Genomic DNA, 288,358 nt, shown 5'->3' with positions numbered 1-288,358 from the left:
CCATGGAGTTTCAGCATTCCTTACTTTGATTGTGCGTTTGTTGTGCAGGACAAAACTATAGGATTTAAAGTCCAAATTGACTATTGTACTACTGTAATGTAATGCAGTGTAATGTAATCTATGCAAAGACCAAATGTCCCAAAGTGCACATAGTGTTACATGCAAAAATCCTGACTCTTCTTAAGGTCCACTCTCAGCAGCTTGAACCTCAAAGTGTTGTTAATATATATGCCACATCCTGCAAACCTGGTCAAGCTGTTCACCTTGACACGAAAAGCAATGACAGGTGTAACCACACACTTTGGTTTCAGTGCTTTATTAACTACTACCAAGCACAGGATCACTTCTTTCTATACCATCTTTTAAAGCTAGTGCTTAAAGCCTCAGCTATTGTGTTATTTCCTAAAAAGAAATTCTGTAAACTTTTGTTTGTGTTGCACATTTAAACAATTTTAATAATAAGGGGAGTAAAAACTTGCTTAGTTACACAAATAAAGGCTTAATGAACAAATGTGGAACAAGCTGATTATTCATTATGTTCATTACTATTCTCAGGCCTTCTTCCCACATCCCCATGGTGCAGTGATTGACACATTTACCATATATGCAATAGATGCATGGGTCAAGGCCTGGGGGGAGATAAAAGAAAAGAAAAAACAGGCTCAGGAGCAGTGTTGGTCAAGTTACTTGAAAAAAGTAATCAGTTACTAATTACTGATTACTTCCCCAAAAAAGTAATCCCGTTACTTTACTGATTACTTATTTTCAAAAGTAATTAATTACTTAGTTACTTAGTTACTTTTTAAAAACACGATTTACAACCTGAATAGGTGATAAAACAATCGATCTTTCAGCCCAATTCTACTTTTTCTGCATAATCCATCATACAAAATGTAATCAAATGGAAAAGTCTCTTTTTAAAAACTTGTTTTATTAGTTTTAATTGTTTAACTTTATGCATCAAGCAACATTCTCTGACTGGAAGAAATTTGTTTAATATTTAAACCTATTTTCTGCACATTCCAGCACATAATTTTTTTTTTGTGTGTGTTTACACTCAGTCTTTCAAATAGATGCAAGTAAAACACAGCAGAAAATAAATAAAGTCAAAGACTAGCGGTCCTGTTGCTCTATTTTCACCTGTAAAGCAGGAGTAGCGTAGGCGGAGGTTTACCCTGGTGCAGGTGTGCCGCAGCGGTCAGTGGAAGAATCCGCGAGTTTCTCTGTGAATTTCCCGCTACGTCGTAGCGCACTCGGTGCTTGCTTGGAAGTTTAGGGGGTTTTTTTCGCTGTAAAAAGAAGTTTTCTTCCCACGAACAACGGATGCTAATGTTTTTGTCACTTTTTATGGAATCAAACTCAAAGTAAGGTCAGTACTTCCACGCTTTAAACGCTGCATGCTCATACTCTCTCCTGCACTCCATATATTATCCATTGTTGATCTGCACACAGCTGTTGTTACTTGCTTACGTCACTGTCATGAGACATTCTGGCAAAAAAATCACGGTTTTAGTAACGCAGTAACGCAGCGTTCCTACGGGAAAGTAACGGTAAACTAATTACCGTTTTTGCAATAGTAGTCCCTTACTTTACTCGTTACTTGAAAAAAGTAATCGGATTACAGTAACGCGTTACAAGTAACGCGTTATTGCCCATCTCTGCTCAGGAGCAGGTCACAGGTTAGTGTACTTATAGCAGTGGTCCCAAGCCCGGATAAATGGCATCCAGTGCAAACTCTATGCCAAATGAAAGATGTGGATTCATCCGCCGTGCCTGCTTCCCTTTGAACTCCTTATCAGTTTTTATATAGTGGATGATGGCATTTCACTAAGGAACCAGCTGGGAGAAACTATAGTCATATATCATTAGGCAATAATTAGTTCATAATTACCCATAATTCAATCTAATGATTCACTTTCTTCATGAGTCACTCCTGATTCGTTCCAATCTAAACATCAAACTGCACAAAAACAGAAACTAACTTATTCATTACTGATTACCCGAGAACTACTAAAGAGCTAGAAGACACTTTAATAACATGCAGCTGTTCAGCAATGAGGAACTACAGAGCAGCTTCTTAGTACGACTGTCTGAAGTGTGTGAGTTGAAGTCAGCAGGACTTATTTTAGGCTTTTGAAGATGTTTCACTTCACGACCTGAACGACTGCGAAGCTACACAGACTTACCTACACCTGGAGTTACCACCAGGAATAAACGAGTAGCTACAAATATAAACAGGAATGTCTTGTGAAGAAAGGGATTGATTTATTGATAAATATGGATAAATATCATCATGACTGGCATAACTTGATGTTAATCATGACTTTGCTTTTTTCTTGTTAAGCTTCAGAGAACGTTAAACATCCTCCTGCCTCCTCTAAATTAAAGCAAGATGCTGCTCAAGTTCTTTTTTTCCATTATCTCATTATGTCCCACGATTTTTTTACCCATCTGAGTTGAGATTGAAGCCTCTCTCTATCCTCTTTCTACTCTTGCCCACCCTCCACCCGGCTCTTTGAAGAACCGCTGCTCTGCCAGGTGAGTCGGTGCCTCGTGAGCACCTGCAACCACCTGCAACCACCCCGCCCTCCCTCCTCAGGCTTCCGTCCCGCTCACTGATACCTCCAGATTAATGTCAGGTAATTTGCTCCTGACCGCGCACCACCTTGTTCCTCCTCCTACCCCCCCCCTCTCCAGATGAGACAAGCACATTTCTTTTAGCCACCTGAGTTCCTCTGTTTTGTGTTTGTAAACCCCTCCTTTTGTTCTTTTTTCATTCTGCTAACTAAGCTTTCCTCATCCATTCCTTTGCTCTGTCCTACCCCTTCATCCTTGCCCTCTTTCTCTGTCTCTCCTATACCCCTTCATCCGTCTATCAGAGACAGAGCCATATGGCCGGGTGCGGCCCAGGCCTGCCCAGCTCTCAGCCTCGTTTAAATTCACAGCCTGGGGGTCATTCTGCCTCTGCAGTGGGACGATGAGAAACTGCTACGGAGGAAGGGCGGCTAAAAGCCACTGCGATGAGAAGAGATGGGAAGGGGAGAGGAGCGGGAACAACAGTGGCAGGTAAAAAAAACCCAAACTACAGCCTGAAATTCTTAATTATAGGTAAAGATTGCGTGCGCTGAAATTCTGTGTGACATTGTGATATTTAAATGAAACAGACGGTGAAGTCACATGGCTGAAACAGGTGCTAGTTTGACATTGAAATAATTATGTGGCGAGTAAATGGTAGGTAGGCACATTAGTATTAATTTGAATGACCCAGATTCTATTTCTACTCCGCTATGAATTGCTTTCTTGTGTTTAACTATGATTAGAAGCTTTTTGTAACACTATTGTGTGTGTGCGCGTTGTTATGAGAATCAACAAAGGCCATCAACAGCGGAGCGTGGGAGAAAAGTGGAAAAAGAAACAGCACAAAGGAGAAGGAAAACTGTAAGGAGAGAAAATGAGGCAGGAATCGGCAGGAGAAAGTAGAAGAAAGTAGCTCAGAGAGAGTGAAGGCCCGCGACAGGTTGGAAAGGAGCAGATAAGCTGAGAGGAACACTCAGAGGAGGGAAGGAGTGGAGCGAAACAGCGGGCATTAAAAGAGAAGAGGTGTGAAATTGAAACCAATAAATCCAGAACAGATTCCTACAGTCACGGGAGCTACAGTGACCGTAACACACGGCCTCGCCGGTGTTCTCTTTTTAATTTGAGCCGAGCCTATTGTTGTCGGAGCAGGCTTCAACCTGTCAAACATTTGTGTTAAGTGACACCAGGTTTAACGTCTCAACTGAGTTTTGAGTGCCTTCAAAATTACTTTTCAACAACAAAAGCAACATGTTGCATCATAGCAGTAAAAAAAAAATGCTGCTATAAAACTTTTTATATCTTGTCAGGGTGTAATGTTTATCACAATTTACAGTCCTGTGAACAAGTACTTCCCCCTTTGTAATTTTTTAGTTATTTGCACATTTGTCAAACTTAAAAATGTCATATTATCAAACAAATGTAAGATTACACAAAGATAATGCAAAGAAATAATAACCTGATTTTTAAAGGATGATTTAACTTATTATGGGGAAAAAAAGGCTCCATGCCAGTGTTTAGGCTTCCTGTTTTATTTTGATAGTCTCTCAGCTCATGTGAATTGTGTTCCCCTCTTTGTTGTTAATTGGTTCTGTTCACCTCCACCTTGTTTTCCCCAACTGTGTCTCTTTCCCTGATTACCTCACGTGTATTTAATCCCTCAGTTTTCATTGGTACTTGTTGTTGTATTGTACTGTTTGTATTGCTCGTTGTTTATTTAAAACTGTCTGGGTCTGCATTTTGGGTCCAAATTCTTCACAACCATGACATTAACAATATTTTCTGGAATGTGTCTGGAATTTCCTGGAGTTTAATTTCACAAGCCACACCCAGGCCTGAACCTGTCTGATAAAGTGAAGTAGGCTTAAAGATCTCAAAAAGATCACAGTAAGAGAGGTTATCCACAAATGTAGAAAACCTGGAACAGTGGTGAACCTTCCCAGTAGTGGCCAGCGTACAAAAATGACTCCAAGAGTTTATCAACGAATCTTCCAGGAGGTCACAAAATAATCCACAAGAATATTAAAAGAACTGCAGGCTTCACTTGCCTCAGTCAAGGTTTAGATTTCATGGCTGAACAATAAGACGAAAAATGCCAAAACTGGCATCCATGGGGGAGTTCCAAGGAGAAAACCACCCTTGACCAAAAACAACACAAAAGCTCATCTCATATTTATCAAAACAAGAAGAAAAAAGAACTAATACAGCATACAGTGATAAGGGTTTTGCCAAATCATGATCTTTGGTGTGACCTCAAACAGGCTGTCCATGCTTTAAATCTTTCAATGTGGCTGAATTTAAACAATGCTGGAAAGAAGAGTAGGAGAAAATGTAATGATGTGAAACATTTAAGTGTGATAAATATATAAAAAAGAAAAAATCAGGAAGGGGGCAAAACCTTTTTTTATTTTAACTGTTAATGCTTCTAGCTTTATTTTGCATCTATAAACACAAATGGGTATTTCAAAATCAAATGAATTTTAATGTCAAAATATTTTTTTTGTGGAAATTTCTTAGATTAAAAACTAAAAACAATTGTTTTATTCATAAGCCACTTTCTGAAGACAGAACCAATTTAAACACCTAAAGGGAAAAGAAATGCATTATGCTATCACACTCATATACCACAGGTATAGAAAAACAACACAACAGCAAGTTTTTTTTCTCTGTGTAGTCTATTTGATTCTCCAGCTTTATAGAGAAATATTTGAGATATATATATATGAGATATATATATATATGAGATATATATGAGATATATATATATATGAGATATATATGAGAGATATATATATATATATATATATATATATATATGAGATATATATGAGATATATATATATATGAGATAGATATATATATATATATGAGATATATATATATATATATATATATATATATATATATATATATATATATATATACATGCTTCCCCTAGGCAGCATCATTAGAAGTCATAGCATACATTTTCACTGCTATGCAGATGACACCCAGCTCTATCTGTCCAGGAAGCCAGATAACACACACCAATTAGTTAAACTGCAGGAATGTCTTAAAGACATAAAGACTTGGATGGCCACTAACTTTCTGCTTCTTAACTCAGATAAAACTGAGGTCATTGTACTCGGCGCTGAAAAGCTTAGAAATATGGTATCTAACCAGATTCTTACTCTGGATGGCATTACCTTGGCCTCCAGTAACACTGTGAGGAACCTTGGAGTCATTTTTGACCAGGATATGTCCTTCAACGCACATATTAAACAAATATGTAAGACTGCGTTCTTCCATTTGCGCAACATCTCTAAAATTAGAAATATCCTGTCTCAGAGTGACGCTGAAAAACTAGTTCATGCATTTATTACTTCCAGGCTGGACTACTGCAATTCATTATTATCAGGATGTCCAAAAAACTCACTGAAAAGCCTTCAGTTAATCCAAAATGCTGCAGCAAGAGTACTGACAGGGACTAGAAAGAGAGAGCATATTTCTCCTGTTTTGGCTTCCCTTCATTGGCTTCCTGTTAAATCCAGAATTGAATTCAAAATCCTTCTCCTCACATACAAGGTCTTAAATAATCAGGCCCCATCTTATCTTAATGACCTTGTAGTACCATATCACCCTATTAGAGCACTTCGCTCCCACTCTGCAGGCCTACTTGTTTTTCCTAGAGTATTTAAAAGTAGAATGGGAGGGAGAGCCTTCAGTTTTCAGGCCCCTCTTCTGTGGAACCAGCTTCCAGTTTGGATTCGGGAGACAGACACTATCTCTACTTTTAAGATTAGGCTTAAAACCTTCCTTTTTGCTAAAGCATATAGTTAGGGCTGGACCAGGTGACCCTGAATCCTCCCTTAGTTATGCTGCAATAGATGTAGGCTGCCGGGGGATTCCCATGATGCATTGAGTTTTTCCTTTCCAGTCACCTTTCTCACTCACTATGTGTTAACAGACCTCTCTGTATTGAATCGTATCTGTTATTAATCTCTGTCTCTCTTCCACAGCATGTCTTTTATCCTGTCTTCCTTCTCTCACCCCAACCGGTCGCAGCAGATGGCCGCCCCTCCCTGAGCCTGGTTCTGCCGGAGGTTTCTTCCTGTTAAAAGGGAGTTTTTCCTTCCCACTGTCGCCAAAGTGCTTGCTCATAGGGGGTCATATGATTGTTGGGCTTTTCTCTGTATCTATGAAGCGCCTTGAGGCGACATTTGTTGTGATTTGGCGCTATATAAATAAAATTGAATTGAATTGAATTGAATTGAATTGAATTGAATATATGAGATATATATATGAGATATATATATATATATATATATATATATATCAAATATATATATATATATATATATATATATATACATACAGGGTGGGCCATTTATATGGATACACTGTAATAAAATGGGAATGGTTGGTGATATTAAAGTCCTGTTTGTGGCACATTAGTATATGTGAGGGGGCAAACTTCTCAAGATGGGTGGTGACCATAGTGGCCATTTAGAAGTCGGCCATATTGGATACAACTTTTGTTTTTTCAATAGGAAGAGGGTCATGTGACACATCAAACTTATTGGTAATGTCACAAGAAAAACAATGGTGTGCTTGGTTTCAACGTAACTTTATTCTTTCATGAGTTATTTACAAGTTTCTGACCACTTATAAAAATGTGTTCAATGTGCTGCCCATTGTGTTGGATTGTCAATGCAACCCTCTTCTCCCACTCTTCACACACTGATAGCAACACCGCAGGAGAAATGCCAGCACAGGCATCAAGTATCCGTAGTTTCAGGTGCTGCACATCTCGTATCTTCACACCATAGACAATTGCCTTCAGATGACCCCAAACATAAAAGTCTAAGGGGGTCAGATCGGGAGACCTTGGGGGCCATTCAACTGGCCCACGACGACCAATCCACTTTCCAGGAAACTGTTCATCTAGGAATGCTCGGACCTGGCACCCATAATGTGGTGATGCACCATCTTGCTGGAAAAACTCAGGGAACGTGCCAGCTTCAGTGCATAAAGAGGGAAACACATCATGTAGCAATTTCAAATATCCAGTGGCCTTGAGGTTTCCATCGATGAAGAATGGACCCACTATCGTTGTACCCCATATACCACACCAAACCATCACTTTTGTTGTTCCAACAGTCTTGGAGGGATCCATCCAATGTGGGTTAGTGTCAGACCAATAGCGGTGGTTTTGTTTGTTAACTTCACCATTCACATAAAAGTTTGCCTCATCACTGAACAAAATCTTCTGCGTGAACTGAGGGTCCTGTTCCAATTTTTGTTTTGCCCATTCTGCAAATTCTGTGCGCCGATCTGGGTCATCCTCGTTGAGATGCTGCAGTAGCTGGAGTTTGTAAGGGTGCCATTTGTGAGTAGCTAATATCTGCCGAAAGGATGTTCGACTAACGCCACTCTCCAGTGACATGCGGCGAGTGCTACGCTATGGGCTCTTGCTGAATGAAGCTATGACAGCCACTGATGTTTCTTCATTAGTGACAGTTTTCTTGGGTCCACATTTTGGCAAATCCAACAATGAACCAGTTTCACGAAACTTAGCAAGCAGTTTGCTAACTGTAGCATGAGAGATGGGTGGTCTCGTAGGGTGTCTTGCATTGAAATCTGCTGCAATGACTCGGTTACTGCGTTCACCAGATATCAACACAATTTCGATCCGCCCCTCACGTGTTAACCTCTTTGACATGTCAATGGCAAAGAGAAACTTGTAAATAACTCATGAAAGAATAAAGTTACATATATATATATATATATATATATATATATATATATATATATATATATATATATATATATAAACCTCCTGATGCTGTTACGTTGACTAGGAATAAAAAAAGTATCTTTATAAAGCACTCTATTTTGGACCTTGGTCAAAGCTAAATAGTCTCTAAAAGCCTGAAGCCTCTTAAATCCTGTACAAGTGCCTGGATCTGGCATATGTATGGTATTACACTAGTTTTATGTCTAGTAGTAGAAAAAATTATAACTTGAAAAGCCTGTTTTACAAAATCAAATGAAAAAACACTGTGTATAAATGTGCAGTTTCAGGACACTCTAAAGAGGGCCTCTTTACAGTGCAGCTATTATGATTATTTTCAGCTGTGTATTTTAGATCTTGGGCTCTACTAGAGTACGTTTAAATCTTCACTACATACCTGCTGTGCCTTTAACACTACCAAACCTTCAAGACAGCATTCTTCTGATTGGCTGTCCCTCACAAACAGAAAGTTCAATCAGCAAGGAGCAACTCAGTGGCAAGTTGGAAGCTAAGGGATAGAGGTGGGTGGATTCATTCAAATATTGACATGAATTATAAGCTCAGTATGTAGCCCACTAAAGTGTGTTGAATAGTTTTTGATTGTTTGTTTGTTCGGGAATTGAAATGAAAAATGTCTGAACCTTTTTATGTTGATTTTTATTTACAGTGCATTCAATTAGCAGAAGTTGACCCAAAGTCCTTTTTACATTCCAGCTCGCCAAGAAACCCAGTGTCAAAACAGATGAAAAGCTGACAGGTGTGTTTAGTTGCATTAACTAATTATTGTGGAAAGTAAAAATGACATTTAGTGGTCATTAAAATGTGTTCATAAATACAAATGTCTTTTATAAGTTAAAAGTATCAGTACCAGTATTGGGCCCTGTATCACATCAGGACAAGCTGAGAGAAACACTCAGAGCAGGAAAGGAGTGAAGTAGCAAGGTTTAAAAGAGAAGAGGTGTGAAATTGAAACTAATAAATCCAGAACAGATTCCTACAGCCGTGGGAGCCACAGTGACCGTAACACACGGCCTTGCCGGTGTTCTCTTTTTAATTTGAGCCGAGCCTATTGTTGTCGGAGCAGACTTCAACTTGTCAAACATTTTTGTTCAATCACACGTCTGAGTTGGACTGTGAGCACCTATAAAATTACTTTTCTTATTCTCCGGAACAAACAGAACAAAAAAGACAATGAACAAAAAGAACAAAATTCGTGTATCACAAAATCGAATTAAAATATTGCTTGCATGATTGTCCGTGCAGCACGTGTGTTTAAAATGGACCTTAAATGCTCATTTTCTGCTTTATAATTTTATGAAGACGGGTAGGTCTGTGGTGCCTGAGGTGACCGTGGTACCCCCTCCTTTTGACGTCATAGAGAGGCAAAGGTAGAAAAAAATAATAGTCACACAGGCCTAGAGAGTGACTGGCAACCTCTGGCTGTGGAAAAGATTTAGATCTCCTGACCTGTTGGTGTTTGCCGGAGGTTGGGTGTCACTGGGTGAAATCAGTTGCGAAGGAGATGTTGCGGGTTGATTTGACAGTGCAAAAAATATTTGAGAAAGTACAATCTGCTATTAGACTAATAACTTTGAATGCGTGTGTCACATCACGCGCAGTATTTAGCACCGCAATTACTCGTCGAGATTGGATTGAATGCAATGTGTGATATTACGTGCTATTACATATTGCTATTATAGACAATAAAAGGATGAAAAATCATTGGTAAGAATAACGCATTAAAGGAGTTGCGTTCTATCTTGACAACGCAGAGGATTTATTCGGTGGAACATTGTAAGAGGGAATGCATTTTCAGCTGCTTGAAAATGTCATCACTTTGGCAACGTCAGTTTTTCGATTTAAACCCTCTCAGATGATGTATGGCCGCGGCGCGACAACATGGCACACGCTAATTGACTGAGGCATATTGTGTGGATATTTTCTCCACTCATCCACTCAAGATCTTGAATACCAATCCCCCACCCGAACGCCCCCCCCCCCCCCATCTCCTCCTCCTCCTCCTTCCTCTTCTTCACCTCTCCCGCCTCGCCCTCCCCGTCTAGTGTTAGCAAAGTATGGCACTAAGATTCTTATAGACTTTAGCTGCGCCAAATATGCTTGTTAATATTCCCCATCTGGAGATCTCTTTAAAAAAATCTGATAAATGATGGCTGGGTCTGTCGCTGACAGTGAGCTCAGGCCAGCATACATCAGAGTCCAAAGCCCTTCCCCCACCTCCTCCTTTAGAGCAGGCTATTAGAACGAGCTCCCAGGCAACAAACCATACATAGCAAATGTGCCTCTTTAATAATATGATAATTTATAAAAGGCACAGAGTGAGACTGACTGAATATTCTGCAGAATTCCCCCACATACTTTGCGCTTAATAGATGGTGTGTGTTATGCCTACTCTCCTCAGGACTGCACCAAATGTGGGAACTCCTGGGGATGATGGAGTGAAGGCCAACCTCGGCCTGACAGCTTTTAATAACTAATGAAAATACTGGAGGGTAAATTTGCCAAAAGAAGATTAGAGAGCTTCTCGTGTACCGGAGGAAAAAAACACAAGTAGACAAAAAGTCACGATGAGACCGGCTGACACAGAGAGAAAAAGACTACAAGTAGTGAGTGAGCTTTTTGGCACCTATTGAACCCTGGAAATGCAAAAATGTAGCACAAATGACTGTGCCGCCATGTTCCCAGCATGCATCACTCTGCGAGCATCTGAGACGCATCTTGTTCCTTCTTTTTTTTATCAACACCAGTCTTTGTCCCCCACCTCTCTTCTCTTGCTCTATTAACACCAGTTTCCCGCTGAGTCCCTCATTGCACTGGAAAGAAACACACACGCCTTAAGGATCAAACGCTTGGAAAACATTGATTAGGTTAAAATAAAATAAAAAAGAAGCTTTGGTTGAGGCGATGCCTTCTGTCATCTTTGATGCTGTGATTCATTCATCAGAGGCTGCTGATGAAGACAGTGTGTCTGTGCTCACCCATGTAAGCGTGTGCACATTTATATCTCTGTAACCACAAAGGATGCAGTGTCAGAATGGAGCTGGCTTCCATGCACAAGATTTTTCAAGTGAGACGAGAACAGAGGAAACTTGCTCTGCTCTCTGGAGCAGATTTTAATTCCAGTGGCAGGCAGATAAAACGCTTCGCGTTTCCTTTATTTTGCGAAGACTTGTTGCTTTCTATTCTCTTGTCATTGCAACCTCTCAAAAATGTGGACTCCTTAATAAAGTGTTCAGAGAATAACCGACCCATTACAAACATATCCCTGTCACATTTCTTGTCGCTTTTTTTTTTTTTTTTTGAGCCCTTGAATTTGACAGAGCCGGACAAAAGTCGGCCTTTGAAAGAAGTGGAAAAATTCCTAGAACAATTTGCATGGGTAAGAATAAAGTGTTACAAGCAAAGACATTTAATATTAGGGCTAACCAGTGTGCCTGGTGACAAGTAATACTATCCCAGCCAATGCCAACCGGTGCTGCTGCAGCAAAAGTCTCACAAAATCCAAAGAGCTGCTTACATTACCCTTTCTTAAAGAGTGCTGGGAAGGCTCCAGCCTCAACTCTAGAGTAGGGCTGCCACGATTAGTCGACTAGTCACGATTACGTCGACGATCGTCGACGACTAATTTAATAGTCGACGCGTCGTTTGACGCTTTGTAAGATTGCAAAATACGCAGGAATAAGTAGTAGTATTTAAGAGTGTAATAACGGACTGAAACAGAAGATGGCAGCACTGCATGTACAAGGATGCCAGCTGCCATTAAACCCCGAAGAAGAAGAAGCTCTGTCCCAGAATTCATAGCGCAGCCCAGCTCAGTTTCCAACAAGCTCAGCTAGTTAGTTTTAATATTACTCTTATTATTCTTTCTGGGTCACAAAATAAACGTTTAACATATTTTCAGGCGAGAATGTAGCTGTGTAAACCTCAAATATCTGCTCAGTTTATCAAGACACCACATATTTTCAAAAGCGCCCCGACGTTTTCGGAGACGTCTGTTACCCACTAGCTCGATAGCTAGCCGGGGGCAAGGCTAACTAGAGCCCGTGAGAACACCGGACTCCCGGCAAATCGTTTTCAAACCCACCGCCGTCTTTCGCTACTCAGGTTAAACATATATAAGTCACTTAGATAACTTAAAAATGTTATTGTTTGGCTTTTTCAGTATTTTATTTGTTCCTGAGTAAATCGGTTTGGCTGAGATTAAAGTTATAGTTTTTACACAGCTGAATAAACGTCAAGCAGACAACTGATCATCAGAAGTGTGAGATGCTCGAGAATTTACTCCGGTGTCCTGTTATATTTTAGATAGCAAGGAGTTTATTAAACTTCACCGAAACAATCTGCAAATTTCATTAAAATTTAATCAACTTTGAACTGCCTCATCTTGTCTTTATTTTTAGTTAGCACATACCTTAAACACTTAAAGCTGTAAGCTAATGATAGTTATATAAGAGCAGATGCTGCTGGTGCAATAAGCTGTATGTTTTACGTCCAATGGATGATGATCTGATTAGTCGACTAATCGCAAAACTAATCGGTGACTAGTCGACTATCAAAATAATAGTTTGTGGCAGCCCTACTCTAGAGACCGCTTGGTGACCTCCCAGCAACTGCTAGGGAAAAACTAAGTTTCTCCAACTGGTTGTGAGTGGTTGCTGGTAGTTACTGTGAAATTGATTCCTGATGCTCCAGTCACTTTGGAAAAGAGACCAATCAGTGATCCTGGTTGGAAAGTGGTCGCAAGAGTGGTTCTTGCCTGTCGCTAGTGACGTACCGAAAACCTGTGTGAGTGGGCGTTAAGGCGTCTGCGGAGGGATCTCAAAACTGGATTATAGATGGCAGACAGTTGGTGTCGTAAACCACCGCCTCTGTTCAAAGATGGTCGCTCACAGTGGACATAGATGGCTTCTTTCACTCCTCTTTCAAACCATCTGTCCTCTCTGTCCAAAATGTGAACATTGGCATCCTCGAAAGAGTGACCTTTGTCCTTTAGATGCAGATGGACAGCTGAGTCTTGTCCTGTGGAGGTGGCTCTTCTGTGTTGTGCCATGCGCTTGTGAAGTGGCTGTTTGGTCTCTCCAATGTAGAGGTCTGGGCATTCCTCGCTACACTGTACAGCATACACCAAATTGTTAAGTTTGTGTTTTGGAGTTTTGTCTTTCGGGTGAACCAGTTTTTGTCTTATTGTGTTGCTGGGTCTGAAATGCACCGGGATGTCGTGCTTGGAGAAAACTCTCCTGAATTTCTCTGATACACCGGCTGCATAGGGGATGACAATGTTGTTGTGTCTGTCTTTCTTATCTTCCCCAGCTGGTGTCTGATCTTTTCTTTCCAAGCTCCTTAGACGTCCTAAGGTTTTCAAATTTTGGGAGCTATTAAGTTCTTAATGTCCTAGTTCAGGCACTTTGTAATGTCAGCTAGTGATATGAAAACATACTTTTGTCAAGTGTTGCCACAAAAACGAGCTAATCCTCTCATATAATTGGACCAACACCTCTATTTTGTGTTGATATGTTGTACTTAGTCTAATCTGATTATCACCCTTTTTATGTGAGGTCACCATTAGATCAAAATTTGTATCTATTCAAATAATAACATTGAAACCAGCAGCTTAATATTCTACCAAAAGCAGCTCTAATCTGCTCCTGTCTTGCTGGAAGTGGATCCTCGGGGTCCTGCGGTTTTCGATGAATCAGACTTTTTCCTGCCAATGCACAATAGGCTGTGGATCTCTGAGTTTAGAGTCAACACCTTGGGCTCTTTATTATGTTCCTCAAACCGTTCCCGAGCAGTTTATTTGTGGTGCAGTGGGGTGCATTGTCCTGCTGTGAGGGGCCGCCACACTTCAAAGAAACATCTACCTGAATGCCAGGAACCAAAGCTTCCCTAGAGGATCAGTGTTATTCACTTCACCCGTCAGTAGCTTTGATGTTGTGGTGAATCAGTGGGTTTTAGTGATGAGTTACTCTCTGTAGCACTAGTCCAAATCTTTGCTTAGGGTTACACATCTAATAGTAACACACCTACACCTGTCAATTAAGGCAATAGAGTTGGATGCCAAGAATGCAGAATGCGAGGATGCAGCTCCATCAGTTTTTATCTATTTTTTAAAACTGTCAATCATAAGTATTGCAGTGTTTTAGTAGAGCAGCACTGTGGATGAGGTTCCTAATTTATTTACTCCTTTTTTTTTTATTTCTTTTCGGTAGCTGCTGTTGCAATCTTGAGCTTAAACCAGCTTTTCCAGTAAATTAAATTCACAATTTTATTTCTGCCTGATGCTTTCCCATCATCTGCATTCTGTAAATGGAAGCCTATTTTTTATACTTATATGTGATTGAAATGCACAAGTGTGTTCAGCTGATGTTCTGTGTCCCTAATGTCTTGCCTGCTTTTCTCAGATCGAAACATTTCTAACAAGAGCAGGCTTCAGGCATTAGCAGGTACAGCCTGCATGCTTTTTTGCATGTGTGTTCACTGCTGAACATGTTTATCAAAGGGTTATGCAAACTTTGCATCACACACTGCCATTTCTTGATGCTTTCTGCGCCGGCTGTATCGCTCCTGAGGGATGAGACAGACCGAGTAAGGCATTATCACCTTTCTGCCAAAGCATAAGAATTCAATGAATTATTTACGGTGCGCCAAGCGGGTCCCTAGACAGCTCTGAATCTGAACAACCCAGGATTCAGTTAGGGAACCTGGAGGCCAGGGGCCAGCTGAGAAACCTGGGGGAGTCAGCGGGGATCCCGAGGTAACGAGCGAAGGGAAATTAAATGACAAAAAACAGAAAGGAGCTGTAGGATCAGGGGAATGGAGTGCACGTTCATACACAGTTTTGATGAATGTGTGCATCTCTTTGCAAGCGCATAGACCACGTCCTCAGATAAATTCATACAGGAACACACAACGGCGCGACTCTCGTCTCTGATTCTTGCATGTTTCCTGCAAACATACGCATACAATGCACATAAACAGATACAGAATAGAATATATGTAATAAGTTCCTGGAGACCGCACACACACGTACACACACACACACGCACACACACAAGCTATCATCAATCTCAGGCTTCAGAACCGCTCCCCCCATGAGTCCTTGGCTCTGTTTTTGGCTCTGTCTCTATGCAGGTAGGAGGTCTCCTGATACTCACCACTGGGTTACCTCACTGCACATTAATGCAACATAGTCCCTCGTTAAGAACCCTATATCAGCTTCTGTTCCTTTCACTTCAGCAGCTCTTGTAAGTCTTCCTATAAAACTGAATCCAGAGTCGGTGTGTAGGGCTACATTAAAAAGACTGATGGTGAATCACCGTTTGAGGCATTATTTTTTTTTTCTTTCTTGCCTTTATTTTTTTTAACGAAAACATCATTTGTGACCGCGCTGTGTTGCTGACTTAGAAGACAGGAGAAACATATTCCATGTTCCAGGACCACACTCGATATTCCTGTGGGATTTTTCAAGGGGTTTCTGTGTCTCTGTGGGCCTTTATGCTGCTGGCTTATCTACAGAGTTCTTACAGCCAAAATACACTTCAGGAATTCAAAGTGTTGGGACAGAGGGCTTTGCATCATTTCCCTTTTTTGCCCCTCCCCTGGCCCCGGGCCACCTCTTGAACACCAAGGTGACCTGAGTTGTTTGCTTGCAGTTGTGAAATCACAGCGTGAAAAGGCAACAAAATATTTGTACGAGATACACATTGAAGTCAGTGTTGTGCCAAATGAATTCTAAGCAATTAAATGTGATAACCCCAAAAAAAAAAAGTATTGCAATTTTGACTTAGTGCCAAGTTCATCAAACAGCTAAATGAGCGACATTTCACATCCACAGATTCATTACAAGAAAATATGCTCACAACATGAGATAACAGAAACCAAGCAACACAGCAAACCTTAATGTTAATGAAACTAACAAATCAATCCCAAAGCACACGGACGCTTTCTAAAAGAGTGAAAGCTGTCGCTTTATTCAGGTACAGTGTTGGATACAGTTACAGTGAATTTCTCTTTATGGAAGTCCAAAATTCACAGGGAACCATCTTTATCTTTAAATATATAGATGCTTAACAGCTGTGGGAAAGTTTACAGATGCTTACTACTCTCACCGAATAAAATAAAATCAATTAAAAAATGCAACACATCATCTCTGATTCTACGAAAATATTTTACTATTAAAAAGCAGCAAAGATCACTTAACAAATTTTTTTTTTTAATATGAGTTAAACAGGACAGTTTTGTGAAGGACACAGCTGAAGTTGTTGTTATTAGCGGTGTGCAATACAGCAAATTTTGGTGTGTTATTGCCGATACTGATACCGATACTTTTATCCTATAAAGGCAACTTATGCAGGGCAGTGTAGAGAAGTTTGTCATGACTTATGAAATGAATCATCATTAATTTGCAAATTCTGGTCACATTTTAATGACCACTAAATCACAGATTTTTACTTTCCATGATAATTATTTGACGTTCTGCCATTATGTTCTGGCTAGTCACAGGAGCAGGTTCAGTGAGAGACTGAGGTCACCAAAAAGCACCACTGAACAACACAGGAAATCATTCCTGCCGTGGCCAACTCCTTCATCTAAAACTTGTATATAATTTGTATATATTAGTGCTATTTCTTAAATTTGTAAACTCTGTAACATATTGTATTATTTAATTAGTTTAGTCTGTTACTGTTACTGTCTTGGAGAAACTGTCACATAATTTCCTTAGGGATTAATTAAGTATTCTGATTCTGATTACAACAAAGCACGCCTTGTTGTTTAAACTTCTGTTATTGCCTATAAATAAAATAGATGTCGATCTTTTCTATTCTTTTATCATCTGCTCTTTTTTGCCATAATTTTTATTAACAAAAAGGATGAGAAAAAACCAAAGTCAGTTTTACGTTCCCACATCAATGAGTAAAAATATGACCGGTGATTTGAATTAATTTTCCTATCTGACTCGTCATATGGGGGAATATCCTTTTTAATAGATCTGCTTTTCAGTAATGAGAAATATATCAAAAGAGATCAAAGCTTACTTTTATGTTTTCGGTAGCGCTTAGGAAATGTTTAAATACAACTTAATTAATTCCCACAGTTAAAGTCTCTTTTCATTACTTACCCTCGCAGGAAGGTCACAGAAGAGGTAAGCACTGTAGCAGAGCAGGTGTTTGCCAACCTGAACACTCAAACCCTCAAACACTTGATTCAAAGTCTGCTTTTCGTTCTCCACGACTGTGTGCGCGTCTGCTTTTTTCAATCTCTTTCCCGTCACGTTAAGACTAAAAGAAGGTCCAGAGGAGATAAGGACGGTGAGTAGTAAAGGGTGTAGTACAAGCTTGGCACTTTGTTCTCCACAGCTGAGGCTCCGTCCTGCTTTCAGTGGACTATTCCCAGATCAGATTTCTCACCGCACGTTATCGTTCAACTAAGAATAGTAAGAAACTTTTCTTCCATAGTAAGTTTCTTTTCAAGTGAAATGGCATAACATTTAAACTAATTCACAACTTGAAAAAAAAATCATAATTAACTTGACCAGTTAGTTCAAATACAGCTTTCATGTTCTTGTGTGGACAAATTAATCCAAGACTTCAGTGGAAGAATCATCCAGGAGGGAATTTAACTTAATCTGATATTTTTTCTCACATTGATCTCATCAAATTAAAATTTGATTTCGAAGGAATTCAAGATTAATTTAATTTAATTTATTTATTTATTGCTTGGTTGTGATTCCAAATTTTCTTTTTAATCCCAAATTTCATTTATGTCTTAACCCTCTCGAGGCAGGCGTTGCCGATTTGCAACAGTTAAAAACTAACAACCTGATTACCCCACATACATGTTTTATGAGTTTTTTTTTTTTACTCAGAAGTACCACTGCAGGACTTGGTTGTGCATTAGCAACAAGACGTTTAATTTGAGCCTGAGAGGGTTAAATGACAATTAAGAATTTGCTTTGAGCCACAAAACGTCAAAGACGTTCTGTGTTGGCCTGGAAGGAATGTCAGCCAAAGACATTTCCAGCAGCAGTTCAGTAAAAGTGGAGACAATGACTGCTGAGCCAATTATGAAAATGATTTGGGCTTAATAAATGAGATTTCAATCTGAGTCATCGTTCAATGTCAGCAGATAAAGTCCGTCTGTATCAAAAAGTGTGATGTGTAAAGATTCGAGTGTTTGTCATTGTAACTCGTGCTGCCATTATTCCCATAAGGATTGTTGAACACTTTTTAATATTTGTGATTGCACCTTTGCCATCCAATAGGAATTTAAAGTCCTTTTGAATCATTGTTAATGATCATTTTAAATCATTTTGCATGTCAAGTTGCCAATTACCACACATCAGCCTTTTGTCTCGGTATCTGAAATTGAGAATGGCAGCTCCTGCAGGACTGGCACTACTGCTAGCATTTCCAGTTGTAACTGAACAGTGTTAAAATGTTGATATTTATGTGTATTTTGTCAGGACATAATGTGAACAGTGACTTAAAACAGACATTTGGTGTTTTGGCAGATGAGGGCGATCGTGGCTCAAGAGTTGTCAGTTCGTCTTGTAATCGGAAGGTTGCCGGTTCGAGCCCCGGCTCGGACAGTCTCGGTCGTTGTGTCCTTGGGCAAGACACTTCACCTGCTGCCTACTGGTGATGGCCAGAGGGACCGATGGTGCAATATGGCAGCCTCGCTTCTGTCAGTCTGCCCCAGGGCAGCTGTGGCTACAACTGTAGCTGCCTCCACCAGTGTATGAATGTGAGAGTGAATGAATAGTGGTATTGTATAGCGCTTTGAGGGGTCCCGAAAAGCACTATATAAATGCAATCCATTATTATTATTATTATTATGAATAAGACTTTTGAAGTTTGGTTATTTTTTGAACATTATAAGGTAGAACGTCCTATTTCTTCAAACAAATGTAAGTTATAAGTTAATAAGTTATTTAGTCAAAGTAACAAAACAGTTATTCAGCAGTGTTAAGTGTGTTTTACATGAAACTGTAGCATACACAAATCTACGAAGACACACATTAAAATCTAAAATAACACTGGAATAAAAATAACACAAGGATGTGTATACAATGTTTCTGGCTCACTGGATAAATATCTGGAGCACAATTTCATATATAAAAACCAAAAAGGTAAATGCATTTGCAAAGAAACAAATAGTGGTTGTGGTTTAAGAGGGGGATAGGGGGTATTTATGAGTATTTCTTAGTTATCTATGCAACTTTATAACTTGACATTGTTATATATTTAGGGGTCATAGTGATTGTTAATAAACTTGTAGGAATATTTTAAATGTACAGCTCCGTATCATTTGATACAATCACAGGCATGTTATACCATTCGTTTTAATAATTCTTTAGCTGTTACACAACAGTTATGAATGCCACATAGAAACAGTGATGCATTCTTATTCTCAAGCTGTTTTGCTGCATTAACGGCACTGATCAGAAATGACGCTGTTTCCTTTAAAGAGTTTAAATCAATTTCTTTCCTGCTATACTTCATATTTTTGTAACCTCACCTTAAAATCCGTTTCTGGCCAGTAAAACTGGGGCTGGTGAGCGGGGAGATAGAGCAAGTAGTACAAGCTAGGCATTTTGTTCACTACACCTGAGTCTCCGTCCTGCTTTCAGGCTATTCCCAGGCCAGGCCTGCCTACTGCGCTGCTCTCCCCTGCCTGCCTATGATTTGTGGAGCCCACTGGGGAAGAAGCTCGCTCTCCCATAGGTTAAAATCTGCAAACAATGAGTCCTGTGTTCGTGACGGATGGCCTACATCCCTCCCCATTTGTCTGCGCTTTATCCCCCATCTCAGAATCAATTGTTGAACTCCAAAGTTTGCTTAACATGCACTCCCTGCTAGGCCAGGGGGGAGAGAAAGGAGTGAGGGAGATAAAGATAGAGGCAATAGTGAGAAAAGGAAAGAGAAAGAGATCAAAGTTGTCCCGAAGTAGAAGAGTGGATGAGAGGGACTTTCAGTATGACTTTCAGGGTCCTAATTAGGGACAGGACAGCGAGCTACCTCTCTCTGTGACATTTAGCTGGACATACTTGATAAATGTCACACTGCTGGATACAGCCACGACAAATGGATGCATCAACAACGGCTTAATAACCTTTACTGATAGTCCTGCCAGGAATTCAAATTCTTTATCTGTTCTCCCTTGCATCCCCAAAACACTGGCCCCTAATAATCAGCATTGTGTACAGAGGATGGGGGTGGATCGCTCGCATGTGTGTGTGTGTATTTGCTCGCATACGTTAAGCCAAATCAAGTGTACAAGGAGGCTGTCGGCATGTACTCTCGCATTGCATCAGTGTGCGTGGCCGCGTTTGTTTGGGGCATAGCTGTGTGTCAGTGCCAAATTATCTTGGCCCCGTATCTTGGCCAGGATAGCGGCAGCGAGAGGGAGACCTTTGTAACTAATCAGAGAAAATGGAGAGCTGTAGACCTCCCTTGTATCTTTCTAAGCTTGTATCTCTAGACATGGAGAAGCCAACTGATTTAATCAGCTCCCAAGACAGTAACAATCGGAAAAGAAGGAGCAGAAGATTGTGCCATTTCTCAGTAATAAGATCATTCAGGAAACGAACGGCATTCACGGATGCGCGAAGAAATTCATATTAAAATCACTGAGATGTTATTTAAATGGGGCAAACAATGCTATTGGGACTAAAAAGCTAATTCCTCAGAGGTGGTTAAGAACTGAAAACAAATGAGCCCGTCAGACTTTGCTTCATTTTTAATGAAACTGGCATGTCAGTTGTTACTGGATCCGTTTCAGTCCCATTTGGAACTTCTAATTGGCCTCTGATTACAAGTGACGTTCCAGCGAGTAGCGGGGCAATTTTGATAAGCTCTGAGTGTTTATGAGATGCCCAGGCCAGTTGTGAGTTGTGACAAATACATGACACATTTAGGGTGAAACACAAGGAGGTGGGTTTCGTCTTTTGGCCCGCTCTCTCTCTCTCGCAGCAGCTCGAAGTTCTTGTAAGAAGCCAGCAACTTTTACAAAAAGAAACACTTTGTTGTGGCTTTGTATCATTTTGCCTTTTGCTTAGGACAGTGATTATTTTTAACAGAAGAACCCCCAAATGGACACACTAAAGCCTCTTGTCTTTTGAAGTCTCTCTTTGATATGGAAAATACGTACAGTACAATCAGTTTATGGTTTTGGTCTGCTTATGCGAAAAAAAAGTATGTATCTGATTAAATTATCCATCTAAATATACACTCCTTGGTTTGTTTCAGAGATTCTTTTATCTGTGAAAAACACTGTGCCGTCCCTGGACTCGGGCGCTTGAGTGATTACGACTGGTATGTTCGAATGAATTTGCTACCGCTTTGCATTCGTGTGTGTGTATACCTCTGTATGTATGCATGTGTGTAGCATGTTTCAGGCGTAGCTGCTGTGTGGTGGCTAATTGTCTCTCCTGAGGAATAATTATGTGACAAAAGCAAAATGTGCCTCGCCGCAAAAAAAAGAAAAAAAAAAGATATATGTAGTGTCTTGCGTGTGGTTCAGTGGAGAGTGCCATTTGTTTGCCAGTGGTACGGACTGGAGCAGAGGACGTAGTGGAGGCCGTACATTTGGAGGCCAAAACCTGGAGATGGTGCAACGATTAATTACGGCTAATTAGATGTATCCGTTATATTTACTGGGGCAACAATAAATCAGATGGTTGTGCTATTTTTGTCCTAAAAGACTTGTAACTAACACCCAGCCAACGTGCATGTGTGTGCGTGAATATTCTTATGAGCGTGTCTTTGTGTTTATGCGCTGTTTTTCTGTTGTTGTTTTTGTTACCCTGTGTGTGTCTGTGTGTGTAAACTGCTATTTACTATGTTTTCCAGGTGTTCAGAGCTGGGTCGCCACAGACTCCCTCCTCTTAGATTAATAATCCATTAGTAATCCATTTCACTAATGAGCACTCAGTGGAGAGAGGGGACCAAGGGGGACACAGAGACAGTCGAGGGAAGCCAAGTGCATAATTAATGTCTCAGCCAATCACATGCGCTATTACAGTCGCTCCCTACTGAAGTGAGATGTCACCTGTCCAATAAAAGGTGTTTGTCTTTAAACTATATATTTAAAGATGCAGGATATTCAAATTGCACAAAATTTTGCACATGATGACCTTTTTTAAAATTGTACTTTTGTCAGTAAACATCGGTGATCCCAGTGGTCTAAATAGCTTTTATAATAGAAAAAAAATGAAGAGAAGAAAAGAAACGAAAGAGCGACAACCACATGCTAAGTAATGCAATAGGGTTGATTTGGGCATGTAGCCCACTGAATTGTGTTTGGGGAAATTTAAAAAATATACCTCAAACACGTGCTATGAAAACTGTCTGAACCGTTTTGTGTTGAATGTCACCTCTATTATATTTAGAGCTTATAGCGCATTCAAACAACAGAAGCTGGCTCAAAGTGCTTTAGAAACACAAACAAAATACCCAGTTTCAAAATAGATGAAAAGCTGAACTAAATGTTGTGAAAAGTAAAAATCAGAATAGAAAAATAAATGTTTGGAGAAGTCCTGCTGGTAACTAACTGAGAGTAAAGAGGTGTCGCTAAAAAAAAAACATACAGCAAGACAGCAAACTGCTGGTGGTGGATGTCTCAATTTTTGCAGCCTTGCACAGATGGAATTTCCACCACAGCCAGGTTAAAGACACAAGTGTATGATTATATTGTTTTTTGTTTGTTTGTTTGTTTTTTTAACCAAAGTTTTAATGATATATCAGCACAGAGGCTTAGACGATCCCAGATTATACAGATGGAGATGTTGCAACAGTTTGAAAAGATGAGACTTTCTGGGGAAAAAAAATATACACAGTTGTGGCAAAGTCTTTGTTTGCATGCAACATGACCAATGCACGTGCCATTACTTGAAGGCTAGTGGCACTACATTTAAAAAAACCACACCAAGGTCCCGTTAAAGAAGCAAAATTTGGTTCGTCTAAATAATATAGTTTTTAATTCAACTTTTAGAAAATTAATAAACAGGTCAACTGATACAAGGACGCTTTCATTTTTCTCAGAGAGTAATATTAAGCTGATACTATAGATAGCAAAACAATAATAACTGCAAGCTTGTTCATGCTATTGAAACATACACTGAGCCATTTAAAGCATTAGCAGGACTGGATAAAGCTACTTTTAAAAGTACCGTGCTATTCTACAGGATTACTATTATTAAAAATTAATCCATATAATCTGTTATGTTACTTATTGAGGGGGGTGGGGGTGGGGGAGCTTGCTAGGGTGGTTTTGCATTTAAACTACAATAAACACTTCTTTGATTTTAGCTTTTAGATGTCAATGACATTGTCCAGGGTGTGTGTGTGTGTCATCAAATTAACAACAAATTTAGTTTGTGACAAGTTACATAAAACACTGGCTTTCATCAACCCAGTTAAAAAGCTTAACCTCAGCACCCAATGTGTTACAGAGTGATGGCAATGAGTAATAATTTGCAGAATTTATCCTTTAATTATAGCGAAAAATAAAGATGGCTAACTACGTAAAAGGCAGTGATATTATAGTTTGCAACAGTATAAAAAACCAGTAATATTTTGAATTCCTACTTACACAAGCCAATCCCATTACAGTACCAAGAATTTATGCTAATTTCTTTGGAGGGATTAATGTTGATATCAGCTCTGCCTTAAAAGTCAGCGTGAAAGGAGAGAATTTAGAGGTGACTTTTTAACAATTCTCAGGCTCAGCTCAAGGTATGCAGACTTGATAAGTTTCTGTCTGTCACAGTGTGATGGGCAAAGCGCTGTTGTGTGCTTTTTAATATAGTTCCGGTGGGGTTTGTGGTACCTAAAAGCTGTTACAAGGTCTGGCACATCAGAATGAGCCGGTAAACACAGAAAATTCCTCACAGCCGCCACCAATCCAGCACGACTACACCAATCTAGATCCTGTGTTTCAAGCCTAAACAGAAGATTTCCCCAGGCTTCACCTGGCTTCCCTGTGGATCCTCTGTCTCCTGTTTAGCAGTCAGAACATGATGGCGCATGACAAAAGAGGCCGTTAAAAATTGAACGCCGTAAGTGGGAAAATGTGGAAGGCGGGTCTATTGTTACCTCCACCCACATGCCTGGGTGAAATCTGACACCCTCTTTTCCTCTCTACATCGCCTCTCTCCTTTTCTCCTGGCCATCCCCAAGGGAAGCCCAGTATCCCATTCATTCGATTGCCCTACATGATGGATGTGCAGTGTGAGGAATGGGCTGTCCCGGGGGCCGTGGCGTCGTTTCTGGGTTAAACAGGATCCTATATCAAACCCATCTATACCTTCACAAGGAGGAAGCCTGTTTACTGGGGCGGGAAAGCAGCGCAATCCATTTCTTATGGTTGCAACAAAAACTTAGACAGTCCCAGCTTAAGACAAACGTGGTGATAAATGCATACTGTGGTTGGGAAAGCATAGGAGCAACACTCAGGTTTTACATCCATGTTAATAGAATTTTAACTGAATCAAATAAAAACCTGAAACAACAAGACCTCATAGCATTCAGTGAGTGATCAAGATCACTTGTTGGAATGTTAGTGTACTCAGTTAGTATGTTTATATCTATTAAGCACAGTTGGTGATACTAGATCATGTTGGTATTTTTTATAACTTCACAACCAGTGACACTACAAGGCCATGGTCAGCACAGGTACGCCACAGGGTTGTGTGCTTAGCCCCCTCCTATATTCCCTGTTCACACACGACTGCGTTTCTAAACACGAGTCCAACATCATCATCAAGTTTGCGGATGACACAACCATCACAGGCCTCATCACAGACAACGATGAGACGGCCTATAGAGAGGAGGTGATGGCGCTGTACGAGTGGTGTCTGGAAAATAACCTGACTCTCAACGTCAGCAAAACTAGAGAAATGACAGTGGAGTACCGGAAACGACCAGTCAGGGAACACCAGCCCATCCACATCAACGGTGTCAAGGTCGAAAAGGTCAGCAGCTTCAAACATCACCGAAGACTTCTCCTGGACCCTTCACACAGACGCTGCTATCAGGAAAGCTCGCCAGCGGCTTTACTTCCTGAGGAGGCTAAGGAAGTTTGGCATGAACGCAAATATCACCTCAAATTTATACAGGTGTGGGATCAAGAGCTTGCTGACGAGCTGCATTACAGTTTGGTACAGAAGCTGCTCTGCCAGCAGCCGTAAATCACTACAGAGGGTGGTGAAGGTAGCAGAGCACATCACTGGCACGAGGCTTCCTGCCATTCAGGACATTTATCTTCAGCGATGCCTCCGTAAAGCACACGGCATCATCAACGACCACAGCCACCCCGCACATCAGCTGTTCTCCTTGTTACCATCTGGCAGACGTTACAGGAGTCGGACTACAAGACTTAAAAACAGTTTTACCATCAAGCCATACGACACCTCAACCACAACACTTAAACACACACAACACAGTCCACAGGACGCACTCAGAAGCTACCCTGCAGCTTCACAAGTACTCTGTTTAATCTGCACTGGTCACTCCACTTTACTGATATTTATATTGATATTTATATTTAAAAAAGTGCAATACTGTAATAACTACCACTAAAAAACTTTTGTACTGTTCAGTTTGTACTGCTCATTCCTGTGCAATATCCCATCTGCCCCCCGTCACATTCCTATTTAAGATTTTCTTTATTTAATCACTAGTGTGTACATATATTTATATATACATATATATTTAGTCACTTGACTGAAAATCTCTTCTCTTTACTACGGCTCATTAATATTTTGCTCTTTACTATTTTTCTATTTATTTTTTATTATTTATTTTTTTCTTCTACTGTACCATTCTGCTGAGTGACTGTCTTCTGCTCGTCAAATACATTTCAATGCGATGTTGACCCTGTGCTAACTTGCATATGACAAATAAAACTGAAAACTGATCTTGCCAATTAGAAACGTACACCTGCTACTTCCTTTTTGACTCTATTGAGGCTCATAATGATCAAAATGAACATCTTGTTGAATATAATAAGTCCTGAAAGTAGTGACTGAAACTAAAATATCATCAGACAAGCCTTTACTGATCAACATAGGTGAGGGTAATTCTTTATGGACCTCTATACAGCTCTATACAACCTGGAGGAGTCGCCCCCTGCTGGCTAATAGAAATAATGAAGGTTTAAGGCACTTAATAATAATAATGATAATAATAATAATAATAATGATGGATTGGATTTATATAGCGCTTTTCAAGGCACCCAAAGCGCTTTATAATGCCACTATTCATTCACTCTCGCATTCACACACTGGTGGAGGCAAGCTACGGTTGTAGCCACAGCTGCCCTGGGGCAGACTGACAGAATACAGCCTGACACTTCTGCAATGGCTTCATTTTTCAGATGTCCAAGTTATAACCATGTTTTATTAAATGTGCCTGTTAATACCACATCTACTGTAGCCATCCTGATATGTAGCTAGCTACGCTAGCATAGCTAGCATACTTAGCATAGCTGCTCTGTAGTCATTAAAAAGAAGCTTTGTACCCATATAGATATAGATATAAAGAACCCAAAATGCACACACATTTTGTGAAAGAAATAGTGATTATTAATGGTGACTACCAATAATACTAGGTGAAGAAGAAGTGATCTATCTAGCTTTGATAGGTTTGATAATAGAGGGTGATGTTTATAAAAATGTCATTTTAGTCTTTTAATCGTTCCAGATTGGTGGTGTCCTATTTTTTTTCTTAATTTAGAACTCAGATAATATGTAACTAGTATGATCACAGTAAGCAGATATTAGTCTCTAGTCCCACTTGGAAAATAAAAGGTTTAAAAAAATGTTGGCAGTAAACTTTCCAGATGGTTAAGACAACTTGTTAAAGGCAGGCAACATTTCAAATCCGTTTGCATATAAACTGTATTACCAGGCAGCAGTAGTATGACTTTGACAAAAATGAACACAGACTTGGCAGACTCTGTGATGGATTACACATCCCAAATAGATTTCAACTGTCATTTAGTCGATTTTCATATTGTACAAAACTAAATGGAAACTAACTGCTTCCTGGAACGATGGGGGATTCTGCATGCATCCAGAAAGTCTAAACCAAAAAAAAAATCATAGTTTGCAGATTGTGTTGTATAGAATTTGTCATTCTACTAGATGTTGCAACCTTTTAAGTGTATTTTTTTAAGTTTTTCCTATGCAAAATAGTTTGGTTTAAGTTTTATTTAAAGCTCTAAGATTCTGTTTGGGTCTAGCACAGAGTAGCAGCAGTCGTTCTTGTTTACTAATGCACACTTCATTCTAGAACCAAATTTAAAAGGTTATTTAGCTTGGACAAAAGGATGACATATATTTTATTTACTGGCAGATTTAGGACTGATGAAGCGGCCTGCTTTTTAACAGGAAGAATGTGTTGTGTAATTCTTGTGCGCTCTAATTGATAGGCCATCTGTAATTCCACTAGGTGCCGTGTCGTTGCAAAATGAAACCAATTGTTTAGTGAAATGACTGTTGGTGTTTCTCTCAATTGAAACCCCCCTAATTAAATGAGAGAAGAATACAGTCCCTGCCTTGATACCCAGCGGCTGTGAACCCCCTCCCCCCTCTGTTATTAACACATTTTTCAATAACTTATGCAAACCAAAATGGAAATTGAGTCATGTTACGCAAGTTATGAGTGTATATATTATCTTTTAAAGATCTTTTCAAATCTTTTTATATCCTGGAGCAGCCAGGGAAATAAACGTAGGAATCACTTCTTTCAAGACCCCCTCAACAATGGTTGCCCAGGGATTCTCTTTATATAATAACGTAGCGTATAATATTATTTGAATACTTGAGATAATTCAGTACACACAGTGAGCGCTGCCTGTATGTATCCGCCTCCCTTTGGATATCTCAGCTGCCGAGGGAGCGCGCTCACTGTTGTCTGTGTACGTGTGCGTCCTGGCGGACGCGCATAAAAAGTACTCGCGCGTGTGCTCATGTGTGAGTCGCTGTGGCATGTTTCCTAGAGATAAGACTGCAGTGCCTGGCCCTCTGCAGCCCTCACCCCAGGCAAGCAGTGATTAGAGGAATCTCTCATTCTCTGCGGGGCACCCCTCTGCAGTCACAGCCAGCAGCGTGACTCCCTTAATGTTCACACCGCGGTACAAAGGACCTGTGGTTGGTGATATTATCTCGCTTGAAAATATGATTTGGAGCAACTCCGCTACTGTTAGTAAAGTATTAGAAACATACAATGAGCTTGCCTTTAAGACCTGGCGTCTCTGGGAGTATAAGCAATGCAGGTTATGTTCAAAAGTAGCCTCCATACAAGCTGTCTTGGTGTCTTTTAAAGCAACTGTTATCTGACTTATACAGGGGATGCACTAAGAAGTTTAGGTGATATTCCTCCAGATTGCATGTTAAATCTAAGCTAATGTGGTGTGGGCTCACCTGCGCGCTGTGGGAAGATCAGGAGTCAATTAGTGGGATTGGTGGGCAGTCTCAGCCAAGTGGTCTGAGCCGGTGACAGTTTGTGGTGGACCACCACACCACGGGAGCCAGGTGAGGAGCAGGGGAGCCTAAATGAAATGCTAATACAGGCCACAGAAGTCAGGGCTTTCTAATTGGAACACAGCTGCTGCAGGGACCAAGTATCCCGTGAAGCGCCGCAGAGGCAGAGAAAGCAGCAGGTCACTGTGATCAGGTCAGGTTCCCTCTCTGTGTGTTGCTCAAAATACTTGGCCTAAAATGGGTTGTAGGAACCTCAGAAAGGGAAACACTGAACAAAAAACAAAGTCACTTAAACTTGGGATTGTAGTGTATATATATATATATATATATATATATATATATATATATATAGCGAGAGAGAGAGAGAGAGAGAGAGAGATAGATAGATAGATAGATAGATATGTACTATCAGCCAAAAGAATAAGTGAATTTCCCAAACATTCTAATTATTATCAATGATCTCAGTTGAAGATGTCAAAACAATGTGCGAAGAGCTTCACAACACAAAGCACATTTCTCAATCCTTGTTAGGCTCCAAAATATGTTAGAATCACTTCATTGTGTAAGACATCGCACGCAGAACACTTCATCTAACTGTCAAAATCAAAAGCATGACATTTTATAGAGTTACTGCAAGTGAGAGGAATACAGTGCTGGGCAAAAGTCTCGAGCCACCCCCTCATTTGTTTCAAAAATACATTTTCAAATTATTCAGTTTGAAAATAATTATCAAATTATTAAATTATTTCATAACATGCAACTGTTTCAGTTAGATTGTTTGTAATTTTATTTAATTGTTTATAAATTTTTGTTTTTGTGTGTGTTGTTGTTGTTGTTGCCTGTGTTTAAATGTGTAATTTTTGTAACTGTGAGATACTTGCTGCTGCCTATCTTAGTCAGGTCTCGCTTAAGCCTTTCACACATAGTGATCCCTACAGTTTCTTGTATTTGTGTCAATATTGATGGTACACTTGCACATAAACCACTACATTGGACACCGATGTGTCACTCCATACCCAGCCACCCACTGGTTGTTTAATGTTACGATAGATGCATGACGTGTTTCAGTGTAATTATTGTTATTTAACCCTGTCATGCATGAATTATGACAACCTCAGTCAGGATTTTAAGTATTTTTATTTATCTTTTCATGTCTAAAGATGAATAAAAATAGTTAAATGATGACAATCTCAATCAGGATTTTTTTTTACTACCTATTAACTATTTTGACAGGGTTAAAAAAAAGAAGAAGAGGTTTTTAATCTAAATGGGATCTTCCTGGTTAACTAAAAGTTAATTTATTTATTTTTTTAAATTAAGATTATGTGAAAGCAAGCACAAAACTATTAAGCTAGTTAAAGGGTACCAGGATACTACTAATAGTTCTAACATTTAGCTCTAAAGCCATCTTGTTAATTTTTTAGACAGATTATATTACATATATTAAGACTGGTTAGCCAAAAGAGTCTCAAAATACTCTATTATTTTTTATTTATTTATTTATTTATTTATTTTTTTTTTTTTTTTTTTGGGGGGGGGGGGGGGGAGGGGTACCTCATCACAGACACAAATTCTGTATTTTATTATTATTTTGGATTTCTTTTTAACAGCAAAATGATTTTGATGCTATTTTAAAATCAACAGGGCTGCTTCCATCAAAGATAAGAGCTCAAATGGGATTTCACTCTAAACAGGAGTGAACGTGCTGTCTTACACCAGTCTACTTAAACATGAGTGAAAGCTATTCAGCATACTTTTACTGAATTAAAAAAAATGACCATATTCAGTTACCAATGTTTATTATTTTAGGTCCATTTTAACTTAGAACAAGCTGTGAGTGTCCACAGCCATCTTTAAAACACAGTGGAGGCTCTATCATGGTTTGGGATTGCATTTCAGCCAGTGATGTTGGGGAACTTGCCAAAAATGATGGAATTATGGACACATAAAAGTCATCATACAGTAACATCTGGAAAGAGTCTGGCAGCAGCTTAGTTTTCCACTATGACAATGATCTGAAACACTCGGACAATCCAGTAAAACCATACTTGAATGAAAAAAAAAAAAGCACTTGAATTAGAAAATTATCAGTGATGGATTGACGCACCTCAACATTATTGAAGGAGTGTGGGATCATCTTGGCAGACAACAGAACTAAAGGCAGTCAACATCCAAAGAAGAACTTTTAGCTTTCAAGAAGGCCGAAGAACTATTCCTGAAGACTACTTAAAAAATGACAAGAAAGCTTGACTAAGAAACTTTCAGGCTATGTTGAAGAATAAAGGTGGTCATACCAAATATTGACTTTCAAGCTTACTAGAAAGGCATTTTGCTATGCAGACATAAGGCAGTACTGTGTGTACTGTTTTACACTTTATACAGTTTTTAAATAGCATTTTGTTTTTTTGTTTACTGTAGTATTATTTTATGTGATCATTGCAAAAAAACATGTTTTGTTCCCCATACTCACCTACATCTGTGTTATTTTCCTTTAAAAGTAGAACCTTCACTTTGACACATAATATCAGTCAGTTATCCTCAGAATACTGGGCGTCTACTACAGCAGTTCTTCAGTGGCTAAAGGACAAGACTGTGGTTTGTGTCAAAACTTTATTTTTATGTTAACATTTTGGGAGAGCTTTAGCATTTTGCGCGTCACCTATATTGTGTGTCTGTATTTGTGACCTTTGCTGGGAACTGTATTTTCAAAAATATTGCGGGACATGTGCTGCATCTGTTGAGAATAACTGCTCACCAATGTTGTGTGTTTGTTTGGGGCGATCGTGGCTCAAGAGTTGGGAGTTCGCCTTGTAATCGGAAGGTTGCCAGTTCGAGCCCCGGCTCGGACAGTCTCGGTCGTTGTGTCCTTGGGCAAGACACTTCACCCGTTGCCTACTGGTGGTGGTCAGAGGGCCCGGTGGCGCCAGTGTCCGGCAGCCTCGCCTCTGTCAGTGCGCCCCAGGGTGGCTGTGGCTACAATGTAGCTTGCCATCACCAGTGTGTGAATGTGTGTGTGAATGGGTGGATGACTGGATATGTAAAGCGCTTTGGGGTCCTTAGGGACTAGTGAGGCGCTATATAAATACAGGCCATTTACTATTTTGTGCGTGTCAATTAAGCCACAGTTTTGCCTCTTTTAACTTTGATCTTTTAACAGCAATTGGTATCCACCCTACACCCTCTCCATATCCACTCGCACATTTCTTTGTAGGTTCGTGTGGAACATATGGAATTAACTGTCATTCTTAAAAAACTAGAAAGGGAATGGGTTATAAAGGACCCCAACATCCAATCTACATTTATTCAGACTACCACACATCTTGCATGTGCAGCACATGTTATATACTGAAGACAGAATCTGTGGATTGTTGTCTGTAACTTCAGAGCTTTTACCAGTGACAGATATTTGAGCCTTACAGAACGTAGCCTTTAGGTCTTTTTTTGTGTCTAGCACAGCAATTGCAGACAGAAAAAAAAAAGAATTGATGCATAATTATGATCACAAGTTCCAGAACTTTCTATAGAGAAGAAGTAGTTATTTGTTCACTGTACTTTACATGACCCTGTTCTACATTTTTTGTGCATTTCTTATTGCTTTTGTTATGAATGCCAATAATAAAGATCGGGAAGAAAGAAGCGCATAAAGGCAGTTTGGAGCCTTTGGAAATGCTCTAAATTCCTGAAATACATCAGGTGCATTTTAGAGCAAGTGATGGACATGATCTGAATACATCCATGTAATAGCAGCATGAACCGCCACTGATGCTGATAAATAACAGAATAGTGAGGCTTTCTATAAGGCATGCCAGTGTATTTAATGACAAATAGGACAGTAACCTCCTTGTGACTAGGAAACAGAGTAATGTTGCATGTAGTTGTGGTGACCAGTAATATCCTCAAGCTCTGAGCGATCACTTTTGATGACCAGTGGAAATGTTGCCTGGTGGGAGGCAACCTGTCTTAAAACAGTCACATTCGGGCTTAGACTGACTGCAATCACTCTCAAGACAGATTTGCAGGGTTTGTAAATAATAGCTGTCTTATTTATAAACGCCTACAATCTGTCAGCATATAACAATCAATCTGAGTCTGTTTTCATTGATGAACTTATGTTTCTTTGCAATAGGAGGACTCAGCTGCTTCTTTTCTGGTTATATTACTGTATAAAGTTAAATTGTTGACCTGCAGCACCCACGTCACCGTTTATGGAGGCATTTCTGATATTTTATTTCAGATCTCTGAGGTTCTGGCTCTCTCAGTCTAAATATTTAATGAGACATTCTCTGCATGCAGACAGCAACCAATTTTCAACAGATTTCCAATGATTACTCACGTCACAACTAGACCCCATTCAATTGCAAACTGATAGCAGACTGACTCTCTGTTATTGCCAGGTTATATCCAGGTTTTGAGCCACCAAACTTGCTTTGAAGAAACAATCATTTCATATGAAATAAGACTGCAAGTTCATTGCACATGGTCACAACAATTTCAGTCCTGCTACAGCTGCATTTCCTTTCGTGACTGTAACAGAAGAGATGATTGAGTGTAATGGAGTTATCCTCAAGTCAATGTAGGGACCAGATTGGAATTGGATATATTTTTTTTTCCTGTTTCCTTTTTGTTTTTGTTTTAATCAGAAAGCCATGCCAGTGGAAACCATCCTCATATTAAACTCAGCAAACAAGTGAATATGTACATCAAACCTTTAAGCCAAATATTCTTTTCTGGAGGGGTTTTCAGACTATACTGCTTCAGCTTAGAAGTGACAGGTTGTTAGCAAATATCTATGAGATATTGCAGTGTAACTTTTAAAGTAATCTGTCTCCTGGGGGATGAGCCAAAACAGACAGATGTGCTGGGCAAATTTCAAAAGATTTATACCAAAGGGGGGAAAAAAACAACACTGTCCTCCTTTTTAGGTTGTGACTTTGCAGCACACACTCCAATTTGTATTCTCCTCTGCTCTGAAGAGACATTCTTGGAAGAGAGGATGTTACTGAATCACAAGCCCAGCTTGAGCATTTTGACAGCTTCTTAAAACTTTTCTTAGATTTTAAGCTTCTTTCTTATTATAAGTACTGATGCCAATGCAGCATAGCATGAGATAAGTTCATGAACACATGATTAACTCAAAATATAGTGCGTTGTATTTCAGCTTTTCAACAGGACACTGTAAGTCAGTCGAGATGAAGAAAGAGAAGGAAGAAAAAAATCATAGTAAAAAGAATTTAATCAAAGAGGAAACGTGGAGAGCGAGATGGTCCACGCGCTGTCTTCTCCATGTTTCGTGGCTTCCTCTCTTCTCTTAAAAATAGAAAGGGAATTTTTCTCAGAATAATGGATAAGCTCATTGCAAGCTCCTGCCTCAGAAGTCTGCCCGGTTTATAAAGCTGCGAGACGATTGACATGAACCACCCAAGAACGAACCTCAGGTGGCGAGGTGTTAGGCGAGCCTTTTAAAGCCATCGCCTGTAATAATGAGGCCATCTCCCACTGTCACGTTAGCTTAGCGCCACAGACAGGGAGACACAGAAAATTCATTCTTTAGATTATTTGCTCTGTTTGAAATTAATAAAGCGCTCCCTTTTTTTTTTTTTATAACACCTAGCACACGCCCACTTTTCTTCAGAGACGTCACGTCAGCCATGAAGACTGGAGTGAGACTAATGTGGAAGCACAAGAACGCCTACAAGACTCACAGTTGTCTCCTGCCTTGAGCTATTCCTTCTGGTTCAAATTCAGGGTCTCTTGTGGGGAAGAATTGAAGCTTTTCACAGGAAATCATGCCTGAAATTTTTAAACAAAAAAAGGTTTTTTTGATTTTGGTAAAAAAAAAAAAAAAAAAAAAAGAAGAGAAAGAAAAAACAAGCTAAATCATGATGTCATGCTGTGGGATAAACACATGTCATCCCTCGCTCATTTCCGCTATCATGAACCATTCTATAGAATCTGTCCCTCGCTGTCCTTTTTCAGTCAACGAAATAATTTCAGTGTCTTCTCTCTTGTCGGCATTTATCAGCGGCTTAACTCTCCTATACCCCTCGTCTGGATCTGTGTATGTGGGCCACTAAAACACGCGTCAGGGGCTGAAAGATATAAAGCCGATTCTTTCCAAGTGATGTCAGAGGACTGTATCCAAACCGTCTGGCAGAGTACACTAATATCCCCGTGCTGAGCAGCGTGGAGCTATTGAGCGCGACCATGCACATCGGTTTCACTCTAGTGCACTCAATGAGGCAAACCCACAGAACTGATGGGCAATGGGAGGGAAAGAGGGGAGAGGAAAGGAGTGTGAATGATTTGCTGCTCTTGCTAATGCACATTATCCATCATATAAACATAAAGTTTCTTTGAAAGAAAATTAGGGGGAGATTTGGCTTCGCTCGCCGATTCTCAGTCCTGAATGGGAATTGCGAAACGCGTTGCTGTCAAGGTAGCCAGCTGCAGCTGGATCACCTCTACCTGCAGGAATTTGTTCATTACTGGCCACACAAACCTCCTATCTAAAGGTGCTCTCTTCCCCACAAACCCATTCTCCGGCTTTGAAAAACCATAAAAGTGTGTGTGAATCATCAGCCCCCAGTGACATTTGATGGACTGTTGGATTAAAGCCGCTGCAAGTGTCCGGAGGGACAAAGTAGAAATGGCAGGAGTGAGAAGCCAGTGTACCCAGTCATGATGCAATGTTCTCTCTCCTGCCACATTAACATCAGCTTGACTTACATGCAGTAAAAATGCAGCGCTGCAGCTTTCATTAGCACACTGAGGAAAGATTATGGCTCAGTGCAGAGCTATGAATTATGCAAGGGCTATGCACTGTGGTGCAGTTTACTGCGCACCCCCCCACCACCACCACAATTTTCCCTGTTCATCTTAACATTAGGAACACACCCACTGAGTATTGTTCAAGCACACGCACAATGAATGCACAAGCATGCAAATTAAGCAAACAGGCTGCCGCACAAACGCGAATGAAGTCATAATTTTGTTCTGAAAAGTGCAATAAAAGCAGTCACTGGTTCACACTCGATCCTAAAACAAGAACTGCTCAGTCATGCTGTGAACTCTGCACCACAGAATCTGGTTAGGTAGGCAGGAAGACAGATAGCATTTTAGCTACAGCTGAGACCACAAGCACTTGGTCAACTTTAGGTTACTTTGCCTCTGATCAGTCATCTTTTATTCAGCTGGGTTAACAACAGTGTTCAGTTAATATTTAGAAATTCCAACAAATTTTCTACATAGACCCAAATCTTTCGGGATTCAAAATTTCACTGCAAATCTTTTTTTGTGTCAATGTGAGGCCCATTCCCTGTAGATAAAGCAGAAAAAATGGAGTGGTGCTCATATAACACTTTTCTACTCTAACTGAAAACTTTTTTTCTATAAAACTCATTCACCCAATCATGAAAACATCCTCTTATTGCTTTTTATTCTGTGCCTAAACACTTTTTGTAACACTGATACAAATACATCAGGGTACCTGCCAAGGATACTTTAACACCCAACATGGAGGAGCTGGTGATCAAACCACCCACTTTTCGTCTGATAGAAAACCTGCTCTACGTCCTGAGGTACAACCTCTCCTCCTGAGATGTTCACTGCAACTCTCAGAATGAGGTCCAAAGAGATGTCGAGTCAAGTGAAGGAGGGCATCATTAGGCTGAAAAACTATAATAAATCTGATTGATCAACAATCTGGACCTGACTGTACAACCTTTAGGGACATAACACCTCTGCAAAACACTGAATTCATGCTTGTTTGTAGTTTGCGTCAGAATTATTACTTCTTTACTACCAGGAACAACTTGCAGACAAGTTTGGCAGTTGCAACCAAAGCAAGAGCTTTGGGTTTTTTGGTGTATTGTGCGAGATTTTATATAAGTTAAATACGTTTATATACCTCTTTGCAACCAGTTTCACCTAGCAACTACCAGCAACCTCCAGCAACCACTCTCCAACCAGTTTGGGAATAGGCAGTTTTTCCTTGGTTGCCAGGGGCTTACCTTCTGGTCTCTAAAGGTTTTATTTTTAACTTCCACATACATGTTGTGTCGTTTTGTCAACACAACATGTATAAGAGCACATGTTTATTCAGAGTTTATCCGTTTATTGTATCATTATAATACTGTAATACTTGTTCTGAACCGCTCAATCTGCTCCAGAAACAGTGACCAAATTGTAATATTTAAAAGAAATAAAAAATACTACTGAACTAATAAACTTAATGCATGATTACATGATATAAATAATATATATATAAGGCTGAAACTCATTGAAAACCAAACAAAAATAATGAGAAATACAAAATGCCAACAAATATAAATGACAGAAACAACATTAATCTTTCTTTGTCTTCTGTTTGATAAGTATCTTATAACATCCATTGATTATTCTACATTAGGTTTTTATTATTTTTATTATTATTATTTTTCATTCACTAAAACTTGGATCATGATCTCAGAGGTTGTCCGACTGCTGCTGCAAACAGCACTGTGAGCAAATGGGTAGAAATCAGACTGCAGCTGGAGGTCTGTCTGTTCATAACATTTAGAGCTACACAGCAGATGGTGCACATGGCAGAACCAGAGATAAATAATATGATTAAAATCCAAAAACACCAACAACAGTGGCCATAACTGTTTGAAGTCATAAATTACAAACAATTAATGGGTGAAGAAATTTGTTTAGTACTTTATTTTCCAGCAGTGAAAAGAAAAGAACGATTGAATATGTACGTCTTAACCCACATAAGGTTGATCGGATGGATCAGGCAGTGTTTATTTGAATGCGTGGCCTCTGTGATCAAACATGCCATAATCCACCGCTGATGGATTAAACCAAATGAACCATAATCCTAAAAAGATGCACAAATACCTGCACGAACATATGAACCTTTTAGGTTAATGGATGCTGAGGATAATCAGCATGTATGGACACTGTGGTGACTGAAGTGTCACAGCTGTACCTAACCAGGCTCTGCAATTACTGAATAAAATGGCTTGATTGCTAATGGCAGCTTCTTCTAAAATAATAGGAGAAACTCAGTGATAGTGTGCCCCTGCAGGAATTATTTCATGATTTTTTTAAAAAAGTGAAGGTATCTGCTCGTTTTTATGTAGAAGATGGTGGTGCTGCAGTGAGACTGGAGGTGGGTGAGCCCGACCTACACAATGTGCTGCTGCTGAAGTCAATGGTGATGGAGAGAGGAAGGCCAAGATGCTTTGGGGAAGGTGAGGAGGAGAAGGTCTGAGAATAGCTTGCAGGCAGGAAATATTTTCTCGAGTCACAACTCATTTTTACTATTCTATGCTCTACTGTTTTACTTTATGTGTGTGAAAATGGGAAATAAGTGCAGCGGTTTTTTGTAAATGTGCAAACATACATGGAAACACATAATGTAAGGCAGAGTTTGTACCATTCTGAAAAGCCTGAAAGTCAATAGTTGTTATTTTATAGTACTTGTAACTTTCTGACAGCCATCTTTCCACTGAGACTACTATGAGGCGTCAGTGAACAGTAGATGGATCAGCTAAACAGCCAGATCCATCTCTGAAAGCCCCGTATCAGAGCTTTCTCCTTATTGTTAAAGGACACGACTTTTAGATACGGTTCATCTTTTGTGCGCCACTTGTCCAGTTTCCTCAAAAATGCTATTTAATGGCTGTCAACCTGTATTATCATTGACATCTTTTGTAGATTTACTAAAAGAGATTCTGGGTTCCCTCAAGATAAAATGATACATAGTCCCATAAGAAACAATAATTGCTTCTTTGCTAAGTTGTTAGTAATATGTAGGCACAACACCCTTGAAATGCGTGCACTTGTTATGCTCGAAACTTTGAATTATCGCATGAAAGCATGGCAAGCTACTGCCCAACACTATAAAAATACAGTGAAGTCTAGCTGCTGGAAAGGAAAATATAAAGGAATGTAGTGTGACTCAAGACTTTTGCACAGTACTGTAGTTACAGCAGAAAATTTGACTACTTGTCCATGCACAGAAAAACAACACAGGAGCCCAAATCATCCAAAATCACAGGGTTAAAAATAAGTTTTTTTTTAAGAATTGCACCCTCTACTTTCTTGCACTCTGCTTTTCCTGTGCAATCACAGTTTGTGTAAGCGGGCATGGTTTTGAATGATGAGTTCTTCTTTTAATCAGTCCCTCTGTAAACCAGCAGTGAGTTGTTTACCCCTCTTTTAAGCCCTTGATACTAAATTAAAAACTGATTGTATTTTTCTTCTTAACAGCCTGCAAAGCTCTTGCTCTTTGTCCATCAGTCTTGTCGGTGCTTACTAAAAACCCTCAGGGTGTGCGCTATCCTGTGTGACATGCATGTAAAATCATACTCATACATATAGAACACATGTGACTTGGCCTAGATAACCAGCAGGCTTCAAGCTGCTCAAGATGTTGCTGCCATCATCATTTCCCATCACATATCAACCTGATCTGCAGAAAGCATTGACAGGCTTCCTCAGATTTATCGCTCAGTCTGTTTCCATTGCAATTTTGTCATTTTTAGCAAATTTAACTGTTTTTTATGACTGCAGTTGTGACGGCAAGAGACGAGTGAAGAAGTATAAAACAGAAACATAAAATAACTTGGTACCCCCCACCCATTTACTTTGTCATGTCCTGCTGACCCCTCAGCTTCTGGCAGGCTGGCTGGTGTTGATTTTAGCCTGCAATCAATTCATTTTAATCACAATGGGCAGCGCGGGGAGCAACGCGCTAATTGATTGGCAGGTATTTGCATATACAGTACGCAACAAAATGTCACGACCGGCCTTGGTGGTGACCTGTGTGGGCTGTTGGCAAAACAAACTGATGAAGGTAATTTATCATGCTGCTTGTGCTCTACTGAGCAGGGGCAGCCGCGCCCACTATTGTTAGCGTCGTCAGTCACCTGTCACGCTGTGGTGGCCACGGGGACAGGAAAGACGAGAAGAGTCAACAGAAGGGTGGGGGGCAGCGATGGAGATATAGAAGCTGAGAGGGAAGAGATGATGTGCTGTAAATAATACACACAGCTTTATAGCTAGATGTAGCTTCAGCTTGAAAGCTATAGCCCAAATTAACATCTTCAGGGCCCCAGGTAAAAAAGAACAATCACTAACATAATTTAAGGATGTCCACTGTATTACTACAATATCAAATAAATGTCAGTCAGCATAGAAAAAAAGTGTTATGTGACAGGGTCTACTTATGGTTTTCATCAGAGAATTTAAATGATGAAACTACATAAACTCAGGGAAGCTTCAGTCGACACCCCGTTTTATTCTTATGTTCATATTTTGATAAACATGTCACATACCACAAAGGTGGGTCACTTATCATTGTAATTGCAAACATAACCTGCTGCTGACATTTGATCTACCAGATCAGTGTGTGCAGGTAGAAGAGATCACTTCCAGCTTGCTTAATGTAGCTAAAGGTGTGCCCCAGGGTTCAGTTCTAGGACCACTGCTATTTACCATTATATTTAAGCAATCTTGGTGATAATATTACAAGATGAAGCTTTCATTTTTATGCAGATAATATGGTAATGTACTCCTCTATCTTTTATAGCCAGGCTTTCTGTCAGCTGCAACCAGAGTTTAATACATTTGTTTTTAATGCTGACAAAACTAAACTGGTAGTGTTTTTAAATTTAAAATAAAACCACTGAACCTTTTAATTATCATAGCTTTTTGACTGACCTATCCCCAAATAAGTTAGGAATAAAAATTCCTAATTTACAGTGAAAAAGATTAACTTGAAACTGGGTATTTATTTTAGAATTACATCTATCCTTTGAGGCAAGAAAGATACATTTTGTTTCCACCTTTATGTCAGCCCTGAGAATTATTACAAACCTTCAAACTCTTACTCACAATTATACTTTCTATGCTTAAGTTGAATGTTACTCATTTTTATTTACAAAGGGTATTCTTGGTCTGTTCCCATTTAAATTGTTGACTTTCATTCATCCAAAAAGTGGAAAGTTATTGTCTTTCCCAAAAATCGCCAATGTTTGCAGCAAATTTGGAAAAACAGCACTTAAATTTACAGCTCCATTCTTCTGCAATCAACTGCAACTTGTACATTTGTATTCTTATTTCGTATATCATTGCCATTTGTATTCAGATATGTGTTATTAGTCTATTCAAATACTAGTGATGATATTGCTGCCTGTCTAGGCCAAGACACACTGGTAAAATACATTTTTAATCTTAATAATCATATTATCCTGGCTAAATAAAAGTTAAAAAACAAAAAGAAAATGCAATATGTATTGATTAGTTAGATCCCTGGACAAATAGTATCCAGTGAACCCCATGACACTAGAACTGTTCCTTGTTTTTAGAGACAGTGTAACACTTCATCTTTTGTTGACAAGCGTCCATGAGAGATGCAGATTTTCAGCAGAAGAAATGTTATTCCCTCCTTCATTTCTTTTCTTCAGGCTGCAAGAAATTTCAAAGCCATGTCTCTGTTCTATAGGCCTTTAAATAGCAGCACTAACCTAAAAGAAATAGCACAAATGCCTTGTAGGCTACTAGTTGACCTTATTTAACTCTGTGAGAGCTGCAGATAAAGAATAAAGCTAAAAATGTCAAAAAAATACATATAAGCAAAATATTATTTTAATGAAATGCATAAAGCTATAAAGATACATAGCTGTAAATACCACCTTCTACCATGCTTTAATTGTGCTTTAATTGTGGGGCAGGGATGTTGTTATGGATATTAAGTCCAAATATACATTTGGACTTAATATTAGTCCAATTAGGATAATTTGGGATTGTTCTAACCTTGGATAGCACTTTGGCTTTCCAAGATGTCTAAAGTACTGTGTGAATATGTGTGAAAAGGTGAATGTGGCTTGTAGTGTAAAGGACTATGAGTGGTCAGCAACAAAAGAAAATCTCTACGTGCTTCTGTTCTTTATTTGCTACCTTCCTTTCCTTGCTTTCACTGCAGCAACTCTGTAACATTGAGTTTTGTTATTGTGTTATTTCACTCTGCATATTTGTTTAAATTAGCGGTGTGACTGAAACTAGTCCATATTTGAAAATATCATCTGGTTCGAACTCCATCCCTTTTTCACTGAACATGCTCTAAACTAGATTTGGTTTAAGCGAGCTTGGATTAAAATTATAATGAAACAGTTAGCTTGACTGTTATTGTCCGGTGTAGTGAAGCCAGATAATTAAAAGAATGTGTTGAACCTGCTTTTCCCAGGTGAAATGGCTTATCAGATAAATAGATAGTAATATGTTTTGATACAGGCGTCATGTGCAACTGGCAGAAAACCCAAATAACAAAGTAAAATCTTTTGGGTCTCTCGGTGGCCTGGGGTCCAATAATGGTTACCCACTTTTCACCAGTGGTAATCCCGCTTGGACCAAAGAACTGTCTAGTAAAAAAACAGGAGGATGTTTTCATGAATGTTGTTTTTGATCTTGAAGCTTAAACGGGTAAAATGTTGCTTCTTATTATCAGAGTTATATCTTTGTCTGAGGATCGATGATGGCTTTCAGTGTCTTTTATCAGTTTTTGTGAATTTTTAGTTTTAAAAACAATAAAAAGTTGCAGTCCACTTGCTGCCATCCGTGACATTGGCCTTTATAATTGTGTTTCAGGTTGCTAATTAAGAAACAGCAAAAATGATTATTTCTACCACGTTCTCTACTTTGCTCAAAAGTGCCTTGAACATCAAAGCCACATGTAAGCAGTCAGGGGAGAGTTTGCACCTCTGGCAACTAATCAGAATGTGATTTTAACAAGATTAATTGTGTGGCTCTATTCTGCTCTAAAAAGAAATAACTGCATGCTGTGACTCTGTTTAATGGCAGTTAAGCACTAAATGCTACAATTTACTGAACTGGAAACATCTTTTTCTCCATATGTTCAGGTGAATGCGAAATCTTTGGCTGGTCTGCTGTGAGTCCAGCTGAGATTGTGTCCACATCATTATTCTCCGTGTTATTACAACTGCACGGCTTCTGCTGAAATGCTCCAGTGTTCACTCTGCTTATAAGGTAAACATTTGGTCATCATCACCATAATTATGCCCAAATACAATTCCCCATGCGCAGCCTGAGCAGAAATATAGTTAGGGGGCTAACGGGAGCCAGCGCAACTCATTAATAGTGTGCCAGACTCACGGTGATAACACTGGATCCAATTCCTGAGAGAGGTTTTATTTTTTGACCAATTAGCTGCCTGAGCAACCTATTGGCCATGAAGTGATCTCTGCAGGGACTTTATCAGACCATGCTCTATTAAATCAGCTCTCTGGCTGAGCAGTTATGTACCATCACAGTGCTTAGAATGGCTGGATCTGATTGATGTCACTGCCAAATGCCAAGTAATAACGGCTGTTATTGTACATCTCCATTCTGCTGTTTCCTTATGGATGCAGCCATTGCTTTGTGCCATCTATGTGTACTTTCAGAAAAAGATACAATGGGTGCTTTTTGTGCATGCCTGTGTGATAGGCATTTTTCATTGATATGGCTAGTTGGAAAGATTATCATAATGCCCAAGGGTGGAAGCTGCTCTGAATTTGAAATACAATGTTAGAGTATTCAGAGTATGTCTTCAGGTGGGTCAAAAGGCCTGGCAATAAGTGCTGGATAATTTAGGCATGTGGGTAAGTAATCGTAATGACTTTGCAAACCCGAGATGAACACATCCACTGACACAACTGAGTACCTGGAGGTTTGAGGAATTATTTTCTAAAGCACAATGAATGCTGTGAATACGCTTTGCATACACTCATTTAATCATTTAATCCTGTTTTAAACACAGGTCAGTTATATCATTGGAAACAAAAGTGCTTTTATTTTTGTGTTGTGTAGAAACAGGAAAGTGTTAGAAAGTGTCCTGAAAGACCTGTTTGACTCAAATGCTTCTGAATTTAAGTATATTCTTGAAATTACAGTTTAGAATATAATAACAGAAGAATTTAGCAGATATTTTCATTTGAGGAAGTCATTTTGAGTTACAAATTTTGCTGTATTTTTGTAGTTGGTACTGATTGACATTGAGTTTTAATTCAAGGGTGTCCACTTATCATCCCTTTATAAGACGAGATACTGAAGGTGAACTGTAGAGTTTATGTTTTTTAAAATTATTAATTTAGAGTACAGTCAAGCTTTGACATGTGAATGACATTTTTCTAAAGTTTTCTGAGTTGTATCTTTTAAATATACAAATACGGAATTATCTAAATAAGTACATTTGTGCAACTTTTCAAACATTTTATGATTAGATATGCAAATCTATGTGATAATATTGGGTTTTTTGCATGTTAGAGTCAAAGAAGTTTAGAGAGGGAAATTTTGAAAATCTCTTTTTTTATCACTCCAACTCAGACAATACTGTTCACAGCCAGAAAAAGTTAGAATTCCCTCATGTTTTTAGGAGAAAAATGTTCTACACTTCAGATTCTGAAGGAGATCTGAACAAATCCCACTGCAAAAACTAAAACAAAATATAACCAGAAAATAGATTGAAGTGGAGCTGTGTGGCTCAGAGTATGAGGAAAACTCATTTTCAAAGAATGCTCTTCAAATCTTTGTATTGCAAACACTGGGAATAAAAAAAGATCCCTAGTTGATTACTCATATTAAGGCAATTATCTTTTCAAATGTAAACCTTTAAAATTGTATTTTTATCCATGCAAATGAGGGATTATGTCATTAAAACTGTACAAATTTGAACAAAATGTCCTGTGGAAGAAGAAAATAAACACATGCTTATCTGTTATGGTGATGTTAAGACTGTCCTGTCTGTACAGGATATCTTTAATCTGCCTATGTAAATCCAATGCTTATCTTAATACACTAACAATTTTTTTTCTAAGTTTCTAAGTTGTTGCAGCTAACACTGATGAACTGTCTTCATGCAGCTAGTGCTCATCAATTTTTTTTAATCTAACCTGATCAAGATTTGCTTCAATACATTTTTTTGGAATATTTCTTGGAATATTCTTTATATGCTACATCCTGACGCAAAGGTCAGTTAAGTGAAACTTAATTTGTAGTATTACATAAAATCTGTATCATAGTTAGGGTGTAGTTACATACTCTTTGCTGTAGCCTAAATGTAGGCTGAAAAGAAAGCCTTCCCAGAAATATACCTACACAGCCTACAATAACAGGGATTGGCCCCATTATTATTATTAGGCCGTGTAAATGTATATCTATTAACAAAAAGGTAATGACTCTATTATCTATACCTATAACATGTTTTTTACATTTTCATGACTCTGAAAATCCCTGGATATGTTTAATCAAACAATTATGTGAACGCAGGATTATGAATCAGATTTTAAGTTTTTAAGTATATATTTGAGTATTTAGTAACGCAAATATTTTAATCATACACTCCTTAGACTATGATGACCTGGATGACTGAGAACCTTAACAGACATATTGCGAATGTTTATCCTAAGTGTCAGTTTATGATATTTCATTCATCTTAAATTACCTCTGATGATCTGTGTACCACACTTACTGGTGTTGCTCCTGCAGGTAACCAGAGCAGGGTACCAGCTGAAATGTATAGAATTTAGAAAGCAATGTTAAACACCGGCATCCAGGTGTTTATTTCTGCAATACGAACTTCACAGAGTTACTAAAAGCCGTGCTCACATTTTATGTTATGCCCATGGAAGTGTAATCAATGAAGAATGCTCTTGTACTTTGCAGCAGAGCTATTCCAAGTCTGGATAAATACCTTAAAGCTGCACTCTTCCCATTTTGTGTACAAGAGGTGATATTTTGGTCATTCGGCTCCTGTGTTGCATTAGTGGTTTTCTCACTCCGTCTGAATCACCTCAGCTCTTTGGTCAGAATCCAAAGCCAACACCAAAGCCAGTTCTTCTGGCTGCACAAACAACAAGCCGGCCTTGATCCTTCCATATGAAATGTTTTGCTGGCTGTACGAGGGCTTGGATGGCGTAAACATGTCAACGCTGAGGCACAAATCGCACTGAGGGGAAAAGAGGTGTCTATATAACACATGTCAGATCTCATTTGCATTCGTAACCCACACTTGCTGTGGCTTGTGTCATGTGTAAGGCTGGACTTGGCATTTCTGAGGACAGGCAGTTCTAAACTGCTATCATTGTTGTGTTGGTAGTGTGAAAGCACACTGATCCCTCTGAGCAGGATGATAAAAATCTGTCACAGTTCCCTGCACGGAGGAGCCCATTGTTTTGAGGATTAAGGGGATTAAAGGCGGATGCTGGTGACTGAGGGGCTTGAGCTGTGTGACCCTTTCACTAATCATTACGAGACAGATACAGAGCACTCAAACTTTTAAAGCTCAAGATTGCATTGGATTATCAATTATGCATTGCTGCAGGAACAGCGTTAGAATGAAATAAATGTGGCAACAATTGGAAAAGTCCCTTAGCAAAGTGCAATGAGTGTCCAGAGTGGCTTTGCATAAAATTTATGAATGACTCATGAATGGGGCTCTTAATTTCCTCATATTAGCACCCAGTTTGTGTCATCAATAGCAGCTTCAGTCTGATCAAAATGCTGACTTATAACATGCCACCCAAAGGGTCAGTGTGCATTGATGCTCAGCTGTAAGCCTACTTGCAGTCTCATAATAAAAGTTTAGCACTGTGCTGTCCTCAGTATAAGTGTTTGCAGGAAATGTATTTTCAGCTATGAAGCTAGCTTATTTTTATGTTCTTTTGTTTCATCCTGCAAAGAACTGACAGTGTGTTATGTTTGGCAGAATTCAGTAGGGCGTTTCATTTGTTAAACTTTTCAAAATAACTTAAAAATACTAACAGGTTAAGCACCTTTAGGAGTTACCAAATATATCTCGAGTACATCAGTAGAAAAAAGATTACATGAAGGGATACAAAGACATGAAGGGAAAGAAAAGGGTGGCAAATACATTTACACTGGCACTTATGCTTTATCACCAAGTGCTTATAGCAGGGGTCCCCAATCCCAGTCCACGAGGGCCGGTGTCCCTGCAGGTTTTAGATCTCACCCTGGGTCAACACACTTGAATCACATGATTAGTTCATTACCAGGCCTCTGGAGAACTTCAAGACATGTTGAAGAGGTAATTTCTCTATTTAAATCAGCTGTGATGGATCAAGGACACATCTAAAACCTGCAGGGACACCGGCCCTCATCGACTGGGATTGGGGACCCCTGGCTTATAGATACATACACTCTGTCATTTAATAAACCATCATCAGAAATACAGCGCTCGGATTCAAAAGATAGGGAGATAAGCATATTAATACAACTATAAATATTATTTCATGTTGGAAATAGATGTGACAATCACTCTATCTGTACTTTTCATTATGCTAATATTCCTCTCTGTGCCCTTGATTTGAACCTTGGCTCCTCCCAGCAAGGATATGAGAGAGATACAAAGAATAGAAGCAAAGAAGGAGGAACTGAAATTCAGGAATCCTTGCTAAATGCTATGTGTGTGTGTGTGTGTATATATATGCCTGTAAAATGCAACAGGTATTTCTTCCTATAGATAAGGCTAATTGCTACGTGTGAGACTGGGCCTTTGATATAATTTGACCTTTCCTCTGGAGGAAACGCATTCGTCAGTTCCTTTTGATTTGAGTCTGTCTGAGCCAGTATTTGTGTTTTAATGAAGAACATCAATGTGTTCAGCTTCAGTTATAAATCACTGGAAACCATCATAGACATAAAAATCTCTGTGAACAAAGTGGCTTGGATCACTGCCATAGTTGCCCTCTTGGGCTTCCTGTATCAAGTTAGCAGTTGAATTTTCCGTTCAGTTATTAATTTGTAGTTTTAATATGGTGCTTTAAAACCATGCATACATACATACAGCGCTCTGGATCTTCAGTAAGAGAAATGCTTTAAAATGGAAGTCTATTTAAACCTGGAACACTGAACCAGGCGATAAAACCCACCTACAAAACTGTACTTTGGTTTTCTCTGCAAGGTTTTGGGAACTAAGATGCACGACACGACAGAGCTCACTACTCACTAGCAACTAAACTATAAGAAGGACAGAGATTTCATCCGGTCGCTCTTTTTTTTGCACCGCTACCTGATAAAATATCTTCCGGTATTGCGGCACAGCAGAGAGGGAAACAAAATTACTTTGGCTCGGAAGTTTGGAGCCAGTGAACCATGTACAGGGAAGCAATTACACAGCTGTAGAAAATGGCTAACCTCGGCCAATGAAGCACAGTGATACACAGACACCCCTACTGTAAATGACTGCTTGACAGTTGGGGCTGCTTTTAATTTTTCTAGCCTCTGCCATGTAAATGTTGGTAGTGGAAACCACCAGTTTCAAATTACTTGCTTTTCTCTTCTCAAAGAAACGCACATTTATATTATTGATATTTCTCGCCTCACTTTATGGTTGGTAAGGCAGAATTTTCACTCCTTTTCAGGCCAAACCAAGTTTCCTTTAAGCATTGCATTGTAATATTAGGTATGATCAATCATACCTAATATTATGTAATAAGATCATATTATTGTTTGAAAGAAATTCTACACAGCAGTGTGCTCCCTCATTCTTAGAGGTGGCAATATTAGTGTGTCTGCTATACTTATTAAAGCACCGTGTGATTACAGTATCAGGAACAATGTGGGACTGACTCTATCCAAACAGGAGAGATTATTGTGTTTTCTAATGAATCTATCATACCTTCTGTGTGACTTACTATCATAAGATTGATAGGAAATGAATTCCATCAGCTGGTTTTTGTGATTATAAGAGCATAGAGAAATCAAACCACACTCCTCTTGTATTTTCTGGCATTCTTCAACTAAAAACCCAGTAATGACCCAATGGTTATTATTAACTGTCTAATAAAAACTGTAAAAGATCTGGAGCAGACACCTTTTTTTTTTCTTTAGTCATTAAATAAAAACAAATGCACATAATAAAAAATTCTGAATTATAAAAAGGTTGTTAGAATGCCCAAGTAAATTGAACCTTCTTTAGACACATCCAGTTACAGTATACTCTCTGTTTTAGAGCCACTGTGAGAAATCTGGTAAGTTTTTGGCAAATAAAATGATACAATTCAAAGCTATGCAATAAATCAGAATAAAAGAAAGAACAACAGAGTCACCTCAGAAGATTCTACATTTACTGATATATTCATGAATGTTAACACAGGTAAATTATAATGACAAATTAACAATATTTAGCATAAACAGAATGTAAAAAAGTATTTGTTTCATAAAAATACCTCTTTACATGCTGTGCTGCCGTTACTTGCTCAATAAACTTCTTACAATTAGCTTTACAGTAAACTCATATCCTGTCTAAGTTCAATTATCTTAGTATAGAATACAGCATTTTAAGTGAAAACATCCTCACTTTGTTAAGCATGTGAAACAATTCCTAAACATGTTGGTCAGGCTATCCTGTCAAGTTAGGAGTCATAGTAAAACCTTCCCCAGCACTAGGGATGGGTACCGGTATCCGGTGCCATCATGGCACCGGTTCTGACATAAACGGTAGTAACCAGACCGAAAAGCAGCGCACATTTTGGTGCTTTATTTATGTGCTTTTTTTTTCTGGGATGTCATACACTTTGAATTCTAGTCAATCATTTTACGTTTCCGAGGATAGTAGGCGGGTCCAGGTACGTACGTTCTTTTAGAGCAGAGCTACAGATTAAAAATGCCCAAGTCTTCAAGTGCCCAAGTGCCCAATGTACTTCACAGCAAAATATGCAAACTCAGCAGCCTGCAACAAGTGCTTTAAGCTGATACTGTGATACTGTCAAAGGAAGTAACACCTCAAATCTGATGAAACACCTGGCGATGCATAGCGTTTTTTTAAAAGCCGAAAAATGCGCCGTATTTGATAGCTTGCTGCGAGACCTCACACCGAGCGCATCTACTGCAGGTGTGGTGCCTGTTATCGGACCGGAGTTAGCAACATCCCCCAAAAACCCGAAGAGGAGAGTCCTGGCCCCTAGCCCTGCCAGTGTAGCAGAAATGATGAGGATGATGATGCAGCAGCAGCCGTTCTTCTCTGCGTGACTAGCTTAATGTTGTTCGTGTGTAATTTACATTGAGTAGGCTAACCACGTTATTAAATTAATGCACATAAGGTGAACTAGCAAACATCATCATAGCTCCATGCGGCTGTCTTCTTGTTTGATGGCAGATACTCCCTTCACCCTGGCCAAAAAGGCTAAAATAACCAAAGAAAAAGTGGAAAACAGCTAAACATGAGAGGTTTTTGGACAAAGTTTGTGTTTTTTCCATTGTTTAAGCACTGCTTCCAGCTAAGAGTGATACCATATATGCCCTATAGCTGCAGAAAAGGCTAACATTGTTATCTTTTTTACAAAAAAAACAGCTGAACATGAGAGGTTTTTGGACCAATTTTGTGTTCTTCATTCTTTGACCACCGGTTTGAGCACCGTTTAAGCACCGGCACCGTTTCAAAAGTACCGGTTTGGCACCGGTATCGGATAAAACCTAAACGATACCCATCCCTACCCAGCACTTATTAAAAGATTTACATAAATGAACGTTTGTATATATTTGAGTTTGTGTGTACTTTTTGCATTTCTGCCCTGTGCAGATTAGAGAAAATACAAAAACATTTCAAACTTAAACAAATAAACTTCAAAGATTTCATTAAAAGGCCCAAATTACCATGACTTTCATGCTCAAGTGTATGTAAACCTCTGACAACAACAGCATCTACATGCTGAAGTATGCTGAACTTTATTGACATCTGAATGTCTGAACACATGACAAGGATTACGTAGACCATATACTTTCTTCTTAGCAACGGGATGGACCACTGTAGGACTGATTTGACAAATGAATGCACTTGACATTATGTTGTACTAAACTGTCTATTAGATTTCACTAACAGAACACCAGACTGCTCCAGCCCTGGCTATCAAGCAAAGTCACTACAGAATCAACTCAGCTTTATGTTCAGGAAGCAGATGCTCTATCTAATCTAGCTTATGCTTTTTTTTCTTTTCTTTTTGTTTAATTGCATTTAAAGGTTGCTGGTATAGACACCGAGTACCGCTCTGCTTGGCATGTCCTACATTCTCCATATATTAATACCACTCCTGCATGCCATGAATCTTGTGTCCTTTGTCCTATAGTTTGTTTTTTCCTCTGTCCTCCAGGTATCACTGATTCCAAAGCTGAACATTCCAGGTCTGCTGTTACTAGCCAAGAAAGATCATGTGCTGCTTAAAAGAGAATAAAACCTGGCTTTCAGCCAAACACATCAGCTACACAGCCACTGACGTACATCATTTCCCTCTCTCAGGGCACATTGCTTACATGCATAACCTTCAGATTTACATTTCCTCACCGAAGGATTACTCGAAATAAACATGTCTCATGCGGCAGGGTGGGAAAACTCTATAAGCTAGCTCTATTTGGTATCACAATATGTCATAAGTGAGCCAAAATTTCTTTCCATTGTCTGTCAGCAAGGAGGATGACAGTGATTGTAGATGATGATCATGTAACATAATGGACTCATATCAGCAGATGTGTTTTTTCAGACTAATGGCTTTGTTCTTTTTCTGTTTGAAAGATGAAAAACTATCTAAATGTCACTTTGATCAGTGCATGCTACACTCTCCCACATTGTCAGGATTAGTTATGGTTCCATTGTAGAAGCACTGCTGGGTAAAGATGACGTGGGGCATGACTGATGGTTGGCATGACATGCAGACAGCTCGGAAGCTATCTGGAAAGATGTTTCAGAGGTAAGCGGGCTTTGAGCTTTAGTACAGTGATTTACTTTGTTTGAATTCAGCAGGGTGACAAAGGAGAGGGGACATATGGCTGATTAAAAGTTATGGCAGACTGCATCAGTTGATGCATTTGTTTAAATAACTATCAGACTAGAAGCGACGGTCCACTTCTCAGCACTGATACCACTACGGAAACTCACTCCACATTTATGTGTAGTTTTACATTTTCATTTTTAGATTTTCTTATCCTCTTAAGAAGCTGTGAGGTTTTCATAATATGTTTGCCTCAGTAACAATGTAATACACTTATCTAAGCACTGTGTGTTTCTGTAGGACTATCAGTCTCTTGTTGTGGAGGGATTTTGGACCACTTTTCTTTACAATCTTTACAAGATTGATTTAGTTCATTGAGGCCCTGCCACAGCATCTCAGGCAGGTTGAGGTCTGGACTTTGGACCATTGCAACACTTTGATTCTTTTCTTTTTCAGCCGTTCTGTTGTATGTATGTATTGGCATGCTTGGGATCATTATTCACTGTTGAGTAATTGTTGGGATAGGACCCCGTTTCAGACAAGCTTTAACACTCAGTCAGATGGTTTCACATGTGACTCTAAAACACTTTGGTCTACAGAGGACTTCATGGTTGACTACAAGGTGACTACAAGGTCCCATGGCTGCAAGTCCAAATCATTACCCCTCTACCATTGTGCTTGATAATTGGTATGAGGTGTTTGTGCTAATGTGCTGTCAAAGGCGACTTCCAACAGGGTAATCAGGACCCAGGAAACAGAGTGGAGGAGGGGTCCAGTCTGCAACACTGGGCCTCTCCACCTTATTCACTGGGTTTGGTTAAAGTTGGACACAGGACTGCATACACTCATGTAGAAATGTTCTTCTCCACATGAGTGTATAAGTGAAGCTGAATGCAAAAGAAAATGAGTGTTCTCAAAAGAAGATGCTGAAACTGCAATTTAGCCTAAGAGGTTATCAGGAGCAGAGCAGAACTCTAGTTAACCTTTATCAGCCTGCATATTTTCAGAAACGTTACCAAACGTTTATGTGCTCTCTGTGCAGAGGAGTTTTTTTGTTTTCTGTTCTCGTGCTGTCCTCCCATAGGTGCCCAGCATGAGTAGAGGTCTCTTTTTCCTCTTCTACTTTCCCATTGTTGTGTACTTTTTCAGTGTTTTTCTGTAACGCTGCCGGTCTCTGACCTGTATTCCCATGTGATGTCTATGTTGTGTGTGTAAGTCGGGGAAGGGGTTCTATTCCACTGCAGGGCAACCTGCATGTGGCCAATAAAGCCTTTCATTCATTCATTCATTCATTCATTCAAGTACTATTCTTGGGGTTTTGCATTAATAATATATTTACTATTAGTATTCGTATAAAAATAAATGTAGATAGATGTGGCATTAAAGCAGGCCTTTTTTTCAGAGAATCATATTGACTTTGATACAGTAAGAAAAGGACCACATGAAAAAAACATAGGAAATCGGAAGATCAACTGACTGCTGTGAGAGCGCTGTGACTGTCAGCCCTTTGTCCGACAGACTCGAGCTCCTGCACGTTGGATGGCAGCTGCTGATGATAGTTCTGGTTCTGTTCTGAGGACCCTGTCTGACCTGATGTGTCGCTCTAACAAGAACCTGGAGCAGGTGGAGGACTGGTTCATGTGCTGAGTCTCCAATGTCTATAGAGCAGAACAAGGACTGCCAGCTGCAGCACGCAGTGGTGTTTTAGTTTGATGACGGGGATGAGAAACTCCATGGAGAGACAGCTGATTTTTGCTCTATTATTTATTTTCATAAAGTATATATGCTATGATTTATTAATGTATATAAGAACATGTGGGTGTGCCTTCATTTGTGGTCATACCCTCATGCAAATGGATTACTGTGTTTTCTTTTTAAGACATCAGAGGACCTGATTGAGATGGTGGGCGAGGCGGTTCTGGCACATCTACAGCTGCTCGCTAGCTGGAAGAAGTCCTTACCCTTGAGCTACCTGAATAAGAATTAACGTGTAATTTAACAAAAGAATTAAAGAATACTTAGCTGTCATCAAGCTGCAGTTACTCTCTATTTTGAAGATGTCCAATAAGAGCAGCTATTACTGATTAAAGACTGAAAATCATGTAATAGAAACTCTTTGGCAAAAAATGTTGTTTTTCACCCATTTGGCAGGAGAGGTATGGCTAATTCACTGCCACATTAATAATAGTTTTTAATAAAATAAATTAAATAGAGCAAAAATCTGTGCTTGTAGAAAAAAAGCTTTTTATAGTTTAAAAAAGAATTGACTGAAAAATGATCAAATTATTTAAATTCTGTGACCTGAATTTCTTGATACTTCACATCTGCTTATTTGGCTTTCATTTGCAAAGCCATTGTTGTCACAGGCACATGTCCTTGTGGTTGGCATGGCTGTTTAAAAAGATAAAACATGATATATGTGAGTGAATAAACAACATTTTTAAGCATAGTGTGCATGGATGCAATTGAATTTAATGCCTGCTTGGAATCAGGAATTGTTGCAGTAAAATATAACTGTCTTTAAAGACTTTTAGATGCACTTTCACCTCTACTTTGAGGGTACGGAGTCCTTCAGGTGGTGTCATTGTGACTAGCACCACCAGCAGCCCTGCTGTGAATTGTGTTGTTGGAGGGTCATGTCCTCCTTTAGGTCTCCCAGCATCCTCCCAGCGCGAATTCCCCTCCTTCTTGTGTGAAGCTGTTAGTGTGCTAATCGCTTCAGCCACACTCCATTATCAAGGTGCAGTGTGCCTCTAGTAAATGCAGTCCCTCACTTATCACCTGGTCTTTTGGGGATAGTTTGAATACGTTGATGACAGCTGCAGAAAAGTATAAAGGAGTTGTGCTCTCCATCATACATAGACACTACACTGATGAATCAGCAAACAGTGAGCACACATCAAATATTTTTACTCGTACCAAACAACATTTTTGTTTTGTCTCAGCAGACAAAAGATGTGACACCAGTTTGCTATCGGTGTCCTTCTAATGTAAGGGATGTACGACGATATCCTCTGTCTTTTAGAAAAACAAAACATGTTCCAAACTTTATCAAAAGCTGAAATGTAACAGTCAAAGACCCATCATTGAATCATATCTGACCTGCTGCTGGGCCCCACCTTTTCCCTTTTTTATGCTGCTGGGATTGTGGTTACAGAGCATATCAATTAGCGCTTCATACTGTATTTGAAGGGCTACTTGGCCATCAAAATGGTGCACCTTACAATACAAACATGCTAAATATACAAGGAAGTGCAGGGAATTGGAGAAAACAGAGGGGGAAAGCTTCAATATCTCACCTGAAATAGCAATCTACGCCAAGCCATTGTTTTTGGAAGCTCCAGTCATGTCAGAGTTGTTGTCTGTGGTTGATACAAATTGTGCAGACTTGTGGGTCTGGGTTTGAGATTCCTTCAAGGTGTACCTAGCTATACCTGCCAGACTTAGGTCTGTCAGCTTTAAGCTGGATACAGCTATCAGCTAGCCCCCCATGGTACCCTAATCCACAGTTATCGAGATTCATGTCATCCCACTCCAATACCCTAGTTCCTCAACTTTCACAGTTTAAAGAGTGGGCCTACTAAGCCTCCAGTGCAGCCTCCAGCCATAAGAACTTCCCAGCCTATAACTGCATCTGTGTTAAGTTATACCTCTTGGCTGACATTCACAAAAATATGTTTTTGTCCATTTTGGCTGGTCTGTGCCAGAAGGGTTCAGAAGTCCCAGCCTCCATCACCAGCTCCTTGCTCCATCCCGAGAGAGCTGTTTGTACCAGCCACCTTCCTTGATCCTGGAGGGTCTTTACCTTCACCACCTCTGGATGAGGTCCATCTACTCAACTCATCTCTTTCTGGCCAAAGAGGGTTTCTGCTTATACTGGTGCCCCCAGTCCTGCCTCTAGTCTGTCTCACGGAGAGGCAATACTTGCTGTCTACCTGAATTCTTCAACACACCAGCAAAAATCACATAAAAGCCTCTGGGCTCTACACCCAAGATGTAACTTTGTTCTGTACTCCAGCTGGTTGTTCAGTACTGAAACACCATCCAAGCAAATCTGTTCCGAAAACACTGATTTGCGACGACAATTGATTTACACCGCATTTCACATACATTTGTATTTTATTTTTATTCACGTGCATGTTTGTTAGGATTATTATGAATACAGTGCTTGGATTCATCGACTTCTAACTGAAGTTTTAAAAAAAAGCCCAGCTAACCTGCCTGCTCTCCCTTCCCTTTCACTGCACATATGAAAAACCATAAATGCCATTTGAAGAACATGCAGGCCTTGCTCTGCTCTGCTTTATCGCTTTAGCCAAATGGAATTACAGTCACATAATCATAAAAAGAGAAGGCAATCAGAAGTCAAAGTAACTGAAAAGTGCACATCTGGGCAGATAAGAAAAACATTTTACATATAGGCCTGAGATTTCCTATATTGCTACCAGACTGCAGCAGAGATATAATGGTGATCATTGTGATATTGGATCTCTGTGCACTGTTATTTTGTCAAATGAACACTCCAAGCCCTGTGGCTTTCTCCTATCGAATTAGACTAAAACACATATATTACACTGAATGAACAGTCAACTATTGTCTAAAATGTTCTTAGGATGGAGAACTCGTGGCTTCACTCAAACAGTCACAAAAAACTTAAAGCATTAATGACGAATATGAAATTTCATGCACCAAAAAACAAATGAAGAAACGTATGTGAGATTGCAAAGAGGAATCACAAAGAGGAACTGTCACTCTCACAGCAGATCCAAAGCAGCCATTAAAGTTTGCCTGATGGGCTGCTCTTTTCCATAAGCTATTTAAAACAAAATGTAGGCAATCACTTCTGTGCAGTGACATAAGACTTAGCATGGAAATGACGAGATCATGCAAGAATGTTCTTTTGAAGTAATTATGGTGGTGAAATGCTGAAATAGAGTTGTCAAGCTCCTGACCCCATTATGGCTTCAAATTTCTTAACAAAGTTTCAGCCCTTTGAAATGCACTGAATAATAATGACGCTGTGATTTAAAGTGCTTTGCCTTTGCTCTTGGGACTATTGACAGTTGTAGAAGCAGAATTTACAGACTTCTAGTGAAGCAAAGAGCTCACACTGCAGCCCTGGGTCTGTTTTTACTGAGCTATTCCCTCCATTTTTACATTTGTGTTCCTGCCCATGTGTAAAGTAACATTTTTTTTAATCATAAAAAAATGATTACACACCTGTGCGTGTGCATGTGTGCACAAAAACAGACCATGTATGTGTTTATCGGTGTAACTGAAACATTTCTAAATGTCTAATCTTTCCACTAATGATAATTTTGTGACAATGCTGCAGATGTTAAAGAAATTACAACTTACACTGTTTATGAATGCTAGACATCTAATGAGGTTCTATTAGAACAATATTTAATCATGTCACCTTTAAGAACATGTTTTTAGATGACTGTCTGAGTCATACCTCATTTGATTGTCATTCACATGGAAATTGTGAAATTTGAGTTATGTATTCGTAAATTGTAGTATTTCCATCAATCCATTTTCTTCCACTTACGCAATTCAGGATCGAGATTAGGCATGCTCTGGACCGTTCTCCAGTCTGTTGCAGATCTAACACAAAGAAACGGAAAACCATTCACACTCATATTTGCACCTGTGGTCAATCAATAATCACCAGTTAGCCTAACATGTATGCTTGTCTCTGGGAGGAAGAAAGAACACATCATCTCAACACAGAAAGGCCGTGAGGCAACAGTGCTAACAAATACACCACTGCACTACCTGGTAGTGGTTATGTTTGTAAAAATATATTACGTTATTTAATATAAAACTAATTTCAATACTGAAATCAGCCTTTAGTCAGCCTCCACAGGTCCCACGTCTTGTGCACCTGCTCAGCACCAACATATGGTGCCAGAAAATCCTGTTTTCCCTTTTTATTTGAACTTATTAAGACCACGTAATTTAGTCCGGATGGACGAGCAGAAGGTGAGGGCACAGGGAGTCATGGCAATGTGGACAAAGGCTGTTTTGCCGCAGGTTTCAGTATGGAATTCAGATCACTATAGTTAGCCTGATAAATATTCAGTCAGGACTCAGAACCTGAATTAAACTTTAACCTGATCATAATTTATATTCTATGGACTTGGTGGATATAGGGTTTTAGTATTTATAACTATGTATGAGTTTGCCGAGTTATATAACTGAAGACCATTATTTTTATTTAACAATGTTTAGAACACAGCTTAAAGACTTTTTTCCTATTAGACAGTGTAGAATATATGAATACAATTAAACTTCAACTGTAACTTTATTAAACCATATCCACATGAAATGACATTGTGGAAATGTCAATCAATTTGATATTGCTAAATGATATCACCACTTAATATAATTGCATATAGGGATGGTAGAAAAATGTTTACACCCTCTTTAACTTCTAAGGTCATATCAGGCCATCATAAAACTCATCGGGTCCTTAGCAGGTCTTAAAATTAAGTAAATACAACTTCTGAGTCAACTTCAGACTAACAGCAGAACATGACATACCATATTACAGCATTTCATTATTTAGTTAACAAAAATTAAGCCAAAGTGCAGAAACACTGTTAAAAAAACAAATTGCAGCCATACTGCTTCCATGGGAATCAAGAGAAACAGCAGCCAGGTGTTGATAACCAAATATTCAGGTGTGTGTTAACATAATTCCAAGACAGAAAGACATCACCAATGATCTTAAAGAAGCAGCTCTTGCTGCCCATCAACCTGGCAAGGGTTATTAGGCCATTTCCAGACAATTTGAAGTCCATCATTCTACAGTGAAAAAGATTATTCATATGTGGAAAACATTCAAGACAGCTGCCAATATTCCCAGCATTGGACACACCAGTAAATTCAGTCCAAGGTCAGACCGTGCTATCCTGTGAGAATTTGCCAAAAAACAAACAAAAAAACAAACCCAAGCATTACATCTTAGACTCTACAGACCTCCATTAAATTTCAAAGCTGTACATGACAATACAAGTGCTGAACAAGTATGGTTTGATGGAGAGATTACCAGGTCTTAAATAAAATAAAACGCCAGAAAGCGTAGGCTTCCAAAGCTGAACAAACTACAAGACATTTGGACAGTTGGGACTAATAGTAGAGTAGATGTTTGGCTATAATGCACATCACCTCAAACACCTCACACTAGCTGTCAAGCATGGTGGTGGAGGAGTGAGGATTTGGGCTTGTTTTTGCAGCCACAAGAGCTGGACACCTTGCAGTCATTGAGTTGATGATGAACACATCTGTATACCAAAGTATTCTAGACTCAAATGTGAGACCATCTGTCAAACCACTAAAGCTTGGCTAAAACTGTTTTTTCAGGACAAAAACAGGACAATGACCCCAAGTACAGCAGCAATTCCACTACAGAGTGGCTGAAATGGGAAAGAATCAACGTGCTGCAGTGGTCCAGTCAAAAATTCAAAATATGTTCCCTCTCATATCCCAAAAGGTTGATTCTGTTCATCCGGAGACTTCTTCAAGCTGAGATTGACCTCATAGCCCATTGTTCATTCAGTGGGCCAGTTTTAGTCATTGTGCAAATGTACTGTTTATAAGTCTGTGAAGGTTCTCAGTCATCCAGGTCATTGTAGTCAAAGGAGCTTGCAAAGAAAAGCGTCTGGACTTCTTTAAGTTGCTTGAAGACGTTTCACCTCTCATCCGAGAAGCTTCTTCAGTTCTAAGGTCAAATGGTGGAGAGTCCCAATCAGCCAGGGTTTCGGGTGAGCTCATTGTAAGGTGGGGCCAGGTTTCACAATGAGCTCACCCGAAACCCTGGCTGATTGGGACCCACATCCAGTTTCACACCTTGGCTCAGGCGATTAGAGGATCATCAGGGGGTCCTTTTGTCCCTCTGTGGGGGGATACTCCCACTAGGTTTAAATCTGGGACTCCCCACCATTTGACCTTAGAACTGAAGAAGCTTCTCGGATGAGAGGTGAAACGTCTTCAAGCAACTTAAAGAAGTCCAAACGCTTTTCTTTGCAAGCTCCTTTGACTACTGTTTATAAGGTTGGGAAAACCTGCAGTCAGCTGAGACTGAAGAAGTCACTCGGATGACTGACATAACGTTTTTCCCACTGAAAACGCTACGTCCAGATGAACAGAATCAACCTTTGGGGATTTACTTACCTGGATGATTGTGCATGCATCAAGACATTTCCTCGTACCTTTTGAATTATATTGTGCTCAAAGATAATATTTACAAAAAGTAATCCAAGCATATTTATATTTCTCAGATTTAAGCAATATTGTCATATTTGTTTTCTTTTCTTTCTGTGAGTGGGCAATTACTGTTCACCCTGAAAGATGGCATTTTCAGCAAGCAAAGTGTGCCTCCGGAATCATTATCTACATTAACAGTTTATTTTAGGAAACGATGTTAGTGGCAGTGCTTCTAGTTAAAATAAGTTTTTTTTTATTTTTCTCTAGCTTAGTTTTTACCTAACAATCCAGACCATATATAAAATATATTATGAAAAACTATTAAAAAGTCAAGATTGAGTTATCCTAATATTAGAGAGGGAACTTTCCCATATTCCACCAGACTTACGTGTTACATGTTAATAAGTAATAACAAAGTTGACAGTTTTAAACCAGGAACCCTCTTGCTGGGATGTGAAACCACTAACCACTTGCCCAGTATGCAGCATGTAAATGCCATCAGAACATTAAACTTATAATAAACCTTTTTTGATTTAACCTTTTCATATTCTCGACTTCCTGTGCAACAAATTTGAAGTAGCATGCTTATCTTCCCTCCTCATAACTTACACACTGTGTTGCCGTTTTCATACTATTCAGACCTGAGGTTAGAGGATTGTGCTGCAAATGTGCATTTGGAGAGACGTATATTGTCTGTTTAGTTTAATTTTAGTGTAGTTTAAAATGTATGTGTGACAAAATTGCTTGGTTGTTAGCTATCTTGATACTTCAATTTCACATGTTACACTTAGGCTTTTAAAGTGGGCTGGAACAATCTGGAACATGCCATCACCTTTAGTTAATGAGTAATTACATCTGATAGGCAGGCTAATGCATTTTACTAGCAAATTAGTTATTTTTTGTATCTCGCATTGCTGCCAGAGACGGAATGGCAATACTTGACAGGTAATAAGAAAATAGCAACACCCCACTGCCAGCTTACACCTTGAACACATCCGTTTCCTTTACATTCCTGTGATCTGTTTGCTGTGCAGATAAAGTTTCAGTGTCAGTACTTCAGCATCTAGCTAGCTACAGAAGCAAACTGAACATAAATAGTAATGTTTTTTAAGTGACAGATAAGCCAAATGTAATTACTGCATTTACCAAGGAGTAAAAAGAATGTTACTGGACGCCCTGATAGACATGAAAACACTAGCCATAGTAGATAAATGCTAGAGCAGGGTTAACCACTTAGTTTGCTGTATTGTGATAAAGTTTCCGATATCAATCCATTCATGATGCTCAATAGGTTCTCTCAGTGAATTTTGCATTTTAAACCAGCTTTATAGTGTCTAGCAGCTGGAAATCATACATAAAGCATGCAGAACATCTGCTTATATCTTGTTGAATTCAAATCGCTAAATCCACAAAGAGCAGCGGCGCAGATCATCTATACACAAAGAAGACTCTACTGAAGCTCACTGAACAAATGATTATGTGACTCCAGATAGGTCTTTACCTCACACTGCACCGCTACACCTGATCTTAGGGTTTTCCCACTTACCGCTGGTTACGTTACTGCTTCACACACAAATATAAAGTGAATCCAGTAACAGATTAGTTTTTTAAAGCATTACCCCCAGCTCTGTTTGCCTTTATGTTCGTCTTTATTGTTTTGTTTTCCCAGCATCACTTTGCATTATTGACATTTATTCCATGAATGTTAAACTGTAAGGCCGGCAATATGTTTTCTGCTTTTGCCATTAGTAAACCTTGCATTTCTATTTTCTAGTGGTATACATTATAGTGACAACTTATCACAATTGAAAGACCAAATGAAGAGGCTATACTCATCCTGAAATTTAATACAGTATGCATTGAAAAACAGCAGGTGATTTTACTTACTTTGAAGTGGTGATAAATCGTCTGCTGCTGCCACCGGCAAATGTTGTCTTGAGCCAATAAAATAATCCAAATTTGATTATTTCTCTGACTTTGAGTAATATAGTTTATATTGGTTGCAGTTTTGCAGTGATCAGTAATACAACCAAGGCAATTTAGAAGAAGAAGTTTCAGGACAAATCTATTGTTCCTAGAAAAAGGAGAGCAGGCGCTGTGACATTATTTACGATGGCGCTGCTCTGCAATGTGACGTGCTAGATGTTTTAAATAACCAGACAACTGAACGACTCTAATAACCAAATAAAAAGCCGACTGTTATCTTGAGTTATGTTGAAGGATGGAGCCTCGTGCCCCTCTACTATTATGTCTGGGCTCCATGTCATCAATCCTGCCCATAGCATTAAATCCTGGCCAGGATCTATGAACCCCTATTGGTATTGGATTTCAGGTCTGCTATGAAACCCTCAGTCAAAGCTTTAAAACATCATCTTTGTCTTAATCCACTGATCGATCGCTCTGACAGGTTGAAATAACACAATAAAGTAGATTTAGTGGTCAAACAATCGGGGGCACGTCATGCTTCAGAATAAAGGATGGCGCGTGGTGAATTGGAAAAAGGAGTAAAACTCTATCCCGAACAAAAGGGAATGCCCCAAATTAGTCCGCAGCACCACTGAAAACTGTAATGCACAATGTTTACTAGGAAAGCAATTAATAAAAGAAAAAACAAGATCTAGTGCAGCAAAAGCAACAAAAGAGAGTCCTAGAGACACAACAAAAATGTGTTTTTACAAAACCCCAATACTGATTTTTGTCTTTCTAATAGTATATCCTCATTTGTCCAGAGCAGATGACAGTAAATACATTTCCAGAATAGGTGTTCCATCACATCTATAGCCAATTATGTTAAAAATGATTAATAAGTAATTCTGTATAAGACTTAGTTTACATAATTTGCAGTTGTGTTATTTTGCTGATTAATGCCAGCACACTTCAATTCAATTAGGAATTTACAGAAATCTACTGTATGTATCATTTTCCTCTAAAGAAGGGGTGTGAATGGGTAGGGGGCAATATCGAAGGAGCGGCTCTTTTTTTATTCAGTGGTGGGTAAGAGTATATTTGTGCCCTAAGGTCACACAGAGTGGCACTTGGGCTGATCAAAGAGAAAATTGGACCAACCAATAGGGGCTTTTTGGACCACTCCAGTGCCCATCTGGTGTGACATTCAAAAATGAAGCATGGAAGTGTTCCACTGGGGCACAGACATATCCCCCAAAAAAGCCAGTTTGGCAGTCATTTTAAAGTCCATTATGCTTACTACGTTAAATGAACTTGGTGCCTGGAGTAGTTAATCTCAGACTTCCAGTTTGGTCCAGTGTGTCCAACCAGTGCCAGATAGCCAGAAACAAACATCTTAGAGCACTCTGCAATATGGACTATGTGAGAGATGACATATGGAAAAGGCTTTTAAACAGGTCGACAGGCCTTTATTTCTATTTTGCACCTGTATTTCCCACAGCAGAGGAGTAATTTACCATAGTTACAGTACAAATTAATTGGCCAATCTAATGAAAACTCAAGTTGAGCAAAGAATTTAACAAGAGAACAAAATAAGACAAATAACTGATTATCTCCAGCTTAGACATAATGATCCAAAACTAAATACACAGAGGAAACAGTTCTGCATTGAGGCAATATAGCAGAGCCCCTGACAGCATAGTCTCTATAGTCTGCTCATCACTATGGGTGAAAATACACTGCTCATCATCAGGAACCTATATATTCAGTAGCTCTTTCCACCCCAATTAAATGACAGATTGAGCGCCGCTATAAGTTCATTTAATACTGAATTGGTGTTATATAATAATTTTTTCTATAAAAGTGTGAAAATAAATGTAGATATATTAAGAGAATGCATCTGCCCTCTATTTAAAATCAATATATCCTTCAATGTATCCTTGAAATATCAGGCAAAACTCCCCTTCGTAATACCACACTTGGCACTTTCCCCCAGGATATTGACCATAAAAGGAGTCCAAAAGGATTTTTAATAGTTTGGAAGACAGAGGTAAAATGCAGTCTAGGGGGTGAGAAATAAATTAGTAAATCATGGCTTAGCTGAGGTTTAGCAGGTTTATTTTGTAGCATTCTAGAAGTTGGTATTCACTATTAATACTGATTTTATTTATATTATTTGTATTTGACAAATATTATTTTCTGTTATTGAATTTACTGTTATTTCAGAATCAGAATCAGAAAGGGTTTTATTGCCAAATGTTGAGCAGGTTTACAACATTAGGAAATTGCTGCGGTACTTAGTGCAAACATACTGTCATATAACGCTTAAATAGACATAAAAATAAGAATTAAACGTTTGATTGATGTCAGAACAAGTTTTCAATGACTTTATCTGATGTTAAAGAAACTCGTCAGCATCATGGACAATCCATACCACCCCATGTATGCCTCACAGTTTGGTCACCATAGCACACACAGCAAAAGGCAGAAAAGACCCACTACAGGGGGTCTTTTCTGCCTGTGGCTATTAGACTGTACATCTCCTCCCTGTTCTGTAAGGGGTTAGAGCGACATTTAAATACAGTTTAAACCTCGACACACGCATAACACCATTTCACAACACTGTACTGTCACCATCTGTTGTTTACCACACAGGAGGATTACATTATCATCAGTAATTTGTTCGTTCTTTTTCACCCACCTCATCGGCTGAAATTAATATCGTTATTAATGTTGTGCAATTTTCTTCGTATTTGCACTATTATTCTCACATGTGAGATACTGTACACACTGGCCTTTATATTTAGATTCTTACTGTTTTTCTTTTATAATCTGCATCATGTTATTGAATAGTTTTACTATATTCTGCTGTTTTAAATTAAGTCTGAGGTCAAGCTTCTCAGCTGGAGAAGAATGGAGTGTCCACTCCAGGGTATCGCAGTGTCATTTTCATGAACGAGGGAAGGAAGGAGTGCCAGAGTGACAGGCAGCTTGGTGCAGCGACTCCAGTGAGCAAATGCTGCACCGGTCTGTTGTGGTGAAGAGAGGTGGGTGTTCAAGCAAAGTTGCTTGCTTACCGGTCACTCTATGATCGCACCACGAGTTCTGTTTAGTGACCAAAAGAATAAAATAATGGATACAAGTGGCAGAAAAGAGTTGGTGTTGGCCGAATGGTGTCTGGGCTTTCTTTAAGAGCAAAGGTGAGGAACTTGGTCAATCGGGAGCAGCAGTAAAGCCGCTGCTCATCTTTTTCAAAAGGAGCCAATTGAGGTGACATCTTATAGTTGAGCTCTTTCAGGCACGTCCCACTGGTGGTGTGTGTGTGTGTGGGGGGGGGGCAGACTCAGGACACACGGGGGAGATTATGCCTCTCAGTTTGCTTAGGAGCACCTCAGTGTCCCTGACAGAAGAGTTGGAGAGAGGGCTGGGGAGACTGCACTGAGGGCATCTCTGCTTGGAATTCTTCCAAACCAACCTGGAACTGCATAAGTGATGAAAGATGGATGGATGGATGGATGGATAGACGGATGGAGTGAGCTCCAGAGCTACAGCGCTACTAATTAGAAGGTTGTTGGTTCAATCGCCAGCTGCTGCAGTCTGGATATCCTTGGGGAAGATACTAACTCCATGTTACTCTCTTATGCATCCGTTTGAGAGTGTGAGTATGTGTGAATGTTCCATAAAAAGCACTTAAGGAGTGAATGAAGCTTGTTGTACAAAGCATTTTGAGTGCTCAGGTAGTGTAGAAAGGCAATACATGAGAACCAGTCATTTACTATTTACCTGTCCATGGATGGATAGACATTGTGCCAAAGGCTGCTTTGATTCTAGTTGCTTTTACTGTTGCTCAAAGCCTCCTTGAATTACCAGCAGCAATGCTGTCAGCTTAATTTGAAATAATCCCACAAACAGTATTGTTAAACATTTCACACTCGACAAAGCGTTTTACCTGTGAATGAACACAAACGAGATTATCTGAGGAGTAAGTCTACTGTTAACAGTAAAAAGCTATCGCTCTTCTGTGCCGACTCGATGGCTTCCAGGTAAAATTACCTTGACGCGTAAGCTGGCATAGATGTACTGCCCAGGGAGACATATTGAAACTGTAACCCAAATGTTTATTTGTATAAATTACACTTCATGACAAACTGCCACTGCTGATAAAGACCCATTTAAATGTATAGAGGGACATCATGGGGAAAAAAAACTGCCACTGGGAGGTTAGAAAACTTGTGCTATCAGGATGGTTCCCCTGAGGCCAGTAAGACGCTGAACCACGGTGTTCTCTCCATGAAGCCTATTGTTAGTCTAATGAACAGACAGAACTTGATTAAAACATTTCAAACATCATTTGGCCCACAATGCGGTGTCGAGAGGCTCCCCCGCAGAGCACACTTAACACCCCGATGATCTGAGGCAGGAGGCCTCTTACCCTCACTCAAAGGTGAGCCCACAAATCACTGTAATGCATTCAGCAGGAGTCTCTCTCGTCTTCTCTGGTTCCCCTTCTCCTTCTCTTTGCCGCTCGCAACGCTCGTCGTTAAAAATTCATTAGACACTGTTTGTATCGCCTCCTCAAGGATGTCACCCTTGATGGCCAACTGTGTAGGAAAAGGCAGTTTCCGCAGGCCGGAGGGGATTGATGGAGCTCCCAGTGTGCGCCGAGGTACACACCGTGGCTTTGCTGTATGCGTCAGATCACCGCGTTAGAGACATGCTCAGCGTTTGAATGAGACACACAAGAGGTTTAGAGCATGACCACAGACTGTGACCTCTGCGAGTTTAACTGCTGTTAGAGCTCTTATACCCAAAGTGCACTTGTGGAATGTTTGAATAGCTGTCGTTTTTGAATTACTTACTTGCAACTGTTGGGCGTGCAGTGTCGTATGTATTGTGAAATTCCAGGTATGTAACTGACAGTTCTAAAAATGATAATAATAAAAATAACAGCGAATATGAAATGTTTGTGAATTAATGCAGAGGCAGGGAAAGTAAGTCGAGGAGTTGTGGGGATGAGAGCAGAGTGAATGATGGAGAGATTGACAAACTATTTTAAAAATAACCCTAAAGCATCCTTTTCTTAAGCTCAAAAACAAATCTCATCTGCTTCTCCACAGCCTCACACTTTGTATAAATGACCTTTTAGTTAATTGATGAGAATTGCAACGAGCTTTCATGCACAACCATGCACTATATTAAGATATTTATTAACTTTCCTATAATGGGGTTATAGCTTATAATCTATTGGCCATTTGTGATTTGACACAAATAATTTGATCATAATAGACGCTACAAGTGCATTGGTGCAAACAATGAATGTGGCACCACTAGAGATGTTTGAAATGATCATCAGCACAACTTTCCTTCAGCAACAACTTCATTAATATTTATTAAATAATAATAATAATAGCAATAATGGCATGCACATATTTTCCTAGAATGGTTTGTGTTATTGAGATTGTCCTTTCAGTTTCAGAGTTAATGACGGCACTTTTAGTCCCACACTCTAAAAATATTTATGCCCAAAATTTACTTTGATAGCATCTCAATTTTCCACGTAATTTTCTTACATGGGTATAATGTAAAATGTTAAATTCACTGGAATCTAATTAAAGGACATTTACTTGATTGGTACAGCTTTAGTTTATACTAAGCATATTTTCCAAAATGATTAATTATCTGAAAAATAATTAGATGTTTTTATATTTCAGTTGCATTTTATTTAAGATTATTGCTTCCTCTTAATGAGGGGCAAAGAGTCCATGTTTTAGTGTTTAAAGCCTAAGTCATTGAATTTACAATATAACTAAACACTTATCATGCTTTTAAACTAGGGGTGTCAAACTCATTTTAGATCGTGGGCCATATGCAGCTCATTTTGACTTTTAGTGGTTCTGGTACTTCAAAATATAAAGTTTTTGTTAATTTACAGAAAATATCAGTGGGCCAGATTGAAGTCTTTACGGGGCTGATTCTGATCCCTTGTGTTTGACACCCCTGTTCAAAACTTTAATGCTAGTATAACCCTGTGGGCCAGTCTCTGAAAACCTTTTTTTTTTTCCTATTTCAACTTTTCTTCCAACTGGCAAGTTGTCATTTGACAGATGTCAAAAATTGTCAGCCCTGAAATAAAAGTTCTGTAGTATATATTTTATTTTGAGAAGCTGAATTTACCTGCTTTACAGTTCCCTTCCCTCCTGTTCCCGCTTTCGTTTATTGCCGCCCCCTAGCATATAATTTATTCAAGGCTCAGCATTTAGCAAACGTAATCCTCTCTGCTGATGCTTTTAGGACTGCATACTGTACAGTAATTGTATAAAAGAGCAAAAGTGGGGTTTCAGGCACTCTGATAATCACCTACTCTTTGCCAAGAGCACACCAAAGGTAGTGTGGAAAATGGACGGGGAGAAAAAAGAAGTAGAGAAGCCAAAAAACCTTGACACAGGAGAATCAGCTGTCTATTGGACCGGTGAGCCGGGTCAGGCCGATAGGAGCTTGGCCAGCACGGTCGGTGCACTCAGACTCAGTCCTGTCCTGCAGCTCTGTTGCAGGTCCCCTGCCATAATGGAATCTGACAGGATGTAAATGAGTTTTTAAAAGAGCTGGTGAAAGCTGGTCATTTTTCTCATTTAGTGGTCCAGTGTGTTGGCTAGGTCCCCAGCTGTCACCCTGCATCCCTGCCTTTCCATGGATACGGAGAAGCACTCAGCGTACAGTCGCAAACCTTGATCACTCAAACCAAAGAGGGCGTTAGGAGGATGCATTTCACACTTTTCAGGTCTTTTTTTCTTTCTTTTTACTCCTGAATAGAAAGTTGCACAGCATGATGGTTCACAACTTTTTTTTTGGCTTAACTCCACCTTTTTTCCAAAGAAATGTTCCTTTAAATCACTGATTGCGAGCAAGAGATTTAAAAATTCACTTTTGCAAAATAGCATTAGCTTGAAAAATGCTAACACTTACTAAAGTAAAAATACTAATAAACACTACTAAAAATACTCTAGGAAAAAAATGTCAATAAATGTTTTATTCATTAGTTTATTTTAAGCTGCTAGTTTTTGCTCATTTTAGTATTTGTCTTTAGCTATTTACAATTCTTGATCACTTTACGCTAACTAAACTATCAGCTTTGGTTTTTTGACCTAATATTTGATTTCAATAACTTAATTACTTTGTAATTCATTAATGTAATATAAATTCAGTTTTTATATAAATCCCTATAGATCATGTCAAAGCATCCTAATCAGATTTGAGTCAGAATTTTCTTTTAGAGAGCAGAATTCATGTTTCCATCAGTTGCAAGTCAGGCATATCCTGAAGCAGCAGACCAGCTCCATACCACCTCCATGTTTGACTGTTGGTATGATTTTTTTTAATGCTGCTTTAGTTTTAATTTAATTGGACATTTTAGCTGTTTTTATGTAGCTATTTCAAGCAAATTACACCATTACACTAAATTACTTTAACATTAATAAAGTATTTCAACCATTATTTAGATCTTCCACCCCTATTAAATACAGAAGAATCCCCTTAGGACCAAGTACTTGGGAGGCACTGGCATAGCGGACTTTATTTGAGACTTCAAAGATTTCCTCACATCCTATGAAGTCAGAAGTAAACATTGCTTCTAAGATGATTACAGGTGTCTGCATTTTAATGAGGAATTATATTACCAAACATGTTTATGCAATTAACTGTGCCACAACAAAATGATCAAAAAACAACTCCTGTAAGGTCTTCACATTAATACATGGTGCAGCCACTTTACGCAGATGCTCTCAGGGCTGCTCAGCAACACCACTGCAGCATTAATGAGCAGTGATAAGGACTACAGGCAGTTAGTTAGAGTTAAATGGAGCTTGAACACCCAGCTGACAATGAACCATCTACCACAGAGAGGTTGATCGGGGGGCGTAACAGCAGCGCTCGGGCCCGAAGCACCGGAGCTTAACCTCAGACTATACATGTCAAACTCCACACAGGGGAAAGGCGGTCAATGCGGCAAAAGGTGAGAGGAGCACTACTGCTGATAGATACACTAATTAAGGTTCTGACGCGAAATGTGTCAGGCTTGGTTCTTCTTCTGGTAAGCGAGCTGATTTTAGAAGCGGTTTCGTGTTTCATACAAGGCTTTTTGAATGAAGGGCCTCAATTATTAGTTGCATTGATTCCACAGGAAATGATTGATGTGATTGCACAAGCTTAACATTAATGCTGTGCATCTTCTTTTCACCTACACTTCTACAAGCTGGGCACTAGCTTTGCCTTCCTGCTGTTTGGTGCAAAGCAGATGGTGGACAATGTGTTTATCTGAGCTTTTTCAGTGACAACAGCTGCTTGCTGTGGCAGGAAATGGAGCTGATAAAAGTGAAGAGAGCGGACTAAAAGAATAAAGGTGCTGTAGTTTAAAGAATAAAAGACACAATTTTTCTATTTTTCTTCTGTACAGGGAAGTTTACATTTTTTTACAGGTCCTTCGTTTTCAGAGACTCACATGTGGCTGGACAAAATAGAATAATCTTAGTTATTTTTAATGCTTCAGTGAGAATAATTTGAAATTAATGACTGCCTAAAGTTGAGAACACACGTTCTAGACTTCCTTCCTTGTGTCTTTCCTTGAGGTGCTCTCCCAGGTCTTTACTGAAGCCAGCTTCGTTTGATGCTTGTTTGTAGGTTTTTGTGCATTCAGTTTTGTCTTTAGTAACTAAAGAAATCATGCTCTACTGATCTGAGATCGGACGATGGACTTGGCCATTGAATAATATCCAATATCTTTGTCTTAAGAAACTTTTGGGTTGTTTTTGAAGGGTGGTGTCGGGTGAGAAGGGGGTGTTTTACTTTTATTTTAGCATCAGCATCAATATTATATCAGAATCATTTAACAAGCATTGCATTAAACATTGATTGAAGCTATTGATATTACATTAACATTTGTATTACAGTGATTGCTATAACCTGGTGTTATTCTTCTACTTACAGGTGTCAGAATAATCATATTATCTCTCATTGCAGGTGTAAACATGATCACCTTATACACATTGCAGTTTGTTGCTCATTATAGAGTTGTGCCCGAGTTAATAAAGGTCAAAAACTTCAGTCGGCGTTATGACTGGCTGATCCATGGTGTGGGATGACTTTGGGCCCAGGAGGTTGCACGCGCTTACATAACACTGATATCATGTGATTCTTTGTGATTTTTTTATTTAGTTATATCTTTTCATTAAGTTTTTAAATAGTGGTAGTTAATTAAACCAACATTCATTTAATATTGCATGCCTGATTCAGCGTATTATACACAGGTCAACTTGATAATTTGCAAAAACCTTGCAGCTTGATGTTGGCTCTAAGGAGATGAGTGGGAGCCAGTGTCTGTCCTCGAGACGAAGAGAATGTTCCTTTACTGTGTCTAAAGTTGTCAATATTGACTGTATTGTACCACCTGTATGCATGAGGGGGCGTTCTAATACCCTGATTTTCATGAAAAAAAATGGTTGTGTGGTGTCTGAAGCGAGATTTGATGCTGTCTGCTGTATGGTGTCCATCTCCCACGCGTGTGTTCATTAAATCATCGTTTGACTTGACCCGGCCGGACCAGTGTGGTTATTTTTGGTTTTCCTCCTGTATCCATCCTCAATATTTGAATCCGTAACAGTGGTTTAGGTGATTGTCCATTTGCACTATGAACGGTCATGCAATAAGTTTTGCAACATTTGGCTAAATCTGTACCTGTACACTTCAGAATTCATCCTGGTACTCCTATCAGCATTCACATCATCAATAAACATTGCCAGCCATACATGCCCATATTGCATGGGTATGTATGGCTGTTTCAAATCATGAGCTGTTACTTTCCTTTTTCAGTAATCTGCTATTACTGTCATTCTGGTACAGGTTAATCTTAGTTTAATCTGTCCAAAGAATGTTTTTCTTCCAGAAGTGTGCAGCCTCTTTTAGCTGTTTTCTACCAAAGTCTTATCTGGCCTTCCTGTTCTGAGTGTAACCAGTATTTTGCACCTTGTTGTAAATCATATGTATATCTATTAATGGCTGTGTCTCTTGATTGCAAACTTTGACAAAGATGCACCTACCTCGAGTTTTCTTAGCTTAGTTAAATGTACAGAGGTCATTTTTTAAAACAAGGAAATAATCCTGTCATCTTCCACTTTAGTTGTCTTCAATAGTCCTCCAGGTGTATTTGTATTGCTGATCTGGACAGTGTCTTTGTTCTTTTTGGTTTGGTTTGGTTTGGTTTCCATAATTTGCTTGTACTCATACATTGATGGCTTCCCTGACTTGCATCAACATCTTTTTGGACCTCGTATCCAGTGAACAGTTATTAAATGTTCAATACTTAGAATCAACTTCAGATCTTGTATCAGCTTCTCTGAACAGCCTGTTCTCACTCCTGAGGCGTAACATGCCGACGTTTTGTCACGTCCCGCGGCGTTCCTGAAGAACGCGAAAGGAGACCTTCAGCGTTCTTATGGTACGCAGCGGGTTATGGCCGAAATCCAGTGCAATGACGCTCCCGCGGTAATAGACATTCCAGCCCTGTATTCCAGCCCTAAACCTAACCTTATCCCTAGCCCTAACCATAACCTTTTTCCTGAACTTAACCAGGGCTTTAATGATGTTAAATAGCGTGTTTCTAAGCGATTTGAAGAAAAAGAGCGAACATGTGTAGATTGAGTCCATATGGTTCTCATATTTCCTCATTTTTCCGAGGTCGTCATTCAGGAACGTGGTGGGTAGCCGAAAACGTAATATGTTGACGATTTGTCACCTAGCGTAAAATGTTACGGTTTGGGAGTGAGAACGTGTTGCTCTGAAATAACAAGGGAACAGGACTCACCTGACTATGGAACTGTTTGCCAGTGCATTGTTGAATTGCTCTAAAAAATGGAGTTAAAGATTAATTCAATTCCTAAACTGTTAAGTAAGTTTACCTTGAATAAAGCTGAAAGTCTTCAATCAAATCTTGATTGTTGGATTTTAAATGCAGTGTCCAACTATGGGCCTAAGTAAAATTAATTAATTACCTAAAAGAGGTTAAAAGACTAGAGACATACAGAAAACTTACTTTGAACTGACACTATGACTGAGATCACATTTCTTTAAAAAACCCAGCAGCTTTACAGTATTAAGGCTAAATATGTTGTGCTTCCAATTAACAACATTTTTCTCAATTACTGAGGCAATAAAAAAGGAAAAACCTCCATAAACTGGCTATTACATAAAAGGAAATTACAGATTAATTATCTTATACCCACATGGCTCTCGTTTAATCATTTTCTTTATGTAGCAAATATGTCACCTACGGAGGTAATGTTATGTCTCTTGTTGCTCTAACCTTGACAGATTATTGGCCAAGCTGAGAAAACGCAAACCGTTTTATGGGTTGAAAATATTGGCAGGGGAAAGCATCCTTGTGAGGTAAGCAGCTGTGTTGGCCATATTGTGTATTGATCCGCCCTGTGCTGTGAGAGCTGCACTTAATTAGATTTATATTGTAAACAAAGACTCACAGTATGAAATTTGAATTAGCAGGTAAATGTTATCCATCAAAGCAAATAATAATATTTTGTGCTGTGCGATGCAGTATTGGTATTTAGAAGATTTATCTGTGCTGTAAAAGGAGGGAGAATCTTTTACCCTGAGGGTTTACTGCAGGCTGTGGAGCGGCATGTAGCCCACGTACTCTTTCCCTCTTCTCTGCAGGCGTTGCTCTCCGAAGAAACTACTGCTTGACATCAACTGACAAACAGTAGCGTGCAGGAATTCAAACAGAGTGGCACGTGTTCTCATATTCAATGAGAAAAAAAAAAAGCACATGCACATATTTGAAGCTAAGAAAGTGGGCCGACTTGCCTAAGGCATGGATACACTCACTCTATAATATTTGCCCCAATTTGACTCACTAATTGTGTTTTTATACTCCGACGAGCTCTTTTGTGACAGTACCTGCTTATAGTTGTTGCTCCAGGAAACCCCGCATTGTCCTGTCTTAATCAAATTAAACCATGTAAAGGCATGACTCCAAATGGTGTCAAAAAGAAGAAGAAACAACAACAACAAAACCCCCTCAAGGATATGGAGCAGATTATTGGAATTCAATCTTGTGTAATTGTACACCTCTCCCCCACCAGTTGAGTTTTTTTTTTTTAAATAGTCCCTTTGAGATCTTGATTCCTGCTCCTGGTATTCCTCTTTGCAATGAGTCACACAGTGTGGTGCACAGGATGATCCAGCCAGATCACTGCCTTAACTCTCAGAGCAAAAGTCAAGTATGGGGGTGCCGAATGGTTCAAAGTCGGATTTAACGAGTAAAGACCTTCCCTTCTCCCTGTTTATCTTGGAATCAAAAGACTTTGTTTCCTGCATGAAGTCTGAAAGGATTCTGATGGATTTACGCTTCTTGTTTGAGGAGATTCCCACACATTCCCAGAGGCGCACTGTAGGATGCAACAGATACTTGAACCAAATACCTTCATATACCTAGAAGTTTCTTATAGTCCCTCTATTTATATTTACATCTGAAGAGCCGTTGATGTATATCTGCTTCTAACATCACTGCAGAAGCGACATGTTGTGCACAGTATAGCTTAGCTTGCAGTTTTTTCAATCTTTGCCAGGTTGCAGAGAGGTAATGAGCAACTCCCAAGTAGCTTGACAATAGTGTGGCAAACTGTGGGCCTGTCGAACCCTTTTCACTACTAGAAGACCTTTTATAATTAACCTCATCTTCATTGATTTCGTTTAGTAAAATCACATTGTTTAAGATTTAGAATTCACCTTTTGCAATAAAACATTATTTCCATGTATTGAACTATTAACTATTAAATTAAACTTAATAGTTTAGATTAAAATATTTTCAGAATCAAATGCATTATTATTTCGTTATGCTTTTAAGGAAAAATTATGTTATCTCTGCAGTTTGTGTTTTTCATATATGCAAAAGAAACATTTTAACTTTAAGCACATTAACAATAGAAAGCATTAGAGGTACAACACATTGTTTTCAGAGGACAGAGAGATCTTATTTGGACCTTTAAATGTACTATAGTTTTACCACAGGGAACCATAAATTGTACAAAAACCAATATTGAACATGCATCATGTTGCTGTGCAAATTGCTATTTCCATCAAAACCTAACAAAGCCACAACCGTAGATCATGATATTGCTGTCAATATTACTGTGTCAACAGCCCCTTGAGCCCTAATCATCATTGTACAAAGCAATTTTCTGGAATTGCGTTAATTGCTCACTCAAATATTGCCTCAAAGTCACATTTTCTGTCTTTCTTAAATCCTATTGCATCAATCATGTCTTTAAAGCTGAATAAATGATGTAACTGTTAACTGATTGTATTTGTATATTAATATTTACATTATTAGAAAAATTCTCAACTTTTTCTTGAGGTTCCTCAAACAGTTTTAAAGGGGACAGTGGAGATCTTACTTACCTTCAAGATGATAAATGTAAAGTGATTGTTCAAAAAAAAATTTTTTTTCAAACATGTGTTTCACTTTCATTTTCAACAGCAAATACTGTATATGTGTATATGTATATATATATTGTATATATAAGTGGTCAAAGCCTTTAATGGTCCACATTACACTTTGTGTTGGTGTTGGCTTGTTGAAAACATGGTTGTTATTAACCGTCAGTAACTAAGAGGATGTTTGTGATGCACTTTAAAGGGTAGTGTAGTGTGGTTTCAAGGGGATCCTGATAGAGATTTCATTGATATAAACAAGCTCTACCAGTTGATTGAGATGCTAATTAATTTTTATCTGCTGGCTTTAGAGATGTGGATACCCAAGTTTGTGAACGTGATAACTCGAGAAAGAAAGGACGTAGGAGTTTCAAATCGATACCAAAGGTGTACCTACTGAAACTCTCAGACAGGTTTGAATACCAATAACCACGACCTCCAGGTCAAGCTCAGAGGTCAAGTTTTCTGAAAATCTTCTGAATGCATAACTCATGAAGGAAGTCACCTAGGATTTTGAAATTGATACCAAAGGTGTATCTATTAGGAGGCTAAGGGTACCAATATTTGAAAAAAAAAATGTTTCTTTAAACAATTATTTTACAGGTTCTTGAACTGTGCACTGTTTTTCAACATTGTGATAGAGCTAAATATCTTTTAAAAAAGAACTATCAACCCGCAGCTTGATAGTTACACAGAAAGCATCTGATCAGCTGAAACTCCTGTTAGTTGAAACTATTTTTTATGCTTTATTTAGGCTACACAATATCAGTGATACTGTGGCCTACGAAATATAGACACCACAGGGCATGGGGCATAGGCTAATGTGCATCACAGTCCATTGTTATATCTCAAAATGAACGAAAACCAGTGCTGAATTAGGGATGTCTCACAACATCCTTACAGAAAGACTGCCATACCAGAATTTGGGGGGGATTTACCAGTGTGAGCACAGAACATACCACCATTCTGTCAGAGTTTTTTCTACCTCCGAGCTGTGTACAACTGTAGACATGGCAGAAGAAACGATATTGCCAGCGCAGCTAGATGGAAGTGTGAATTGGAGTAAAACAAGACAGTTTGTGCCTCCTTCCTGATGACATCCCACATGTCTTATAATATGGCAGGCATGATTAATCTGAGAACAATATGCGGTGTGTTATGTCTCACAGTCGGCGAAAAAGGCAACATTGCATGACTCTATAATCACCTGGTTTTGACACAGTGTCCATGGTAGCACACAAAAATATTCTGTAGTCTAAAGCTATCATTAGAAGCACCGGTGACAACAGTAGATGAAACTCTAACCTAGGTTAGAGTTAATATATGACATTATAATATATAACATTAATATGTATGTCACAAGCAGAAGGTACCCAAGAGCTCAGACTGCATTCATGGATCAGGTCAACCTCAACCCCAAACCATGCTCACTTAGTGCCTGTTTACCCGGGCCCATCATCACCCCATATGTGGCATACAGAAAAGGTGTCCAGTATCATAATCTTCAACCTCTGCAGTATCCATCCCGGGTCTCTGCTCAATCTTTTTTTAATGAAATGAAATGAAAGTGGCTCTGGGCAAATGCTAGTGTTGTTGGTTCTGAAATAAGGCCTTCATTTTAAATTACTTTTTTTCACTTCTCAAACGCTGAACTTCTTATTTTTAGTAGAATTTCGGCTGCGATGTGGTGATTTGAGTTTATTCTCAGATCTATGCTTCACACACTGTACTTTTTTTTTTTTTTTTTTTAACCACAGGCTACCGGAAGTAGGATTTAAATGGTCTACGAAAAAAACTATATTTGAATCACTTATTTTTAACATTGAACCTTTTTCATTTTCAGATCTTTTATCCTCCTATACTTTATGACTGCATTTGATTTTGGACTTTATATCCATGTATGCTGTCCTAACAAGGCTATGGTAGCTTGTACACTCTCCTCCTGTGGTCTCCAGAACTGCTGAATGTTTGTGCAGAAAACACGGCCCTACCACAGCTTCCTCGCTTCTAACTCTGTGTCTTCTGCTGCTTCCAAGCTCGGGGTTGAAGAGCTCACCGCTTCCTTCAGTACATCCTTTTCATATATATCGGACTTGGCTTCACTGCTTAGAATTAGATGCCCTACTGTAGGTTTAAAGTCAGGAAAACTGAGTCAGATGGAGGAAGGATAAGCTCCAAGTATCATGGAGATTTTAAAACCTTGCTTTCTTAGATTTCTAGATGGATCTGCAAAGGTGGGATTTTTTTTTTACAGGTTTGGTTTAAAAAAGTTAACATAAACCAAAGTTTTTTTTTCATGCGACAAATTCTATCCTAAGTCATAATCCTAAAAGAAAAAAAATCCTGAAATATACATATTAAAAAAATAAACTGAGAATTTGGGGATTTCTTTCTTAACCCTTAAGAGCCCAGACCTATTTCTACTTTCATGAAAATTACGGGGGTCTTATATCAAATGAATCATATATAACCAAGTCTCTAAGTGTAAAGGGGCAGTGACACCAGTGTCACTGTGGGTCCTTAAGGGTTAATAAGGTTTAAAGTATTAAAGCAACTGCATTAACCTATTGAGTTAATCCCTTTGTTTATTAGCTGGTTACTGAGGATTTTGAAGCTTTTTTCCTTTTCCCATTTCTTAGACTTGGTTTCTCACGTGACATTTTCCACTTTGGTAAAAGATTCTCTTCCATTTTGGTCTGTTAAGGAAACTTTTGATATGAAAGGCTGTGATGTTCTCCCAAATGCAAGCTTAGCTCCTATGTGTGTTAAGCATGCAATAGTCCAGCCAAGCCTAGTTTGGAAGTGAATGTTCTGAGCAGTTATCGCCCTCTATCAAAACTTTTGGCTGAAGTTCTAGAAAAAGTCCTTTTTAATCAACCATCCTTTCTAGACAAGTACAATATCTGTGAGTCCTTTCAATTAGGTTTCAGGGCCTTTCACAGTTCTGAGTCTGTTCTTTTCAAAGCAACAAAGGCTATTCTGCTTGATGCTGATTCTAGTGGTTGTTACATCTTAGTTCTGATTTGACACTGCTGATCACGGTTTACTCATTAAGCGCCTGGAACACTGTGTAGGAGTCAAGAGCTTGGCGCTTAACTGGTTTTAATCTTGTATGGAACTCACAACTTTTGCAGTTAACTTTGGAAAGTCACTGCTTCAGAATCTGGGTCTATCTGTGGGCTTGTTCTTTATTATGGGCTTTTTCTCTGTATCTATGAAGCGCCTTGAGGCGACATTTGTTGTGATTTGGCGCTATATAAATAAAATTGAATTGAATTGAATTATTTCCTCGTACATGTGTATGCATCAAGATAACTTCTTTTTTCATTGCCATGCAGATGATTTGCAACTGGATTTACCTTTGAATCTTGTAAATCACGGTTGCATGTGAAGGCTCAATGCATCTTGGATATAAAAAGTCCAAAACAGACGTCATATTGTTTGGCCCTCTACTATTAACCGAGAGGTTGAAAGATAACTGGGTATCTTTAGTTTTATTAAAACGCAGGTTAACAACCCTGGAATTATCATTGACACCTATTTGAAATTGAACAACCAAGTCAATGCTGTGGTCAAGAGCAGACTATAATCTTCTTTAGATCTGGAAAGGCTCATGCATGAACTTTTTTTCCCCATTTAGTCTGTGTTACGGCCCTAGCAGGGCCTCCTCCTGAAATTGCCCATGTGGGTGTGTCCTACTATCTCTCCTGCCTTAAGTGCCATCTTCTTTTTGCACAGCTGACACCCATCAGCAATTAAAAGCACTTAAGGCCAGAGAAAGGTGAGCTCTAGTGCCAGAGAGCAATGTTAGTAGTTGCAGAAGATCAGGAAGATTTTAAAAATTAGTATTATACAAGGTTATAGAAATTTGGTTTGTTAAAAATGGTTTGTGTTGATTTAATTTCTTGATTTATCACTGATTTCTTTTCAAACTGTTATACAACTTATTTATCAATGTTATTTATTTTCTTGGTTAAGGATTTGATTATTTCTATGGGGGTAAGGGATAGGATAAGTATAAGCCATAAGGCTTCAGCCTATTCCTTTTTCGGTTACTGTTTGAGTACTTTTATGTAAAATTATAATCTGTTGTTGTTGTTGACTGAAATAAACATTTCAATTCAATTCAATTCAATTCAGAATGGTTGGGAATGTAACAGTCTGGACCATTGTAATACTCTTGTTAGTCAATTATCTCTAGCTCCTTAACAGAAGGAAACTTCAACTGATTGCTGAACTGTTACTGAATGATAGTTTGTTGTGTTGTGAAATTTTCAGAAACACTTATTTTTTAAAATTATAAAGCACTTTGGTTTTAAATGTGCTATAAAAATTAATTTACTTACTTTCTTACAATAACACGATGTGTGTAAAAGTGTGTGAAAAGATATAAATATCTGGTAGGATTATGTTAGGAAGAGGATGTGAGTGTAAAAAAAAAATATTGCAAGTCTAAATAAAGATGTATCTGCTGTGGTGAATCAGTGTGGGTCTTAAAAAACTAGCTAACAATGGAAATACATAAATAGTCACTTGTAGCACCATAGTGCATGACTGAACTTCTGATTAAAAACTTAACAATGTTTACAAGAAACAAGAGTTTTTTATAATGCGCACTGTATTATCAGCTCAGACTAAATTCTACTGTTGGATTGGCCAGGTCACTGGGCTATATGTGAGCTCTCCCTCATGACTGACAAGTTTGGTGGACAAAGCAGCGTGCTTTTTATTTGCAGTCCAAGCATCTGAAACTGTTTCATAAACTACATTTTTCAGACATGCTGTAGTTCTTTAGAGAGATATTTGGAGACTTGCAAAGTTAAGATAACAAACACTGGAAAAACTGGAAAGTTTGGCTGATTGCTTTGGGGTTTTTTGTGGCTTTGCAAACAAAAATGATGAGCATGCGTTACACTGGAGAGCAGGAAAATTAGATCCAAGCACAAGAGCTCACTTGAGCATTTGGAAAAACATTGAGGTGTGAACAGAAGACGTGATTACTTGTCCACTTTTGGCTGGCTCATCTGAAACCCATGTGCCGGCTTTGACTCCCTTTGTTGTTTATACTGAATTTCTTAGGACTTTACCCTGGAAACAATCTAACTATAAATCCTCTGAATCACCTGGGAAGGAAAAGGAAACTTTAATTTTTTTTTCATACCTTCTTTGGTGCCAGAAACAAATACATTCATTAGAAAAGACCAGAATAAGATCAATTAAAGTTCTTGTTGATGACCTTGAACATCAAGAGCATCTAAATTTGCAGGGGACATTTCTTGTCATATATTTATTCTTAAAATATTTCATGATATAAAATGTATGTAAATGACCGATACTCCTGCAGCGCTTCCTCTTTCCTTCTCTCCTCACCGTATTCATCGCCATCGGAGAGAAGCTGGATTTGTGCAAAAAAAAAAAAAAGAAAAGAAAGAAAAAACAAACAAAAAGAAACACAGGCACAAAATAAATTAAGAGATCAGAACCCATAGAGAGGAAATGAGTCAGTATTCCACACCGTGTACAATACAATATCATAGCAAATTAGCAGATTTCAATGGCTTCCACTGACTACCATAGATTTACAATGTTCAGTTGGCTGCACATCAGTCCTTAATAAATTGTGTCACTTTCCTTTTTTTTCATTAATGGTTCGGATAGACAGTGACTTGTAGATGACCATGAAAAGAAAGCGGCTACTGAGGTGTGAACAGAAAACCTGGGACTACGAGCCAGCAGTAATGAGAACAACAGCATTTGTTCACATCCTACTAAACTGCCATTGTGATCACATTTTAAGTCCAATAAGCTTCTCTACAAAGGTACAACATATAAAACTGTTAAATATATAACTTTTTAGGGCCTTTCAAAATACATTTAATGACTTTTCTTTACGCCTTCTTTTCAGACTTAACAGCATTTAATACTCTCTGTAGATAGTTATCATTTCTCTGGTAATGATTTGCTCTCCGTATCCATGATCAACACGACACTTCTTCCTGTAAGCTGTCCCAACTGTAGCTACTGAAAAATGCAAATCAGATTTTTTTTTTTTTTTTTTTTTTTTTGTTGTTTTTGTTTGTTTTTTTTTGATACACAGTTATACGTATGTAGTACCTATATCTCCAGTTCCAAAATACAGTGGTGAGCTTAGTCTGCGAAAAAATGTCCGTAAAGTTTGAAAAGTACTCCTTTGATTGTGTTCGGCACGTACGCCGCCGGCTGCAAAGGTTCGTTTGTGCACTGAGTCTCTGTGGGGGCAGTCGTTGGTCGGTGGCGACACTCAAAGCATGTTAACAACGTTTCCGTGTATCTTTGCCAGATGGTCCTCTCTGTCATAATGATCATATTTGTTGTTTTGCTCTTTGGTCTATAAAAATATGGGAGGTTTACTCCAGCAGAAGGCCTATTCACAGCAGAGTGCGCTCGGTTCGGTTTTTACGGCCTCGCGAGCTGGTCTGAGAAGCGTCACATTGTGTTCTGTAATGACCCCGTCTTCGCCCTGGAACTCCTGCACTAGAGTCTAGGAGAGAGATGTGGGAAATCCCGTATTAAAAGCAGTTAGCAGCTCCAAACAGTGGACTTCCAGTGAGGCAAAAAAAAACCAAACAAACATTCATGGGATTTTAAGGTGTCCGAACCTCCGTGGCATGAGCATGTGCTGCTAAATTCACAGAGCAGGCAGATAACAGTGGAGAGGAGGTGGATACAACGTGTTGACCCAACGACAGATAGCAGGAGGGAGCAGTCAGAAACCCGCGGTGGCCAGTCACAGGAAACAGGAAGTGTTTTATAGTAAGTTTGTCCAGTGTCACAGGGAGAGATGACTCCCTCAAACAATCACTCCCTGGTTTTCCCGTCTCTGGCTGTGTTACGAGACCTGTGAATCAACAAGAACAAAGCAAACATGAGAGAACTGTTTTAGCACTCGGTCACAGTCATGCTCAGCTCCACAGAGAAATGTCTGAGGATGTGTTGTATCAAAAACATTTTGGCTCAAATATTTTCACTTCTATGGCCAGCAGAAAGAAAATGATAGAAAATATATCTTGTCTTTTTAAATACAATTCACATATGTGACGTTGGCTTTTTATTTGCAACAGGAATGTTCTTTTTCATTCAAATAAGCACCGTCATCTCCTTTTAAAGTTTGCAATCTGTTTATTCACTTGTTTGCCAAGAGTTGCACGACAAGACTGATACTACTTGTGTATATAGAGTACTGTGCACAAGTCTTAAGTCAGATCTTAATTCTATATATTTTGCTGGGGAAACAGGTGCAGACAAACATATAAATACTGTATTCAAAGCCAAAACAGAGTTTGTACAACTCTGCACTTAAAAGTCAATATTTGGTATGACCCTCTTTATTCTTCAACCTGAGTGCTCTTATGCAAGCTTCCTTGTCACTTCTTTAAATAGTTTTTAGGAATAGTTCTCCAGGATTCTTGAAGGACATTCAAGGGTTTTCTCTGGATGTTGGCTGCCTTTTGTTCCTATGAAAATGATCCCAAACTACTTCAGTAATTTTGAGGTCTGGGCTCGAGGGAGGCCAATTCATGACTGATGGCGTTCCATTGCATGTTGTTCTATCCAGGTATGGCTTCTTGCATGGCCTGTGTCTTTGTGATTATATTCATGCTGAAAAGGGAGCAACTGTCATTAATGTTCAGTCTGTGTTTTGTTTTTCTTGACCAACTTAAGAAAATTACACAAGAACCATTCCTTTGAAAATGGTCAGGTCCAAGGGCTGGGCTGAAAATGTCTTAAAAAGCAGCCAATATCCAAAGAAAATCCTTCAGAAATGCTGGAGAACTATTGCTCAAGACCACTTTCAAAAATCACAAGAAAGTTTGTTTCTTTGGGAGCAAAATATGGAGAAATAAGGGCTCTAGCTTGGTTTACGATTAATTCAGCTTATCAAAAAGACTACGCAGAATTAAATGATTAGCCTTGCAGTGTCCAAATATTAAAGGTCACATACAAACATCTCAAAAGCTCATTAATTAATAAATATATAAAAATGACATTCCACCATTTGGAGCTATTCTATAGCTATATAGCTATATTATTATAGTGATCTTTAGGGACATTTGACATAATTTTTTTTCTTTCTAAGATAAGCTAGCAAGGCTTACATTTAGTCCATTCAAAAAACAGAGCAGAGCAAACTGTTCCTTTCCTCCTCCGCCATAATGTTAAAAATAAAACAACGCTAAGTGGCTACTCTTGAAGCACCCTTTAACAAAACCATACGAGAGAGGCATCTCACTGAAATTTCAGCAGCAAAGCTGATAGGGATCATTCTCAGTATGCCAGTCTATTCTTCCAAAGAACAAATATATTTTTTCGCAGCCATTGTGTTGACATAAGCATCACACATGACTATTGCTCCGTGCCAGACTTAGATGTTAATTACAGGATTGTATGAGAGCTTTACGAGTCAAATATTTAGAACTCTTCAGGGGGTATAACCCAGTAACAAAACAAGTCTCACGGTGCAGACACTGAAAAACAATTATTCTAGCAGCAGAAAGACAAATCTCGGAGCCTCCTCACCATCTGGCCCCCGCCAGTCACACAGCCAACTTGATAGAGGTGCTGATGCCTTCCAAGACATTGCCACTGAAGCTTAATTCATAATAATGAACTCTTGATGATTTCACAGGGTGCAAATTACCATGAAAGGGGCAGGTGTTGAACGGGGTTCTAGCATGTATCACAGATGACAATGTCTTATGCTCTGGGAATAATAAACATCTCAGTGAGCTCGGGCTTTAATGGAGATAATGTCATGGTTTTGTTGGAGCTGGGCATGGAATTACCCAAAGGTTTACTTGGTTAAAGCAGGGCCATGACTTTGCTAACTGCTTGACTGTGATGCCTGGCCAAAACAGGTGTTTAATCCTAGCATAATAAGCACAGTTTCTCTCTGTGCCTCCTAGAGGGCACACAGAGACTACAGCTCAGCAGTAAGAAGCCACTGGTAAAATGGAAGGAGGATAAATTAGTCGCACAAAAATGTGGAAGAAAAGAAATACAATGCAAGTGATTTCAAGCAGACACAGCATATAGACAGGGTCTTGTTTTATTCAAGCCACATAGTGTGTGTCTACCGTGGTGGATTTTTGTTTTTTAATATCGTCTTTATGTTTTGTTTTGTTTTTTGCTCCCTCTTTTTCTTTCACAGCCACGCTGTTGTGAACGGCTTCTCATAAATCTCACGCGCAAGTCTCGTCTCAGGGAAACGCAAGCCTTCCCATTTAAAAACAGCAGCGAATGTCAGACGAATATGAGATGAATCTGCCCCGTGAATAACATTCACAGGCCTTGGGTGATTATTGCTTAGAGTTTATCGGGAAGCAGCTACGCAGACAGCGAGCAAATACTTTACACTCTGGTGGCAGGTGGTGGTGCAGAGTAGAGGGAAACATTATGCGGCGGTTCTCTGGCTATTGAACATGCCGGGCAAACGTTTAGGACGGTGGCGTGAATTGGACTTTCGATTGAAACTGATAACTGCTGGGGGTGTCATAGTAACAGAGGGGAGCATCGTGGACTGAATCCATCTGTGTTAATGTGTAATTTGTGCAGCATTTCTCTTCTTATGGAGCAAGCGGACAAACCACTCGATACTTATCGATACGCGCCCGGCAGCTTTTGATCGAGGATGCGGAAAACATTTGATTTCAGGGACGGTACAGGCTGCTTCCTGTCTCGAGGCCACAGCTGAAGCACTTTAATGCAACAAAAATGAGAATGTGCATACATGTGGCAGTGGCTTTCGTTTGCGTCGCACTGCTCTAAATAAAAGCATTTCCGCGAGTTGGAAGTATTGAAAGCGAATGCACCTGGACATACGGCCCTGGCTTGACATTTCTTCTCTGTCTGAACTCTTGCTGACTTTCCTCGAAATGTCACGGCCACGTGACCCACGGGGGAACAAGTCGGTGGGTGCGCATGAAAGAACATTGATCCACTTTGCCTATCCGCACTCTTCATCGAGGCGCTGTTTGCTGGGAATAATGCAAAATCTCAAGAGGACCCAGCGGATTAATTGAGGTGTTTTTGTACATTCGCCGGAAGCTTCGCTGAAGCCCTCCCGTTCAGCTCGTTCCACAGTGCGTCTGCTTTTGGATCTCCTGCTCGTTTCTAACGCTCGTCTCTGCGCTCGCCCTTTAACGTTAAGTCTTGTGCAGCTGAGCCCCGCGCTCTCTCTTCAGATTTTAGCAGGCGAGCGGCACAACATGATTCCAGATGAATATTCATAAGCGAACTTGTTGGCTAGGAATGATCCACAGGTTAATAAGGGATGGGAAATCGCTCATTACATGCTGTGAAGTTGGATAATGCCTGAAGCAGATGCTGAGATCAAAATACATGAACATGTATGCACGCGCCTCCAGACACTAGGCCCCATTCCACATTAGGAAAGAGTTCAAAGCTATGTGTTATGTCATTATCAGCCCTTTCATACTGCATTTCTTCAGAACATCAAAGCAAACACAGTTCACTCTCTGCATTCTACAATATGATCAGAACTTAATGCTCAAGAGTGGAGTATTAGAACAGATTTAACCACGGTGGCATCAGGCTGGTGACAATGTTGCCAACGTGTTCTTCAATACTTTTATGCATCGACTACAGCTGCTCGTAAAGCTACTGCGTTGCGTGGCTCTGTGTGTGATCAGCTGCTCGCAGGCAATGCAGAATCGTCTTCCTTCAGAATATATATTAAAGGATCAAATGTTTAAATCCAATCTCAGATGGCCTCTTCTGTGAGTAAATAGACAATAATCTCTTTGATGCACTGTGCAGAGACCCAAGTTCACCACACACATTCCACCCCTTTTCTATTTATAGCTCCAAATCTACTGAAGACTTGCTGTCTGGAGTGAAAAGCAGCAGGATCACATTTTTCCTCAAAAGCAAATTATAGCATGGGCCATAAAAGCTGACAGTATTGACCAAAAGAAGAGCCTGTTTCTCAAAGACTCCACAAAAGTGGCCGTTTTTATGACTTTGGCCTTATCCCTTTTTTATAATGCTGTACCTTAAATTTATTGCAGGGCCACTCTCTATTTCCCGATCACTATTTATTAATATCAGAGTCTGTCTGGCGCCTTGTTTTATTTAAGTGCACAGCCACCATCTGACACAAGACTTTAAAACAATATACAAGGCATGCCAATAAAGCAGGCTGAGAATACACTGAGCGGGGGGTTTGCTGCACACATGGATTTTCTCTGGTTAAACACACACCAGGGAAATTGTCAGCTTATGGTAAAATACATAAGCCAAACAAGGATATCAAACAAGCAGACGCTCGCTTAAATTGTATCAGGATTTATGAGAGTCTACGCTTCCTGCTGTTTGTGTGTTCTGCTAAAGCTGAAAGATGCGGTCTTAGTGTTGCAATGAGTTCATAATGTCGGTTGTAATGATTTTCATACACTTTTAAGACATTTGACCGTGAGCAACAGACAAGATCCGTTACCTCTGTAAGGTCATGTGGAAAACTACCTTCATTACAAGATGTTATAAAGCAGAGCCCGACAGATATATCAGCAGGACCGACACATCGGCCGATATTTTTATTTGCCGATACGTCGATATCGGCATTTGTAGCTGTTGATTGGGCAGTTATAATGTACAAATGATATATTTTTAAGCTTGTAGTGGCTCTATAGTGTAATGTTATACACATTAGATCCTCACTATGATTCTGGGATGAGACACATTCAGTATGGGGTTGGATTAAGAAGGCCATCTGATTTAAGAAATCTCCTCAATCGAATATGCACAGCTAAAAATAGTTTTTATTTTTATTAACCCTTTAAGACCTACCATAGAACCCAAGTCCGCCAGAGCTTATATTATATTTTTACATGTTGTAGTGCCATTTTTGGGAGCATTTCAAGCTGATATACATCAATACAACCATTATGCCCCAAACTTTAATAATATGTAAGCATTAAGTGCAAAGTAATTACATAAATTGCAAAAAAGTGCAATAAACTACCAAAAAATCGAAAATCGTTTTTGTTTTTTTTAACATATATTTCTAGTTAGAGAAATTTAAGAGGCTTATCCCTCAAAACTGTAAATACAAAAAAGTTGCACAAAATAGTTTCCCACCACAGGAAATTTATTTTAAGTGTCTTCATAGTTTTATTTTTGAAATACACCAATTTTTATATACTGCAGGAAAAACGAAAATAAATATTATAATGCAAATTTGCAAAATAACAGCATATGCATCAAAATAAACTATTTCCAGCAGTGCAATATGAGTCCTAAGCATCCCAGAAACGACACAGAAAGTCATAAAGTCAAACATAACTTTTAAAAACACCAGTATAGGCTCATAAGGCCCTGATGGTAAAAACTACATTTCCACAAAATGACGTCACTCAGGCCTTAGGCAGGTCATGGCGGACATGCGATAGTTCGCGCTGATGGACGTAGGAAGTGTTACAAACAGCTGATCGGATTGGCAAAGCGTGTTTCTGGAATATTATGTTTTTGTTGCTGCAAGTGCTTTTATGCAATTTTTGCAAAGCTATATGTGGAAGGAAACTGTGACCGAGGACAAGCTGATGGCATAAGATGTAAGTACAACTCCTCTGGTTTCATGTGCAAAAAAAATTATTGCGCTAGCTTACGTGGTTGCAGAGCTACCAGGATTTAAAAATAGTTATGCAAAACAGAGCGTGCCCGCTCCGACTGGCTTTAAAGGGTTAAGGACTCATAAATAAAACTGTACCAAATATATGACAAATGTGTGTATATATGTGTGTCTGTTTATATTTAACGATGTGAATGTGAAAAAAAGATTAAAATATAAACGAGTATATCAGATCTTTATCTTTTTTCTAATCACCAAGTCTCAGTATCGGTCTCAAAAATCCTATATCAGTCAGGCTCTAGTCATACATTTAAGGATTTCTTGATCCTAATTCAAGGGATTTGTCTTGTACCTTACTGCCTCCACAAGGCTCTTGGTGCTCTGTAGCTGCTTGTGTTGCTTCCTGCCTTTGAGGCCAAGGTAAGGGTGGAGCTGTTGTAATGGTGGTGGTGGTGGTGGTAGCTGGAAATTGGCTGTCTGTCAAGGGGTCATCAATGCTTTCCATAGTGCAAGAGTGTCGAGGGGGACTCTTGTCACGTCATAGAGCCTGGGGGGAGAAAGGGACAGGGGAAGGCGGTATGGTTATAAAGCTCAGTTTCATTTCTATTTCTGTTTATTTCCAGATTTAGACACAGTCACAGCACCGCCACCACCACTGCCACCATTACCAAATTTATCTTTTTAAGGTGTCATGGAAATGTGCCCGTTTGGATTTGTCTAAACATGGAGAGCTATTCTGTGCATGTGCTGGGCACTGATGCTGTGTTACTTGTGTTCCAGTTAAATATAGGAGTGTGGGAGTTGAATAGGGTCTGATTCTGCGTAACAGTAGCCCACATGGAAGGAAAATAGAAAACAGCCCTGTGTTTCTCCAATGACTTCTTAAATATGCTATAAATGTAAAGCACTGATTCATTCATGATTCATTTTTCTGAAATAATTTGTAAATTATTGTCCTTTACATAAAATGATAAGCTGGATAAGAATTTATAAGTATCAGGCCTGCTGCAGCCTTTCCGCCACTTTAGTCCAGATTAAAGTATCTCAGAAACTATTGCATAAATTATTGTTTATTCTGGTGTAAATTCTTACAGTCCCAGAGTTAGGAGACTGGTGAATATGGTAAACAACTGTTCTATTCCTGCAATGCAAGTTCGTTCCTTTTCCAAGGGCATCAAATATCTTTTTTAAAAATAAGCCAGTGGCATCTAATAGTTATAAATTACTTGCTCAAATACACATGATTACAAAACGACCCCCTGGGATCACATTTAAATGCAACCTAACCAAGTAGATTTTGGAGTTTTAATTTAAATAAGTAGTTTTAGTGTGCAAACCTTACACTGAGTAAAACAGTGAGTGGAGACTGTGACGCAGCCAAAATTACTGCGACTTGGTGCCTTTGAAATGATTGCTTTGAAAATGGGGACCAGGTCTGCGACCGTCCAATGCCAGCTTTAAAGAAATAGTGCTATCAGTCAGGGAATGAATGAGGTCAAGTTGGTAGTTACATGCAATCTGTATGTGATTAACTGTGACAAATTGGCAAAAATGTCAAATATATTGTTGTCTACATAAACAGAAATTCATAAAAACTACATTACATTCAGTAGAGGTGGGAATCACCATACATCCCACGATACGATATTATCACAATACTTAACGCACGATACGATATTATTGCAATTTTTTAAAATATTTTGTGATATTCAGATTCTGTACATAAAGGTAAACTTTATCAATATTCATTTTATCTAATATCAAAGTCTCACACTCAGTCGTTCTCTCATTTCAGTTTTATTGTTGACAAACTGAACGGTTTGTATTACAGTCTAGTCCAACTTAACTGAACGCAACCATCTGGTACAATTATAGCTATTCTGAACTATGCAATTTATGAAAACTATGCAGCCCCTTCAGCAACTGAAGAAACTCTGAAGTCAGAGCATGTTCCAGTCCACAAAAACTTTTTTTGTAACAAAATATCGATTTCTGCTGTCCCTGTATCGATACATTATTAGCAAACAAAATATCACGATACTACACAGTATCGATTTTTTCCCCCACCCCTAACATTCAGAGTCCAGAATACAACTGATTGAGATGATTTTTCTTTTGTAAAGAGACGTGTTCAAATCCATTCAATACCATTTTATTTATATAACAGATGCCTCAAGATGTTTTTATTGTAAGGTGAAGACCCTACAATAATACAGAAAAAATCCCAACAATCAAACGACACTGATCCTCTCTGAGCAAACACTTGGCGAGAGTGGAAAGGAAAAACTCCCTTTTACCACGAAGAAACGTCCAACAGAACCAGGCTCAGGGAGGGGCAGCCATCTATCAGGGGTGTGGGGAGGAAGACATGATAAAACACTAATTGCAAGATTGTGCATTTCTTTGAGTTGCCAGGGACTCTAACATGACATACGTTAACAATGGATGTACTGCTTGGCCCTGATAACCTAAATCTGCATCATTTCTAATGGGCAGCAGGGGACCACGTTTCAATTTTTCTTGTACTGTTGGCAAAAAGGCTATCGGCTTACTGGATCTGCAACCTCATTAAACATTTCTCTGATATATTCATGGAATTAGTTGCAAATTTTATCGAAAATAACACCATTTCAGCTTGTCATGTCCAGTTTCAAGATACCAAGATTGTGACAGCTCACCTTGAAGTTTCCACAATTAACAGAATTTAATTAACCAGCAGGTATATTATAGCACCCTTAGTTAAGAAGATATTGGCAGTTCAAGCAAGTTAAAGCTTCAGGTAATATCTCACTGATGAAGCTTACACTGCTTTCAGCAATCTCCAGTAAAAACTGCTTATCTTGACAGTTTAAAAAAGAACAAAATTCTCCCAAAGCCTTATTTGGTAAATGCTTTGCCTCAAAGCTGAAAACATGAATAAGTTTCTCTTTCACTGTTTGAAAAGGAGAAACGTGCTTTTCTGAGATCAGAGGTACTATACTTGACTTGGGTGTGAGTGTGCCCATGTTTTGTCCTTGCATGAGTGTGTTTGTTGTTTCCTTCATGTCGGAATACACCTGCACCTCTTGGGACTTGAAACTGCTTGAAATGCAAACATAAGCCAGCTATCACGCTGCGCTTTATGGAATCAGTTTCCACTTTTGGCCACATGGAAATGTTGGAAACTGTAGAAAAGGGAGCAGGGTTGAAATTCAGAATGAAATAAAACAGGTAATCTTTCACTGGGTAGCAGAGGCTTTGGGTTTAGGCAACAGTGGGTCAGATCAATCCCACAAGCTCACAGGGAGTTGATAAGAACAGAAAAAGAGAGACTTTCTTGTTCTTTAAGTCAGTTCCTCTTGCCTCTCACTTTTTATAGTCCCAACATTATTCCCAGCTTCCCAAAATGGAGGATTCTCCAAGCCAATGCAATGTGCTGACTTGGCTCCCTGCAGAAGGAAGTTGGCAGACAGAGCTAATGGTTAGCAGCAACAGGGTTTCTTTCTCTTTCTCGCTTTCTTTTGGCCTGTCTGTGGTGGCCAAGCAGCTGTCTTCTTAGTGGTGATTCTGTTCAACTCACTGTTGGATGTGGCTGGAGGGCCCAGAGGGATCAATTACCACGGTCGATACCAACCCAGAACCACAGGGGGGCGGGGTGAGGGGGGACATGGTGATGGTGGAGGCGTTGGGGGATACCTTAAGGCCCGGCTTGAACTGCATCCACAGAAAGATTGAGAAGAAGAGATGGAAAAGAAGTGATGGCGGGGGCAAAGATGGGGGAGGCCATCAGCATCCGCTTACAAGCACCAGTCGAAAAAGCTTTTTCATACTCAGCTGAACAAACTTGCCGTCACTGGCAGAAATACAAATGTGTAAATACAGAGGACGCTTACAGGCAGACACAGACTGGGGGATCATCTAGTGCAAACCCACCCATTTGTAGCCGGAGATATTTATGGCGGGATGTCCTAATCCACGTATGCATTTGAATTTCCCACGCAGAACCCTGACGAAGTTCATAAAATATGCATACGCGAGAGCTCATATTATCAAATATTGTGATATTCTCTCTTTCCTTGAAGAGGGTGAAGTAACTGCTCTTCCCAACTGTGTTTTCTCTCCTCTCCTCTCCCCAGTGAAAAAGTCTTGATTACAGTAATCACAGTCTTTCTCTCAGTAGGTGCCACTTCTGCTCATAGCTCTCTGCTCAACGCCTAAATACCCCAATCAGGATCGTCCTAATGAAACATATGATTAAGACTTAGTTAGACAACTGCGGATTTTTAGCCATTCCAGTTTTTTTTTTCCACTGCTTCCTGCAATACTGCTGTGTAATATTCACCGGCTGAAAATACCGGCTAAGCGGCCTGGCTGTTGGATTTTGTGCAATTATAACCTTCCAAAGCTACTTTGGAAGCGAATGTCCCTGTGTGTGAACTTAACGGGTACTCGAGAGTTTAACAAGAGCATCCGCTTGACTCAAAGCAACTTAAAATGACTTAATGTTCTACGATTCTTTACGTCTGACTGGCTCAAATCTCCCTCTCTTTCACTCACGCTGCTCTTTTCTTCTCCTGCGCTGCTTTTCTGCCTCTGTTTTGAATTGTTCCTCTTATCAGGCTGTCACAAAAGCTGGCAGATAACCTGAGGTGATTTTGCTTTTCTCCTCTAACAGCGTACTCGCTCTGCCTCGTTCTCGCCGAGCTCCCCGCGTCGGCGCACGCAGAGAGAGATAGCTCCTTGCGCTGATTCATCTGCCAGTCTAAAATGGTGGAGGGCATGATGCAGAGCATCCTCCTCTCTGGAGAGAGACAGCAGTAGGCCTTTCAGCGAGAGAAGAAGGTATGGAAGATGACTGCTGAGACTACATATCGTTCTGCTAAAAGAGAGGCCCTTTGCAAAGACAGCATTTCACTGTGGTAACTGTGATAAAATGTATGTTCAAACCTTTTAGCATCACGCAGTGTGGAAAGTATTCCAGAACAGTCAAATTAACCCTTCACTGCTGCTAAAGCGTTTCTTTATCTAGCCATTTTTCCCCCAGCCCTTTCTTGGTACCACGGAAAGCTATGACCAGGATACTGCACACAGAATGAGATCTTTGCAGTTAGGGCTGCCACGATTAGTTGACTAGTCACGATTACGTTGACTATTAAAATCGTCGACGACTGATTTAATAGTCGACGCTTCGTTTGAAGCTTTGTAAGATCACAAAAGACGCAGGAATAAGTAGTAGGATTTAAGAGTGTAATAACGGACTGAAACAGAAGAGGGCAGCACTGCATGTACAAGGATGCCAGCTGCCATTAAACCCCGAAGAAGAAGAAGGAGCTGTGTCCCAGAATTCATAGCGTGGCCCAGCGTTGTCAACAATGGCGGCAGCTAGTTAGTTTTAATATTACTCTTATTATTCTTTCTGGGTCACAAAATAAACGTTTAACATATTTTCAGGCGAGAATGTAGCTGTGTAAACTTGAAATATCTGCTCAGTTTATCAAGACACCACATATTTTCAAAAGCGCTCCGACGTTTTCGGAGACGTCTGTTACCCACTAGCTTGATAGCTAGCCGGGGGCTAGGCTAACTAGAGCCGTGAGAACACCGGACTCCCGGCAAATCGTTTTTAAACACACCGCTGTCTTTCGCTACTCAGGTTAAACATGTAATATAAGTCACTTAGATAACTTAAAAATGTTATTGTTTGGCTTTTTTAGTATTTTATTTGTTCCTGAGTAAATCGGTTTGGCTGAGATTAAAGTTATAGTTTTTACACAGCTGAATAAACGTCAAGCAGACAACTGATTATCAGAAGTGTGAGATGCTCGAGAATATACTCCGGTGTCCTCTTATATTTTAGATAGCAAGGAGTTTATTAAACTCCACCGAAACAATCTGCAAATGTCATTAAAATTTAATAAACTATCATTTTGTCTTTATTTTTAGTTAGCACATACCTTAAACACTTAAAGCTGTAAGCTAATGATAGCTATATAAGAGCAGATGCATGCTGGTGCAAAAAGCTGTACGTTCAATGGATGCATGATCTGATTAGTCTACTAATCGCAAAAATAATCATTTGTGGCAGCCCTATTTGCAGTACACTAAAGCTAAAATTGAATTTATTGGTTAATATCTTACATGTGCCAGATCTTTTTACACATCTGGCTAAATTGAGAATAAAATAAAAGACAATTAATGTTAATAGGATGGTTTCATACATGACTGACAGAAGCAATATGCCTCATTAAAAAGTCAGCAGCCGGTGATCAACGTATAAGCCATTAACAACCATGAAAAAATCATGTTTTATAATTTGAATTAGAGTTGTATGCAGTGTCATGTACAACCTAGGTTCCAAAAAAGCATAGGTGGAGTCATATTTACCACTGTGGACAAAAGTCTGTAAATGTCTTCGAACTGAAGAGACCAATTGCTGAACCTCTGGTACACGAACGTTGTCATATTATTGTCTGATACAGGATTCTAGCAGCTCAACAGTCCTTTCATTTTCAATTAGTGAAAGGTTTGGACTGCAGGCACCTGAGTTCAGCATCCAGATTCTTGCCATGCTGTTGTAATAGATGTGGTTTAACATTGTCTTCTGGATGGTAGTGGAAGTAATATGTTGCCTGAAACCCATATATACTTTACAGGATATTCTTGGAACTGTAGCTGTAATTCAAATTGTGGTTGGAATAGTACTCTTTCTAACATAACTAACTTAAATGTTTAGTAATGAAAAACATATTATTTGAACAAGTAGCAGAATGGGTAGATTTACATTGGATTTGTATTTTCTGTATTATCAATTGTTACAAACCCATTTTCACCCAGGAGCTCTGCACCGTATCAGGAGAATGAAGTCAGCACATTGTCCGAATGTTTACTTAACATGAGCAATGCTCTGTTCAGGTAAGGCTAGAGTGCTGCGTGGACAGAGCATGCAGGAGGGAGCACGTGAGCACACAATAGCTTGTTGTAATTCTCTGCACGGTTACTCGCTGTAACCTTACCTGGACACAAATGTACATCACACGGACACGGACAAGGGAGACTGCAGATTTAACAGTATGACAATACGGTTATTAGATAAGAAAACTGAAATATATGTGCTGCTATTTATATTCTAAACTTTGTTGGCAAGTGTGTGAGGCCAGTCAGCAGGGAGATGTGTATAAACTCAGCCATATTAAAAGGCCAGTGCACAGAATGAACGAGCTAGTCGTTTGCCAGCACTGTAAAACATTTTGTCACATCAGTTATGTTTTGGCAGATCATTCTCAACTAAAGCTGATGTAAGTGCATATTTATCGCCTTACATTAGTGCGGATGTGCTACATATATTGGCAGATGCAATAATATCCTGAGGTAACGGGGAAAAAAAACAAGGTGATGACGAACACGCGGCTCATCAGCGCAGTCGAGTAAATCTCCGGGGAGCTTGTTTACAGTCTTAGAGCTTATTTTTTGTAGAATTTCATATTCTGTTAGGTCACTCCTTCAGAGGAGAAACTTGTCATTGTTATCAGTGAGAAACCTGATTCTGAAATAAATGATATGCTGGAGCTTCACAGCTCTACCTCTGCTTGATATGCGTCCTGTTCAGCTGTGGTTAAAGTGCAACGCTGCTAAAAGTAACCTCCCTCAAAAAACGTCACTGTCAACACCGAGCTACGCACATATCAATCTTCATGCGTTTCTTCTGGAGCCGGCCTCTGAGAAATCCATACTGTAGTTTTATTGACAGGAACAACTGTGTACTCTCCAAAGCGGGGTCAGAGTAAGATAAATGCCTGGAGAGAGAGGGGACGAGGGGGAGGATGAGAGGAAAAACCGAAAAGAGAAAACGCCTGAATGCCTGGGAACGAGACAGGCGGCAGGCGAGGAAGTTATTTTTACTCCGAAGCACATCAAACGGTGACCGCTGAGATGAGTGACGTTGTGTAGGTCGAGAGAGGACGCGCGGCATTACGTCTAATCTTCCTTGCAACTCACGCTGCTGTGTTGCCGAGTAAAGTTAGAGAGGAGGTCAGCGGCGTCACCCTGAACAACAAGCCCCTCCCTTCCCCAAACCCTCTGGTTGACAGAGAAAACACAAACTCCCAAACATTTGACCAATACACGCAAACTGCCTTTTGACATTTGTTCAAAATAACCCTTTATGGGGTTACGGGGGCTGAGTCAGATTGACTTGGCTTAGTCAAATACCCATGAGGGATATGTCTGTTTGTCTGCATTGATGTTTTTGGGTTTTTTCGCACAAACACCTGACGGACAGGTCAGACATGCTCAGTGGACCGTGCACAGCTAACAGTCAACCTTGGGCAACAGTGGGGCGGCTGCAGTTTGGGTTTAACCTTGAAAAGCCTCAGGGAAGGCGCTATTTGTTCAAAGTTAAACATGGAAGGGAGTAAATGGTTTTTGTTTTTGTGAGTGACTCCCCTTTGGGTGAGCAGATAACAAGAGGTTATTGTAATTTTTGGGCTTGCTAGAATTGCCCTTAAACTTAAGCATGAGAAGTAAATGTCATTTTAGAGATTTCTCCGTGTGACTGAGTTTGAAGGTGTTGAAAAAATTCATACATTTTAAGAAGAGTTTTAAACAATGACCCGAGTCTGCTTGTTGGCAGTTATTATACTCCCTGACAGTGAAAGCTGGTAGAACCCACGTAAACACACACACACACGAGCGCGGACTGGCACAGATGAGTGCGCATAGCTGTCCAGCCATTTGACTGGCTGTCACCAAGTTTAAAGTAGCCAATGAAGCACGCACGAAATACCTGTCACATCCTGCGGATGAGAACTACATTGAGTGACATCCTGAGCAGGATAAGAAAAGTACATGTAGGCCAAAGCATGCAGGGCTACCCTGTGCAACAAAGTAGGGGTACATGGTCATGGATACCAGTATGGAAAACCCACAATAGCAGTCATCAGTTAGAGCCCGTTAGCATGCAAGCCTGAATGCACATGCCATTAGGCTTTCGGTCACACTGTGAGCACCAAGATTTGCAACACCTCATACGATATTTTATCTGACACGTATAATAAATGTTACAGCTACAGTGTGTGCATGCAGTATGTGTGTGGGATAACCTGCCCAGATAACAAGCTGCACTGTAGCTGGAACTTGTAACGGCTGTCACCGCAGTCTCCGCAACTGGGTTAACGTTCGGGTTTGTGTCTGGGCACGCGGAGACGCGCATGACTCACAACACAGGAAGGAAACCTGGTAGCAAACCATTCAGCATTTTTATATTTTATGCACTCTGTATGTACATGTTTGTTTTCTCAACAGGAAGGAATAAACAAGTTAGTCAGCTGATGACTAAATCATGACAGATGCATTAATGATACACCACTGGTCCTCAGTGTTCACGCATTGACATTCACAGATAGGGCAGTTATGTGTGTGTGTGTGTACGAGTGTGTGTGTGTGTTGCGTAACATGTTTCTCAAGCGAGACCTCTTTAATTGCCACAGTATAGACTCCGTGCATACAGGCGGGAGAGCAACAGTGTTTATGCTTCTTGTAAAGCAGATGTGGGGGTTGAAATCAATGGGAGGATGGTGTTTGTTGGGTAGGGAGGAGAAAGGAGGGGTGGAATAGAGGGTGAAGTGGAGAGGAGGAGACTTGGAGAGCTGGATGCAGCGGTGTAGAGGACAGGCGGGTGAATGAATTGGTGTCATCTTAGCTAGTAGAAGCCGTGGCTTCCCATCTGCTGCCATCATTAACAGTAAGAGCGTCCCTAATTTAAGCTAATTGCTGACATCGAGGAAGTAAACAAAGCGCGTTCAGTTTGGAGATGAGCTGAAGACAAGGAGGGTGAAAAGAAACATTTTCAGGAGGCTGTGAAATGGTTCCAGACTGCACTTGAAATCTTGTCAAGTACAGTCTGGAAAGAGGTGCTGAAACAGAGCATAAATGGCTATGCTAAACAGGGCTACATTGTTTTTTGCAAATAAGCAACAAGGATGATAAATTCATTTTCTTGCATTACCTAAGTGCGTTGTTCAGAGCTGCACTGATGAATATTTGTATAATATATACAATACATCATGAACGGTCCATTTATAATACAAAAGATTGTTGCCTGTAATGACTATCTATCTTGCCTCCCTGTAATTTTCTCCTTAGCTTAATGTATCATTTTAGCATCTTTCAACTCAGTGTTCAGAGACCATAGTGTTGGGTTCCAACATGGTTTCCACTTATAGTAGGCAACGCTTTTATGATATATGGGTGGCTGTAGCTCAGGTAGCAGAGCAGGTCATCCACTAATCAGAAGGTCGGTGGTTCGATCCCAGGCTGCCTCCTGGCTGCATGCCAAATATCCTTGGGCAAGATACTAACCCCATATTTGCCTACTGGTGGTGGTCAGAGGGCCCGGTGGCGCCTGTGTCTGGCAGCCTCGCCTCTGTCAGTGCGCCCCAGGGCAGCTGTGGCTACAATGTAGCTTGCCATCCCCAGTGTGTGAATGCATGTGTGAATGGGTGAATGACTGAATGTAGTGTAAAGCGCTTTGGGGTCCTTAAGGACTAGAAAAGCGCTATACAAATGCAGGCCATATGTTTAATATTTTTCTAGATGCCAACACCAGTGGACATCATTGGCATTTGGCTAACATTTATAGTATATTCCAGTTACCTACTCTGTATAAATATATTAAATGTTTTCCACATTAATTTAAAAGATGCTAAAATGACTGTATGAATACAAGTTATTGTTTATCTGCCATTTGAAAGAGCTATGAAACTATGAAATAATACTAAGCTAGCTGAAAGTGAATGAAATAGGCTAACAAATATGAAACTGCAAAGATATGTTGTAGTATTTTTTTATATAAAATTTATCTGTGGCAGACAGTACAAAAAATCTGATAAGGCAATATGTGTTTAGAAACTTCCTTTACTTTAGCCAACATGGCTTAAGTAAAGCATGGTTTCAGTATCCTTTGCTAATGTTAGCTGTATTGTATTTTGTGGTATGTTAATTTCTCAGGGACCACGTACAAGAACTGCTTCTTGTAATCTTCTACAAGAAGACATGCTTTGTACTATATTTAACTATTAGCTGATTTTAATCCTACTAGCTAATTTACATCCTACTTGCTAATCCTACTAGTAAGTTACTGTAGTTAGCAATGCAAAATTACTCTTTTTTTTCTGAGTGATTTGTATTTTACTTTAATGTAACCTGCATTCTGTCAAAATGCTTCAGCTTTATTTATAGAAATATGGTAGAGTAAAACATCTGGGTATCTCACTTCCGACAAATGCTTGCACCACAGCATCTACTGCTATCACTTTACCGGTGCCCATACATGTGTCCATACCAGGTCAGTTTTCTATTCAGCAGCTCAGTTCTAAGCTGTACAGGTAGCATCTTTGAATGATTTTTCTTTTCTTAATTTTTTTGTTTGTTTTCTTGCACAAACAACTGACACAGTGCACAGTCAAAAAAGAGAAACTTAAAATGTGTATGTGACTGTAAAATCCAAATGAATACTCTTAGTGGCCACTTTATTAGCTATCCCTGTTATAGTGCTCGCTAATGCAAATATCTAATCTGCTAATCATATATTAGCAATTCAATGCATTTAGGTAGGTAGGTGGACACTGTATAGACCTGTTGGAGCATCAGATTGTGGACGAAAGGTGATTTAAGAGGCTTTGAACTTGTTTGTTTGCTGGTTTGTTGGTGCTGGCACTTTCTAATGCAACCATCTCTAGGGTTTACAGAAAATCCCAAAATGATGAGACAAAAAAATCTAGTGAGCAGCAGTTCTCTGGGTTAAGCTTTTCTGGGTTAAGGCAGCAGTTACTCAAAAAAACAGTCGTTACAACCGAGGTATGTACATCACACAACATGTTGAACCCCGAACCAGATGGGCTGCAAGCAGCAGAGGACTACACCAGTTTTTGTGTTAAGTAGATTGACTGACAGAATGTATAACATTATATAACATTTTTTCTTTTCTTTAAATCCATGAAATAGCATTGTAAAATTGAAACTTCAAGTGTTTCACATTGAAAACCCAGATTCTTAAAGGTTCGGAAGTAGCCCAATCACTGTCTAATGTCAATAACAGTAAAAATATTTCAAGCCAAATAACTGAGGCTGAAAACAGTGATTTGAAATGTCTTTGCTATGCTTGCAGATCAGAGCTTTTATTGAGAACAAAGCTGTACTGTACAGGGTGGGCCATTTATATGGATACACCGTAATAAAATGGGAATGGTTTAAGGTCACGAGCAGTTGTCCAAGCATTTCACTGCATATCGTACTGTGTATGACTGTGTATGTGACAAATAAAATTTGATTTGATTTGATTTTGATTTGATTTGAATGGTTGGTGATATTAAAGTCCTGTTTGTGGCACATTATTATATGTGAGGGGGCAAACTTCTCAAGATGGGTAGTGACCATGGTGGCCATTTAGAAGTCGGCCATCTTGGATACAACTTTTGTTTTTTCAATAGGAAGAGGGCCATGTGACACATCAAACTTATTGGTAATGTCACAAGAAAAACAATGGTGTGCTTGGTTTCAACGTAACTTTATTCTTTCATGAGTTATTTACAAGTTTCTGACCACTTATAAAATGTGTTCAATGTGCTGCCCATTGTGTTGGATTGTTTCTCTTTTCTCTTTGGATTGTTTCTCTTTTCTCTGAAACAAAGTTTCTCTTTGTTTCAGCCATTGACATGTCGAAGAGGTTAACACGTGAGGAGCGGATGGAAATTGTGTTGATATCTGGTGAACGCAGTAACTGGGTCATTGCAGCAGATTTCAATGCAAGACACCCTACGAGACCACCCATCTCCCATGCTACAGTTAGCAAACTGCTTGCTAAGTTTCGTGAAACTGGTTCAGTGTTGGATTTGCCAAAATGTGGACGTAAGAAAACTGTCACTAATGAAGAAACCTCAGTGGCTGTCCTGGCTTCATTCTACAAGAGCCCACAGCGTAGCACTTGCCACATGTCACTGGAGAGTGGCATTAGTCGAACATCCCTTCGGCGGATTTTAGCTACTCACAAATGGCACCCTTACAAACTCCAGCTACTGCAGCATGTCAACGAGAATGACCCAGATCGGCACACAGAATTTGCAGAATGGGCAAAACAAAAATTGGAACAGGACCCTCAGTTCACGCAGAAGATTTTGTTCAGTGATGAGGCAAACTTTTATGTGAATGGTGAAGTTAACAAACAAAACTACCGCTATTGGTCTGACACTAACCCACATTGGATGGATCCCTCCAAGACTGTTGTAACAACAAAAGTGATGGTTTGGTGTGGTATATGGGGTACAGCGATAGTGGGTCCATTCTTCATCGATGGAAACCTCAAGGCTGCTGGATATTTGAAAGTGCTACATGATGATGCGTTTCCCTCTTTATGCACTGAAGCTGGCATGTTCCCTGAGTTTTCCAACAAGATGGTGCACCACCACATTATGGGTGCCAGGTTCTTACATGAACAGTTTCCTGGAAAGTGGATTGGTCGTCGTGGGCCAGTTGAATGGCCCCCAAGGTCTCCCAATCTGACCCCCTTAGACTTTTATCTTTGGGGTCATCTCAAGACAATTGTCTATGGTGTGAAGATACGAGATGTGCAGCACCTGAAACTACAGATACTTAATGCATTTGGCATTTCTCCTGCAGTGTTGCTATCAGTGTGTGAAGAGTGGGAGAAGAGGGTTGCATTGACAATCCAACACAATGGGCAGCAAATTGAACACATTTTATAAGTGGTCAGAAACTTGTAAATAACTCATGAAAGAATAAAGTTACGTTGAAACCAAGCACACCATTGTTGTTCTTGTGACATTACCAATAAGTTTGATGTGTCACATGGCCCTCTTCCTATTGAAAAAACAAAAGTTGTATCCAAGATGGCCGACTTCTAAATGGCCACCATGGTCACCACCCATCTTGAGGAGTTTGCCCCCTCACATATACTAATGTGCCACAAACAGGACTTTAATACCACCAACCATTCCCATTTTATTACAGTGTATCCATATAAATGGCCCACCCTGTACAATGAGTCAGCTTGTCAAAATGCTCTCTTAACCTTTACTTTTTAATTACTGTTATTTTGTTTTAAAAAAGCGTCCTTGGTTTGGTTGCACACTTCAATTGGTTTTCTAAGCACATCAACCAGCTTGTGAGTGGTTTTGTGTAACCTGAGGCACTAAAAGAGAGCCTGAACTCACCGTAGTGGTTTTAACTCGGCCTCCGGGCTGCGTACAAGTCCAGCCAGATCTATTGACTAACAGGTCGCAACCCTCGTCCTCCAAACACGGCACCATCTCACACCATTGCTTTTTCCGAACAATACCAGCTGCGGAGGAGACACAGAGAGAAAAAGAGTGATTAGGAGAGTGACCTGGGGGGTTCGGGGGGGTGAAATAAACAGATGAAGAGAAATGATAGGGAGAAGTCAATGCAAAGATGTAACGATTAAGACAGAAGAAGAGCGAGTCGGGGAATGACAGATGGAGAAAGACAGATACGGGCAAAGTTATAACAGGATTGAAAAATGATGGAAAAGCAGAGATGTGAAAAAAATGTAGAAATATAAATGGAAAAAAGAAGGAGCAATGTGGTGGTGGTGGGGTGAGAGATGAGATGTGGAGGTAGATGAAGAGCAATGAAGTAAAGGGACAATTGAGAGGTATGAACGCAGACGATGACAGTGAGAGATGAGGGAAAGATGGGGAGAATCAGACAGATGGAGTGAAATGGAGAGAGCTGTGATCAGTCAGGTAAATAAAATCAAACATCTCAAATGATATTTAGAAGGCTTTACAGCCATCTTGCCTTCAGCAACATTTCAACCAGGATGATATATTTTGTTAGCACGCCACCTAAATTTTTACCACAAGGGATTTAAAAAACAAAATAAAAACAATTCATATGTTAAATACAATCTGGGACATTCGGTGCGCATTTTGTCATAGCTGTATGACAAATGTTTTTCCAGCACTGCTCTGCTTTATTGAAGTTTCAGACTCCAGTTAGTTAGTTTCTACTCGTCTCTCAAAAGCAATAGGATTCAGGCCATTACATAGAGGCTGAACACGTACTAGGCTTCACTGACAGACTGAGACACAGTGACAAGACTGATAAATGTATCGACAACTGAAGCAGGCTTCTGTCAATTCAAAGAAAGTGTTGTTGGAGGTGCAATATATTCTTTCACCTGCACTTACGCTGGCATAGGTTCCCAGTCATCCCTGTCTTTAGTGCTTGAGTTGAAGGCAAATAGCATCTTATTTTAATTCTACTTTTCCTGGTGAATATTGGAGATTTTTTGTTTGTTTTGGACATTCTTAATATATTTTGTGTCCCAAAAAGTGGCAGTACTGCTGCTCACTGCATTGAGCAGGTCCTTGTTGCATTGCAGGCATTGTGTGTTACACTGTCACACTATTTTTCTATCTATCCACAGTAATGTGAAAAGAAATAACACAAGGGTTTGATATATATTGGAAAAATATTTGTACAATGTTGTGTTTTTTTGCTTGGAAAACACAAGACAAACACAAAGTTTGTTCAATTCTAATAGTCAACACTCAGTGTGACCACCTGTTTTTCAGTTTTATTGTCTTTTCCTTTAAATAGTCTTCAGAATATTTCTCCAGGCTTCTTAAAAGACATTCAAAGCTCTTCTTTGGATGTTGGCTACCTTTTGTTCTGTTCTCTGTCAAGATGATCCCACAATGCTTCAACAATGTTGGAATCCCGGCTCTAGGAAGACCAGTCAATGATTGACTATTTAAATTTGTGTTTTATTATCCAGGCATGCTTTTACTGCATTGGCAGTGTACTTGAGATCGACACCACAGGCTGAAATGAAGCCCCAAACATGACGGCACCTCCACCGTGTTTTGCAGATGATTGTAGACACTCACTGTTGTAACTCTCTTGAGCTCCTCCGTACATACTGATGAAGGTATGTGGATTTATCACTTTATAAGACCTGTTTCCAACAATTTTTAGACCAGTCCTTGTATAATTTTGCATATTTTAGATTTTTCTTGAATGGCTGCTTGGCAGCCACCTTACACTGAGGTCATTTCTTATGAGCCTGACAAGCTAAAGGCCAGATGTGTCTCTCAGATCCTGTGTCAGGTCTTTGCTGGATATTTTTTTCCCTTTTCTTAAGGACATGGCTTTCAGGTCCAGTTAATTTGCTGTAGATAGTACTATATGACATTTGTCCTCCACTTGTTCAGTTTCCTCAGATTTCTTTTATTAAGGGCACATTGCACACCATACTGAGTTATGCCAAGTTTTGGAATCATCTTGTTGGAGCTAAAATATTATTATTATGCCTGTCAAACTGTGTTATCATCGGTATCATTTTCTGTAGATTTAAATAAAGAAATCAGAAACAAATTATGTGATTTTGCCACAGGCTGGTAGTAACAACGTATCTAAAGATACAATTTGGAATTGTTTCTTTGCTCAGTTTTTCTGTTATGCATGGATGTGTCTCTTTTTTGTGCTTGAATAGGTCAGTTTTATGTAGCTTTAAGATTAAAAATACATTCCTCTGAAAATGTTCAAAAAAGCAGGTAATGTCCAAAGAAAAAGTTTAGAAAGCTGGAGAACTGTTGCTCAAAACCACTTTAAGATATTGCACGGCAGTCTGACTCACTGGAGGGAAAACATAATGAAATGGGTGGCTAGAGATATTTGCGCAGTACTTTTAAAATTCGATGGTTTTTCATCACAAAAGAACCCCGTAATTGTATTTATCATGACGTACAAACACGGCCATCCAATAGGTGATTTTAATATCTGCAGTTTTCAATTGTAAATAAGCTTCCGTTCAGGGGTTCAGCTTATTTCTTACTGAGTTTTCGACTGTAAGTCATCCATCATATAGCCCCACTAAGTTATCAGGAGTCTTCATTGTCTTCAGCTGCAGCAGAAGTTTGTGAGTTATAGAAAATCAGACAAGATATATGCAGCTAGCTGCTTTCTGTGACAGGCCATGCTGCAGAATGAATCATCAATAAGCATCATCAAAGGATCACAAATTTACATTAAACCCGTGGCTTTGGAAAAGAGCCTCTATGATAACATATTAGCACCAGATTGCATAATAGCAGCTAGGATGAATTTACTGAATATTAAATGAGTAAATAAATGAATATTTCATTTTCATGTCTGGCATTTACATGTCCCATCCCTTACTAATGTGTTATTCAGACACGTTACCTAACAACAAACCAAACACGACACGTTAACCACCATCGTGCAACATCGGAATCACCCAGACACGCACATAAACGTAAACAAATGTAAACATAAACAAAAGGCTACCACAGATAACGCTCTAGGAGATATTTCATTATGGAAATCCAACAAATATACATACACATAAACACAGACCCCTAAACCTAAAGCATAATACATGTGACATCTGCATGTACTCGTGACAACCATTTCAAATTTCATCCATCTACCCAACATCTTCGGAAGCATGTTTCCCTTCCTATGTTTTAGAAAGATATTAAGAAAGTGGGAAAACGCAGTCAAAATGACATCAAATTAAAGCTGCATTCCCAATCGCAACTCCAATCAGGAACAGGAACTTTTTAAACAACATTTGTCATAAACTGTGATGTAAAGGACAATTTGAAATCTGTTTAACTCAAAACATGAAAATCTCCGGTGACATTAAACGTGTCCCGTGCGGATTTCCTTATAAACAAACATTATTATTGTAAACAAAAGCTTGACAAGATTTCTCAAAAATAATGGCTGCTGGAGGAAAAATAGATAATAAAAGAAAAAAAACAAACAAACTAAGGGTCACTATGTATGTGGTGTAATAGGTTGCTTTTACAACCCCCTTTAAAGATAAGGTGTTTAATCAAGGCCTCGTGGTTTGGCTTGGCTCTCAATCTTTACAACTGAAAAGCTGTGTTTGAGAAAAAATATTAAAGGATGAAAACCATGCAACACACATCCACATGAACATGTAAATCAGAGCCACAAAAATGAAAAGGAGATGAACTGAGACAGATAGATGAGAACGGATGAAGACAAAGTAGAGGAAGAGCGTATCTAGATAACATTCTTGACCATTACAGGATATGGGCGAGATAAAGTAAGAAGGATACATTCATACTCATATCAGTATGCATTCATGGATTGAAAATTGTATTCTTTAATGGGTAACAGTGAAACCTAGAATGAATTGTAGTGCAAACATACATCATATTTTTTTTCACCGCGTATTCGCTGTCTTATAAAACGGGTGGGAATTGTGCTCGCTTCCGTATCTATAAATTTCCCCGAAGGGCACCTTCAGTAGCTGTAATAACCTCGCATGCAAATCATCGGCGAGCATGCTTCTCGATGTTAATACCTTATCGCCATAAACAATATTTATATAGCAATCAATCTATAGAATATGCATACCTTATCGAGCGCTACATTGCCAAATAACGCAAGTACCGTGAACACAGTGTCAGCTCAGTAAAACGGGAGCTTCAAATTGACGTCCGTGTGAAGCATTGTTATTATTGAGTGCGTTTTGCTGACATGCTGCTTCAGGTTGAATTACTTGGCGCTGCTGCATTTCGCCTCAAGGCTAGCTGCACCCAAGCAATATAAACTATGTTTAACTTCACTATTTTTACTTCAGGGACAAAGTTTCACAAGGCAAAAGAAAGCAATTTCAAACAGTTCAAAATCTGAAACCTATTAAAAACTGTCAGCATATGTGCATAAGCGCATTGCCCTGTCATTCTGCGGAAGATGCATTTCAAAAGTTATTGTTGCAGTTTGCCTGTTAAACAGTTCACTGGCTATCAATCTCTAGACATCTAGAGGTGCTAAGTATCTGTATGATCAGTATTGTTGATCCTCCTTAAAGCCTTCCTGCACCCCTGCCCGGTTCAGTAGGCTTTGAAATGAAGTGCTCGTCATATGGTGTCTGAAACCACACTATCCTGATTATTTCTCATGTCACAAGTGGACAGTGGTGACTGACAATGTTGGTGATTTTTCCTAGCCCAATAATCTCTGCATCAGGCATAAGCTGGCTTGAACTTTTCTGTTTTTTCAGTTCTTACTTCCATCACTGTTCACATGTACAAATGAGCAAAGAACCCGGAGTCCCTTTATGTTAAGCTTTTCCAAAGGTTTGTGCTGTTATTCCCACTGGAACAATTACTGAATCTCAGCTTGTCACAAAATAAGCTATAAAAACAGACGTGATTAGAGGAACACTTCTTACAAACTAGTAACTTTGAAGAATTCCCTTGCCTTTACATCTTCTCTAACAAGCTTTTCCTTACAGGTGTTCCTAAGAGATGTCATTTATATCCTTTATGTTTTACATGCACATAGTTCACATGAACTGTAACAGGTGTCGTCTCTCCATTTTGCACATTGATATTATACTATTATTTATATTTTGGGGGCAGCGGTGGCTTAGGTCAGTGGTCCCCAACCACCGGGCCTCGGACCGGTACCGGTGAGTCGTTTGGTACCGGGCCGTGAGAGTTGAGGCTCAGGTGTGAAATGTATGGTTTTCAGGGTTCTTATCGGTTTTCAGCGTTATTTTGTTATCGTTTTGACTGTTAACTTGGTTTACCTGGGTCTTTTCACGTGTGTTATGAATAAATCTTCTTTTTTCGGTACCGGTACTAGTTTTATTTTGCTGTATTTATCCACGACACCTTAAAGGCCAGTCTGTGAAAATATTGTTGGGCATAAACCGGTCCGTGGCGCAAAAAAGGTTGGGGACCGCTGGTTTACTCGGTTTTCCTTGGTCTTTTCACGTGTGTTGCGAATAAATTTTCTTTTTTTCGGTACCGGTACTAGTTTTATTTTGTTGTATTTATCCGCGACACCTTAAAGGCCGGTCTGTGAAAATATTGTCGGGCATAAACCGGTCCGTGGCGCATAAAAGGTTGGAGACCGCTGGCTTAGGTGATAGAGCTTGTCATCAACCAATCGGAAGGTCGGTGGCTTGAATTTTGGCTTTACCTGCCCGTTTGCCACAGCATCTTTGCGCACAATACTGTACCCTAAGTTGTCTCTGATGCTTTCAGAGTGTCAGTTTGTGTGTAAATGTTAGATAAAAGTGTTTAGGTATAGATACAAGATATGAATGTGTGTATAATATTGGTTACCTGAGACTTCCAGTAGAAAGAGCTTTGAGTGCTACTATTGCTGGATATTTCAAAATCTTTTCTTTTCAGATCTATTTTGACTTGTTTTAAATTTGGTTTTGGTTGTCCGATTCCAAAAGTTTCTTCTTTTTTTCAGCTGTTCCTCGATGGACAAGCGAAAGTTGGGTTCAAGTTCATATAATATTAAAATGTCCACTCCAGCTTCAGCTTGCTGGCAGATGGGCTCATATAATCTTTCATTTAATGAAAGATTCATCGTTGACTCCGACCTCCCTTGTCCCCGAGGCAGCAAAGCAACCCCAAACCATAGCATTTTTTAACTACCATCCTTCACAGTCTCTGCAGGCATCCTCAGCTTCTTTCTTCTGTTTTTCTGTAGGCCTGAGAGAGCTCTTTAGATCATGGTAGAGCACAAACTTCAATAGGAAAAAGGGTAAGAAATCCTTGATGGGAATAAATCAGACAGGTTCCACCTATTACTCTGTAAAAGAGCTCAAATATTATGGATGTACTAAATAGATGGGTGTGCTAACTCTGTCCATGTGTTTATTTGGTTTTGTGTAATTATACTGAAGACGCCATCTTTATATGTTGACAGCGTTCCAAAGATAAATGGCGACAAGCTTTTGCCTCAGCTACCTGTTGCCGTGACCCTACAATCGTCTGAATTAGCATCCCAGCTGCTCCTTTTAACAGCTGCATTCTTCAAGTTCAAAGTTCAAGGAAATTCTTGAGTCTAACAAGTATTTTCAACATTTTTCTCAAGAAAACCTCCAAAACAAACATTCAAAATTGCATTGTACTTCCATGCGTGGGCAATAAAAAGTTTTCTATTTCTACCCTAACATGCTCTATCCGAACTACAAAACATTTGTTTTCCTTTTAATAATACCAACCTAATCTGTTTAAGATTTTTTAAATATAGTCTTTTGTGGAATAATGTCCTTGTGTGATGTCTGAGGAACGCTAGTGTCACTGACAAATTTCCAGTTTATGTGCGAGTACAAAAACTTCTGAATAAACAGAACTACTCGGCAGCAGTAAGTGTAATGTAGCAGAAATGATGTAAAGCAGGCATTTGAAGATGCAAAGGGGAAGCAAGAGAGCAGAAGGGAAAATTAAAGGACATATTGTAAACAAACTATTCACTTGGGTGAAGCGAAAATCATGTCAGATGTAATAGCTGGAGGCCTGGCAGTGCTCTCAAGAGTTTCTTTTTTCTTCTTCCTTTTGTTATTTAATCCATTACTGTGAATCTGTCTAATGAATGTTGTCATCAAGGTCACTAAACAATTCACAAACGGGTTTTGTTTAACTTCTGAATTACCATCCAGTAGGGTGACCCTCAGCTGATGAAGATGTATCGTGATGTCTGGTAAATATCAGTAATGAGGGAATGAGTGCTGTTATATATGCGCGTGTACAAGTGGTATATTACAAGTGTCATTTTTGACAGCGAGAACTATAAAACAGCTCCATCAGTGATGACAGTCGAGAGATAAGTTATCACACTTGTGTCAGATGAATGATGTTAAGATTTAATAATGAAGCCACGGAGACATTTCAGGTTGACATAACAGATTTCCAGCTGGTTTTCAAGTGTGATTAATGGAGAATTGTCCTATTGACTTTTTAAGTGGAAATAATCACCATTTAACATCATTTTTGCATTTTTTAAAAATATTACCAGTAGGTCAAAAAGCCAAAAAAAGCTCCACCGAATATCACCGGTTTTCATTAATTACAGTCACTAACATTTAGCATTATAACTTGCAGGTTCCTGTTATATGGAATTAAAAATTGTAAAAGCCCTTTTGTATGACTTTGAGCAGCTGGACTTCAACAGTTACGCATAAATGTTTGTAGCCCGAACCTCTCTAGATGCTGTGAGATGTATTTGACCTAAACTTCTTCAGCTACATCCTTATTCTTAAGATAAGACAACCTTTGTTAGTACCAGTATCTATCAACCAGCCCGTTCTCACTCCCGAGGCGTAACATGGCGATGTTTTGTCACGTCCCACGGCGTTCCTGAGGAACGCGAAAGGAGACCTTCGGCGTTGTTATGGTACGCGGAGGGTTATGGCTGAAATCCAGTGCAATGACGCTCCCGCGGTAATAGACGTTCCAGCCCTGTATTCCAGCCCTAAACCTAACCTTATCCCTAGCCCTAACCATAACCTTTTTCCTGAACTTAACCAGGGCTTTAATTATGTTAAATAGCGTGTTTCTAAGGGATTTGAAGAAAAAGAGCGAACATGTGTAGATTGAGTCCATATGGTTCTCATATTTCCTCATTTTTCCGAAGTCGTCATTCAGGAACGTCGTGGATAGCCGAAAACGTAATATGTTGACGATTTGTCACCTAGCGTAAAATGTTACGCTTTGGGAGTGAGAACGCGTTGCTATCAACACAAAAAATAGCAATAATGCTATCAGTCAACTTTGTCTATAAGTAAATCGTAAATGTATCTCTATTTATGTATTTTGTGTATAAGCGCCATCAAATGGCAAGAAAGTTTTTAACGGTAGTTGATACAAAATAATACAAAAAGAAAAAGCAGCAATTTGGGATGCACCAGTTTAAGTGTCTCTAGTTCCACTGCGATAATGATACCACAGCTTTAGGTGTATGTGGACACTGAACACCAGCTTTAATAAGATCCTCACTGTGAGGAAGACACTGAGAATATTTTTTATGTGCAAAGCAAAATTAGGATTGGTCTAAATCACTGCTTTCCTGACAATCAATGACAACGGGTGCAAAAAACCATTACCTGTGAAAACCCTGTGTATTCCACCCAGGGTGTTTTTGTCATTTTGTATTATTAATTATGTTTAGTCTTAAGTTTATTCTATAGTACCTTGGTTGTTCTGTTTAGCTTTTGTTTATTAGATTCCCCTTGTGCCCTCTGCATGCCTGTGTTTATGTGCTTGTATGAGTTCTTGTGCGTTGTTTCCCCTCCTTGTGTTTTATTCCATCATGTTTATCCATGTTTCCCCCGCCCGTCATGTCTGCTCTCTCCCTCTCGTCTGCCTCTCCTCCACTCCTCCATCATGATCCTCCGTGTTCCGTCTTATTGTGAAGGTCTCGTTTTTCCATGTTCATTCTGTTCAGTTTTGCTTCCCCTCTCTTGTTATGGTTATCCGTGTAAGATGTGCTATCCGTCTGTGTATTTATGTCAGCGTCTTCCTCTGTCCTGTGTCGCAGTCTCCCTCATACCCATCTGTGTGTTCTGGTCCTAGTTTAGTCTCTAGTGTTCCCAGTTTAGTTTTCTGTATTTCCTTCTGTCCAGCCATAAAACTGATTTCGAGTTTACTTTTTGCCTGCCTGTCGAGTCTGCATTTGTGTCCAATCCTGCCGGATCCACACACAGATCAGTTATTTAGATTGTTTCACTTCAGCTCATTGTGAAAGTCATTGCTGCATATCGCTGTAATTTATGTTCGTGTTGCTTTATGTTATCCCTGCTCTCCGTCAGTGCACCTCGCCATACTTGCGCCAACATGGAGTGGAGCAAGAGGAACAGTTGGCGTAGCAAGCATGAAATACCTCCAAACTGATGACTCACTGCTGCTTCCATTGCTGATGTATTGTATAGAGAAGACAGAACATCATAGTCTATATTGACAAAAGAACTGTGCCACCTGCGCATTACACCTACGTGAGCTGCTCGGCCATGGAAAGCTGTGCCATGAAGCTCCAGGCTCACGGTGTTAGTGCTGATGTTAATGCCAGAGATTTGTTACTCTGTAGTTATTCTAATTATTGAGAAGAGCATTGGCGAGAAGAGCGCTTTGCGCAGTCTGCTACTTCATGGCTGAGCTGCTAAACCACAGGAAACAGATTTGTTGCAATTGTGCCATCCTATTAGAGTACCACACTCAGGTTCAAAAACTCTTTAAAATGAACCGTTCTTTGACAAATGTCTGTAAAGGCAGACTGCATGGCTAGGTGTTTGATGGCAAGGAGACAGAAAATACCTGAAATCAAAATTAAGAGGAGTCGCTCAACAATTTTGTTCATAAATGGTAAATGGCCTGTATTTGTATAGCTCTTTAAGTGTAGAACAGAATTAAATAAATCAGCTCCAGCTGTCACTGATACCCGTCAGCTTTTTGAATTTCAAAGGCAGAGTTAGTGCAAGATGCATCAGCATTTATTTTCAATCTTGAGCTTTAAAGAAAAACTATAAAGAAAAACATCCAGCAACCATTTATAATGAGAAATCATAAAACATAAAGTTGGGTGGGTCTTGCATGACTAACTAAACTGATCTCGCTTGCATAGTGACCCTGTTAGCATTCAACCATATTACTGCTCTGATATGGCGCTGGTGTGAGGGCAGTGGCTTATGTTGAAACTTATTAGATTCAGGGGTGATAAAAACATCCCACACATGAAAAGCGGGCAGGCATGGACAGAAATAAACACACGGACACACATAAAGGTTTCAAGCTATGCACATGTCAGGGAACGTATCAGCCTCGGTTTCATCAGCGGAAGATAAGACGTGGAGAGGGGAGAACATTATTAAACCCTCCATAGGACACTTATCTTCCCACCAAATGGTAGATCACACTCATGTCAACAGCCAGCATCTTGCCCTAATAAATTCTGTCTAACGCCAAGCCTGAGATGACAGGAGAAAGATGGGCTTGTGTCTGTGTCAGAGAGAGAGAGTGGGAGAGAGGGGAAAGAAATACAGCAAGAAAAATGACGAAAAAGAAAGAAGACCTAAAGACACATCCAGTCGGATATAATAAATGTAGTTCAGCATGCTACGGTACTAAGATAAGAAGATGGACTAAGATAATTGCAAGCTGTACAGATCAGATATGGTCTGAGGGGGTAGCAGAATCAGCAGAGTGTCAAAGGCTGCTGATGCTGGACACCAGATATGGCTGGGCTGCACTTTACTATTATTTTTTTTTTTATAAAAGTGGAATTTCCAAAACATTTAAACACACGTATGTGGAAAAAAATAAACATAACATAGTTACTGTGGCTGGTAGCAGAGGACACGAACCTCTACCCTCCTTCCCTTTTTTAAGCGCATCCATATTTTTTTCTCCAAAAAGAAATGAAATGAAGTAAACGCTGAGGTTATGAAGATAATCATTCAGAGTTGAGTTCAATTCAATTTCAATTCAATTCAATCTTTATTGGCAGACTTCATGTCCATAAAAACAAGACAGAACCCCCCCCCCCCCCCCCCCAACACAAGGTATAAACCATTAAATATATATAAGTATATAAATAAGTATATAAAGCATTTGTAAAAATATAAAACCATAACATACATAAAACACAATTACTTAAAATAAATCAATAAATACACAAACACTTTAACCAGTGCTTTCTCAGACTGGATGAGTAACGGGAACCACTCACTGTCGGATCTGTAAGTGCTAAAATTATACTGTTCCTCGAACCATCCAGTCGTTCTCTAAAATTGAACATTAACTTTCTTAAAAGTGCTTTAAAAGTCCAAACACCCACAGCTACAAACATCTGGCTGGCACTACCCCTTCTAGGTATCCTGCAAAGGATTCTCATTGCATCATTATATGCAACATGCAGCTTCAGCATGCTACATTGTTTGTAGGATGACCACAAGGGGGCAGTATATAGCGGTGTACAATACGCTTTAAACAAAGCCACTTTAACTGGAAGTGAACAAAAGCTGAATTTGCATGCAATAGTATTTGCCTGCACAGTTGTTTGCCACATAACTGTAGTTCTTAAGCTGTTGGCCATAGAGATGTCTGACCTCTGTTGAATATAAAGGAAGTAATGGGCACTTGCCTTTGTGGTGTTCAAAGTACCAAAAAACCCTACATGTGAAAAATTCTGTAGTAATATCTCGCAACACCCAGTTACTCCAAAAACATAAAATCCACAAAGCACTTGTGGAAACACCATCAAAGATGAGAGCTTGTTACAATGTCAGGACTACAGGAAACATTACCTTCTACATGGAGATATGGCTGCTGTGGCTAATTTGGTGGTGTCATGATCCAGCGTTTTAAGTTTAAGTTTATTTTGATATTCATGGTCTATTTTTAAGTTCATTCGATTATCTAAGTTCATTTGTTTATTTAGATTCCCCTTATGTCTTCTACCCCTGTGTTTTGGTCTCCTTTTGCCCTTTATGTGTTTCATGCTGCGTGTCTTATGTCGTCAAGGTTATATTGTCTTGTCTGTGTCTCATGTTCCTGTTTATTTTGAAGGTCTGTGTCCTATGTCAGCGTAGTCAACTTTGCTTCCTTTGTCTCGTTATGTCAGATTAGTGTCAGCTGTTTCCCCCTGTGTTCCCACTTCCCCTAATCACCTCCTGTGTATTTAAGTCCTCTGTTTTCAGTGTGTCACGGTCAGGTCGTCTGTGTTCACGCCACGTTTTCCATGCCATGGTTCATGTCTAGGTTTTTCTTGTTGTTTATTTAGTTCTCCCAGTTTAGGTTGATGTTAATTTACTTCAGTTTGCCTTGCCCTTTCTTTGTACCTTTTTTACCAGCCTTATTAAACGGCTCGCTTTTTGTTAACATTCAAGTTCTGTTCCCTGTTCCTTGGAGTCTGCGTTTTGGGTCCTTTTTTCAATTCATACAGTCTGCCCTCACCAGACTGTGACAGGTGGAAAGAAGATTTTAACATGAAACTGCTCACTAGAGTCCCAGTTTTTTTTAAATTTGGAAATTAGAATTTGTTGATATTTTGAGCACCACATTTACTCCCATTATATTCAAGAGAAGGCAGACAGACAGTTCTAGAGCTATCACCAACTTTCTGACAAGGCAATTGAATGTTATCGAGACATGCCACAACACCAACCTGAAACCTGTGCGAGTGCTTTTTTTTTTTAACTTGTTAGGATCAACTGAGATATCAAAATAAGAGCAATATCTTTTGCCACTTAGTAAAGGAACTGCAGGTTGTGATGTGAAACCCTCCTTGTAAGCGTTTCGACCATCATCTTATGCGCTCATTGGTGCTTATCTTATTATCAAAGTGGGTTTCTTACTTTTGTTCAGGTTATATGAATATGTAAAAGCAAGGTTGCTAAGCACTTGTCTGGATTCTGAGTGTAAGCACTAAATATGAACTTCTGTGTATATAGATAACAACAGATTTGTGATTTTCACTGTTTTAATCGCCGTATTATCACAAACAGATTGCACGTAATTACCAAATTTACCCCATTAAATTGCAGACTAACTCTTACTGATCTTGTTTTAACGCTGTTTTGATGTCAATTGGCTGCAAATGGTTGCAGTCCTGCTCCCTCTACTTGAAGAGGAAATGAGATTTCAAGTTCATTGCAAGAATGTAGTATCTTATTATGGTTTTGTATTTCTCTATAATGTAAAACAGTCTACCTCTAACATTATTTCTCAGCTCTGTACTCAAAGCCTTTTTAATGCCTCCTTCCACTGCAAAAATGCATATACAGAGTGTATCAAAAAGAATTACTCAATTTCAAAGTGCTTTCATTCCGCAGCTGTTCCCTAGTAACAATCAAAAAATGTACTGTTAGAAAGACCGGATTTGTGAGTTTCATGTGGTTGCTGGTAGGTAGTGTAACAGCGTCCAGAGGGCGACACGTGAGTGCTTGATAACATTCAAAGTTTTGTACGTAAAACTTTATATTCAGTCATGTATCTTAAAAATTACTGCAAGCTTCTATGCCCAAAAAAAAAAAAAAAATATCCATCCATCCATCTTCATCCGCTTTATCCGAGGCCAGGTCGCGGGGACAGCAGCCTAAGCAGAGAGGCCCAGACCTCCCTCTCCCCAGCCACCTCCTCCAGCTTATCCGGGGGAACACCAAGGCGTTCCCAGGCCAGCCAAGAGATATAATCTCTCCAGCGTGTCCTGGGTCTGCCCCGGGGCCTCCTCCCGGTGGGACATGCCCGGAACACCTCACCTAGGAGGCGCCTAGGAGGCATCCTTGTCAGATGCCCAAACCCCCTCAGCTGGCTCCTTTCGATGTGGAGCAGCAGCGGCTCTACTCTGAGCCCCTCCCGGATGGCCGAACTTCTCACCCTATCTCTAAGGGAGAGGCCAGCCACCCTTCGGAGGAAGCTCATTTCTGCCGCTTGTGTCCGCGATCTCGTTCTTTCGGTCACTACCCACAGCTCGCGGCCATAGGTGAGAGTAGGGACGTAGATCGACCGGTTTATTGAGAGCTTCGCTTTTACACTCAGCTCCCTCTTCACCACGACGGACCAGTGCAGCGTCCGCATTACTGCAGCTGCAGCCCCAATCCGTCTGTCGATCTCCGGCTCCCTTCTCCCATCACTCGCGAACAAGAACCCGAGATACTTGAACTCCTCCACTTGGGGCAGGAACTCATATATATATATAGGGGTGGCTGTAGCTCAGGTGGCAGAGCAGGTCAGCCACTAATCAGAAGGTCGGTGGTTCAATCCCAGGCTGCCTCCTAGCTGCATGCCAAATATCCTTGGGCAAGATACTAACCCCAATGTTTGCCTACTGGTGGTGGTCAGAGGGCCCGGTGGCGCCTGTGTCTGGCAGCCTCGCCTCTGTCAGTGGCTACAATGTAGCTTGCCATCGCCAGTGTGTGAATGTCTGAATGTAGTGTAAAGCGCTTTGGGGTCCTTAAGGACTAGAAAAGCGCTGCAGGCCATTTACCGTGTATATGTGTGTGTATGTGTATACATATATATATATATATATATATATATATATATATATATATATATATATATATAGCCCTCTAAAATCGGATTATTCTTTTTGATACACCTTGCATATTGAAATAATTGCCACACACTTGCCATGACTATTGCCTTCTAACTGCTTGAACTAACAACCACTACTCAGGTAGTTAAATCTCCCGCTTGCTCTTAGACAGAAACAAATCAACATCAGCACTACAATGAGGTGTTTGCAAAATAGAGCTCTGACACTTTCTCTGTCAACTGGCTGCCATTTCTGCTCACCTTTGCCACTCTAATGCATCAGCACACAGCCCAGGCCTCCCTACACTCTGTAATGGCAAGTCAAGTAGCCCTTTAAGCAAATTCACTGTGTCTTCATTTCACAGAGGAGTGCTGGGAATCTGTCAAGGGTTTCTCCTTGTGTACCTTTTCTCACGGCAAGTGTGTGAATTTCTCTGTGGCACATGAAAGCACCCGAGCACGTGGGCACACATAAAAGCAAGGCTGATCCAGGTATCTTAAAACCGACAATTTTCATTTGAATTTCCACCGTGTACGTATGCAAGCTCGCCCACAGCGACACAACCCCACGCAGTAATCTCTTTGCTGACATGTCAGGCAACAAAGTCAAACAAAAGATGGCTGGAAGAAGCCCAACTGAGCGCCAATAAAACTCTGAGATTTGCTTTCATCATGGAAATCCCCTCCCGTGTCTCCTTTTACAGTGGACCATCTATCTGGATAATTAACTGTACTATCTGACCTGCCGCGATAGGCAGACGTTCCTTAAAACTGAATCGAGCCTAGCTAGAATTAGGAGGTGGCCCAGCAGCATGTGAGAGAAAAACCCAATGCAAAGAAAATAAATCCCTGCGCTTTGTAATTAGCCACCATCTCTCTATCTGCCTTTTCTTCTGCTCACAGCTGTTCTCCTCTCGGCTAATTTTCCCTCGTCTTGTCTTTTTTCGTTCCGCCCTCCTTCACCCTCATCTGTACCTTCCTCACAACCTTTATTTTCTCTTTTTTGCACTTTATAGCTGCCCTCTTTTTATGCTTTTTTTATACACCCCCCCATCTCATCTCTTCCTCCTCTCTTTTTTTCTCCCTTCACCTCCTTTCCTTCCTTAGCTTGTTCTTTTCCAGTCTATTGCCTTGCCTGATTTTCATAAGATTATTCCACCCGTTTGGCTGCCTTGATGAGTATCTGCGCACTAAAAGCTGTCAAGCCCTTTTTAAAAAGCCAGAGGTTTTTTTTCACCCCCCTCTTTTTTCAATGAAGTGAATTTGTGTCCCAAATAGCTCCTCTGCACTCATGAAACTTCAAGAGGCAGAAATAATGAGATAGCATGCTGACTGACATTTCCAGACCTTTCCCTGTGTCTGTGTGCACACATGTTTGTCTGTGTGGGTGTCCTGAGTTTTTTTCCTATGTATTTGTGTGCATAACAGAAATCCACCTAATAATCTCCGACCACCACAAATACAGCCTCTACAGTCGTCTGATGTGCTTCTTTTTTGTGCATTTGAGACAAACGTATGAAACAGACCTTTTAATTTTTTGGAGCAGGGCAGGGTAAAAAAATCAAAGAAAAATGAAACTGAAGTTTAAATGCCATATTCACTGCTCAAATTTCAAAAACTGAGATAGCTGCTTCCTCTGTCGTTTAATGTGCTAAATGAACATCTTTCATTTGAAAAGATATTACCCTGTTACAACTGGATTCTCTTTAATAGACTGGGATGCTCTGAAATTAATGTTAGATTCTCAGTTTTAAAATGAAAGTCAGTTTTTTTTCTGTGTTATACGACCCTCACCAAAAAGCTGCCTTTGGGTAACTAAAAACACAGAAGTTTGGCTTAGAAGTCTGCTTCAATTAAGTGAGAAAAATTCAGCAAAGGAATTGTTCGACTTTGTGGGGAAATACTTGTAGCTAATTGCCAAGACTTGGATGAAAAGAGAGAAGCCATTCTCATGTCTAACCTTTACGTAGAGAGACTGGATTCTCATAACAGAGCTTAGCCAAAAGTCTTCAAAAGGAAGGAAACTGCTAGCCCAACTGTTTAAAGGTAATAAAGCCAAGAATCGAATGAAAGCGTCGTCAACATTTTAATATAACATGTTTGCTTGCGGCTCTGCTCTATTAAGGAAGTGATATCACCTGGTCAAGAAGTAGCTCTTCTTATAACCTTTGGCAAGGCCACAAAGGTTTGGATGTATTGACACTGTACTGTGTTTAGATTATGCTAATTTTCAAGGTTTATGCTAACATAATACATCTGGAATCTGGTGGAGTTTTTATGCTATATCTATCTATCTTGATAGATAGATATATGATATCATATCGCATGACACCAATGCCAAATATGGTCACTAGTAGATTGTCCCGGTCTCCTGTAGTTTGCTTGCAAAAAACTCACTGTTCATATACTGTTTCCATACCACTATCAACAAGCAGCTGGCAAGTGTTTGCATACATGTCAAACTTTTCTAGCAAACTTTGGGCAACTGCATCAATCTGCTAGTGGCCAAAGCAATTGCAAGGTTTTTGATGCAGAACCATATACCTCCTTGTTACCAATTTCCCTTAGCAACAACTTGGAGAACATGTACTTTTGCCTAATGACCTGTAACTGCCGGGGGTCACTGACCCATTTCTAGCTCTGTGTGAATGGGCCTTTAGTAGACAAGTCCCATGCATACAGTTGTGGCATCAGACAATTCATCAAACTACTTTCAAGAATGAAAATAGGTTTGTAATTAAAAATGTGGGACCTCCATTAAAAATAATCTTTCCATGATACATTTTTTTGAATTGTTTGAAAAAACCAGTGCAATCTATTAAAATAATAAAACCATCTTTCTTACCAGCTTTTCATTACAGACGCTAATGTTTCTTTTAAAATAAATCACTTTTTTTTCCACAATCATCTATTGAACCTAAACGCTGTCTTGCACTCAGTTTTCTTAAATCGACTAGATGCTTGAAATGTTGGCACTTTGTGTTGTACGCAATTCGATTGTGTTTTCATTTTTCTACAGCGATTTTGTAATCCATTTCATTAATGAAAATACTGTACAGTATTTCTCTAAATTCTGCTAGAATGTAAAACAAAACTGTGGATATAAATATGTGTTTTTGTAACTTTGAAATATATTTTATATCTGTCAGTTTATTTATTGGGCTATATGATATTACATTTCATTTATATACCACATAAACAACAAGCAGATTTTTATACTAAATGTGCTTCACAAACACAGACGTACAGTACACACAGAGGTATATTTGTATAGCAGAGTCTGAAGACAAAATTTTAAAATGGAAACAAGTTCAAACACAGTTTAAAACCTGAGAATCGTGACACTGAGAAACTTTCTTTGTTCCCTCGTGTCCAAATGTCTCATCTGTCTGGTTGCCACATTGCTGCTTCCAGCTTCATTCTGCTTTCCATGCATGCTATTTATGCTAGGTACCATTGTTGTGCATAACTGGCAGGTTGTGCGGCGTACCATTGCTCGGGGCTTTTTTTCTCCTGTGCATGTGTGTGTGTGCGTGTGCGTGTGTGTACTGGCCACCAGGTACTGCCGATATCGTTCTTTCACAGATGTACTCTGACATTTCCTCACAGCTGAACGCCAACGGCAACCCAAGATTTGTGGACACACACACACAAAGAAGGAGAGCCCAAAGGCACTGCGAGCCAGAGGAGGAAATGTCAATGTGAACAGGATCTGTGTGAAAGAGATCATTTAACACCACTGTCTACAGAGACACCGGTACATCAGCTGTGAACTGTAAACGCCTGACACACACACACACCTGGAAGCAGCTTATGATCACAAACTACTTATTCAATATAGCCAGTAATTCCATTGCATTTCATATTTAGGCCAAAAATGACCAAAAATAATCAGACAGCCAAACAAAAACACAGAAAGCTTGTATTTGATTCACACAGTTTAGTTATTGTTTCAAGTTCCATTATTAGAAAGAAAAAACTGTGATTACGAGCAGGACGAATGGAAGAGAAGACACATTTAGTCTACGTGGGGCTTCCTGTAAGAGAAGTGAAATTTGGGTTTTGTCTTATGCCTTCAGATTTAGAAAGCTTCAAAGCAGGGATGTCAAACTCTTTTTATATTGTGGGACACATTTTGATCTCGTGTGTGCCAGACACTTCTTTCTGTCAGCATAAAGAAGTTTAACTACATATTTAATACCTGAGATATTTTAATATCAGAAAAATAAGTGCTATTTCAAAAATACATCTAAGTTTTTCTACATGATTATGAAAATCTGCTTTGGGCTTAAATTATAGGAAATAAAAGTGTAAAATTACAGAAGAAGTTCTGTTAGCTCCTGTAATTATAAAAAGACATTTTTGTCCTTTGGCAGAATATGGGTTTAAAAAAAATGATTCTTTTACTGTTAATGTTTCTTCAATTTCTTCAATAGAAACTTCAAACTTTCTGTTTTTAATGTTTTTTACTTTGGTTCATTATGAATGACCATGGTTAATAATGGATTGGATTTATATAGCGCTTTTCAAGCCACCCAAAGCGCTTTACAATGCCACTATTCATTCACTCTCACATTCACACACTGGTGGAGGCAAGCTACGGTTGTAGCCACAGCTGCCCTGGGGCAGACTGACAGAAGCGAGGCTGCCGTATCGCGCCATCGGCCCGATATGGCAGCTGGCCATATCTGGCCAACACCAGTAGGCGGTAGGGTAAAGTGTCTTGCCCAAGGACACAACGACCAGGACAGAGAGCCCAGGGATCGAACCGGCGACCAGATACACTTCCCAACCCCCTGAGCCACGGTCGCCCCATGGTTTTACCATGTTATGGTCTTATCAAAGTCTAACATTTATGTCGTCCAAAACCATCAAGTGAGCCAGACTGGAATCTTCGGCCATTTCTGGCCACTGGGCTTTATGTTTGACACCCCTGCTTCAAAGAGTTGCTAAACCCACTTTTATGAGGTGTCAGTTCAAGTGTGTCAAGGAGTGCTTGAATATACCACAGAGGTGAGGACGATGGCAGTAAGGTAGCCAGTACCGTAGCCGAGTGGCTTCTGTGACTAAAATTTAAAGCATTTTTTATGAATATGTAAACAAAGCAAGATTTGTTCAAGTTAAAATGGAGTGTTAAATTACTCTTTGTGTTACAAGAAACCAATATGTTTTGCTCTTCACACAATGCAAAATAAACCCTTCATTATTCTCATTCTTTTTTATTATCTCAGCTGCCTGCTGTTTGTTTTTTGGATGCTCGCTTCCTTGCATGATGTACCAACACTGAACGGCTGTCTGACAGAAGCAACTTAAAGCAAAGTGGAGGGGAAAAGAAAAAAAAAACAAACACTGTTTGCTTATACTGCCATTATCAGCAGCTGAGTGAACAGGTCGTAAACAATGCAAAGAGCACGGAGATTGTGACAAACACACAAGCGCGTCAGCACCGTGGCGCGGCGCTGTAATGACGGGTTATGATGACAGTCGTGATGGTGATGTGGCCGACGGTAATGAAGGTGACTACGTTGAAGCTGATGATGAATGACATCGTGGCATACTTAGTCTAAAGTAGAACAATGGCTCGGGGCTGCAAGCAGAAATAAACATAATGACATAATTAGTTTGCACACGTATAGTATGCCTGCTGTTAACCGCTCATGTGTGTGCTGATGTATGAGAAAGGTGCATGTATGAGTATGTTAGTGGGAGCTAATCCATGCTCCAGGATTCATATGAGGAGGCCTTAAAGTCTCGTAACACAGAGTTTGTTCAGCTGGTGGAGGCCCCGGACCCTCATGACGCCTCTTCTCCTTCCTGGATGTTGATGATTCTTGTCTATTTAGCCTTATTGACCTCTACATCCAAACTAATCCGCCTGAAATTATGCATAACCTTTTACTTGGCAGAGCTCCCCATAAATCTGTTTATTCCCTGTTTGCTCCCTTACAAAAGCCCACTAAACAAATTCCAATTAAGCAAAACAGCAATACAGCATGAATGATAATTCAACTCAGTGCAGTCCCCAAAGCAGATAAAAGCATAATAATTGCTGTTATGTGTAAGTCAGCTTACAAAGACTGTCGAATTTCCCTTGAATGTGCTTAGTCTAATTATTTTAGGTCATTTGCTTTTTCTTTTTTTTTTGCCTTTTTCGTGAATAGTGATATCACACTAATGTGTTACCCTTTTGTGCACCCTTGTTCATGTATGAATAATACTTGTGCCACATGGTCATATTGCAAGCTCACGCACACACGGTTCTTTCTCTTTCATGCCTTCTTACAAATGTACTCCACTTACATATGAAAATAATGTGTTTCTATAGTAATATATTGCAGTCGGGTTTGCTGTCATGCCGCTGAATGAATCCGAGCCCCCAGCGGACACCTAAGGTGATGAATGAGAAGTAAAACAAATGCGAGCAGTAGCTTATGATGTACGAAAAAAAAAAGTAATTTAACAAAGTATGAGAATAAAAGCCACCTTTGATCTAGTTGGATGTTTTTATTGTTGAGCATCAGGAGGAAGTGCTTGCATTGGTATTAAGTTTCCAACGGAGACGAGAGAGTCAACGTAAAGCTGGTATCACTTACACACAGCTACAGAGTGGGGCCGAATCAAACGAGCATCCTGCCAATCCCGTGTGCGTAGGAAGTTAAATCTGAATTCAGCATGTGAAGTGCAGCAGCGCAGGAAAATTACTGCTGTGAAAAAATAATTAGAACATGCACACTGACTGCATTTTTACTACTTTAGTGCACTTTATGTATCTGGTTGTACACATCATGTTTTACGGGGAAAGAAAATTCATGCTGATGATGTAGAGCTCTCAAAAACTCATTTATCAAATGTGATATAAATGGCATTACAGGGTTAAGTCATTACCTGCAACTCTTTTATCCTTTTTTTTGAAAAGTAAAGTTTAAAAACTTTAAGAATCAACATACTTCTATTACTTTTTTTGGCCACCAGCTAAGATCTCATTGCTTATTCAGCTTCTTCATTGTATGATAATTTAGTAATTAGAGCAAGGAAACAAAATAAAATAATAATGGATTATGCAATGTTTTGAGCCAGAAACACTTCCCCCCCTCTTAAGATAATGGAAACTGGAAATGTGTCAGGCATTAATCTTAAAGCTTTGATTTTGGAAGGTAAAATAAAAAGACACAAACTAGAGGAGGAACGACTTTAAATGTTATCAGCAAAATGTAAAAACAGGTCGTTTGAGTCAATTTGACACCACCAGCCATTGTTTGGGTTTCCTTCTTCCATTTCTATTGCTGAATTATTCCTTTTTTCATGTCAAAAGGACTGAAAATTACCTTCATTTTCCCAAACTCTGTGTAAGAGAAGCACTTTTTCGATGTATTTCCCAGCACTTGTTGTTGTTATTGTTATTTAATTTATTTAATGCTGCCTCTGAGTGTACTCTTGCTCGTTGTTCTGATGATTAATTTCATTTTTTTTTAAAGGCACTTTTCTTTCTGCAGTAACAAAGACTAATCAGGCTTCATTATCCTACCTACTTTCAAAGCTGTATTTTCCCCCCCCCACCTCACTCTCTTTCATAAGAGGGTTTCACTCAATAAGGCAGCCTGTGTTATTAATTTCCTTTGACAAACGGGAAGAAAAAAAGGAGTTCTTTTACTCACAGAGCACGTAAAATGAGGGAAAAAACGATGTAAGAAACAGGAGCATTTTTTAATTTTTTTTATATTTTGTTTCCATACAATTAAAATGTGTTGGCTTAAATCTATGAGATTTTTCTCTATGTTAAATATTAAAACACACGTTCGTTTTTTTAAACTTCGCATTATTCAACAAAGTAACGTAGACATCGGCTGGTTACTCCAGTTGATCCCGTGTGCACCAGGTGTCCTTCACTTGGTCGCACATGTGCATTTCAAAGGATAAACGCTCCAAATATATCTGTCCTGGTGCTCTGAATTTCTAAGACCTTCTCCATTAAGTGTGAGCGATAACAGGGCCCCAGCTGTGCTTTCTGCCACCACCACCACCACCGCTCCAAAGACACAGGGAGAAAGTGAGGAGGGGGTTGAACTGATTGTTCCCCCTTCTCCATCCCCACCCCAGCGGTCTTGACCCAGTTAAGATGGTTCTGTGACTGATAACCGATGTAGAGGCCGTCAGACAAGCTTTATTGAGACAATAAATGAGCCGGGACTCTAGTTGCACCGCAAGGAACATTAGTTATGTATTTAGAGTACTGCTTGGCTGAGCCCTGTATCCATCCTCCTCTCCGTTCCATCCTCCCTCTCTCTCCCCTTCCCGCTCCCTATTCTCCACTCCTCTTCTGTCCTCTGATGTCTGATGTCATTTCCTCCCAACCTGGCATGGCAGCTTCATCAGGAAGCAATCTAGTTCTCACTCCTACACAATCCCTCCACCCCCGCACCCTCGCCCTCACTCCTTGCCAGAAAAGTGCTGAGTTACAGATCAAAATCTGGCCAATCTGCGTCTCCTCTTGATTCTATCTTTCTTTTTCTTCTTCTTTTTTTCCCGTTTTTGTTTCTGCCAAGTTTAGATTAACACCAGAACTTTCCAACTTCAATTTTTGATGCATTTCTACCTCACATTCCCTCCGTCATTGTCTCTCTAAAGCAGGTCGGTGAAAGTGATAACTGGTATGGTGCAGTTTTGGGATAAAAGGAAGAGGTTATGCCTGCAGTGGCGGAAACTCTGTGGCTAGAGAAAAGGCTGATATCCACGCACCCATGTCTGAAGCTGTATCCACAGAGGAAGCGAGTCCCTCGTTGTGCATTGCTTTGAAGCTGACAGTTGGTCACTAGACATTCCAGCCGCCTTGCCTGTAATGTATTTAATACTCTGCCATATGTCAGTCATCTGCATCCTGTGCTCCCAGTGGTAGTCTTTACAATTGCCCGCTTTGAAGTTAGGATCTGTAGTCACTTGAAGTTGGAGAATTAGCCTTCCGGTGGTCATCATGTTGCTGCGAATCACTTCCTGTGCGAATCCAGGTTTACTCTAGGCTTTTTGTACTAAATTACTTCAAAAATGTGTACCAATGACAACTTATACAGTTCAAGGTCCTTTATCGTTTGCATTTTTCTAAAACAAAGCTATGCAGCATTTTTCCGTCTATTTCGTCTTTGTGTGACAGATGCAAAGCAATGGATGGAACCCTTTTCTGGTCTTGCCCCACACTCAGGAGTTTCTGGGCAGAGATATTTAATATGTATAACCGGATTTATGACTTAAAATTAGAGCCGGATGGTGTACTTGCAGTGCTAGGCTGCTCCCTAACCTCATTGGCACTCAGACGTCCTCTTCAGAAAGCCTTAATGTTTGGCATGATTGTAGCTAAAAGACTTATTCTTAGAGCCTGGAAAGCACCATCTCCTCCATTGTTCAGGGTTTGGCTACGTGAGATGATTGCTTGTTTGTATATTGAAGAGGTTCGTTATCGTTTGGCTGACACCCATTTTAAGTTTGTCGAAATCTGGGGCCCTTTTCTCAATCATATTAACGGGGATTCAACATAAACTTTAACCCATTTAACTGCACTTTGTGTTTGTGTGAAACTGCACCTCTGCCGGACCCTGATTCCTTCCTGGACATGTTTCCCACATCTTCTGGTCTTGGTGAACTCTCTGTTGCCCTGTCTAAACTCACACAGAAGATCATCTTTTTTGGACAATGGTGTTTCTTTTGAACTTTTGATTTGTACTGGCTAACTGGTGTATTTTTATTTATTTATTTTGTTTTTATTTTTTTCCTTTTCTTTCTTGTTTTCCTGTTTGGTTTCTGTTTTTTCTTTTTTCTTTTCTGTGCTTAAATGTTATTGTTTTTGAATCTTATGTCCTTTGTCTGGTGTGATGTTATGTAACTTTGAACTTAAAATCTTATAAATAAACATTTAAAAAAAAAGTGTACCAATGAGGTACATTTAAGATATTTTTATATAACTTTACTGAATTATCATCAATGATTTGAGAAAAATCCCAATCATTCCAGTTTACACTGTTGAATTGTTAACCAAGCATTATTTACCTATATGTAACTGAACAAAAAATAATAATAAAAAACCCAGAAAGCATCTCCTCATAAAACTCTTGTTTCTTGAAAAAAATGTTTTTGCAAGTCTGCAAAACTGCTCAGGCAAAGCATATTTCATGTGTTTCATATGGTCCTCGAATAGCCAGCTGTTCTTTGAATAGTATAGGTTTCTATAGAGCAACCTACGAATAGGACCCTAAAAAATCCTCTAAAACACATCTTTCTATCTTAGCTTTTAATCAGTGTAACAATACTGTCATTTCCTTTGTTTTTTATTCATTCAGATTTTTGTTGCTGTTCAAAAATACACTTTTATTCCTCATTTTTTCCTCACGCCTGTATTTGTGTGAGTGCTTTAATCAGTCCTATTAACCAGCTTGAATTACTCCCACTTCATAACTTGTGCTCTATTGATACATTTTGATCAACTGAGTTTGTTCATATTTCCTCTGACAGATGGAAACATCTAATCTTTAAGCACCAGTATGAACACTGTTCCATTTCCCCATTTCTACTTGCTCCTCTGATTAACACACTAAAACAAAAAGGCAATCCAACCTATCTCCTACTAATAATGCATAATGGTGAAGAACACCACACAGTGCAATTCCCTATTTAGATACCCATACACATACGAGGGCGAGTTTTGTGTGTGCAAGAATGCATACGGTACATAAACACAACAACCCTATTTTAACCGTCTTGTGTGTGAAACGACCTATAAAGTAATATCCCTTACAAAAGCTCATTGATGTTAATGAGCAGTGTTATAAAGACATGAAAGAATACAGTGGTGATTGCGAGGCTTGTGCATTTTGTCATTTCTCTGGACATACAATCCACCAGTAACTATCACAATTAAACGCACTTGTCAGACAATAATCTCACAATGAAATTAGGTTATAGAATCACCCTCTTGTAGTAGGTAGGTTTTTGTAATGTTTGTGTGCGGGCAACTGCATTTAGTAAGCGTGGCTAAGGGTTGTGGAGTTTCTAACTTGACATTTCCGAAGGATCAGCGAGGATCAATCGCAAAGGTCAGTGAAACAATAACCTCCGGCTTGTTGTGACGACTGGTAGAGGAATTGTGCTCGTGTCTGCACTGCTGAGCTCCTGATGCTCTAACAGTATATTTTCCATCTGCATCGATCAAGAACTGAGCTGCAAGCTGCGGCCATTATATTATGAAACAAATGCACCTCGGACTTACATAATCCCACTTTGTTCAAGTGCAACCAACGGATACACATCAAGGATTAAGAATTAGAACTGTATCCTACAGTAGATTTGACCTATGGCTGTATTTTGTCTTGTCTTCCTCCTCTCAGCCCCTCCCTCCTTCTGCTGGACATTTCTTCCTGTTAAAAGGGAGTTATTCCTTCCCACTGTCGCCAAATTGCATGCTCGTAGGGGGGTCATCTGATTGTTGTAGTCTCTTTATTACTGGAAGGTCTTTACCTTACAATTAGGGCTGTTCGATATAACTATATATATTGGATGACGATATAAAAACGTCTAACGTTTCATTTTACGCTATCGTTTGTTTCGTGGTGTCGCAAAATAAACTGTTTACGGCAATATTTTTTTCATCGTTTTGATGGTCACTGTAGTGGTTATATTCATTTCTTAAAGTTCTCTCTTTCTCTTATATTTAATATAACCACACTACAGACGGACAAGTGCCTGTTTTTATGCGTTGTGGTTAGCAACAACGACGGTAACAGCATCGCGTGTCCGCTTGTTTATGTTCCACATAAACCTTTCACAATAAAGCTCAAGATCCTGTTGAGACTTTTCAAAATAAACGGAATCACGTGAAATAGCAGATTAATTACGGATGAGAATTAAAAAAGAGCCGCCAGGTGCTAAAAAATAAACCTTACACTCTAACGTTAGAACAGGCTTTTCCCCGCAGCACGCCTTGTAATAAATACTCACAAAGAAAACGGCGGCCGTTACAACTTATGTCTAAAAATGTATCGTTTCATGCATCGGTTAAAACAGCGATCCCCAACCTTTTTCGTGCCATGGACCGGTTTATGCCCAACAATATTTTCAGACCGGCCTTTAAGGTGTCGCGGATAAATACAACAAAATAAAACTAGTACCGGTACCGAAAAAAAGAAGATTTATTCATAACACACGTGAAAAGACCCAGAAAAACCGAGTTAACGATAAAAACGATAACAAAATAACGCTGAAAACCGATAAAAACCCTGAAAACCATACATTTCACACCTGAGCCTCAACTCTCGCGGTCATATCGCACAGCCCTACTTACAATAATAAGCGCCATGAGGTTACTGTTGTTGTGATTTGGCACTATATAAATAAAATTGAATTGAACTGAATTGAATCTTTCTTCATTCAAGTTCAGTTCTTCCCAGACTCACCGGTCTTTGTAGCGTTACGTGGAACCAAGCAGAGCATCAAAGCACTCAACCTAACAACAGGGTTGCACTTGGAGTACTGTAGTGGGCGTTGAGCAGCCAGGAGAGCTGCCAGTTAGCGGCAAGCGGCAACAGTAAACCTCGGAGACCCCAGCCATTATGAAGTCCATCATGCACGCTGAGGGGGCATTGTGCACCTCAGATTGTAAACAACAAATCGATAGCTCATTTGTCATTTTGTTTGGAAGGAAACACGTTTCTTTCTTTCTTCTTTTTTTTTTTTTTTTTGCAGGGAGATATCCACTTTTCCAATCCAAATGAACCAATCAATCTCAGCTCTCCCCTGAGGCCTCCCTGCCACTGAGCAGGGTGAGGATGGAGCAAGAAAACCACTCTGTCTCCCTTTTCTCACTCACTTCTTTCCCCGTGTCTTATCTCCTCCCTCTGTTCATTCCCTTCGCTCTCTTGCTAATACTTGCTCGGGCTCAAACGCATCTTTCTGTCTGTTTTTCCTCTCCGAGTGTGTTTCTTCGGTCTTTCTACACCACCACCCACGTTGTGTTCTCGTGCTGCATTTGTAATGCAGAGAGAAGAGGAGGAGGAGAAAGATTGGAGAGGAGAATGGGTTCTACTGTTCCGCACTGATGGTATTTTGTGTTTAAGTGGGGGGGCAGAATGTTCCTGCCAGAGTGCTGCTGATGCTGAACGGGACTGGCAGGTGGATTATACCTTGTGCTGCTTTGTCCCTGGACAAATTTAAAGGCAACCCAAAAACTAGGCACCATGGGAGAATGTAGGTACAAGGGAGGTTTGGACTCTCTTTCTCCCCCCCCTGCTTTTTTCCCTTCTTTTTTCCCCTATGACCATTCCCTTTTTATTACAAGCTTCGTGGCAGCTTTATTTTATTTCACAGTTTTTCACACATATATAATAACACGCATTTTGGCCCTTTAGCTTCACTTCTTCCAATGCTAAATGACATTCCACTTACAGTCCTGAGCATCTGCTTGGCTATCTACAAAAGAGTGTGCGGGGGCTGAGGTCAAGTGGCAGTATATGAACTGATAGTGATGAGCAGCAATGAGCAAGCTGAAACACTCCAAAGCGAGCGCAATGCATCAAGTGTTAAACATTTCAGAAATCCATACTCACAAAACCCCTGCCAACATGGTTTACATAAATCAATTTATGTTATGAAACTACATGAAATTACCCAATAAAAAGTAGCAAAATACCACAAATTAACTGTAAATAAACCATTCAATAGTTCACTAACGCACTGATGTCCCTTACTTATATTAGGACTTAATCTCACATGCCTAAAGACTCGTCTGTGGCCCTCTGGCAGCCATAGTAAAAAATGTGTTCCAGATGGTTTGCTAGGAGTTGTGCGACGGTGTTTGGTGTTGTTACGTAGTTCAAATTAGTCGCAAAGAGGGTGCTGCCCCAAAATCTCTTTGCGGTCATGGTCACCGACTTGACTGCAGACACATGCCGACTACTTGGCAGAGAGTAGGGAAACTAAAAAGCGTGACAGAAACCTGGATCGGAGACCGTTAGCTTTCAAAGTAAAATTTGAAATGTGTTTGTTTAGAAGTAAATGCACAACTTTTACTTTGACGGTCTCACACATTTTACAGTTTAAACTACCTTTTGGTGATTAGTAGATTTGCAGATAAATTTCACCAAGTGACTCCCAGCAACTTTCAGCAAACACTCACCAACTGGTTGGGGAACATTTTCCCTAGTGACCTGTGGTTGCCAGTTGGTTTCTAGGTCTATGTGACTGAAGCCTTTTACTGGGCAGGCTCTTGGCATATCTACTGCTCTGTTCTCTTTATGGCCACAATCCCATTAAGCCAACTTTCCCCTGACTGACTGCCCCTCATAAACAGAGGGTTGCCATTTATAGACTGCTATGTTCACTACACGACTGCAGTATGATTTTTGCAGTATGATGTTTCTCCGAATAAAATCCTATTAAAAAATAATTGAGAAGAGAAGGGTATGTAGATGAAGTGAATTCCTGGCAGTCTCCTAAATCTCGTAAATAAGTAGCAAGAAGTTTGAATAAAAGAACACAGTTGAACAAAGGAACACAACTGAAAATTGTTAACTAAATTGTGACTTTTGGAATTTTCACTGAATTTAGGAAGGGTTCAGCTGCTTGTCTACAAGAACGGATGACATCATGAGAACAGTTGTCTGAAATAATAATTTCCCCAGAGCTTTCAGATTCAAGCTCTGGGGAATCAGTCTGAATCATTGTGTTCCAAATGACAAGTACATTACCCATAGTCTGCCACATCACACCAAAGTAAGGTGGTTCTGTCAGTAATGGCTGTTTTGTTTCTTTCTAATGGCAGCAGACTCAATATGGAAAAACTGAGTCTAATTGTTAAAATTGCACATATTTCTGAATACCTCCCAGCTTTTCATCTGTTTTGAAAATGTCTGGTTCCCCTAAATGTGAATGCTGTGCATGTGCTTCTTTGCAGAAAAGAAAGGATGGAAAATGGGATGTTTTTTTTTTAAAAAAACACCATGTATATGTGTATATATATATATATATCATATACAATCATGGAAGGACAGGCCCCTGCACGGTATGTACCACCGGCAGATAGAGGAAGTGGCTGGACAAAGCTGGATTGAAAGACAGCACGGAAGCACTAATCATGGCAGCACAGGAACAAGCACTGAGCACAAGATCCATTGAGGCTGGGGTCTATCACACCAGGCAAGACCCCAGGTGCAGGCTGTGTAAAGATGCCCCAGAGACAATCCAGCACATAACAGCAGGGTGTAAGATGCTAGCAGGCAAGGCATAAATGGAACGCCATAACCAAGTGGCCGGCATAGTGTACAGGAACATCTGTGCCGAGTATAACCTGGAAGTCCCAAGGTCAAAATGGGAGATGCCCCCAAGGGTGATGGAGAATGACCGAGCTAAGATCCTGTGGGACTTCCAGATACAGATGGACAAAATGGTGGTGGCTAACCAACCGGACATAGTGGTGGTAGACAAACAGAAGAAGACGGGCGTAGTGATCGATGTAGCGGTTCCGAATGACAGCAACATCAGGAAGAAGGAACACGAGAAGCTGGAGAAATACCAAGGGCTCAGAGAAGAGCTCGAGAGGATGTAGAGGGTGAAGGTAACATTGGTCCCCGTGGTAATCGGAGCACTAGGTGCGGTGACTCCCAAGCTAGGCGAGTGGCTCCAGCAGATCCCGGGAATAACATCGGAGATCTCTGTCCAGAAGAGCGCAGTCCTGGGAACAGCTAAGATACTGCCAGGACCCTCAAGCTCACAGGCCTCTGGTAAAGGACCCGAGCTTGAAGGATAAACCGCCCACAGGGGCGTGCTGGGTGTTTTTATATATATATATATTATGCATTGGTTTTACTGGTCAAACTGGGCAATCAGTCCATTCCAGTCATTAACGAACTATTTTTTCTAACTTTAATATCTTAGGTTAACTTCAGCGAAAGTTATTTTCTTATCTTACTTATCATTATTTTTATTTGTCTTATTCTTACCAGTATTAAAGTCACATGCTAATGGGTTAGGTAATTATTTTTCTTCTTCTCCTTAACGAGCTGCAAAGAGATTGCTTTAAGTGCATCTAAATCATGAGACGAATAAATGAAAAGCCCGCTACGTTTTAATAATGCTTTTACTTTAAAAGCCAAACTTTTAATTTAATTAATGAGAAAGTGCTAATGTATCTTTCAAAGTTCTATTTATGAATCTACAGACCTGCTTTGATAAATTAAAAGGAAAACCTAATGGCAATGAGTGACGCATAGCTGGGAGCTTCTGTCGCGAGTATTCTGGAAAAGGTAAGCGCTTTCAGAAAACCTGAACTCAAAAGTGTACTGAAACTTTATTTTTTTTTAATGACACCTATACTTTTCTTGCTGTTAGCCCTTTCTATCACTGCTCATGTCCTGTACATATGCAGCAACACACACACACACACACACACCAGCTGTAATGAAATCTTTCCAAAAAGTCAGTTCCCAGTAGGTAACTGAGGTTATGGAAGAAGGACAGCTTCAAATGTGTGATTAAATACATGACGACCAAACACCAAAGGACGATTTATCACTTCATACCTGTGCATGTGCTGGGTTTAATGTGAGCCAACAGCTGTGTTCACCAGATTTATTGTAAACAAAATCATTTCTACCCTGCTCTCCTTTACTTTGATTTGCTCTCTTGCCCTTGATTTCTCCCTTTCAAACAAACACACAGACACACACACACACACACTGCAAAATCTTCCCTCTCCATCTTTATCAGTCAGTGTAAGTCCAGCCTCTGGTGACTTGCTCCCTCTGGGCTTTGTGTAACTCTCCATATTGACTTTGTCCAGTCTCAGGAGATGATCTCGTCTCCCATAGGAATCCCACTTCTCATGCACATGCAACCTTGCACATATCGCAGACACCTACACACTAAGTGTACTCTAACGCCTGTGTAAATTCACCATATCAATGATCAAAATAGCCTTTTAACTGTGTGAGGCTATAGTTATAGTAATAACCTCCATCATAGCATCAGCACTTAACAGTAAATTTAAATACAAAGATAAACAGCCATACTATATTGGTCATCTGAGCACAGTTTACATCAGTGGCACAATTTTCTAACATGATTCTGTAAGTACTATATATATATATATATATATATATATATATATATATATATATATATATATATTACTGTATATCAACCAACAAAGTAAAGCAATAAAAAAATAACTAAAAATTACATTTGAAATGATCTGCATTTACAATCGTCTTTTGTGCATTTCAGAAAATTACTCAGAATAATTTTCACTAACATATAGAAACATATAGATCATCTCTAAATCTCCTTTATATTTTTTAAACCATTGCGAACTATACTATTTAATACAAATAAGTAACTGAAAAAAGATTTCAAAACTCCAAAAGCAAACAAGCAAGCTCATTAGCATTGCTGGGTCATTAGCAGGCTGAGAAGTTTTCCCTTCACTGTGCCCATTTCCACCTGACATTTAATTCTCCGTGCACACCATCGTGTCCAATAAATAACACTACTAAGAGCAAAAACTAAAGAATAAACCTCTGTTAGTAAATTATCTAGCTAGCAGTCACTTAGTAATCTCATTAGTGTACCTCTGTCACTAATGGGACAAAAGGTTCAATCGTTTTATTCTATATGTTTCCATTTCTGGCTTAGAACTCTCTGGAAAATGAAAAAGGTTAAACACAAATTAAAAGCTGCAACACAGTTAATAAGCTAAGGCCAGATACTGCGGCAAGGTCAGCTCGTCAACGCTTCGTCAACAAGCTATTTATTCGAACAGAGCACAGCTGTGGTCAGAACTGTATTTTATAACCCCAAATAAAGAAGGAACGGATATAAGAGGCCACTGTGTCCCAATGTGTGCAATTTATTTATTTATTTTTCATTTCACTGACATTGCTGCTATCGCCTCCACCACCTCCAGCGTGGACACAAAGCTCATCATCAGCATATATCCCATCGCTATGCAAATGAGTTTATTAATATAAATGAGTGTAATTAGTGCCAGTGATGAGGAGGTGGAGCTTTTGTTACACTCATTAACTCCATCCTACACAGCTGGACTCCATATGATAATATAAGACCTGCTTAACCATACCCCTTTTTGTGACTTTATTCCTGTGCTCTTGTACTATTGAATGAATAATTCCTGTCCTTAAATAAAACACTATAATTATTGTAATGTGTTAGGCTACTTTCAAAGCAGCCCATCTCATATTAAATCACAATTAACAGTATTTGTTAGCTCGTTTTTTAATCAGTGCACGAAAAGAGGGTAATTAATGAGCTACAAAGTTTCAAACAAGGTATTTCTTTTCATTCAGGGTATATTGTTAGCTATTCTAACATTTAAAAGTCTTGCAAATCGTATGTTGGACAGAGTAGAGAAAAGCAGAGTGAAGGTCACTCTCTCAAAGAGTGAAAGGGCAAGGAGATTTAAAAGATAGAAGTACAAGAAGACTGTACATGTTTTAGTATTCCCTGTGTGCGATGTAGGGTGTAGCTGTTGGATGTGAAGCCATTTTTGTATAGATAAGAAAAGATGCAAGCGATATTGATCAATTCTCCAACAGTGCTCAGTGAATAGTCTGAGCTGTCCTGGTGCTGTTGAGGCTGAAAACAGTTACATAGTTTAATTCCCTTCCCTGTATCCTGAGACCTGTTAATATGTGACTACTTTTAAGGAGCTTAGTTTGAATAGCAATGCTGATATTTCCTTGTGTGAAAGAAAAGAAAATACAAAATGCACATTGAAATTTCAGCTAGCCAAGTTAATACTTGTAACTTGTAACTGAAATGCTTTTTGTCTCATTCAAAAATCTCTGTGGGTATTTTAGTTTCTCCAAACATTTGTTTGCTAATGTTCATTTTGAGTAGCTAGCATAAATAAATGTGCTATAACTTTTTATAAATTGGTGTGATTACCAAAACCTTGTAATATTTACTGATCACAGCTAGAATTTTAAGAAGGCTCTGTCAACTCCATAGGAATTATGGCTTTTAGAGAGACTTAGAGCTTTTTATTGTCATTGTGCAGTTTCTTGCACAGCGAAATTGGGTAGCTGAACCACAAAGATGCTAAAATAAGAAGAAGAGAAACCAATATACAACGAAGGCGGAAAATAAATAAATAATTAAATAAATAGAATAAAATAAAAAACAGTGTATATGTATACATATGTGAGTGGAACTATATACATGGTGTATGTGTAGGAAACATTGAAACAGACTGGGACCATTTATTTCTTCCCTTCGCAACTAAGAGTAGTGAGGATTTTCTATGATACAGTAATTCAGGTGTAGTCTGCAGGTGTAAACAGCAACACGTTCTCACTCCCAAAGCGTAACATTTTACGCTAGGTGACAAATCGTCAACATATTACGTTTTCGGCTACCCACCACGTTCCTAAATGACGACCTCGGAAAAATGAGGAAATATGAGAACCATATGGACTCAATCTACACATGTTCGCTCTTTTTCTTCAAATCGCTTAGAAACACACTATTTAACATCGTTAAAGTCCTGGTTAACCTCAGGAAAAAGGTTATGGTTAGGGCTAGGGATAAGGTTAGGTTTAGGGCTGGAATACAGGGCTGGAACGTCTATTACCGCGGGAGCGTCATTGCACTGGATTTCGGCCATAACCCGCCGCGTACCATAAGAACGCCGAAGGTCTCCTTTTGCGTTCCTCAGGAACGCCCCGGGACGTGACAAAATGTCGGCATGTTACGCCTTGGGAGTGAGAACGGGCTGTAAACGGTCACTGAAGGATGTCTGGAATTAAAAACTCTGTTTCACGAGGCAATTTTATACTACGGCTCTTCTCCAATCAACAAAAACTTTGGTTTAGGCAGAACAAAAGCAAAGCCTGTGAGAATGTTCAGACAAAATGCATTGAAAGTAACAGGCAATTTTGAAGTAGTATCAAGGAATGGCCAGACTGGGGACAACAGTTCAATCTAATCGGAGACACTTAACTATAATGTCTCATATTTACACTGAGTATAGTAAAAGAACTGAAATTTATAAGCAATAAAACACATAAAATCTTTTTTATTCTGCTCGTCCAGACAAAACTTCATAACTTCATACAGAAGGGCACTTTGATAAGTTCATAACTTATCATCATACTCACTTTCACAACTGTAGCCTGTTGATCACCAGAGTACATAAAACCAACTTTTGGCAAAAACCCATTTTGGTACACAACACTTCTCAGCAGCCCTGGCCTTTAAAGTGCTATAGCCACGCTAAAGTGCTCATACAAAGTGTTGTTCCCCTTGGGACCAAACCTCTGGCCTCAGTCTAGACTCAGAAAGATTTGCAGGGAGCAAGGTTTGCTTGCCTGTGGGCGTGCTTGCAACACACAATAACCTGGTGTGAGCCTTTACCTCTTCCTCTTCCATCTATCAATCGGGACGTGCCCTCTGCTCCCTCAAATCAGTCTAGCCTGGTCCCATTACGCCAGAGTTTATCCATTTTTCAAGGAAAAAGTAGCAGTTGCTGTTTTTGTTTGTTGAGAGAGGAAACTTTGGTTTTCAACCTGTAACCTTGAGAGTGAAAAATATTTTCAAGTAATTACAGTTTCAATCTTCATTTAAACTATTTCTCATGCTTACTTCTTAGTAAGGATTACGAAAATGCACTTCTCCAAAGCGATACCTGTGAAGATCAAGTCAACAAAGTGACAACAAATTGGCTGATGTACTATGAAATGGGCAACTTGTCCAGGTTTACATGACTCCAATTACCTATTTTAACTTTTTATAATGATAATACTATGTTTACACACACACACACACCTGTTGTCTTCTTCCATTCTCATTCTCTCTCTGTCTCTGTTTTCCTGGCGATCACCTCCTCCTTTTCCTCCTTTCGGCGCCTGTTAGCAGTATACAGCAGCACAGTTTTGCTCCCAGATGAGTGTTGAAGCACTAATGAAGTAGAGCTCAGAGAGCTTTTCTCAGAAAAAAGCACTTGTGGGATGTGTCCACTTAGAAAAAGAATACATATTTTTCTTTCTCAAAAAAAAAAACTAAAATAATGAAAGTAAGAAATTCCCTGGATACTCGCTTCGTCAGTTGTGAAGGGCAGTGGGCCCTCCACTGGTGAGGACAGCCTGGCTTCTTTTAGCTCCAACCAAAGTTTAGCTCATAAATTCGCTGTGACTGTGTGCAGCTGCTACAGGCAACCTTCAGACTACCTTAAGATGATCTGCAATTTTTTAATGTTCAATCTGCTTAACAAACAATGGCCATGGTCATCCCATCTTTTTCATTTTCCTCCGTCATGCCTGTCATTCATTTTTGAAGTACCACATCCACAAGCTAGCTTACTTTGGAAGAGACTATTAGCCCCAGCAACGAGGGGAGAAAGGGTGAGATGGAATACAGATTACTATATTCTACCAATTATATAATTTTCTTATGATAAATCAATATGGGCTTCTGTACACATTTTCTAATGGAAGCCCTCACATATTTCTGTTCCACCTTATGAATCATACAGTCATTTTCCTCTTTTCTATACTAGCTTGTTTGTCAGTTGGCAAAGTGGCTATTTTGTCCTTGGAAATCATCACAGCTGTTTACTCGCCAGTTTGCATTTGTTGGCTTAGCTGCACATCCACATGTTAAAAGTGATGTCAGGAGATTTTTAATCCACACTAACATCAGCACGGACAACTGAATAAAAATAACAGAATTAGTCAAAGTAATGCATATGGATACAGGGAATCATGTGGATTACTGGATGGAATAGAGTGCCAAGATGGGAACATCAAAGCAGTTAGCGTATGCCAAAATACAGAACGGCAAATAAAGTTGGCTTGTATAAATTATTCTAATAGAAGAAAGATTAGGAGCTACAGAAGTTAAAAAAAAGAAATAAGAATATATAAGATGAGAATATAGTCTGAGTTTGGCGTCTAGGCTCTGAGCTCATCATTCATTTAAAACAGCATCCAAACATTTTTTTCTTTGTTTCCTAAATTTTCAAATGTTCTTGAGTAATATACATTTACTGGTCTTTCATTAATTTTTTATTAATTTTGAGCTCAAAAATGTCAAACTGTTGTTTAGTAACAATGCAAGTAGATTCAGACTTGTAGCACATTCGTAAACGATCAAACTTCTGATAAAAATTCCAGTAAGGTTATAACAAACCGCCCATCGATCACAATCCACACAGCATTACTGCTACACAGCATTAGGCCAAAGATAAACAATCGCTAAAGGCGCAATGGCTCGCTGGCCAGGTCGCAGCCCCAGGAGAGAGGTCTGCTGAATGAGCAAGTGTGTTATTCACTGGCAGAAATTTTAATGTCATCTGAAAGTCAGACATAGATTTGAGGGACATTTGCAGACAGTAAAGTTAAGACAACAAACACTGGAAATATTGGAAAGCCTGATTTTTCTTGATTGCATCGCTGCTTGGCCATTTTTAAGCACAGCTGGGATTCTCTTTGGCCGGCTTTTCCCATGCTGCATCACGTATGTTGGGATATGATGAGTACATATTCCCCGGAGCCTCCAGGTGGATGCTGGGGTGCTGGAGATAGTTTTAGATCACAAAAGGAAGGTGTGTTTGGTATATTACATGAGGAGGATTTGTGTATGTGTGTTGGCGAGATGCAGTGCAGCTTGGGTTGCCTGAGTGACCTAGCTCACACCATTCATTAGTTTTACTCCTGATGTGCCCTCCAGATATACTCTGAGAGTCAAAACAAAGTGTACACTAGATGTCAGGTTAGAAAAGCAGCTCTGTTGTTAAAAGAGAGACTGCTGCTTCAATTAGTCTAAAAAGCACAATTACACCAGCGCAAATGTACTGCTCCAGAGGAGAAGAGCACTTCAAAAAACACTAGTGATTTGAGTTTATTCTTTAGTCACGAATGGAGTGTATAAGTAAACAGAAAACGTAAAGTGCATTTCACATCACACACAAGCGTCCCCTCGATGAGATGGCGAAGTCGGCTGTATTTCTGCACAATGACATTCTGACACCTACATACGGTAAATACCTCAGCTCTCGCCCTTACCTCTCTGAGCGGATTATTAATACAGAAGGACACTTTGTAGCTAACTTAATCAGATGAAGTGAGGCAGGGAATGAAAGGCGACGAAAAAGAGGTGGAGAGAGCGAGAACGCTTGTGAGACGGCGAAAAAGTGTCAGAGAGGGAGAGAGAGCGCACAACACACTAGTCCGCATATGATTTATTCCCCCCTCTAGGTGAAGGAGACACCATTTGTTTTCATTTGCCTTTATTTTTAACCCAGATTCATCTTGCCTTCACATGCCTGTCACCACTGCACTAATATTATTTTGACCATGTGATATCCCATAACTGGCTCTTATAAAAATTGCCCCCACGCGACAGCAGAGGATGACGCATAGAGAGGAGGGGGGAGGGAGGGGTTTCCGTTTTAATTTGTTGATCTGATTTCATTCTTTGTGGTTTTTTGCACAGAGATTAAAAGGTTCGCTGGATAGGAATGTGTGAAGAGTGGGGATAATAATGTCTGTCCCCCAGAACATCCACACAAATGAAATGTGTTTGCATTTAACAGAAGCCCTGGCTTTTTCTTTTTTTTTATTATTATTACTGGCAAGGTGAGCCAGTCGTGCTCCAACCCAAGGACAAAGACAACTGTGACCACAGTCCCCTCCTCGCGGGGCTTTGCAGAACAATTAGAAGAGCGTGGAGGGTGACTGCAGCTGTATTTCAGGACAGCACGCACACACACACAAGAACACAGGGCATGTATAAGCGCAGGTACAGCGTTGATGCAAGTTAAAAGGTGTGATAAGTAAAATTCCTAATACGTATGAATTAAAATTAATCTCTATTAATCAATATGGGGGCAAGTAACATTTTAACAGGAATGTTAAAACCTTATTTTTAACATTTTTCAAAAGAACAATACACCATGGATGTATTCAAAGAGCCGTAGTGAAAAAACCTTCCACAGGTCATCACAATGCTAAACTAAAATAGTCCTGCTCTGTCACACAGATAACCAAGTCTGTCATATTCTGTAATGTGTCAAAAAGCGGTGAGGCTATAAAGATAGGGTGATACAGCAAGGAACGTGGAATGTCTTAGCCTGAAGCAATTTAGGGAAAGGAAGGTTCATGTAGCTCCAGTACTTGTACGAGAGCAGCCTAGTTGTAGGGATCCAATGGTAACAGTGACTCTTTTTCACCGGAGCGTCTCTAGCGAGGCGTTCGTCCCGCTGCCAACGAGTGGAAAAGGGAGAAATCTACAATTTAAGAATTAATAAGCAAGACTGAGTGACGCAACAGCAAGACATTCTACATACAAATAAAAGAATTATGCCATATATTATTTTCAGCAGCGATAAATCATTCCTATCCATACATGATGTGCTATAGTTAGATTCTCTTAATAAACAGTGCGTTGTTCTCAAATGTCAGATTGTTACAGGACACTTTGGTGTCCAGTTTGCTGTTCCAACTGAAATCATCAGAGACAAATTTGGCTTCAGTTTGTATATTAATTTTATAAATACAAGGATATTACTGTGGGTGTATTTTCTGTGAATGCATTTATGCGCAATATACTATTATTGAACTCATTTTTTGTTTGATCTTTGAAATGTTAATTACATTTGTAGATGATAAGTCTGTTTTTGTTTTGTTTTTTTGTTTTTTGGGGGGGGGGGTGACTTTTTTCATGCTGGCTGGGTAACTTTGAGAATTTCAAGTTTCAATATTGAATATCCAGCAGTCAGAAAAGGCAACACTGAATCCAACTAAAACTGGTGGAAAAAGACAAAAGTAGATGTAGTGACACTGTAATTAGTGATGGCAGTAATAACACCAGCTTGCATCAATTAGTAAATCCTGTTGTTGTTCTAACGGTAGAGCCCAGCTGTTTTATCAGCGGGCTGAAATTAGCTATTTCCCAATATCGATATCACTGAAATGAATGAGAATATCTGAGGTGTAAATCAGCAATTATCTCTACCCATGGGGTGGCTGTAGCTCAGGCAGTAGAGCAGGTCATCTATTGATTGGAAGTATGTCTGTGAAGGTTCTCAGTCATCCAGGTCATTGTAGTCAAAGGAGCTTGCAAAGAAAAGCGTCTGGACTTCTTTAAGTTACTTGAAGACGTTTCACCTCTCATCCGAGAAGCTTCTTCAGAACTGAAGAAAGTTCCTTGAACTTTAAGTTCAAGGAACTTAAAGAAGTCCAGACGCTTTTCTTTGCAAGCTCCTTTGACTACTGATTGGAAGTTTGGTGGTTTGATTCCTGGCTTCCCCTAGTCTGCATGCCAAATATCCTTCGGCAAGATATTAACCCCAAATTTCTCTCCGATGCATCCATCGAAGTATGAATGTGTGTGAATGCTACTTGGAAAGCACTTAGAACAATGTGCTTGTGCGAATGGGTGTAAATGGGTGAATGCACAAGTTGTGTAAAGCGCTTTGAGTGCTCAGAAGAGTAGAAAAGCTATATAAGAACCAGTCCATTTACCATGTTGTAAAAATTCTATAAAAACCCTAAAATCCTATCATCAGGCTCTAATATTTAACACTGAAAGGGGGAATACGTTTTCTAAAACAATACTGTACTAGTTTTTTTTCTGGTCCCCTCCCAACATGACATATATAGCTACATGGTGTCCATTAAATAGCAACTCACTAGGTGATGTCCAGAAGACAATGTATGTGGTTTAAAAAAATTCTGCCATGTTTCTGGAAAATTAACCAATGTGACTGCCTAGAGCTGAGACCATGAAGCAGACTTCCTGTAGATTTGCTTCTACTGCCAAAAACCTTTTTCCTAGACCAGGGGTGGGGAACTCCAGGCCTCAAGGGCCAGTGTCCTACAGGCTTTAGACATCACCCTGGGTCAACACACCTGAATCAAATGATTAGAGAACTTCAACACATGTTGAGGAGGTAATTTAGCCATTTAAATCAGCTGTGTTGGATCAAGGACACATCTAAAACCTGCAGGACACCGGCCTGTGATGCCTGGAGATGGACACCCCTGATCTAATTTAAACAAACCAAAAAATAAGAACCAAATAGTGCTGTTGTCTAACAATTTGGGGTCTTTTAACTTGTATTGAACTTTAATTGGATACATGGAATATAGACAAATGATTACAAATACGGCGGCTTCCTCCCACCGTCCAAAGACATGCAGCTTGTGGGGTTAGGTTAATTGGATAATCAAATTGTCACTAGGTGTGAATGTGTGAATGAAAGTGAGTGCGAATGGTTGTCTGTCTCTGTGTGTTGGCCCTGCGACAGACTGGCGACCTGTCCAGGGTGTACCCCGCCTCTCGCCCTATGACAGCTGGGATAGGCTCCAGCGCCCCCCGCGACCCTAAAAAGGATAAGCGGAAGCGAATGGATGGATGGATTACAAATATTGTGGAAGTATTATCATAGATTTGGGTGTGATTTAAACTGTTTTTATACAAACAATGTTACCCCAAAGGGTCTAACTCCCATTGTAACAAAAACAAGCATTGTTCTTAATATGCTAATATTTCTGTTTTGGCCAGCCAAGTATCCAGCAGGGACTCCAACAAGTTAATGGTCCCCACCAAAAAGTATTGGGGGCACAAAACCCCAATGCAAAACAGAGTGTTAAGATTAAACAAACACGATATGTTAATTAGTGAGCTTAAGAAGTGCTGATGGGCAGATTTTGTTTGTTTTACACAGATCTAGACTAGCTGTGTCGCTTTTATCCCCTTTGTCTTAAGCTAAGCTAACCGGCTGCTGAGACCATATTAACCTTGCCGGCATAAGATGCTCTTCTTATCCGACTCTTGGTAAAGAAGTCGATGAAATGCTCAGAAATTTCAAACATGGTTTAAAAGGGAAGAAAACCATGCATGTGGAAACTGTTTGCTTTTCTAGTAACAGTAAGTCATTGTCTTCATGCCTTCCATACCGAGTCCTTGCATTCAGCTTGTGCACCCATCCAGCAGAGTGCACCCAGCTGCACAGCAATTACAGGTGGGTTTGAAACGGTACACAACGAGACGCATACATTATTAAATGAACCCGTGTTCAGATGAAATTGCTAAGCCAGCCAATAAAGGTAAATTACCAAAGACAAAACGCGGCGAGGAAGAGCGAGGGCCCTCCCCGAAATTGCATTGCATTAATGAACAACATCATTTCTGAAAATGGAGAGGAAATGCACAGTTTCACCTATCAGCATGAGACAGAGCAAGGGAAAGAGGGGGAAGAGAGAGTGAGATGGAACACAACATTGACTACCTAATTATGCATTTTATCATTTCAGTCACAATAGAGTGCCTCCTTTCTTTAGTTGCCCAGTGTACTCGTGCAGCTGTTCCTTCACTGCTTTAATGAGGAAGATAAAGAACAATCACAACCGTGTTATATTAACATCCACTGACCACCAAATTGCTTCCTGCTGCAGCATCTCATACACACAAACACACCGGTTCCCAATCATGTACAGGCCGCATAGTCACAGTCCCCTCATTTGAGCATAAACCGAATTTGGTTCATGTTGTTTTTGTCCATCAGTAAAGCCTGTGAGAGACAAAAATTACCCACACGAGTTTAATAATATTATATAAGGCAGAGGGTATTTGCTTTCCCTCTGTGGTTGTTTGTGTTTTGACACTGTAGGAACACAGGCTGTTACACATGACCTCCTGTTTTTCTTCTCCCATTGGCTTTCCCCTCACGTCCCTGACAGTCAAAGCTAGCACAGATCCTTGACTCTCTGGTGGAGCTGTAATATCATGTTGCCGGTCTATCAGATTGTGTCCATCCATCCGCTCATCCATCTGCCCAACCATCCATTCATCCAGGAAGACAATCACCCTTTTCCTTTTGGCTCTTAAAAAGAAAAGAATAAAAAAAAAAAAATAATAACTGTAATCACAAGGTAGAGCTGAAAGGAAGATAAGTGGCTGCAGGAGGGAGGAGGAGATGTACACTGCAGGGCTCTGACACCCGTCATATGGAATCAGCACCTCGTGAGTAATGGGGGTTAAAAAGGGAAAAGCGCTTTCTCTCTCGGTGCCAGATGGGCTCGTGTGTGCTGAGTGAGAGCTGTGAGTGACTGAGGGAGTGAATGAGTGAGTGAACAGTTGCATCGCTTCTTAGCAGTCCTTCTCCGTCGACGGCAGAAATCAAATAGCACGGGGGACGCGAAGGCTGACCCTACCTCGCCTGAGCTTCCGTCGAGAACAGGCGGGAAAAGACGCTTTACAATCCAGCAAGAGAACTACTGAAGAACAAGCTGTCTTTTTACATAGTGCATCTTAATGTTTGCCAAAAAGCGGGGGGGAAATTAACATCTGCTTATGAGAGATTGTGGCATTTGCTGGAGTTCTTGATGATGTCTAAAATGCTCGTAGATGACAAAGTGGTTTGTTTTTCTCCCTGAGACCCTTTCAGGTAAATAACTAAACACCTTTTTAACCCATGTAGATTTAGGAAAATTAAGTACACTGAATTTATTACATTTTTCTCTTGAGGCAACTTCTGAAGAATTCCAGTTCCTATCTTGTTAGTTTATAGGAGTGTTTCCCAACCGCTGTGCCGCTGTGCCGCAGTGCGTAGGTGTGCCGTGAGAAATGATCAGGTGTGGAAGACTATCTGGTTCCACCTGATTAGTACTCTAGCGACCAACGTGAGTAACGGGCAGACCAATTACATTCTCTTCCACTAGAGGGCAGTACAACTATCTGCTCTAATTAAATGGGTTGGCAACTGCCAGTAAAACAGAAGACTAAGACGAAATTAAATAATAGTCATGCTGTGAGTGAGACAAGGAAAATTAGTCAATCTGACCTGAGTCCTGGAGACAATTCCGACCCAGATGAAGGCCCTAGCATGAGCATTCATCAGAAGAAAGCAAAAAAGGTATACCGTGGACAAACTGAGCTAATTCCGCTCTGCCTGATGCGCGGGGAAAAGTTATCAATATGCTTTTTGTGACATTTTTGTTTGGCGCTGTGCCATGTGATTTTTCTAATGTGAAATATGTGCCGTGGTTCCAAAAAGATTGGGAAACACTGGTTTATAATACATTATCAAGAGCTCATCCTCCATGACCCTGAATTGGCTAAATAGAAGAGAATGGACAGATCAAAATTTCATATTTACAAAATCCATATCCATAAAAATATCTCATGAAAACATGTTATGTATGCATATAGCAAGAAAAATCTTATCACTTAAAGACATGCTATACTTGTTTATTCTATTCAGAAGCCAAAGGTCTTTGGTTACTGAGACTCAGACCTTGTGCAGGAATAGAGCAGAATATAAGAACCAAGTATGATGTGAAAAGAAAATGTTAGAGTTGTTAACTCTGAGTTTTTTCAATTTGTCTCATGGCCTAAAATTATTATTTTTAAATTGCAGTAAAATATATGTATATGTTTTGACAGTTTGATGTTGCTAATAAAGATCTATAGTCATATAAACGTCAAAGTATTTTCAAATTTGTGACGCATTTTTTCATCGTATTCATATATTTTTGACATTTTTTACAGCTAATACATTATTAAATCTCATATTTCATACTTTGTTCAAGGTTGCATTATAAAAAACATAAAACAAATGATGAACGTCTCATACTGTTTTTTAACAGTGCTGCTGAGAGGCCCATCACATGCAAAATCATGGGAAACACCCCCCAAACATAGGTGCTTAACCATTATTCAAACACAGTGTTTCAGCAGTAGTTAAGACTACAGACTCGTTTTAACACCCTCACCATCCTGTAAATGTGGCATGTGCCCCGAGAGGGTCTGTAGAAGCAGTAATTATTTATTAATTGTTCATAGCCTGAGCAGGCATAGCCCCTTGGACATGCGTTCACAGCGGGGGGAACTTTTCTCTTCCAATTAGCCCAGTGAGGTGGAGATGGTGAGAGCACGGGCCATCAACCACGATGGTGCCCGTGCACAGACTTGTGGGAGATGTGAAGGAGAGGCGGCAAGCGTTTAGGAAGGCACACCATGTTGGTTGCAGCCAAAAGAATACATCAGTGTCCTCGCCATCCTTTGGTGTTATGAGTAGCGTCAGGGCTCAAGGTGTAAAGAAAAAATAGACTGAAAATGGCGGCAAGAGAAGAGAAAAAGACTTTATTAATCCATGCATCTGTGTGCTTTTATACATGTAAGTGAGGATACTGTATGAGGTCTGTGTTAGTCTGTGTTCCATGTGTGTGTTCGCAGAGGATGTAAAAGACAAGGTGGGAGTGAGTTACAGCGGAGGCTGAGACATATTAGCTCTTGAGGATTTATGAGGCTGAGATGTTAGGATGACTCTGATGGGCTCACCAAGTGATTGGTGTGCTGGCCTTGCTAAGAATTCGCTTTATGAAGAGCTCTGTAATACTTCAACACAAGAGCCTGATGGCTCATTTGAAAGCCAGACAGAGCACATGAAGGCAATCCACCAAGCCAACATCCCTCTTCATGAACACTTAGCACAGAGTTGATCTTCAGCTGAATGATTTGGCATCAAATCAGCATAGACCTTAACAAGAGTTATTTTTGTCTCCCCTCATCCTGAACCAAAATTAATGGTGACTCACTGTTGCTTGGGTAACATACGATTTCTGCGTCAAAAATGCCAAAAAAAGAGTTGAAATTATGGATGGTTTTAGGTGATTGCGAGTCACATTTTTAACGTGGCTACCTTTCATTTCACGCGTACATGCTTATCAAGCATTTTAAACCAGTCTTCACTGTCTTCTTTCTTTTGACCTGGATTAATTATAATAAAACACAGAGTGCAAGATGTCCAACAATAGCGCATCAATAATGCCTGACGTTATCAACATCTCAGAACCTTGGAACACCTGGGTCCACTTGATCACACTGAAGGTGTAGATTTATGAACGCAGAGCGCAATGGGTTCTGGGCAGAAGGGATACACGGATAATGCAGCTTCATCAGGAGAGACCGTAACGGCTTGCAAGAATGCAATATGGCATCAGCATAAGCTATATCATCTGGGATATTGAAGATATGCAATCGATGTAATTATACATGCCCATGCACACACATCCAGTGGACTACTTTTTTATGTTTGGCTGCATTAATATCCATCATCTGCAATAACAAAAACAAACTACACATCTGTTTATACAAAAGTTTAAAGGCTTCGCTGTAAATGCGGCAAGAATTTTGAAATGACATTTCACGAATTTTACCTGCTTATGCTGATTCATGTAAAAATAACTTTTATAATAACATGTGACCCTTTTTATGATTCCATAAAAAGCTAACAAAGACATTCTGTCTGCTTAAAAGGTTTTTATTTTAAAAAATACCGCTAATGTACACGATCATGTCACACATTCATAATATGTGAGTGTGTCATCATTTATTAAGAAATACAAAACCAGGACATTTTTTAAATAACTGTGAAAAATGAATTCGCCTTATTGGGTAATTCAACAGGGAAGAGGCTACAAAGCGACATAATGCAAGGTTAATAGATGGGAAACTTACTGTAACTATGCCACAGAATGAAAGCCAGAGCTCAACACTTTGCATTATTTTTATGCTAATGTTCGCCACTCGTCAGCTTTTTCACCCCACGGGGGAAAACACAAGCTTTCTTTGTATTATATTTCTGCTTGTCATACTGCAAAACACAAACCAGTTCATGATGTGTGTGTGTGCGCGCGCGTGCATAAACTCACAAAGAAGCTGTTTTGATAGCAGTCGCTCTTGGGGGAAGAGAGCTCCGCAGTAATATTTTCCAAAAATTCAGAGTGCCCAAGAAACGGGAAAAACAGGAGGAAAGTATTAAACAAAACAAAACCAAAAAAAAAGAACAATGCTCATTTGGGAATTTTTTTTGTTCTCGTTCTCTTTTATAGCCTGCAAAACCGATGGCTTGACAGTTGGAACAACTTGCTTGGATAATGTTTGAAGAGTGTTGGGGAAGAAAGATGCTGCTATTTTTAACTCTCACTCAATACTTTTCATTCTGAGTTTCTTAGAGTTCCTGTCCCATGAAGAAAAAAAGCAGTGAGAATATAGAATTCACAACAATGGTCAGTGTCAAAGTGCCTCATTATTGCAGAAAATAAAACTGTAGCAGCTGATGTAAGTAACACTTGCAGATTTTCCTTCAGTGTAAAACTCAGATGTGGCCATTTGTGTTTCTTTGCCATTTTTCTCACGTTCCCTTTTATTTTCTCCGTTTTTCATTATTCAGTTGTATCTTTTTCAGTAGTTGTTGTTTGGTGAATGCATTTTCCAGTATAACAGGCCGCAAGATGCTAATGGGTCCTTCACAATGGATTCACACCACATATGTATACAGAGAGTGGCTCAGTATACAAAAGACTGATGCCAAAATGAAAATATACAATGTGGATGTGCTGTTTTTCTCGTTTCTTTTTTAATATAAAATGAAAGTGTCAGCAAGGAAAACTGTGAATTTAAGGAGGATTCTCTATATCCATTACTATAGTATTGTTATTTGAAGTTAATATTTTAGTGCATATTGGATGATAAATGGGAGATTTCTGCAAAAGAAAAATAAATTTTGTTAATAGCACCAATACTGTCAATAAGAAAATCCAGGAAGCAAACGGGAGGCAGAATGGAGGGTTTGCTTGTACTGGGTATTATTGGTACATAAAAAGAATCATGCCGTTCGTGTCCCACTGCAGTTAGTAGGCTACAGCCTCTAAGCCAGCACACCCAAGGAGAAGCATCCCACCCCAGGCTGCAGTCCCCATCTGCCTGCCCTTTTTCACTCCTCTCCCTTTGACAAGACTGCAGCCCATGGTGTTCAGTCGTTGCTATACTTGTGCACATCAGAAACAGAAAATTTTTTTTAAAAAGGGAAAAATAGAAAGAGTGATATTACAATTGCGCTGCTGGACCATTCCAGTCTCTGTGCCCCTAGACAGTACTGTGGTAGTGGCTAGCTTGCTAACTGGCTACAGGAGATGACATGACATGTTTTCCCAACAGACTGCGATTCCCTCCTTTCCTCTCTGGATCAAATCAAACCAGTGTGCTGATGCAGTATGATTGGAGCTGTGGTACTATCTGATAGCCCAGAGACTGAGTCTGACGCATACTGTTGTCTCTATCACTGACTGATTCACTGGAACAATTCCTCATATGCAAGCTACCCGGGGAAGTGAGTCTAGTGGGAAGAGTCATTTTTGAAGCTTGTAATGCAGCTTAGTGAAATGACAATGCAACCTGTATTTTAGAAGTGGTGGAACAAGTATTTATTTAGATTAAAAACAGTAGTACAAAAAAATAGGAACAGTATTTTTAAAAAATGATTGTAGTTTAATCTGTCTTAACACATTTACATTTCTTAATATAACATATATATAAAGTTAATAAGAAAATTCAATTATGTTAAAAAAAATAATGTGTCTTTAATCAATCTGGGGGAAAAATGGACTCTACACTATCCTAACACTACCATTAACACTATCCAGAATTCAAAGCCAGCCAGAAGCCAGCAGCCTCGGTATTAGCAAAAGCTCAGATGAGTTCAAATTCAGTGACTGGAATTAATAAACAGACTGGGAAAAATGTGAGTAAATGACATTTATTTTGTCATATAAATCCTTTCCACTCGCTTTTGATTTTTGAGGTAAAATATGTTAGGTAACAGTGAAGCACAAAGCATCTTTTTATTATCCGTACCTCTTTCAATCGGCAGAGTGCTTTATTTTCAGTTGACAGAAGATCCTGCAGTCTTTGCAGAGTTTCATAATTTCTTTTATTAAGAAAATAACATTTTTCATGAAAGAAAAGGTTATAATTTACTTGTAAATGCTGCCAGTTATAGTTCTTGGAATCTGCAAAAAACAGTATTTCCAAGGCAATACTGAAAAAACTGGAAATCGGAATGAGTCAAGAAAATTAGCGCATCTCTATAAAACAGTGGAGACATCTGACCAGTGTGCAAAGTAATGTTGCTCTTTAACTATATATAGCATGGTAATATGTCCATGTCACAGTCGAGTCACAGTTTACATTAAATCCATTATGTGAATTTAACAATTACAGTAAGTAAGTAGAAATTGGTAACATAAAAAAACATGAATGTTACAGGTAATTTAAAAAAATCCTCTGGGATTAATAAAATATTCTGAAATACAAATCCACCAAAAAATATATTTTTTTCCAGGTCATTCATCAAAAGTGCACTTTTTATGAAATATTTTAGTTGTGCGCTATGTTGCTAAGAGGTTGGACAACCCTGTCGCCAATACACTGGAACCTGAAAAAGTAGATTTTAAAAAGTGCTTCTTGTTGGTGTTCTAATACATTTTTGACCATTAAATTGAAACTACTCACTCCTAAGAGACATAAAACTTCACTCACGCTAATGTCAAGCAACTTTTAAAATCAGGGTGGAATGTAAAATGGCTTGTGAAAGTCAATGATAATGTAGTTATATAGAAATAAGGACAGAAATTTTGAAGTTTTTCTTGTACTGGTTAGTGGGACACGCTCATTCTAGTCTGAAAAGATTGGAAAAAATGTCAGCTTATATCAAAGAGGACTGATGTTTGATGTTAGCACACGGCTCGATCACGTCACTCACTGTTTCTGCAATTCCAGGCTAAATAGATTTCTGAAAGAGGTTTGCACATTTATTGTTGGACATAACAGTATATGCTTGAATTGAATCAGTTGGTTAAGGACTGGTTAAAAAAAAAACTTCAAACCTTTCTCCAGGCCCATGACCCTCGAAACTGGTCACACACGAGGCAAGGTCATCATTTCAGCCAAACAAAATCACAAGCAAATTCACCTGAGGCAGGGGCTCCCTGCTGAGCTACCACTGTTACCACCACCACACTCCACCTGTAACAAGCTCCTCCAAGTCTCTGGCTCACTCTGTAGCCCCCTCACGCCTGCAGCAAGTCTGGGTAGGTAACATTATTCCTCTCTAATAGTATCTCTTGGTCTCTCAGCCTCATAAAAAGAATTATTATCAGCTCTCTTAAAAATCATCAAGCACAGATGTAAAAAGGCTCAAGAGCATGAAATTGTAGCTACTAAAGGGTGTACTTATGCAACACTAGGGTGTGATACAGGCCTCAAATAGCCAGAGCCATTGAAGTAAAACGAAGAAAGACGCTATTGCAGCGCGTGACAGAGACAATTGAAAAAAAAAAAGCAAAGAGGAGAAGAAGAGGGAAAGAACAAAATGTGAAATGGAAAGGGTCAGAGAAAGACAGCATTTTATGCCACATATGTAATTCTGCAGGGTTTTGTTTTATTTTCTCAAAGCACGTTCCCTTACGGACTCGTGCATCAAACAGCGCGACAACAGAAAGCTTATCATGTTGACGGCTTATCTCCTACTTTCACCTCCTCAAAGCAATAAACACACACAGAGCAAGTGGAAGATGGGAAATGCACAACAACAGAGGATGGCTCTTCAGGATCAATGCCACTACAGCTTTCCCTGTCTTTTTTTTTTTTTTCTTCATCTTCCAGGTCCCGCCCGAGAAACAGAAACAGTCTGAGGCTGTTGACGGAGCTATGGATTATCCTGTATGCATGGAATGACCGATGTGAACAGAGTCTGAAGCATGAAGGACACCGATCGTGTCAGCCAAGGCAAAGGCATATTACAACAGAGCGCAGACCTCAAGGACTCAAGTAGATTAAAACTGATTGAAATCCCATTTGTGGCATTTGTGGTCTGTTCTGTCAGCATCCCTCCCCACCCGTCACCCTCCACCCGCTCTCTTTTTCAATGTTCCCAAAGTGAGCCGAGTGTGAGTCTGAATATAAAACAAATAAGATTGCATTTTTGGAGACAAGCGCCTCAAATTTGCATGGCAATAATATCAAGCTGTGAGATTTTGTAATGTGAACAGCAATAAAGAAGTGTGTGTTTGTGTGTGCTTGAGCGCTTGTGTGACTGTGTATGGGTGTCAGGTTTTTTTTGACGGGAAACAACGTGGCATTATGGAAGGAAACTGATAAATCACTATCTGACAGAAAAATATGTACACAGATGTGCATCTGCGTACGGGCATGCTCGAAACCAAACATTCGATTCAGTCACACGTGCATGTACACACACCTTTAACCGAATGCAAAAACGCACCAACATGCGTTTAAAATGCTTGATGCTTTTATTTTAGTTAGCAGAAGATTTCAAATCTGAGGTTATTTAGGAGATTTAGGGATTATTATGTTGGCTGTTTTATTATGTTGTATAAAGCTTTATAATGGCTGGCAGGAGGCACTGCCTGCAAAGTCCCCTGTGTGCAGCAATTGCCACGTATTACATGCAAAATCATCAGCTGTGTGTTAATTTTAATTATTTTAAGATCATAGTAAAATCCTCCTGCACAGATGTGGGTATATGCTGTTTACCTGCAAAATGAACCACTAAACCTACGTGCAGTGCATACAGATACATACCTTGCTTTTGTGAATTTACTATAAGTTGTTACATTTACTGCAGTACATAACACTGATTGCAGAATTTTTACATCTATAGCTATACTATGAAGAAGAAACAGGAAGGCTGAGGGAAAAATCATCACACTTTACATAGGTAGGAATTCTAGTTTATTTTAGTTGCAAAAGCAAAAATGCAGTAAAGCCTAGAGCTTTCAACAGAGTACTTAATTGCAATGGTTAAATAAATTATGCATATAGGATAAGTAATTACACACCTAAAAACAATGGTCAAAACAGCTTCTCCATGCTTTGTGTTGAGCACTTCGAATTGAAATGTGCTTTGAAAAGGAAAAAGTTCCATGCCACAGTGTGCCCTGTTAATGTATGTAGCGCATATGCACACTATCGGTCTTTTTTTTTTTCCAGTAGTTGGTTATACCTGGCATCCACCTCCACGGGTCTCTTGAGGCAAGCTGATAAGCTTAAGCTCTCTTCAATAAGAGTCACATCTAGCCTACACAAAACGCCACCGTGCGCCATGGAGTCCACGTTGTGACAAATACTTCCTGATGTTATCGAGATACTGAGGATTTATGCAATCATGCATACCGCTTATTTAATGGCAAAAGTGAAGTGGCTCCACAGCGCAAGCGGTTATGTCAATAAGATCGGAACTTCCTTGAAACGAGAAACTGAGACGCGCAGCTCAGTGTGAAGCAGTTTAGCCACAGGAAGAAAATGATTTTGGAGAAAGACCAGATTTCGAATGTCATGTTGACTCCTGTCTGCTGAACAAATTGGTATTAACGTTCAGTCCATTTAAACACGGTTCAAAGCCGTCTCTTCATGAGATCAGCAGGTAAAAAACAGTCAAACAGCGCACTGAGGATATGTAGCTCCTCTAACCAGGCATACAACTGTGAAGGCACAGTTGAAAACAGGCAAAACAAGACATCCACAGTTACAGTTCACTGCAGGTCTTTCTTGATAATAGAGCCATTTGTTCTGCCTTCACCTGAGCACACAACCTCCCCTCCCTCAATGCGTAGAGGCCACATCACGCGAGAGAGTAAAAGGCACTCGAAAAGGCCATGGGGCTGCAGTGAAGATACCTTATTTCTTAAAATTCTTTGAGATGTAATGGAGCCAGAATGGTGATAACGAGAAAAAGGACTCGAGATGACCAAGTTCAAGCTTCCCCTCGTTAAATAAATGTATGCGAAGATGTCTGGGCAACAACTAATGAGCCCTTTTCTACTGTAAACACCCATTAAGTTTCTTTTCTTTGTAATGATCATTTCTCTACCTTTTGGCTGTCCATTGAAAACTATGCATTTACCATTTGAAAACACATTGTGAGCAGTTAGCATTTAGGGGATGTTTTAGTTTAGTTATGCTGATATTTTGAGAGCTTTTTGCAAGAAGGTGAGAATTCTTAATCTTTTATTCAGGAAATGCAGGGATTATGTGTTGTATCTCAGTAATAAAAAGTTCAGTTATGTCAAGATTTGTAATAACAACGCTTACAGTAATGACTTCCCACTTGAAATATGAATGTTAGCCTTTTTCTTCATGTAATTGCTGCAGCTGACTTTGCTATTTCTATGCTACTAAGCTCAGTGAAACGCAGTTGGCTTTTTACTCAACTGGATAAGGAAACTACTGCCCGACTATATAGGATTGTAAGGACCAATATCTGGTGATGTAAAAATCTGATGTATCAGCCAAACTTCTTTTCTTCAGAAACACAAAATATTAAAACATTTCTCCAACATTTGTATGCATAGTTATTTATGGGTCCTTACTAAGATGATTTAACAATGCAGTTCACATTTGATGTCAACATGAAAGTTGCAGATGATCTTCTGGCAGACAAAATATGCAAAATCAACACCTGTAACGTTGTTAACCAATGTTTCTAACATCTTTTTATATTTTTATTAATCAGCTATTGCAAATTGCTTGTCAAATAGCTAATATCGCTAATAGTAAATAGGTAATAGTTCTGCTTATATCATGTAGCTTCTTGTATTTGTTTGGAATAACTGTCTCTAAGTCTCTGACAGTCAACATTAAGAATTCCTTCATCTGCAAGATGTCTGCACGACACTCTCCTAGAACATTTCAGTGTATTTAGATTTTTGCATCACCGTAGAGTGACAGGAATTTACATGACCACTAAATAGAGTTTGGCTTTATCTTGTGCAACTGTATAAAATGTTCTCTTTATTTTGAAATTGCATCTCATATCACTAGATAACCGCAAATGTCAACTTCAAATTGCTTGATCTAAAGATGACAGTCTTATTATTTTGGATCTTATTGTTAGGATAAAGCAGCCTGAGAAATTAAGCAAGCACTCACTTTTAGAGAGCTTAAAGCAGCTTTCATTTTTGCTTCCAAATGACAAATGTTGCTTTTCTTCTCTATTAATAATATCAATAACAATAAGAACTCTGGTTGGACTAAAACTGACATTATTGCACAGGAAGTGCCACTCTTCCATGAAAAATAAGTCCATCTGTTGGTGAGGGATTTAGAAACACCCCTGGAGCTTCTTCTTCTTCTTTTTTTTTTTTAAAGATGAAACAGAAAAAAAGATTTAGTGCAGGTTTTACTAACATAAAGAAAGCCCTGTGATCTACTTTGCTCCACACTGTAGGTTTATCCACCTTAAGCCCTAACTAAAAAAAACAGCGAAAATCTAGCTGCCCCGAGACTGTTGATGCAGTTTTCTACGCTCGGATATGGCTTAATTTTACATTCAATTTTCTTTACATGCTTCAAGGCAAACACAATTCAATGTAAAAGCCAAACAACCCCGAGGAAAATCGTGTTCATGTCTGAGTAGTTTTCACTCTTAATGACAGCAAAGCTAAGTCAGAATCTACCCCTCCCCCTCTCTCTTACCGTCCACACAGGCGGGTCTAGCTCTTGTAGTTCCAGCGATCTGGCCCTTCTTACAGGCGCAGCGGGCCGTCTGCCTGGCGATGGTCCGCCGTGGTTGGCTGCTGTCCCTGTCCAGCGTCACAATCTCACATGTCCCCGCTGCCAGCTGGCCTGGAAATGAGATTGCACCACAGGACACGAGGTCAGAAAGATGAAATCATAAACAGGGCAAAATAAATGACTCTGTCTCTTCTGTTAAATTTGTGTTGTGTTGTATGTTCAGCAGCGTAGAACTTTTTTTTAAATCCTTGGTAGCTCAGCTGACAGGGCAGCAGGTTAACAATAGCTAATTTGTAGTGTCAGGTCTTATGAGAACAACCAATGCACATTCTGAAATGTCCTTATCTTTAGCAAAGACTCTAGACACATTAATATGCACGCTAAGATCATTTAACCTCAGAAAGGTACGACTCATTGTGCTCTACCGGTTGTATCCTGGAAAGTAGATGCTTTATTCCCCTGCTGAAGTATAGGCAGGTGTGATTTCAGTGCTGGGTTTAATAAAAGCTAGAGAGGAGTAAGGGCAAGGTTCAATGATGGAGTGCATCCAGGTTCTTCTATTTACGTTTACAAGACAGAGCACCGGCCTTGGTGAAAGTGTGCACCTCTTGATGTCCTTTTAATTGCTCACAAATTCAACTTTCTTTTTCTAAGAGGCGTTGCGGTGTCTAACTTGAATAAACAGATTGGAGATGTGAAAGGGCTAGATGAAAAATCTACTTTCCTTTAACTGATTTTAACCACATCAGCAGGAATACCATTTTGTCACTTTCACGGTGAAAGCGATTTGCGTTCATTAAGGTTTGACAGGCCTGAGATCCTTAGCCCTCGACATCTCCACTGGAACCGCTCACAAGCCAGCAGAGGGACACTGTAATGGGGCTGACTTTAAAAGACAATGGTGGAGAAATTACTTTTAAATTTCAGCCACCTAAAGACTACCCATGAGCTATTTCCCATTAAGGGCCACATCCAATCAGCGCACCTCTTTGAAGGTAATGTGCCCATTACCCATGAATAAAACGCATGAATACTGATGAACTTTGTAATTGCTGCCAAGCCCCACTGTCTTACACACAGACATATCCTTCCATGTATTCAATCAGGTGACCTTTGGCCTTGTAGCTGGGCCCTTGCTGCTCGCAAATTAACCTTTGTCTGTGTGTGGAGGCCCTCGGATGCCATCTTGGAGAGGCTTATCGGGATCTAATTGTGATTGGCAAGAGGATGGAAGTTGTGATTAAATCTGGACTTGAGTCGCGAACACTTGGGTGGCTAGCTTAATGAACTGAGCGGCGAGGGGTCACACCGAGGGTAATGGGGATCTATCAGGATTCATCCACATGCAGGTACCTGCGGGGGCCATGGTCACACACACTGAGAACACGGCTGTGTGCATATAATATTTAGCTTGCTATACTCTTACATGTGCTATTTGAATAATATGTCTATGGATATAGGTTTGCATGTGTTCAGTACCTTCAAACGTTGATTAAGTAGCATTATGCTGCACTTCAATCAATATATTTATATAAGAAGACAGATATTCAAAAAATTAATTGATATAACAAAATGTTGTCTCTGAGAATTAGACAGCACTGTAGTGTTTTAGCAATGGGTTCAGACACATGGAATGGAATTAATCTTCTCACTGGTGATACCTGAAACAACACACCCCTACCAATGCAGCATTCACGGACATTCTTCAGTTTAATGGTTTAACCTTTTCTTAATTTAATTATTGTTCTTTTGTTTCACATTTTTGTGTGTTTTGCTGACACCAAGTGAAAACAAGCTTAAAACATCTCCTGACATATTTTCTGCTGAAACGGGCCAAATTATTTTGGCAGAAGTGCAACTTCTGTCCAAAATGTCAGAAACACAGTGTGAAAAATGCTTTGCAAAACTACTGCGACTGCTTCCAAGGAGCTGGCAGGTCGCTGATAAACGAATGCAGAATTAGCTAACCCACTTGGAAAAGTAACACAAATTTGGTATTTGCCCACGCAGATGCATTTGATGGTTCACTTGTATGTCAAATATAGGGTCAAAGTAAAAGTACTGTACTCCGATAAATGTCAAATTAAGTACCAGATCAAAGTGGCCAATTATTTCAACTACTTTATCGACGTAATTAAGAACAGCACCCATCATTACCCATGTCCACCTATATTGTCTGTGTGTCTGTTTGTGTTTGCAGCCAGTTACCAGGCGTTATTGGTATACAATTTATTATATCTATAAATACAACTCTACGAAGAAGACAGGAGACGTGATTAGGGAAGTGCAGAAAGATAAATTAACACAAGATGCCTTTGCTCAGAAAGGCATGCCAACAAAATTCACTGTCTGAAATGTTTTGCAGTGAGATGAAGCGCCCCTTCCCCATCGACACACACACACTTGCTCTTCTTCTCTTTCATGCCTTCTTACTTAACATACCTCTTGCATCTATTCTATCTTTAATGCCTGATGTCGGATAATGATGTCTGAACTGCTGTATGTGTATTTGCATCTATGCACATCTTAATCCTACTCACTGCCTTCTTCCTGCTTCCTCTTTTGGAACTCTTCCATCGCAAGACGCTGGACAGACTGTTTAGATCTGTCTTATGCAATCTTGTGAATCACTGTGCCACCGAGTTACCATGTGCGAAGTCAACAAGTTCAGAGACTGTGGCTGATTCGACGCTGCGATTCTCTGTTGTTCGTCTATTTTGAGTCGACGGAGCTCATTAATTGACTATGTTTCGTCAAACAGGGGCCTTGCTCTTGCCACCACAGCTGTAGCTGTCAGGAAACTGAATTAATATCTGTTTTATGTTGTTGTCTTGCCGTGTAAAGTATACTACTTCTTGGTATGACGATGAATCTTCTAATTTTAAACTGAGGTTAAAACGAAACAGTTCCTTACTCACATTATGAAGCTAAATAGGACAGAGAAAAATATTTCACGTTTTATTTAAATGTATATTTTTGAGCTGCTGACACTGATCTTAACTGTTGGACTATGTACCTTTAAAACTTTGAAACAGGCCTATAAACTGGTCAGGAATTGCTTGGCAACCACTGGTCGCTAGGATAAAATGAGTAGTCCTTGAGCAGCTTCAAGGACTTCAAGTGTTTGCTGGAGGTTGCTAAAACTGATGACTAAAGCTTGATTTAGACTTTCCACTTAGACTGCGGTAAACCAACTTACATACTAACTGCAAACTCTTTTTATTCCTACAGTGCAACTTTCCACACCATTTAATTTGTTGTGGTATGCGTCGACCAGACATATAGTTACATTTCTCAGGAGGTGCATTTCAGGTTGCATAGAAGCTTGCAGCATAAATTTAAAGGGGTTAAAGCGTAAGTTACAACTTAGATCGGACACATTCATAGTAAGCCCCAATCACACATGGAGTAAAGACCAGTCGGTAACTCCACGGTAACCACTGGTTGCTAAGAAAAAAATGTGTATCCCCCAAATCTAAAATTCTTTGCTGTTGCTAGGTGACATTGGCCAAAACGAGCTAGTTGAAGTTGCTAGTTGTACTGAAAACCTTGCAATTGTTTTGGTTGCTAGCAGTTTGTCATGGTCAACCTTAGTTTGTATGGAAGACGCAGGCTTGTCTCCAAACTCTTGTCGACTACGAACCGCTAACAGTCCAGCACAAATCAGAAACACACACTGCTCACCTTCTAAAAAATTTCGGTTTCAACGTAAGGCACAACCTTTACTTTGAAGATTAATGGTTTCCATTATCAAATTGTGTTGCAGTTTGTTCAAGTTTCATTACAGCTCACTGGTTAGTTAGCAAATCTATGTAGACAAGTTGCCATTTTCAATGCAACAATAGGCAACCCGGCAATCTGCTTGCGACCAAAGCAATCACAAGGATGTTTTTGTGCGCAGTACCTTTTATGTGACAAGCAAACATTCACCAACTGATCGGGAAATACACATTTTTCCAGGGAGTAGTTGATGAGTATCTAGGCTTGTGTGACTGAGGCCTTGAATTGAAATTGTCAAATGATTCAACGGGTTGAATTTCTGTGCACGTTTGAACACGTTTTATGGCTCTAAAACTCAAAAACAATTTCACTTTTAAATTGAAGTGTAACAAATGTGTTTCATGGAGTTTGGTCAATGTTAAGATAATTCATCCATGCCAGCTGACGCAAGACTTTAATGAGAAGAGTTAAAAGCCATTATACACACGCTAACATGCTTAGAAAGCAGTTTGATGTTGGTCAGGTATGATATTCACATTCTTCGTGTGATGATAACACCAGAAACACAGCTCCACAGGTATGTCCACAGTAAGTAATTAATCCTTAATAATAACAAATATCTTCCTCAGATTTCACAGCAGTCCATAACTAGTTTCAGTTCAGTTTTATTTGTCATATGCAAGTTAGCACAGGGTCAACATTGCAATGAAATGTGTTTGACGAGCAGCAGTCACTCAGCAGCATGGTACAGTAGGAGAAAATATAATAAAATAAAATAAAATAGAAAAATAGAAAAATAGTAAGGAGCAAAATATTAGAGAGACATGGTAAAAGAGAAAAGATGACTAAATATATATGTATCTATAAATATAAATATATGTACACTAGTGATTAAATAAGAAAATCTTGAAAAGAAATATGACGGGAGGGCAGATGGGATATTGCACAGGAATGAGCAGCAGAACTAAACCAGTAATAAAATGTAAAAATATGGTCCATCTTTCGAATTCTTGCAATAAATTCTAAATCAAATTTCCGCAAGCCTCCTTAATATGCTACTAAAAATGATAATAAAAAGTTAATACTAAAAATGTATCTGGGTTGCCATCCTGAGGAATTTGTTTCTGCAGACAGTTTTACAGAAAGAAAGATATTTGTTTGATAGTTGGGGGGAATCTCACAGAAGTCTTTAGGGAAATGCCAAAACAAGTTCTAAATGCAAGTGTTCGAGGTGTTTCAGTTTTTCCAGATAATATGTAAGAGAACTTGAAGACAAGCTGGTCTCTATCTCCCAATAACGTGGGAGTTGATTTCATTGCTTCTTTTCTAAAACAAATTGCTCCAAGCGTCCCTGTGGCTCTGCCTCCAGAACACAGTGCCAAGGATAGGACAGACTCTGCCACTGTGAAACACAGCAAAGCTAAACAAACAAAGAATTAAAAAAAATGAACCCAACCAAATCTCCCCAACACAACAAAGTATCCCTCCTCCCACTGGTCCTGGGGGATCTGCAGAGAAAGTTGAAATGTTAGAGGATACACAGCTGCGATGAGGCTGTCTCGCCACAGCATAACTGCACATTTGGTCCACAACACAAACTCTGTATTTCTCAGAATTAATACGAAATATCATTGTTCATTTACAATTTATTACATGCACTAATGCAGTCTTTTCACAATCATCCCATGAAGAAAATGGACCGTGACGAGAGGAAGCTGTAATCCCCTTTTTGGGGATAGCCACATAAACAGTGGAGAGAAAAAAAATCAGAAACTGGAAGGAATCCTTAGAAAGAAGCCCAAAGCTTGTACTAGTAGTGCTATGATTCATCATCACCCTTATCGGCTCCTGTTGTTGAGCAGTTGTCAGCTTGGCCAGCCAAATGCCTGATTAAAATGTATGTGTGGCCACCCTAGAGTGAAATGAAGGCTCTGACTGTGGCAGAAGATGGATTCATGTGGCACAGCGTATGACTTAATGCAACGTAATGTTATTGACATCCTCCTGTGTCTTATTATTCCTTCTCCCGCTATTCAGCACATTAAAATTGCACAGCCATACAGGGCTATTTGACAAATGTCCAGCATGGCATTGCAGGAAGACTTGACTCGACCCCCGCTCCTTGCATCTTTTGCTTTGCGTCTTTTTCAGAATGTGCTTTTTCATTCATTTTTTTAAAAATATATTATTTTTTGTCTCGTTTTGCTGCTCAAGAGATCCAAATGCAAGAAAAAGCTACTTCTAAGAATCTGCTGATCTGAATGTCTAAGATATTTATAAATGTGTGGTTAAGGCTTGCTATGAACGGTTGGTATAGTTTGGTTGCTGTTTTTTTTCTTCTTCTTCTTCTTTTTTCTTGGTCCTTTGAAAATCTAAAGTGTGTTAGACTCATGCTGAGATTGCATACTGTGCTAAACAAGAAGCTGCTATTACTGAACCATTTTTGAGTGTCCTTGTAAATGCAGCACAAAAACACATTCTGACATGACATTTACTGAGATACTGAAGTGCGGTCTAACCGAATGAGTTTTTAATTAGCCCTCATTTTCCAGTAATACTCATGGCAGCGTACATAAGAAAGATGAGTCCTCCCATGCAAAAAATAGTTGCAAAATGTCTCTGGATGGTAAATGAACACCACGGCACACATTTGAAGTAGTAAATGAAATTCAGCCATTTAACAATGGCTGCGCACCAAACAAATTATAAATGGGATGTACATGGGGATAAAACCTTAACTGCTCACAGTGGCATGTGAGAAAAGATGGTCCCATCAATTACTAACGCAAACACAATTAGCATTTTTTTATCATTATTATTACTATTATTATTATTGGGATTTTTTTTTAAAGCAAATTAATACATGCTGCCTCAAATAACATGCTGCATCATGTTTCAGGTATTATAAACTGATTGTAAATTATATATAGCACCTTTCAAGATAAATATCATGAAGTGCCTTACAGCACAAAAATATTAGTCTACAGATTTTGCATATTTATATCTAAATATCTGTTTATAGAGAAGGTATAATTAGCTTAGGAACCAGAATAATTTGATCTCATTTTAAGCGCTGATTGACTGGAAGGTAGGTTTGTGATTGTACTATAATAACAGGATACAGGAACAGATAGATATAATTGGAAGCCTGCTTTCCAATGCACAAAATATGTAAAGCTTATCCTTAAAAATATTTAGTCACATTTAAACTTCAAAGACAATCATTGGGACGATGGTATTGGACACATTTAGCGGCAAAGCAATAGTCTTGAAAACTGTATTAGGAGGAGATAACAGGAGCTTTGTAGTTCTTTAGAGTCGCCACACATTTGCTGTCATTTGAACCAACCAAGCGACTACCATCAGCATCTGTGGAGCCCAGTGATCTCACTAGCATGGCTAAAATTATGCTGTGTAAGGGGAAGAACCTTAAATGCTGAAATATATACATGTAGTATTGATTTGTGTATTAAGCAAACATTGTTGTAATTGTGTCTCCGAGGAGCCAAGTCACTTGTGTATATTGTGCAGCTGTGAAGCAATTACAACAGTGCTAACACGCAGATATGCGGTGCATGTCATGTTTAAACGAAAATTTATTTTTCACATACTCGTCATTTAAGCTAGTTGGAGACATACTTCGGAGAAGCCACAGTGCGAGTGTGAAACATTGCCAGGCTAAAATACTATATCACTACAGCTGTTTGGATCGAGAGAAAAGAGTCCAGCGACAACGTTGCAAGTCTATACTGCTGTTTTAGCCAAATGTAGCATTAGCAGAACCTTGGTGTCATCATTCTACCCTAAAGCCTGATGGGCTAGCTTTTAAACAAATCCTTTTAACGAGCCTAATCAAGGCTGGAAGAGCCAGCGGAACAACATGTGGTGTGACGGGAAGGAGAGCAGAGCAGACGATATTACAGCTTCAGGTAAAAGAGCAGAAAGCTGATGGAGTGTCAGAATGAGAGATATATAAAAAAAATAATAAAAAAACAACAATCATTTTATGTTTTAAGTGAAAGGGTTTTAGCGTAGCAAGCTTAACATAACACATCTGCTCAGCTAACATGTTTAGCTAAGCTAGTTAGCTTGGCTCAACAAACATACAGGATCAAGGCATACAGCCTGATCCTCTCCAAAATCGTCCAGCAACTTCCACCTTACTAACCAGCATGACACATGCTGTATTTCCTCTAAAAACAATCCACTGTCTTTAGAATCTAAATCATCTATTCTAAATTATTACCTGTTATCAGTTCTAAAAACAACACTGTAAACCATAGTTTCTGATTGGTGTGGAGCATATTAGCATAGTAGTCTATTAACTTTAATAAAAACAGAGATACACTTACTATTATTTTATTTGATTAATAGAATATAATTGTTGGAAGGTAGATTTCATTATCTTTTATAAAAACAAATCTTGTTAGGTTGCTCCATCTCCGGTTAAACTAATCTAAACTAATCTCCTAGTTTCTTTTTACTTTTTCACAGGGGCAGCTGATATTGTGAATTACTTTTTGACTTGCTCTGGATATTTAATTAAAATAAACTCAGAAAAATCTAACTGGTTGAAAAAAAACACACACACACACACACACATTAGACTAGAGTGACCAAAAACTCATAAAAAGTTAGCCTTGGAATTATTAATACCTCGCCTATGCTGCCATGAGTCAGAGAAAGTTCTGGAGACAATTCTCATCGGAGCGCTTCTTCATCATGCAGAGAGAGAGTTAGGGAGAAAAAGAACTGTAGCTTGGCCGATCTATTTTGGGTGAAGCAAGCTTGTATGAGTGCTTCACTTGCTTTGAGGAAGTGGAAGAGATTTAATTTTTCTTTGCTGCGTTTTCCCCCTAAAATGTTCAAGCAAAGAAGCAGTCGCACTGAGGCACAAACACACACACTAAAACATACAATTATGCATGAAAGAATATAAGCAGACATTGCAGCATACAAACTATTGCCAAGGATAAAACCATGAGACAGACTTCTATCGTCCTCTCTCTCTTTCTTACATACAGTATGTGCACTCAGACATACTTAACTGAATGTTGCCATGCAACCATAACTAAAACTTAAGTAAGTCGAGCCTCTGCTCTGCGCAAATCTCATGAAGATCAATTTTCTGCTCCTAGTTCTCAATGTCTAAAATTTCAAGCACAAGATAATAAGCATAAAAAGAGCTGCTTTTAATTCCAGTCAGTTTTTCAGTGATGACCCATGTGCTAATCAGCACAAGTTAGTATATTAATTTACAAAAGTGAAATGGCAAACACGGTCAGCATTATACTAGGTAAATATTAACAGTTAACATTTACACTGGGAATGTGTCACACAGATGTCACATCAGAGCTGCCTCTCTCCTGCATAGGGTGGCGGATTAGAAGTTGTGACCCATTTCTCCTAAAAAAGAAAAAAGCCATACATTTATCATGCTTTTCTATATTCACATAAAATAAATATTAAAAATAAGCAACACAAAAAATGTTTCTCTCTGACAAAAAAAAAGCTATAACATCTGCCGCATATATTAAAACAACCCAGTACAAGAAGGTTTATAAGATTTGCAAACCACTGCATTCTTTTCATTTAAGTTTTACACAATGTTTCCACACAAAGGGTGTGGGCTCAAATCCACAATCTGGCTGTGTCTATGTGGGTTCTCTCTGAGGAACTCTCACTTGTTTTTCTCACAGTTCAAAGACATGCAGATACAGGAGTTAGGTTAATTTGTGACTCTGAATTGCCCATGAGTCTGAATAGTTTTCTGTGAGAGCCTGGAAACTGTTTTTCATAGGGTGGTCCTGAATTGGATAAGCAGAAGAAAAGTGGTGGATGGACAAAGTTCCAACTGTTTTAGAATTGGGTCTGTATAATTTAAATTTAACAAAAAAAAAAGCAACTGTGGCTTGTGGGGACATGAGTTTTAGACCCACACAATGGAATGAAATGGTTTCTCACTTTGTTCAAGAAAACTAACAGTAGCACCAGCTACCCTGAGCAACCAGAAGACATTGGAAGCTAATGATATCCCTTGAATTAGCTCACCTAAGTAAACCTTACATGTTATTTCTTTTAAATGCTTTTTTTTTTAAATATCTTGTCGATCAAAGGCTCTCTTTCTCTCATCTTGTCTCTAGCTTCACCAAACAGTGAATGACTTTGAGCTTTTAGGAAGAGGCGAATGTGTACTGAAAAGGAAAAGAACAAAAAGGAAGATTTGTTATGAAAATACAAACTAAAAAATACAACTAGTTTAATTCTGACTATATTTTATGGACTAAAGTAGTGTAAATAGGCAGGGCCACAACTCTTACTCTTTCAATTCAGGTGTTTTCAGTCCCACCGTGTCACTGGTGTATAAAACTCAAGGTTCTAGCCATGAAGTTTGCCTTTACAGAAGGGCTGGGCTATATGATCTAAAATCAAAATCACATCCACATGGACATTTTCCCTTGATTTCAGTGCATGTGTATTATTATCACACATACACACACATATCTTTCTTGCACTCAGGGTTCACTAGGTACAGTATGCTAAAATACTAAAGCTGGAATTTTCTATTTATTTATTTATTGGTAATATGATTGGGCTCAAAGCTTTTTAACAGCTGTATTGATTTCAGTTACTGAAACTATTAATCACACAGTTGTTTGTTGTCCGTTTTTGTCTTTCTGTTTGATGTTGTCTTTACTAAAACCAAAAACGGTGTCCAAATAATGGACACAGTATTTGCTCCAGTTGCTACCTAGACCATGTATGTAACATATATATGTAACAACACATACAGTAATACATTTAAAACAGTGCATAATGGTAAGTACATAACATTTGTCTATATACTGTAATTTAATGCTGTTTAAAATTTGATTACTCATTATGGCAAACGAGGCTCACCTCCATCATATTTGGGTTCAAATACACCCTTTCATAACATTACAAATTATTAAAAGTCAGACATTTGAGTAGAATTTAGTAGAAAAACCGCTTAAATCTACCACTATTTCCACTCTCTTTCCAGCGACATTGTAACTGTCTCGCTCCATGACCTTCTTCCACGCAGTAATCAGAGCTTTTCCAAAATGGCCTCCAGAGTGTGTCAATGTAAAAATGCTACCTTGGTTTATAGTTTATGTGGAGATAGAAGTACACTCAGATAATAAAGTAGAAGTCTTGATGACAGTTTTGTTTATTTTGTTAGGGGTTATTTTTTTTTACCCCTTTTAACAATTTTTTCTAAATTCAGCAAAAAGTGGTACTTTATTATTTTTACAAAACAAAGATGTGATGAATCAGTTTATTGCTAGAAAAAAATCAGACATTTCACAATCTTACTGAGGTCCCAGTCCAAGTGCAGTAAGATACAAATGAAATGCTTTTCTTCTATTAACTACATAATGAATCAGGGACCCTCTTTTCCTACTGTGACCTTGTGTAAAGCCCATAAAGAATGGTGTTTCCCTAGAGGCACCCTCTTTTCCCCAGCGTTAGTGTTTAAGAATAATGAACTCTGCTTAATAACAGGTTGTTGGTGCGAAACAATGAATGACCATCAATTAAAATGGCGTGGGAAAAAAAGTAAAACAAATAGACACTGTAAGCCTCGATATCGCCGGAAAGTTCATGTGCTTACACACATGCTGCAACTTCACTAAAGCAGTAAAGCACATTTTTTCTCGCCCTGAGGATACGTCACAACAGGGCAATGATGTTCAGGTGAAATCCCTTAAATCTTGCTATGGTTTAGCAGACTATAGACCCAGAACATGTCAAAGTCCAATCATTTCTGTCGTTCTGTTCCCCTCGGGGAAGCATCTAATGTCTCCTGATTAGATCTGGAATGTATTCTTTAATAGAGTATCTATAACTAAGTGTGTTTGGTAAGAGCTTATATACATTTTGCACATGCATGGATTCCATGGACTACAGTTGTCATATTACTGGGTCGTCTTTGTTACTGCACTTTATTTTCCAACATAAAAAATGTTCTCTAGCCCCCTTATTTATATTCTCTCACTGACATGGACGGAGGCTCTCGCTAGGGCGTGGGACATTCACGATTTATAACCTGTCTTCCCCAACAAAATATCAGTTGAACAAAAACCCTATTTTGAAAAACTCTTTATCCGAACTTCAAAAAGGTGCACTCGTGCAGATGTTCTGAATTCTGTACAAAGCGCCGACACATTTTTGAACGTGATGTGAAGAAGAATGTGGACCTACAGTGAAAGGAGAAAACAAAAACTAACCTTCTGAGTCACAGTCACAAAATACGAAAAAGTAATGGATTCATGTTTCTGCATCGGGGTGCCACAAAGTCTTTGTAGTGCTGCTGGAAGTGCTTCCAGTGCTGTGATGCAACTCAAAAATGTAACTGCAGAACAGAAAGTATGATTAGTCAACTGGAGGTGTTTGTATTTGCCTCCAATTCAGACAAAAACTCTATTTGTTGTGGATTAAAACGCAACACAAGGTGAGCTAATGTCTGCTGCTCTTGATAATCTTAGGCAATGTTATATTTTGTGATCTCGCAAAGCCATTACGAGGGCTTTTCAGTGATTGTCACAACCATTAAGTGGCTACAAAAATGGAAGCACAATTATTTCAAGTAGCCCTTATAATTAATGTGAAGGACTTCTTGGCATAATCTGTTACTGTCTGCGAAGGAAAGAAAATGTGTGAAGTCAGGAATTTTTGGCATTTATGTGCTTGCGTTTCTGTCTTGGGCTATATATATGGAAAACACTTAAACGTGCCATAACTAAATAATGCTTGAACTTAACTTTAATAGTCATAATATAACTATAAACACTTTTGCTATTGGTGTATTACACTACATGCTAAAACGACAGTTGAGAGTTAGAAATTAAATATGTGCAGCACTACATGCTGATATTATGGATCTCACTAGAACCAATACTTATGGCAGCTTTTGATACTAAAATTCTGTGAATGCAGTGAACCTTGTCTTATGCTCCCTACTTGGAACATAGGCAAAATATGTACTAACTAGGTCTCAAAAATATTCATAACATCCATCTTTCCTTATCCAGTCTCAGCAGAGAAGCCCAGACCTCCCTCACTCCAGCCACCTCCTCCAGCTTGCCTGGCGTTCTCAGGCCAGCCTAGAGGTATAATCTCTCCTGCATGTCCTGGGTCTGCCCCAGGGCCTTCTGCCAGTGGGACATGCCTGCACCTTTGATGTACTCTGGCTGAACTTCTCCCCCTATCTCTAAGGGAGAGGCCAGCCACCCTTCGGAGGAAGCTAATTTTTGCCGCTTGTATCCGCGATCTCGTTCTTTCAGTCACACAGCTTGTGACCATAGGTGAGGGCAGGGATGTAGATCGACCGTTTTCCCCTCAGCGAATCGCTACCTTATCGTGGTGGTAGGGGTTTGTGTGTCCCAGGGATCCCAGGGGCTATATTGTCCGGGGTCTTCTGCCCCCTGGTAGGGTCTCCCATGGCAAATTGGTCCTGGGTGAGGGACCAGACAAAGAGTGATTCAGAAGACCCCTATGAGTAGAACATCAAGGGAACAGTTCACCCTGCCCAGGATAGGGTTACCAGTGCCTCGCCCTGGACCCAGGCCAGAAAAGGGACATAGGCCCATCCTCCTGCAAATATTGGTACTTGGATACTAATTAATATTAAAAATTAATATTGGATTAGCTACTCATTTGAAGGGCATGCACACAGGCCCTCCACTCACTAGTAGCTAAATACACAATAGTAGCACAATGAACTTGGTAAAATGACTTAAAAACTGACACCCTGGTCCTTATCAAGAATTTCATATGGTCAGCAAATCTCCAATTTCAGCAAAACTAAACTTTTAAACAATTATTTAAACATGTATTAACCTGGCCGATGCTCATGGTAACATTGGTTAATGTTGAAGCTAGCCAGCAAGTTTTACCAATTCTACAAATCCATAAGATGGCTAATGTTAATTTAACAGGATAACATGATTACTTATGTCTCGGACTGAAGCAGCCTACCATACAACTCTTATTTGATCAGCACTGAACACAAAGTACCAAGTCAGAAATACAGGAAATAACAGCCCGTTCTCACTCCCGAGGCGTAACATGCCGACGTTTTGTCACGTCCCGCGGCGTTCCTGTGGAACGCGAAAGGAGACCTTCGGCGTTCTTATGGTACGCGGCGGGTTATGGCCGAAATCCACTGAAATGACACTCCCGCGGTAATAGATGTTCCAGCCCTGTATTCCAGCCCTAAACCTAACCTTATCCCTAGCCCTAACCATAACCTTTTTCCTGATCTTAACCAGGACTTTAATGATGTTAAATAGCGTGTTTCTAAGCGATTTGAAGAAAAAGAGCAAACATGTGTAGATTGAGTCCATACGGTTCTCATATTTCCTCATTTTTCCGAGGTCGTCATTTAGGAACGTGGTGGGTAGCCGAAAACGCAATATGTTGACGATTTGTCACCTAGCCTAAAATGTGACGCTTTGGGAGTGAGAACGTGTTGGAAATAAACACTGACATAGCTCAATACGCTTGTACAAAATACCTACTTTTTTTTTAACGCAGATCTTTATTTTGCATTTTTTTCACTCTGTGGTTTTGAAAATCGATATCGAGTATCATATATGTCCTGTGTATAGGTATCAAGTTTAAAATTCTAGTATTGTAATAACCCTACTGGATATTGCAGTTTAATCTTCAATCACACATACCACTACATTTAAAGCTTTAAAAGTGGAATCAGCATTTTACCAACAAATAATATAACGTAATCTAATAATTATGTTATATCAAGTGAAAAGAATGTAATTTTATATATTATCAGCCCAAGGTCACCTCCTTGTTGTTACATTATGTCAAAACTCGAAGCTAAACTTCATTGTTTGAAAAAAGAATAAAATCAAAGTGACTTATGTTTCCAGGGAAGTAGAAGTTTCAGAACAAAAATGTTTAATCTCACATGAATCATCCATCTGCTGCACACTGCGCTGGCGATCAACAGGTGACACTCAGCTATAAATAACTCCCTTCCTACAGGGGAATCTAAAGCAGAAGCAACCTCGACAAAGACACATAAATATAAATGAACTTGGAGTTTGTTACGTGAAAAGTGAAACAGGCTGGTCACACATCCGCATTCGCTCCTATGGATCCCATCCATTCCTAACCCCCCACCTGAACTACAGTATTCAGCTCAGTTATCTCAATTCTCTGAGGCTTTATAGGCTGCTTAAATATTAAGCACAATTCTTTCCACAACGTTTTATCTTCTTTCAGTTACATTGAAGATGTAAAGATGATTAATCATGTAATATATTTCACAGCACACCGAGACAACCTAAAAATGAAATAATGGTAATGTAATAATAAAATCTGTTTTATATAGTGTGATGGTATTGATGTTAATTGTAAAGTTAAAGTCGCATTTCATGACGGCAGGAGTGTGCAGTCTGGGCACTGGTGTATGGGAGTGGCAGGGTGCATGGCTCCTTTCAGTTCGGCTCGATCAGCATGCAGGCTGGGATGTTGGGGAGAGCGGTGATTGAATACAGAGGCTGCAGGCCTCAGCACTGCCTTTAATCTCTACTCCCCATTTAAGTTGGCCTCTGTGTTGCCGCTCTGCTGAGGCTCAGCTGGAGCATAAAGACACCAACGCGCACAAACAAACACATACACACTGCCGCATCTGCCAGCCCTCTCTCAGTCCCATCTGTCTTCTGGTATGTCCATCTTTGTGTTTTCGCGTGTCCCCATCTCTGATCGACTGTTTCTCTTTTTTCATCCACCTTTTGGTAGTCTGACTGTGTTTGCCCTCCATTTTCAGTTTGTAAGTTAATCAGAATATATATATAGATACCAAACTGTTGCGGAGTCCCTAGTGTAATAATGAGAGTTTACCTTCCAGGTGTTAGTGCATGTGAACTAACACATAATACCTGGAGCACCATGCATTTTATTTTATTGCCCAATAGGGAACACAACAGACTGTGTTTAATAAGTGGTGTAACCATACTGAATGAGTTTAGTTACAGTTATCTGTAACAGTAAACCAGTACTCCCGTGTCCTCATCATTTTTACTGTGTGTGTTGGGGGATTGGGGGGGGGGGGGGGGGGGGGGGGGGGGGGTTATGAGCAAGGTAGGTGTGTGTTGCGATCGCAGTCGGCATTATACTGAACAAGGAAGTAAAAGCTGCAGAAAACAGGACTTGTAAAAAAAAAAGGCTTGTTTGTGAGTTCTTATTAATTCTGTTGCTGTATTTCAGGGTGAGCAGAGAAAACAGAAAAGTCACGTCGGTATAAATAGTCAACTAGTCATGATAAATAGGGTTTATCAGTGAAAAAACAGCCAGAGCGCTCTTTTGTTTTGTTTCTACCTCCTTTTTTTTTTTTTTTGGCATACCAAATCTCTGACATTGGAACAACTGGCATTTTTTCAGGTTTCATGAAAAGGCTATTTTACCACGTGATGAACACATTTATCCATATTTGCAAGTATTGTTGAAGGCACTGACAATTTGGAGAAAAAAATGATTTAACAGGCCTTGGAAAATATTGTTCACAAACCCTTAAAAGCAAAAAATTCCAATAAAATAAATCCATATTTTGTACTAGCTAGTGTAGTGCCAGAGCCTGTTTGAGGTGCATGTAAAAAATCCAGTTTGCTGAAGATGGTGACCCAAGCAAGCATTGGGAGAGGATAACTGTTCTTGAGCATTTTTAATTATTTAAAAGCAGAGAGTCAATATATGTGAAGAGGCAACTCTGTACTTCTTTCACAAAAGGAAGGAAACGACCCCAGGGAGTACAACACTACAGTATAGTGCAACACGGGGAATGGAACAGTGTCCTCATGTTTAGACAGACAAAAAATAAAATAACAAGCCTGCAAAACCAAAGTAAAGACCTGGCAATATATTGCTTCTTGCTGAGGAATCTCCACAAAATAATATCAACAAAACAAATAAAAAAACAGATGGAGAAAATGCAAAGTTTGGGCTCGGAGAACCCAGAAGATACTCATCCAAAGTAGCCCCTGTGATGGACTGGATATGCTGTTAGCTGCAGGAAGTTGGCAGCCGCCGCACCAGGCTGAAAGTTAATATTTTTGTCTCCCAGAGGGAAAAAAAATGAGACTGTAAGCACAACTTGGGATAAAGGAGACGAAAACAGAGAGCCATCAGAGCCTCCACTCTCACTGATGGGTCCCGGCTTTTGGCTGCTTTTCAGGTGAACTGCTCCAGCATCAATAAGCAATGAAAGTGAGGCTGAAGGTGATTGCCGCATGAAAATTTCAGAACGGGCCTTGTGTGGAGAATCAAAATGAAAATCAGTGAGAAATCTACTTCAAAGTATTTGCAGAGTGGTGCGTCTTCTGCATTTACGTGCTTAAATATAGCCTTAGGTGTAAATGTTGGAATGTCTGCCGACCAGCCGGAGTATTACCTAGAGTGAAACAAACAAACAAACAACGGCTCTACAACTCCGTTTATGACTAACACAAGCATTTCCAGGTAATATTTTTTTGTGCAAGTGGTTTTTGCTGTTGGAATTTAGGGAAACCGTTACATCTCCATCCATGGAGATACAAGCACAAATATTCATTGTACTCACAGGCAATAAACACAATACTTGTGAAAGCAGTAGACTTTCTATTGTCTGTGTTAATCTTGAATGGGAGGGAGTAGAGTTTTATTGGAGCAGTTGTGTTAATGTTAACAACATCCACCAAGATCTTCAAGGTCAACTTAATGATTTATTGGTTGAAAATTGACAGAAATCCTTATAATGTGGACACTATGATTCTTGTAAGTAGGGTGTGTATTGTCAACATATAGAGGGTAATGTATGAAGATTTAAAATATTATCTCACATTTGACCTCTGACATGTCCTTCAAGGTCAGAAGTCTGGTCTAAAGGACAAAGTTATAATAATTCCACATGAAGTTATTTAAAACTATGTTTCTTACTGCCATTGTTTGTATCGTCAACATACAGGCATATAGGGAGTGATATATGGGGATTCTAAATATCACGTGATTTTGGATCCCTAGGGTCGAACTTTCATAAATTGTTTTTAATTTTTAAAATCAAAATGTGTTATATCTATAAATAGTCAAGAGAAGAATGCTGCCTAGTTACTTAGAAACATACTGTAACATAATAAACTCACCATATTCATGTCTATTTACATATCAATACTTGTTATTCATCACCTACTCCTACATAATGTCTGTGTCATCAAAGTTAACATCTGTCATACTATCCCTTATCTGATTTTGACTGCACTACAAACTTTTTAAAATAGGCTTAAACAGAACAGAGAACATGAATATATACAAAATACAGAACTATTGCTTTTTTATTGCAAGTTGGAGTTTTTTGAACAAAGAAAAACTCTTTTAGGTCTAGGGAATGATCCTTTTCCAAACTGCATACTGCAAATTACACTTGCCCCTAAAATTTATTTTGATGCTAGAGGTTCTTTTACAATCAAACATTGTTTTATGAGTTTGGAGAGCCTATCCTGGCTACCATAGGGCGACAGGCGGGGTACACCCAGTCTGCAGGGATAACACAAAGAGATAGACATCCATTCACTCACATTCACATGTAAGGGCAACTGAGATTCACCAATCAACCTAACCCCATCATGTGCATGTTTTGGGCTGTGAGAGGAAGCCTGAGTATCCATGCAAACTCCATGCAGAACGGCCCCGGCCATACCACCATGCTGCCCTGTGTCAGGTACAGATGCTGGAAAACATGTATCTAAAAGGTGTTGTGGCAGATCAGCAGTATTTGACCCATGGGGGGAAAAAAGACAATTCAATAAATGTTGCAATTGTATGTAAAAGCCAATTTAAAGGTTTTCCTGCTGAAACGCTGGAAGATTATGGCATTTTCAACCAGCACATGAAACTAGTGTTAGCTCAATAAATAATTAACTACAGCTCTGCAGCTGTCGGAGTCTGATGCTGCTGATTTGAAAATGGACTGTTTTGGCTACATCTGTCTGAAATCAATGGACCGTAGTTTCAGAGTGTGAAGACTTTCAAGTAATAAAAGCCATTCTAAAATGCACAGGCATAGAAAGAGACCTGGGAGCAGGAGGAGTGGGGAAGTTGGGGAAATGTCAGTTGCCAGATGTCTCCAACTGTTTCATCATGTACCAAGAAACCCCCTATATGTTGTGCCTGATTAGCAGCTCACCCAATTATCACTGTGCAACATTAGGATGCCAATAAGTGCCAGGAAGCCGTTAAATAAGCCTACAGCTTTCACTTCGTTCAGCCCTCAAAGTTTGCAATTTGCACTTTTCGGTGGATGTCACCATGTCTGGGAGTAAGAGCAGGAGGGAAACGAGAGAAAGTTGATGAACAGAGAGGGAAGGCAAGTGAGAGATGCTGAGAAGAAAAAAGCAGCAGATGAAAATGAGAGTACAATCAAGTAAAAATCACAAAGGAGAGACTGAAAATAGGTAAAAGAAAATAACTGAGTGATTTGTGCCATGACCTAAGTTATTCAGTGAGATTTATCTCTCCTCTCCACTCCACCGTACCTCCCTACCAGATGAGCCGAATAAAGACAATTCCCTCAGCTGAACAAAAGGTATTTTCTTAATCATCCCAATAATGCTGCTGACAGCTGACTGACTGACAATGAGACAAATACACAGAACATGAAGCTCGTCTCATGTCGGACTATTGTAAAGAGGGGCTTTCATTCATGTACACACATGCTACATTTCCCCAGAGCTGCTCGTGAGTGACTGCAACAGTTTTCGGCGTGTCGGAAAGTGGAAAACCCGGTGTCAGAAATGTCATGTGAATGAAAGACAAAGAAAAAAAAAGAAGAAGAAAGTAATTTGTCCCTCCAACTTTTCTCTTCATTTCAAATGTTTTTCAGATGAATAATTTGGTGTCCTTGTGATGATTGCTGAGAAGAGTTTTACGTGATTGATGCTTTCAGATGCAGGGACAAGCTGTCATTTTGACATAGTCTCACAACACGTCCGTATCATGCTGGTACAATAGAAAATCAGGCCATGAGGACTAGCTCTTTGAGTGACTGTTAAGTGATTTTCTTTTACACAGAAAAACCTGCACATTGATGAAAAGAGCAAGAGATAACATTTTGAAATAAAAAGGAATTTAAATGCACTGACTAAAAGAGTGAAAAAGTCCTTTCACATCACATGATTTTCCTTTGAAAGGTTGATAATAATAATAATAGGTTTTGAGAAGGAAAAAATCTTAGCTGATTTGAGAAATTTGTTCATCGTAGCTCAGTAAAGTAATGCCACTAGTATAAGCTGAAACACACAATTTAACTGGGCATCTGAGTAGGCATTATTTAATTTTGTGTTACAGCAGGTCTGTAAATCGTCACCGAGTCCCTGGGAAATTAGCACATACAATGATAACTAACAATAATCATGTGATCAGTTCACCAGAACTCATACTTACGATACCTTTCATATCAAAATCCTGAAAAAAACAATGGCATTTGTTTAGTTTCAGTAACATTGGTAACATAGACGACATGTGTACCAAGGTTGCAGTTCTGACACAGCATACACATACTCGGGATGGGCAGATCGATCCAAATATCAATAGTATCGATGCCAACGCTGGTACTGGTGTTAAACCGATACTAGAATGATAGAACTGATATTTTAGTTTTTATTTTATTGATTGTAGTTTTCGATTTTCAAATTTGCCTCATATATGAACTATAAAGAATGTCTTAACGAAACGTTTATAGCATATTTAAAAAGCAGAAGTTGAACCAAACTCTTTAAGACAGCGGTCCCCAACCTTTTTTGCGCCACGGACTGGTTTATGCCCGACAATATTTTCACGGAGCGGCCTTTAAGGTGTCGCGGATAAATACAACAAAATAAAACTAGTACCGGTACTGAAAAAAACAAGATTTATTCATAACACACGTGAAAAGACCCAGGAAAACCGAGTAAACGATAAAAATGATAACAAAGTAACGCTGAGTAAGTAAAGTAAAAACCACAGTGATTTAGTTAGGTATTAAATTGTTCAAATTTGGCAAATTGAATATGCTTCTCATACATCATGACACAGCTCTCCTGTATCAGGATCAGCAATACTGGCCCTACATTTACTGGGTGTAAAATCGATACTAAAATTTGCAGTACTGCACATTTAGCATACTGAAAAAGGCCACAAGTACTGGAGTTATTGATAAGAAAGGCGATATAAGGCGAGCATGGAAGCTCTTTGCATTTCAGGCAGATGACCAAGGGGTGATAATCGATTCACAAAAGAAAATATCCAAACACTGCTATCATACTTTTAAGACCAAGGGAGAAAATACTGTGGGACGTATCTATACGTTTAAAGAACTCAAGGTGAGTAAGTTTCACGATGCAGCAGCAACATTCAAATTCTTATTCTTATCATGTTATCCTGAAAAAGTTTTTTTAAGACAACTAGTATTACAGTTGTGAAAACAAATATATCCCATAGGCTCAAATGTTACCAATGGCTAAGATTACCAACCACTGTAACTACTGTAAACCATGTAGAATGATGCTACTTGGCAACCATCCTAATAATTCAGTCTTTGTTCTGTTAACAAAACATAATATGAATATTTTCTGTTTTGTTATTTAGAGAAATCCCATTTTTGTAATGTTACTTTTTTCTTTTTTAAATAAAGGAATTCTTTGCCCTGTGATCTTTTACCTTTGCTTTCTTTTGGTATTTGTAACTGCTGAATTTATGGTATCGTGACATCCCAAGCTACAGCTACATTGTTATTGGCTGCCCTTATTCAAGTCTGAGCACAGGTTAAAACACAAGGTCCCAAAACTACATCTCTATGAGACTGGTAGAAGCTCCAGGGCCATCAGCCAGTAACAGAGCCAAGACACAAATATTGTATCTGCACCGATAGAGATCAAACGAATGAATGATTTGGCCTCTGCCTATAATCAAAGAAAGTGATGGGCTCAAGTTGACCTAATGGCTCTACAGATAAATAAGCCCTTAAGCCTCCAAAATTATCTGTAACACTGCTGCTTATGCAGATCAAGCATATCACCCCCATTAAAACCCTGCAGCACTTCCAGAGCAGCAGTGCTTCTGCTAACGATTTCCACTAATGTTTGCACTTATCATATATTGTATGTATCACAACCTTTAATTTTCACTGTATGTGCACAATCTTTTAAATTGCAAGTCACATCTTAACTGTTACATCGTACAAGTAACATGCACTGAGAATGACGCTGCTATCTGTGGTGCATTTGTGTATTTAAGGTCTCTGGTGTAAGCGATTAATTTGTAACATATAAAAGCTAAAATGTTTCTCTTAAAATGTGTTATGGACATGTAATTACACTTTATGGCTCATAAACACGGCAAATGACTGTGTAGTACATAATACTTTCTATGTTAGAGACTGGGGTAACATAGAAGTGCAAGAATGAAATCTAACAGCATATTAACCATCACGAGGGAAAAAGGCCATTAATAGAGGAATTCTCCCAAGGCCATTTTTTGCACAGCATATATAATTGGGTTACTTAGCAGTTACCGCAACCTCATAAGCCCAGCCATTTTGTTCAGCTAAGCTTGAGTCATCAGGTTTTCTAAAAGGGGCTCATTTGTCTGGGATATAACTGTCCCCACATGTTGTGAGAGTTTAAATAAAAAGTTTGATGCTAAAATAATGATAGCGTGTTGCAATATCCAAGTGGTGTCATAAGGTCCAGATTCTCAAAACCCTTAAAACATAGGATTGCTCTGCTCTCTTTAAGAGTGTTTTCTCTCACTCTTTGTGTAAAAAAAAGAAAAAAGAAAAGTGGAGCAGTGGATTATAGTTGTAGTTTTCTATATCTACAGGACTATCTGAAGTGCTGGGAGTTGGCTTCTTGATAACACACTTTACACCATGTAGTGATCATTACTCTAAAAGACAAAGACATGAAGATAAAGGTTAAGAGTGGAGCATTGCTTAATATAAGGTTTTAAATGTCACTTTGGGTGTCATATTTAAATGCCATGTGAATGTCTGTGCAGTAAGGCGGAATTCACTGTATACTTTTGAAAATATACTGTAGCAAACACTTGTAAGTAATGGAAAAATGACAAGATCCTGACAACCTCTTCTTGTGTCTGACAACCTAACATTCCTCTAATGCTGCTTTCTGCATCTGCCATCAATCTGCCATCAAATTATTCATCTAGAGAATAACTGAAGTGAATAAAAGGAAGGAACCAAAAGGAAAAACAACCCTCACCTTTTGTTTTTTAATCTCGTGATGCATCCAAACACACTTTTCCCCCTCTCTGTCTTATTTCCATAAAAATCAGAGGAGAAGGTGTCAGACAGGCCAACGTGAATGCTACATTTTCACTGCACCACATTTGACTGCGCAAAAATAAATCTGATAGAGGTTTATAGTCGAATGCACACGCGACTGGTAACAAAAAACTAGATTTGACATACATAATGCTGATCAACAAAAGCTGTTAAAAGTTATTACAGAGCTTGTGACTTCACCCCATGAAATACAATAAGTTTTGTTTTGGTTGTAAAAAAATAAAAAATAAAGCAAAGGTGATGTATATCTTATTTGCATGGTAATATGTCATTTATTGCTCTGTAATCATGATGTATGTGTGCCATCTCTGGAAAATAAACCTATCAAAAGTTCTTACTCTGCTCATTTTTCATTTTCAACTACACGCCTCTGGACAATTTTTGAACGAAAGAAAGAAAAAAATCTCGACTGGGAACTACCTCGGTGAAGGCCGCCGCATTGTCGGTGGGAAACTTCTGTTCCCATAATTCTCCTTCAAGACATGCAAATACATCATCTTTTCCAAAACTCCCCACCCATTGCCACAAACTGCAGCAAAAAACAAGCACATAAAAAGGCAAACTGTGTCTTATATTTCACTATTCTGGCAGGGGAAGCTGTTTGGCCAGACATTTGCTCATGAATATTTAGGTGGTGATGTTATGAATATGCATTAGAATGCCGGAGGAGCACTATCAGCACACAGATTTATGAGCTAGTGTAAGAGATAATGATAAAGGAGGAGCTAACCTGGCTACTGGTATGACAAACAGATTGCACACGGAGAAACACAGGGAACCGTATCCGTGTTTAAGGACAGAAACAGATCTGCCTCACAGTGATTAGGGATAAAAAAGAAAATAACAATAATAGTAATTTAAAAAGACATATTACTACAAAACGCCTGAAACTAATGTCCTAAATATGTATTACAGGTATATTACAGGTTTTAAAGGGCTGTGTAAATACACGAGTAAGGCAGGTTTTTATCATTTGCTAATGTGTATACTTTTTTTGGAAAGTATACACATTAAAGTAAGGTTCAAATATTTTTCTTCTTTTTTGTTTAAAGAATTTTTACAGCCTCACTCAATCAGTAAATTCATTAACAAAAAGTCAAGATTGCACCTGATTTTAGAAATATAAATGGAAAGTTTTGTTTGTGTGAGTGCTACTGAAGTTGATAATCTCATTTTGAGAAAATGAAATTTGCATATTACATAAATATATATAATTTTATGGGGGGAGGGCTATTATAACATCTAAGAAAATGATTATTTTCATAATTACATTACATTTTGTGTGTGTATTTAAATGTTAAGGTTTCATATATTCAAATTAATTTGTATGAATGTTTAATAGAAAAAGAGGAAAATAAACAATTGAAGCTGTATTTTCTTGTTAGCATTACAGAATTTATACACTTCTACTGTAAAATGTATAAATCCAGTTAACTGAGCTAAACTGTCACTAGGATAAAAATGTAAAATGGCATTTCTGTTATTTCAGGTTGCAACTGAGAAGTTTGTTTCTTCTCTGCCCCTGAGGTATATACTTGGAAGCATAGCATTGCAATCTTTTTTTTTTAATCTGTGCAATGCTGTACCTGCATGTGTACATATGTGGTGCTTCTTAGAAAGCATCGCCTGATAACACCCCATACTGGCCACCCAGTGGTTGCAGAGATACCGCAATCTTTTGCCTCGGGTGCAGAAAGGCCAGGAAAAAAGAGAAAGGATGCATACAGAAGAATTCAGAAACAGCTAGAAATGTTCCCTGCAGAACGGAGGTGAAGATTGGCATGGACGCCATACTGGAACCTGCAGGATACCATTTCAGAGTAGAAAGAAGGCCTTCTTGCGTGCAGTTATAATCTTATTTGGGCAGTGAAAGCACAGCAGTTAATTGCAAATATATACAGTGCACTATTACTGAGCACGCTGGGTCATTGTAAAATAAACAGAATGCAAATTTTATAACCATTTTTATGACAATTCTTTGGCAACATTACAAGCAATGCTGACTTAATATTAACTTAGAATATTGAGGTTATGCGTTTCGATAAACTCCATAGAGACACAATAAAAATCATCAGAAAATGTGTGACATAGCTAATTAAAATATTGCTCTGAAGGGGAAAAGAACTTAATTTCTCATGCATGTGAGTCACTGTGAAATTATTTTACTGAACTTATGTAACCTTGTCAGAGGCAGCTCATTTAAACCCACCACCTCCACGACCGCTACACTGTCAGAGGAATTAAGATTTGCTTTGCGCAGAAAAACCCAATCTTTTTAAAGAATGCTGACTAATCATGACAGCAATATAAAATAAAGAGCCCGTTCTCACTCCTGAGGCGTAACATGCCGACGTTTTGTCACGTCGCGCGGCGTTCCTGAGGAACGCGAAAGGAGACCTTCAGCGTTCTTATGGTACGCGGCGTGTTATGGCTGAAATCCAGTGCAATGACGCTCCCGCAGTAATAGACGTTCCAGCCCTGTATTCCAGCCCTAAACCTAACCTTATCCCTAGCCTTAACCATAACCTTTTTCCTGATCTTAACCAGGACTTTAATGATGTTAAATAGCATGTTTCTAAGCGATTTGAAGAAAAAGAGCAAACGTGTAGATTGAGTCCATAAGGTTCTCATATTTCCTCATTTTTCCGAGGTCGTCATTCAGGAACGTGGTGGGTAGCCGAAAACGTAATATGTTGACGATTTGTCACCTAGCGTAAAATGTTACGCTTTGGGAGTGAGAACGTGTTGAAAATAAAATAGTACTATAGCACTCAAGTCCAGTCTGAGTTCTCTAACATTTTTGTCTATCATCACAGACATTGATTCCTCTTTAGTGTTTTTGGCCTTGGATTTCATCGGTTTAAATGAAAAACATGTAACAGTATCCTAAAATATTACAAATGCATCACATAATGGGTTAATTGATGACCCTACCCTGAAAACAGCAGTGATAAATAAATAAATAAACAGGAAGTCACATGCATTTATTGAACATCCCACCAGGCAAGGGCTAAAGGTTAGCCACAGCCCAGCCTGTGTTATGATTCAGACTTGACCTTATTGGGAACTGGTTATGATTTGACCTCATAGCTGTTTGTATTTGGAAAATTCCTCCAGCCATATCAGAAATTGACCCTTACATTTACTGTTTGCTAATAAGTACACTTAAAAAACTGAGCAGCTTTGTGGTTTAAAAGCTAACACATTTGCCCTACATGAGTCAAAGCTTGGGTTTAAGTGTGGGAGCAGACACAATCCCATTGTGCAAAATCAAACATGCCAATTTACCTGCTGTGGCCACTCACTGGAAAATAAGAGGCCAGCCTAAAGTACTTTCATACTATTTTAAAGTCGGAATTAAGATTATCCACAAATTCCTCTAAGTACCAGTTTCTACAACACAGTGTGAAGACCGTGAAAGCTCCATAAAGCTCCACCAATTGTTCCACTCTTACTACAACAATCAAAGTGTTGAACTAAAATCTTGTTTTTATACATGTTTAGGGTGAGTGGAAAGCAAATTTTTAATATTTCATATTTCTCGAAGTTTAAAAGTCAAACATGAGGTGAGCCACATATTTGTGTGGGGACCAATTTACTAGTTACTCAAAATATTTTGTGTTACGCTAACTTATGATACATTTTAATTTGATGTATAATACTATGGTATATGCTACATAATTTTCTTTTTATCAATGTATTTGTTTTTATTGGAATACTTTTTTTTTATTTCTATGGGAGATCACCTCCAAAATATGAAATTACCTCAGAATAATGAGAATAAAGATAATTCTGATTCTAAATGACAGCGGTTGGAAACGAGTTTGATCACTTCACTTCCCTTCCCCGCAGAAAGACAAAGATCGCCAGTGAAGCGGTACAATCTGATTATAGTATCATCATTATACCGCTGCATTATGACAAAAAAAATTAGTTCGCCTTGAATTTAGTGATGGATTGGAGAGATTTAAGTGTAGCAATCAGGTGTTTTTAGTAGCTCTTCATAGAAATCAGATACTTATATATGCAGCTTTCTCCACCGTACATATTTTACACTTTTAAATGGCCCATTATTTATAGTGGGGGAAAAAACCTCTGATAACCACTGGCAGACTCACAGTGTTATCATATAGGTGATCGGCTAACTCCCATTTGTAGACACAAAGTCACCGTGTAAACCCGCATACTGCAGAAAAATACATCATTTTCTTCAACAAAACCCAGAGTGCTAAATGCACATACAAATAAGATACGAGGAGGACAATAACTTCCATTGCAGCATGGAGCTGTGTTCCCTGCAGACGCGCAGCCTTCCACAATAAGTGGATGAGGACGAGCTGATAGTTTGGCACAGTTGCTGCTTTTCAAAGCTAACAAAGTCTTTGTGGCAGTCACAAAGGTAGTGCCTGGCAATTGACTCCTGCAACAAAAAAAAAAGTATTTAAAAAAAACTGCTTTTGAGAGTAGAAAGTAGGAGAGATACAGGAAGGGAAAGAAAAATGCATTGTATATCACAGCAAGTGGTGACACATTGTTGGGGCTTTGGGAGTTTAAGAGTGCAGTGCCTCCTTTGTTGTAGCTCTTCTCGGAGGACTTGAACATATCGACGTCCGGGGTTTTTTTCCCCCTCATTGCAACCTGAATTCTCATCCTGCACTCTGCTCCTGCAGAAGAAACTGAACCGCTTCCTGTACAGCGACAGCTCTTTGCATGACAAAGGAGAAGAAAATGGGGGGAACCTGGAAAAAGGAGGGAAAAAAGACGGAAGCGTACGCAGAGGAAGTTTTTGCCTTTGTGAAAATGTGCGAGCGTTCGTGCATCTGCACGTCCACACGTGTGCGCGTCGGTACAAAAGCCAGCGAGCCGGAGCTGAAGCACAGACAGTCAATGTGCTTTAATGGAGACTATGTGCTCACTGCGGCACCAGCGTATGTGATAAATTATTCATTGGCTACAACACCAGAGCTATCATCGGGGCTCTGTTATTATCACAAACCGATGGTCAGCTGTTGCTTTAAAAGGCAATGGAGAGGGGGAAAAGTTTAACTTTGTAAAAAATGCTCCACGACAGTACAGGACAGGGGGGGTTACACCTTGTTAGGCTGTGTTGATCAGCTTACAGGGTATGAAAAGTTGTGAACAGAGGGAGTGATGATAGGGTTACAGCTCCCCCGATCTCTCACAGATGTCTTGTTTCCCTCCTTTTATCCCTCTCTTCTTAATCATTCCCAGACACATGCAAGGCTCGCCCTGCAGTTTTCTCTCTGTCCGTGTCATTTTATATGGCGTCCCTCTGTCCTTGCGTTCATCTCACCCCACATCCCTTCTCTGGATGTCCCTTTCTGTCACCACAGCCACCCCACCCCCTGCCGATGCTCCTTCTTGCTCCCACAACCCCTATTTCTGTCTCTATCTCCACGGAGGAGGTGCCAGAGCAGCGTAATTGGTATTCAGGCTCTGTCAGAGTCAATGCAGAGCCCTGTTAGCAGAATAAGAGAGGAAACATCCTTATCTGGATTTCCACAGTAACCAGAGGGTGGGTGGATTGGTGGGTGGGGGGGGGTTCAGCTTCACTCGCTGCTCTTATTATATTTTATTTCTATATTCCTTTTTTTTTGTTGTTGTTTTCCATCTTGTTTTCTCTCATCGTCCTCCCCCTGCTGTCTGTGCTAATTATTGACTGGCTGTGTTGCAGCCTCCTAAGCGCACACGCACGCACGTACACCCTTAATAGGAATTCACACATTGACTGGAGTTTATAATCGCACACAACTGCACAGAGGAAGCACAGAAGAACTGCAACCTGTGTGTGCAGACACACTTGCACAGACATTACACAACCCTGATACAGCCCGCTGGCACAACCACATCTGCATCTACTACACTTATTACAGACACAGACTCTCCCTCTCTCTCTACTCTCACTGTGTCCTCTCTGTCTCCTCTCAATTCCAGAGGGCTACACTACAAGACACATGTACTTGCACAGCACCATTATGGGGCTATTTTGAGGATGCTGAGTGAGTGCACCGAGCTCTTGAACTACACAAACGACTGCATCTCTCTGCACACTGTAAAATGTAACTGTAGCTTAAATGAGTAGGGAAATAATATTTATAATGCGTTTATAAGGATTATGAAAACAAAATCATGAAATCAAATCAGCTCAGGGCGTGACAGCCAGTTTTGGAGACTGAAATTTGAGTTTTGCTGAAGACTCAAAATAAATAATTGAATAAAAGAAAATAAATACATAAATAAATAACATGCCCAGGCTTCTTTTTACAGACAGTGTTGTTAGTTTGTATGTCACTTAGAGTGTCTGATCAGGTTTTGAGACTGATGGAAATGCAGACAGACACCGGGATCGATGCAGTGTTAACGTGTTTCACCTTTGACCTCAGTGGAAAGATGATGTCACACAGGCCGGTTAGCGGCACATTCATTCTCTTTTGAGTGCGTTCTTAAAATTTAGTCCTATCATTGAATCGTGGACTTAACGACAAAGAAATCAACTGCCACCTCACAAACACATTTTCATGGAAAGAATTCAAATCTTAATTCTGACCAAATTTCACACAAACATCTGACAGGATATAAACTGATGTGGTACTTTTAGCTGCTCCCTTAATTCCCAAGATTTAACCCTAACCCTCTGAGGACAGATCCACATGTTTGATTTGGCATAGACTTCATGCCAGATGCCCTTCCTGATAAAATAGCTAGACTTGGGACCAGCGTTAGTACACTAGCTACCTCCCCCGGGTATCTTTCACATGCAAATATGTTAACCACTACACCCCGAAGCCACTATTTTTAAAGTTTTGCAAAAAGTGCTTATTTGACCTTTATTCAACCCCAAAACTCAGGAAAAGAAGAGGAAATTCAGAATATATTTCTTATTTGGTCTAACATGACACTAAGTTTGGGTGCCATCTAAGACTTTGGACAAACATGGATGGAAACTGCACCTTGACTAGTTTGACAAAGGCAGTAATTCTAGCTTTTCCCCTGGTGATCGCTAAGGATTATTTAAAAGTGTAGCTCACATTGAAATCAAGAAAAGAGCTGTTCGACTTGAATGTACTACTCACAAAGAATGTCTGTGAAGGTTCTCAGTCATCCAGGTCATCGTAGTCAAAGGAGCTTGCAAAGAAAAGCGTCTGGACTTCTTTAAGTTACTTGAAGACGTTTCACCTCTCATCCGAGAAGCTTCTTCAGTTCTAAGGTCAAATGGTGGAGAGTCCCAGATATAAACTTAGTGGGAGTATCCCCCCACAGAGGGACAAAAGGACCCCCTGATGATCCTCTAATCACCTGAGTCAAGGTGTGGAACTGGGTGTGGGTCCCAATCAGCCAGAGTTTCGGGTGAGCTCATTGTGAAACCTGGCCCCACCTTATCATGCGAATTCCTGAGGTCTGATGGCCCAGGATGTGAGTGGGCGTTAAGGCGTCTGGGAAGGGATCTCAAAACTGGATTATAGATGGCAGAGAGTTGGTGTCGTAAACCACCGCCTCTGTTCAAAGATGGTCGCTCACAGTGGACATAGATGGCTTCTTTTACTCCTCTTTCAAACCATCTGTCCTCTCTGTCCAAAATGTGAACATTGGCATCCTCGAAAGAGTGACCTTTATCCTTAAGATGCAGATGGACAGCTGAATCTTGTCCTGTGGAGGTGGCTCTTCTATGTTGTGCCATGCGCTTGTGAAGTGGCTGTTTGGTCTCTCCAATGTAGAGGTCTGGGCTTTTCTTTGCAAGCTCCTTTGACTACTCACAAAGAATCAATACAAAATACTATTAATCAGATTGTTATTCTTTGATCTACCTTTTAACAGCTGATTTCTAAACAATGGCATTGCCAACAGTGTCCAGTGCCTCAATCGCGACCTCAAATTTGATAGTAGTCTTACTATTGCTTTATTTTACTGAAACTTACTGACTACTGATGTCCTGCTCAACCATTTGTACCAGCAGAATGCAGGTTTTTCAAGTTGTTTGTAAAATAAAGCTGTTTATTTGGCCTTGCACCATATGTCTCCTTTCTCTACCTGTAGCAAAAATGTTGAGTTTGTCTTTCTGAAGCAAGAACTGTTTCTCTCTCTGCTGCTTCGCTTCCTCCTTACACACAAACCCGACAGAGTTTCTTTGTTTTGCTTTGCCAAGAAATAAGTGGGCACAATATAGAAAAGATGGGGAAAAAAGGAGGAGAAAGGATTAAAAGACTGGATTCAGCCTCAGTGGGAGACTATTCAAAGCCAGTGTGCAGATTCTCTAAGTGTGAAAGAGTGGACACCATGCAGATTTTGTTCAACATGCATTGACAAAAAAGAAACAAAAAAGAGACAAGCGAGCTAAATACAACAACCTGCAGAGCCTGTCTCACATCCAATAGTTGTTGTGAGCATCTCAACAAATTAATTGGATCTACTTGTGATAAAAAAAAAATCAGAGGGCAACAGAACATATGTTTTGTTCCTTATAATCAAAAGCTGCGTATTGCTATAAGAGAAGATCAACTAGCCTATACGAAGAATAAACAATTCCCTAACAAATGTATATATAGATACATGGAACATTAAAACTGGTATGAAATCTATGGACAACATTAGTGACTTACATGCCAAATAAGAAAACTAAAGTATATCAGTATTCAGTTTATTAACTTTATATTTATTTTGCATATTATTACAGCATAAAAGAACTCCTGCAGTTCAATCATTGTTTTCGGTTTTCCTCCCGTCTCTTTTCAGTGGCCTAATCTGACCTCTAGAAGCTCCACTGTTTCTTTCATGTAGTGATTTGAGTTGCTTTCCAGCTACTCAAAAAAACAATAAGGAGAATAGAAGATCTGCACTGCGTTGTTCTTATTTTTCACGGAAGCAGCCAAATGCAATAAGACTACATTAATGGAAGAATCGTTTTAAGAATACTAAAATGTTATCGATTGCACACATAGTAACTGTGAAAGATGACACACTAACTGATATTAAGACATATAAGGAATGTTGTTACACCCTAAGTATCATTTAGCAAATAATCCACATACATAAATTCATTATATAATGCAAAATACTACAACACATGTGAATATGTCGGTACGTCCAGTGCTCAATACCAAAATGTACCGATGACAAATCTTAATTCGACCAATTTATTTTTACATGAGGTTGACATACGTCGTTTTTAGCCCATCTCCAGTGACTCCCTGGGGCTTTGACAGAAAACAAATAATCTATTTAAAAAGCCTACAAACTGAATTTAAAAAAAATCAAAGTTTATGTCTACCCCTCTTCACTTTACAATTATAATTTTGACTTCATAATTGTTCTGTTTTTTTAGATATGTAAGTATGAGTAAATAACGCAAAATGTTCTTCCTTTTTTTGTTCTATAATGTCATAAATGTAATAAAAACACGACATCGCTGTCATAAAAATGCAAAGTTAAGGTAAAAAATAATCCCAAATGTATTTTATATGTTTTATACTCAAAAGGCTGTGCAAGCTTCAGTAGATTCAACTCTCTTTACCGTCATTATGCAAGCATGATTAAATTATGGCAATATTTCCTCACATGGTGCATGCAATTTAAATAATATAATCAAACCAACATAAATATGAATACAAAATGCAATATACTAATATGTGTATATATCAAAAGTATAACGTTTTTACCCATTCCATCCACTTATGCCCAGCAACACTGAACATAAGAATATTGGAGGGTAATGGATACTTTATGGTTCTATGTGGATGTTTTTGGTCCAAACTTGGCCTTTCAATACGAAAGGTTCCTGATCCCTGGGTTGTGATTTACTTTTTCCAGTATCTTTGGAGATTAATTGATTGTACTTTTACTAATGTGCTATTTTAATTGCAATACTTTTGTATTTTTAATACTATTTGAAAGATCTGAACACTTCCACTTTGTTTAATAACAAGATGCAAACTTTTTAAAAACATTTTTTATTATTATTATTCCAATGTTCCAGCTTTTAACTCTTTCTGTTGTCAGAAAGTTTAAATTGTGCACATCAAACTTCAACGTACGGTAAGGTGTGACGTGTTTTTTCCTAAAATTAGGACAAATCTCTTAAATGACAAACCTCGGTGCTCTCTGTTGACAGAAAACAGAACTCTCAGACATCATTGAGAAAATTAATTAATGCTCAGCGGTGTTGAGGCAAACGTTGGGAGAGAAACTACATATAATTTGGATGATATCCTCTCTCTCTTTAGCATTGGTGCAGATTACTAGCACAACCAATCCCTGTCTGCCATTACCTGAGTTGCCATGGTAACCCTCCCCCAAAAAGAATTTATTTCAGGAAGCAACCCATCGGCAACAACCTGTGACTCTCTCTCTCTGTCGCTCTCATTCTTTCCCTCCTCCCACTCCGTCTCGTCATCGCGCTACCCTTTTTTACTCCTTTCACACACTTCCTGCTCCTCTCCTCTCAAGCTGTCTGTCCACATATGGTGTCCTATACTTTCTTCCTCCGCCTCGCTCCCTTTCTGCATTTTATCTGACTGTCCCCTTCCTCCTCATTTGCTGTCATAGTCTGTCCATATTCAGCCACTGGGTTAGTTCATTTGTAGCTACCACCAGAGGAAATGGTGCATCAGGCTAAGTTGTTATCTGTGTGTTTTGCATGCATTCAGAAGTGCAACTGTGTGTGTGTGTGTGCGTGCGTGTGTGCGTGCATGGGTGCTCGCGTGTGTAACCGTTTGTGCCAATTATTTCATTACCGGCTGACAGATTTCTCTTTCCACTATTACCGCTCCCCTAGCCACAGGCACCAGCACAAACCCCAGCAGTCACAGACACACAAACACACACACACACACACACGAGCTAGCACACAGCAACCAGTTAAAGTCCATCAATTAAGGAGGCAATTTGCTCAAGTGGTTCCACCTGGGCTAAAAGGCAGGTGGGTGGCTATGCTCTGTTTACCTATCAGACACCATTAGGGCCGGGATGTTGCTGGTTTTACTTCTGTCCTGCTTCCATGATGTCAGCTCTGCCTTTTTTTTTGGTCTGCCTGCATGTCTTATAGGCTGTGTGTGTGTGTGTGTGTGTGTATGACTGAACGGGAGATTATGTCAAGTGTTCGTGATAACTGGAATGCACTGTATCTGTCAATGAGTGGCAACCAAATGACAGATGATGCTAACATTTTGCGGATGCGCCGCGCGTGTGTGTATCCATGTTACGTGTCAGGTTATGAAGCCGCTGACATCTAGAAGTGGTAGCTGACGCCGCTCTGTCCACACACATCCCCCGTCTTTGACAAGATTTCATCAGCAATACCTCGAAGTGTGTGTGTGTGTGCTGTTATTTTTGTGAGTGCTTCATTGTGGACTGTGTGCGTGCGTGTGTGTGGCCTCTGCAGCAATATTTCATCCTTTCTGGAGTCCCCTAAGAACCTGCGGCACTCTGTGTGAGTGTGTGTGTTTGTGGCGGTGTATGCATATGTATTCATGGCTGCATCTGTGTCTTTGTGTGTGTGTGTGTGTGTGTGCGTACATCTACACTCGCTCCAAGCATTTATTCACTATCATGGAGAACAGCACGTGTGTGTGTTCTGAATGTATGATGAAACTTCACACGCACAGAGGCACACACACACACCATGCCACACACTCACACAGTCTGTTTGATAAATTAGACTTGGAGCTACAGGAATTTGCTTTGCAATGAACTAAGGCAGCCACGAGATAGTCCATACAGTCTGTCAAGCTGTATACTTGCAGCCCCTGCGTATGCATATGCTTGCGTTTGTATTTGTCACCCTACCTCTGCATGTTAACTTAACGTGTGCCGATGCCTGTGGCCTCGACGTTTATCTGCAAGAAACGGAGAAGACCGCGTGTTTGCATACCGACCTCGCCATACAAAGCGCTCAGAGGCACAACAGAAAGCACGCTCAGGAGGTAAACCGCACCGACAGGACCTACATGTCAATGCTTCCTCTCTCCCTTCGTTTGATTTCAGGCAAGGGCGTTCTGTTTCCTGCATCCCACAAGCCCCATTTCCTTTCTCATTGGATGTGGTATTATCCTTGGGCTTATGTGGCAGACTACAAGATATAATTTATTGTCTGTTCAGCAAGGCAAATGTGCAAACCTGGCATATTTCATTTGCTGAACATATCATTATTAAAATATGATTCCCCCCCACCTCCTTTTTTTTGTTTCGCACCGTGCTGAGAAATGATATCTGGGGGATATCTGATTCTTGGCCTCACTGTGAATTTCTTGCCAATAATATATATAAAACATCAGAGGATGGGCAACCTCTGTGTGAGGAGGGGAGACTGGAGAAGTCAGTGTTATGAAAGGGGAAAGCACAGTGGTAAAAGAGTCAGACACATCGATGGATATCAATGCATACCAAGTAGAAAAATGTGCATTACTTCTCAGATGATGAAACACCAGGTTTGAGAAAGCAGTGAACCTCCTCGCGTTCAGACAGCTACGAAGTCCAGGCTGCTTTAGCACCCATAGCAGCAAATACCCAGCATGCCTTGTAAATGACTGTGTACACAGCGTGTATACTATATATGCATTATTTTTACATGAAGAATGTGCCTTTAAACATTCCCCAGCAGCAGCACTGTAAAGCAACAACACGCCATGGAAGAAAGCTTTCTGTATTCATGAGTTTGGTTTTAACAGTCCCTGCAGGTACAATAATGAAGTTCCTTTCTCCCATGTGGAATGGACCGTAATGATTGTGATGAAGCAGAATTGCTGGCTGGTTTCCTTTTTTTTTTTTCTTTCTCCCCCTCCCTCGCTGCCGTTGTATTGACAGAGCTGTAAACATAAGCATAAAACTATATGTCGCAACGATGTAACTGTAAAAAAGAACTATTAACAGATGCAAAGAGCGAGGCCAAGCCTGGAAAAAGATGCAAAAACAGGCTTCAGTGGTTGGTTGAGTGCCCTATTTGTAGTCTATTCTCTGATATACGACACCTTTGCAAAAAGGTTCAAACATAAAAACGTAAAATGTGAATAAAAACAGAAACAGTTTGTGAACTGTTATTAGAATTAGGTATTTATGTAGAAAGAACACATAAAAAGTTGAAATTGAGACATTTTACTGCGTTTTTTTAATAGAAGGGCAAAAGGCTGAAAAAGTTATGTAACGTTTAAAAATACCTGGTGCAACATGTCACAACAAGTTAGCTTAATTAGTAATACAATTAGGCAAAAAAAGAGCTTCCCAGAGGCTGAATCTTTCAGAGGATGGGGTTTTACAATGCTGTAAAAGACTGTGTGGGTCAGTTCCACAAACACTTCCTTTCTGGACCTCGCCTCTTTTTGGATGGAAGTAGAAATCTGTCCTGTGGTCGGAATAATCAAAATGTGAAATTCTGTTTGAAAATCATGCATGCTACATCCTCCAGCACAGAATCTGCCTTTTTACTGTATGATACATACAGGTTTCGGAGTGCCACATGCTGCCATCCAGATATCGTTTTGAGTTTTGGGCATGGTTTTACTGAGCTCAGTGGGACAACTTTGAAATACATACTTCACTAGTGTGGTAGATGTTGTTTATATGCTAAAAATGGGTCAATTTTGCCTGTTACTAGGTGGTTGCTAGGCATGTATAATTCGGGTTTTGTGAATATGTGATGTTGTTGTCATGAAATAAAATGACACAATGCTATTATAAGGTGTCAAAGGTGCATAAGTGCTAAAAGCAGGCTATCTTAGTCTCTTGATGGGTGGCTGATTGCTCAACTCCTGATAGCGTAGGCAGAGCTTGTAGACAAAGTAACAAACACACAGGCAGAGAGAGATTTATTGTGTAATAGTAAGATATCCTAAACGAAACAGTGGAGGCTATGAAAAACTAAACAAGAGTGGGGACATTGAAGTTTCTCAACTACAGAAATTGTTCTGATTTTCCAAATAAGAAAACCCAGAGAAGGTTGTTTTAAAAAGACATGTTGAGAAACTATGTTAAATATGCAACCAAATGAAAAATAGATCTATTTGTTCAAACAGCAACTTCATCATTACATTATTTGATACAGTTTCTGTTTACTATTATCATCTAAATATGGTTTTAAATATTATATATTATATTTTAATTATATTTTTGTTTTATTGTATTATTATTATTGACATTTTACTACTTAAAAAATCAGGATTACAATTGAAAAAGCCCAAATTGTTTAATTTAAGTTAGTTTTAAGTTAGCTACACTGTGTAATGGAGAGGCAACAGGTTCCTTCTGCATTTAAAATGCTTCACAACAGGAACAACAAAGACAGTTCCAATGAGTAAACAAGCTAAAGCATGCAATCATTTGAATAATGTTATTCAAGCAACCTGCTGGATTACAGTTTGACACCGCAATGCTTGCCCGCTACATCAATTATGTCAATGATGATCACCGTACGAGCAGCAAACCTGATGACTTATCTTGCTTCGTTGCATGACTAACATCCATGTCAGCACCTTTTTCGCCGCATGCTTTAATGCCATTAGAAGATAAATGAGTGGCACTGCTTGTTATGACCCGTAATGATATGGTTTGTCCTTTACAGTGAGCTAAACCCATTTTCTTCTACTGCGTAAGAACGGCAATAGGAATTGGAACCCCACAAGCAATCTATTCAAGGGTGCAACAAGCTAAGGGGATGTGACGTGCCAATGTTTTTTAGTGATTTTCATTATGTGTCATTCTATTCTAATTCATTTTCAATTGGACCATAAGAGCTGCTGCCGTAAGCAGTATAAAAAGCAGGAATGAACGAGGGAGGATCTTGTTTAGCTGCAAGACATCCTGAGAAAGAAAATAATGATCTTTATGAAATTGCTTTAGACACAATCTGACAGCCGAGACAAAGCAAGTGGCTGGCCCTGTTCGAATCGATAAAGCCTCCATTAGTTTTCTAAAGAGTAACATGCAATTTGTTTCGGTGGAGCAGCATAGCATCAGTAATATTCTGCCCCTTTGACACAAAAAGCTAATGCACTATAGCCCGCCTAATGTCAGATTAAACCTACATTTCTGTCAGATGGAAATGGAAAAACGGTTAGAACGCAGCGGATCCATAAAGCATGACCAAGCCTGTTATCGCAGACACCAAATTTGTGTCACAATGGCCTTGGGGGCCAAGCTTTCGTGAAGACAGAAAAAAACCCCTAGTTTCACAATCCATTGACTGAATGACTGTGATCTCACGCACACAGAAGATCAAACTTCTTAAGCAGCTATCGATCGGCTAGATGAACAGAGGCACGGCGATTGATCCAACCTCGGGATGACCTCATCGCTACCTTTGACACAGCAGGAAGGCACAAATAGAAAAGGCAGAAGGGTAAGCACACTTCTCACCCATCATTTCCTAAAGAATGTGTGGATGTATCACTCTCAAGCACCCTGGTGGTCAGGGAATCGATAGTCTGGAGAGTTGGCCTATGAATAAAACGGACAGGCTCAGTTCCCTTAAATCAGCACTCTTTCAGCTCGCACAGTATATCCTGATGAATCCACTGACTGGGGTTAGATCATCCAAGGGGCGGGACCGGCTTCTCTTTGAGAGATGATCATGATGGACATGTTGCCAGTGTTGCAAGAACAGACCCACAGGAATCCGCCCTCCTCTAAGGAAAATGCTGATCTGAGAGGATCTCTCTCCAACCAGCTGACAAGTCGATAGACAAATGGCTCCGCTTGCCTCTAACCTCTCAAACTACTGGCCCTCCTTCTTCTTGTCCTACTCCTCAGTTTGGGCGTCTACTGCCAAACACTCCACCATTTACTTTCATTTTATGCGCGTGCAAATGAACCCATGATTAATTTATACAGCCGAGCTCTATCAGATCGAAGTGACCAGGAGACATTCTGGACGAGGTTTTAATCAAAGACGCAGCCACAGTTATTTAAACTGCTCAACTCCTTTACGCTGTTTGCGGAGCACAACCTAACAATCTGTGCTCTGTGGCTTCCTGATCTGTGCCACAATTTAATATGTGTGGCACACTTTTTTTTAATCACCATCATCTTTAAAACGCTAATGTGCTCGGAAGATGTCGCATTGCATGTCCTTGCTGATCCAAGGTTTTACAGAATAGCTCAAATCTATGTCTTCAAGCTTGGTTTGGTAGGGCCTTGGGGAGTTTTACACGGCACTTCATGGGCGAAAGGGCACGAATGAAGTGTGTAAGGGTGATGTCTTTCTGACATCGCTATTTCCAAAGGCCGCTGAGTGTTTCCAGTAAAAAACAACGGAACCCTAAGAGGATCCCCACAGCCAGCTTTTTATTAGAAAAGCCAACGCCAATCGTCCCACAGCTCTGCCAAAAGGCAATCAATAGGACTTTTTGGAAAACGGGGTGCAATAGTGCACACTTTTTACTGTCCCACAATCAATAGGAACTGTGAAGAACAGTGCCGTGAGCAAACACACAAACAGATGAAAAGTGGCCCTGGACACAAGGCACAAGGGGCTTGTTTGGGACCAGGCTGAGATTACCTTGAAAAAACCACCACAGGCTTCTGCTGCAACTGTGATTGACTCACAGAAGTGATTTAATTAACAAACCCCTTAACTAATGAATCAATTAAGCAATTGATTAATGCGCGCCACCCCTATGGATTACAGCTGATACTGACCATTAAAGATAAATTGTGTTCAATTTGGAGCAGTTTACAGCAGATTACATTCAGACAGACTTTTACCTACGTACCCCTTGGCTGTGAGGGATTTGAAATCACCGAGGATTTGCCAAGTAAAACACGGTGATTGTGACATTGCTTCTGTATGCTGAAGGAGTATTACTGCAGCATTAAATACATGCATATTATCTTTATCTCACTTGAGTCCTAAAGCTGTGCTGCAGGCTAAGTTCCATAAAATCCTTCCTTTCTGCAGATTAATAATAGATGCTTAAAAAAAAGGAAGAAATACTTAATGACTGCACCTCTGCTGCTGGATCTCAGAATCACATTCGAGTGGGAGCTCGTGCAGCAGTTCGCCCTGGCCTCCACTCTAATTACACCATCGGCAGGTTTTAGATGCAGGTGATAGCTGGAAAAGCGGCTACGCCTCTTAAAGGCCGTGCCTAGCACGCATTGTGCATTCTGCTACAGTGGCACAAACAGAATTAATATTCAGATGGAGAAATGAGACACGCCATCCGCAGATGGCACGACGAAATTGAATACTTGTACTGAACTCTCTGCAGTGATAGGAGGAAACTGGAGGACAAAATAGTACGAAAAGTGGAGGGAAAAATAATAACTGCAGATCTTTAGTATGTTACATAACCATCTACTGTTTGACAACTCAATAAAACCGATCACGCTAGGATTTTTTTTTTAGTTTAATTTGAGCAAAAGAGCTCGACGTAAGAGACAGGGATGTCCTGTGTTTCAGGCAGTGACGTGAGTTTTGAGCACATAACCCCCGACTGCAGACTCCCGGTTTGTTCATATGTTTATTATTACGCTATTACACCCTCTCTTTTTCAACTGCTGTCCTAAGTGACAGGGCTCCCCTTCCTTCATGGGCCACGTGCGTGCATGACACTGCGAGGTTGCCACCACTTGACCCGAATCTGCCTGAGGCTGCTCCGAGCTGAGCCTCCACAGCACAGGATGTCATTCTAATCCACATCTTTTTGTTTGGAAAAAAAAGAAGAGGATACCCTGCACTGTGCTTTTTAGAGCACCTGCTGTAAATGATTTTGGTTGTCTGACATTGAGTGCAGTGCATTCACACACACACACACACACACTGTATATCTGTCACTTTGGTCCATTATGGCTCACTCTGTGGTTTTACCTGAAGATCAATAACTGCAGTTGTTAGGCAGCCTGGTGGTCTGTCTGAGGGAGGTGGAGGACGGAGAGAGGCCACTGGGCTGTGCAGACATGAGGTTTTTGTGAGTGCAACACCTACTCAGCTCCTCAGTGTCACAGAGACGTTTAATATTTCATCTTTTCAAGACGTATTCATTAAAAATAAATAAATAAATAAAAATAAATGGTTTATGTGGGTATGCTTGCAAACGAATGCGCATCTAAGATCATTTCAATCAAAGGTCTCAAACATAAGGTCCGGAGGCCAGAATTGGCCAACCTGACGCACATCTTTGGAAAATGCGACAGAGGGCATCAATTTCTGAATTTCATAGCATTCATAGTTTTTCCATCCTGGTGTAGATCCACTGCCATTCATACTACACCAAGGCATTTAAGTAATAGATAAGCAATAACAGTTAAAATGCAGAAAAGCTCCTGTTTTTTTCACTGTGTGCTGCAATTTTTTTTGTTTTTACAATGAAGCCACAGAAAAAGCAAAAGAATAGGACATTTTTTGCCAATTAATGTGAAGTACTCTCTTATACCTGTAATAACCGTACATTTTTCTGCAATTTTATAAATTCATGCTGACAAACTTCTTTCATTTAGCACTGCAGCATTTCTTTATCATGTAGAAAACCACACAATGAAAGCTACTGTTAAAACTGCACTTCTTCACATGTTTTGGGAAAACAACCTTCTATATGGCACCATCCATGACATCGTTACAACGAGGGGAAAATGCAAACTAATCATTCAAGATTATTCAAATTTGTCTTTAAGGTTTTATTGACTCTTAAAGCGTCCTCATGAACACTTGAGAGAATTTTCAATAAAGCCACTAAGCTCCGTTCTGGTACACCTTCACAATGTTACTCCAATATTGAGAGCGAACAGGCCACCGGTGTTTTAAAGATGCTGCTCTTTTTAGCTTTAAAAGCACACCAAAGATATAACCGTCCCATATTATGCAGGCCATTTTATTACAGTGACTAACGTGTTATTTCTAGAACAAAACCTTTCACGTGCCTCGATGGTCCCGGACTCGCCGGGGGATTTCTGCACCAGGAGCTGTTCTGCGAACCTGTCGGACCCTCTATTGCCATGTGACAAATATCTCAGCCAATAAAGAGCGAAACGGGATTTGCTTCATTGTGTGAATTATTGAAGTGGACAGTGTGAGAAATTTATGGCCCGAAATTCATCCACACTCCGAGCGCATAATACGTTTCCAATCCCAAACCCGAGCCTCTCTGCGAGCCCAGATCCTGTGCCACATTATGCAAGAGGGCTGACGCAACGGGGTGTACAACCCCCCCAACCTCAAATGCATATTTCTGCTCATAGTGTATTCAGCTTCCTAACAAGCTGACACAGAGCTGGCGTATTTTTTCTCCATGAGCCCAAATCACCGTCTTCAATCTGTAGTTGGCAAGCTCACAATCACTGGTATGAAAATAACTCTGTTGTTGACAGGCTACCTTAAATAATATACCACCTGCATGCACATCTGTACCGCCAGCTTCAGCATCCTCAAGAACTGAAGCACAGAGGAGGCGATCAATCCGGCACATGATAGAGAGGAGACTAAAAATACTTCTCTCTCTCCCCCCCCCCCCCCCCCCCCCCCCCGCTTTCTTTTGTTCTAATTCACACTAAAAGATGGTAGTGTTGGACAACCCCAATGTTCTTAATGAAAGAATATGCAGGCTGAGACTAAAAGGCCTCTGTTCTTTTTTAGGTCCCTTGTGCATGCCTTTCATTATCCTCATTCCCAAAAGACTGTCGCTAATGCACTCCTTTGAATTCCTTTTATCAGTTCGTATTATTAGGCCTCAGAGCAGGGTTTGACCTTGGCCATTCTTGTAGCCTAAAGTGAGCATATTCTCACCACTCCTCTCCCTCCGTCTCTCTGTGCCACATTTCAATAAAGCCCAAACCGAAATTAAATGTGGCCTCTTGCCAGAGAGTGACCAGCAGACTCACCTCCCCTGAAAACTTAAAAGCTATTCTGTGTCAAGTTAGAAAGCACAGAAAAACACGGGCTTAAGGGAACAACACCTCAGCGTAAAAAGCACAACATGATACCGGCAAACAACTCGGCGGTGAAGGTCAAAAATATTGCCTTGCCAGTCAACAAGCTCAACAATGCTGATGGCCCGAATCTAATGAGATCCCCTCGCATCAACACGGCCGCGAGCAGCACTTTTTTGTACTGTTAGGTGGCCACACAATCCTCTTTTTGACCTCTCTGTAAGGCCAGTGTGCCACAGTAAATTAAAACTACAAAGGGTGGCTTTGGGACATGTGCCAGTACAGAATCCTCAACTCCCCTTGCTTCAAATTTTTTGGCTGACAGACCTATTTCTCACCCCTCGCTCCCTTTACATCACTATGGCTGGACATACTCCTACCCAGAAGCAGTCATGGACTCACCACGGTGAGGGAAGTGCTTGCTACTGCTTGACCCGAATATCTGCCCAGGGCTGGAGGCAGCGAGGGCATGGCGAGCCATTCCAAGCCTTCGCTTTTACAAAAATCACCACAAAGGAAAACTCGTGACCGTTCCTAAGTGCCAAACAGACCCTGCTCGCCCCGGGGTATACATGTGTAAGGGTAGTATTAAGAGCTGTTTTACGTGCCAGCTTTATGCAGTGCAGTAATTCCCCCAGCTTACACCATTTGACTTTCATAAGGAGTTTGAGCAGTAAGTGTGCTCAACCTCTGCATGAAAGTCTCCCCGCAGACAGATGTGATTTGTGTATATCGCGGTGTACTGTAGGTGGAATTAATGACCGGTTACACGGAACAATCTCCCACACTGAGACATCGGCTAAGTTGTGATTCATTAAAGCATTAACAGCTGAATGTCAGCAAATGGAACTCAATTAATTAACACCTCCCCCCCCCCCCCCCCCCCAAAAAAAAAAAAAAACCAAAAAAAACCAGCTGCACCAACTTCCCACAATGCAGCCACATCTGCAGGCTGTGCCATCCAGACAGCATGTCAGCAATGACAGACACACAGCAGCCAGAGCAACAGAGAAGCTGAGAGTTGTGTGACCGAGGGTCTGCATTGGAATTGTACCCGACTTTCGACTCCAAGAAAGGGGGTCGGAAAACACAATATAAAGGCGAATGGAACGACATTAGAACCGCTTGACCTCAATGTTACCCTAAAGCAAGACTCTAGTGCCATCTATTGAAAACGCTTAAAACAAATCAGTATCTCCATACAGTCAACTGCTTTTGGTAGTACTTTTTTTTCACCCCCTCTTCCTTGAGCACAATTCTTCCTTCTCCTCTGGCATTCAATATTGGTTAATCGAACATATTCGGGTTGATTACTTGTTGATGAGCAGAGATGCAGAAATGCAGGTGGGATAGGAATCACAGAAGCGCTTGTGCGCCTCATGCTAATGAATTTGCTTTTGTGCAAACTGGATTGGATTCTTCTTTCTTTTTTCTGTATCAGAGCCACTTAAGAAAATTGGATATTTGATCATGTTTGAATATGTATATATATACATATTTGTATTATTATTATTTTATTTTTATTTTTATTTTTTTTGCGGAAAACTTCACATAAACTACACGGCAGAGGATAGCTCGGTAACAGATCAGATTGAGGGGGTAAATCGGTGGAGTTCGGTGTGATTACCTTCTTTGAGCAGGCGGGAGTGGATAAGGAGAATGAGAAAGCAGCAGATCGCCGCTCCGGTCAGTGCCCACGCAACTCTGAGCAGCTGCATCCTGGCGTGGGAAGGTTTTGTGGCGGACCGAGACAGCCGTGCAAGCGGGAGAGAGAGATAGACGCACACTCCACCTCAGCTCACAGACACGCACTGACTCATATTCTGTTGGCCATGGAATGCAGCTTTCGTGCAAATAAAAAAATAAAAAAAATAAACAATGAAAAAAAAATCCCCACTTGATAGTCCGCTTTAGATGTGACACAGAAGGAAGGAGGATGGGATTCCGCAAAAATAAGCGCGCTCGCTTCGTCGCCGGTGCGTCAGAGTGATTTCCAAACAGAGGGGTGATTAACCCCAAATCACAGCTTGAGCGGCTGGCATCTTTCCTCACACCACTTCTTCTGCTTCTTTTGCTCCTTCAGGGGTCTCTCGCCGGCTTCACGGGAGTGTCGGTCACGACGGGTACGGGAGAGCGGGCTGCACCCCTCGGTGTGTCTCCGTCTATGAGTGCGCACGGCGGTCCACGGCGATGCGGCGCGCAGATGATGATCACCGCTCTCCGCTGCATGTTACGCACATCTCTCCCACTGCCTGAGAGACAGAGGCGAACACTGCCAACCAAGTCGCTTCACAGCCTCTCTCTCTGTCTCTCTCTCGTTTTCCCTCTCTCTCTCTCCCTCTCTCTCTCTGTCGCGCTGTCTCTTTCTCTCTTTCTCCCACTTTTTCGCCATATCGCTCGGCCGATCCGTCACTTTCTCTCTACCCCCCGCCCCCACTCTACCTCTCAATCCCCGAACCCCTATTCCTCCAGTCCAGTGCAACTCTTGGCATTTTACGCACGAGAACGATACAGTTTCATAAACTATGCATCTCCAGGATATTCCCCGTTCTGAAAACACCCCCATTCAAGATCTAAGATTAAGAGGCGCTGAGGTCAGCAATCCCCCCCCCCGCCTTCTCTACTCAGGTTCTTCCCATCAACCTTCCCATGCATCCTCCCATCAATCATGTAGCAGATTAATAAGAAACAGTTGCGGCCAGACATGTGGGAACATCTTACTTTCTGTCCCTCATACGTGATCCACTGCCCCCCCCCCCCCCCTCTGCTTAGCTCCAGGTTGCGTCACAACTCTCCAAATAATCTCCTCCGGGTACAAAGCAGGAGACATGGTAGTGCTGTAAGAAAAAAAAGACGCTAGCCTCCACGAATAAATAAATAATAGTGATCCGAGCATATTTTCTGGCTAAAGAGGAAATTTAAAAATGCTGAATTTAGTTTTGGAACCTGTACAAATCTTCTTCTTCTTCTTCTTCTTCTTCTTCTGCTTTTTTTTTTTAAATGCACGGGAAATTGTGCGTACCTCCATATTAGTCAAACCTTTTAGATATTGGAACAGGCAACAGGTTTGGCTAGTTAGCTCAGCCTCGTGTTTTTTTTTATTAATCACTCACCGCCCCCCCCCCCCCCCCCCCCCCCACATACCCAACAGCAAACCTATGACAGGTGCAGCCTAAATTTAGATTAAAACAATCTAAACAGCTGATACTGTTGCAATTTCTTAACAAAAAATACATTTAGTGCTCTTTTCATCATTCGAGCTTTGAATGGGTATCATGATCACGGGAATGAAAGCAATCCAGATGGAGGAGGACCAAGGCTGAATGGCCACACAATGGCACGTGTAAGCCTTTACCCTAACCCCCTCTGCACGGCACAAAAAGCACTGCCATTGTTTCAGTTTGTGTGTTGTCGCATTTTTCGAGGCTCGACCGATGTGGGACTTGCCGAGTGATGTGAAATGTGAAATAAATATTCATTCATTTATTTATCCGCTGAAGTTGAGTCTGCCATTTGGGAGAGAGCGTGGCCAGTCTGCACACAATAACCCATATGGCCGCTCAAGTGATCACAGCATCTGAAAGCAGCGTCTCCTCCTTGGGGTGTTTGCACGTTCCGTTCCCTGCATCTGTGTATTTATAATTGAATCACAATGACACGGCTGGAGAAGTGACAGTGCCACTCAAACCAGAAAACCGTTATTCCAGTGTCAATAAGGTTGGCCCCTGCAGTTACTGCTACTAATTAGCTGATAACAATCTCTGTTGGCTGAAATGTGTGCCAGACTCTCTGTGTGTGTCTTACCACACGCGTGTTATTTCTTTCCCTACACTTCCCAGCCTCGTCAACTGAAGCCGTGATCCATCCATCTACTCCATGGAAAGCAATTAACAGAGACTTGACCTCGACATGGATTTGGGCTGAGGAGGCCGAATGTGTGCCCATGACTGTGTGGGTGTACAAAGCTGCCATTGTCATCGGCGGACTCTACAAGTCTATACTTCCCGGAAAGAGCAAAAGTGGCTAAATCTAACTGTGTGTCAGGTTTGACAGCTGGATGTTCCGAGACAGAGTGATGGTTTGATCTGTCAGAGGAAACCAATTACAGCTGTTCACGAGGTTGCCATCTTTATGCAACCCTGACATCTCGCCTCACATGTTTGAACCACACGCACCAACATCCACCATATGTACAGCGCTAAGAACAGCTTCTTTTTTCTTTTCTTTTTTTTCACTACCAGTTTAAGGTGGCACCAGCAATTTGCGTAACTGCGAGTAAATATTTAGAACATGAAAAGAATTCCACTGCGCAGCTTTTACATCAACCAGCAATTAGGCTTTTGTGTTATTTATAAAGTAGAAATGTGCTTCTCCACAAACTCTGGAGCGAGCAGCCGAGGCTTGAGCTCACTCACTCAGCACGGAACAGCATCTGCAGGCAGTGCATCCATTTGTACAGTGCGTACAGTAACTCAAATAAAACAGCGAGAATGTTGATGGAGTTCTGCTTCCTTCACATGTCTATCCCTTTTTTAATTTTTTTCTGTCGAGTTTTCTAAAACCCCAAGAGTTACAGGAGTTTATGAATAAATAAAGCAGTTCAAGTAAGTTTTCACATGTACAATTATATCTAGGCTACTCATGGTTAATGTTGTATTATGTGCGATATCTTCGCCTAGTCAGAGATGCTGTTTTCATTAGCGTGCAGAAGCTGTGCTTGATCCTAGATAAAGCTCTACTTTCCACGTTTTAAAAATCCTATGGCACATGGACATCGATGCCAGCAGTGATTGTGTTCATTTTCCAAACATCGCTGCAGCATATCTGCCAGAAACCAACCTGGATTAAGATCTGCTAAAACACCTGACGCCTGTGGTGAGGGAGGGCATATTTTAAACATTGTGCAAGAAAGTGTATATATGGTAAGATTATTTTAGGCTTAAAAAAAAAAGAAAAAATATGCATATGATCTCTTACACAGATGTCATTGTCATTCATACTGCACCTTTTATCTCCAGGACTTATTGTAAACAATAGTGTTGGCGGAGGAGAGAGATATTTAAGTCAAAGGCTAATGTTCTGTTGACCCGTCCATCTACCCCAGAGGAAACAGCTACTGCAAAACTGATATTTATATCCTCTAATCAAAATGTCTACTGCAGATTACCCTAAACGTTTCTTTTATTGGACATTATCAGAAATGTTTCTTTCAAAAATTGATGAATCTCCTCCACAGCCCGTAAACTTAAACTTTGTATGTAAATTGGTGGAGTTCTGCTTTAAATTGGATTTCTGTATTGTTTTTCCTTTTTCTTCTGGCCTAGAAAACGTTGCACATTTAAAAAAGCAAAATTACCATAAAGCTTTGTAATAAAACACACTAAACCAATATGAGCAAATATAGTATATTCTCTTTGTCTCCAACAGAAAAGCATTCAAAGGCACAAGCTAATTTATAGTATATCATCCTACATGATTATTACTTACTAATGAGCTTATTGCCGGGGGTTTCACACTATGTTTAGCAGTTCTCCTATAACTAAAAAAATATGCTTAATACACTCACATATAGACATTTATACACAGTATAAACTGTAAGGATCACTATCTTGTGTAACAGTTTCATCTCTGAACTTTAATTTTGTCACCCAGCACACAGGGTCTCATTTTTTTTGCGCTACTTCCTTAGGGGTCAACTGTTCTGTCTAGACTCTATTATAAATCCCTGTTAGGCAGTTTCTTGCATTGTATGCAACTCCTTTTCTATATTACAAAGAGATAGCAAAAATGTTTTGAGATAAGTTTTGGAATACTGAAATTCCTTTTTTTTTGTAAATTATTAAACAATTTCCTTCCTCTCTATCCTCACATCACCCACCTACACTGCTGCCACGTCTCCTCTCTCACTTTCTCCTTCTCTATATTGCCACCTCCTCACTGCTATGCTTTTCCTTGCCAAGAGCCAGGAGAGGCGTTACTTGCTTTGTCCTCTGTACAGGTCACTGGCTGTATGCCAAACAGAGCCCATGCCAATAAAAGCCATGAGTAATGGGCTAAAACTTCTACATTCACTGTGTTTCCCATTATTTCCCATGGCCAATAAATCTGAAGAAGGGCTTAATCAGAGGGAAAAGCTGGAACATACGGCCCATGCCCAGTAGGGTGTTCAACACAAGGATTCTTACAGTTTAATCAGAGATAAAAGTTGAGGTGGCAGCCACCAATAAGGCTTTGCTTGTGACCCACTTTGTCTTCTGACAGGTGGAGCCATTATTGTTTCGGGAGATGAACACACTGCTGCTGTCATGCAACAAAGCTGCCTCTGGGCCTCTGAGATCAGGTCGAGTCTTAATAGAGTCCCCGAAGAACCTAATAGACAGGTAATTGAATAAATGTTGCAAAATTCATGAATTGCTCAGTGAAAAACCAAAGTTTCAAGGCAGAATAGGGCAGTCTAATATGTCTGTCAGCATTTTAAACAGCATGCCAACCAAATGTGACAGAGCCAAAAAAGATTCTTGCTGAAAAGAGGATATCTTTCTACACAGTCACTAGGATGGTTATCATTATTATTCACAATTACATAGTTATGCTGTAACACCTTATTCATAGCATGGCACATCAATCCCAATTGCATACTTACACTACAAAGGAACATAATTTGTTAGCTGTGGCTAACAGGGTAAAACTGTAGATATACAGTATGAAAAGCCTTCATTTTAAAAAGCTGACACAAACCATTCCTCCAACTCTGGAGAGACCTAAAAAAAAAAAAAAAAAAAGCTTTCTAGCTTGGATACAGGAAGGGAAAATACACTATCGGCAAACAAAATGTTAGCTTTCCAGACTAGCTTCTGCTAATTAGCTAACCGACTTTTTAGGAGGATTTGTATTTAAAATTAGCCCATTATATTTTCCATTGGAATTAAAACAAAAGTCAAATACTAAATGGTTTGTAAATTAGCATGAAAATATTTGATTTAAAGAAAATAGCCAGGGAGAGTGATATTAGCATTAGCGAAGGTTATTTTGGATTGTGTTTCCAGCTAGTTTTATTTGAGGTGTTTTGCTTTAACTGTTGGGTTTGCTTGTATTGTGCAAAACCTATCCATCTATCTATCGATGAAAATTCTGCTCTTGGCCAACATATTAAACCATAAAAACTGCATTTCATGGATCACTCAGTGTGTGAGAATGTGCCATTAATCGATTGATTGATTGATTGATTGATTGATTGATTGGAACACATTTCTCCATGGACACGAGTGTGAATGGATGAACGAGGCTTGAAGTGTAAAAAAGTTGGAGTGGTCATCAAGGCTAGAAAAGCACCATATAAATTCCTGCTCGAGATGGACTGGAGGCTCCTCGCATGTTTTGGAATCAGACACAGCTTTTCCAAAGAAACAAAAATCACCCTATAATGACAAAGCACTTTTAAGATTTTGTTCAAATAAAAACAGAAAAGCCGCAACATGTTTCACATTGCTTACTGTCAGTCACACTGACACTTGGGGAAAGAATCCAAGCATCTATCAAGAAGTTACCTGTGAAAAGACCCCACCTTAGATATCTGTCCTGTTTTTGTCTTAATATCTGTGAAGCATTCGTTAGGGAGATGTCAATTAATTTTCCACACCATGAAGTTTGTGTGTTTTTAGTAAATATGTCTAATTTCACTCATTATGCAACTCATGAGGATATCCAACGGTAGAAACATCTGAGGTATAAAGATAAAGATCTATGTCTATGACGGGTTTATAAGTATTCTTAAAAAAATTAGAAAAAATACTTGAATTCCTTTTCCTTTTCTAATCCACTTCTGTTCTTGGAGAACATGATATCCTTGCTGAGCCGAATCAAAAAAAAACCCTCTTTCAGTGGTTTACAGAGCATGCACATTTTTTTGGAGCGTTCTGTCAAGGTTTTCTGCCTACTTTCCATTGCAGTCAATAATTGAGTAACCTGACAAGAGTATTTTATTCAGCTGCACATTTTTTAGTCATGGCATGTATTGCTTCTCTTAGAATTTCATCTGTTTAGGAGCTTTTATGAAGACAGTATGCAAGGAAAATGAGCCACGTTCGACCCACATAGAAATCATTATATGTTGTAATGTGATACAGGAAATGGCATATTGATGGTTTAATCTAAATATCTTAAACGTTTAACATGATTTTAATTAGAAACGATGTCACCCACACAACTAAGTTTTAACAGTATTCATGATTAAAGCTCACGCACAACATATTTAATTAAGTTGTGTTACCGGAAGCCTGACATAGTGATGGACTCATTCTCTTGAGGCCCCTACTAAGCTTCTTACATTTCCTGTAGTGAGACGAGAAAAACAAGCAACGAAAAGGCATCTCTACTGTCACCTCCTCCCAGTTGTTCCCGGTCAGATCCAGGTGTAATTCTGGCTCATCCAGCTGTGTGTGTCAGACACTAAAACACATGAAAGCCTGTTTTTCCAATAGTAAAATGTGCATAGTCATTACCACAGTAAGGGTGTTAAATAGATAAATGGTAAATGGACTGGTTCTTATATAGCGCTTTTCTACTCATCTGAGCACTCAAAGCGCTTTACACAACTTGTGCATTCACCCATTCACACCCATTCGCACAAGCACATCTTTCTAAGTGCTTTATAGCTAACATTCACACACTTTCATACTCCGATGGATGCATCGGAGAGCAATTTGGGGTTAATATCTTGCCCAAGGATATTTGGCATGCAGACTAGGGGAAGCCAGGAATCGAACCACCAACCTTCCGATCAGTAGATGACCTGCTCTACCACCTGAGCTACAGGTTGATTCAATGAGTTGTTTCAATTCAATGTTTTTATAGCCCCAAATACCAACAACAGCCGCCTCACAGCGCTTTATGTTATAAGGTAAAGACCCTACAATAATACAGAGAAAACCACAAAATCAAACAAACGAGTGTGAGCAAGCACTTGGTAACAGTGGGAAGGAAAAACCTCTTTTAACAAGAAGAGACCTACAGCAGAAGCAGGCACAAGGAGGGGCAGCCATAAATTAAAACTGAAGTTGATTTCGTCCAGTAAACCGAACTCCAGTTATAAAATGGCACTTTCTTGACCACTCTAGAAGAAAAGATAAATCATGCTTAATATTTGTGGTAATATAGTAATATTTATGTTGTGTATAAACTCCTGCAAGTGCTAATGGTGCTTTCTTTTAGCTTACAATGGTTCCTTTACGCAATTGTGTAACATTGTGTTCAATAAACTGAATGACAGCGCAGACTGAAGCGCTCTAACAACAGCAACAACAAAACCATGTTTGGTTTACAGTTTAGTTACTGCCCAGTTATCTTAAAATTAAATGGCAAATGAAAGCAACAGCTTTGATAATTAAATATTTAACACAAAATTATCAGCAGCACCAAACACAAGTGTATCTAGCAAGTGTTTTAATTGTCCACAGGGAGAGTTGTTGGTAATGATGCCCAGGAGACAGATTAAAAACCAAATGTGCCTGTGTCACCATTAACGGTTATGAGGATCAGGTATTCCACCTGTTTTGTTTTGGATCTATTTTAGAAGGGTTTCCAATGTGCACAAATAATGTAGGTAACCTGGTCTTACACAAATAACAGACACATTTTTTTAATGGATGTGTAAAGATCATTAGGATTGCCTTTAAAAATTGAAATCTTCATAAAACTAAGCTCTATTTGCACTGAATAATTATTACTTAGGAAACTGTAGCAAGTCTCAGTGGTCATCACCTTTGTCAAATTTAAAAGTTGTCCCATGCAAAGCAGCACGTCTGCAGTTTGAGGTTGTTGGCAAGGGGGTTTTTTTTGGTTTTGTTTTGGTTGTCTTCCAAATTATGGAGGTTATAAGTGATTAAAACTGAAATTCTAAGTGAAAGTTTGGAAAGCATTGGGTAAGCTAATGCAGACCCACTGCATGACGAGCAAGTTCAGCTCCACCAGAAAGCCCAAACAATAAAGAACATTTTGTTTTCTTTCTGCAGACTTAACAGATATTTCAAAGCAACATATTTTTAATTATTAGTGACCAGGAAGTTTCTAAAACACATCTGTCATCATATTAGTAATTAAAAAAACAGTTTAAGCTGCATAGTCTCATTTCTTTTAATTAAATTCACAAATGAAAGCTTGAACATGTTTGGAAATCAGACTCTTAAACAGCACAGCACAAGTGGCGCTACACAATATACAGCAGTTTCCAATATATAAATAAAATTGACAGCATTATTAACTGTCTTAATCTGTTTCAGTTTTTAGCCAAAAAAGCGCCATCGCTGCTAAACTGTTGTAATTACCGAGTCCAGCAACGGCAGCTCACATCAGTGTCAACACAAATATCTCTCTGTGGCGGACTTCAGTTCGCTTTCAACACGAGCACTTTCGGAGGATAGCTGACTTCATCATTTAAATATTGATCAACTTTTGTAATGAGGATGTCATATTCAATCTGTTACCGTGTAATTAAAAATCAATATTCTATCAACTTTAAATGAACCGCTCTTTCTGTGTTATTCTCGATTGACTGAAAGAAAGTTAATTGACTTGAGTCTCAATTTTCATACCAATCTCCCACGTGGGGAACATCGTCGCTGGTTTTAAATGTGGTCAAAATATCCTGTTGGAAGCAGAGAATAATGGATGAGCTCTCAGCATACGACAGCCCATTCACCTTATCCATAGGCAAAATTTAAATCCTCCTGAAATATGTGACTTATTCTGTATACATATCAGTCCAGTCAATTTTGTAGTAACTACACTGATTTTGCATTGTAAAATTACGTCAAACACGTTTTTATGTGTTTTGGATCATTACTGGATTCTTATATAGTATTTCAATGCGTCTAAAGTACATTGTGAATTAATGATGCACAGCTGGCTGCTACAGGATGAAAAGCAATACAACGGAAATTGAAAAGCAGCAATAGCATTAAAGCAGGGGAGGCTGTGGCCTCTCTGGCCAGAACAAAATTCAATTGTGAAAATAGAGTAGATAATGATAATATTTGGTAGCAGCATTGTCTGGCACGAGTGAAAAAAAAAAAGAAAGACAAACAAAGAGCTCCGCTCACTAGATTGCTGTAACCTTGAATATCACCCTGGGAGGCCTGCATTCATCTGTGAGTTAAAAAAAAGAAAGAAAGGCATTTGAAAAGAAATGTGATTATTAGATGACGGCACGCAGAGAGAAAGAAACTGAAAAGAGAGGGAGCCAGAATGGAGCAAGATGCCCATAGAAAAGAGGGGAAAAAAGGGGTCAGACATTTAATAAAAAAAAAAAAGTCTACCGGGGCACGAGGAAGAGAGCGAGTAAAGCATATGGAGTGACATGAAGGGTGAGATGATTCACAGTTTTGCAGCGACACTTCAGTAGAAAGCCAGACACTAACACAGTCTGCCTGTCACCACAGGCTGCTGATGGACACACAATATTGGATTCATACACCGACTCTTCACTCAGATGCAGTGCCTCACTGTAGACACCTAGCCTTCAATTAAACAGTCAAAAGACCTGTTCGGAGGTCTCGTCACAGAAACTAATATGCTTGTCTGTGGTTTCAGAATAGCAAAGGGTACGTAAAAAGATTTAGCATCTGAAATACTAAACTTAATCTCCACAAAATGAATAGCTAATGCATTCTTGCTCGAGTAGAGCCCGACCAATATCTCGACGGGGCCAATATATGAGCCGATAATGGCTGTTTGTTGATATATCTGTATTTACATTCATAAAGGCTGATAACTCGAAATGTAAAAAGTAAAGAACGCATGGGAGAAACACCCTTCAGCCAAGTTACGAGTGTTGGTGTTGCATATTTGAGTCCACCAGAGAGCACTGTGCAACTGCCCTGTTGGCAAAATATGTGCTCGGAGCACCACAAGCACAACAGGCAGCTGATCTTGTTGTAACAGTAAAACAAGAACATTTTTGAAATGCATTGTCATATTGTCTTGGTAAGGCTTCAATATATGAAAACAAAGAAATCAGGAAAGGAAATCTGTTTATATATATATATATATATATATATATAATGGGAGATGCCCCCAAGGGTGGTGGAGAATGACCGAGCTAAGATCCTGTGGGACTTCCAGATACAGATGGACAAAATGGTGGTGGCTAACCAACCGGACATAGTGGTGGTAGACAAACAGAAGAAGACGGCCGTAGTAATCGATGTAGCGGTTCCGAATGACAGCAACATCAGGAAGAAGGAACACGAGAAGCTGGAGAAATACCAAGGGCTCAGAGAAGCGCTCGAGAAGATGTGGAGGTAATGGTGGTCCCCGTGGTAATCGGAGCACTAGGTGCAGTGACTCCCAAGCTAGGCGAGTGGCTCCAGCAGATCCCGGGAACAACAGCGGAGATCTCTGTCCAGAAGAACGCAGTCCTAGGAACAGCTAAGATACTGCGCAGGACCCTCAAGCTCCCAGCTCAGAGGACCCGAGCTTGAAGGATAAACCGCCCGCAGGGGCGTGCTGGGTGTTTATATATATACATATACATATACTTAAAAAACATATCAGTTTGGATCTATACTCAATTGTAACTAAAAGGACTATGAAAAGTTTTCAGCTTGTCACTACTAAACATTTAAAAATAAGCGTGTCTGTTTTTATGCAGCATCAATTGAGAGTCTGGAGATCATTTTCATTTGATATTGGTTTTGGCCTTGCCCTTTGCATACAGAGATTCCTCCATTTTCTCTAAATATTTTAATGACGTTAGAGGACGAAATCCACAAATTCCTTGCAATTTTGCCCCCAGAGGTTTTGTGACGATCCCCAAACTCCCCCCACTTACTCATAAAAGACTCTCACTCTTTTTCTTAACCCAATCACATTATCAATGACATGTTACCAACAACATCCTTGACCTGTTTCCAATTGAGTTGTAAGATGTGAGCCTGTATTTTTCAATTCTAAAACTCTTGGTTGAATTACAGTATTTTTGTGAAGCACGCATTAGAAATGCTCAGAATAACCAAGCCTATACAGAAGTTGTTCTAGGCAACGCAAGACGTTGAAAGAAACTGGCATGGTCCTTCAAAAAGAGGCCTTAGACTGGCAGACAAATATTTTGAATACTTCATTGACAGGATAGTCTTAGAAGACAGAAAGGAAAAAAGACTGACAGCATATAGTGAGAAAAAAGGGAAATACAAAGGCAACAAGACAGAAAGCTATGAGAGAAAGGAGGCAGAAACATGTTGACAGACTCAAAGAAACAAAAGCAGATAAAGTAAGCGAAAATGAGGAAGATGACAAACACTGTAAAGACAGAGCCCGTCCTCTGGCCTCTTCAGGGCTCAAACTCCCTCTGACAGCTTTAAAAAGACAGGGGATCAACACTGATTCCAACCGGGCTTTGTCTCTTTACCCCATGAAAATATGGCCTGGAATCCCATTATCCCCGGCTATAGAGATGTAAGAGCTCCATCTTCATCTCTTATTCCACAGCGCAGAGGGTATGGCACCACCTGCATTGTATATTGAAGCTGTAGAAAAAATGCTCTCACCCATTCTCGTAGACTCAAGAGGCTTTTTAGTTGAAGGGCAAATAGAAGCAGAGCAGAGGATGGATGACACTCATTTTGAGCCACAGCCATATTCACAGTGTTCAGTAACTTTGGCATACCAGTGAACACCGTAAACTCAATTTTCACGGGAGTAACGTACAAGAGTTGAGCACTCACACACACACACGCATATTTAGTCCCACGTGTTTTATGTCGCTTTTACACACAAACACAGAGATCACTTTGAGAATTGAGCCGGTGACAGGAGCTAGATTTGATTTTATCCCCTCTCTGCCTTCTCGGCTCTCCTTAGGGTTGTCGCACAAACAATCTCCCAGCAGCAGAAGTAGATATGAGATTAGTTTTGCGGGGTGTTGGCAAGTGCCACATGTTGGCTCTGCAACCTGTGTCTCTCTCTCATACGTGTTTGTGTTTGTTGTGTGCACATGTGTGTGTGAGGGAAAGTGTGAAGGGAAAAAAGGAGTGAGTGATCACACATACACACACATGAATTTATAGATCAGTGATCCCGCCCAGATGTACAGCATCGCACAAGGTTGCATCCAGTCGTGAGTCAAAGGCAGCTTCTAACATATTCATCAGCACATCTCTCCTACACAGACCCACATATACATACAGCATTTACGGACGCGCGCACACATACACACACACACACTCACTGATAATCATCTTCCTGTGTCGCTGCCAAGGGCACGGATGTCTGTTCTTGCTTTCATTGCAGGGACTGATCCATGAAGGAGTCAAGGTGGAGTCAAATGTTTCCTTTGATATGGCACACGCACACAAACACACACACACACCTATCGGTGCATGAAGGTGCTAGTTTTACATGAACAACGGGGAGCGGCGAGAGCGTCATACTGTTGGTGTGGCTAAGATCTGCTGGGTGATTAAAAAAAGAAGAGGGTTGTTAATTAAACATGTACAAGTGGTGAACAGAGAGAGAGAGAAAGAGACTGATTAACCAAAAGAGGGGACGGCGGACTGCTTAGTAGAGAAGGAGAGGAAAAGGAGCGTATGTCATGGAAGCTTACTCAAGAAGAGCGCTATCAAGCAAAGCCTCGACTCTGATCACTCATGTGTTTGCATCTAAAGTAGGCCCAAAATCCTTAGAGGCAAATGGCAATGTTTCACAGCAGCACTGGGCATTTACATATTTATCCACCAACAATATTCTGCCCACAAATGCACATTTTTTTTTCTTTCTTTTTCTTTAATTTTTTTTACCCACGTTTGCTTTATTTATTGATTGATTTAAGCTTGGTACGCATTTAAAAACCTATAAAATGAGCTGAGACCTGAATTTCTCTCCATCTGGAGGGAATTTACATTCCAACCACCTCACACCCTACACATAAGTCCTTCCTGTATCTCAGCAAATCCTGCACACTCACAGAAACACTATGGGATGCTCCAAAATTTAAAAAAAATGCACACAAATAAGCCTGCACACCTTAAAATTCCCAACACATAGATCTTACACACACACATTCAGTCAGTGGACTGCTTGGCTGGTGCTGGGCAGTGTTGGGAGAAGGAGGTGGAAAAGGAGGAGGAGGAGGCTCCATCTGTGCAGGAAAGTTGGGTGCCTGGCAGCCTCCTCTGGCCGCTCAGCCATCCATCCGTCCCATCCATCCCTCCTTGCCTCAACCCGACCACTAACCCCCCTACCCCCACCCCCCCACATTTGCTCCTACTCTCCTCCCCCCCCTCTATCTTCTCCCCTGAACCACGAACATTTCCATCCTGCTTCCTTTCATGTGAAGAGCGGAAGTGTGGCTGGCATCCACTGCTGTTGTTTGATACAGTGGCCGCATGATGTCTGACTGCCTGCTTGGCTGCCACACACACACACACACACACACACACACACAGACACATGGGCAGCTTGCACTGGCTTCATGTGCTACCGTGGAACAAGCAGAAAACTGCTTTTGTGGACAGGAAGACACTGACTGGTCTGATGTCAAACACTAAAAATCAGTGTTTGTGAAAAAGGGTTTGGCAAGTATGTGACCCAGCCATTCAAAGTTACAGAACAGTCCACACTGTACATGAATCCACAGCAACTGACATCTAGAAACCAGTTTATTTTCCAAAACATGAATCATAATGAATCCTGATCGATGCAGGGATCTACTGACTTTTGGTCTGGCATGAAATATTCACATATCGCATAAAATAATAACAGAGCTGCAAGACAGTTTCAGAAGGGCTTCAAGCCCTACTTTGTTAGGCTAATAAGAAAAATGGTAGCATGTTAACAGTGTCTGTGTTGCACTGTGTATTGCTTACAAAATATGCACACAAACTGTGATATTTGCCATATGTTAATTACCACATTTAAAACATTTTTAACATCTTGTCTTGAATGTTAAAAAAGTATCAGCCTTTATTAAGTGTTTAAGTGGCATAAAGTCACTAACAATGTCAAAGTTTCTATGAAAAAAGGCGATCTACGTTTCCAATTAATGGACTACATAAATAGTATCATAAATAAGAAAAAAACAAACGTATTCTGAGACTGACAGATAGCAGCATCAGGTATCTGTGACAACAGTAAGAGCTATGAGGTCTGATCTGTTCGGTTCTGTTCTATATATTTGTAATATATTTTTCTACTTCTCAGGGCAAACCTGTTCATTTTGCTGGAGAGAATGAGTACCTAGTATGAGGCTAGGTTGGAGCTATTTCACAAGTTCTGTTTGGTAGTCTGCAGTTTTTTGTATAGCTCAGCTGTGAATAGCTAACGGTGGTCAGTTCAGTCGACAGTGATATAAAAGTGCCATCAACGGAGCCTCCCCTGTCAGCTTGTCAGGCTGTCTTTCTTTGTTAGATCTAACATTTGTTGAAAAATTTTCATCGCCCTTATAGTAATCTAAGGAGCTGTTGATTTACCTGACCCTTGTCCTCTCTGGCCTGTGTGCGAGTGAGTAGATGCTGACCTTGTGAAACAGCGAGCAGAGGAGGAGAGGACAGACAGTAGTGTGATTGTAAATGACTTGTAGTATTGTCGAGACTCGATGATGTGAAAGGGAATAGATGCGTGCACATAAATAAATAAATACGATTTTTTTTAATGGTAAATGTTTGCCTTGTTCCTGGTGTTATTGTTTTCTTAAGTAACAAATATCTCTTAATTTAACTGATGTGTAAAGGCTGATGCCGCCTCACACATGATAGGCTGATTCTTAGTGACAGTGAAAAACAGCCTATTAATTGAAGATGGATGGCAAATTCCTTATTGAGACAACAAAAAGCAGGATCAGCATATCACTAGTTATTTCATGCCTCTATTGACAATAATATAATTTCAAATATATTTTTTCCATGCTTTCAAACTGTACATTTTCTACAGTTGCTTTGTAATGCTTTTTTCTAATCATCAACTGCATTTACTTTTTTAGAAGCAGCCTATATTGAATCGCACGACCAGTGTTGGGGAGTAACGGAATACATGTACCGCCGTTACGTATTTAAAATACAAAATATGAGTAACTGTATTCCGTTACAGTTACCGTTTAAAAAGGTGGTATTTAGAATACAGTTACTTTGTTGAAATGAATGGATTACACGGCGGTACTTCCCTGTTTCATATTGTGGCGGGTCAGGCCTGTTTGGGTTTTGTTTGACAGCTACGTTCTGTAGTTCCAGGCGGCAGCGTTGCGGTTGCCATGGTTACAGGGTGACGCTCTCGCTCTGCGTGTTTCCTGGGTGAGAGAGCGCCTTTTTGTTGTTGTTGTTGTGCTAAGCTAATAGGCAGAATGCAGAATGTAGCATCATAGGCAGTGTAGTCCGTGCTGCAGGGAGAATGCACTGCCATACTCGTTATGTGTCTGTGAGCGCCAGGTGGGAGACAAAGGAGAGTCGAAAAGTACGAGTTGTCATCGAGCAAAAACGGGAGCTGGAAGCATGTAAATATAATAATAACCACTGCAGCCAAGAAGAGTGCCTGACGAGCCCAGTTGTAAGTAAGCTATTAAGACTCGACTGTACACCGTGTTCGTGTTTTTCTCCGAAACAATAAGTTCTGTTGGAGCAGCCTTTCAACACCTTTCTCTGTCTCTCGCTAGCAAAGTTGACCCAGACAACAAAGTAAAGCTAGTTTTCGGCTACGAGCCGACACAGAACCCACCTTATTAGTCAGAGGTCCCTTTAATACGGTTCGGAGCCGCGGACCTTCAGTAACAGTAATAAATCACAGCAATAGTACATTCATGTAGTTGTAAAAAGCATGATAATATATTAAGTAATCCAAAGTATTCAGAATACGTTACTCTCATTGAGTAACGTAACGGAATACGTTACAGAATACATTTTGGGGCATGTGTTCTGTAATCTGTAATGGAATACATTTTAAAAGTAACCTTCCCAACACTGCGCACGACCTGCTCTACCCTAACTGTCCAAGTACAAAGTGGTGAGAATGGATTTATCCACAGTTAATATTCTATATTTAGTTATATGAAAATGTATTGCACAATATCTAATGTGCTCATCTACTAAGCATGCTGGGGTCACCAGTCTATGAGTACTGCAGTGGAGGAGCTTTACAGGACTGGACTAATCTCCACAACACTGGAGAATAATACACATGAAAATTATTATGTTGGAGAGTTTTAATACTCCTATTTGATGTGTACTATATTGTGTACATTAGTCTGAGTATCGCTGCTGGAAAATTACAGTCCTACCTTAAATGTCAGCGCAACGGCTTCTTGAAGCAAAGGCCTTAAAAGTTTCCTTGGTGCATCGAAAATCAGTAACTGACTGTGTTATTTACAATTCATGCCACAAGCTTGTCTTAATGCCCATCAAGTTCTTCCCCTGGGGAACTGACGAAGGTCCATAATGAAAGTGACTAACCTGTGATTTACCAAGCCCCGGGGTAAACATCTGCTGCCTGTCATCTGGACTGCTTACAAGACGCAACTATTTACATGGGCCTTACCGGTGGAGCGGCATTAAAAAAAGGGGGGAAAAGTGCAAGAATTTGTGATTCCTCAGCAAGTTCTTGCTGCTACCCTGCCAACCTCATCACCACACCCTTATGCGCCTTGGTGGGATGTAAGGAAAGTCAGCGAGGGGGTGGGGTTTATTACCCATCGCCCTTCCTCTTTCTGTTCCCTCCATCACATCATGCCTCTCAATCACTTGGCAGGCAGGAGGAGGTGGAGGATAAAGACAGGTTGATGAGTTGTACAAGAGGAGAGACAAATACAAATGAAAGCAAATTAAAGAGGGGAACAAACAGGAAATAGTCGTGGATAGAAGAGAAGGAAATGTGAGGTTGAGCATAAAAGGAGATAAAGAAAACATAAGTGGTTCCAGTATACACTTTCTGGAGGAAATGGTACTATTGTAACATGGCCGTGGTTAAGAGTGCAATTTTAGAGAGATGAGAAAAAAAGGGCAGATGTTGTTGGGTTTTTGGGGGGAGGGCAGGGGGGTTGTGCTGGGTACCAGAGCGTGAAAAACAAGGTTCAGCCTACCATCTCCAAACCAGTAATTTCTGCACAAAAGAATGACAGCACCTACAAACCAGATGACACTTAAACATTTGTGTCCTCCACATTCTCCTTGGATATTTGTGCCCGTTGTTTCTCACTGTTCTCTGCAGACTCCAAATAAACTCATGTGAGCCCAGCCTTGCCTTTATATCCCTTGCCACACTCCCTCTTGTCCCTTCACAGCTAATAGTGGAAGATAGAATGAAGGACGGCTGCCATGAACATATCGATAATAGGCAACTCCTGCAGTATTACCATTGCCTCTGCCAAGCCGCTGGCTAATGGAGCACACAGTCAACAGTGGGAGTATTGGTGGCTGGGAGGAAGGGAGAGTCGAAGAGACCAATTTTGATGAAGTCCCTTTCAAAGCTCAGCACTGAGTTGAAAGCGTCTCTCTCTTCATTGATTCTCTTTTGATTTCTGCCCTCCCCTACCCCCGTTTTCTTTCCGTTTAACTCTCTTGCACTCTTGAATTGTCATTCCCACTAAGTTCTGTCTTTATTTATGTGTCTGTCTTCCCCTCTCTCTTAATCTTTTCAGCCGTCCACAGCGCAATCAATCTCCGTGTCCATTGACGTGTATAACAAACACCTGTCAGCTCGCGGCCAGATAAGCAAAGCAAGACGTTTCGAGGAAGTGAGCTAATAGCTGAACCCGAGCCACAGGCGTCAGGACGTAATCCGCAGTGCCATGAGCAAAGTGACATCCACATTTAGTTAGATTAAAGCTAATCAATTAGTACATGCAATCTTCAAAAACATAAATTAAATTAATCCCAATAAATTGAGCTCAAATCCTTAGCTTTCTCCCCTCTAGGCAAAATCCAATAATTATAATTGTCAATTTGCAAGTGGAGAGGCCGAGAAGTATTTAAATCATGTAGGAAAAACACTTGACAGAGAGGGCTAATTAATTAAACTATTTCAACAACTTGTTTGCAACTGTTTAGTTGAAAAGACGGTCTGTGTGTGGCGCCTAAAATATGAGACGAGCATGTGAAGATAAAGCCAGTCCATTAGTTATCGGACAATGGCACTTTTTTTGTAATTTTGTCTCTGTGGATTTTGAATTAGGAATTTAAATATTTGATGAACATTTGTTGCAGTGAATGACTCCCTAAAGTCTAGAACTCGTGGGCATCCCCAGATCCTGCGATTCCTCCTGCTCTGTTAGGCTTTCACTGCCACAGCTTTGAGCTGCCTGTGTGTTTGTAGGTCGCTGCTTTCAGTTTTGTCCTCAGTAACTGAAAAGCTGCTCTACTGGGGTGAGATCAGGTGACTGACTTATCCCATTTCTTTGCCTTCAGAAACTCTTGGGTTGCTTTTGCAGTATGCTTTGGGTCACTATTCATTTGCACTGTGAAGTGCGTCTGATCAGTTTTAAAGCATTTGGCTGAATCTGAGCAGAGAGTACAGCCATGTACTCTTCAGAACCCGGTTCCACTCGCTGCCTTACATGTCCATGTCATAATATTGCATCCACCAAGTCTAACAGACAATGTGCTTCAGCTCATGAGCCGTTTCCCTCGTTCTCCATACTATTCTATTCCCTTCATTCAGGGACAAGTTAATTTTGTCCACAAAGTTTTTTCCCCCCAGAACAGTACGTTCTTGTAATCTGGCTTTCCACTTCTTGATTGTACACTCTGACAATCATATGCCTTCCTCCTCAAGGCTAGTCTTCACTTGTGAAGATAATGTAAAGGCAGTTTTGATAACTAAGGAAAGTATTCTGTAATCATCCACTTTAGCTGTCTTTCACAGTCTTCCTGGCCTTTTGCATTCACTTGTCAGCTCATTCCGTCTTTTAAAGAATGGAGCGGATTGTAGATTCAGCCTCTCGGATAGGTTTATATTGATTTTTCAGCTCAACGATATCATCCTTAACTTGCATCGACATCTCTTTGGGTTTCATATTGAGATTTCCACTGAACAGCTATCAAATGTGAGTTCAGCACTTGGAATAAACTCCAGATCTTTTGTTTGCTCAATTTGTCTATAAAATAATGAGGGAACAGGCCGCACTTGGCCAAGAAGCTGCCTGCCATCCAATTACTTTTGAGACATTTGAACTGAAGATGTTAAGGTCTATGAGTTTGACTCTGAGTCCTTCTGTTTGTCATGTTGAGGTTTTCTGTATTTTTTGTAATCGTAGCTAATAGTTACTAATTAATTTTTATTTATGTGTTCCTTTGTTACCTTAGCAACTATTAATACTATGAAGAGTTCTAGTCATTGATGTTCTGGATATATAGACTCTGCTTGTGTTACACTTATGTTGACTTCTTGTGTTTCAGATTATGCTACGTCCCTTGTGCTTCCTTGTCAAGCCTACCTCCCTATGTTAGGTATGTCCTCCTTATTTTACATTTCTTTTAATTTGCTACTCCGTTGTCTCTTGTACTTTGTCTTGCTGTCATTGATTAGTTTCACCCATAGCCCCGACTCACCTCTATTTGCTTGCCTCCTGTGCTCATATTTCTTTATGTCGTGGCCTTAGTGGGTTTTGCTTCATTTTTTTGAGATACCTACAACTAAAAGTAATTTTTTTGTTTCATTTTTAAGCCTCTCTGTAAGTCCTGCAGGTATTTCCTACATCTTGAAAATACTGTGACAGAAAATGAAGGTTGGACAATCCTAAACAGTTATGGCGAAGCGTTAAGTCTGCATTTCAATCTCACCTCTGATGTAGAAACCACTACGACTGCCACTGAGGATTGTGCAAACACTAATGAACCTCACTGCGTTTGTTAAACCTCCACACCAAATCAAATCTCTAAAAAATATATTGGATCATGTCTTGGAACAGGAAGGGACCACCCCTAAATTATGCATAAACTCGCTGGTTTAAAATAGTTTTTTTTAATCGACACTATCAGTATTCCTTTTAAAAACAATGGTTATTGGTCACCCCGGCCCAGCAGACGTAAGGTATGATGACAAGAAGAAAATAAGTCAACAATACAATCCACTTTCATTTTTTTTTGATCACTAACAGCTGCCTATTTACATAACTAGTACAACACAGTTTACTCAATAATTTATTTACTGTTGCTGCTTCCAGATATGTTTTGGTGCAAACCACTTGCAAAGAAAAGCCATCTGGTTCTTTAGTTGCAGAAATCCAACTTTGTTTACCAGCTGTTTGGTGTCAGGTAGGTACCGTACTGGTTTTTAGAGTTTTTTTCACTTAAAGCAGGTTGGATATGTGCAAAGCTGCGAGAGAGAATAGAAACAACTAGAAATTCTACAGCACTCTTAAACTGAGGTGCTAATTATCTGTAGAGTTACTTATCTATATATATACACATATATATCTGTTTGACACTATGGCAACAGCTACACTATATTAGCCTGTCTGGTTTCAGCATATGAACTTCAGTGACATCCCATTCTAAATCCATTGGGTTTAATAAGATGTCAGCCAACACTTTGCAGCTATAACAGCTTCAAGTTTTCTAGGAAGGCTTTCTTTAAGGTTAGGAGTGTGTTTGTGGGACGTTTTGACCGTTCTTCCAGAAGCACATTTGTGAGGTCAGATACCCATATCGAATGAGAAGCCCTGGTTCACCGTCTCTGCTCTAATTCATTCCAAAGATGTTTTATCAGGTTAAGGTCAAGACTCTGTGCAGGCCAGTGAAGTTCTGCCACATCAAACTCGCTTATCCATCTCTTTATGGACTGCTTTGTGCACTGGTCTGTAGTTATGTTGGAACAGGAAGGCACCATAACCCAAACTGTTCCCACAAAGTTGGGTACACAAAAATGTCCAAAAGGTCTTGGTATGCTGAAGCATTAAGAATTCCTTTCACATGAACTGAAGAGCTGAACTGAATTCTGAAAAACAACCAGACAGCATAATCTCCCCAGCACCAAAATTTACATTTTGCAAAGTCACACAATGCAGTCAGATAAGTACTGTTCTCCTGGCAATCACCAAACCTAGACTCATCTATTGGATTTACTTGGAGAAATGTGATTTATCACTCAAAAGAACACGTCTTCACTGCGTCCTGTGGCGGTGCGCTTTAACACTACTAGATCCAACTCTTTGCAATGTGCTTGGGGATTTAAATCCTGGATGCAGCTGCTCAGCCATGGAAAGCCATTGCATGAAGCTCTCTGTGCACTATTCTTGAGCTAGTTTGGAGGTTTCTCCTGAAAGGTGGTGACCTCTGCACACTATGCTCCTTATGTGGCCTACCACTTCACGGCTGAGTTGCTATCATTTACTATTGCTTCCACTTTGTCATAATACCACTAACAGTTGACTATAGAATATTTAGTAGCGAAGAAATTTCACAACTGGACTTGTTACACAGGTGGCATCCCTTTCTTTCACAAATGCTTGTAGAATCAGTCTGTATATGTGTTTTATTTTATACACCTGTGGCCATGAAAGTGACTGGAACATCTGAATTCAACAATTTGGATGGGTGAGTTTGAGAACTGTATGATCGGGGCGATCGTGGCTCAAGAGTTGGGAGTTCGCCTTGTAATCGGAAGGTTGCTGGTTCGAGCCCCGGCTTGGACAGTCTCGGTCGTTGTGTCCTTGGGCAAGACACTTCAACTGTTGCCTACTGGTGGTGGTCAGAGGGCCCGGTGGCGCCAGTGTCCGGCAGCCTCGCCTCTGCTGCCGGAGCTGTGGCTACAATGTAGCTTGCCATCACCAGTGTGTGAATGACTGGATATGTAAAGCATTTTGTGGTCCTTAGGGACTAGTAAAGCGCTATATAAATACAGGCCATTTACCATGTTATAGATTTATCTATGTTATAGATTTATCTATCTCTGCAAAAATTGCATGCACGCTTTACAACATGTATTACAGAATGCATTTGCACTTATTTATCATAGCAAGCCATCTCTGTTATCCCTCTGTCAGTTACATTAACAGGATTAACTGTAGAAAAAAAGATTGTATCCTTTTGGTTTATTATTTAATCAGATCAGGTTGATTTATAAAACAGAGGGGATTTGACTGTAAAAGAAGGTTATTCTTTTAAAGTAGAAAAAGCAAAAGCAAAATCTCTCTTTCCCCATTACCTTGATTATAAAACAGTTAAAAAGAGTTGATTTGAACATCTAAGACCCACAGATTGAACTGATTAAGTTCTGAAATGAACTGTGGGTGCCTTAAAGGAGAAATTAAAGACCCCTAAAATCAATTGTAATTCTCTGGGGAACCTTAAGGCATACTGCTATCTGTAATTGCTAGAATATGCAATACTTTTATATGGGATTTGATAATGGACATGAAATAGAGAAGTAGTGATGTAGGTGATAGCAATATATAATAAGCATTTTTTTCTTGCTTTACACTTTTATCACTCTCTTTTTCTGTCGGTCAGCCTCATCCCTCTTTTCTTGGCCCATCCCTGGATGCATGCTGGGAGCCGCGACCTGCTCCTTTATCAACACAGAGCCAGGTGCACTCTGGGAGCTTCCTGCTTGCCCTTTATCAGCACAGGCTACACAGATGTAAGCGTAGGTTTGTGTGCTTCTCGGTGGATACGCGCGTGTGTTTGTGTGTGTGCATGTCTGCCAGACACGGAGGCAGATCGTATTTTTTTGGGGTGCTCGATTGGGCGAGAGCAGATTGCGTGTCGGTGCCTGCATCAATGTGGACACGCGAATATGTGTGTATTTGTGTCCTGGCAAAGTGTGGATGTGTGTGAGAGAGAGAGCAGAGGGATCATATCCCAAGCCTCTCCCAGGGGACTCAGGGGGCCTATAACTTCAAAGGGCCATGAGGGCCAGCAACGGCAGCCTGTCCGCCAAGGGGGAAATCCTGTTGATGTGGCGGGGCCTGCCTTGGCAAGACTAGTAGCTAACACCGGAGCCTGGCGTTCGCACAGACTGCCACCACCCATGCCGGTTTAAATCCTGAACCACACTGCGATCCTACAATCCCGTCGTGCCCCCCTTCCCTCTTCTCAGGCAAAAATATCCAAATTAGAGGGGGATGATATTTCAGGAAAAAAAAATCACAGCTTTGATTTAAGACCTGAAAAGGGTAAACAAAAAGGGCAGATTTAGTTTCTGATTCGACAATACATTCACTGTTAGTTATGATTTTCTGCATGGTGGCTTCTTTCTGTCTTCGAGCTGCGCTCACAAAATGAGAAGCCCACTTTAACACCCCTAGCGTAGTCAACAAAAGAGAAGAAAGAAGGGGAAAAGCCTTAAGCCTTCAAAGTGGCTGACTGGGGAGACAGAGAGGGAAACAGCTTTGCCTTTAAAACGTTTGGAAACACTTTTATCTCATCAAGCTCGACTGATCACAAAGAAAATTGATCTGTACCAGGCAAGAGGTTCTTCAGTGCACTTTGTACTCCTCCGTGATTTGCTTGACAGGTTCCTGCTGAGGGACTTAGTTTTCAAAAGGGATTTTGATGAGGCTGAAGAATGATGTGGAAGTGACGTTAATGTGTCGACTATTTTGAAATTGTTTTGATTTTGTAATGACTGACTAGCTTTTAGGGTTTTTTTGGTCCGGAAATTATCTCCATTATCCTCTTTTGTTAAATACAACAATACACAGAAAGCATTGTTATGTCTGCAGCCACTTTTATCGGACAGAGAAGAAAAACATTTATGTCAAATGAACAGTCAAATATTGGCTTATTCCACTAGGCAGTAGCGTGCAATTTAAAGCAACTATATTTTGACAAACGCAGCTTGTGGCTTTACAACTAAGAAGGAAGGCATTCTTGGAATTACTGTAATATTTAAAGAGGTGAATGCAATGAGGCAACGAACCCTCCCCACACCCAAAGTGTTGTGTATATTAATAGTATGACCCAGTAATGTCACGTAAGGGTTTGGATTTGGAGGGTCGGTGGAGAGATCTGCATTATGTTTTGGGGAAAGAAAACCCATCTGTAAGCCTGAAATAAAAATGGCAAATAAAGCAGTTATGCTCCGGCACAGTCAAATGTGGTCAGTCATTGAGTCACATAGTCAAGGAGAAGGGAGACAGTGAACCCACTAAGTTAATATACCTTTGAATATCAGATGGCTTCTGGATTATTACAATTTTACTGCCAGGGGGGTCAATTGGGAATTACTCTAAATCTTGTCTCCGATTTTCTACCTCACTGTCATAAATATGCAAAGCACACAAGGACACTCTCAAGGCAAAAACCATGAAATGAAGTCTTTTCTATTTCCTTGCCTTCACCAGCCCCATCCTCTTCTGTCCTGGCCCATCTTCCCTCACTCTGCCCTGTAACCTCAGTCAGTGCATTATCTCAGGGACACTGACATCAGCCATGTGGAGAGAAAGTGGCAGCTCTTGAAAGCGGAATGATGTTATTAAGCGGAAACATCTCAATTCTCGAATTTGTGTGTTTTTTCCTGTTCTGAATGGCCGAGGCAACTCAAAATATGTCGGCACCTCAAACACACCGTTGTAATTAACTGAATTTGGTTTATAAAGTCTTGTAGGGATCTCTCAGCCTTACAATGGATTCCCATGTAATATCACCACATCTTAATTTTTTTTCTTTCACAATCAGAGTACAGCAGGCGACTTGTAATGATAGCGCTATCTAATAACGCAGGTGTTAAAAGTTCCATATCCAAGGCTTCAGCATAGCTGATGATTAATAACGCTTCATGGGCTTTTTAGGAGATTTATTCAGGAGGAAACTTGACAAATGTCTAAAGGCGCCTTCATCCTGCAATTTCTGTAATCTTATAAATTTATTCCAAACCACACTGTGTGACATGGATCAAACAAACGTGGGTAAATAGTACCAACTGTACGATGCACTGCATCTACACTAGTGTGGTCATGATAACAGCTGGAAGATGCATCATACAAAGAAAATTCTGCTGCTGAAATTCAACTACATTCCCTTCTTTGTTGGAGTCCCAAACATGTTTTTTTTTCTTTCTTTTTTTGCATTTATTACCACCATCATTTCTGTTTAGACTTGTTTTTGTTTTTCTGCTTTTCCTTGACAAATGCCAATGTGTGGCTGAGCAGCAATTACACTGTAAAAATTGTAATTTTATTCACGATGGCCATCTTTTGTTTGTGATCACACAAAATCAAGAGTGAATGCCCATTTTAACGCCTTTTAAGGCTTTAGTCCAAATAAAATCAATTATTTTCCACCAAATCAGTCTGTTTGTGGTATTTTGGTGTCTTTATCATACAATTTCCCTGCTTTTCACTCATTCACACACTGACAGCAGTAGAGCCACCATGTAAGGTGCTGGCTTATCATCAGAAGGAACTTTGGATCGAGTGTTTTGTCCAAAACAGACTTTCAGAGCATGATTAGTGGACAGCAGGATCCACAAAGTAGACTACAGCCACGCTTCTCAAAGAACCACCAGTGACGATGGTTTGTAGGAGGCATGGATGCAATTTATCTCCCTCTCTATTTCTTTCTTCTTGCCTCCTCTGATTTGGATAAAGGAATAAATAAAAGAGAACTAGGGGAGCAGACACAGCTGTAATTGGAATTTTTACACATTTTGTCTCCATTTAAATCACATCAAAATTGCTTCCTGTGGCAGAGTCTGATGTTTTGGACAGCAACTGTGTGATTTTAACAGCATGGCAAAGCAAAATTGTCTTTTTTTTTTGCTTTACCATAAAATAAAACCTTTTATTGCTCTGCTGCTGATGAAGACCTTTAAGAGCAGCGAAACAACAGACTAAAAGGAAACGGTAGTGGCAAGAATCGAGGAACTTGTGTGTTAAGCACTATCAAAAAAAGAAGCTTGCCTGAAAGTGGACTGCAAAATGGCAGATATGAGGGCTGGGACAGGAAAGCGAAGGAAACAGAAGAAAAGAAAATGAAGGATAAAAGCATTCAAGCAAGGTATAATTCCCTATCCATAACCAAAAGTTCTCTACTTACCAAAAAGACTTATTCATTTTCATATGTACCAAACCTTGGGGCAGTACCTGTAAAACTAAAGCTTTTATAAGTATGGATGACTATAAACATGCCTCCAAGCAATCTTCAGAGGTGTAGGATCATTTGTATTTCATTGTCACCCTTTTTTCCACGGCTAACTCCCACTGAATTGAGGAAAAGCCTATTAAGAGCAGTTTGTCTAAGAGTGCAGAGACTTAATATGCTTCAGTATTTCAAAATGCCCCTATACATGCCACCTACGCTCTCTCAAGGAAACCACTTATGAGTATTTTAATGCAATGCAGTGTGCGTGCGTTTTTATGTGAATGCATGTTTATGCATGCATTTCTTGAAAGAAGCTAAGAATGTATGCATACTGCAGTTGGAGCTGCTGTTGTTGCTCATATTATAATAAGGTATGTGTGCTGTGTCTCTACATTTCTTTTTGCAAGAGTCTCCATTTGTTCTGCAGTGAAATGCAAGTGCATGTGAATTTTTTTGTATTTGCCTTACTGTATTGCCAGTCGCTGTCACTCAGCCTATTAAAGCATTTACACACCGGATATTTTGTGCGTTAAAATACTTCTCTGACTCATCTATTCTTAATGCAGCCATTCACACCGACCGGGTAATTGAGCTGGACAAATGTTCAGCAGTTATCGCTGTGAGCCAAGCTCAATTTTTTTGATGGGGAAAAAACAGATCTGACCAGTCGGGCCCCTGAATTTGGCAACAAGTGTGCTCGTAGCTTAACTTGTGCACTGGTGCTTAATAAATAGCAATGCTAGTTTACCTCAGACACAGAGCTAGATGCTCTCTAGGTCAATCGGCTCTCTGAATTGATTTTTCTGCCTCCCCAGACATGGCCCAAACTGTGCCAACAAGACCTCAAATTGCCCCACTAACATCCTGAAATATGTAGAAAAGCGGTTGTGACACAGCTTCAGCTCCTGGATCAAACCATGAAATTCTCCCTGCTGCTTACTTCTCATTAGAACTGGATGAACCTAGAATCTCAGTTTCTTCCTTTAATTGTTTAGAAACATCAGGACCAGCTCATCATCACTTCCTGTCGACTTTTTTTTTTCCACAGTTTGTCATTTGAGGATGAATTACACAACAAGTTTCAATCGAACTCACTTTTTTCACAGCTTTTTCAGCAAGTAATGGCCTTTACCCCACAGACCTCAGTGAGTGAGTATTGAAAAAACAGCTAGGTTTAGAATAGAATAGAATAGAATTCAACTTTATTGTCATTGCACATGCACAGGTACAGGGCAACGAAATGCAGTTTGCATCCATCCAGAAGTGCTTTAGTGATATAGATATATTACAATATATATTAGCAATAATATAGATATGTAAGTATATTACAGAAATGGGTCTATTATGGGATGTTATAATGTACACGGTATGAAGAATGTTATGAATATTCTATAACTATAAGTAAGGATGCAACGATACTAATTTTTTCAAACCGATACGATACCGATACTTGGATCTGAGTACTTGCCGATACAGAGTACAAAAAAACGATACTTCTACCACACACACACACACACACAAATACAATGAATTGGAAGACAGGTTTTATTTTATTCTCTGCCGATAAAAAATAAAATCTTAATAAAAATGACCACAAAAAAATTTCAAGTGAAAAATAAGCACTTCTGTTAAATTATTGCAGAGTCTCCACATTGTAATTTTACAAAATATCACTGAACTATTGGCACTGTCTCGAGCTTTCAGAATAATAAATAAACTCTTCTGTTTGGAATAAAATAAATACAAATTAGGTTTGCGAATAAAATAAACTTTTAAATTATTGCAGAGTGTCCATATTGTAAACAAACAAACAAAATAATTATTATTAAATAAATAATAAAATATAAAAAATTATAAAATAAATAATAAATAAAATAATAATTGGCCCCCTAGTGCCCCCCCTACAACAGAAATGACAAGCCACCCTCTGATTAATGAAATAAGTTGGTATCGGTTCATGGTATCGGTTAACTTTTACGAGTATGAGTACACACACATTTTACAGTATCGGCCCCGATACCCGATACCAGTATCGGTATCGGTGCATCCCTAACTATAAGTATGTACAGGCTGTAGTGAGTACAAGCTATGTACAGGCTATGAACAGGAAGTAAAAAAACTATACAGAAATCTGAGATATACAGTTATACAGAAATGTGAACTATGCAAGTTATAAACAGTTGTAGGATTAAAAATTATCGTATGTACAGAATGATTATTTACACAGAACTATAGAGTAGTGCAGTTAAGATAAGTGAGATATGTGGGTAATTTCTACAGAGGCTATATAAAGTGCTAGTGGGTGTGAGTGGTGGTTCAGTCCATGTTATTATTGTGTGTTTGAGGGTACGGTTGTCCATTGTGTGTGTGTAGGTGGTTGTGGGTGTTTGTTTGTTCAAACAATGAGGGTTAGTTTCTGGCAACTAATTTGCTAATTGTTTAATTTAAAACAAAACGTTTAAAACACGAAAAACATTTAAAGCTAAGTAATAATTTAAATGCACGAGTCAGACACACAATATCAGTTTGCAAAGTTTGGCTAACCTTAGCAACACTAGTAGCAGTAGCCCTGGCTTCTTCTTGGTTACATCCACAACTTGGTGTGCATTATATGATTATAATCCACAGCAATCCATATAATCTATTTCAACTGGCTTCTGCTGTTTGGTTCCAGTTTAGTTTGACACAGAGGTATAAACGTTGGCCATATGTCTTTTCTTCAGTGTCCACAAAAAGGAGGGACTGTCAACCAATTTCCTGTTGGTAGGAGGATTGCAATGCTAACTAGCTAACGGTGGCAAACCGCACATTATATATGCTACGGTGTTGTTTAGTGTCTGTGTGTAAAAAAACATTTTCAGAGTACAAGAATGTGTTGTCAGCTGCACAACAAGTATCAAATGTTCACAAACTGTTGTAGCTGCCGCTATATCTGTCATCATATGCAAATATTACACTACTTTGTCAAGGGTAATGTACTACACAAGCATGATGTAGCATGCACAGTGTACGTCATGAATGTATACTACCTAAAGGATTCAAAATGAGATGCACAAATTCTCTCCTACTAGCTTGAAGGGCTTTTCAGAGGTGATGTGTCAACTTTATACCCGCCTCCCTTTTTTGCCATTATTTTTTATGATGCAACCATTAAAAGGTTTTGGCACACACAGACACACACACACCATTAATAGCACCATTAATATAGCAGCATTTAATGATCTTTGCCCAAGTGGGGATGCAGGCTATGTTTTCTTTAAGCTAGCAAATAGCTAAGCTTTAATGCTTTGTCTTTCTTTTATACTGTGAAGCGCTCTGATCTTAACTTCACTCACATGAAATATAAAGCGTGTGCATATAATATATACACTCATCTTGCAGTATGCAAACCCATCACACACTAATGCTTTGACTGCTTCACCCTGGAGCCATCATTGCATTTCTGGCAGCACTGGTGGTCCCTTCCCACTTTCCTTTTACAACATCTAGGGCTATTCAATAAAGAAGCTTCGGGGAGCTCTGAGGAGCAGGACGGAAAAAATAGAGTGAGCATTCAATTCTGCCTGAATTATCCCAGGGTTTGTGTGCTCACCCTGATAAAAAAAAAAAAAAAAAAACAGAGAAGAAATCTATGGCTTATTTAAAGGCCACTGCGTCGTGCTCAAATCCGTCTCTCTCAAACAGGACCTAAATTTTGCATGCCCGTAAGGAAACAGCTTCTGCACTTTACAAGTAACATGGCACATTGTTAAGCGTGACACTAAATGCTGGGATTTCTTGTTGAATTCGGAGGCCTATATGCTCGTACTACATCGGGAATGGGTGGCAGCCTGAATGTGACCATTGACGGAGTGCGTGTCCTCACACAAAGGTCGCGGCTTTCCGCTGAGAGCCCTCATTACTCCCAGTTTGTCAATAATGTGTCAGTTTAAACCCTTCTGAGTGCAAACTCTTAGCGTCAAGCAGACGATTTTTGGAGTATTAATGGACTTCAAGCGTGATATTCTGTTGTGGCGAGAAGGAGATTACAACTGCTGTGGGAGAAAGCCATTTGGCTCGTATTTTGCGAAAATCCTGTAAGCGGGGGGAAATTTGAGACGAAATTACGGCACAATGGCTTCTAGAGATGACACAGCAGAGAAGGGGAGTAAGAAGGGAGGGAGGAGGGGGAGCGGGAGGAGACGGGATGAAACATTAAAATCAGATCTTTACAAGTAAAAGGGGAGCAAAGGGGAAAAAGAGCCTCCATCCTCACGGTTTACATTAAGTGGGGGAAAAACTGATGTATACCAGCAAACCTTGCATTTAATTAAGCAGGCCCCCTCAGCCTCTTTTTTTCTATTGGCGAGCCAGCATAATCATTTCATATATGCTGCGATATCATCTGCTTAATGTGCTATTTTACCATAAAGTTAAACCTGGGCGATAAATCTCGCTGTGCTCTCCATTAATAGATGCAGAGCCTCGCTGAATAATGTGTGCATTAGATTAGATGCACTACAGAAGTGAACCACCATGCAGGGAGAAATACTTCAAGTTAATCTCCCTTGGTGGTTCCCGAAGGATGAGAACTTAGTGCCCCTTCCCTTGGCTATAGGTGTAGTGTGGAGGAGGTGTGTGTGTGTGTGTGTGTGTCTGCAAACGGGGAAAGGAGAAAGATTGAAAGATAGCCCGGAAGCCTGCATGTATATTCAAAGGCGTGTTTCCCTCGTAAGCTTCTGATAATTCATTTCAGTCGCACAATACATTCACACGCTCCGAGTTCACGCCAGAAAACCTCAACAAAACCGCTTTCACGCACACACACTCCAGCCGGACATTCAGAATCGCATCACAATTCGTATTCATTCCGAGCACGGCGCAGGTTGAAATGCGGCTTTTCAAAGACATCAACACATTTTCTACTATATCTGCACAGTTAAGATTGGCCCCAGAGAAGCCTTTGAATTTCTGACATTACATTCAGACCTCATTCTCTCCCCTTTCCTCCCTTAACATACTCCTGTTCCCTGATTTCCAGCATGCGTGAGGAGTGATTTGAGGTGACCTCGTTACAGAGGAGGACAATACAACAAAAGAACGGGGTTATGAAATCGAGGAATTCTATTTCCACCCTCCTGGCCATTCATCCCCCTGCAATAGTAGGAAGAGGATTCATTATTTGCTACCCTCTCTCCGCAATCTTGTGAATTTGCATACTCTATGTAGATGGTTGAACGTAGCGTGTGTCGGGCGATGTGTGTGCGTCATTCTCCTCAACTGTACTTGTGGGCATGAAGATAAAAGGTAGGAGGTAAAGGTAAACCTGCAGGGTATAGCAAACAGTGTAAGCTAGTGTGCTTGTTTGTGTGAAAATGACAAAAATAAAGACAGTCTAGAAAAGTGACAGTGAGTCTGATGGTATGTATAATTAGGTCTAAGTATATAAATGTATCCATCTGTGCCCCAAGTTTCCCCTTGAGCCCTAGACACCTACTTAATAACCGAATCATTGACTGCATTTCTGTGAGCTGCCGCCATCACAAGGGCGGGTGAAGTTCCTCGTGAGGGTCAGCGGACGTTCAGCCCTCTGGTCAAACGCTTAAAGCTGAGTCAACTAAAGTGCAGACGTAAAAGCAAATGTCAACCCAGAGGCCCACAAGGCAGCGTGAGTCGAGTCAACAGCACAAAAATGGGCAGAGAGAGAGAAAAAGGAAGAAAACTGAGAGAGAAAGTGAGTTTTGAGACAAATTACCTGCAGGTTTATAATTAAAGCTACCATGACATGTTTAGTTCTGACTCCAATGCATAACATAACAACAAACATGTATCAGATCCATTAATTATCTCTTTCATTATCCATTAGGAATCTTTTGGACAATTAGTCAAATTTCATGTACTTTTTTTGACCCTGTGACAGACTGGTGACTTTTCTTTGGTGTACCCAGTGCCTCTAGTACTATGACAGCTGGGATAGGCTCCATCCCATCTGTGATCATTAACTGGATAAGAGTAAGAATGGATCGGTCTAGTTCTTGAAGCTTTGAAGACAAAGGACAAAAAATATTGGAAAAAAGTATTAAAGATAAATAGCAATGAGAGAAAAGAGCACTTTAAGCAATTAAGGTTCTTACAAAAACTGCAATAAAAAAAATTCAGAAGACACTTGCTGATTTTTGGATTTTGAGTATGGGTAATAAAATAAAAGAACCATCATGCATTTCTCATAATTGAAGCCAGATGCTCGCTTAATACAAATCTTTAAAGCTGCTTTAATTTAACTGTTTAAATAAATAAAAAAAACATTGTAATATAAAAGTAGCCACATTTTTGTAATGAAGTTGAAGAGAATTGTCATTAATCTTTCTCTTGGCTCAGATCATCAGTTAACTGTTTGGCCAGCAGCTTTAGTTTTTGTCTTCGCAAGCTACATTGTAGTCACAGCCACCCTGGGGCGCACTGGCAGAGGCGAGGCTGCCGGACACTGGCCCTTTGACCACCACCAGTAGGCAACGGGTGAAGTGTCTTGCCCAAGGACACAACGACTGAGACTGTCCAAGCCGGGGCTCGAACCAGCAACCTTCCGATTACAAGGCGAACTACCAACTCTTGAGCCACGATCGCCCAATATATACAAGGGCCGCTGTAATAAGGCTGATTTCTTCTTTTTTTAAATTTGATCTCTAACACTGGTTAATGGGGCAGCTGAAGAGACCGATATATCACTAAGGATGCGATGGAGACCAAGTGCATAAAAGGGACTTAATGCTAATAGCAACGTAATTCTAAATTAATGCTGCTTCTTTTCATTTTCCCCAACTGGCCTAAAATGGGTTTTGTGTTGTACTATATATATGCAATATTGGCAGTGTTTCCCTTCAAAGAAACATTAAAGTGTACATAGGGTCAAAACTGTCTAGATGGAGCCGAGGGGTGGAAGGGTTCGGGCTACTGTTAGCTGCTTTGACCAATAATTTTCTCTCTTTTTTTTCCCGGTTCAGTGGTCTCAGTATCTCGTCTCTGGTCTCCGCAGATGATGTGGTTCTGTTGGTGTCATCGAGCCATGACCTCCAATTCACACTGGTGTGGTTTGCAGCCAAGTGTGAAGCACTTGAGATGAGAATTAGCACCTCCAAATCTGGGGCCATAATTCTCAATTGGCAAAAGGTGCCCACTGTGGGTCAGGAACAAATTGTTGCCCAAAGTGGAAAAGTTTAAGTGTCTTGGGGGTCTCGTTCATAAGTGAGGGAAGAGTGGAGTGGGAGATTTACAGATGTCAGTTTATCTATTCCTACCCTCACCTATAGTCCCGAGATGTGAGTAATGACCAAAAGAATGAGATTGTGGATACAAGTGGGAGAACTGACGTTTCCCCAACAGGTATCTGGGCTCCACATCAAAAGGAGTCAGGTGAGGTGGTTTGGGCATTTAACTACCATATTTCCTGAATGCCTCTTAAGTTGCATTTTTCAGGCATGTCCTAAAGCAGGGGTCTCCAACTCCAGGGCTCGAGCGCCGGTGTCCCCCAGGTTTTAGATCTCACCCTGGGTCCACACACCTGAATCAAATGATTAGTTCATTACCAGGCCTCTGGGGAACTTCAAGACATGTTGAGGAGGTAATTTAGCCATTTGAATCAGCTGTGTTGGATCAAGGACACATCTAAAAACTGCAGGACACCGGCCCTCGAGGCCTAGAGTTGGGGACCCCTGTCCTAAAGGGAGAAAGACTAGATGAGCTGGCTTAGGAAGGACTGGATATTCAACTTGTAGAAGGGAGAAACATGCATCAGTGCACTTGACAGAGATGTTTAATATGCACTTATGTCCCAATTAAAATCTATTAAAACAACTGCTGTGAAAATGGATTCCAAGTTATTACATACCCCTCTGATGCAAAAGTGTTGAAATATTCTGTTTACTTTTTATCAGATTCATCAAAGCAATAATATGATGCCTCCGTCTCACTGCACATAAAACAGCAACAGCTGATGGCTGGTGATGACATGGCGTGTCAACAGGAAATGGAAAGAGAGCCACCCCACCTCTTCTGTGCCTTGTGTCTCTCACTTTGGTTTCGCTTGCTCTCAGACTCATGTGTCACTCCAGGAGCTGGGGAATTAGGCGGCGGTGGCGGAGGGGAGAGAGTGAATGCTACTACCGGCACCCATAAACTAGTTACATGTGCATGTTTGCGTATTGATATGCTGACAGTCTATGATCCAACAAAACATCTCCCTGCCCTCCCGCAGCCTCTGAACGCGAAGACATACTTCAACATCGCCCAAGGATTTGTTAATTAGCTTGCCAACATCTGTCCTCTCTATGCAAGATGGGATTAGAATACAAAAAAAACCCCAGAACACCCGTCGTATGATCACCACCTTTCCGCAACAGCACCCATAACAACAGATGTCAACCGCCCTCCACCCCCACCGCAATAGCTGAGAGGTAAGGAGAATTAAAAAAAGAAATGACTCATTTTTTGTTATGTGATCGCTCTTTAATTGACGTTAGCATGTTGTTGAATAATACATGCCCTTCTTTGGTAGAGTGCTGCAAAGTGATAAATTGTGTATGTGTATTTGGGTGTAGGTGGGTATGAATGGGGGTACAAGCTACTTTGATGTGAAACTCATATCCTGCTTATAATGTCGTCCAGGGGCCAAACGGAATTGATAAAGGGATAACTTTTGCTCTTACGGGATGATTATACTTATAATTAAGTTGTACGGGACAGATCCAGGAGATGAAGAGGAGGGTGAAATGGTGAGGAGTTCTCTCCATTCATTTTTTCTGTTGAAGCTTTGGGTACACAGAGCTCAATGTGGTCTCCCCAGACATTGACCAATGAAGTAATTACATTTATGTGAGTGTGTAGGATTGATTCATCAAACAACGCTTGCTACAGAAAGCTTCTGATTTAATTGGGGAGCGGATGACACATGCATCTTCCTGTGATAACAGATCATTTTTTATCAAAATGAAATCACCCCCCAGTATTATATATGGAATTCAGTACTGCCCTGAGTCAATGATATACAATTTGGCCTATAGCAATTACACAATTGCTATAGAGTCGCAATTATTCATGATTTGAGAGGTGCAGGAGGTACAGTGCCATTTGTTACTTGGTGGACACGACACCAAGTTACAAATCTGTAGAAATATCTCATCATTGATTTTTCAGCTGTTAATACAAAATGTACATACGCTCGTAATGTATGTGCAAAACGGTTACTGAAATTTTTTCCCTGCAATATGTACACCATAACATGTGACTGACAGCTACATGATTGGAGGGGGAAGACTCAAACTCACAAGCGAATGGCAGTGGTTGAGAATGCTTACTAGATCCTAAATAAATAATATCACAGTGCAAAAACACTATTTTAATTTATAGGTCAACATGCTGCTTAAAGAATCTTAGGAACATTCATAGTCAAGTCAAGTCAGGAAGTGTACTTCAAAAGTTAAACTGCTCAGTGCATTTATTTCGAAACCTTTACCCCAACATTAACAAGTTATAATGCTATCCAAGCCAAATACAATAAAGCAATGACAAATAAGAATTCTGAACTTTGTAAAGGTCAAATCCTTAAAATCTAATGTAATTTCGTTTTTTTTAAATCACTTAATCAGTTTTTGAAGTTGTTCAGTCAATAAATTGACAAATATTTTGAGTTTTAAGCTGATCGATATTTTTTTTTATTATCTATAACAACGCTTTTCACAATCTCTTCATAGTTGTTGTCAGCAAATTTGAGATTTTTAAGATAAGTACACAGGTGAGATTAGTTTGGATAAGGAAAGGCGTACTTTGGGGGTCTTTACCGAGATATAACAGTGGAGACAGGACAGGAAAGCTGGGAGCGAGAGCAGAGGGTAGACATGCTGTAAATGGCTTTGGAGCAGATTTGAACTCGGGCCTCTGCCATAGCCTTGGGTCACTACACCGACATCAAGGCAAGGATTTCTGTCACTAAGACAATCTGTTAACTTTAACCGGTTTAAACAAAGTTACATATTTTACCTGCCCTTTAATATTCCCTGAACCTAACAACACAAAGCAAATGAAGAATGGAGAGCTCAGCAATTACATTTTTTTACATTTATGTAGCAAAACTTTTCAAACAGTGAACAGTAAAATAGGAACTGAATTTTGCAGACGATTTCCTGTAGCAATGCAGACTGATAAAAATACTTAAAAAGTAATTCATTCAGATTGTAAGATTTCAGATTTCTGCACCCATTTCAGCAGAATAAATGTAGATGATTTAAAGAACCTAGCTCCCGTTAAAGACACAGCTATGAATGGTTGAGCAAAAATCATATTCACACAGGGGCCATCTGGTCAGCGATGGCCCTGAAATTATGCAGATTGTGTCTTTTTCATGACTGACAATGTTCTGTTTTTTGCCTAAGATTAGATTAGATGTTTTCTTCAGCGTCAGTCCAATATCGTATTAAATTATCAGAGTCAAAACGTGTCATTTGTGCAAATGGCACTTAGCCATTTGTACCATCTGAATGTGTTCCCAGATGATATCTTACACGAACAGAACCCAGGGAGGAGTTAACAGCGTGAAATAAAAAGAAACCATGACTTTTAACTGAATGCAGTAAGCTGGCTGCCTACAGTACACTGGTCACGTCACATACAGTGAAATGTTGCCCATAGGATCTCTGCACAGATGTTGTAATGAGCTCTTCAAACCTAAAGAGGCAGGCATAACTCACATGTTATGCTGTCGCTATGACAATGGAAGGGTTTATCACTGACGGTGGCTTGTGGGGAGAGTGTGTGCACTGAGGAGTGGGGTGGGTGGGGGGCATTGAGATAGCAAGAGTGCATGAGAGAAATAAAAAAAAATCTCCTCCAGCATCCCATGCATGCATAAAGAGGCATGCTTCAGCATGTCTAGGGGTATCAGCAGGAGTTAGACTGCCGCAGCTCAGTGAACACTTTCAGGCAACATTTTCTACTGTATCCCTTGCAGCAGTACTAACCTTCTGTCCCACCCCTCTGCCTCTCACACTCTTTTCTGAGTTTCCTCGCTTGCATCTCTGCCTCTCTAGCTCTGTCTTGCCCATCTCTCCCTCACACAGTGTCACGAGGGTAAAGAGAAAAAAAGAAGACGGGGATCTCCTTTAACACGACAGGGCCCCAGAGGTGATGGCTGACAAAATAATCTAACTTGCACAAACCACAGCAGTGTATTTATTCATATTTCTAAAAAATAAAAAGACATCTCTGCAAGCAGCTAGTGCTGTGTGAGTGTACTTCTAGACCAGACCATCAAAGTATGGCTTTTGGAGTGTCTAGAGCACAATTTGGGGTCACAGAAGTGCAAGGCTCGCTAATATTCTGATATTAAGAGAAAATATATGAGGAAATTTACGCTTCAGCAAGTTTTAGGAGACACCCGACACATCCTTAGGTGGTTTATTCTGAGTGAAACTGGCCAAACACAATATGCAAAGCAGTTGATACAAAAATGGCAGCAGTCAGCTTAGCATGGACAGCATAAGCAAACATGTATATGACAAGGTTTTTAGATTAGCAACTGGCTTAATTCAATGTAAATTTCATCATGAAGTATTTGAGCAGTGGTGTAAAACTGTTTAGGCTTTTATTTTAAGATTAGGCTTAAAACTTTCCTTTTTGCTAAAGCATATAGTTAGGGCTGGACCAGGTGACCCTGAATCCTCCCTTAGTTATGCTGCAATAGACGTAGGCTGCCGGAGGATTCCCATGATGCATTGAGTTTTTCCTTTCCAGTCACCTTTCTCACTCACTATGTATTAATAGACCTCTCTGCATTGAATCATATCTGCTATTAACCTCTGTCTCTCTTCCACAGCATGTCTTTATCCTGTCTTCCTTCTCTCACCCCAACTGGTCGCAGCAGATGGCCCCGCCCCTCCCTGAGCCTGGTTCTGCCGGAGGTTTCTTCCTGTTAAAAGGGAGTTTTTCCTTCCCACTGTCGCCAAAGTGCTTGCTCATAGGGGGTCATATGATTGTTGGGTTTTTCTCTGTATCCATGAAGCGCCTTGAGGCGACTTTTGTTGTGATTTGGCGCTATATAAATAAAATTGAATTGAATTGAATTATTGCTTCCATCTTGATTGGTAGTACTTACTTTGGTAATAATCAGAGCAAAAGAGAGAGATTCTGCCCATTTTGAGCTCAGTGTTCAGGCAATGGTAATGTTCTGGAAGAAGTATATTGCAGAGGGACACACCTGTGCAAGAGACAATTCTAGCTGGTGATGACTGGGGTCTAGGCTGTAAAGTGAGTACTCTAACTATACCATAAAATACCCATCAGTAGAGATGCTCCATCATTCTTCTGCTGTTCCCACAACTGTTAAAAGGTAGAAAAATACATCTATCAAATTAACATCTTGCATTGAAATTTTGTTAAAGGTTCCAGGGAGCTTTAAGAGACTCACAAGAAGCTAAAACTGCAACAGTTCACCGTAGCTACTCATTTCATCTGACTGCCTCGACTCTTTCTAGGCAGAAACATCCTCCTGTGTTTTCTGTTTTACCTGCTGCTGTAATGTGGAGTCAGGATTATACACTGAGGTTTTTAAATCCTAACTAATGTAGACTCCAACATTTGCATTGCAAAAAGAAACTCCAGTGGGCAACTTTACTGAGTTTCCAAGCTCTAATGAAACTTGCTGCCTGCAGAATTTTATGCCACATCTCGAACATCTGTTGGATTAGAGAGTGGTGTTCTGACTGTAAACGAGTAACATCAAGCAAACAAGCACATTTATCGAAGGAGAAATTTTTTATATCTTACAGTTTAAAATAATAGCTGTACAGAGGATACAGCTATTTGGATGTTACCTTCTAATAACATCCTTGAATCCCAGAGGACATGTGAAGCCATTTAGGAGCTGCCAAAAATCCAGTTCCACTAATGGCCACTTCAGGCTGGCTCCAAAAGTGACTCAAAAACTCCAATGTTACAATTCCCAACTTCATGACAGAAATAAACATATTTACAGCCTTGTACAACAAACAGGCCTTTATAGCTGATGTCTTACATTATGACAACTGTCGGGGGATTCATTTTTCACAACTTACCAGTTCAAATTACATTAAGATTGAAAGTTGGCCATTAGTAGGCCGGTAGCCCACCAGCGGGTGCTGTTATATTTTCCATTTAAAAAAGAATGACAAGAAGAATGTCCTGCAGTTTTGTAAAGTGAAGAACTAGCGTTTTATTTACAACTTATGTCACACTAATTATCAGTTATCTTAGTTATCTGTGCAACGTACCATACAGTAGCAGTAATTGCTAACCAGGTTTGATAGCATTAGCTGACTGCTGGTAATTCTAGACTGCCATTTAAATGACAAAAGAATGGGTTGATGTCACTGTGGCTATATTGAATAAATGGAAGAAGATGAATGGCTAAATGTCTGGCTGTATGTATGGATGGATGGATGTATGGATGGATGGATGGATGGATGGATGGATGGATGGATGGATGGATGGATGGATGGATGTATGGATGGATGGATGGATGGATGGATGGAGAAACAGACTGATGGGAATAACTTGGGTAGCTGAGTAACTTTGTTGTAATAGAGGTGGCATGAATGCATAAATTAAATGAATAAACACCTGAAATCAGAACTTCTACTGGCTCAGTAAGTAGTGTAGCACCATAGTGTACTGGGTTACATATTAGTTTGGCAAATAAAAGGTCAGTGGTTCACTCTTTGCCAAATAAACCACTCCTCTTTGGGGCTGTTTCTGGAAAGGCATCTGGTGTAAAACTTTTCCAAATCAAATATATGGAGCTATGGAGTGTGTTTATACACCACTCTACATTTAATCACTAGTTATTATTCATCTCTGGCTCTCTTAAACAGCAACCAACCAACTGGTCGCAGCAGATGGCTGTCCCTACGTGAGCCTGGTTCTGCTGGAAGTTTCTTCCTGTTAAAAGGGAGTTTTTCTGTCCCACTGTCACCAAATCGCTTGCTCATAGGAGGTCATATGATTGTTGGGGTTTTCATCTTTTTTTCTCTGTGTTATTGTAAAGTCTTCACCTTAGAATATATAATGCGCCTTGAGACAATTGTTATTGGGATTTGGTGCTATTTAAATAAAATTGGAATTGAACCTGCTGTGGTGACTCCCTTGCAATAAGGGAGCGGTTAAAAGTGGCTCCATTGGATCAGTTGTTAATGAGCTAAAATGATAACAGACATTCAGAATGTGGCAGTTCATATTGTTATTTGTGCTGAGGAGCATCCAGTTTAATATTCCTTCAGTAGACAAAGAGGGGTAATCTGGCAGCTTTTTGGTGGCATTTAATCAACTGCATAAAAGAAGAAAATAGAAATTGTTTTGACTGCAAAATAATTAGAGTAAATGTGTGCTATGACCCCCAAAAAGGACATGGAATACAGAAATTCATTTTCATGGGTGATTTGGAGGTAAAAAACAAAACAAGAAAAACCAAAAAGGTTTTAGAGCCATAAGTACGTTTACCTTTTTAACTGCATTGTTTTATTTATGTATTTGTATATTCCAGTATATGTTTGACTTATCTGGTTAGTAATACTTGCTGCTTCCGAGACTTCATATCTGCCTCAGGAAAGATTAAGGTTACCACCTCGTAGGCACAGTGGTAGTTTTTCCATTAAAACAGGAAACCTTCCTCATCCACTGGGCTACGCACGGTCTCAAATCAAATCTTTACTGTATATTTCTTTTTCTCTCTGCAACAGCAGGTGCAGATCAGTTTGTTTCTGCATCCCAAAATGGTTGTTGGAGCAGCAACAAGCAACGCTGCAAGATAAATGAGGGCAAGCACAATGTAATTTCCATATCAATCATAGTGTCAGCAGCTTAGGTTGAGGAGAAGGAGAAAGGGAAAGAGGGAGGAATGGAACGACACAAGGAGAGGGAGAAAGGTAAATGCAGAAAGTAAGAAAACAGATGCTTTTGTTGTTACATACATACTCCAGCTATTATTGAAATAAGCCATTTCAAACCGAGGGCCGAGTAATGCACCGCGGGGCGCAGAGCCAAAACTCAGACCGACCGACCGACCGAGCCACCGGGTGTCTGACTGACAGACAATCCTTGAAACCGTTTCAGAATCTCAACTGTCTCTCGCATGTGGGTGCCGACTGAGTGCAGCTGTCCTTTAGATCATAAACGCCCCAAAGATTTATCTTCAAAAAGCATTAACATTGAACTGTAGCCTTGATGTGGAGATGGTGTGGCTGACAAGCTGTGGGCACGAATGGAAGGAAAAAGAGGAAGAAAAGGACTAAGAGGAGGCCCTCAAGGCCCCATAACAAGTTCTCAAGAGTTGGGCCGGCGAAACTTTGCGCCGGTGTTATCTTGTTAAGCACGAGAGTCACTGAAGGACACCAGACAATTGATTGAACGGAGTTGACTTCAGCACAATTTCCTCTTCGTGGCGACATGCATCAACCAGGCCACGGGTCCCTATATTCTGCAGCTTAACTACCTCTCAGGCCTCCCACTGTGACAAATGGCTTCTGTCTCTTCTAATGTAATATTTGTTTCTACTTCTGAGAGCCTCTCGGCTACTCTGCGGCAAGTCTGTCTGCCGACTGCTTCATTGTGTTAGCTGACTTTATTCCCCAACCGGCTGTCAATTGGTGGACCGTCTGAGTGTTCTCGTCTGTCTGTCTTTTGTCTCATTGCTTGCGCGTCCTTTTTTTCCCCCCCTCTCCCAAGCTCTTTCTACTGCTCCCCCGTCAACCCCTTGCTCTCTCTGTCTCATGCCCGCCATTTCTCTGTCTCCCATGTGCGCTATGTCTATCTCGCTTCCTTCCCCTACTCTCTCATTCTCATTGCCTCCCTGCCATCCTGCTCCCTCTTTCCCTCTCTCTCTGAAATCTCCCTCCTCCCCCTATTCCTTTCTCCACTTTACCGCCATGTCTTTGCTCCAGATGCTAGCTGTCTCAGCTCTGTGGGCTGAGTCTCAGTGATGGGCCCCTGCAGGAATTCAAAGCACCATTCTGGCATTTTCTTCCAAGCAATTGCTTCTTGCAGTAATAAAGGGGAGTAGCTTTAGCATCTCTGTCTGAATGGGCTCACTAGCCCTAGGCAAAACAAGCACAAGTGCACATCCGCCAATCCTCTCGGGGCAGGAGCACATCGTGAGTCTCTGTCCGGATTTCGACCCAATTAAGCCATCTCACGCAATTTACAGAATTGGTTACAAAAAAACGTACCATTAATCACATTTTCTCTGTCAAAAGCTCAGAACGAGGCTCCCGAATAAGAAAATCCGCATTTTTATTGTCACTGGAGAGCTGGACGAGAAGTTCACATTTGCATACCATGTACAATTATTATACACAAACAACCCTTTTCTTTGAGCTGTGACCTGTTGAGCCCTGCAGTCACACACCACTCATAACATGATATGTAAATATTGCACATGTGGTTTTAATGGTAATTAAAGTCACATCGACAGCAAATTAATTCACGATGGGACACGGAGCATTTAAGGTGCAATTAGCCATGGAGGCGGCTACGGTGATACTTTGCCTAACTGCAAACAGCAAACACTTTGCAATTTGTTTTCACATTAAGTAAATGTCACAGCATATTAGCATGCCATTATGACATCTATGTTTTGTTTTTTTCCCCCCTTTACACAGCAGAGTCTGGTTACAAAGGTGCAGGTGGAGGAACAGAGAAAAAAGGAGAGACTGTTGAAGATGAAGCAACGAGACAAGGAAGAAGCTTTGATGAAACTTTTACTGCATCTCTGTGTAAACAACTTCACAAACTGTTGTAGCTGCTAACTGTTCTGGGGCCATGAAAGCAGCTTTGGAGGAACAGGTTGTTCTTACAAGTCAGCATCATCTCTGTATTTTGCTTGGATAGTCAGTCACTACATGTATGCAGCACACAGTGTATGTGCATATTTTTCATATTTTGTATGCCTAAAATCAATATTATTAACCAGAAGCCCAGAAATACACACCAATAATACCGGAAATAGAAGTACTGGGAATGTAACCTGAGTGTTTACCTTCATTTGTGAGTTTTATGTCTAAAAGGCTTAAATAGAGTATTTACCTAAAAGGCCAGCATTCATTAATTCAGTGACGGTGTGGGAGAGCAATGCATCTGTTACTTCTAAGCAGTTCTGTTTGTTATGTGTGTTTTGATGTAAATCTACTGATTTTTTCTTCAAGTTTTTAAGAAAACGTTGGTTTGATGTTTTTCTTTAGCAGAACTGAGCCTCTTCATGCTAGTAAATCTATGAAGTTCTACTAAGGCACAGTAGTAGCTTGAGTTCAATGCTAACAGTGGTTTGGTAATAGTAACAATATCCATTTTCACACATGCACCAGAGTTCTAAACATTTCTATACAAGTATTTTAGTATAGCCAGGTGTCAGGTGCAGCCCTTCTCTTTACCTGGGTGTTACTTATCCCGAATTATCAGGTATTACCTCTTGTGTGTAGCACCCATCCAGTTTATGGCTACAGCTTGCTAACCAAGCTTTTTACTGTTTAATGATAGTGTAGTGGCGGCACTCCGTCTCTATTTCACTCTTCTGTACCACCTTTAGGAGTCAGTCCGGCAACATGCATTTGAAACGCGAGCAAGTCCAGGTACTTTTCTTGCAAAAAGATGTTTATTGAAACTTTTAATTTACATGGCAAGACTCGGTCAAAAAACTGTGTTGCTTCCAGCTTATCCGACTCCCCAACTACGTAATTACAGTGTGCCGGAAGCCCAAAATACTAAAAAGCGCATTAGAATGTCGCACTTCTATATTCTATACCTTTAACAAAACAGTATTTTGAAATCAACTAGAAATTATATTCTTAACATCAAACATGTATATTTCTCTTCTAATCATTTTACCAGTACCAATACAATTAACCTTTAATTGGCTCTTACAGATAGCCTACTAATTCATGTAAAGAACAACTTCCGACAATGCCCTAGCCTTATTCTCCCTACATTCTCTGAAATTCAAATGTGATGTTAAGTACAGCATCTTAATTTAGTATGTTAACATGCTAATATTTGCTCATTAGCATACAGCTGAAGCTAATGAAAACACTATACACTTTGGTACTCTAAATACCTGCAAAGTTAGCAGCATACCGTTTGTCTTTCCAAAATTGTAATAAGAGCCCACCCTTAGCTGCTAAAATATTTTGTTGTAGACCAAAGGGGTCACCTAAAGTGGATGCAACCAACTGCTTGAGTATTAGACTCCTATTGCTCCCCATAAAGTCACAGTTGAACCTAAGCCCATGCTTTGATGCAGTCTCAGTAATACGTATATAAAATGAGCTTTACAAACTAGCAAATAAGCTATTAAATTCTGATTTATTATCAAGAGTATTTATAAAGTGGTATCACAGTTCCAAATGTGCAAACCTTTTTAAAACTTACAGGATGATAGATTGCCTTAGAGAGAGCCAAAAGTACTTACAGCACACCAAACAAAAACGTACTGATCATTTCCACACAGCAGATACCGTCAATGAATTGACACAAGCGCTACACGTGAAACAGAACAAGGAAAAACAGAAAATACTGCCTGTGGCCATGCTGCCATATCCTTCCACACACTAAAAAAGTTTCCATATCCACTTAAAATTTTATACTCTAAGTTGCCAAAGCCTTGATATTAGTTCTTCGCCTGACTAAGCTCGACACTGCCGATAAGTAGCATGGTCATTACGTGATAACAGCAAACGCTCCTCCTCCCCTTCAAATGACACTCATCATGGTCTTTAAATTTTGCAAAGCTACCTTTTAAAAAGTTGCTCAAATATGCATGCAATCCCTGGCCCCATTTCCGGCGGTCCGTAATGTGGCTCTTTGGTTTCTCTGTGGAAAAACTCAACAAGTTGACTCTTTATGAATTTGCGTCCCCAGGCCATCTGCAAGCCTTTCTGCCGTTCCCTGACAGTGGCTGCTCTCTCTGCCTCCCTCCCTGCAGAGGAAGAAGCTCCAGGCTATGCTGAAAATAGGATAAGATATTCAAATAAGTGCGCGCGTTCACCTACAAGTTCTTGCGTCTTTTTTTTTTTTTTTCAGGTCAGTCAAGTCTTGTCTTCTCCACTGGCAAACCAGCCTCGCAACAGCAACAGATTGTGCGTGTGTGTGTGTGTGTGCACTTGAGCACATGTAAGCCTTGGCGAATCACCATAGATGCATGACTGTGTGTTTTGAGCTCTTTGGGCGATGGGTTGAAATGCCCCCAGGCCTGCAATTCTCAGTAACAGTTAACAATCTATTGATACAGCTGCAGAAGTACAGCAACCCATAAACAAACAGGCAGGAAACACAGGATACCACGCTGAGCGACAGAGTGATGTGATGAGAATGGCTTTAAGCTTTTGTGCCTGACAGCAGGGGAATGCATGCACGTGTGTGTGTGTTTGTTTGTTTTTGTTTCTGTGTGTGTGTGTCTGACCTTTCAGCATTTTCTAAAGTCTGTATCTTTACAGGTTGGTCATGTATGTGCAAATAGATGATTGATGCTCCTGAACAACCTTGATGATGTTGCGCTCGTTTGCGTGCCCCGGTGTAACCTGCGTGCCTGCTTTGATGTTACGTTCATTACCGTCTCTGCTTTTCAGGGCTCAGATCTGAGTGTGCATATGCCTGTGCCAGAGGTGTATGTACCTGCACGCAACATTGTATCCAAGGGTGGAATGAATCAGCAGTTGCTACATGCCTAAAAATGAAGGCTGCTATAAGAAAAGAGTTGTGCGTGACCTCTCTTCCTTTCTTCCTCTCTATCACTTCCTCCTCCTCGTTCTCTCGCTTCCAGTTTCTCTACTTGTTACTCTGTCTTACCTCGCTCTCTGCTGTCTCTGCCTCTCTCAGTGTGTTTGCAGTTCAGACCCGGACCACAGCCGTGTTACATTCCTTAGCCATCCCAAGCTAAGATTAGCATACTGATTAGCTACCCTTGTGGGCTCTCTCATCCGCCTTCCTCCGAGCTCACATGCAGGGCTACAGTCTCATGAATACATAATCGCACCGTTGGCAAACAAATGCACGGCTGAGAGCTTCCAGATGAGGGAGCTAGTGCACAGAATACAATATTGTTTGTTGCTGTTGTCGTTGTTGTTGGCTTCTTTGTAATGTAATCAAAAGGTACTGGAGCATTCTGGTGTGATTAATGTTTCCAGCACCGACACGTACATTCCAAATACTTCGGTTGTTGACTTGTTTTTATTTATCTCTCCCTCTTTTACTTTTTTCTCCTCTCCTCATGTTTGTCTACTCCTTTCAGCTTTGTTTGTTTTTTTGCCACTTTCACCCTCTTGACCGTGGCTTCTATTTCACCCTCAGCAGGGCTTGTCTTTCCTTTACTGCTTTATTTCTTTTGCCTTCATCCTTCCCCTTATACCCCCTTTTTTTCCATCTCTCTCTTCTTGCCTCACTTGCTTTCCTTATCAAGGTATTAGAGGGGATATCAAGTCACCTGCTGCTCTCACCTTATTCAGTGCCTCTGCTTCTCTCTCTCTCTCTCTCTCTCTCTCTCTCTCTCTCCCTTTCTTCCCTCCACCCCATGCCTCTCTCTGTTCTCTCTTCAATCTCTCCCTCTCACGAGGGCCTGGGAGAGGACAGCGTATCGTGTGAAGTTGGATGTTGATTCTAGGTGACAGGCACCATATGAGTCATAGCCATAATCACAGAGCTCCACCACCACCACCCTTTTGGCTGTAAAACACAGCAACAATGCAAAGCAAAAGTGCCCTTGGCACAGATATTAGACATACATTACTAACCATCACACAAATGCAATTTCTAAGATGTAACACATTTTGTAAACACTTGGGAATTTTCTATCTATCTCGATAGATGGATAGATAGATAGATAGATAGATAGATAGATAGATAGATAGATAGATAGATAGATAGATAGATAGATAGATAGATAGATTTTAGTCTTTGATAGCAAAAACACTTCCAGTTCTATACAAGTCCATGGAAAACATCCTTTAAACTTGATCTCTGTAAACACTTTCCTGATGAGTTTTTGGTTCAGTCACTCATTTTGAATTATACTGAATGAAAAGTTAGATCTGTTCTGTAAATCTTGGTCATGCTGTGTTTCAAAATGAAGTATTATCTGCAGTATGAAACTGCACACTCTTTGGTCGATAGCCAGTGAGCTGTTTCACAGTCAGACCTGCCCTTACTCGTTACATCTGAAAGATGAGAGTTGGTTGATTTTTCTGCAACAAAGATGGTGAGGGTGGAAACGCTCCTCTCAAGGCATTAAATAATCAGACTTTAGAAATCGGTAGGTCCGCCTACCAATTTATGGGCTCAGATTATGAGCCCATAATCTCATCTGGAAAGAATTCACTGAGGTCATAAATGAAGAAAGCCAAAGTGACATTTCCTGATAGACTTCTATACAACTTGGCATCTTTTGCAACCAGAGGAGATGCCCCCTGCAGGTCATTAGAAAAACTGCAGACTCTAGAAACTTTAGCATTGGCTTAATTTTTCAGTTATGCTGATTCTGTATGCATGTGAGTAACATGGACATCAATTTCTAGTAAAACTTGAAATCCTTTACAAACTGTGGACATTTTTTGTAAGAATATATATGAATAACTACCATGTGTGTATATGATTATTGCCATTTATATACACAAACCAATGGTTAATCGTGTTTTATTGGTTTCTTTCTTAATTTTGAGTAGAAGGCTGTAGTAAAGTTGCCATTTTTTAAAAAAATAATTAGACAATCAATCAATAGTAGAATATTAATCAGCAAATTGCTTGAAAACGGTCATTTTTCACGCAAAATTGTCAAAGGTTTACGGGCTCCAGCTTCTAAAAACATGTCACCATGTCAATATACGTTAATTTACATTAATGTATATTGATCTTATAGTGAGAATGAATTGATCACTCTCACAAATATCATTATTGTCTTGAGATGCAGTCAATATGATAATGAATGCTTGGGTTGTAAAATAAACAACAATCAGAAGAGAAGAGAAGAGAAGAGAAGAGAAGAGAAGAGAAGAGAAGAGAAGAGAAGAGAAGAGTCTGCTGAGAAAGCAGAGACTTCAGACAGAATAGCATAGAGGACATGCATTGGTCAGCTCAGCTCAGAGATCCAAACCATGATATGGTTTGAAAGATCTGGTTAAAAAGAGGAAATGAATAAAAGAACAAGTGCTACAAAGAGTGGGGGGAAAACAACATAAAAAATTTCAAGCAGAAGAAAGTTAAGCACAAAACAGCGACAAAGATGGCCAAAAAAAACTCAAACAAACCCAGTGTGACCGGGACATCGGAGGACACATGAACAAAGTAAGAAAAAATACAAAAAGTATAAGACAGAAATACTGCACTGTCGAGGAAGGTCAGAGTAAAAGGAAACCCACAAGAAGAAAGGCAAAGCTAACAGCGAAAGGGAGTTGTGCGATCTACAGAGCTGCAAGTTCAAATGTTTGGAAATTAACAACCAAAAAAAATTAAATGAGGAGCGAGAAGGGAGGAAATTACACAAAGTCGGCCCCGGCACTAGAGTTTAATAGACCAATAATGGTGGTAACAAAAATGAAATATACCCATAAGGCGGACTGTTGGACAAAAGGTACCAAATAACACAGTTTGAGCAGCTTGGAGTAGGAGGTCATAAAAGAGGAAATCCAGGAATGATTATCACTCAGATTATTAAGTCTCTGAAGGCTCGAGGTGTTACTGGGTAAAAAGATCGAGGTCCTTGCAAAAGGAAAAAGCAAGACTGCTGACTGAAACAAACATCCAAGCATCGTGATTGGACACAAGCGGAAGATCAATGGCACATGGCTGAAGGCACCATAAAAGAATAAAAAGCCCCCAACTCCAGAAGCTTTGGCTCTTATAAATTAAGCCTGTCATTGATTAACCCGAGGTCTGTGTGATTACAAAGCAAACTCAATCTTGTGTCCTTTGTAGAGAAGGAAAAAAAGGTAGAAAGGAAATGAACGAGCTGAGGTCGGTTCACATCGCTGTAAGGAAAACTCAGCATCACAGTACGAATCTGTTACAGCACCAGCATAGCTAATGCACTGGAGGACAGGGTGATTATATTAACCATTAGCTCAGCTGCTAATGAAATAACTTTTCCCTTTCCTCTTTTTTTCCACGAGCTTATCATGGCTATTGCACATAGCCTCCTTTTTTTCACACATAGCAGACTGAAGCTCTGTGTGCCAGCTGGATTTCTCCTCATAAGTGAGTCAGAGGCGGTTTGAGCGAGAGAAGGAAAGCAAGACGGAGAGAAGGTGTGAGGGTGCCAGGGAACAAGAAATGAAAAGACACCCGTGGCCAGAGAAGTAGCCCAAAAGAGAGAGAGAGAGAGGAGCAAATTGCGTGTGTGTGTGTGTGTGTGTGTGTGTGTGCTTGTACTTGCATACATTTGCCTAATAAGGTTATCCTCGGGCACTCTTGAATTACTGCCTGGAGTATTATTTGTCCAACTAAAAAGGGTTTATTCATAAATTTTAAATAATAATAATAATAATAAAAAGGCAGATTTGTACCTTTTAACATTATGTGGATTTGTTATGTATTCTGGATTCTGTGTTTCAGAGATGACAAATGCATGACAGCCTGACCTCACTCAGTCAGTCTGAGAAGCTTTAAGAAATAGATGGGTGCGTGTGTGTGTTGGAGAGACAGATAGAATAAGAATTAACGGGAGTCACATGAGACTTAATTAGGCCTGTGGCGCACTCCTATTCCAAGCCAAAGAAAGTAGTTTCACAAGACAATGAGACACATTCCCCTGTTTTTTTTATAAGAGAGGATCTGTGTGTGTGGTGGTGAGGGGCTTCTCTTGATTGTGCCTGTCTGCATACAGAGGAGCAGGAAGGGGCTTTAAAGTGAGCGTGTGCACGCGCAACTGTGATCCCCGTGCGTGTTTTTCAATAGGGGGGAAAAAGAAGAAGAATATGACACGTCGACAACTACTGAGATCAATACGCTAAGAGCGATTGCCAATACCATTCACATAATTTTGTTGTCAAAGCCTTCCCACATGACACGGTCACCCACTGTGGGTGTGTGTGTGGTCAAAATAGAGAGCGTGTGACAGACAGAGAGAGGGGAGGAAAGCGGCGGGACTTACCGCAATAGAGAAGCAGCAGCGCTGTCAGGAGCAGCACAGCCCAGAAACTTGACGACATTCTCGGCCAGCGACTGGCATCTTTGCGTCTTGCCAACCTTGACACTGAAGCCATTGAAGAAAACAGCTAGAGCACTTCCTTCGTTATGGAGACAAGTTTTAAAAAAGGAAGAAGAAATAAAGAAAAAATAAAGAAGGAAAAAAAAAAGCGCTGACAGTAAATTCACAATCCAGCTCGGTCTCTCACAGTGATCATATCTCCGCGTGTAATCCCACAAAAAGACATGTCAAGCTCGAGTAACTGATTAGGGGGTGGAAAAAACAAAACAAAAAAACAAAACAAAAAAGAACCAATAACAAAAGGAAAAAAAGCAGTGATTTGCTCCACGGGGCGCAACAGAAAAGGTCACATCTTCCACTGAAAGCCCAGTTGGGGAAACAACGCAGCGGGTTTTAGATTCGCTCGGAAACAGAACTTGGTCCCTTTTTAGTTGTTCCAAAGTGTTTTAGCCTCAATTTCCGCCCCGTTTCAGTCAGAGTAAGCGGGGAGATTGCGCTGAGTTACTGCTAAAGTGTTCAATCATCTGTACCGCAGCGTCGTAAAAGCTCCTTTCACCTGTGGTAGGTTTCCTCGATTCTCTTCAGTCTCAGCAGCCCCGACACTGTAGCTCATAGACTGTGTTTAAAATATATATATATGTAATTAAACAGGCTCTTATAAAATCCAGCGAACAAACGCCTGCCTGGATGAAAGAGGGTTGGTCATAAAAGAGAAAGAGAGATTTGGGGGGGGGGGGGTCCTTCAAGCTCTCGGTTTGGGCACAGAGTGGATGAAGATCACAGCATGCTTACAGAAGGAACCGAAGGATGGAGAGTGGAGGGGGTAGAGGCAGACGGAGAGGGAAAAAAGTGCGCACTGTGCGACTCCAAGTGTTTTTGTCTAAAGTGAAACATCCACATAATCGATATTACGTCAGCAATAAGCCACTTGAGGTCTCGTCTTTTGCTGTTTCGCCAAAGCAATCGCTTTGCGTCGTTAAATCGGCGTGAGTTACAGCTTACAGTGTATCGATTTCACATACCCCGCTTTGATTTTTACCAATCAATCACGTGTGAAAACGTGAGATCGTCCCGCGAACGGTCAATATTTGTTCTGGAGCGAATGTGGGATTTGAACTATTTTGCAGTGGCATCAAGATGAGTTTGTCCCATTTCAGCAATACGTCGACACACAGGGGCGATACTAACAAAGTGATGATGTGGGGGTGTGAGGAGGAGGTTGGGGGGGGGGGGGGGGGGGGTCCGATATTTTTCTGCTTGTGCTGCTGTTTATGTGCTTCTCTGTGGTGCGGATTTTCCATACACATCATACAGTCATTATTAGTTAGAGGTCTCAGTGCATGCACAGCCTTTTTTTTATCTTCTCAAAACGTCACTGAGCGTCTCTGGAAGAGCACAAGCTTCAGTTTGAAGTAAATGGATTTTATTGAGCATGGTGGCGTTATCAGCTCATCGAACCATCTTAACCACAGTAACAGCGCCTCCTCCCAAAATCGTCAGTACTCTGTTGGGGCATCTCAGACTGACCCGAGGCTCACACACTGGGAGAACATTTACTGAAATGCTGTGTTAAGGTTCTGCAGTTTTTTTCCTTGCCACACTGGTGTACTCCCATTAATACAATTATTTTTAAAAGTGGGGCGATGTTGTGTAATACTGGATATAAATGAACCCAGTGTCCTTACATTGACCGAGGGACAGCCTATAAAGCACACTACGACCTGCAGCTTTTTAGTGTTGCATGCTATAATACAACACTGGTTTTTATCTTTTCATAAAGATAGCTTTTAACCATCATTCAGAACATTGATCGGGATGTGTTTAACTTAAACTTAGGTGTCATTGTTTAGTCATTACATGGCTAAATATTCTTGCAATCTCTCTGGAAGGACTTTTCAGTTTTCAGCACCACGGACAGCTCCACCATGTTTGGAACAGCTCCTTGGACAGCGAGGCAATGGAGCCTCAGCACCACAAATACCGCCAGCCCGCCGGACACCACAGTGGCACGTTGGTACCATGGACAGCGCCAAATGCTAAGCCCACAGCCACGCTGGTACCACGGACAGCGCCAGAGCCTGAAACTGTTCTGGCTGCTGGCAGCCTGAACGTGGAGGCCTCTACAGTACGTATTCACCTGCCATGCATGCTAATCCTGACGTCTGTGGCCACTGTATCTCACTGTCTTCATGGTGAAAATATTCATCACTGTGAATTACGCTCCCATGAAGCCAAAAAGAGCAGCTCTCATTTCCAAAAATATCATTTATAAAGATTCCGAGCTTTGTCCGCTATACATTTCTGTTGTAGCAGTGCACCAAAGTGTAATAAAACAGGTTGTAATTGAACAGTAAAGTTCAGTATGTGCCCTTAACAGTTCTTATAAACCCATATTCTAGAGGTTATAATGTTATTAATCTGAAATAACAGACATGCCTCACTTAACACTTAAGGCTGGTTTTAGCCCTCATAGACTCAGCCATGAAAACACGAAGTTTACCACAGGTACAGAAACAACTTTGGTCTTTACAGCGTCCCCTTAATAACATCATTTGTACCAAAGCGACTGTTTTAAATTTGTTATTAATTTATAATTGAACTTTCTGGAGTTTAAAAAGCTTAAAAAGTTGGTATTTATTGGCAGATGCTAGCTACCTACCCAGGGTCACCTTCCACCTTTTCACCATATTTGTGGTAGTTGTTGGCTTTTTGGAGCATTTAAATGGAAATCTTAAAAAATAATATGAGCTGCTGTGAGATGCAACCTATCAAAGAGGTCTGTGCCATGAAAAAGTGCCACCAGAGTCCGTAAGAGTGTATAATAAGAAAAGTGAAAATGGAAAGATTCACACCTAAAAGTGACATAAACCAAGGTCCATGGTTTGAACAAGTAATTCAATTCAATTTAAATCAATTTTCAGTACAATTAAATTAAATGTTATTTATATAGCCCCAGTTGCCTCGAGATCTTTTATATTGTAAGGTAAAGACCCTGCATTGTTCAAATAAACCCCCCAAACCCACAGTTTTTAACAGAAAGAAACCTTCAGCAGAACCAGAGTCAGGCAGCGAGAGAGAGGCAGGATGGAAGGCAAACTATTGATAGAGAGCCAGCATTTAATATGGCTAATGATTAAATACAGTAGTGGTGTGTAAACACAGAGGAAGTGAAAATATTTGAAGTGAAGAAGGGCTTAGTGCATCATGGGAAGCCTCCAGCAGCCTAGCCCTACTGCAGCGTGACTCCCAGCCCGAATGCTTTATCAAAAAGCAAAGTTTTACATCTAGTCTTGCATCTGCTGAATCCAGGAACCACAGGTGAGCCTGGAGTCTGAGTGTGCTAAGTGCTAATAAGGTTCTATGAGGTCTTTAAGCTAAAGTAATAAAGAGGCTTTATTTCAGGGGGCTGGTCGCATTAAAAATACATCAACACATGCGGCTTTGCACCTTCTTCAGGCTGTAGGGAAAGTTTATGCTTCATTTTTGGTGACTGAAATCGTATTTTATATCTGTTACTGACCGGCAGATAGCACATCTGTGTGGACAGTTGCAGTTAGAATTTACTTCCATTTAGCAATCTCCATTCTAATCCAACATTAACAACTTTTGTCTTAAAAACACCCTGATGGTAGTTTCACAATGTAGAGTTAACCATTTTACCATAATGTCACAGTGACTACCCCCATCTTTTACATACAGTCTATGGCTTTCCTTAGCTGTGCTACTGTTGAATGCAAGAGCACACAAGAACAGGAACGTTACCTCCTACACAAATGCCAAAGCCTGCTGTGCACACACACACGCATTAACTCAAACTCACACGTTTCTTGCAGCAAATCATGGAAGTGAGCATATATACATAATTCTCTGCTGCTCTCTCACACATTCTCACAGCCATTTGCTTCAGCTTGAATATAATGTATAAGCTGTGGCCTACATATGTTATCCTCTCCTTCACTTTTATGTAACATTTCTGCAACTCCAAACAGAAGGAAGTGCACAAAGCATAAAAACACTGAGTGAGTTCTTGCTATTTCTTGTTACCCCTTCACTCCCCACAAAGGCTTCAAAGTTGTACACAAAGGCTTACAGGCTCCTTTTTTAACTTTTTGGCTGGGAACCATAATAAAACATTATCTTATTTGCTCTTGACACCAGTCAGCATTGTGACACTGGTTCTGTTGTGTGCTAAGCGCTGGGATCTGGCCTATGTTGGAGTTCAAATGGATTCCAGAAATATGTGTAGAGTTTGAATGGTGCTTCAAAATGCAGATGGGGATTCTAAGAGAAACATCCGCACTTGGCAGTGAGCTCGTTGCCAAGTGCAGCAGCTTTGAAAAAAATCAGATAAACACACTCCTTTGGTAAAAGGATGATTCCCATCTTAACAGAAAGCTAAGGACTTCCGCAGCTGAGATGAGAAAAAGGATGAACCACAGAAGGAGCAATAAATGATACCTGTAGCCAAAGCACTACATATAAGCAGTCTAAAAAGAGCTCTCTTCTATGCTTACATAATGCTTAATGATGCTTTTAAAGAGATATGGTATCCAAAGGCAATATCCAGTCGTGAATTAAGTATCACCTCCAGTTTTTTAAAATGAGCAATCACGCCACATAAAATTTATTTTTATCATTGCATAAAGCAGGGTCGGAGAATAAACTGAAGCAGCCTGGATGTTTCAGAAACATCAAATGATTACAGACAGATAATGAATGGTCCTTAACTCACTCATGGGTACTGGCAAATGCAGTGCAGCGTTAATGAATTGTATTTGATGGCAGCTACACCTCTCATCAGAGTTTGCTTTTCAGTCCTTTGGCAGCGGCGCTGATAATAGAGGCTCTTCTGCCATTTACGGATCGCCACAGCCTTGAGAGCTCATTGATGACCTGTGCTGCGGTAAAAGCGAATGCACAGGTGAAATCTTACCAGGGATGCCTGCACCTGTGACACCACAGATGACCTGGCTGAAAGCGCACTGCAGGCCACTCTGGATATACTCAGGAAAGATTATTTAGAGAAAAGGGGCCAGATGTGGCACCGTGATTCTGCATGACACGCTCGCCGTTCACACAACGCTGGGTTCTGACAAAGGGCTTTCTTGGCTCAAGGAACCAGATGTGCGTAGGATGCACTAGCTTCCACACAACACCGGATCGATGGTAAGGAGCTCCAAGGATACGGTACAGTGTGGTGTCATGGGGCCAGATGTGGTACAGCAAAAGCACAGAAAGAGAAAATACATTTTCTTCAAAATAAAAGTCCTACAGTGAAATTAGACAAAAATGTATATATATTAATCAATAAATTATGAGAATGTTTCTGAATGTTTCAAACCATTTACTCACATAATAATTCATGAATGGCTTTTTCATTTCTTCAGCTCAAAACACTCTGTTTCTTAATGCACTACTTTAGTCTTTGAATCTCAGTTTCCATGCCTCTTCTATTGATAAGTCTCCTGCTTCTGTTATGTAATTGATTGTTGGCAGTTGTCAACACCATGTTTTATTGATTTTGCAAGGATTTTACCACCCAGTGAAACCTTAATAAGACAAGGAGGAGGAAGAGGAGGAACTATACACAGTAGTTTAGTGATATTTTCAAGTATTAAAGCAGCAAAGTCACCAAATGACTGATTTTCAGGCTTTACAGGTGGCAAACTTCAGCTGGACAATGCAAGACGAATTTCTTGAAAGTACTTCTAGAATCAAGCAGAGGCGAGACACAGCGTTCTCCTTATAAATGATGTGATTTTGTGATGTGCCACAGCGGGGAGTCTAATTAGAGGTGCACGGCATGTGTGGTGGTCAGTGAGTTTACAGCAAGCATAACAAGCTGTGTCCCAGGAACTGAACCTTTAGTTGCATACACTTTAAACCCTGCCAAAACGAGATTTATTCGATCTTACTTCAGAAAGCATTCACTCGTATTCTGTAGCTCAGAATTAAAAAGGGGAAATGGCTGTTTAGGAGCAGGTTGGTTTTGGAATCAGGGAGTGGGAGATTGAACCAGTGAGGGCTTAATTAGATTTTAGGCTGTAAGGAGGTGTATGATTATAACCAAAATTTTGAAAGTAATGGCATTTAATAATCAAAAGACTGTTGATGAATACGGGATTTTCTTTCATTAGGCTTGGCTTGTCACATAGCGCTATAGCGCGAACGGCGCAGCAGCCATTGTGTCAGTAATAGAAAACCTGCTGGTGAGCTTCTCCCTTTTTTCAGTGTTGTGCTGAGCTTCTCGCTGTGGGAGCGTCTGAGACCTGACCTTTCTCTATGCTTCCTCACTTTGATCCGTCCAGACACAAGCTACTTCCTCCTTATTGGGCCACCGAGGAGGGCTTTGAACTTAGCTTGCCACTCAGTGATTTAAGCGAACATAGTCTTCTTATTGGTAGCGCAGCAGGCTCTTTCTGACTGTCATGGATTAGGAGAAATAGAGGGAACCAAGAAGACTTTTCAGCTTCCCGAATGTGTGCAAGACAGCGGTTCACCGCAGAGAGCAGGGAAGAAAGAGATCTCAGATTTAATACTGGAGGCTTAATAGAGCCAGCTTGTTAATTGTTCAGTTGGCATAAATGTAACATTTCTTGTTTTTAGCTTTCAGCAACAGCAGCATCCTCTCACTTTTGCTTTCAGTGAATACATCAGTGAGCGACATAAATGCTTTGGAATATTGATATGAAGAACATATGGCCGGCTTTTTATTTCATATGTATGCTTTAATAAAAAGCTGGAGTTACAAATAAATAAGGCATGATGATATCATGTAGTGCTTCCATTTAAGATTTGAGGATTAGATCTGTGATAGTGTACAGCATGGATGCCAGACTCATTTTACATTGTGGGCTGCATACCACCCGCTTTTAAACTTAAATGGGGTCGGCCAATGAAAATCGCCTTTTTGGCAATGTAAAGAGGTTTAATACATATTAGAGATATCTTAATATGAGAAAAAGAAGTGCAATTTCAACCTTACATCTCTCTTTTTCTAACATGATAAAGAGTTGCTGCTGTGTTAAATCAAATACATCTGTCAGCACGACTCTTTGGGCATGAATTGTAAGAAATAAATGTTTAAAACTACTGTTCTATAATTATAAAAAAAATATTTTTTGTCAATTAACATCCTTTAATTGACTTGTCTATTATTTAATTACTTTGATGTATCCCAAATGGCCATGGGGGAGGTTTTTATGAGTAGGAAATCACGTAAAACTGATGAAAATACAGTTAAAAGTCCAAAATTCAGACCCAAATTTTTTCAAAGTTGTCCAGTCGGCCATTTTGGAGTCTGTGCTTGGCCATTTCTGGCACCCAGAACTTATGTTTGACACCTTTCTAAGAGCTCTGTAATGGTTTAAACGTTGCTACTTGAGATAGGTGCTAACAGCAACATATTAAGAGCAGTGCTCAAAGCGACGATGCTAATATGCTGCATTTATGTAGTGCTGGCAGAGTGTGAAGACTGGGATAATCTCACATTTTTCCAGCTTTAAAGTGCTTATGAATTATTACAAGATGGTTAGCCGTGTTGCTACCCCTATGGGATATCACTGAATTGTTTATCTATAGCACATCGCTTCAGACACATTTTGCTTGTCATGCATATTTGTAAGTATTTTTAGAGTGAAAAGCATATTGTTTGGGTTACAATCAAGTTTTTCATAGTCAGTGCTGGTATCTTAATGCATAACATAAGCTTAATTAGCATGTTATTCATATAGCCTTTCCAGGGCGGGGCTTAACAATATTTTTAAGCTAACATTTTAAGAGGTCATATTTTCATATCAGCATTTTAAGCAATCTCAGTGATGAAAGGTTTAAATAAAGGTTTAAGAATAATAACAACAACGAGCAGTTAGCTCGAACCACTGAATAACATCTAGGCTTATCAGCAAGATACTAGGCTATCTAAGTAGCGTAGATTAAATTAGCACTTTTGTTACTTCATAAGCTAACAATGTAATGTAATGGTAATAACTGGGTTGCTGGACCACTGGTTGGTTTTGGCATGCTGCTATTAGCATCTACCTGCTGGATAAACATGAACATATTTTCCACAGGTTGGTTTTACAGTGTTTACTACCAGAGTGTTAGCTTGGTAATAAGCTAATAAGCTTTGCTACTGTAATTAGATAGAAACACAAACTTAACATAAATACACATACACAAACCTTTCAAACTATAAGCTGAGGATCGTATTTTCAGTATAAAAAAAAATAAGAAAGAAAGAAAAAATAGACGACAGAAAGAGAAAAAACAGTGAGCAAAGGGTGCACAATTACTGACAGCAAAAGGACTGAGCTAAACGCAGTGCAAAATCAATATGATCCGCTAAAAACATTTCAGTAACAATACATTCAATATTAAAAGAAATTATTTTTGGTCAAATGATGCTTTAAGCGCTTTGTGCTATGACCTAAATATAAGTATTTAATTCTGCAGAGTCAAGTTAAGTTTCAAAACCTCACAGCCCATGTGTTTTTGCCCTCCGAGGCAGAGATTTGCAGAGCTGGAGTTTCCGCCGACTCCATCTCCGTTCGCTCTGGGCTGTTTGTCTGTCCCCTGCTTCTGACCCCTATCATGCTGGATCACAGATAATCACAACAGCGATAGACTGGATGCCCTAGATTTTAAAAAAAAATGTTGCCTTCTTCAATTTCCTCTTGGTTCCCCCTTGAGATACGACATTGCTAGATTATTTTTTTACCAAACTGCAGACAGAACTAACAGCATCTCTTTAATAGCCTTCCTTCTGCACTTGCATACATCTCTTTATGACTCCCCATCCCCACAATCCTTGCTAAGTAGGATTTCACACGGCATCCGTCGCAGCTGGGCGCTGCAGGTAGCCGATTTGCATAGATTGTTCAAGAATGGTAATTGAATGGTGTGCTCTCAGAAATCATGTCGGAAATCATTTTTTTGTGTTGCTTTGTTGTGAGTATCGCTCTATTCACGGCAGATGAAAGAGGTTTTATTATCCCATTAAGGGGCCGATGTCGCGGTGACGCAATGGCCACCGCTTCCACTCAATGCCATGTTTAACTGGGGTGGGGAGGGAAAAAACTTTTTAATAGGATCCCCACAATGACAATTATCTTCAGGCAGTTCTCTTTCTTGTGAACGAGGTCCCATTAATTGCATTTACAGACTCTGAAATGAAGTATGGCGAATGCTTTAAGTCAACGACTCCCGACTAATTTGCATGGTAATGAATACATTTCACTGGGAATCTGAAATGATCCCACATGAGTTTTTCTGGAAGCAGTGCTATGAGATACTTGGAAGCAGAAGTCTGGGAATAAGAGGTGAGCGTGAAGCAAGGCTCTAATCAAAGCTATTGTGCGCATATTTCCCGTTGGTTTAAATCTGCCAGGCTCAGTATGAAGCCTGTAAAAGAGCCATTTATAGAAAGGGGAGCTGTGTCTCTTTACAGAAGAGCTAAATGATGGGCATTGTTCCGCCATAATAAGGCTGTGTCTCACTGCAAACAAATCCCTTTTTGTCGAGAACGTGATTGATTTCTAAACGGGTTGAGAACTTTCCGAATTAGATCACAAACGAGGCTGAAGATTAACGCGTGGAGTGGCGGAAGTGCTTTTCCATGTTCCATTCTCTCTCTTTGGGCTGTTTTGGGCAATCTGTGAGCTCATCATCCATATTCGATCAGGAAACAGCCACCTTGTTGTGTATTAGATCAGCACCCCAGACAGGCAGGCAGCAGCCTAATCTTTCTCCAATCCTTTCCTCCAGTTACCATTTGGCTTTAGCCAGCTCCTTCCCTCTCCTTCGCCTCTGCTTTCATCTCCAATCTGAGTTAACTTTTTAACCTGCTCTAGCACTGCGCTCAGGCCACCCTTTGCTCCCTCTCCATACTGTTTTTGCAACCCTTGCGCCCTCCTTCTTCCTCCAACTCTTTCCTCAGCACCAAACGCTCCCTTCGGACTGCCTCCATTTGTTGCCCTCCAGCACTGTTATGTCTCCGTGTCTCACGTCGGTTCTCTCCCCACAGCCTCATAGTGTCCACTACACTCCATTACATATTTTCTGTCAAATCCTACTCTGATGTCTGACATTCCAAAACTACGGACCTCTTTACAGCTGCAGTCTTTTTTAGCTTGGCCTGTTCTTTCTGCACATTCTTCTGCTTTCTTTGAATCTTTTTTCCCCCCTCCTTCAACCTTGTGACTGAGAGGAGAGAAGCATGAAGGGCAGGAATCAGTATACTCAGGGAAAAAAAAGAAAACACAAATTGACAGGCCGGAATCCTCAGGGCGGCTTTATGGATTCTCGGCACAGCATTGAGCAAGAGGCTCATGCAGCCATGCGAGACAAGCCACTAGAAGGCTAAATATAAAATTACCCCAAAAGAGATCCGAGGATATGGAATATGTGTCTGTGATATCTAACAATCTCTGGTGGCTAGAATAGCAAATATACAGTAAACTCAGGGGACAAAAGCATGCAGGAGGAATTGGTATTTTGGTGGGGATTTCTTGTTTGTGTGAGTACATGCTGCAATGATTGGAAAGGCAAGGGAAGAGCTTGCAGGTGTGAGGATTTTACTTATTTTTCCAACTGGAATACAATAAAATCTAACCTTGCCAAGCTCTAACCTCTTCTTATATCATGCCAAAATTGTTTGAATGAAAATTGTGGCAGAACAAGCAGCCATACTGTTGAGTGTAGCGCAAATTGGCCGGCTCCCAGCTGACTGAATAAAAATCTGGTTTGATCCAAGGGACAAGCAATGCCACAGAGCCCGTGTTTGTGTATGTGTGTGTGTATTAGCTGTGTAATGTGAAGAGGCGGAGGGGAGCACAGGGGAATCACTCCATAATCTACTCCACCATTCACAGTACCTTTCCCGCTCAGTCTATAATACCCTCAGATGGGTAGCAGTGCCCAGGCTCGTAGCTAGCCAGTGAGCTCTGGAGACAAAGTCCCATTCCGATGAAAAATGCCCGACTGCAAACAGTGCAGCAAAGATGCACTCAAAAACACACACACGCACAAGCACACACACGCACACACACACACACACACGTAAGTAAACACAAAGTGTCTCTGTTTGGCTGTGAAGTAATTAGAGAAGGTTGAGTTGGTAAGAAGCGCTGTTGGCATATCAGTCTATAGAACAGATTCACATTTTTCTCATGAATTACCTGCCAGTGGCTTCATTTTTGCTTTCAACCACAGACACAATGCACTGGCAAGGCAGAGGGAATACATGACTGATGAGTGAGAGAGCAACAGATGATGGTTAAAGCAAAAAAAAAGAAGGAAAAAAAAGGACGCGCAAAGTCAAAACTTTGCGCTTCATATTCAGAGGAATGACAAGAGATTAAGTGAGCAGAAAGAACATTAAAAAAGAGCAAAGGAGCCGCACAGTGTTTATTATCTGTCTTGTAATTATTAGAATGATTGATGACTGCTATCAAGCGTTTTCGTAGCATGAGAGATTATCCTAAAGAGGCTGGCTGTGAAGTTTGCCGAAGCTGCTGTTAAGGTTTGTTATGCGTGGATGATGACATTCAAACGGTGTCCGTCCAGATTTTTACAATCGTGTCATAACTGTAAGGACTACACGAGTCTACAGGAGACTGTAATGTGCAGAGAACAGTTTCATGTATCTGCATAGAAAATTACGGTCCTAAATGGCCTACTCTTAATGTGGGAACACACTGGTGTCCCTGTCTCTTCTTTGCCAGTACAGTTTGTTTGCTTCCTGCTAAACTGGTTAAATGGGATTGAGTCACTGAGCTAAAATTGTACTATGTAATCCAGGCAAAACAAATAAATGAATCCTATAATAGTGCAATGATGTTTGGAGTCATCAATAATAAATTCAAAATTTATCTAAGACAGTTTTTTAAATATTTATATTTTTTTCAGACCTTGTTGCTGACACTAATTGCTATTTTCAATAATTATTTTTACTGCAGTGCCCAAAAACATTCTTATGTCAAAGTTTTCAGGTCTGTAATGCTTTGTTCTTTTCACTTGGAAAGATGTACAGTTACTTATGCTAATAGTGCACAATGTAGCTAATTTATCATTGGGTCTTTTGCCCATTTAAGTTATAGAAAGATTGTTAGTAAGCATAATCTAGGGTGTGGTCAGGTTGAGGAAGAATACATTACGTTTTAGGCATGCTAGTCACTAGCCAGTAATATCACCATAATAAGCGAGCTGCCAATTCCCCAGCTTTACCCTCCAGGCTAAATCTGTTTTAAACGTAAGAATTTAAAACAGTAGTCCACAATTACTGGCATGAGCTGCTTTTTAGGCCATGAGTTTTTCTGATTGTTGTGCACCACTTGATTTTTGTCATTTGGGCATGGCCGAGTTGACGCAAGTACCGCTATTTCAGTGATATATCTGGACAAAAACGGAGAGATTCCAAGATTACACAAACGGAGATGCTTACATCTTTGATTTCCTCTACTGCTATACTGGCACTGCTACAGAGGCTTTGTCTGAGTTATATTTATTTATTTAGGACAGTGCATGTTAATGAACATAAATGTAAAAAAAAATAAATTACATGAATGTAAACATACCAGATTATAGCCAAGGGCTAATTTCCATCTGTTGTCCTTAAGCATTAAAAATAGACATAATAATTCATAAAAGTTCATCATTCATTCATAATAAAAACTCCATCACCAAACTTACACATATACACCATTCTGTTCCCAAATAAAACATTAAAACTATACAACTCATACATGGAGTGGTGACAACTATCAGTTATATACCACAACTAATGCGGCTATAGGACAAACAAGGCATTACACTTGAGATTTTCTAACGATGAAACAAATACAAGGTTAAGCTAGTAGGTTTAGCTAGCTTGCTGCCAGAGACAAACAAACAACAGAATTCCTTAGTTACCTCACTTTATGAAGAAACAAAGCATACATTACCACCCTGTCTGTAACATCTCTAATGCTAGCAGCAAACATGTTAGCTAACAACCAGGTAACAGCATGCTAATCTGACAAGTCTGCTAAAAGGTAGCTAAAAGGTAGCGACTGAGTAGCCTACATTTTAGGATAGATTAGATATTGTTCTTGGTTAAAAATGCAGGCTTACAAAGGTTACTTTGGACATGCTTCAGAATTTGCATCTGCAAAACTGATTCATATTTTTGTAATTCATCAATATTCTGATTTAAAATTCACTCAGTGTTGGGCACACAAATGTATGACTTGTGCAGCAGAGGAGATATTTGCATTAATTACAGAGTCTGTGTCATAATCTCGCCGAAGCGTGTAACATATTATCGACTCGACACGTCATTATTTTCAGATGCGAAATCCACCGGAGTGCTCTTAATCAAATGAACTCGTTAGAAAAGAGTTGCTTCCCGCTTATTGTTTTCCTTCAGTGACACCTGAAAAGGCACACGACGCCAGAGATATGATGTCAGATTCATTAGAGACATGTCATTTGGTAAGGGACAGTTGATTCAACAGTTCATTTGCTTGTATCTGGGTTTTTGTTTCACTTGAGTTGAGAATTTTCTTCCCTATTTTTCAGTAGAATAAGAGATGTTTCTGTCAGGCAGTGCCAACTTTCAGTCAAAAAAAGAAAAATCACAGTAAATGTCTGATTTGTTCTGATTCCGCTGGTTCATTTAATGAACCAACTATTTCAACTGCAGCACAGGTACCCTAAATTGCCTCTGGCTGTACAACATTTTTACAAAGATCAATTGATTCACCCCTTTTAGACAATTAGTTAAAAAAGAGAAGAAGAAAAATTGCTCCTATTTCCTTTTTTTTTTTCTTGAGGGGTAGTTGATGCAATGCAGCACAGACTCCCAAAGGCAGAATAACTGCAATGCAACCCTGTCACTTACTTCTTCCTCACTTGTTTGTTTATACACTGATGAAGAGGACTTGGGATGAAGACTGTCATCCACATTTCATTTCACCATCAGATGCAAGCTTCAGCAGGTTAGCACAGTTAAACTGACAGGACTGCAATCGTGTGTGTGTCCTTGTGTGTGTATGTGTGTGTGTCCCTGAGCGAGGCTTTTCTCAATCCGTAGGTGGACAGCTGATAGGATTCTTCTTACACCTCACTTGGCCTTCTGAGTGAGCTCGTGTGGGTTTTATGTGTGTGCACCCAACAGTGCAGGTATGCTGATGGGTGCACAGTGTGCATACCTGACAGCCTACTTGTGTAGTAGTGTTTTATTGTTGTTTTTTGGCGAGGGGTGGGGTGGGGGGGTATATGTCTGTGTGTGAGTTTGACTTTGTGTATACCTGTCAGATTGCGGATAGCTTCTGGGTGTGAAAAGGGACAGTCTACAGGCTGACAGCACACAGAGGGAGCTGTTTGGGGGGCAAATATTGCCGATGTGTAAGGCTTCATGCTGGCAAAGTGGAGTGAAGGGCTGGAGCTGTCAGGTGTTTCTCTTTTTGCCTATCTGTCTTTTTCTGCCCTTCACAGCTCTTTCTCTAATTTTGTGTCAACATCGTCTTTTTTTTCCCCCCCATCTCTCGCTACATGTCACCTTGCTTGTCTTGAATCAGCAGTGAGCTCTACCACTCCAGCTTTCTCTTCTACCTGAGCTACCTGAGGTAATTGCACATGAAGGATTTCTGACAAGTAAAAGAGGGGGGGGGGGATGGAGGCCTAATAAATTGTTGCAATCTTAATCTGATGATTTAAGGCAGTGTAATAAGGGGCGACTTTAAAATAAGGACTCCAGCCTGGCTTTTCAACCAGTATGTTTGAAAAATATCCTAAAATTAAAGCTGGCAGTCAGCAGTACTGCTGTCATTCCACATCCAAAATAATAAGAAAGTGTGTCACTGTCCAAATACTTGAAGAGCTTACTTTGTAAAGCCTTTTTCTGAGCCAGGAACTCACAGTGGGAAGGACGGGAAAGTGCTCCATTTTAATGCCATAACTCTCCTGGGCTCATGGATAGAAAAAGCACCCTAATCATTGCTCCACAGTTCTTACGCTCCTCACCGATCCCAAGCTTGTACTCTTTAAATAAGTCAACCACACGTTTCCTTTAAACCCCTGCCTCAGTAATGAACTTTCATCTGTTTTCGTACAAATACAGCCACCAAGAACAACACAAAAGAAAGAAATAACCACTCTCTTTGTTATTGTTTACTTTATTTTGCTTGTTTTTTGTCTTTTGTGTTTTCTAATTTTACAATCATCTCAACAATTGAGCTGGAAAATACACTTTGCGATACTATTGCATTTTCAAAATTTTAAAGAAAGATCTTTTTGTCACTAAGGGAAATGTTTTCCTCGGGGGAATAAATGTGTTATTTGAGTCTATTTTTGCGCGATCCATTTAATGCTTTGCAGTTTTTCTTTTCAATCTGAAATTTTAAAATGAATCTAATGAAAAAAATGATTTGAGACTTGTATTGTTATGTTTTCCCACCATCACTACACACACTGGCAATTCACCTTTTTTTTTTTTTTTTTTTTTTTTTACATTTGGGTTGTTTAAAATATAAAAAAATGAAAGCATGTGTTAGATTTGTATTGTTTATTGTCATTTATGCTTAGAAATATTTAACCATATATGCTTAGAGGTGATCTTTAGCAGGCTGCAAAAGCAACACTCTGGAATGCACACCTACATCCTGGGAGCATGGGCGAGGTCGTACCTTATTGTTTTATGGTAGGATAAACGTGGCTATATCTGTTTTAGTCTAAGTGCCTTTTGTTTAGATGAACTGCTGGACTTCCAGACCAGCAGGTTTAGGGAAGTCATTTATGGGGTCACACTCTGACCACACACACACACATACTTACACAACGCACAAGCAAGATACTCTTTGTTTGTATGTAGACGTCATATGTTAATGAACCTATGCATATTCATGTAACCTCAATAAAAGAGCAGTGTTACGGAGGAGCGGACAAGAGCAACTGGGGTCAAGCGAAGGAACGGCGTTTGTCCGGTTCTCTCCCGTGCACGAGAAACATGAAGAACTTTGCCTACTCGTGTCTTGCTTGCTGTGTAATTATATTGGCTTCAACGTTCCAGCGAATAGGTTCGAGCTACAAACCTATCAGCATGTACAAATGCATGTCAAACTGGAATATTTGGCATATACTTATCGATTCAACTAAAGATATGGGAGAAGTGGTGTGTTTTTGTGACAGGCTGCTAGGAACACATTGTATAAAGATAAGATTTATTAGAAAAATTAATTCTTAGTTAAATTGTCTCATATGTGTAGACACAAGACAGGTGCAGATGGTTTAACAAACACAAAAATTTAAAAAAAAAAAGTGAAAAAGTAGCCAATGTCCAGTCGAGGACACTTTACAAAATTACAAGAAAGCCTGGATCCATGGAAACAAAATATAATATTTCTGTTATAATGTCCTTTTAAAGGCCTTTTAAAATTTCCCATATAATTTATTTTATCAAAGAAAAAAATGAGTCAACAAACATTTTTCTAATTATTTTATCAATCACTGACAGAATTATTAATCGCCACTGTGCCAAGACCAAGTCTGCAACAACTAATTTTCAACTTTCCACATAGAATAAGAGACCATGTAACTTTACATAAACTGTTTTTTTAAAGTTAAAAAACATAAAAAGAGACTTTTCGGCACGATCACATTTATTTTCAATTTTAATGACCACATTTGTAACTGATATCAGCATTTTGTGTGCAATAGTTTTCTGTTTGACACTGAATCATAGAATTGCCTTTTAATCCAGAATGTAAAGATGAAATATGCAGGAAATGTCTCCATAAGTGGTTCATGTACTCAGTTTTCTTCCTTAGCACGTATTACTCAGTTTAGAATCCGTTCTTTATTCATAAAATGGTTACAAATATCAGGAAAATGCACAGACTTTGCTTTGACCAATTACATGGCTTAGAAGCACAGTCACCTCCCAAAAGGCCCCGTTCAAGGCAAGAAAAACTCTCATGTTCTTTATTTTTGGATTAGTGTTTGTAGGGGGTATGAAGCTTGCTATCATATTAGCTATTCAGTTGATGAATCATCATAAGGTTATTTAAAAGGTAAATAATATTAGTTGCGATTCATTTACAGACTCAGTCACTCTACCTCTGATGTCTCTCATTAAACTTTCATTTGTTGATTGTAGGCATATACAGAAAAGTGTAAAGCGAATCACCTCCCAGATTCTAATAACTTCTTTCCTAATAACTCCCAGATCTGTCGTTGTTCCCACAGGCAAGATCAGCAGCTGGTTATCACTAACAAAGCTTGTCCAGGTAACTGCATGTGGGTTGTTGAAACAGACATAAATAAAGTACTTTTCAACCTCCTTAAAGCTTTAAGCTTCAATTTTGCCGTTTTGCTAGTTTTAATTTTTACCAAGTGAGCACACCCCACTAAGTCAATCAAACTCTAATGCTACTTATTTTGTGGCATGAGTGATTTTTAATTTCAATTGGGCTTTAAAAGAACATTTGGCCAGTTTGTAATCTTATTTCCATGTATTCATTGCCACAGTGGTTGACTGTTTATAAATCCACTGAACATCAGTGGCAGTTTCGTTTTCTTTTGCCGACCACTGTTTTTTTTTTTTCCATTTCTTATTTCTCTTTTTTAATTGGCTTTTATTTGCTTGTTTTTTTTTAACTCCCTCCCCACGCCAGGGCAGCACATAAACACACAGCCGAAAAACAGCAACAGTAGCCCAGAAACACAGTGCAGCCGGTCAAACCTCCAAGAGACTTGCTGCCACGCGAATCTACAGACTACATATTTAATATTGCCTTTCCAGCAGCAACAGCAGCAGCAGCATAGTGGGCAGTTAATTTACTTAACAAGGCTTTTTGAAACAGAATTTTTTTTAAAAACAACAACAAATGTTGCTGAATCAGAAAACAACAGCAGATTTACATCAACTTGATGTCCCTGGAGATTCACTAACTGGCTTCTTTGGTAAGAAGATGACAGAGAATAGCAAACAGCACTTAACAGCAATGTGCCACAGGTTGGAATAAAGACAACGGTATGAATACCAACACAGCTGGGTATTTACATCAGCATCAGGAAGCTGGAAGCTATGTTGTACAGGTGCAGCTAATTGGACTGATAAAGAGGAGCGTGATAACTGATCAGTTCCTGTGTAGATGAGTGAGAGGAGTGGTAGCTCTGGGCTCATTTGATTAGATTAAATGAATAAAGAAGGTGTTTCCTTTTAGATTTAAGCTGATAGGACAATAAAAGGGAGCAGGAGTATATTGTAATTGAGGCTGGATTAGCCCACATTTGCTTTGTACTGCCAAACGTATTCACTCACCCATCCGAATCATTGAATTCAGGTGTTCCAATACCTCCATGGCCACAGGTGTATAAGATCAAACACATAGGCATGCAGACTGCTTGTATAAACATTTGTGAAAGAATGGTTCGCTCTCAGGAGCTCAGTGATTGGATGCCACTTTTCAACAAATCCAGTCATGAAATTTCTTTGCTTGTAAAAATGCCACAGTCAGCTGTTAGTGGTACTATAAAAAAAAGTGGACGTGATCGGGAATGACAGCAACAGCCATGAAGTGGTAGACCATGTAAAATCACTCAGTGTGTTCTCTAGAGTGACGTGTCATGCTTCTCTGTCTGGCATCCTATGGATGAGTCTGAGTTTGGCAGGTAACGGTACTTATCTGACTGCATCGTGCCAAATGTAACATTTGGTCGAGAGGGGTTATGGTGTTGGTTGTTTTTCAGGAGTTGGGCTTGACCCCTTAGTTCCAGTGAATGGAACTCTAAATGCTTCAGCATACCAAGACATCTTGAACAATTTCATCCTTCCAACTTTGTGGGAACAGTTTGAGGATGGCCACTTCCTGTTCCAAAATGACTGTGCACCAGTGCACAAAGCAAGTCCATAAAGACATGGACGAGCAAGTTTTTTATGGAAGAACTTGACTGGCCTGCACAGAGTCCTTCCCATAACCTTTGAAGTTGTTTAGCTTTAACCCTTTAAGACCTACCATAGAACCAAGTCCGCCACAGCTTATATTATACTTTTACATGCTGTAGTGCCATTTTTGGGAGCATTTCAAGTCGCTATACATCAATACAACCATTATAGCCCAAATTTTAATAATATGTCTGCATTAAGTGCATAGAAAAAACATAAATTTCAAAAAAGTGCAATAAACTCCAAAAAAAACAGCTGATTGGATCGGCAAAGCGTGTTTCTGGAATATTATGTTTTTGTTGCTGCAAGCGCTTTTTATGCAGTTTTTGCAAAGCCATATGTGGAAGGAAACCGTGAGCGAGGGCAAGCTGATGGCATAAGATGTAAGTACAACTCCTCCGGTTTCATATGCAAAAAAAATTATTGCGCTAGCTTATGTGGTTGCAATTCTACCGGGATTTAAAAATAGTTACGCAAAACGGAGCGTGCCCGCTCTGACCGGCTTTAAAGGGTTAAAGGGCTGACATCCTTTTGAACCCCACTGAATATGAATGGGATATCAGTTCATATACTTGTGATGGCAGACGAGTGAATACTCGTCAGTATAGGGTGTACCATGTTCACATAATAAAGATGTGAAACAAAAACAGTAAATTGTAGGTGGTCCAGTTTCAGAGGTCACCACCCACTAAGCTGCTGGCAGCTCACTGTGGATTATTGGGTTTTATCACTTGTGTGTATACTGTAATATTATGTTTCTTGAAATAGTGGGAAAAAGTCTGCAAACTTTCACAAAGAACAACTATAAATGTCTGTGGCAAAATAACCCAATTTATTTCTGGAGACTGAGATGTGTCTTCATTTGCTTTACAGTGATGACCAAACTTAAAAAAAAGACTCCAGCGCAGGAGAAATCAGTCATATTTGAATATGTTGTGTTTTATTTATGTATTTATTTATTTATTTATTTTCATAGTCAGAGTCATAAAAGTTTTCAATCACTTGAGAGTTATGCAGTTTAAAAAAAAATCTGCATAACTTAACAGGCAAAAATTGCAACAGGAAAACAGTGGAGCACGAGATCAATCTGTTTGTAAATGCACAACACTTAAATAACACATTTATTATTTATTATGTAGTTGATTGCTTCTTTGAGCTACCGCAGTCACAATGTTCTGGTACCGCACATCCAGGCGTGTTCAAACAGAAATGTAATTTCACTGTCAGTGTGAGTTCTTTCAAAGTGTTTATGACTTTAATAGACCACAAGCACAATCTCAGTGGACACCGTTTTCATTTAACCTTAAAAAAATATATGTTATCTCATAGTTATGCAGCTATAACAAAAGAAAAAATCCGTAAATCTGTACACTGATTTTCAAGTATTTGTGTGTAATGACAGAAGGTATGTTGGGACACACTCAAATGCATATTAATACTTTCTACATCCACCCAGGCTTCAAAGCTGGACACATATGAACATTTTGAATAAAACAACTAAGGTGAAATTTGTTTCTGCTGTGTTCAGACCAAGTGAAGCTTAACGCCTAGCTTTACTCACATGAGATAAGTCCATGGAAAGTTTTGGGGCCATTTAAAAAATATTCCCAATAACCAATTACTTTAAAAAGCACAACTGTTATGTGGAATTAAGTAAATGCAACATATTTTCAGAATTCACCACAAGGGTCGAGGATGTTGGAATATAGGAATAGGGTTGAACTGCAAGGCTTTGTGAAAATAAAGCCATCCTGTGTTTCTGATTATATGTGGTGTCGGGGAAATGCATGAGAAGCTCAGCTGATGCAAAAGAAAATATGTATATGCTCTGTTCCTGGATTTGTGTAATCAGTTTCCATCTTTGCATAAGCTGGACTTTCTGAATCATATCATCATATCATTTCTGACATGTGAAAATATAACTCTATATATAACCCCAATTTTCCACAATGTAGAATGTATACAAAGAGGAGTAACATAATTGGGTTTATTTTGCAACAGATCAGGAACATGACTGGGTATAAAAAAGAGCATCATAGAGAGGCAGAGCTTCTCAAATGTAAAGATGGGCAGATGATCACCAATCTGAAAAAAACTGAGTCTACAAGTTGTATAACAATTCCAGAATAATGCTCCTCAATGAAGAAGTGAAGAATAAATATCTCATCATCTACGGTGCATAAAATCATCAAAAGCTTCTGAAAATCTAAAGAAATCTCTGTGCGTAACAGATGATGTTGAAATATTGCTTCAATATTGGATGCCTGTGATCTTCAGGCCCCGAGGTACCACTGCAGTAAACACAGGTATGGTTTTCTCATGGAAATCACTGCATGGGCTCAGGAGCACTTCCAGAAATCCCTGTCTGTGAAAACGTTTAAACCGTGGCACCCACCAACGCAGGTTGAATGCTGCTGTCACCTTGGGGCCAAGTGCTCATTTAAAATGGACTGACGCAAAGTGAAAAACTGTTCTGAGGTCTGTTGTCGCGGTCCGCTGGTCCTACTGGTTCGACTCGCCTTTTCTCTCTGTTGCCACCCGTTCGCGCTCTCTATCCTCTGCCGGTGTGAGTGTGTTCCAGAGTCTGATGCTGTGTCCCAATTCAGGGTCTGCACGCTTGAAGTACGCATTTCAAGTGCGATTACGTCACCGCCACGCGACGACGGCTGTCCCAATTCGAAGTGTACTTCAAATGCATACTCCAAATGCGCCGTCGATTTCCCCAAATATCAAGCGTGGTCCGGTGCACGCTTTGTGGTCCCATATATCCCACAATTCATAGCGCGGCGGTGGGTGTAGATACTTTTACCGCAAAATACGGCAGAAGGGAGCGGCCAAGAGTGAACTGTCAAAAGTAAGTACTGAACATGACGTCACTTAATTATGTGTGAATGTTTAATAACGAAGAACATTAAAACATTGCTGTTGGCCACATGTTGGCAAAGTTGTGTGACATTAGTGATGTTTGTACTTACAGCGTTAACTTGGTTTTAAAGCCTCATATATATATATATATATCTCATAATAATCTGACAATAATATAATATTGGCCATATTATATTTACATTACCACAGTGAGATGATTTTAGTCTCATGAACAACATTAGCTAATTGTTATTTACTAACTAATCTTAAATAACTGTTCAGTACAGAAATGAAGCCCAACAATCATGTTTTACAGTCCCGTGGCCTCAGCCTCAGATACTCAACTAATCAAAGTGATGTCATGACAAAACATTTTTCTCCTTCATTTCTGTCACACAAAGCTGTATGTAACGTTTCTCGCGGTTAGTATCATGGTTGCTAGGCAACCTGAACAGCACAACGAAGGGCTAGACCGTCCCATTTCACATTTGCTCTTGATAATTATTTAAGCTTGAACTCACTTTGTCTCCTTTTGCTCAGACGCCAGGTGCCATGAGAAATGCTTTGGAGAAACAAGTTGCGACGATGAACTTGCCGGCCCTCCTTCTTTGCCCACACCTGGACCGCTCCTGTCAACACCTTGGAAATGTCTGTTTTCAATTCAGTGTACAAATACTTACTTTAAATTTGACCTCTGTGGTCCGTGCTTGTGCCCAGGGTTCATAAAGTGTCCCAAATATAATTGTAATTAGGGTTATGAATTCTCATGTAACACCATCGTGTAAATAAACTGTTTATTGTCGTCAAGATCATTAATAAAAACTTACAAAAACTGCTGTTTCTATGTTATTATGACTTTTTTTTTTAAATTGAAACCCCAAATTCTAGTTATAATCCCACATTCACCACTTAAATTAAGATCTTAGTAAAGACGCCTTTGCTTAGATTTACTTAGCTGTGTGTATTCTTATTGCTTTTGGACCTTAAAGCAATACAAGCGCTCTGTACACATACACACACAAACACTCTACCATCCACTCTAACACAATGTGGTCGACCACAGGCAAACAGCAGGGAAGTTGCAGAGTAATGGGACAATCCATCACCAGCTGCTGCATGCTGCTGCGTGGTCTTAGTCAAAGAGACCCACCCATGGAGACACCGAGGCAGCAGGCTGGAAGGAAGCAACTAGAAGGTAGTGATTTAGACACCAGAGGTGATAACTGGTAAGTAGGAGGATGGGAAGGATGGCTAGAAATGATCATGAAAATGGTCAAGTGTGATGACTGCAAGAATATGAATGTGGTTGCATGTTATACTAAGAAACTATGGCTGAATTCTGGTCCTTACTTTTAATAACATTTTGTCATGAAAGGACAAACTGAGCATTTTACAGAAGGCTCAGACTCTGTTCTGGGTTTCTTCTCTTTTGCCCCAACAAGAAACAACAAAACAAAAAGATGTCATTTTAAATATAAATGTTATCACTGACTGTGACTCATCCTCCCCCACAAAATCCGAAATCTACTTTAACCTTTAAATATCAAATAGATATTCGAATAGTGTTGTGGGAGCTGATTAACTGGATGTTTGTAGCTGTAACACTGTAGTTTAGACCAGACTGCATAATTAGCTGCAGATCATCTTGGAGTACAACCAACGGGGGCGATCGTGGCTCAAGAGTTGGGAGTTTGCCTTGTAATCGGAAGGTTGCCGGTTCAAGCCCCGACAGTCTCGGTCGTTGTGTCCTTGGGCAAGACACTTCACCCGTTGCCTACTGGTGGTGGTCAGAGGGCCCGGTGGCGCCAGTGTCCGGCAGCCTCGCCTCTGTCAGTGCGCCCCAGGGTGGCTGTGGCTACAATGTGGCTTGCCATCACCAGTGTGTGAATGTGTGGATGACTGGATATGTAAAGCGCTTTGGGGTCCTTAGAGACTAGTAAAGCGCTATATAAATACAGGCCTTTTTTTTTACCATTTACAACCATCCATAGTTCCCATGATAGACTTCCTATGACTTTATCATGTTGACACAGAACTCACTACACCAGCAAGGTATGCGGTGAATCCAGGCTAACAGATATCAAGTTCAAGACTTCATGCTCCATGTGTCAGCCATTATTTAATGAGAAGCGTGGATTGGCCATACGTAGTCCTTGTTTTGCTACCCTTACACATCCATACAGCAACTGTTTTGCTGCATCCAACCAAAGTGTGCTCCAAGCTTACAGAGCAGAAAGATATAGGTTACTCCAAAGCTGCTGTAGCTTCTCTAACATTACAATAGAAAGCCATCCATGTAATGGTTGTTTTCTTTTGTTTGTGTAAGGCCAGAATAAATTTAGTGGGGTAAATATGAAAACATAAAAAAGTCAACTTCTTATATTTTTATATCCTCGTAAGTCTGACAGGCATTCTTTGGTGAGTGTAGAGCAAACCATTGTCAATAAGCCCAAATACTAAACGTAGCAGTTGCTTTCTATCCTGTTCAATGTAATCCATAATTCAGTAGTAGAGAATGAAAATAAAATTCTGAAATGTAATTTTAAAACACACAACTAGTATTTTGGTATTCTGGTTGCAGGTAAGGGTAAGTGTTCTCTGTTAAGTATCATTATGTGCATCTAGGGTCTAAATAGATTAGCAAATAAACATACAAAAGCCCTATTTCTACAATCAGATCAAACATGTGCCCCATGCCACGAAACTAAAGGGAGGTCTAATCTACTCAGAAGCTGATATGCCTTGATCAAATTCAATCTAGAGCTCATTGAGAACTATGGGCTGGAGACATGTGGCCAAATCACCAAGGAAAATGAAATTAGACTAGATTTAATAGAGCTGTATCAGGCAATGAAGAGACTCATCATGAAATCAGTGCTCCATCCATCGTCCAAATGGAGACAGGTGATCAGCAAAGACGTGACCTACAGATGCAATTAACAAGAATTAAATGATCAGACGAGGAGAAAAATTCAAGGCATATTTGAACTTGTTGCATTAAAAAGAAATGAAGAGAACAGTGCATCGAAATCAATGATCTGCTCGCCCATGAAAAACAGGGTAAATGGGCACGGTGTAAAGGTCGCACATGCACAATTTGCTGGAACGCGCAGAATATGCATACTCTTGACGATCTAAAGATAGCTGTGCAAGCACACACACAAAAACAGCTCTCGCACAGTGATTTAACTCTCCTTACGCATTCATGCCACGAATGGCCAGATCGATTCCTAACCCGGGGATTCAATAGTAACCACATTAATCCACCACTGGGCACAGTCGGCGTGTCTACCAGACAGGCACTCAGTCAGCCACTCTGCTGCTTGGGATCAGTATTGGCTTAGAGAGGGACTCTGAGGGAGAGCAGGGGAGAGATGGGGATGAATGAATGACTGCAAGCCTCTCGAAAATGTCACTATGCTCACTCTGCCTGCCCTTTGCAAAGATGTCTGGTTGTGTGCACCATATCAAACAACTGTGGAAAGCAAAGTTCGCGCAATTAGTACACTGTTCGTGTTTTCTGCATTTGCCTGAAGGAGACAAGGAAGAACAGCAGTGTGACAACAATCATTGTATGAGAACTGGCCAAACTTTAACTACTGCAGTATCAAAAGAGAGATTAGACGAAGTTATATATTTATGTTCATGATCAAGAAAATAACTACACCAAAGAATTCTATTAAGTAACGTTCACTTTTAATTAGAGCCCAATTAATATATGAAAACAAGATGTACTGTTATCGCTACGTGTTGGACACACTGTGTATGTTAACGCAGGTCAACAGCAAGCCAAACTCAATTTTCATGAGCCAGGAAACTGAGCGTCTTGCTCCTTTATTACATTCTTCTCGACGGCTTACAATCTTTTACAACTGTGGCTTGAATAGCTCGATGAAAGTGTTGAGTGAAACTAAAAAATAAACCAGAAAATAAAATATCCTTTAGCTCTTTGACATTGTGAAATAAATGCACAAAAGAAATAGTTAGTGACAGAAAACATGTATCAAAGTTAGTCTTAGCTGCTAAGTAATGATAAACAGCAGTTTTAACAATCCTCTGATATGCAAATTAGATCGCTAGCATCATTGCTATGTTAATAGACCATGCTCTAAGCAAAATCCGCTTCTGGGATAAGGCTAATTCCTGGCACAAACACATTCACAAAACGATCTCTAAATCAGCTGTTATAAACATATAAAACAAACCAGAACATGTAATAAACTTACAGCCATTGCTTTCGATGGTGTATATAAAGATTCAGGCCACAGAAGATGAAGTTTAAACACAGATAGGCAGGTTTTCTGTACAATGCTTTTTCCCAACTGACTGCAGCGCCTGCTTCCCACAATGCATTGCGAACACAGATTACTCCTTCAAAATAAGATACAGAAAAACTAATGCTGACTGTATAGAATATATTTTTAACTAAATGACTCTCTTTTTTAACATAAATTACCACAGATGAAATATGACATTTTATCACTAAATTATTATGAACCATTTTTTTTAATCTTTTACTTGGGACAGAACACAAGATGTGAGAAACACCCTTCAACAGTGTAATGAGTGTTGAAGTTGCATTGTTTCTTCAGCTTTACTGTCACCAACACATGTTTGCAGAGCCACAAATACAACAACCTGCTGATCTCAGCAGAGTTGGACTATCTTAATAAGGGCTCATAAATAACTACACATAACAAATGTCAGAGAAACCAGTTTGTTTCCTTTACCCGAGAGAAAGAAAATATCAGTCAATATATCAACTTGTTAGATCACCAACTACTGGTATTGGTGTTGATCTTTCTATATTTAATGGTCAGCCATATTAATACCTCCATATCTTAGTCAGTGCCTGGTGAGTCGAGTGCACTGCATGATACTGTATTTATATAGTGCCATGTAAAAGTAATTGCCCCATTCCTGATTTCTTCATTTTTTGTATATATGTTACACTTGGTCATGATTCAGGTCATTAAACATATTTTACTATTAGACAAATATAATCAGAGTAGATACTAAATACAGTTTTTAAGTCATTTCATTTAAGGGGAAAAAAGCTATTCAAACCTACCGGTGCTGCGCTGATGCATTTATAATGACTGGAAATAAATGCTCCAATGGTCCTGACCTTAAGTCAGACAAAGAATCTCCATTTGATTTGATTCAAAACTTTCACTAGGCAATTAAGTCAAGTCAAGTCAAGTCTTTGGTCAGCAGTGGTTTTTACCTCGGAAGTCTTCCATGAATGTCATGGTCTCTTATTGTTGAATTTGACCCTAACTGAAGCAAGTGAAGCCTGCAGTTCTTTATATGTTATTCTGAGTTCTTTTGTGACCTCCTGGATGAGTTGTCAGTGCGCTCTTGAAGTGATTTTACCACCATTCAGAGTTTTCCTCATTTGTGGACAACGTCTCTCTCTGCGGGTTGCTGGGTTGCTAAAACCTTAGAAATGGCTTTGTAACAATTTCCAGATCGATAGATGTTGATGACTTTGTCTCTCATCTGTTCTTTGGTTTCTTTAGATCGTGGCATTATGTGTTACTTTTACCTTAGTCCACATTATCAATAAGTCTGGCAGTAATCAGGTGTGGGTGCGACTAAGTAAATGTAACTCAGCTTTCCAAAAAATAAAACGTGGTCAATCAAGGTTAATTCGTGATTTAACAATTTCTTTTTCACACAGGGCCAGGTAGGCTTGGGTATTTTATTTTCCTTAATAAAGGAAATCATTATTTAAAAGCTGCGTTTTTATTTTTTGTTTCTGTAATGCATTTTTTTCTTTAACACAGTAGACTATGGGGATTAGCTAGCTTTCAGCACCAGCCTAAAGTGGCCATTCAAGGATGACCATTTTTGGCACTTGTGTGTTGGCATCATTTTTCACTAAAGGTTGCTTCAGCTCAGTGCCAAAAACCCAGGTAGGTAATACTTGTGATATATTACTTCAGCAGACTTCTAAAGACTTACAGAATTTATACTGAGGAAGATCAAAGCAATTTTTTTTTTAACCTCTCTGGAGCCTAACTGTCTCAGGCATTTTCTTTGTGCATCTACTGTTCTCCTTTGATTAAATCATGCAGCTAATTCTTTGCATGTTGTGTATCTGTTTGTGTCTCCACTTCCACAAACCTGTTCAGGCCACCTGGTCGTGTTCTCAGGCAGACTGAATCTGCTCACTTCTGCTTCCAATAAAAAGAAACTCCTTGGAATTCACAGACAATTTGAACAGTCATGCCAGCGTGCAGGCTGTTGGCAAACTCTTTATTGGACCTATTACAGCCAACACTCATTTCCCTGACTAAATTCAAAGAAAACCCACTTTCCTGGAGAGTCCAATCCTCCTTCTCTATCAGCCCTCATTTAGATCAAGTATATTGTCTCTCTTTGGCCTAGTGGTACTTCGATCAAGAAAGTGTGACACTGATGCTCAAACCTGACATGAATTGATAAATCCCTGTAGCTTTCCTTTACGCTGCTGTCTACAACTTTTGTAGTTTTTACAACAATTACCATAAACTATTTTTATATATTTTGCCTCTGCAAACCATCACAATCGATTTTAAATCAAATGATCAATATATAATTTAAATGTGTCTTTAGTGGAACAAACATATTGTATTCATTGTTTAAAATTACAGTATTCCAGCGCCACAACGCGGTTCACCTTTTTCACTTTATTTTTTTTATATTTGACTTATTTTGGCAGTAAAATCATCATTTTATTCTCTAAAAAAGATTAATAACAGGGTTGCTGTTATGAATCTTTAAAACATTGCAGTATTTACTGTTACATTGTTTTATATTTCCATTTCTTGTGTTGTAAAGCACTTTGTGATTTTTATCTGTGAAAAGCGCGATATAAATAAATTGTACTTACTTACTTTTAATAGTGTTTATAAGAATTTGGGGGGAAAATGTTTAGAAGAGTGTGGGGAGGATTTTTATGGCTTAAAATACATAAAAATAATAAAATAAACATATGGTTTCTACATATGGATTTTTTTTCACCTATCACAGGGGTCCCAGAATATAACCCCGGAGATAATGGAGGGAATACTGTACAGCTAATTTTATACACAATCTCCCCTTTACAAAGACTCAAAAATAATATAAAAACCCACATCATTTTAAACATAAGACTGTTTCTAATTCTTGGCTTAAATTAATTTGCCTGAAATGACTGTCTGAAGTCTAGTAACCATGGAAATTACCAAATAATATGTTTCCTTCCTTGCGATCCTCCTCTAAGTCTTTACTGCAGCCACCTTCAGCTGCTGCTTATTTAAGGATGTGTCTTCAGTTGATGAAAAGTGTGCTCTGCTAGGTTGAGATCAGGTGACTGACTTTATCCCTTTCATTTGCCTTGAGAAACTCTTTGATTGCTTTTGCAGTTTGCTTCGGGTCATTATCCGTTTGCAGTGCGAAGCCCAATCAGTGTTGCACCATTTGTCTGAATCTGAGCAGAGCTTATAGTCCTGTACACTTTAAAAGTCCACCTTCTGCTTCTATCAGGAGTCACATCATCACCGAACACTAGTGACCTTGGCAGTCTGCATACATGCGCATGCTATAACTTTTCCTCCACCATGTTTGGCAGATAACGTGGTACGATTCAGATCCCGAGCTGTCTCTCTCCTTCCCCATGTTTTTCTCTTCCCATCATTCTGCTTTGTTTTTTAATTTGTGCTGGCTCTTTTTGATTTCTTCTGGCAAAATCTAATCTGTTCTTCCTGTTCTTGAGTGTAACCAGTAGTTTGCATCTGGTGGCAAACAGTGTTGGTCAAGTTACTTGAAAAAAGTAATCGGTAACTAATTACTGATTACTTCCCCCAAAAAGTAATTCCGTTACTTTACTGATTACTTATTTTCAAAAGTAATTAATTACTTAGTTACTTTTTAAAAACACAATTTACAACCTGAACAGGTGATAAAGCGATAGATCTTTCAGCCCAATTCTACTTTTTCTGCATAATCCATCATACAAAAAGTAATCAAATGGAAAAGTCTCTTTTTAAAACTTGTTTTATTAGTTTAAATCTTTTAACTTTATGCATCAAGCAAAAATTTAATTATATGCAACATTCTCTGACTGGAAGAAATTTGTTTAATATTTAAACTTATTTTCTGCACATTCCAGCACATAAAAAAAATATATATATATTTTTGTGTTTACACTCACTCTTTCAAATAGATGCAAGTAAAACACAGCAGAAAATAAATAAAGTCAAAGACTCAGCGGTCCTTTTGCTCTATTTTCACCTGTAAAGCAGGAGTGGGGTAGGTGGAGGTTTACCCTGGTGCAGGTGTGCTGCAGCGGTCAGTGGAAGAATCCGCAAGTTTCTCTGAATTTCCCATAACGTCGTAGCGCACTCGGTGCTTGTTTGGAAGTTTAGGGGTTTTTTTGCTGTAAAAAGAAGTTTTCTTCCCACGCACAACGGACACTAATGTTTTGTCACTTTTTATGGAATCAAACTTAAAGTAAGGTCAGTACTTCCACGCTTTAAACGCTGCACACTCATACTCTCTCCGTACTCGATATATTATCCACTGTTGATCTGCACACAGCTGTTGTCACGAACGTCACACTCGCTTACGTCATTGTCATGAGACATTCTCGCAAAAAACATCACGGTTTTAGTAACGCAGTAACGCAGCGTTCCTACGGGAAAGTAACGGTAATCGAATTACCGTTATTGCAATAGTAATCCCTTACTTTACTCGTTACTTGAAAAAAGTAATTGCATTACAAGTAACGCGTTACTGCCCATCTCTGGTGGTAAACCCCCTGTATTTCCATTCATGGCGGCATCTCTTGATTGTAAACTTTGACAATGATACGCCCTCCTCCTCTAGGCAGTTCTTGACATGATTATGTTGTGAAGGGGTTTTTCTTAACCAAGCACAGATTTCTTTCAGTGTTGCTGAGCTGCCCAGTACATTCCTTTTTTCTTTTTTTTAAAAAAATGAACCAGATTGTTGATTTGGTTCCTAAATTGTTTTTTCCTGTTTTCTCTCTTGCTATTCAAGTTTTTCAACCTAATGATTAATTACATCTCTTTGAAGCTCAGAAGGAGAACTCCATTGGAAAGTTAGAAAATGCAAGTTCAGCATTTTAAATCGATCCATTTTTGTTGTTTATCTGCTCCATGTATCATGAAATAATGAGCCAACAGGCCTCACCAGACCATGAAAGTGGTCGTCCGTTAACTGTCCAATTACTTTAGGGTCTCTGAAAGAGGGGGTCTGTGCATAAAAATGTCTTTGATTCCTCAAAGGTTATAAAGCTGAAAGTCTGAACTTCAATCACGTCTTTGTTGTTTGATTTGGAATCCATTGTGGTTGTACAGCAGCAAAATCACAAAATCTATATCTTCAGCCCATTCTCACTCCCGAGGCGTAACATGCTGACGTTTTGTCACGTCCCGCGGCGTTCCTGAGGAACGCGAAAGGAGACCTTCGGCGTTCTTATGGTACGCGGCGGGTTATGGCCGAAATCCAGTGCAATGACGCTCCCGCGGTAATAGACGTTCCAACCCTGTATTCCAGCCCTAAACCTAACCTTATCCCTAGCCTTAACCATAACCTTTTTCCTGACCTTAACCAGGACTTTAATGATGTTAAATAGCGTGTTTCTAAGTGATTTGAAGAAAAAGAGCGAACATGTGTAGATTGAGTCCATACGGTTCTCATTTTTCCGAGGTCGTCATTTAGGAACGTGGTGGGTAGCCGAAAACGTAATATGTTGACGATTTGTCACCTAGCGTAAAATGTTACGCTTTGGGAGTGAGAACGTGTTGATATCTTATAGACCTGACAGTATGCCTTCAGATATCAATTTAAGAAAACCATTAGTATCACTATAATCATTTTTTTGTGTGTGTTTCCCTTTTTGAGACTCATAAAACAAACTAAAAACTATCCCCTTTCCAAACACAAAGTACTGAATAGTTAAGAGTCTTTTACCTCTTATGTTCATCTAAGAAATCTCCTGTATTTGTTGATGGTTTCTTTGATAGTGTGTCAGAGGATCATTTTGTGAATAACGTTGCATCTTTTTTTCATTTTTGCTCTCCTCTACCTCTATCTCTTTGTCTCTCCTGCTTGTAGCCTTAGGATAGGAGCGTTTGAAGGGTTTTTTTGTTACTGATTTGAATAAAGAGGCTTCAAAACACTAGTAAATGTATTTTGATCCCAGCACAAATTCAAGACAAACAAATGCTTTGAAATGGTTTTAAAGACACAAGCAAAGCTGCTGTTCAGCATGGATTACACTCTCAGATCATCAGCTTTACCGATACGCATGAGTGGACTAAGTGTGCAGGCATGTGCGCATGACTTAGTTTGTGTGTAAGAAAGGATTTGTTTGTGTCTCTGGAGTCCTTTTACAACATGGAGGCTGCAGCTGTGCCCTATAGCTTTCTAAGGAAACAACCTCCATGCATAAGACTTATATACACCTCTCTCAGTGATCGGCCTTAGTATCGAATGGCTTTTCCCTCCCACTTCCAGCTCACTTCTTTTGTTTTTCCTTGGGGACTCTCACATTCTTAATTCACTATGTATGAAAAATTTAATAGTGCAACTGCTTGGTGCATTCCACATCCCTAATCGATGCAGAGATGTAACGCAAACAGAAGAGATTTCATGAATCACTTCCTTGATTTAATCTTATCATATCTAGAGACAAAGCCATGGTCACGACAGCACTGCTAATATGGAATAATGTTGTACTCCCTTGAAGCTAAGTAGCAGCTTTGCAGGTGTTTATTGAGATTAGAAATCAGCCTTCATTCTTCTAATGGCTTCAAACCACTTTGAAATTGGACTGAGTAATAAGCCTGGAGAATTTCATATTCAAACTCTAGTTTTAATTATAAATATTATGTAATAAACAAAGGCTGTGGATTATGATAGAAATAATTTGTTGTCTTTAGGCTTATTAGTATGATCACAGCCCATTAGTGTGATCCAGAAACAACTGAACTTGAAACCACCATTGGGTGAGTAGATGTGGTGCACATGTTCCAAAAATTCCCCCAGCCTGGAAGACGTATCAGCTTTGGTTAGATTTAGGTAATGATCAGGCTTTGGGTTAGAGTAAAATAAAACTTACTGTCATTGGTTAATATGTGTAATGTGCAATAATCTTTGCTATTGCAATAACAAACTATGCATGTGTCTCTTCTCCATTAAAATTAAAAACAAAAGAGAAGCGACTTGCAGTCATTTATCATGATTTTTCACTCATTTTCAGTCCAGACCTCATACCTAATCATTTAAGACATTTTTTTGGCCTATGAATCAGTCTAATATTAAAAAAAAAGACGATCCATTGTGTCTATGCATAACAGACAACTTAGCAAGAACCAAATTTATATTCCATCTTTAGCAATTTTGTTACCAGCAGCCTGTTGCTCATACACATTTCTTTCTATTCTTTTTTTTTTTTTAGTTGAGTATATGGAAAACTCTAAATATAATACTTTGACTGGTATAAAATCATATTTTTAAACCAACAAGGTGTAAAGACCCCAAAGACCTGTTAAAGCTCTAAACTTGGTATATGTCAGTGTAGTACAGTGTGTGGAGGACAAAAGAAGATTAAAAAGTAGGACAAAATCCAGCAAAGACCTGACACAGGACCTTTGGTCCTTTGGTTGATTCATCGTAGTTGACTAAAAGAAATTGTCTCGATGGAATGGTGGTTGTCCAGAAGCAATTCTTAAAGAAGGGAAACAGGCAAAGGCTGAGGCAGTGGCGTTCTGTCAGGACAAACAAGGTAAGTATGCTCGCCTTGCCAGATCTAAAAGTAGACATGAACTAAAACATACCAAAGTAAAGCAGTCTTTTTTTCACAGACAGCGCTGTCATAAAGCTCCTAGTCTGTTATTTAATATGTGCTTTTAGCTTTTACATTACTGTCATCTTGTGGTTGCGGTCTCTCTGCAGAAAAACACTATATAAGCTGAAAGCTGCGCTAATTTCATCTCATGGCAAAGTGTAGCCGTCTCTCTCTGAGAGCGTTTCTCCTCCCATTAACAGTGACTGGAGCTGGGCAAGCTGAGAGGCTAGTTTCTGGTCACATTGTGGATAAACCGTTGGCCTGTGACTGTAAACACGAGGTAAGCTGCTGCTGGTCGGCTTCAATCAGACCGGTTTCTGGTCACGACTCATATGTCGACACAGATAGCATTAACACATAAACAATCTTCTCTTAATTAGCATCATAACAGAGTTTCATCTCGGCCAACATGTGTGATGTCTGAAAAAGATTTTAATAACTCCTTTAAATTTCCAGTTATTGATTTAGGTGTCATTTTTGTAATATACATTGTGAATTTCCTCAAATGATGTTGCTTGAGTCAGCATAATTTGGGTGATGAAGACCACAAGTGTAATAACAGATTTTTGTCAGACTTTGTTGTGTATGGCTGTGGAGTTGAAAGCAATAAGCGTACCAGATTTCTGTGGTGTGCTGCTCGTCTTTGCTGGAGGTTAATGGCTTGAGGCTACATTAAACTGTTTGACTGTTTCAGGCAGGCTTACAGGTTTGCAATGCTAAATAGCTAATAGTGCTATCATAATATTGTTTTTTTAGGTTAAAATTTCTACTTGCCTATATTTAATTTTGGACTAGATAAGTACAGAGCTGGTTGGAAATGTTCTCCGCTGCACATTTGAGTTCAGAGTAATTAATACAGTTAAACACGAGAACATACTAAACTAACCTTGTTACCATGGCGCACCTTCTTAGAATCAAAATGTTAGTACTGTCAGTAAGAACATGTCAAGGTCCTCACATGCAGCTTAACACACTCTTGCAGTTTAGTGCAGGCTCACAGAGCCAATAACACGGCTGTGAACTCTTGCTGATTATTTTAGCCTGTAATATACAAGTAACAATAAGATGGCAGTACCATGTGAACAAATCGTAATGTTTGAGTGAGCACATTACTGCACAGTAACTTTTTTTTTCAAAGACATAAAAGAACTTGATTTGTTCTGGGGTATTATTATGATTTGTGTCTACTACTGGCCACAGTTACAATGTAGGAAATAGTGCTTTGTTATCAATTTAGAAAATATATAACAATAAAAACATACAGGCATTGGTTGTGTGGGTGCAGGTGCATGTGGTGTTCTTCTGTTTGACAATTTGATGACCGCTGTTATCTTAAATTGTCATATTTAGCTGATTCATGTGCATATAAAGTAAAGGATAACCACATTTGAGATGGAAAAGTGAAGGAATTTAGTTGATGCTTTCCCCTAGGATTCCTATCATAGTTGCTTGGTGTGATTGGTTCTAGCCCAGCGCTGCCTGGGCCCATTTAGATAATAAAATGGCCTGCAGTCTCGGGACTCATACACACAGATGCAAATGCAGCACATGCACACACAAATAGATGCAGATAGGAAGAAGGACAATATTTTCAGAGCCTTGTGTGCACAGGCACCGAAACACAGTCCAACAGGCACAAGCCTGCCTCATCCTAATTTGTGGATGTGTATGAACTGCACTGGAGGAAGGAAGGCAGCAGTAGCGTCATGGTGAACAATCTCTGATATGAGATTCTTCTCGAGATCAACTTACCAGGCAAGCAGACCACTGCTTCACCTTTGTAATAGTCTGGTGTTTAAAAAGTTTCAGAATATATACAGGCCTCCCCACTGGGAATACAAGGCAGTCTTCTCTGTAAGAAGGTGAAAAGCATCACAGAGGTCTCATGAATCATTTTCAATCTTGTTAGGAGCTATATGCAATGACCTTTCTTGGTGTGTCTGTGTTTACCTGCCAGTTGCTGAGCCCATTGTGCAGTTTATAGGCCATGTAGCCCCTACACACTGTCAGCTGAGACTAAGGTCAGACTGAGTCATTTTCTAAACCACTGGGTGTGTGACTGGTCTCATGTGCTTACATACAGTACTGTACAGCAGTATGAATCATGCTCACATAAACCTTGCTGGTAAAGATGCAGGCTTAGGCTGCTGCACTATCCTGCCGGCAGATCTGCGCCAGCCTCTTGTTTGGAAACTTGCAGACCCTGCACTCGATATGATCAAAACAGCAGCAATGCACAACCATACGATTTTTATAATATATTTCAGATTTGTACTTTCAAAACCGAACCCTGCCGAACGGAGTAGAACTTTTGATTTTGCCATCTTACCTTTACCTTTAGTGTTGTTGATGGTAGTGTGTAAATCAGTCATTCCAGGAAGTATGTAGCACATACAATAATTTCCATACCCACATGATTTTCTTTTCCAGAAATTATGTGAATTTCTACTTATGTCACCATGTCTCCACAAGTACGGGATGCATTATACTTTATCAAAAATGCAACAATGTTGTAACTATTTTAATTGCTAAAACAGTATGCTAGGAAGTCATCGTTAGCATGTTAGCATCACCTTTAGCTAAAGGCTGCTCAAGCGATTTTATGGCACAAATCAAGAGAAAAGTTACCACAGATTCACTCTGGGTGGTGTGAATGTCCTACCCTCACTCCCAACTGGTCATAGCAGATTAGGGCCCTTCCTGATCCTGTTCTCTCCTGTTATAAAAGAGTTTTTCTTTCCCACGGTCGTCAAGTTCTTGTTCATAGGGTGGTCTGATTGTTGGGTTTTTCTCTGTATTATTATAAAGTCTTTTACTCACAGTATAAAGCACCTTTAGATACTTATTATATTATATTGTAAAAAGAAAAGAAAAAAGACCGGCGCTATAGATGTTGTACTAATACTGAAGGAGCTGATTTACTGGCAGCTTAAAGCAAGTGCATAAATGGACCAGCCTTCAAATATGCACAAAGAATGAAATACAAAAAACAGCTTTACTGTCACTTAACACTTGTGGTTTTATATTTTCATACACAGGAGTAAGAACACTTGACCACGAATACCAGAATCCCTTGTTATTTTCCAGCATGGTTGAGCAGTTTCCGATGAGGCAAATGAACTGGCCTCGGTTGGAACACAAAGCAGCCTTAGATTTGGTACCGGCTGACATCCGTTGGCAAAGAGGCTCAAAGGTTTTGCAGGCAAATGCTTACAAACAGAATTGGTGCAGACAAACACATATGTTCAGCCACCTTTTCAAAAAGGATGCTGTTTTTGAATTGCATAAACAGAGATCATACATTTTAGTGATGAATACATTTGTCTGACATTTTGCTAAAAACTTTGGATTGTGCCCAAAGGAACTCGTCGTAATGTTGTAATCAAAGCACTTGAAGAAGGCTTCTGCTCTGAAAATGCGAGTAATCACAAGAACAAGGCATTCTTCAAAGATGTAAGAATAGGCAATCGTCGTGTGATATGAAAATGGCTCTGAAGTGTGATTCTTTGATTTTTAGTGGACAATTTT

General features: G+C 39.8%; 1 protein-coding gene across 3 annotated transcripts; it reads right to left on the bottom strand.

The window, feature by feature from the left end:
* Positions 1 to 80,367: 80,367 nt before the first annotated feature.
* On the bottom strand, positions 80,368 to 251,961 carry tafa5a (TAFA chemokine like family member 5a). Of its 3 annotated transcripts, none has more exons than XR_004843533.2 (5): positions 251,142 to 251,958; positions 156,041 to 156,190; positions 102,062 to 102,189; positions 88,210 to 88,404; positions 80,368 to 82,109 (listed from the first exon to the last, which is right to left on the bottom strand). XR_004843533.2 is itself a non-coding variant. In XM_006780561.3 (4 exons), exons 1-4 carry the CDS (start codon positions 251,251 to 251,253, stop codon positions 82,101 to 82,103), a joined length of 399 nt encoding a protein of 132 aa, XP_006780624.1. In that variant the 5' UTR covers positions 251,254 to 251,961; the 3' UTR covers positions 80,368 to 82,100. The 3 variants fall into 3 exon arrangements, 1 of the variants encoding a protein (XP_006780624.1); XR_004843534.2 differs by lacking the exon at positions 251,142 to 251,958 and adding an exon at positions 200,650 to 201,338; XM_006780561.3 differs by lacking the exon at positions 88,210 to 88,404 and having other exon boundaries at positions 251,142 to 251,961.
* Positions 251,962 to 288,358: the final 36,397 nt, after the last annotated feature.

Source organism: Neolamprologus brichardi, chromosome 17 (genome assembly GCF_056152115.1).
Source record: "Neolamprologus brichardi isolate AB-2024 chromosome 17, ASM5615211v1, whole genome shotgun sequence".
Lineage (NCBI taxonomy): Eukaryota > Metazoa > Chordata > Actinopteri > Cichliformes > Cichlidae > Neolamprologus > Neolamprologus brichardi.
The sequence above is the reverse complement of the archived record's forward strand: the minus strand, read 5'-3'. Positions and strand labels throughout refer to the sequence as shown.

Coding starts and splice junctions, on each gene's coding strand:
- tafa5a (XM_006780561.3), bottom strand. CDS start 251,253: ATGGCTTCAGTGTCAAGGTTGGCAAGACGCAAAGATGCCAGTCGCTGG. Junction 156,191..251,141: donor GCTGCTGCTTCTCTATTGCG/GTAAGTCCCGCC, acceptor TCTCATTTCCAG/GCCAGCTGGCAGCGGGGACA. Junction 102,190..156,040: donor TAGACCCGCCTGTGTGGACG/GTAAGAGAGAGG, acceptor TCTCCTCCGCAG/CTGGTATTGTTCGGAAAAAG.